The sequence below is a fragment of the Oncorhynchus mykiss genome, chromosome 17 (genome assembly GCF_057628025.1).
Source record: "Oncorhynchus mykiss isolate SJ-2025 chromosome 17, ASM5762802v1, whole genome shotgun sequence".
Classification (NCBI taxonomy): domain Eukaryota; kingdom Metazoa; phylum Chordata; class Actinopteri; order Salmoniformes; family Salmonidae; genus Oncorhynchus; species Oncorhynchus mykiss.
In genome coordinates, this window is record NC_143038.1 from 63,717,490 (window position 1) to 63,998,629 (window position 281,140).

At 43.2% G+C, this 281,140-nt stretch overlaps 3 protein-coding genes and 116 non-coding genes across 134 annotated transcripts in view; 63 read left to right on the forward strand and 56 right to left on the reverse strand.

Annotated features, from left to right (window-relative positions):
- Positions 1-11,733: 11,733 nt before the first annotated feature.
- On the reverse strand, positions 11,734-24,902 carry LOC110494668 (RNA-binding protein 5). 11 transcript variants are annotated; one of them, XM_090206288.1, is made up of 21 exons: positions 24,842-24,902; positions 24,067-24,135; positions 22,215-23,841; positions 21,956-22,045; positions 21,735-21,804; positions 20,599-20,672; positions 18,035-18,109; positions 17,488-17,803; positions 16,994-17,151; positions 16,750-16,850; positions 16,579-16,648; positions 16,426-16,489; positions 16,143-16,222; positions 15,880-16,009; positions 15,624-15,721; positions 15,135-15,503; positions 14,893-15,048; positions 14,732-14,794; positions 14,263-14,562; positions 13,952-14,086; positions 11,734-12,776 (listed from the first exon to the last, which is right to left on the reverse strand). In XM_090206288.1, exons 2-21 carry the CDS (start codon positions 24,114-24,116, stop codon positions 12,684-12,686), a joined length of 4,119 nt encoding a protein of 1,372 aa, XP_090062414.1. In that variant the 5' UTR covers positions 24,117-24,135; positions 24,842-24,902; the 3' UTR covers positions 11,734-12,683. The 11 variants fall into 11 exon arrangements, with proteins under 11 accessions (XP_090062414.1, XP_021425613.3, XP_090062413.1 ...); XM_021569938.3 differs by having other exon boundaries at positions 14,263-14,565; XM_090206287.1 differs by having other exon boundaries at positions 16,426-16,486; positions 22,215-23,898.
- A 2,837-nt stretch (positions 24,903-27,739) lies between these two features.
- LOC110494675 (caM kinase-like vesicle-associated protein) lies at positions 27,740-215,547 on the reverse strand. Of its 3 annotated transcripts, none has more exons than XM_090206294.1 (11): positions 215,419-215,547; positions 35,509-35,644; positions 35,241-35,372; positions 32,563-32,637; positions 32,116-32,254; positions 30,628-30,748; positions 30,387-30,462; positions 30,150-30,286; positions 29,698-29,776; positions 29,504-29,591; positions 27,740-29,306 (listed from the first exon to the last, which is right to left on the reverse strand). In XM_090206294.1, exons 2-11 carry the CDS (start codon positions 35,601-35,603, stop codon positions 28,989-28,991), a joined length of 1,260 nt encoding a protein of 419 aa, XP_090062420.1. In that variant the 5' UTR covers positions 35,604-35,644; positions 215,419-215,547; the 3' UTR covers positions 27,740-28,988. The 3 variants fall into 3 exon arrangements, with proteins under 3 accessions (XP_090062420.1, XP_021425630.1, XP_021425631.1); XM_021569955.3 differs by lacking the exon at positions 215,419-215,547 and adding an exon at positions 60,303-60,822; XM_021569956.3 differs by lacking the exon at positions 215,419-215,547 and adding an exon at positions 50,075-50,215.
- trnak-cuu (transfer RNA lysine (anticodon CUU)) lies at positions 73,569-73,641 on the forward strand. The gene has a single exon. It is a non-coding gene; the product is annotated as a tRNA-Lys (tRNA).
- trnak-cuu (transfer RNA lysine (anticodon CUU)) lies at positions 74,550-74,622 on the forward strand. The gene has a single exon. It is a non-coding gene; the product is annotated as a tRNA-Lys (tRNA).
- trnai-uau (transfer RNA isoleucine (anticodon UAU)) lies at positions 76,672-76,765 on the reverse strand. Its single transcript has 2 exons — positions 76,728-76,765; positions 76,672-76,707 (listed from the first exon to the last, which is right to left on the reverse strand). It is a non-coding gene; the product is annotated as a tRNA-Ile (tRNA).
- trnai-uau (transfer RNA isoleucine (anticodon UAU)) lies at positions 78,160-78,253 on the reverse strand. Its single transcript has 2 exons — positions 78,216-78,253; positions 78,160-78,195 (listed from the first exon to the last, which is right to left on the reverse strand). It is a non-coding gene; the product is annotated as a tRNA-Ile (tRNA).
- Positions 79,260-79,332, forward strand: trnak-cuu (transfer RNA lysine (anticodon CUU)). Its single transcript has one exon. It is a non-coding gene; the product is annotated as a tRNA-Lys (tRNA).
- On the forward strand, positions 80,239-80,311 carry trnak-cuu (transfer RNA lysine (anticodon CUU)). Its single transcript has one exon. It is a non-coding gene; the product is annotated as a tRNA-Lys (tRNA).
- Positions 80,588-80,681, reverse strand: trnai-uau (transfer RNA isoleucine (anticodon UAU)). The gene is made up of 2 exons: positions 80,644-80,681; positions 80,588-80,623 (listed from the first exon to the last, which is right to left on the reverse strand). It is a non-coding gene; the product is annotated as a tRNA-Ile (tRNA).
- Positions 81,303-81,375, forward strand: trnak-cuu (transfer RNA lysine (anticodon CUU)). Its single transcript has one exon. It is a non-coding gene; the product is annotated as a tRNA-Lys (tRNA).
- On the reverse strand, positions 82,468-82,561 carry trnai-uau (transfer RNA isoleucine (anticodon UAU)). Its single transcript has 2 exons — positions 82,524-82,561; positions 82,468-82,503 (listed from the first exon to the last, which is right to left on the reverse strand). It is a non-coding gene; the product is annotated as a tRNA-Ile (tRNA).
- On the forward strand, positions 83,625-83,697 carry trnak-cuu (transfer RNA lysine (anticodon CUU)). The gene has a single exon. It is a non-coding gene; the product is annotated as a tRNA-Lys (tRNA).
- trnak-cuu (transfer RNA lysine (anticodon CUU)) lies at positions 84,604-84,676 on the forward strand. Its single transcript has one exon. It is a non-coding gene; the product is annotated as a tRNA-Lys (tRNA).
- On the reverse strand, positions 84,931-85,024 carry trnai-uau (transfer RNA isoleucine (anticodon UAU)). The gene is made up of 2 exons: positions 84,987-85,024; positions 84,931-84,966 (listed from the first exon to the last, which is right to left on the reverse strand). It is a non-coding gene; the product is annotated as a tRNA-Ile (tRNA).
- trnak-cuu (transfer RNA lysine (anticodon CUU)) lies at positions 86,088-86,160 on the forward strand. Its single transcript has one exon. It is a non-coding gene; the product is annotated as a tRNA-Lys (tRNA).
- On the forward strand, positions 87,067-87,139 carry trnak-cuu (transfer RNA lysine (anticodon CUU)). The gene has a single exon. It is a non-coding gene; the product is annotated as a tRNA-Lys (tRNA).
- trnai-uau (transfer RNA isoleucine (anticodon UAU)) lies at positions 87,394-87,487 on the reverse strand. Its single transcript has 2 exons — positions 87,450-87,487; positions 87,394-87,429 (listed from the first exon to the last, which is right to left on the reverse strand). It is a non-coding gene; the product is annotated as a tRNA-Ile (tRNA).
- Positions 88,551-88,623, forward strand: trnak-cuu (transfer RNA lysine (anticodon CUU)). The gene has a single exon. It is a non-coding gene; the product is annotated as a tRNA-Lys (tRNA).
- Positions 88,878-88,971, reverse strand: trnai-uau (transfer RNA isoleucine (anticodon UAU)). The gene is made up of 2 exons: positions 88,934-88,971; positions 88,878-88,913 (listed from the first exon to the last, which is right to left on the reverse strand). It is a non-coding gene; the product is annotated as a tRNA-Ile (tRNA).
- Positions 90,035-90,107, forward strand: trnak-cuu (transfer RNA lysine (anticodon CUU)). The gene has a single exon. It is a non-coding gene; the product is annotated as a tRNA-Lys (tRNA).
- Positions 92,825-92,918, reverse strand: trnai-uau (transfer RNA isoleucine (anticodon UAU)). Its single transcript has 2 exons — positions 92,881-92,918; positions 92,825-92,860 (listed from the first exon to the last, which is right to left on the reverse strand). It is a non-coding gene; the product is annotated as a tRNA-Ile (tRNA).
- trnak-cuu (transfer RNA lysine (anticodon CUU)) lies at positions 93,982-94,054 on the forward strand. The gene has a single exon. It is a non-coding gene; the product is annotated as a tRNA-Lys (tRNA).
- On the reverse strand, positions 96,772-96,865 carry trnai-uau (transfer RNA isoleucine (anticodon UAU)). The gene is made up of 2 exons: positions 96,828-96,865; positions 96,772-96,807 (listed from the first exon to the last, which is right to left on the reverse strand). It is a non-coding gene; the product is annotated as a tRNA-Ile (tRNA).
- On the forward strand, positions 97,929-98,001 carry trnak-cuu (transfer RNA lysine (anticodon CUU)). The gene has a single exon. It is a non-coding gene; the product is annotated as a tRNA-Lys (tRNA).
- On the reverse strand, positions 102,203-102,296 carry trnai-uau (transfer RNA isoleucine (anticodon UAU)). The gene is made up of 2 exons: positions 102,259-102,296; positions 102,203-102,238 (listed from the first exon to the last, which is right to left on the reverse strand). It is a non-coding gene; the product is annotated as a tRNA-Ile (tRNA).
- trnak-cuu (transfer RNA lysine (anticodon CUU)) lies at positions 103,361-103,433 on the forward strand. The gene has a single exon. It is a non-coding gene; the product is annotated as a tRNA-Lys (tRNA).
- Positions 103,688-103,781, reverse strand: trnai-uau (transfer RNA isoleucine (anticodon UAU)). The gene is made up of 2 exons: positions 103,744-103,781; positions 103,688-103,723 (listed from the first exon to the last, which is right to left on the reverse strand). It is a non-coding gene; the product is annotated as a tRNA-Ile (tRNA).
- trnak-cuu (transfer RNA lysine (anticodon CUU)) lies at positions 104,339-104,411 on the forward strand. The gene has a single exon. It is a non-coding gene; the product is annotated as a tRNA-Lys (tRNA).
- On the reverse strand, positions 104,666-104,759 carry trnai-uau (transfer RNA isoleucine (anticodon UAU)). Its single transcript has 2 exons — positions 104,722-104,759; positions 104,666-104,701 (listed from the first exon to the last, which is right to left on the reverse strand). It is a non-coding gene; the product is annotated as a tRNA-Ile (tRNA).
- Positions 105,317-105,389, forward strand: trnak-cuu (transfer RNA lysine (anticodon CUU)). Its single transcript has one exon. It is a non-coding gene; the product is annotated as a tRNA-Lys (tRNA).
- Positions 105,644-105,737, reverse strand: trnai-uau (transfer RNA isoleucine (anticodon UAU)). Its single transcript has 2 exons — positions 105,700-105,737; positions 105,644-105,679 (listed from the first exon to the last, which is right to left on the reverse strand). It is a non-coding gene; the product is annotated as a tRNA-Ile (tRNA).
- On the forward strand, positions 107,263-107,335 carry trnak-cuu (transfer RNA lysine (anticodon CUU)). The gene has a single exon. It is a non-coding gene; the product is annotated as a tRNA-Lys (tRNA).
- On the reverse strand, positions 109,548-109,641 carry trnai-uau (transfer RNA isoleucine (anticodon UAU)). The gene is made up of 2 exons: positions 109,604-109,641; positions 109,548-109,583 (listed from the first exon to the last, which is right to left on the reverse strand). It is a non-coding gene; the product is annotated as a tRNA-Ile (tRNA).
- trnak-cuu (transfer RNA lysine (anticodon CUU)) lies at positions 110,706-110,778 on the forward strand. Its single transcript has one exon. It is a non-coding gene; the product is annotated as a tRNA-Lys (tRNA).
- Positions 111,033-111,126, reverse strand: trnai-uau (transfer RNA isoleucine (anticodon UAU)). Its single transcript has 2 exons — positions 111,089-111,126; positions 111,033-111,068 (listed from the first exon to the last, which is right to left on the reverse strand). It is a non-coding gene; the product is annotated as a tRNA-Ile (tRNA).
- On the reverse strand, positions 111,491-111,584 carry trnai-uau (transfer RNA isoleucine (anticodon UAU)). The gene is made up of 2 exons: positions 111,547-111,584; positions 111,491-111,526 (listed from the first exon to the last, which is right to left on the reverse strand). It is a non-coding gene; the product is annotated as a tRNA-Ile (tRNA).
- On the forward strand, positions 112,607-112,679 carry trnak-cuu (transfer RNA lysine (anticodon CUU)). Its single transcript has one exon. It is a non-coding gene; the product is annotated as a tRNA-Lys (tRNA).
- Positions 112,934-113,027, reverse strand: trnai-uau (transfer RNA isoleucine (anticodon UAU)). Its single transcript has 2 exons — positions 112,990-113,027; positions 112,934-112,969 (listed from the first exon to the last, which is right to left on the reverse strand). It is a non-coding gene; the product is annotated as a tRNA-Ile (tRNA).
- trnak-cuu (transfer RNA lysine (anticodon CUU)) lies at positions 114,091-114,163 on the forward strand. The gene has a single exon. It is a non-coding gene; the product is annotated as a tRNA-Lys (tRNA).
- On the reverse strand, positions 114,418-114,511 carry trnai-uau (transfer RNA isoleucine (anticodon UAU)). Its single transcript has 2 exons — positions 114,474-114,511; positions 114,418-114,453 (listed from the first exon to the last, which is right to left on the reverse strand). It is a non-coding gene; the product is annotated as a tRNA-Ile (tRNA).
- On the forward strand, positions 115,576-115,648 carry trnak-cuu (transfer RNA lysine (anticodon CUU)). The gene has a single exon. It is a non-coding gene; the product is annotated as a tRNA-Lys (tRNA).
- On the reverse strand, positions 115,903-115,996 carry trnai-uau (transfer RNA isoleucine (anticodon UAU)). Its single transcript has 2 exons — positions 115,959-115,996; positions 115,903-115,938 (listed from the first exon to the last, which is right to left on the reverse strand). It is a non-coding gene; the product is annotated as a tRNA-Ile (tRNA).
- Positions 117,060-117,132, forward strand: trnak-cuu (transfer RNA lysine (anticodon CUU)). Its single transcript has one exon. It is a non-coding gene; the product is annotated as a tRNA-Lys (tRNA).
- On the reverse strand, positions 117,387-117,480 carry trnai-uau (transfer RNA isoleucine (anticodon UAU)). The gene is made up of 2 exons: positions 117,443-117,480; positions 117,387-117,422 (listed from the first exon to the last, which is right to left on the reverse strand). It is a non-coding gene; the product is annotated as a tRNA-Ile (tRNA).
- On the forward strand, positions 118,545-118,617 carry trnak-cuu (transfer RNA lysine (anticodon CUU)). The gene has a single exon. It is a non-coding gene; the product is annotated as a tRNA-Lys (tRNA).
- On the reverse strand, positions 118,872-118,965 carry trnai-uau (transfer RNA isoleucine (anticodon UAU)). The gene is made up of 2 exons: positions 118,928-118,965; positions 118,872-118,907 (listed from the first exon to the last, which is right to left on the reverse strand). It is a non-coding gene; the product is annotated as a tRNA-Ile (tRNA).
- On the forward strand, positions 120,501-120,573 carry trnak-cuu (transfer RNA lysine (anticodon CUU)). Its single transcript has one exon. It is a non-coding gene; the product is annotated as a tRNA-Lys (tRNA).
- trnak-cuu (transfer RNA lysine (anticodon CUU)) lies at positions 121,978-122,050 on the forward strand. Its single transcript has one exon. It is a non-coding gene; the product is annotated as a tRNA-Lys (tRNA).
- Positions 123,455-123,527, forward strand: trnak-cuu (transfer RNA lysine (anticodon CUU)). The gene has a single exon. It is a non-coding gene; the product is annotated as a tRNA-Lys (tRNA).
- On the forward strand, positions 124,932-125,004 carry trnak-cuu (transfer RNA lysine (anticodon CUU)). Its single transcript has one exon. It is a non-coding gene; the product is annotated as a tRNA-Lys (tRNA).
- trnak-cuu (transfer RNA lysine (anticodon CUU)) lies at positions 126,409-126,481 on the forward strand. Its single transcript has one exon. It is a non-coding gene; the product is annotated as a tRNA-Lys (tRNA).
- On the forward strand, positions 127,886-127,958 carry trnak-cuu (transfer RNA lysine (anticodon CUU)). Its single transcript has one exon. It is a non-coding gene; the product is annotated as a tRNA-Lys (tRNA).
- On the reverse strand, positions 129,657-129,750 carry trnai-uau (transfer RNA isoleucine (anticodon UAU)). Its single transcript has 2 exons — positions 129,713-129,750; positions 129,657-129,692 (listed from the first exon to the last, which is right to left on the reverse strand). It is a non-coding gene; the product is annotated as a tRNA-Ile (tRNA).
- trnak-cuu (transfer RNA lysine (anticodon CUU)) lies at positions 130,767-130,839 on the forward strand. Its single transcript has one exon. It is a non-coding gene; the product is annotated as a tRNA-Lys (tRNA).
- trnai-uau (transfer RNA isoleucine (anticodon UAU)) lies at positions 131,094-131,187 on the reverse strand. The gene is made up of 2 exons: positions 131,150-131,187; positions 131,094-131,129 (listed from the first exon to the last, which is right to left on the reverse strand). It is a non-coding gene; the product is annotated as a tRNA-Ile (tRNA).
- Positions 132,251-132,323, forward strand: trnak-cuu (transfer RNA lysine (anticodon CUU)). Its single transcript has one exon. It is a non-coding gene; the product is annotated as a tRNA-Lys (tRNA).
- On the forward strand, positions 133,229-133,301 carry trnak-cuu (transfer RNA lysine (anticodon CUU)). Its single transcript has one exon. It is a non-coding gene; the product is annotated as a tRNA-Lys (tRNA).
- Positions 133,556-133,649, reverse strand: trnai-uau (transfer RNA isoleucine (anticodon UAU)). The gene is made up of 2 exons: positions 133,612-133,649; positions 133,556-133,591 (listed from the first exon to the last, which is right to left on the reverse strand). It is a non-coding gene; the product is annotated as a tRNA-Ile (tRNA).
- trnai-uau (transfer RNA isoleucine (anticodon UAU)) lies at positions 134,062-134,155 on the reverse strand. Its single transcript has 2 exons — positions 134,118-134,155; positions 134,062-134,097 (listed from the first exon to the last, which is right to left on the reverse strand). It is a non-coding gene; the product is annotated as a tRNA-Ile (tRNA).
- trnak-cuu (transfer RNA lysine (anticodon CUU)) lies at positions 135,220-135,292 on the forward strand. The gene has a single exon. It is a non-coding gene; the product is annotated as a tRNA-Lys (tRNA).
- trnai-uau (transfer RNA isoleucine (anticodon UAU)) lies at positions 136,526-136,619 on the reverse strand. Its single transcript has 2 exons — positions 136,582-136,619; positions 136,526-136,561 (listed from the first exon to the last, which is right to left on the reverse strand). It is a non-coding gene; the product is annotated as a tRNA-Ile (tRNA).
- Positions 137,033-137,126, reverse strand: trnai-uau (transfer RNA isoleucine (anticodon UAU)). The gene is made up of 2 exons: positions 137,089-137,126; positions 137,033-137,068 (listed from the first exon to the last, which is right to left on the reverse strand). It is a non-coding gene; the product is annotated as a tRNA-Ile (tRNA).
- On the forward strand, positions 139,165-139,237 carry trnak-cuu (transfer RNA lysine (anticodon CUU)). Its single transcript has one exon. It is a non-coding gene; the product is annotated as a tRNA-Lys (tRNA).
- On the reverse strand, positions 139,492-139,585 carry trnai-uau (transfer RNA isoleucine (anticodon UAU)). The gene is made up of 2 exons: positions 139,548-139,585; positions 139,492-139,527 (listed from the first exon to the last, which is right to left on the reverse strand). It is a non-coding gene; the product is annotated as a tRNA-Ile (tRNA).
- Positions 141,627-141,699, forward strand: trnak-cuu (transfer RNA lysine (anticodon CUU)). Its single transcript has one exon. It is a non-coding gene; the product is annotated as a tRNA-Lys (tRNA).
- On the reverse strand, positions 141,954-142,047 carry trnai-uau (transfer RNA isoleucine (anticodon UAU)). Its single transcript has 2 exons — positions 142,010-142,047; positions 141,954-141,989 (listed from the first exon to the last, which is right to left on the reverse strand). It is a non-coding gene; the product is annotated as a tRNA-Ile (tRNA).
- trnak-cuu (transfer RNA lysine (anticodon CUU)) lies at positions 144,089-144,161 on the forward strand. The gene has a single exon. It is a non-coding gene; the product is annotated as a tRNA-Lys (tRNA).
- trnai-uau (transfer RNA isoleucine (anticodon UAU)) lies at positions 144,416-144,509 on the reverse strand. The gene is made up of 2 exons: positions 144,472-144,509; positions 144,416-144,451 (listed from the first exon to the last, which is right to left on the reverse strand). It is a non-coding gene; the product is annotated as a tRNA-Ile (tRNA).
- trnak-cuu (transfer RNA lysine (anticodon CUU)) lies at positions 145,573-145,645 on the forward strand. Its single transcript has one exon. It is a non-coding gene; the product is annotated as a tRNA-Lys (tRNA).
- On the reverse strand, positions 145,900-145,993 carry trnai-uau (transfer RNA isoleucine (anticodon UAU)). Its single transcript has 2 exons — positions 145,956-145,993; positions 145,900-145,935 (listed from the first exon to the last, which is right to left on the reverse strand). It is a non-coding gene; the product is annotated as a tRNA-Ile (tRNA).
- On the forward strand, positions 147,057-147,129 carry trnak-cuu (transfer RNA lysine (anticodon CUU)). Its single transcript has one exon. It is a non-coding gene; the product is annotated as a tRNA-Lys (tRNA).
- On the forward strand, positions 148,035-148,107 carry trnak-cuu (transfer RNA lysine (anticodon CUU)). The gene has a single exon. It is a non-coding gene; the product is annotated as a tRNA-Lys (tRNA).
- Positions 148,362-148,455, reverse strand: trnai-uau (transfer RNA isoleucine (anticodon UAU)). The gene is made up of 2 exons: positions 148,418-148,455; positions 148,362-148,397 (listed from the first exon to the last, which is right to left on the reverse strand). It is a non-coding gene; the product is annotated as a tRNA-Ile (tRNA).
- trnak-cuu (transfer RNA lysine (anticodon CUU)) lies at positions 149,520-149,592 on the forward strand. The gene has a single exon. It is a non-coding gene; the product is annotated as a tRNA-Lys (tRNA).
- trnak-cuu (transfer RNA lysine (anticodon CUU)) lies at positions 150,498-150,570 on the forward strand. Its single transcript has one exon. It is a non-coding gene; the product is annotated as a tRNA-Lys (tRNA).
- On the reverse strand, positions 150,825-150,918 carry trnai-uau (transfer RNA isoleucine (anticodon UAU)). Its single transcript has 2 exons — positions 150,881-150,918; positions 150,825-150,860 (listed from the first exon to the last, which is right to left on the reverse strand). It is a non-coding gene; the product is annotated as a tRNA-Ile (tRNA).
- Positions 151,983-152,055, forward strand: trnak-cuu (transfer RNA lysine (anticodon CUU)). The gene has a single exon. It is a non-coding gene; the product is annotated as a tRNA-Lys (tRNA).
- Positions 152,961-153,033, forward strand: trnak-cuu (transfer RNA lysine (anticodon CUU)). Its single transcript has one exon. It is a non-coding gene; the product is annotated as a tRNA-Lys (tRNA).
- trnai-uau (transfer RNA isoleucine (anticodon UAU)) lies at positions 153,288-153,381 on the reverse strand. Its single transcript has 2 exons — positions 153,344-153,381; positions 153,288-153,323 (listed from the first exon to the last, which is right to left on the reverse strand). It is a non-coding gene; the product is annotated as a tRNA-Ile (tRNA).
- trnak-cuu (transfer RNA lysine (anticodon CUU)) lies at positions 154,917-154,989 on the forward strand. Its single transcript has one exon. It is a non-coding gene; the product is annotated as a tRNA-Lys (tRNA).
- Positions 155,895-155,967, forward strand: trnak-cuu (transfer RNA lysine (anticodon CUU)). Its single transcript has one exon. It is a non-coding gene; the product is annotated as a tRNA-Lys (tRNA).
- trnak-cuu (transfer RNA lysine (anticodon CUU)) lies at positions 156,874-156,946 on the forward strand. The gene has a single exon. It is a non-coding gene; the product is annotated as a tRNA-Lys (tRNA).
- Positions 157,853-157,925, forward strand: trnak-cuu (transfer RNA lysine (anticodon CUU)). Its single transcript has one exon. It is a non-coding gene; the product is annotated as a tRNA-Lys (tRNA).
- On the reverse strand, positions 158,180-158,273 carry trnai-uau (transfer RNA isoleucine (anticodon UAU)). The gene is made up of 2 exons: positions 158,236-158,273; positions 158,180-158,215 (listed from the first exon to the last, which is right to left on the reverse strand). It is a non-coding gene; the product is annotated as a tRNA-Ile (tRNA).
- On the forward strand, positions 160,316-160,388 carry trnak-cuu (transfer RNA lysine (anticodon CUU)). Its single transcript has one exon. It is a non-coding gene; the product is annotated as a tRNA-Lys (tRNA).
- trnai-uau (transfer RNA isoleucine (anticodon UAU)) lies at positions 160,643-160,736 on the reverse strand. The gene is made up of 2 exons: positions 160,699-160,736; positions 160,643-160,678 (listed from the first exon to the last, which is right to left on the reverse strand). It is a non-coding gene; the product is annotated as a tRNA-Ile (tRNA).
- trnak-cuu (transfer RNA lysine (anticodon CUU)) lies at positions 162,272-162,344 on the forward strand. Its single transcript has one exon. It is a non-coding gene; the product is annotated as a tRNA-Lys (tRNA).
- Positions 162,599-162,692, reverse strand: trnai-uau (transfer RNA isoleucine (anticodon UAU)). Its single transcript has 2 exons — positions 162,655-162,692; positions 162,599-162,634 (listed from the first exon to the last, which is right to left on the reverse strand). It is a non-coding gene; the product is annotated as a tRNA-Ile (tRNA).
- On the reverse strand, positions 165,062-165,155 carry trnai-uau (transfer RNA isoleucine (anticodon UAU)). Its single transcript has 2 exons — positions 165,118-165,155; positions 165,062-165,097 (listed from the first exon to the last, which is right to left on the reverse strand). It is a non-coding gene; the product is annotated as a tRNA-Ile (tRNA).
- trnai-uau (transfer RNA isoleucine (anticodon UAU)) lies at positions 166,543-166,636 on the reverse strand. Its single transcript has 2 exons — positions 166,599-166,636; positions 166,543-166,578 (listed from the first exon to the last, which is right to left on the reverse strand). It is a non-coding gene; the product is annotated as a tRNA-Ile (tRNA).
- trnak-cuu (transfer RNA lysine (anticodon CUU)) lies at positions 167,700-167,772 on the forward strand. The gene has a single exon. It is a non-coding gene; the product is annotated as a tRNA-Lys (tRNA).
- Positions 168,027-168,120, reverse strand: trnai-uau (transfer RNA isoleucine (anticodon UAU)). Its single transcript has 2 exons — positions 168,083-168,120; positions 168,027-168,062 (listed from the first exon to the last, which is right to left on the reverse strand). It is a non-coding gene; the product is annotated as a tRNA-Ile (tRNA).
- On the reverse strand, positions 169,511-169,604 carry trnai-uau (transfer RNA isoleucine (anticodon UAU)). The gene is made up of 2 exons: positions 169,567-169,604; positions 169,511-169,546 (listed from the first exon to the last, which is right to left on the reverse strand). It is a non-coding gene; the product is annotated as a tRNA-Ile (tRNA).
- trnak-cuu (transfer RNA lysine (anticodon CUU)) lies at positions 170,669-170,741 on the forward strand. The gene has a single exon. It is a non-coding gene; the product is annotated as a tRNA-Lys (tRNA).
- Positions 170,996-171,089, reverse strand: trnai-uau (transfer RNA isoleucine (anticodon UAU)). The gene is made up of 2 exons: positions 171,052-171,089; positions 170,996-171,031 (listed from the first exon to the last, which is right to left on the reverse strand). It is a non-coding gene; the product is annotated as a tRNA-Ile (tRNA).
- Positions 172,625-172,697, forward strand: trnak-cuu (transfer RNA lysine (anticodon CUU)). The gene has a single exon. It is a non-coding gene; the product is annotated as a tRNA-Lys (tRNA).
- On the forward strand, positions 173,603-173,675 carry trnak-cuu (transfer RNA lysine (anticodon CUU)). The gene has a single exon. It is a non-coding gene; the product is annotated as a tRNA-Lys (tRNA).
- Positions 174,582-174,654, forward strand: trnak-cuu (transfer RNA lysine (anticodon CUU)). Its single transcript has one exon. It is a non-coding gene; the product is annotated as a tRNA-Lys (tRNA).
- trnak-cuu (transfer RNA lysine (anticodon CUU)) lies at positions 175,560-175,632 on the forward strand. The gene has a single exon. It is a non-coding gene; the product is annotated as a tRNA-Lys (tRNA).
- On the reverse strand, positions 175,888-175,981 carry trnai-uau (transfer RNA isoleucine (anticodon UAU)). Its single transcript has 2 exons — positions 175,944-175,981; positions 175,888-175,923 (listed from the first exon to the last, which is right to left on the reverse strand). It is a non-coding gene; the product is annotated as a tRNA-Ile (tRNA).
- trnak-cuu (transfer RNA lysine (anticodon CUU)) lies at positions 177,046-177,118 on the forward strand. Its single transcript has one exon. It is a non-coding gene; the product is annotated as a tRNA-Lys (tRNA).
- Positions 178,024-178,096, forward strand: trnak-cuu (transfer RNA lysine (anticodon CUU)). Its single transcript has one exon. It is a non-coding gene; the product is annotated as a tRNA-Lys (tRNA).
- Positions 178,994-179,066, forward strand: trnak-cuu (transfer RNA lysine (anticodon CUU)). Its single transcript has one exon. It is a non-coding gene; the product is annotated as a tRNA-Lys (tRNA).
- On the forward strand, positions 179,973-180,045 carry trnak-cuu (transfer RNA lysine (anticodon CUU)). The gene has a single exon. It is a non-coding gene; the product is annotated as a tRNA-Lys (tRNA).
- On the reverse strand, positions 180,300-180,393 carry trnai-uau (transfer RNA isoleucine (anticodon UAU)). Its single transcript has 2 exons — positions 180,356-180,393; positions 180,300-180,335 (listed from the first exon to the last, which is right to left on the reverse strand). It is a non-coding gene; the product is annotated as a tRNA-Ile (tRNA).
- Positions 182,436-182,508, forward strand: trnak-cuu (transfer RNA lysine (anticodon CUU)). The gene has a single exon. It is a non-coding gene; the product is annotated as a tRNA-Lys (tRNA).
- On the reverse strand, positions 184,100-184,193 carry trnai-uau (transfer RNA isoleucine (anticodon UAU)). Its single transcript has 2 exons — positions 184,156-184,193; positions 184,100-184,135 (listed from the first exon to the last, which is right to left on the reverse strand). It is a non-coding gene; the product is annotated as a tRNA-Ile (tRNA).
- trnai-uau (transfer RNA isoleucine (anticodon UAU)) lies at positions 185,944-186,037 on the reverse strand. Its single transcript has 2 exons — positions 186,000-186,037; positions 185,944-185,979 (listed from the first exon to the last, which is right to left on the reverse strand). It is a non-coding gene; the product is annotated as a tRNA-Ile (tRNA).
- trnak-cuu (transfer RNA lysine (anticodon CUU)) lies at positions 187,102-187,174 on the forward strand. Its single transcript has one exon. It is a non-coding gene; the product is annotated as a tRNA-Lys (tRNA).
- Positions 188,766-188,859, reverse strand: trnai-uau (transfer RNA isoleucine (anticodon UAU)). The gene is made up of 2 exons: positions 188,822-188,859; positions 188,766-188,801 (listed from the first exon to the last, which is right to left on the reverse strand). It is a non-coding gene; the product is annotated as a tRNA-Ile (tRNA).
- On the reverse strand, positions 190,610-190,703 carry trnai-uau (transfer RNA isoleucine (anticodon UAU)). The gene is made up of 2 exons: positions 190,666-190,703; positions 190,610-190,645 (listed from the first exon to the last, which is right to left on the reverse strand). It is a non-coding gene; the product is annotated as a tRNA-Ile (tRNA).
- On the forward strand, positions 193,105-193,177 carry trnak-cuu (transfer RNA lysine (anticodon CUU)). The gene has a single exon. It is a non-coding gene; the product is annotated as a tRNA-Lys (tRNA).
- On the reverse strand, positions 193,432-193,525 carry trnai-uau (transfer RNA isoleucine (anticodon UAU)). Its single transcript has 2 exons — positions 193,488-193,525; positions 193,432-193,467 (listed from the first exon to the last, which is right to left on the reverse strand). It is a non-coding gene; the product is annotated as a tRNA-Ile (tRNA).
- Positions 194,769-194,862, reverse strand: trnai-uau (transfer RNA isoleucine (anticodon UAU)). The gene is made up of 2 exons: positions 194,825-194,862; positions 194,769-194,804 (listed from the first exon to the last, which is right to left on the reverse strand). It is a non-coding gene; the product is annotated as a tRNA-Ile (tRNA).
- trnai-uau (transfer RNA isoleucine (anticodon UAU)) lies at positions 195,634-195,727 on the reverse strand. Its single transcript has 2 exons — positions 195,690-195,727; positions 195,634-195,669 (listed from the first exon to the last, which is right to left on the reverse strand). It is a non-coding gene; the product is annotated as a tRNA-Ile (tRNA).
- Positions 197,119-197,212, reverse strand: trnai-uau (transfer RNA isoleucine (anticodon UAU)). Its single transcript has 2 exons — positions 197,175-197,212; positions 197,119-197,154 (listed from the first exon to the last, which is right to left on the reverse strand). It is a non-coding gene; the product is annotated as a tRNA-Ile (tRNA).
- Positions 198,775-198,847, forward strand: trnak-uuu (transfer RNA lysine (anticodon UUU)). The gene has a single exon. It is a non-coding gene; the product is annotated as a tRNA-Lys (tRNA).
- On the reverse strand, positions 199,103-199,189 carry trnai-uau (transfer RNA isoleucine (anticodon UAU)). Its single transcript is given in 2 exon segments — positions 199,103-199,138; positions 199,152-199,189. It is a non-coding gene; the product is annotated as a tRNA-Ile (tRNA).
- A 43,093-nt stretch (positions 215,548-258,640) lies between the features above and the next one.
- The window catches only part of LOC110494670 (macrophage-stimulating protein receptor), a 28,134-nt gene continuing 5,634 nt past the window's right edge, over positions 258,641-281,140 (reverse strand). Inside the window, exons 3-21 of one of the 4 annotated variants that reach the window (XM_090206295.1) lie at positions 276,190-276,366; positions 275,767-275,889; positions 275,045-275,215; positions 272,890-273,053; positions 272,629-272,764; positions 269,420-269,556; positions 269,060-269,239; positions 268,457-268,556; positions 268,117-268,335; positions 267,665-267,811; positions 266,263-266,419; positions 263,490-263,573; positions 263,190-263,390; positions 262,849-262,935; positions 262,534-262,715; positions 261,659-261,768; positions 261,005-261,170; positions 260,787-260,923; positions 258,641-259,957 (exon numbers count right to left, since the gene is read on the reverse strand). In XM_090206295.1, coding sequence (XP_090062421.1) covers positions 259,723-259,957; positions 260,787-260,923; positions 261,005-261,170; positions 261,659-261,768; positions 262,534-262,715; positions 262,849-262,935; positions 263,190-263,390; positions 263,490-263,573; positions 266,263-266,419; positions 267,665-267,811; positions 268,117-268,335; positions 268,457-268,556; positions 269,060-269,239; positions 269,420-269,556; positions 272,629-272,764; positions 272,890-273,053; positions 275,045-275,215; positions 275,767-275,889; positions 276,190-276,366 — 2,913 coding nt within the window. In that variant the 3' untranslated portion in view covers positions 258,641-259,722. Of the gene's footprint in view, positions 259,958-260,786; positions 260,924-261,004; positions 261,171-261,658; positions 261,769-262,533; positions 262,716-262,848; positions 262,936-263,189; positions 263,391-263,474; positions 263,574-266,262; positions 266,420-267,664; positions 267,812-268,116; positions 268,336-268,456; positions 268,557-269,059; positions 269,240-269,419; positions 269,557-272,628; positions 272,765-272,889; positions 273,054-275,044; positions 275,216-275,766; positions 275,890-276,189; positions 276,367-281,140 lie in introns of all 4 variants that reach the window. The other 3 variants (XM_036950740.2, XM_090206296.1, XM_090206297.1) reach the window with 3 other exon arrangements.

A 281,140-nucleotide genomic window follows, 5' to 3' on the forward strand; every position in this document is an offset into this window, starting at 1 on the left:
CAACAATTCATTTTTTGGTTGGGTAAATTACTTTTTGCCTTTGATGTGATTGGTGTGATGCCTAATCCAAACTGGCTTCCCTTGGCACTTTCTTTGGTGCACCAGAACCGCTCACTCAAAGCTGATTGGATAGTATTTTATATATTGTCTTTTTTATCAAGGGAGGCCAAATTCTCGCTGGGTTAACTTGCTTTCAGTGCTATGGGCGATAACAATGTCATTCTCTTTTTGACCAGGCAGCATCAGATAGATGGGCTACACATACTGAGAAAGAGAGACGCTGTTTTGCAAGTGCAGAGACTTTCTCCGGTGAGATACTGTATATATATACAGTACACTACCGGTCAAAAGTTTTAGAACTCCTACACATTCAAGGGCTTTTCTTTATTTTTACTATTTTCTATATTGTAAAATAACATTGAATAATGTAGTAACCAAAAAAGTGTTAAAAAATTAAAATATATTTGAGATTCTTCTTGATGACAGCTTTGCACACTTTTGGCATTCTCTCAACTAGCTTCAACTGGAATGCTTTTCCAACAGTCTTGAAGGAGCTCCCACATATGCTGAGCACTTGCTGGCTGCTTTTCCTTCCCTCTGCGGTCCGACTCATCCCAAACCATGTCAATTTGGTTGAGGTCCGGGGATTGTGGAGGCCTGATGCAGCACTCCATCACTCTCCTTCTTGGTCAAATAGTCTTTACACAGCCTGGAAGTGTGTTGGGTTATTGTCCTGTTGAAAAACAAATTATCGTCCCACTAAGTGCAAACCAGATGGGATGGTGTTTCCTGTAGAATGCTGTGGTAGCCATGCTGGTTAGGTGTGCCTTAAATTCTAAATAAATCACAGACAGTGTCACCAGCAAAGCACTCCCACACCATAACACCTCATACGGTGGAAATTCCTCACACAGAGTTCATCTGTTTACCCACACCGCGTCTCACAAAGACACGGCAGTTGGAACCAAAAATCTCCAATTTGGACTCCAGACCAGAGGACAATTTTCCACTGTTCTAATGTCCATTGCTTGTGTTTCTTGGCCCAAGTTTCTTTGCAGCAATTTGACCATGAACACAGTCTCCTCTAAACAGTTGATGTTGAGATGTGTCTGTTACTTGAACTCTGTGAAACATGGGCTGCATTTTTGGGCTGCAATTTCTGAGGCTGGTAACTCTAATGCACTTATCCTCTGCAGCAGAGGTAACTCTGGGTCTTCTATTCCTGTGGCGGTCCTCATGAGAGCCAGTTTCATCATAGCGCTTGATGGTTTTTGTGACTGCACTTGAAGAGACGTTCAAAGTTCTAGACATTTTTCGTATTGACTGACCTTCATGTCTTAAAGTAATGATGGACAGTCATTTCTCTGCTTATTTGAGCTGTTCTTGACATAATATTGACTTGGTATTTTACCAAATAGGGCTATCTTCTGTATACCACCCATACCTTGTCACAACACAACTCATTGGCTCAAAACATTAAGGAGGAAATAAATTCCAAAACTGAACTTTTAACAAGGCACACTTGTTAATTGAAATGCATTCCAGGTGACTACCTCATGAAGCTGGTTGAGAGAATGCCAAGAGTGTGCAAAGCTGTCATCAAGTCAAAGGTTGGCTATTTGAAGAATCTCAAACATAAAATATATTTGGATTTGTTTAACACTTTTTGGTTACTACATGATTCCATACGTGTTATTTCATAGTTTTGATGTCTTCACTATTATTCTGCAATTTTGAAAATAATAAAAATAAAGAAAAACCCTTAACCTGTCTACGATACTGGTTCCCAATTGGGGATCAACCCTCCCACGTTCAGCTGAAACGGTGGCGCATGGAACGCAAAAATATTCTTAAAAATATTTAACCTCCACACATTAACAAGTCCAATAGCTCAAATGAAAGATAAACACCTTGTTCATCTAGCCAGCAAGTCAGATTTCTAAAATGTTTTACGGCGAAAACATAGCACATATATATGTAAAACCACCACCAGACACAGCTCATTTCAATAGCCAAAACATGCAATCAACAAACGCAGGATTAAAAAATAAATCGCTCACTAACCTTTTGAAAATCTTCATCAGATGACAGTAATATGACATATTACACAGTACATATTTTTTTTTTTCAATAATATGCCATTTATATCCATAAATGTCCATTTACAGTGAGTTCACCTTCAGAAATTACTCAAAAATGCCCGCAGGAAATCTATGTAGCGCGGCAAGATAACGTAAATAGACATCATAAACTTTGACTAAATATACATGTTCTACATATAGTTAGAAAGATACACTGCTTCTTTATGCAACCGCTGTGTTAGATTTATTTTTAACGTTACAGAAATCGCACACTATTCCATATGCTGAGACAGCGCTCAGTTCCAAGCTACATTTCCACGTAATGTTGGAGTCAACAGAAACACAGATTTAAGCATAAATATTCCCTTACCTTCGATGGTCTTCGTTCAGAATGGCTTCATACTTACCCAATACATCGTTTGGTTTCAAGTCTTGCGTCTTTGTATTAGCTACTGCTAATAACATCAGCTGAAATGCACCCAAAACGTCCTCTGGTCCGGAAAAGTTGCGCATCAAAACTTCAAAATTACATATTATATGTCGACTAAACAGGTCAAACTAAGTGCAGAAGCAAGCTTTATGATGTTTTAGACACGCAAAACAAACTTCAATTCAATCGGCCATCGTCTGCTCTTCTCTTGAGTGCTGGAACAAAGGAATGGCTGGGACCAATTCGCGCCCATACGCACAGCCTATTCTCTCATGGCACGCACTAATTTCACTCCCATAGGGTCAATTCTCACGGGATTTGAACGATTCAAAGCTCTAATGAAAGAGGACATCTAGCGGAAGAGATAGAAAGTGTCCCCAGAATCATAACTGGTTGGGAAGGGTGGGGGCCATGACGTCAAAGTTGCTCCAACTTTCATGGCCACAAAAACTAGTTTGGAAGAATGCCTGCCCTGTGAGTTCTGCTATACTTACAGACATAATTCCAACGGTTTTAGAATCTTTAGAGTGTTTTCTATCCAATAATAATTTTATAATTTTATTCGCATATATTAGCAATTTTTGACAGATTTTTTTTCCAGTTTACTAGGGGTACCCAATCTCTCCAAAGGGGGCGTATGTCTGCCATATCCTTAATGAGTAGGTGTTCTAAAACTTTTGACCGGTAGTGTATATATATATAGGGTGTGGTTGAATACCAATCTGTGATCATCACCAGGCCGGTTCAATGTGTCAGGTGTAGGATCTACCCTGGGAGATTGGTTAACCAGTGGCGTGTATTCACGCTGAGCTGTTGTTGCTCCTAGACGTTTCCACTTCACAATAACAGCCCTTACCATTGACCGGGGCAGCTTTAGTAGGGCAGAAATTTGAGGAACTAATTTGTTGGAAAGGTGGCATCCTATGACGGTGCAACGTTGAAGGTCACTGAGCTCTATCAGAAAGGCCATATTGATTGTATTAAAACAACAATACAATACAATGCACAGACAATGCAAACGGCTGCTCCCATCAGTGGGTGCGCTCGCCCCCACGCGCCCCGAGACGCCGGCAAGACAAAGCCCCGCCTCCGGCCCAAAGGGATTTTCCATGGGCAGGAAAAACCAAGCCCCGCTCGAATGCCTATATACTGAGCAATCTTTATGTAGCAAAATTTTTATATAATAGCTTAAATTGAAAAGAACGAATTGATGTATCAATTGTTATTTTGTATATCAGTTCAAAAACCTGATTCCATGGTCTTGGGACATCGAAAATCTGCATTATTGTCAACTCTCTTGTCCATAAGTGAATCTGATACATTTCACGATTTATATTAGTCATTTTAAGCCATTTTATGATTTTTAATTGGTGTCAGAGAAACAAATTATTTCCTTTCTCTTTTAAGCAATTGCCTTGTCCATTTTTGTGGCAGAGATGCGATGAGTTGGTTATCATTTTGTATTGAGCATACATCTCCATACACCTGGATTCATTGGTTGTATGACATAATTCCACCGTCGTTGTTTACAATTGAATTCATAAACATGATACCTCCATCCATGGTTACTTTAAGGGACAATTTTAGCTTGCTAGCTAGCCACTGGAGGACAACAACACAACGAGATGCAACTATTCAAGTTTCTATTTGTAAATTACTTTTTGCTTTTGATGTGATTGGTTTGAAGCCAAATCCAAACGCGCTTCCCTTGACACTTTTTTTTTGTGTGCCAGGGCCATTCACAGTTGAGCTCAATGTTGATTGGCTATTATTTCATATTTTTTTATCAAGGGAGGACAAATACTCGCTGGCTTACTTTGCATTCAATGCTGCAGGCAGTAACAATGACATACTCTTTTTGACCAGACAGCATAGATGTCATACTGAGAAAGAGGGTTGCTCGCTAAAATGCTTTCTCCGGTGAGATGCGTTCAGCCTCTTGCGAATTGATGCTAAATTATGAAACACAGAGACAAAAAACATATTATTTTATATGTTGTTTTTTCATAATTTTTTATTAGTACAGTTCTTGGGGAAGCCTGGCTTCCGTTGGCAACCTAGTGGTTAGAACGTTGGACTAGTAACCGGAAGGTTGCAAGTTCAAACTCCCGAGCTCACAAGGTACAAATCTGTCGTTCTGCCCCTGAACAGGTAGTTAGCCTAGGAACAGTGGGTTGTCATTGAAAATAAGAATTTGTTCTTAACTGACTTGCCTTGTTAAATAGAGGTTAAATAAAATAAAATAAAAAACAGAGGCCTGAACCTCCGGAGGATGTAGATGATACTGAGTCTTCTCTGTCTCTGTGGACACATGCAGCTTTATCTCCCAGGGTAATGTCTGATACATTGAACCGGCCTGGTGATAATTACAGATTGACATTCAACCTTCCACCGATTGTAACACAAACACGTCATCAGGTATATTATTAAAATATTATTTGACTGCTATAAACGTCCATCAAAAAAATAATGACATGGAAAATACAGAACATAAGTTCTACACCCAATAAATCAAGAGCTAGGAATGCAAGGCAAGTTAAGGATCAACAGGTTCCAACGGGAGTCGAGCACCACCTTACAGACAGGGGATAGATAGAGAGCTCCCGGTAGGAGTAGAGTATTTCCGGATCTGATGGGGAGTGTCTGCTCAATAGCGGCATACCATCACAGGGAATTACAACACTCATGTGGAATTTGCCCACGAGGAGAAAGGGGTGCAACAAAATCAATGATAAGTGAGAGAGAGAAGTGAGGGTTGGGGAGATCAAGAGTGCAAATATGGGAGGGAGTAAGACTGTATAGAGATAGAGAAGAAAAGGAGAAGCTAGGATGGATAGAATAAGAGAGAGGTGGAATAGAGAGAGAGGTGGAATAGAGAGAGAGGTGGAATAGAGAGAGAGATGTGGGAGAGAGAAAGGTGGAATAGAGAGAGACAGGTGGAATAGAGAGAGAAAGGTGGAAGAGAGAGAAAGGTGGAAGAGAGAGACAGGTGGAATAGGGAGAGAGAGGTGGAAAAGAGAGGTGGAAAAGAGAAAGAAAGGTGGAATAGGGAGAGATGTGAGAAGGGGTCACAGTCAGGTCTTCCCTCAGACTGTTTACGCTCCATGACTGAGGTGGAATCTATTCACTCACACGACTCGGTTGTAACTCAGTATCAGTCAAGGGCAAATGCAATTGGAGGGAGAGCGAGAGAGTGGAAAATCAAACATACCTGAGTAATTATCCTATTACCACAAGCTAACAGGTATGCTAATATAACAACATAGTAACACAAACACACAACTACCCAGGCGCATCAATTTCATCCAACCATAATTGCTGTCTCTCTTCACAGTTGCCATAGAGGTACTGAAGCAGTGGCTGTGGCTATGCCTGGACAGTTGTTCCTGGCCTTTGTGAAACTTCCTCTCAGATCCTGTAATGGAAGCATGGCTAATATGACATTGTCTGGAAGACAATAATGATTTATGGAGTGTTCAAAAACTCAACCCCGGGCTTCATGACAGCTAAGATGAAATGTATTAACTTTCTGGCTACTGGAACTAGATGGGGCATATGATAAGATCCGTAATGAAGCAAGGCAATGGTTGAAGGGACGCTTCATAAATCACTGATAAGTAGCTCCGTTTTGTACAGTATGTTTACCAATGTAATTAGCGTGAATGTGGTCAGTGAGCCATCACTCACAACCTCCCAGTGGCAGACAACCTCCTCCCAGTGGCAGACACCCTCCTCCTAGTGTCAGGCTCACTGCCTAGAAGGGGTCAGGGGCAGAAGGGGTCAGGGCCAGAAGGGGTCAGGGTCAGAAGGGGTCAGGGTTAGATGAGGTCAGGGTCAGAAAGGGTCAGGGCCAGAAGTGGTCAAGGTCAGAAAGGGTCAGGGCCAGAAGTGGTCATGGTCAGAAGGGGTCAGGGTCAGATGAGGTCAGGGTCAGGGCCAGAAGTGGTCAAGGTCAGAAAGGGTCAGAAGTGGTCAAGGTCAGAAAGGGTCAGGGCCAGAAGTGGTCATGGTCAGAAGGGGTCAGGGTCAGATGAGGTCAGGGTCAGAAGTGGTCAAGGTCAGAAAGGGTCAGGGCCAGAAGTGGTCAAGGTCAGAAAGGGTCAGGGCTAGAAGGGGTCACGGTCAACGCTTCAAAGAAACACACTTCACCTTTCCCTGAGCTACAACCTAAACAAACAGAGAACAGATTGGTGGCTAGACAGAAACATTTATGACTCAAACTGCTTGCTTCAAACTGACTGTCAGAGAAAGAAAATATTATTTTGTCTCTCCTTTCTTTCTTGAAAGTATTCTCTTCATCCACTATTTAAGTGGGTGCGCCAGAGAGCTCAATCAGCAAAGGAAATGGTTCCAACCTCCTGTTTTCTGTATTTGTTCATGGCTGTTACTCCTGTCTTTTCTCCTGTCTGAGCTGAGGCGGAGAGCAATGACATCACCAGTTCTAAGTGTTCCCAATGTTTTATAATGTTCTCAGTGATGGGCCAGACAACGGAACCACAGAACAACAGAACCAGTCCTGCTGTACCAGCCACTGGCTCCATCTCCGGAATCAAGCCTGCCCCCCGAAGCCCAGTCTCTTTCTGACAACCAGGACATTTTTAAGATGATGTCATATGGATAAGCTCAATGGCAGACTCCATTTTTCAACTTACACTTGAAAGGAAAAGCACCATGGAGATTATGTAGAGAGGAGCATGATCAGGCTTTTTTATTTGTTCAGTTCCACAAAACACATATGCTACTCTTTAAGGAGAATCATTTTACATGAGGCGTACATGTGACCATCTGTCATAAAACAAAGTAAATTCAGCATGTATAAATTGATTTTCACTTGCATCAATTTTACAGTGAGGAAATCTGAAACTAAGAGTTGTCATAAAAAGTAGAATTTACTGTAGGCCGGTTTGAGGCAAACTAATCTATACACTGTAGTATTCCAATAATGATGTGAGTACTGGAGTGGCTAGGAGTAAATGGCTAAATGAAGGCCACATTTACAGTGACTTCAGGCATTATACAAAACATCATACTGTAATTACACCCACCTCTATCCATAAGGAGCCACATAGCCGTTTGTCACATTAATGAAAAGATAGAGTGCTCACATTTTAATTTGTTTTGCACATATTGTGCTGCATGTTTGTCCGTCTGGAACTGCTGCTGTTTCAAAACCTGCATTCATGATGATCAAAAGAGTCTCTGCTGTGCAGATTGACAGCACCTCTCTCTGCTGTGCAGATTGACAGCACCTCTCTCTGCTGTGCAGATTGACAGCACCTCTCTCTGCTGTGCAGATTGACAGCACCTCTCTCTGCTGTGCAGATTGGCAGCACCTCTCTCTGCTGTGCAGATTGACAGCACCTCTCTCTGCTGTGCAGATTGGCAGCACCTCTCTCTGCTGTGCAGATTGACAGCACTGAGGTGCCTGCTGACAGAGAGCACTTCTAAAGCTCCATCCCCTGACTGCTGGTCCCTCGTCTGCTGTCCGACTGGGATAATTGTGCTTGCTGTGCTCCATCCCTGACACCCATAGTGCCTGAAAGCTCCAGCAGTACGTGAACGGATTACAAAATGGTGACTCGCCACCGTTGTGCCCTACTACCTCGTTTGGTCCTCATCAAGTCCCTCTCACATTCATTTAATATTCAATCAACTGTGACACTACGGCATTGGCTGTTGGTCGATAATGATGGCATGTGTGACAGAGGGGGGTTTGTGACAGAGCGGATATAAAGAGGAATGGAAATCAGACCATTAAACACAAAGGAAACCTTGAGAAGTCTCTTTTCAAAGATGCCGATAGTACAGAAAATCCAAGGATTCTGACTGGGTTTAACAGAGCGATATCTGCATAATACAAACGCCTTTAGACAAACAGGCCGTTTAAAAATGTGTAATGTTGTCAAATTGCAAACATTAACAACCTCTAATTGCACGGCTCCAGTTATATATTCCTTGGTATTATAATTTAAATCTGTAAATAAAAACAAGAGCTGGCCTTTACTCCATGCATAAACTAAGGGGCCACATAATCTAAAGGCCCCTAGGAAGAGCCATACATGCAATGCCATTATACTTTTTTCTCTGCATAAGATATCCCAAGATGCACATTCAACAGCAATGTCCTTTTAAAAGACACAGTAGTCTATATCTATTAGTATGCACACCTTGTCGTTTTAAAGCCAGACAACATTTGTGCTTTAGCTTACAGTGTGGAAGCTTGCTGTATTCCCACTGTCCATCTATAACACCATTAATACACAGCTCTGCCAGACAGCAGCACTTCTCTTCTAGGTGTTTCTTTAATTAACCTTAAGTTCAGAGTCCAAGTCATACAACATAACTAATTCAAGGAAATGTATGAATTGAACTTACAATATATATCTTCCAGATACATTCTCCATCTATATGCAAATAAATATAATGTATTAGAAGAGTACATGTGCAGCATTGAAAATATTCATTTGATCAGTGCCACTGGCTATATAACAAATTACTCTGAAGGGAAATGCAGATTGCTAAATGGGGGAATCTGCAGGGATGAGCAACCTGGGTGAATCAAAGAACCTGACCTTGAGAAGAACACAAACCTCCCTTAATAGAGAAATAACACGAGGACACATCAGTATAATCCTTTTAATGTCCATGATGTATATGCGGTCAGTGGCGCTTTGGTGAGCATGAACATTACAGTTCAGTTAAACTAAGGATACATGCAGAGACATGCTCCACGGTGGTGTGCATCCATCATTTAATAAAGTACTGCACTCTTAGAAAACAAGGTGCTATCTGGAACCTAAAAGGGTTCTTCGGCTGTCCCCATACGAAGACCCTTTGAATAACCCTTTTGGGTTCCCTTTCCCCAGAGGGTCCGACCTGGAACGAAAAAGGGTTATTCTATGGGGACAGCTGAATAACCCTTTTGGGTTCCCTTTCCCCAGAGGGTCCGACCTGGAACTAAAAAGGGTTATTCTATGGGGACAGCTGAATAACCCTTTTGGGTTCCCTTTCCACAGAAGGTCCGACCTGGAACTAAAAAGGGTTATTCTATGGGGACAGCTGAATAACCCTTTTGGGTTCCCTTTCCCCAGAGGGTCCGACCTGGAACGAAAAAGGGTTATTCTATGGGGACAGCTGAATAACCCTTTTGGGTTCCCTTTCCCCAGAGGGGCCGACCTGGAACTAAAAAGGGTTATTCTATGGGGACAGCTGAATAACCCTTTTGGGTTCCCTTTCCACAGAGGGTCCGACCTGGAACTAAAAAGGGTTATTCTATGGGGACAGCTGAATAACCCTTTTGGAACCCTTTTTTCTTATGTGGTGTACTGAATAACTGACAGCCCACGGACTCAAAATCACAACATATTCTTTTTTTTTTACTGTAGGCCTACAGATGTTACACTGAATGTGCACTGACGGTGTCGGTGTCGAGGGGAAACGGAACTGTTTCATGTATGTCTCCCTTCCTCTGTACTGCTGCAAAGGGCTATACTTGACACAGCACAGATCTCACTATTACAACGGGAGAAAAATCAGAATGATAAGAACAATGCTGTAACACGGTCTCACATCAATTTAAAATAGAAGTGTCAACTCCCCAAAACAATATTTATAGACTAGTTTGTTGTGTAAGGAAAAGTTGAGTGCTTTGATTCAACAGACTGTGAATGTTGAACAGCACTCGGTGTTGGGCCCAACTGACCAACACTCAAGCATGAGCAGAAAACAAAGTCATGTAGCCATCCCCTTTTCACAAAGCAGAGCATGGAGAGGGGGGTTCTCTGGTACAGAGGTTGATGAGAGCCATGGCAGGCCAGAGGACAGTGATTTATGATCAGCCTATGGTGGTGCAATGCTGGCATCACTCTGCAGCTCTGACTCCTGACAATGCCTATCATGGTGGGTTACCAATGATGGAGTATCTGTTGACCCAGCATGGCATCACCAATCATACCTTACCACCTCTACTTCAAACCAGCCACCAGAGGGGTATGGATTCTGTTCTGCCATCAGCACTGACATAATCAAAAGCTCGCCGTGAAAAAATATATAATACTAAGGGATAAGAGCTGCAATTGGAAGTATGAAATTAATTACTGAACCATAGCACATTTAGGACACCAAAAACAAAAGTTGGATAGCAAGTCATGTGATTTCAAGCTGTTTTTTTCTCCAAAACACACTACATGCCCTTTAACCTGCCTGGTTTCCCTGCCAAGACAGGCTTTCCACCGAGTTGTGCTGCTTCCCTGCCATGTGTGTCTCCAGACTTAAAGACCCCCCTCACTGAGAATGCCTCTTGGTTAGAAACTGCATTAACCACTCTCTGTTGGAGTCTTGAAAATAAAGGAGCAGGTTGGATGGGAGACAGCAAAGTTTGAGTCAAAGGTAACCTGCTGATGTGAACTAAAATCACAAATCAATGGGTCCATTTTCCCTTGAGTGGAGTCTTGTAAATGTACAGAGTAAGACACAGCAACATAAGGCTGTTCTGTTCTACATTGACTGACTGAAGGCCAGGGTCAAGAATCCATGGACACAGCAACTTCAGATATGACTGGAGGGTTAATTAGAGCAAGCTACACCACTTCAGGGGACAAATAAAATAAAAAGGAGCCATAAGCAGAGAGCTGGCACGTGGCTTGTAACCATTGACATTAACATCTGATATTTAGTCCCAGAGCAATAGCATCCGATATCACAAGGTAATCCAATTACAGTCTCACAGCCGCTTTGCACACTGTGTTCTGGCTCTGGCCCAACCCATGTTTATGGACCAATCAGATGGCCCCGAATGTGTTGGCATTCAGTGTAGGGTCAGTTGGGTACTCAGATCCAGACTTATTGCTGAGAAGAAACTAAGGGCTGTGGGCGTGGCAAGGAGTCTGGGTAGCCATGGCAATGCCAATGGACAGACAAGTCAGTTTTACAACATCCTATTTCTCATCACTGTCAACAATACCCAAGACCATTGTGCAAATTCCATAAAAATATATTTTTTTAATAAATGTTAAAAATCATAGGCGTATTCCAGTTCATTGCATTATCTGAATGGGTAACGATGTAACATTTCAGGTTCAGTGACTACATATCTCAAAAGAACACTGCTGCCACCCAATGGAGAGTTGCTGAACATCATTTGTCTGACAGAAACAGTCCATTATTGCACACCTTTCCAAACTAATATCACACACATTTCACAGAAATAAACCACAGACTCAATTTCAAGTAGATTTGATATTTTACTTAAAAAAAGGTGCGCACACAATACAGAGTATAAATCAAACAAGGAAAGGAATAAGTCCATGTAAAAAGGCTGTGTTAAAATAAATGACCGTGTGTAGCTGAAACCGCTCGGTGGCGTACAACAAGTATTCTACAACGCCAGATCTGGCTGCAATAACACTACACGTCAGCCACACACAACACATGGCAAAACAAAAAGCTACATCCCATAAAAGGATTGATTAGGAGGTCAAAGACAGCTTGCTATTTGGGTTGAGTCTGTAGAGCAACTTAGCACCAACTCCACTGCTTCTTCTCCCACTCACCTGCCATCTTGCTCACATTAATCCAGTCTCTCAGATCATCTGGCTCTGTCAGTACTGGGGGTGGGGGGGTGAATGGCCCACCCAACAAGCATAGAGAACACTGCAGAAATGTGGAGGCCCTAACGGTCTCCCTACAGCTCCATTGTCTCAACAGCTACAGCTACGGACAGATTGCATTGCTGGTAGTACAGTGAGGTGGGCCCACAGATACAGTAAGAGGTGGGCTCAGTCCAAAAGATCCGCTAGAGTTTGGCAGGCACATTAATTCGACCAATGTTCCCCATACATACAAACACAGGGACACAGTTGGGATCGGGTGATGTGGGGTGTGTTAAGCAGAACAGAACGATGTGCAACGTTTGATTCAAAGGAAACGGTGTCGTTATTAAGAATGTTGAGTATGGTGGTACGGAGGGCAATTGTGTATGGTGCACTGCATTAGTTTACCGATTTCAAAAGGTCACGCCAATATTGATCAGGTCACACCCACCAACAGCAAACATAGCTCAAAGGCGGTTGAAGAACATTGTGCACCGTTTGGGTAAATGTGTCATTCCGTACAAGCCTTCAGTGACTCACCCAATTTAGCAAAATGTTTAATAAACTGAAAAGGAGGAAAGGTCAGTCCAGTTCTTTGAAGCGTGCGAACATGGCCTTGCGCACCGCTTGTTTATAGGTGGCATGATTCCAGACAACAGACTCCTTTTTCTTCCTCTGTGGGAGATAAGATAGGAAGCACAAAGGGTTAAAATCACCACCAAGCTTTAAATAAGAAAGACGGGTTAAAATCACCAACTAGCTTTAATAGATCCTCGTTATGGTCGGACCCTTTTCTCTCTCCAATTGTTGCCTAAAAGGACATACCCAAATCTAACTGCCTGTAGCTCAGGACCTGAAGCAAGGATATGCATATTCTTGATACCATTTCAAATAAAACACTTTGAAGTTGGAGGAAATGTGAAATTAATGAAAGAGAACATTAGATCTGGTAAACGATAATACAAAATAAAAAAAACATGCACTCCCCCATCAATTTTGAAATGCAAGAGAAAGGCCATTATATCACTTAGGAGTCTAGGCACAATTTAGCAGTGCATGTGCAAAGTTTTAGACAGATCCAATGATCCATTGCATTACAGTTAAAAATGTTGTATTAAGTCTGCCCAAATGGTCAACTGATACATTTTCAAATTCATAACTAAAGAGAACATACAAAAATTATGTGGAAATAAAAAAAAATTCACTTTACACAATCCCAGGAATGTCATAAATGATGGATAATTATCTTCCCTACAGAAAAGAGACTAACCTTCACACATCTAGATGGGGGACACAGCAGGGGTTCAAACTGTAGAACCCAGCTCCTACATTTGAATATAAAAATTGATTTTATCAAACAAAACTATGCTACATTTTATCTCTGGGACCCTCAGGATGACAAATTAGAGCAAATTACTGAAGTACATTATTTAACTTTAGAGGTATCAAACCAGTTGCCGTGATAAAAGTTGTGTTGTGCACTCTCCTCAAACAATAGCATGGTATTTTTTTCACTGTAATAGTTAAATTGGACAGTGCAGTTAGATGAACAAGATTTTAAGCTTTCTGCCCATATAAGACATGTCTTTGTCCTGGGAAATTTTCCAGTTACTTATAAAATCATGCTAATCACATTAGCACACGTTAGCTCAACCGTCCCGCGGGGTGGACACCGATCCCGTAGAGGTAAAAAAATAAATAAAACTGGGGTTAAAATCACCACCAAGTTTTAAATGAAAAAATAAAACTGGGGTTAAAATGACCACCAAGCTTTAAATAAAACAAAAAAAAATAAAATCACCAAAAAACCCAACTTGACAACAGACTGAAAAAGAAAGATGTTATAGTACCTCAACAGGCTCAGAACCTAACCCCGGCCTCTCGCTGCCTTTATGCATGTCCCTGGAGCCACCGACCCAGCTATTCTGGTGTTGATGTTTCCTTCTCTTCTGTTCAGGGGAGCCGTTGGACTCCCTGGCACTCAGCTATGGAACAGATTACAGACATCAATACATCGTTCATATAACATTTCAACAATACTTCCTGAACATAGCTGAATCGGAGATTAGAGAGAGATTAAGGCAACTAAAATTAAACTTGTCACGACTATTAAGCTGCTTTACGACTACTTATCAAATGTGTAAATCTAGCCTCCACTGACCTCTTTCTCCTGGTTCTCCAAAGCCTCCAGCTCTTTCTTTGATCTCTTGATCTTCATGTGGATCTCCATGTTTTGCTTGTGGAGGTCTGAGAGCTGCTGGTGGCGCACCAGGCCGTCCTTATTGGGGAACTGTCTCCTACACAGCAGGCACGCCATCTTCTTCCAGTCTGTCAGCTTGTCTTCCTTTTCCTGAGACTGACTCCTAGAGGCCTGAGGATCCTCATGCTGCACCACCTCCTCCTCCTCATCACTGCCTGTTGCTGCGTAGTCTGACGCCAGCAGGCCCAGAGAGCCAATGGACTGCTGGGAAAGGTGGGGAGCAGGAAGTTCAGAAACAACGTCACCGGGGATGGAGGAAGGCACCCGACATAATGGATTGGAATCAAATTCATCCCTTCTTTCCCCCTGATCATACACAACATAACATTGTAGGCTTTTGACAGTGACCTCACCAATCAATCAATCTCACCTTTGAGCCCTTCCCCTCTTTCTTGGGAGGAGCCATAGGCTTCTTGAAGAGGTCGTCTCCACCCTGTTCAGGGAAACAGAAGAGGGACAATGAAAAAACTGATTTAATTCCACACCATTGCATTAAAGTGCATGCATGTCACAGAGTCTCCCGGTACCCACCTTCCTCTCGAAGATGGTGAAGGCTGCGTCAGCTGCCTTGGAGGACTTCCTGTCGTCCAGCCCGCCACCGGAGGCCTTGAGTACAGGGGACGGAACACGGACACTGTCCTTCTGACGGTTCTGGATCTTAGCCCAGCGCTCCATATCCTTCATGATCTGAGACAGACATGCGTGTTAACCATCTATAAAGGTGGTGTATTGTTCCTATAGCTTCATTATACTTGACTATATTGTGGGTTAACCTTGAAAGCGGCTAGGCTCCTGGGTTTCTCCTCTTTCTCTCCTGGTTTGTCTTTGTTGTCTTTCTTGTCTATGCGAGGTGTAGTGTCCTCCTCCTCTCTCCTCTCGGGGGAAGGGTTGGGGTTAGGGGCAGGAGTGGGGTTCAGGAGCTGGGGAGGGTCGAAGTGAGGGGTTGGCTCTGGTTTCTTCATGTCCAGCGGAGCGTCTGCTGCTGGATTAGCCAGAATGGCCTGTACGTCTGGTGCCAAGGCAACACCAGACTGGGCAATGGGGAGCTGGGTGTCTGTAGAGTGTCCTCCGGGAACGGGGATGTACGTCTTGGACACACTGTCCCAGTACAGGTACTCCTGGGTCTGGGCATTGTAGAAATACTGCACACACATGCGCGCACACACACACACGTTGGACATGAAGGACGTAGAGTAGCACAGACACACCAAGGTAATTTGAAGAAAATGTATCACATATGAGCAACTGTGTAGAACTCTTACCCTAGAGGCAGGGTCATAGTACAGGGTAGTCTGGGGATCATAGTAGAACCCAGAAGTGGCATCATACAGGTAGTTCGTCATGTCTGGAGTTTCAGTAGCTGGACAAATAAAAAGAACAGCTGTTACAAGAGTATGACAAGATGACAATGATTCATTTCCTGTCTATTCACATACTTTCCACAGATTCACAAGAGCGTCTGAAGCGGCATATTCCCTGATGTCTGAGGGGTGCACTTGGCCTACTGTTTGGCCTTACCATAGCTGTAGCCATCAGTGCCATGATCTCCTGTTGCTGCCACCCCCCCTGCTGCTGCAGCAGAGGAGACCTGGGGGTCCAGAGCCTGGTGGTAGGGATCAACTGGTGGAGGTTCAGCATAGCCACCTCCCTAGGATGTGGAAGAGGGAAGCATTGGTTAGAAGGGCATTTCACACTCACTCATGCATTTCCTCTGCTTAAACTGTCAAATGTTTCTTTACTTTTGGATAAAGTGGTCTTATAATAGTCTGATGGTGTCTTACCGAAGTCATGCTGGAGTTCAAGTGCGAAACAGATGAATTGGAGAGAGGGTCTGAGCTTATCGGTCCACCCATATGATCGCCTAGGTAAAAATAATACAAATAATTTTTCCTGCTCATCCTCTACTCAACATGACCTGACGATTGAAGCATGTTGAGCTGAAAGACAGACAACCACAGGCCGACGCAATATTTGTTGTCTCTTCATGTACAGATCCTGGGGGGCATACATTTTCAGGGAGAATAGTGTTTGAATGGGGATACTGACTAATGAGAGAGGTCTCACCTTGCATGTTAGGTGGGGGGCCTCCTGGTGGTTGGTTGGGAGGTTGGGATGAATAGTACTGCTGCTGCGATTAGAGTACAAAACAACACATTCGTTTTCTAACCAACACATTATCTCAACAAAACCAAAAATGATACCAAACACCTAACGTACCTCCGTCATACTGGCCTCAGGTGGGTACCCCAGGAGAGAAGTGTTCGATTTATCAAACTCTTTTCTGTAGCTGCCAGAAGAATAGAAACCATCAAATCATCAGTGGTAAAAAAAATAACATCACTGGTCTTACACTGAAGAGCTTGTTTACATGATATAAGTGTCCCTCACTTTTGGTTCTTCAGTGGCTTAGCAACCTCAGCGTAAACCCTGACCCCGTCGATAGAGAGAGGCCTGGGCTTGGTGAGGAGCTCTACCAGACGGGTCACTTGCTAGGATGGAAGAAAGGCCACGTCATGACATCCAGACATAACATCCATTAAGCAGGGTACAACTCTCAGATATTCATACACATGGGGGTGTAATAAACCATGACAAAGTGGCCAACTGACATGTAATGGCAGCTATGTGATACCTCATGGGAGTCCATGTCTACGAAGCAAAAGCATTTGGCTCCCGGGGGTTTTCCTCTGACCAGACGAACGTTCCTCTCATCAAGGTAGGCGAAGGGGTCCAGGGATTTCAGAATGGTCTCCACTGTAGTGGTGGGCTTCACATTCTTTATGATCATGGCTGTGAGGAAACACGAACAATCACACTGATCTTGAGCTTTCCTTAGAAACAAACAAATGTTTTAAATAAACAATCACACCATCAACTCCTTACTAGGGTTCCCTACTCCCCAAAGATTACATTTCTAAATACCCTACTCCCCAACTATTCCAATTCTAAATACCATACTCCCTAACTATTCCAATTCTAAATTCCCCAATGATTCCCATTCTAAATTCCCTAACGATCCCATTCTAAATTCCCTATTCCCCAACAATTCCCATTCTAAATTCCCTACTCCCGGACTATTCCAATTCTAAATTCCCAACTATTGCAATATTGCCCCAGCTCACTCACTCTTGCTCTCCTTAAAGATGGGGTCCATCTGATGTGGGCCAGGGCCTTGGCGGGGAGGGTTGCGGCTGGCCCAGGACTCTGCCTGCTGCTCAGCCTCCTGCTGTCTAAGTTGCTGGTCCACCTGCTGCTGCCAGGCCTCTGGGGTAAGGTCCGAGCTGCGCTGCCATGAGCCCTGCTGGGACAGTGGGTCAACTGGTGTCTTGGCTTGGGAGACATCCTGGCTGTGGTGCTCATTCTTGGCCTTGTCGACCAGGAGCTGGCCTGGGCATGGCAGTAGGGGTTCCTGGGTCGGGGGGCCTGCCTTGTGCCCTGGTTCCTGAAGCAGCAAGAGAAGGCATATCAGTTATTTAGTGGTGGTTGTCTCAACCTATGGCTTAACATAAGGAGCACAGGCAAATCAAATCCAGCATGCATACAAATCTTGGGGTGGACATTACCAATAAGAAAAATAACTATGCTACTAGCATGCTTAAAACAAGAACAAAGGTAAAGGGAATAACTCACTTCCAACTACAAAAAGGCCCTAACTGTGATATCCAACACTTACTAGAGCTTCCTTGCCACTTCTGTCCGGCTGGACGTATCGCATCAGAGCTGTTTTAGTGCCAACCTTCAGGGATCCCTGAAAAACAGGAAGAGAGTGAGCTAGATTCAAACTGAGGAATCTGCTTCCTTGCCAACCAAGTGACTCACAATTCTAAATGTTCCAAGAGAATAAGACTCCCATCATGCACTGTGGCAGCTTTAGTCCTCCTCTGTGGTGAGGGTAAAGGGGACGACCATTATGGTTCTAACAGGGATATGGAACTTAGATCGACCAATACCTTCCTCCATGCTATAGCATTACTGTTTGCCAGGAGGTGGAAATTCTAGATTTTCTCATGTACAGTACTTTGGGGAGGAGATTATGAATTTCATATTAGTGGTCTTACTAGATAAAGCTAGAAAGCTATATTCTTTGACAGTATAGGGCTCAAATATGTACTTAAAATGTGTACTTAATCCAACATGAAATTCAATATACCATTGTGTCGGCAGTGCTCTGTAAATGTATATGACACTAATCTGCATACTGACATGACTGCATGATTTGACATGCAAGCTGTAGGTTGGTAGACTCAACATCTCTAGTTTACCTAAAATGGTGAGTGGCAGTTATATCTACAATAACCCATACTTGCTGAGTTCAGTATCGTTAACAGGGTTAGGATTGTAAGACCCAGGAACCAAGACGAGTGTATTTGAAACTTTTTATGTAGTCGTTGATGGGTAAAGATACAGCTGACTACATGAAACAATTGTGAGGAAGCGCATGTTTCTAGAATCAATATCTTAGGTAACTAAATCATAACCATTGGATGGTAGACCCAAAACCATTGTATCAACCAGCTACCCAATGGGGTAAATTAACATAGAAGACACATCAAAGGAACATGTAACACCTGTCACTGGTTCTGCTTCTTTCCAGCCTTGAGCAGAGCCAGATATGGCTGGCCTAGATGATGTTCTGTTGCTTAAGAATGTATTGCATCACGATTCCCTCAATATGGGAACCAGAATAGGCCAATATGGTTGGAAGAATATCAGTTTTCTATACCCATGGCGTGCACCACTGACATTCACCTGTGCTACCATGGCTAAACTTTACATGGCTCTATACCAATGGGACCAATAGAAAGGTCTCACAACAAAAGGAGAAAGTGAGCCAAGAACTGTGGTCAAGAGAAAAGATTCCTCTGCTGTCAAGTGGATGGGCATCAAGAAGATGTATGCTTGTATTTAGCAGGCAAGAGTGGATCTGATGTGGAGGATGCATTTAGAGATGGAGTCTATCCATTCAGCAATGCAAAGGAATAAAGTTACTATGGTAGATGCACAGCTCTCTCTGTGTAGAGAAAGATGAATGAAATCGAACATTGTCCACTTGTTGAGATCAACGAATGAGTAAAACCCTCAAGACAAACAGTCACAGAGTATTCTAGAACATATCTAGTAAGTACCCCCAAGACACAGGTAAAGTTGGCCTTGTGGATAGCCAAAGGTGATGGCAGGATATTGCCAAGAAGGAATAAGTCAAAGGAAAAAGGGTCACAGCAAACTGTAAACAGATGAACTTTCCAATATTGCCACCAAAGGACCGTTGAAAGGATAATGGCCACCACCAAAATTAAAAGCAACTTCGTGTACGTTTAAAGTCTGTGTAAAGTTGAAAGGAAAAAAAACAAACTAATACGGACTTGAACGCTAGCTCAGAAATGGCTGCCTTACTCGTGTAAGCACAACCCATCCCAGAACAGCAGTCATTTTTTTACATTTTTAGAATCTATTGAGCTTCAAGTTCCATAAATAACTTTATAATGGAATATGTAAATGATTCAAAGCTAATATTATATTTAAACTGAGTAGTCTGTGATCTGGAAAAGACCATAGGATCCTTAATATATTATTCTGCAGGTAATAACCATAACACCAATAGCTACTACTACCAGCCTGATAAAAACAAAGTTAAAATGACGCAAAAAAACTAAAACATGAAGGATCTGACATTGCTATCTAAAAATGAACAGATATCACTGTAAAGAAAAGTATCCAACTAAGACCTGGATGGACAGAGGACCAAGAATCCAGGAACAAGACCCATTATGATAATATGCCTATGGGCTTAGACATACAACGTACCTTATTTCTTATTCCATGTATCCAAACATTTACCTCATTTATTGTTTTGAGACTACGTTATTTTTTTTCTCTCAGAGATGGTTTTCTTTGTTTTCATTTCAAAATTCATTCCGATTTAAGAGAATTACATTACAGCAAACAAATCTGGAGAATGTTGTTCGAAGTGGTTTCTCTTTTTCTTTCCTTTTCAATGCCAAGTGCATCACCAGAAGCACGCCTCCTCTTTGACCTCATTATTAAGCTATTGTCCCCTTGAACATACGCCAACGATGTCAATTCACACACCCACAGGTAGGGAGTAACTCCCATAAATTATCCCAAACAATAACCAACCCTGCTCCCACCTCTCCCCCTTCTAAAATGCCCGCCCCCAGCCCAAGCCTTCTTCCTGCCCGAAGGCACAGCCGATGTAGAGAGATGAGGATGGGCCACCTGGTTGGATTCCATGAAGTGGACTGCATCCTCGAGGTTTAAAAACTCCACATAGGCCGTATCGTAGCTGTAACCTGGGGACAGCATTTGAAATACAGATGGATTTGCGTTAGTCAATTCCAGTAAGGACAGCAGTTCACGAAAGGAGATCACATTCAGCATTTTTGTGGTGATGGTGTAGCATTTCGATGAATACATTGGGGGAAATTGAACATTGTCCTAATTCTTCATTTTTTGACATGTATGCCAATCTCTCCATACCTTTGCAGCACAAAATGCATTCTAGTCATTTATCTTTAATATTTGAGTTGGCAATGTTGTCCTTAATTAAAAGCCAGCACCAACATATTTTCCAGATTCAACTATGGATTGAATGTTGTCTGTAAACATACTCCCAAGTACACCAACTACAGCTTACTTAAAATGTCCCTCTTAAGGTAAATTCCTGCAAGCATAGCATAACCTAAGTGCTACTAAGGCCTATGTGTACTGTGTATGATTTAAGTGCTACTAAGGCACAGGCCTACTTTGTATGAAAGAAAGTATGGATTGTCTTGCTGTACTTTAAACCTGCCATAATAGTTTGTCACTCAGAAACTTGGTATTGTAGCTTCTCAGGGATCCAAAATGTAACGTAGATGGCTGATGCAGTCCTACAATCAAATCATTGAGAAAACTTTAGTCTAAGCTGAATGACGAGAAAAGCAACACCAAGAACCTGAAGTACTTACATAGTCTAATATAAACTTGCTGCCTATATTCTATCGTAATCAGATAGTTTTTTGTTTCAATAAAATAGAAAATGGTGTATAAGGAAAAGGTGTGAACAACATAAGAGATTGCGTGTCATAAGAACTTTAGTGACTGATAGTCACTGTCAAAGACTGCTGCAATAAGGATGTTTGGACAGTCTTCCTACATTGTCAGGAATGAAAAACACTAATGGCTACATACTTAGAAAACTTGGCTGTTGAACTGATGAGCGATTGCATCAAGACCGAGAACATCGGAGGCAACAAAGACACTTTGAAAAGAATATGAGCGTATGATTCGAATAGCGAAACAGCGAAACAATTCGTAGGAGATTCGAGATATCGTTCGAGTTGAGCATGTCCACACGGGGACTTTGGTCTCACCTGGCACAACATTCTTGATTTTCATGCCCTGCATTGGGACACCATCGCGGACTGCAAAGGCACCAAGGATCTAAAAGATAATTAAATATTGTTAGGCTCTAACCTTAACACACACACACACCTATAGGTATATAACTAAACTTCTATCACCTAACTGCATGATTTTGTGCAATCAGAAAAGTATCAAGTCAAAAGCTAAATGTCTGTGTTTTGATTCCTACCTGCTCCATTGTGGCCGTCTTAGGAATTCCAGTGATGCAAATTGTGTGAGTAACCTTGTCCTTCACAGATGCACTCCGGTAATCCTGATCCTTTAGTTGACAGTTCAAATTTAAACAGGTTAAAGCAATTGAAATTCATATAAATTACAAAATGGACCACCAACGGATGTACAATAACATTTGTATGGAATTTGTATTTAAATAAATAAAAAACAGTTACATTTTCAATGGGTTTAGTCTAAATATTTGCTTTACTAACCTGGGAACCAGAGTCACTGAATTTTGGAGCCGGGACTGCTTTGGATTCTTTTAGAACTTTGTCAGGTCCTGGCAGCTCCTCATGTTTGTAGTCAAAGACTATCCCTGGACCTGTTCTGTAATCAATGTCCCTGTAGTCCTGGTCTTTGCCTTGGAAGTCTGGCCCTGGAACCAGTTTAACCCTATCTGGGCCTTGTTCAAGCAATGCATCCTTCGGCCCTTTGAAACGAGTTTTATCGTTTGGCCCATGGCCCAGTGGAGTTGGTGGAGTCTTCTCTAGGATGTATGGGGGTCTGTCCTTCTCCAAGAGGTATGGGGGCCTGTCAACTCGATTTGGTGCATTTTGATTCTGCTTGGGATCCCCATGTTCGGGCCAGCGCTTGCCGTCATTCTCTCTGTTCGGCATGTTTGGCAGGAGCCCAGGACCCATGGGTGGAAAGGCAGGGTCCTGAAGACTTCTACGGCCAAAAGGTGGCAGATCCATGCCAGGGATATCTGTGGGTGGCTTTTTATCCCAGTTCTGGGAACGTGGAGCTTCTCTATTGGGGCGAGGGAAGTCAAAAAGAGGCCCGTCTTTTTTCCCAGGGAATTCTGTAGATGGCATGTTCCTTTCTTTAAAGTTTGCCGGCTCTCCAAGAAGACTGCCTTCTCTGGACACTGGAGGGAATCGCTGTCCCTGCATCTCTTTGGAGAAAGGAGGAAGACCTCTGGTCATGGGGGATGGATGAGAGTCCTTCTCCTTCTTACGGTTCTTCCACTCCTCTGCAAGCGACACCTCTTCCATTTCTGGGAATTCTCTGTCTCTAAGGGTGCCTTCTGGATCTGTACCCACAAACTTGGGTCTGTTTGGGCCACCAAGATCTGGAGGGCCGCCAGGCCTACCCCTGACATCCATTAGAGCCCCATCATTGTCGGCAAATCTTACGGGAGATCTATCCCTACCTCTGAATTCAGCTGGAGGTCCAACGCGGTTTCTGAAGTCCGTATCAGACTCAAATCTTTTCCTTGGATTCAATGGAGGGGCACCCCTCCTGTCAAAGTCCATCATTCCCCTGTCTCGATCTCGGTCTCGTGGAGGCATGTCCATATTAAACCCATCAATGTCATCCATGCCCATCGGGGGCCTGTCTATGGGTGGCCTGTCCCTATCACGCATGTCTCTGAACCCCTCATTTCTACCCATAGGCTCCATGGGAAATCCTCCTCGCCTTCCATCCATGTCTGGATTGTTGAAGCCTGGCATATCCTTGCGGAACATATCCCTGTCTCTCATGTCAATAAATCTGTCATTTGGCTCTCGTAGATCTCGTGGAGGCATGCCTCTCCCTCCCATGCCTCTCCCCCTCATTCCTCTCCCTCCCATGCCTGGCCCAGGCCCCATGAAACCACCAGCAGCTGCATTAAGCAGCTTGTCCCTGATTGACATTTCATACTGCCTTCTGAGGCTGAAGTCTGGCTCTTCTCCAGGTCTCCCCAGGAAATCCCTAGGTGGTTCTCCTCTCCCTCGTATGTCATGTGGTTCCATATCACGGTCCCTCATATCAGGTGGACAGTCCATCCTCCTCATGTCCATAGGAGGCCCCCGATCCTGTGGTCCCCTAGGACCCATGTTCATTCCGTCTCTACCCCTGAAATCAGACATAGGGCCATCTCGGCCCCCAAACATTTCTCCACGATTGTCCCCACTGGAACAAAAAAGTCAGAATTCATACTTTGGGCTCTAAACATATACAAACATTTTTAAATTAAGTAGCTCTCAAATCAAGTAACCACCATAAGAATGTAAAATCATGAACTTTCTCTTGCAAGATAGTTTTTCTATTTGCATACAGCCATTGCCACCATCTGCTTACCGAAAGGGTGGGCCCCCTTGTGGTCCTCTCCTGGGTCCGTCCCACATCATTTTCAAATAACCAGCTTATCTGACAAGCACAAATATGTAATGTCAAATCCCAGACAGTAGTTTAACTCCAATGCATTTTTTTCCCTTCACAGTATAAATACCCCTTCTGTCGGGAGATCGATAAGCATAAAATGTAAGTAAACAAAAACAGTGTAGCTACTACAATGCGAGATGGTATTGATACCATAGTCTGCATCAACCACCATCTTTATTTAGCCTCGTATGTCGTGCCAATGAATAGTCGTTAGCAAGCTAGATATGTGACATGGGTATTAAGATAGGGCTAATACTTGTGCTACTAACGTTAGCTAGCTAAATTGAGTAAGATAGTAGCTAGCTCCATTCAGTCAATATTTACCACACCATTTGTTGATCAGTTGAAACTAGCTAACGTTAGCTTACTGTCTGGCTAGCTATCAAGTATGTTGATGAAAAACAAGCAAGGTAGACGATGGCGTGCATTGCCAGTTAATGACGACGTTTCATCTAGCTAACTAACGTTATCCGTGCTGGCAACCATGTCTAGCTAGCTACAGTAACGCCAACGTTAAACTGCCTCCATCGGCTTTGTATTCCAAGCCACGAGCGAGCTCATATACTGGCAGGTACCCATCTGTTTTCAAAGAATACGCGATATAATATTTTTATTTTACGCCAGATGTTGATATGAGCGTTAAATAATCATATTTCATTAATTTCTACGTATTTTCATAGGGGAGACTCACCTTGATATTTCTTCTGAGAAACAATCGGGGAATAAATGGAGACCGGAAATTTTAAGGAACTGATATTTCCGGGGAGGGTAACTTTTAAGTGGGAATTGTAGTCCTCTGACAGTATGGAAACTACAGTATCCACTGATGGCAGCAAGTATAATAAGAAACGCCGTTTGACGCGTCAAATAACGGGCAGGCATAAGCTATGGACAACGAACACAATTGCATTTTTATCGATGGCAATTTGAATGCACAGAAATACTGTGACGAGATCCTGAGCACCATTGTTTTGCCATTCTGTACATAATTCCTGGAAGTTGAAAATGTCACAGTTCTTCCATGGCCTGCATACTCACTAGACATTTCACACGACAGCGTGTTCCAGTTCCCACCAATATCAGGCTCCTGAGTGGTGCAGCGGTGTAAGGCATTGCATCGGAGTGCAAGAGGCGTCACTACAGACCCTGGTTTGATCCTGGGCTGTATCACAACCAGCTGTGACCGGGACTCCCATAGGGCGCCGCACAATTGCCCCAGCGTCATTGTAAATAGGGTTTGGCTGGGGTAGGCCATCATTGTAAATAAGAATTTGTTCTTAACTGACTTGCCTGGTTAAATAAAAAAATATCCAGCAACTTCATACAGTAATTGAAGAGTAGACAACATTCCACAGGCCACAATAAACAGCCTGATCAACTCTATGTGATGGAGAGGTGTCGCGAGGCATGAGGTGGTCACACCAGCTACTGACTAGTTTTCTGATCCACGCCCCTACCTTTTTCTTAAGGTATCTGTGACCAACAGATGCATATCTGTATTCCCAGTCATGTGACATCCATACATTAGGGCCTAATGAATCTATTTTAATTGACTGAATTCTTTATATGAACTGTAACTCAGTAAAATCTTTGAAATTGTCACATGTTGAGTGTATATATTTGTTCAGTATAATAAATAAATCCACACATAAAAAAAGCTAAAATACTCACTCAGATGAATGTATTTTCTCGACATATCTGTATGTTTTTAATTATGTATGTTTTATCTAATTATTCAAACTTTCATTAATTTATATATTTATTCATGTATTTCTTTATCCCATATGGAAATGAGGGGGTGTCAAACGTCCATGGCTGGTATCTAACACACCATTGGTTGATCAATATCACGCCTTGACTGCATGACACCAAAGCAATTCTGAAGTTTAATACATCCACAGAGCAATTTCAGCAAATGTTTATTTATTGGTAAATTAATTCACCATTGACTTCTGTTGATTTACTACAACTAGTCGAATCATGTCATATTTGGACTAGAATTAACAAGTTGTTATATGTTATATAAATTGAACAAAACACAATTATTTAATTTTACCAAAAAATAACAATCCGTTGAAATCGCACTGTGAATGTATTGAATTGGCTATGGTCCATGAAATGTTCACACAAATATTGGCAACGTAGCTCTAATTGCAGGACTTTAACTGTGTTGAAATCAAGTCATTATTCAGCCTATTGTGTTTAATGACCATTCATATCGCAATACACAGCCTTACCTATGGATCTTGGGTCCATAAATCCTGAATCCAACAGTGAAGAGTTTAGAGAAATATTAGCATCATAGCTCATATCGCAGGACTTTCACACCACTGTGAAATGAGTAACATTTTATAACCTTTATTTAACTAGGCAGGTCAGTTAAGAACAAATTCTTATTTCCAATGACGGCCTAGGAACAGTGGGTTAACTGCCTGTTCAGGGGCAGAACGACAGATTTGTACCTTGTCAGCTCGGGGGTTTGAACTTGCAACCTTCCAAATTATTGGTCAAAACCATAAACATAAATGCTAGAATTGATAAGTATATCAGTGCGCTGGAAAACGGATTAAATTAACTTTACACAAAAAACAATGCGCTAGATAAACTCAAGAAATGTTAACTTTTCTTGGATAAACTCGCTCAGCAAAGGTGTTCGAACGACGCAAGCTCTCGAGCGAGAACAGCGTAGGTAAAGTTAGTTGGCGCCATTTGACATTAGTTGCTGTTCCTTTCATACTAATCGGATGCTTGCAAACAAGGATGGAATTTAAGGGTTTTGGGTACTTGCCAGATGGGCTTTTGGAGACAGCAATTTCTACGAGGCCGGAAACATTCGGGTTGAAAATCTGTGCCATGGGATGTATGAAAAGATACAATTTCACTAGTTTTGCACTTTTTCTAATTGTCCAGTCAAAATAGTAGCCTTAGGCTAACAGGCTAGATTAATTTCCATCCCTGCTCGCAAGTTTCTGTAACAATCTAGATAGCAAGCCAACCAAAACTATTTTACCTGTTGAGAAAGGGGCACTTGGATGAAGTGGAGCAGGAGGCCAGAAAAAAAATCTGATTCTACGAGTAAATGGAAACAACAAAAAAAGACTCATCGCTGTTACCAGCAACTTGGCAATTTGTAGCCAGGCTAACCCACCAGCCTTAGCATATCATGTTTTGTGACAAACCTGTAACCTTAGATAGCTAATGAAACAACCAAACACCACAGATTAATATGATTATATTAACATATGGAAAACGGGTTAAATTGGTTAGGGGCTCGTAAGCAAGCATTTCACTGTAAGGTCTACACCTGCAGTATTCGCCGCATGTGACTAATGCAATTTGATATATCTTATTTATGTTATATATTAACTTAGTCATGTCTCAAAATTAAGTATATCAAACATTAGTCAACTTTCTCAGTGCATCCAGTAAAGACAACCACATAACTCGCTTGCTAACTAGCTACATAGGCAATAAAATTAACTTTTTTTGTGTGTAATTTCAGGATCCCCGATGCAGGATGTGATGACAGGATTACTTTTCTGGAATGAAATGAGGATGATACATTGGTATACATTGTGCATCAAAAATATAACTTGTGAATCACCATTCATTTTATTATAGATTTCAGTCAAGGAATACAGAGACAAAATATGAGGGACATTACTCAAAATACAAGAAAATGTTGTCGCTAAATTAACACACATACTAATAGCATACATTAACCTTGTAGCACACTTGTAAATGTGTGAGGCTTGATAAAATCATTGCTTTGTTCCGTCACATACTTATGTGGTGGCTCCCATGATATGAATAAGTGAATTAAGAATATATTTTTCAGCTTTACAGGTATTCATGGGAAAAGAGGAAAAAACAATGTGTCAAGTGTATAATCTGTAAATTACAAATATGTTCTACTGTCCCTAACTGGTCATGGCATATGGGAGAACAAACTCATACCGATCAGTCACAATTAAAGTGATTCAAAAAACTCATACTGATCAGTCACAATTAAAGTGATTCAAAAAACTCATACTGATCAGTCACAATTAAAGTGATTCAAAAAACTCATACTGATCAGTCACAATTAAAGTGATTCAAAAAAGTCTGTTTTATATAGCAATACCAATATTGCTCAATTCATAGATTTACATAATAATTTGGCAACCCTTCAGCTCAGCTAAAAGATGCTTAAAACATAGATACCACACCGTGTAACAGGCTTGACACTACCTTAAACTAATTACATACAACATGAGCTACTATTTGCAAAATCTTAATAAAGCCTTATTGGGACCATGAATCAACCAGACAGACGTTTTCACAGGTTTCTTTCGTCTTTTCATAAACGGGAGTATAAAGACAAAATATGCAGTTATTAGTTGCTTTGAGGATAATTTCTCACTAACATATCGACTAGGGTACAGTAGCAAACAGATTTAGAAATTGCCTCTCTAAGAGATGGAACCAAGGAGGCAGGACATTACAAACATGTACTGTAGGTGTCTAAGAACTGCACTAAAAGGTGTGATTCAGATTCAAACAGATACATTTATAGAATTGAGATTTCCATGAAATTAAAAGTAATTAATTGAAGAGAAAGTTTGAGACAGACATTTCCTAGACCTGCTCAAAATAATTAGTATTCCTCACACGCTTTGAACCATTTTCAAAAGGATGAGTATCCTTAAAACAATGCTTAATATAGACAGACCATCTCAAACAATCACAGATATAACAGACCGAGTGAGATGTTGCTGCACTAATGCTGCAAGAAGGAGGGTGGGGCGGAGTGTTATTGACAGGGTGTGTGTGGTGGGGTTGTACTGGTGCTGCTCTGTCTAGCCATTCTGATCGTCCTGTGTTTGTGGGGGTGTTTGGAGGGGCACTGCGGCGTCCCCGTTACACCGTTGCAGGGGATCTGCCTCTGGCTCATCAGGAGTGATGATGGCGGGTAAATTCTGTGAGTCGGGGACCTGGAGGGTGACCGAGGCCTCTGTGCTGACAGGGGTGCCCTCAGGAGCATCAGCTGAGGGTACTGGAGTGTTGCTGGAGGTGACAGGGCATGTAGAGCCCCCAGGAACCGGGCTGGAGGCCCCTGAGTCCCTCTGTTCTGGAGCTCGAAGCCTCTTCATCATTGTTGTGACCCGTACAGCTTTCTGTGGAAGAGGAAGACCATAGAAAGATATTTTTAGAATGCTATCATCTAAGTAAAGAATCTGTGCAGTGAATGAATATAACTTCATATGCACAACATTCATACATTAAACATTCATACATTATGCAGTGCAGCCAAGTTACACAATGATTGTAAAAAGTACCAAAAAAAGGTTTGTTTGACAGAAAGGAAGAATACCTTCCACTTGGCTTTGGCAAAGTTCTTTTCAATTTGCCCACACACTCCATCCCTGATGTTCTTATTGGACGCTGCATTCCCAGAAATCCTGAAACAAGGGACAGGTAAACAGAAAACCAATCAAAACACATACACACACTGCGAACTTAAGAAGAAACAATTGTTATGTATTTTAATCTTGGATCGATCCATACCATTCATGGTTGATGGCCTCCTGTGCAGTCAGTCTTTGATCCTGCTCCACTTCCATCAGACTTGCCACCAGGCTTTTCGCTGTACAACAAATAAAAAAATGGAATAAAATTGTATTTGTCAAGTGCTGAAAACAACAAGTGTACACCTTACTGTGATATGCTTACTTACAAGACCTTAACTAGCAATGGAGTTAAGAAACATATTTACTAAATAAACTAAAGTAAAAAAATAAAAGAGTAACAATAACGAGGCTATATACAGGGGGTACCGGTACCGAGTCACTGTGTGGGGGTACAGGTTAGTCGAGGTATTTGTACACATCTTCTCTTTCTCTCTTCTGGTGCAACAGAAGTAGACACTCCTAAAAACCTTCATTTTCCCATCTACTGGTTCCTAAATGTGCTACGTAGTACTGCATTTTGATTTGATCTCAAATTATAGTGTTTTATACCTGAGTCAGAGATATCATCCCAGTACGGTGAGTCAAACTCATAGTCTCCTGACAGAATCTTGAGGAAAAGATTCTTGTCGTGATTATCATAGTCGTCATCTTCCATTTCGTCATAGAAAGGGGGGTTTCCAGACAGGCTGGAGAAAGAAAACAAGACATAGTTGATAGTCACCTGAGATGGATGATAACACGAGTACTGTATGGGCAAGACACTGTTAAACTCTAGTGAACACTCACAGAATATACACAATGACCCCGATGGCCCAGCAGTCCACTGGCCTTCCATACCTCTGACGTCCCACCACCTCAGGAGCTGCAGTAAGACACACACAATCCAATATTCATGAATAGAACATTGGAATGCTCAGGAGGTAGCAACATAGTATATAGCTCTCAAGTTGTCCAAACACCATTACTGTCATGTCAAACCCATTTGCCCCCATACGTCTATGATCTGCCCCATTCCCTAACAACTCACCAAGGTACTCTGGGGTTCCACAGGGGTCCTTGATGAGTCCGTTCTCCAGCTTGGCCAGGTGGAAGTCACTGATTACTATTTTGGAGTGCTTCAGGCGATTGAAGTACACCAAGTTCTCCAGCTGTGTGAAACAAAACAAAGTGTATGTCTGAATAGATATTTTTGGTATGTAGAAATATGACAAAATGACAAAAATATACATAATCGGCAGGTTGGACAATTACTCAGGGTGCCATATAATTAATGTTCTTTTAATGCAGAGGGAAAAGTAGCTACCGTAATTTCCGGACTATAAGCCGCTACTTTTTTCCCAGGCTTTGAACCTCGCGGTTTATACAATGACGCGGCTAATTTATGGATTTTTCCCGCTTTCACAAGATTCATGTCGCCAAAAAACTGAGCACCGTCACATAATGTGACGTAAATCGAGCGCGCTCAAACTTCCCATCATTCTAATTACGGTAGTCATTTTGTCACCCTCATCATGGTAAAGACACGGAGAAATGCATATGATGCAGCTTTCAAGTTGAAGGCGATCGATCTGGCTGTTGGAAAAGGAAATAGAGCTGCTGCACGGGAGCTTGGCCTTAATGAGTCGATGATAAGACGTTGGAAACAGCAGCGTGAGGAACTGACTCAGTGCAAAAAGACAACAAAAGCTTTCAGAGGGAAGAAAAGCAGATGGCCCAAATTATTTGCAGCCACTCGACATCAGTGTAAATCGTGCATTTAAGGTGGCGCTCCGTGTTCAGTGGGAGGCTTGGATGACAAGTGGGGAGAAATCCTTCACTAAAACGGGCTTCATGCGAAGAGCAACTTATGGTCAAGTTTGCCAGTGGGTCCTGACAGCGTGGAGCATTGTCAAAAAATCCACTATCATCAACGGGTTTCGAAAGGCTGGACTGCTGCGTGTTGAAGAGGGCAGCATGAGCTCAGCGGGGAATTTGCCTCCGGATGAAAGTGACAAGAGTGACAATGAAAACGATCCAACATCGGATGAAGCAATTCTGAGGCTATTCAACTCTGACACCGAAGGAGATGACTTCAGTGGTTTCAGTGCACAGGAGGAGGAAGATAGTGACCAATGAATTTCTTGGTAGGCTACTGTTTACTGCTATTTAAAAAACATTTTGTTACAAGCCTTGTTTCGTTAAAGCATATTTATTTTTGTTACAAGCCGTGTTTCGTTTAAAAGCATATTTATTTTTGTTACAAGCCGTGTTTCGTTTATAGGCTGTGTAAAGTTCATTTGGTTCAATGTCCCGGTAGGCACCTACGGCTTATAGACATGTGCGGCTTATTTATGTACAATTTTTTTTATTTTTTATAATTCAGTGCGTGCGGCTTATATTCAGGTGCGCTTAATAGTCCAGAAATGACGGTACATTTCTTATTTCTAATGCTGTCACCCGATTGAGTGGCCTATGGTGTAATAACCTCTATGAAACACCAGATGGGAGCAGTGTGCTGTGTGTGTGCGCAGTATACCTTGAGGTTCCTGTGGACGATTCTCTGGGAGTGCAGATAGGCCACGGCTTCCAACACCTGTCTGACAACGTTGCTGGTGTCCCTCTCCGAGTAGTAGCCTTGGTCTAAGATCCAGTCAAAGACCTCTCTGCCTGTAGCTCTGCAGAGAAGAACATCCAGAGAAAACCACTCATGTGTCGTATTTCTAAATTGTACTCTAGGCCTCTCGCAACATTCAAGAAGTAAAAATCAACTCTCAGATGAGTTTACTAAAATGAGATTCTCCAGGAGAATATGGAAAATTGACATTTCACACAGGGGTTGAGAAAGAGAGTATGCATTGGCAAGTCTGCAGGACGTAGGTACACTCCCTAATGGTGTAATCATTGGAACGGAACCATGATGACTTCAAGAGAACAAATAAAAAGCCCTAACCAATGTCACTCAATAACCTCCAATAACACTCACAGCTCCAGGAAGAGGAAGTATTCCTTCCTAGTTTCAAAGACATCAACCAGCTGGAGGATGTTATGATGTTTAACCCTGTGAAAGAGGGAGGGAGTCACAGATGGAAACAGAAAAACAAAGTCATATATTGAGCAACTTTAAACCAAGATTGACTAGGAATCATTAAGACATAACATTTGATCAAATGTATTAGTTGTTTAATGATTTAATAAACATTAGAAAATTGGACCATTTCCCATTCAAGTTAAATTCAGATGAAATGCCTACTCATGCATTGAATAAAATCAGTATAGTGCAAAAATGGACATTACTTGTAATATTGTATGAGTGACTTGATGATATTTGGATCTGTATGGAAAGTGGACCATTTCCAATTTCAGTGAAATTTGGATGAATTAATTCAACCTAGAGATCGGTCTCATTACAGCAGTAAACTAACGTGTGCTAATAATACATTTTATTTGGTCTTTCAAGGAATTTTGATTGGCATATTCTATTAAAAAATGGAAGTTAATGTCTAAATTAATTTAATCACCAAAGTATTTTAATTACATTTGAATATATATTTTTTTCAATTACAGATTGTGGTCTGTGACTCTTTCATTACAGGTCCTACTCCATGCTAATTTCAGACTAGACTGCTAAAGAGATATTGCGTTACTGTAACTAGAAAAGGTACATTTCCTTTGCTTGCTTCAGAGTTTATGGTAGTCAAAGAACTTTCCATTGTTAAAGGCTAATGGAGAATTCAAGCAGAACAGGAGTGGTGTTATGGGAACGTAATGGGGATGTTATGGGAACAGTATGTGTAACTTCAGTAATTAGTAACAGGTATTAAGTCATTTGTAGTTAACTACCTCTATGGTGTTTTTTCCATTTCAATTGCATAAATGTGAAATTTTAACAAAATGATTAATGCATTTTGTATTCTTTCCGTTCTGCTAGCAAACAGGGAATCTTTGGAGAATTTTTTTTGTTGACGACCTACGCAGAACATTTATTAAACTACCGACAGGACATTCAAAACTGTAATATCTTGTGCTTCACGGAGTCGTGGCTGAACGACGACATTATCAACATACAGCTGGCTGGTTATACGCTGTATCGGCAGAACAGAACAGCGGCACCTGGTAAGGCAAGGGGGTGCGGACTATGTATTTTAGTAAATAACAGCTGGTGCACGATATCTAAGGAAATCTCAAGGTTTTGCTCACCTGAGTTAGAGTATCTCATGATAAGCTGTAGACCACACTATCTACCTAGAGAGTTATCTGTATTTTTCGTAGCTGTCTACATACCACCACAGACTGATGCAGGCACTATGACCGCACTGAATGAGCTCTATTCCGCCATAAGCAAACAGGAAACCACTCACCCAGAGGCGGCGCTCCTAGTAGCCGGGGACTTCAATGCAGAGAAACTTAAATCCGTCTCACCAAATTTCTATCAGCATGTTAAATGTGCAACCAGAGGGGAAAAAACTCGACCACCTTTACTCCACACACAGAGAAACATACAAAGCTCTCCCTTGCCCTCCATTTGGCAAATCTGACCATAATTCTATCCTCCTGATTCCTGCTTACAAGCAAAAATGTAAGTAGGAAGCACCAGTGACACGATCAATAAAAAATGAAGCAGATGCTAAGATACAGGACTGTTTTGCTAGCACAGACTGGAATATGTTCTGGGATTCCTCCGGTGGGGGCGCCACGCTGATCCTCAATGCAGAGGCATCTCAGGGGTGCGTGCTCAGTCCCCTCCTGTACTCCCTGTTCACTCATGACTGCAAGGCCAGGCACGACTCCAACACAATCATTAAGTTTGCCAATGACACAACAGTGGTAGGCCTGATCACCGACAACGACAAGACATCCTATAGGGAGGAGGTCAGAGACCTGGTGCCAGGACAACAACCTCTCCCTCAACGTGATCAAGACATCTCCTTTGATTGTGGACTACAGGAAAAAGAAGACAGAGCACGCCCCCATTCTCATCGACAGGGCTGTAGTGGAGCAGGTTGAGAGCTTCAAGTTCCTTGGTGTCCACATCAACAACAAACTAACAAGGTCCAAACACACCAAGACAGTCGTGAAGAGGGCACAATAAAACCTATTCCCCCTCAAGAGACTGAAAAGATTTGGCATGGGTCCTCAGGTCCTCAAAAGGTTCTACAGCTGCACCGTCGAGAGCATCCTGACTGATTGCATCATTCCCTGGTATGGAAACTGCTCGGCCCCCATCCGCAAGGCACTACAGAGGGTAGTGCATACGGCCCACTACATCACTGGGGCCAAACTTCCTTCCATCCAGGACCTCTACATCAGGTGGTGTCAGAGGAAGGCCCTAAAAATTATCGAAGACTCCAGCTACCCTAGTCATAGACTGTTCTGTTGGTTACGTTGAGGGATAGGTTGCTATTCAGGCACCACACTGTTGTGTCGTCTATTGTTATTTTACTGCTGCTCTTTAATTACTTGTTACTTTTATTTCTTGTTCTTACTCATATTTTGTTTTTAACTGCTTTGTTAGTTAGGGGCTCATAAGTAAGCCTTTTACTGTAAGATATTCGGCACATGTGACTAATACAATTTGATTTGATTGATTTGATTCCTGTGGCATTCCAGATGCCACGGGTAAAGCTCTGAAATAATGCATAAGCCAAACTGAATGTAACTTACATCTTCAAGATCAGGATCTCATTCTTGGCAGCTTTTCTCACTTTCCTCCCATCCTTTTTCAGAAACTTTTTACAGGTGAACATTTTGAGTGTGTTCTTGTCCTTTGCTCTGAAGATCTCACAGAACTCCTCCCTAAACAAGGACCACACACAAGAGCAAACAAAATAAACATTTCACTAAAAGCTATACTGAGTGGAAGAAGCATTCTTTTACTATTTAGTTAAAGTCTCAGACTACGGAATGTCAGTCATTGTGAAGGAATACTCACGATTTAACAATCTGTCCCAGGTCATATTTATCAGTCACCTCTGAGGGATTGTTGTAATCCTTCTTCTCCCCGAGTGTCAAACAGCCAAATGGCATGGCAGCTCCTCAGCTACACAGGGAGATCACACCAACACCACCTGTTACCAAGACATAGCATATTGTTGCTATAATAGTACACATTGTACAACAGTAGATACCAAGTTCCACCTCACTACTAAACAACTTAAGAGCACCATGACCTAAGCCTATTGTATATTACCTTGCTGTTCTTATACAGTATACAGCATGTATACAGCATATGCAATGCTATGACAAAGTATGTAGCATTTCATTACTAACAATTGCAGATTTTTGTTGTTTTTAAATCAATGCTTTCAATCCATGCACAAAATAGGCAGAGGAACATCATGCACTTATCGTTTTCAAAATGTGTTTATCGAATATGCCCGTCATATATGCCTGTCACTTTGGACTCAATATTATTCACAAGAACTCTCCTGCAAAAAGATTGAACTCTCCAGTAATCTGGAAGGCTGCTTTCTTTTCACTCAATAGTGAGTCAGACAGCCCTTTACCACCTTGGTCTGCTCTCTGTATCTCATAGAGACTACTCTGAAAGGATGTAGCAGTGGGGAAAGATGCATGGAATAAAAGACAAGCTGGCAAATGTCTCAATGTAATAGAGATTTTTATGAATTTAGGATAACTTCCTGTTTTCATTTAGCTATTAGGCAGAATGGCAATTTACAACCTTTTAAAAATTACTTTTGGAACTGAATTGGTGTTCATAAATGTCCCTGGTCCAATACGTACACACTATTCAGCTTTGGACAATTCATACCACCAGCATCAGCAGTAGATTTGGTTATTTCTGAACAGAGCATACAGTTCCCTGAATACATAAATATGATCCTCTTTGGATGGGTTTCTGGTTGCTGAACAACCCTGTTGATTTGGCAGTAGAAAGCAGAGTGAAATAAAGTGGGAGGATGAGGAGGAGAGTGCATTTGACTGAGGTGCCATCTCATTGGAGTGTCATCAGTCATGTCCCTATTAAGAGAAGAAAAATTATGGCGCATCTCTGGTGGAAAATCAATGCGAGTTTCACTCCGTGGTAGAGGAAAATAACACGTCCTTATGGAAGGATCACGAATACATGAGGAAACAATGGGAAAATGAATGATAAACAGGAAAGGCATTTGGCCTTTGTAAATGAACCATTATACCAAAGCTGCAGTAATAGCTACTGATTTCAAATCAGTTCTAATCTTGTTGTATTAGGAGCAAAAAAATAGTTAGGTACAAGCAGTGGTGTAAAGTACTTAAGTAAAATTAATTTAAAGTACTACTTAAGTAGTTTTTTGGGGTATCATTTATATTTTTGCCAAATTTTACTTCACTAAATTCCTAAAGAAAATAATATACTGTTTACTCCATACATTTTCCCTGACACCCAGAAGTACATTATGACAGGAAAATGGTCTAATTCACACACTTATCAAGATAACATCCCTGGTCATCCCTACTGCCTCTGATCTGAAGGACTCACTAAACACAAATGCTTTGTGTGTAAATTATGTCTGGGTGTTGGAGTGTGCCCCTGGCTATCAGTCAATAAAATAAAAAGAAGAAAATTGTGCCGTCTGGTTTGCTTAATATAATATATTTTTACTTTTGATACTTAAGTACATTTTAGCAATTCTATTTACTTTTGATTCTTAAGTATATTTAAAACCCAAATACTTTTAGACTTTTACTCAAGTACTATTTTACTGGGTGACTTTTACTTGAGTCATTTCCTATTAAGGTATCTTTACTTTTACTCAAGTATGACAATTTAGTACTTTTTCCACCACTGGGTACAAGTACAGTGTATGCAATAAAAGCACAGTCCGTTATTTCAGCAATTTCAACATTTATCATCCAAAAAAAGTAGCCATTGTATAGGAAGCAACCGAAATGCAAAGATCTAGGTGAGTAATTGAATTGATAAAAAATCTCATTGGGTATACACGATAGTACACTAATTGTCTTCTGACAACACTCAGACCGATCATTCATGATCTATGAGGCATCTCCTATGCTCAGTGTGAACCTTCACTTACGGCTGGGAAGCAGGTAAAGGTCTAAACCGACAGACAGGCAGAGGAGTCTATTGATTACGGTTCAAATCAGAAATTTGAGGACATGTGTTTGTGACCTATTGTTAGCAGTAAATAATGTCTTGGAACACGCTGATATTTAATAGCATGGGTGCCAGTCTGTTTCTGTTCTCTTGACAATTCTTTATGGAATTGTCATGGCTTGACAATGACAATGGAATAGGCAAAAGCACAACAAATCTGGGACCAGGCTAGAGACTTAATGGGCATTAGGTAAATGTTAACCTGGGTCTGAAGCTCTGAACCATGGGACCCGAAGGAATAACTCTCTCTAAATGGAAGACCCCTAAGCCATTTGAGATTTTCAAGCAACTCGAGAAAGTGCTGTATTAGAACACGGCTGAGTAAAAGCCTGCTTCTCCACTGAAAAGTGGGCCAAAACCGGGCTGCGAGTGATTCTTTTGCCCCCCCCAAAGATTTTTGCAAAAAAGACCAAAATCACTATGAATTAAGCTTATAATTATTTTAATTTAGGAAATCTGTTCCCAAGTATTCCCACAAATAAAAAGAGAGACATGCGATCGTATCTCAATCAGGGCTGTAGTGGAGGGTAAACACACGTAAACGCCATATACGTAACTTTCTATTTGTGAAATAGCGTTTACTCACCTTTTTATTTAGTTAGTTATCATTATTATTGCGTTCCCAATGTTGATTAAACCTCAGAATGCTAATATTCTTGATCTGAGTTCTAATCGCGCCTGCCTATCTGAACGAGTGGAATCATGATTCAGGTATGCTCCTTATGTTTGCATGCTCCCCCGGATTTGCCTTGTTAGCAGAGCATTCACTACTCTGCCCAATGGCAAACTTCGCCCACGGCACGAGATGGGAAACATACTACCTCAGTCCACATCAACGCTGGCAAGTACAGACGCCGCAAACAGTGGGTTTGTGAGATGCTTGTGAGACATTTTTGAAACATCCCTCGACTCCTATTGTGTCAACAGACCCCCCCAAAACATACTCTTTGTGAACAACTGGTAAAAATAGTCACTGATAGTTCACTCAGGTGGCCAGCTAACTCGCTAGTTCAAGCCAAGGGCTCTCGCTACATATAGCTAGCTAAGTGGCTAGAAGTTAGAAATTAACATTAAACAAAGCTCAGGAGGAGCAGTTTACTGAAATTAAGCTAGCTATAATCTTAACAAAAGATAGGCTCTCATAAGATAAGTTCTCATAACAAAATAACTACTGAGAAAGACAGTGGTGAGGCAGGTTGCAATGCAGGAGGCAAAGGAGACGCAGAGAGAAGTAAGCAGAGAGATGTTAGTAGTACAGTGGTTCCCAAACTTCAGGTCAGGGATCAATGTGGGTTCCCCGGAGAGAATCTGTAATCTTATCAAAAGCATTTACAACTTGTTTCTCTTCAAATGGGTCTAGAATACAACATTTTTGAGTAAACTAAGGGCCTTTTACACTGTTAGAATTGACTTTTGTATAATTGTGTTGGGACAGCCTGTGGTACCTAAAATGTAGTGAATTATAAAGACAATTTAAATATAAAGAAAATGTAATATTATTCTCATGTATATAAAAATCTATTTTTAAAATAGCTTAACAGAGTGTAGTGATGAACCAGACAGTGGTGAGGCTGAGGCAGGCTGCAATGCAGGAGGAGACAGAGAGAGAGAAAGCAAGCAGACAGAGAGGCTGTTGAGTAAAGCAATTCCTTCACTAAAAAAAGATAATCTGTGCAATCAAACAATACTGTTCTAAAAATGTTAGATGTGTTGGTTTATATCGGTGGTCGTTCGTCCCCAATCGCCCACTGGAGTTGATAGTTGACCCACTTTTTTTTACCACTACATCACCGGTCTCAATGTAATCAAGGTATGTTTTGGCTCAACTGTGGTCATTTGGAAATGATTATACTTACAGTATGATCAAGCCCCCCGACCGACCATCCACTCTGACAAAAATCATCCCGCGGCTGAATCTACACTGTACAAAAAAAATTACGCAACGTGTAAAGTTTTGGTCCCATGTTTCATGAGTTGAAATAAAAGATAACAGAAATGTTCCATATGCACAAAAAGCGTATTTCTCTTAAATTTGTTTAAATTTTTGTTTGTGAGAAAGTCTCCTTTGCCAAGATAGTCCATATACCTGAAAGGTGTGGCTTATTAAGAAGCTGATTAAACAGCATGAACATTACACAGGTGCCCCTTATGCTGGAGACAATAGAAGGTCGCTTGAACATTTGCAGTTCTGTCACTCACCACAATACTAGAGATGTCAAGTTGAGGGAGCATGCAATTGGCATGCTGACTACAGGAATGTCCATCCGAGCTTTTGCTAGAGAATTTAATGTTCATTTCTCTACCATAAGCCACCAGAGTGGCCCTTAGTGGAGGTGGGGTTATGGTATAAGCTAGGATCTGTACACAATTCCTGGAAGCTGAAAACATCCCAGTTCTTCCATGTCCTGCATACTCACCAGCATGTCACCCATTGAGTATGTTTGGGATGCTCTGGATCGACAGCGTGTTCCAGTTCCAGCCAATATTCAGCCACTTCAAAAAGCTATTGAAGAGGAGTGGGACAACACTTCACAGCCTGATCAACTCTATGCGAAGGAGATGTGTCGCGCTGCATGAGGTAAATGGTGGTCACACCAGATACTGACTGGTTTTCTGATCCACCCCCTACCTTTTTTTAAGGTATCTATAACCAACAGATGCATATCTGTATTCCCAGTCATGTGAAATCCATAGCTTAGGGCCTAATGAATTTACTTCAATTGACTGATTTCCTTTTAAGAAGTGTAAGTTGTTGCATTGTGCGTTTATATTTTTGTTCAATGTCGTTGTCTACCCCTGGACTAGACCACGTAAAGAACACTCCATTGTCTAGAGGAGCCCATCTCCCAGAATAGCACTCTGGGCCAGGAGAGAAGACTGAAGTATCATTTCAGAGCCAGAATGATTGCATCCAGAATTGTTTTTATTTCTAATAAACTCACAAAAAGCCAGAGCCATTAGCTATCTACAGTCTACACTCTGGCAGAGAAGTCTGTTTTTTTTGGCTGTTCATTACAAGAGCTTTCAAAGCAGTAATTAAATTCCATGTACCCATGGTGCTTCAACTCTAGCAGCAGCCCTGTCCGCGTTGGTTCGGAGCGGAGCAGGCAATATCTCCATCTGACTGGTAGACTGATAGTAATCAGCCAGGAGAGGGAAATAACAAACACTTTGCAGCAAGAGAGAAGAGCGCATAGTTCTGTTTCAGGTCGTGAATCAATCATCTGCACGGGAAGGAGAGAATGAGTTCCTGGAATGAAGACAGAGGAAAGGAGAAGAGGAGGATGAGTGTAGTGTGGGCCACAGTGGGACTCATTACTATATAACTACAGGATCAGGGCTCCAGAGATACATACTGCCTGACTCGTTGACTGAAAAGCACAGTGAAGCTGATACTGTAAATCAGCCTCACCTCATGCAATTCTACTACTGCAACTGGTAAAAATACATGGGCCATTTGTTCTGTGTTGTCATATCTCCTGCAACTATACTAATTTAATTTCTGTTTGATACTGTATATCTTTTTTCCATTCATAAAGAGAGTGGTACTAGTCCATTGTGTATGCTGATCCGGACCCACTCCACAAGAGAAACAAACCCATTCCACGACAGAAGTTATCTACACTGATTCTACAGTACCTCTAGTAAATGTAGCCTACTGTAAATGTATCCTACTGTAAAATTGACAACAAAAGAGTTTAGAATTAGAAAACAACGGGGATGATGACATATGATTGTCATGTCCATCTAGAGTTTAGCTGTACATTTGATAGTCAGCACTGTAATGGACAACACTATAGATCTTTAAGTGGGTCAAGTCTGTCAAAACCTTAGTCCATAGGTTTTGGATGACCTTATATTCGACATCACTCCCCAAATGTTTGTCTTAAAGGCATTAGCTTCATGAACTTCTTATTTTGTGGCTATCCTTTGGCAGCAACACCTGCAGCGGTATGTTTGTGCCTGTAATCCTCTGTCAGCTTGCAGCACATTCCATAGTCTAGGTGGTTGTATAACAGAGATAATATAAGAGTGGTGCCAGCAGGTTTGCCAGCACATTTTCATAAGCCGCTTGTGTGTGAGTACACACATTTTTGTTTTTACCCTTTACCCCTTCCATACATACACTAAAATAAGCCTCTGAAAATGTGTTTCTGGTTGCTCTGTAGTTTCCCTCGTCCTGCAAAGAGCCTAATTAAATAAAAGGTTAAATAAAAATCTTTAAAAACATTTGTTTAGGTGGCTCATTGCAGAAGCCTCGGTAGCCCAGCATCCTTGATCAACCAACCCTAAACTATTCGGTTTCACCAAAACAAAGTTTTCCATCCACAGAGACATATTCAATATCTCTAGGAACAATCCCATTTTCCGCCTGTGGGCTGCCATTGTAGTCCATTCTAGACCACGCCGTCACTTGAGAGTAATCGCTCACGTGATCACCCACTTCTACAGGTGGAAAATGAGAGACCCTGTGTAAAAACCTATTTTAAAACGCTTATTTGATTGGGAAGGACAGATTAAATCCGACAAATTGTAAGCGGTTGTTCCTAGAGATATTGTATATTAATGAGAAATGCTATTTTGGTGAAACCGAATAGTTTAGGTTTGGTTGATCAAGGATGCCAGGCTAAGGAAGCTTCCACAACGAGCAAACTGTAAACAATGGCAGTATGATGAGGCCAGTACAACACCTGCTGTTCTTCCATAATGAGTTTTGAACTCCTAGCGAATTACCACTAAACCCCACTTTTACATCATCAGCACCTCCTCGTCACAGGGAAAAATGCATGGCCAGGAAACAGGTAAACCAGGAGGGCTGGGCTGTTTGTGGGGAGGGCCTAGATAACTGGGAACATTAGGGAGTTGGAGCTGATAGGGCAGGCCACAGGTATCCTTTACACTTATCCCTAGCTCCCCTCCCAGTGGGGGAGTATCTGTGTATTATCTAATGAATATTTCAGTACTGCGTCCTCAGCACTATATCGTACACAATAGGAAAAATGTTAGATGGAAGATATTTCATGTTCACAATACATTATCTGGAGCCCCTCCTGCAGTCTCCTTTAAATCCAGGTAAAAGAAGGCAGGTGTAAGAGTATAGCCAAATACATACATGCTAACATAATGTGTAATAATTTACAATACTTGTGTTATTCATAATGTTTAGTCTGTGCATGTGTGTGTGTGTGTGTGTATATATACTAACTACAGTATGCACCTCCTTTATCTTGCACCTGAAAGCTGCAGAGCTCAGCATCACTAACTGGTGATTTGTGAGTGGTTTGAAGTCCAAAGTACAGTGTGCCAATCTTCTCCTGCTGAGCCCCCTTCCCTAGCATGGCTCCTGGGGGAATGGTCCCTATACAACTGCTGCCTGCCTGGCTGTCTCTGTATTACAGCATCAACTATTTTCTCACACACGCACATAACTGCTTCGTAATGACATGCTGCCTTGTGACACTTAGTTCTAAAATCCCATTACGGTTTCGCTATGCGCCTCTTGCTCTAATAGTGAAGTGTCGGCTCAGGGGTCACTTTTGAAATTGGTTTTATGTCTGGTAAACCCCTTGTTCGCTTTTTATTATATATTTTTGTTTTCCTAGCAAAGCAACAATTAAAATCAGTTTCAGCAAACAAAATGATTGCGAGACGCAGCATGAATCAGTGAGTATGATATAGCTAACAGAGATAATGCTTAGCATAATGCAAAAACATTCATAATACTTTGCTGTATTGCCTGAGCCTCTGTGCTAACTCAATCCTGAATACGCAAAAAGTCTTGTCACAACACCACTGAGACAAACAAGTTAGACATTGTTCTTTGTCAAAGACTCTGCCTTACAGCAATATCAACAGTCTGGAACAATGTCTATTTAGGACTATAATTCAGGATGCAACAACCACAAAACTACAGCATAAACAAATGCTAAATATACACTGAGTATACAAAAAGTATTCAAAACTTTAAGCTTTTTCCATGACAAACTGATCACGTGAATCCAGGTGAAAGCTGTAATCCCTTATTGATGTCATTTGTTAACAGGTTAAAGAAGGATTTTTGAGAAAATTGAGACAAGGATTGTGTATGTGTGCCATTAAGAGGGTGAATGGGTAAGACAAAAGATTTAAGTGCCTTTGAACTGGGTATAGTAGTAGGTGCCAGGTGCACCAGTTTGGGTCAAGAACTGCAGCGCTGCTGGGTTTTTCAAGCTCAACAGTTTCCAGTGTGTATCAAGAATGGTCCACCACCCAAAAGAACATCCCCAGCCAAGTTGACGCAATTGTGGGAAGCATTGGAGTCAACGGGTGTGAAATAGGACAAATAAGCACCCAGCACATTACGATCATTGTTAAAGATCGATGGATGACCAGAAAGAGGAAACAAATCATTAGCACTGGAATAAATGCTCACCTAAAATTAAACAAGGTCAATTTCTATGTTTCTTCTGGTTTGTATTTTAATCATTGGAAGGGAATGAAACGTCATTCATTACATACTGTAGCATAATGCCACAAGGCCAATGCTCCCAACATCCAAAACCATTTCCTATCTCTCCCCATTTAGTGTATTACCATCCTGTTTGTATGGTCATTGTCGGGAATTAATTCACTTTAGAAATTGTGGTCCATTCAGGTCTTTCATTGCTTGAATGGGTCACGTAAACAATACAAAAAACTTTATGTTAGGAGACAAAGCATTCAAATGAATTGAAAATGGATGGACATTGGCACAATAGTAAAGATTAGGTCTAGGATAATAAGACTGTCAGTCTGTTGACTGTGACAGACAAGGAAAACTGTCCGTGCATATTCTGTTTAAAGGAGACACACAATGTCCCTTTTATGAAATGTATGGAAGCAAAAGTAGACTGTGCTCTCACCTAACTTGCTGAAGATAATAAAAAGCCACTTATTACCCCTCAGTAGAAAACATCCAGCTTTTTCAATAGAATCAATCATTTCAATATGATAAAATATTCCTCTCCTTTTCAGGATGGGGAAGCCCTTCACTGTTGCTGATTCAGAAGGCTGGTCTTCTTTTGCTATTGAAATCATTTTAAATTGAGCGAAGGCAGAGAACCCAAAGGACGCACCTTTGCATCCTAAGGCAAAACCTTGGCCACCAATTGACATTGGCCAGAGGGAAATATGGGCAGTCCCATGATAACATAAATACCTATGAGGATGCTTAAGAGAACTAACCAAGTAACATGGAAAACAGTCAGAAAAAAAAATTGTAACATCAATAGATAATATTAATAGAAATAATAAAACGGCACAATCTTATAAATGCATGCTCATATTTGAAAGTCCTAGCAAGGCTATAAGCATATCAGCCCAGCCTGCTCAGTTCATTGGATTCAATTGTTAATAATAATTGAGAAAACAACCTACAGTGCCTTGCGAAAGTATTCGGCCACATTTCAGGCTTCAAACATAAAGATATAAAACTGTATTTTTTTGTGAAGAATCAACAACAAGTGGGACACAATCATGAAGTGGAACGACATTTATTGGATATTTCAAACTTTTTTAACAAATCAAAAACTGAAAAATTGGGCATGCAAAATTATTCAGCCCCTTTACTTTCAGTGCAGCAAACTCTCTCCAGAAGTTCAGTGAGGATCTCTGAATGATCCAATGTTGACCTAAATGACTAATGATGATAAATACAATCCACCTGTGTGTAATCAAGTCTCCGTATAAATGCACCTGCACTGTGATAGTCTCAGAGGTCCGTTAAAAGCGCAGAGAGCATCATGAAGAACAAGGAACACACCAGGCAGGTCCGAGATACTGTTGTGAAGAAGTTTAAAGCCGGATTTGGATACAAAAAGATTTCCCAAGCTTTAAACATCCCAAGGAGCACTGTGCAAGCGATAATATTGAAATGGAAGGAGTATTAGACCACTGCAAATCTACCAAGACCTGGCCGTCCCTCTAAACTTTCAGCTCATACAAGGAGAAGACTGATCAGAGATGCAGCCAAGAGGCCCATGATCACTCTGGATGAACTGCAGAGATCTACAGCTGAGGTGGGAGACTCTGTCCATAGGACAACAATCAGTCAGTCGTATATTGCACAAATCTGGCCTTTATGGAAGAGTGGCAAGAAGAAAGCCATTTCTTAAAGATATCCATAAAAAGTGTCGTTTAAAGTTTGCCACAAGCCACCTGGGAGACACACCAAACATGTGGAAGAAGGTGCTCTGGTCAGATGAAACCAAAATTGAACTTTTTGGCAACAATGCAAAACGTTATGTTTGGCGTAAAAGCAACACAGCTGAACACACCATCCCCACTGTCAAACATGGTGGTGGCAGCATCATGGTTTGGGCCTGCTTTTCTTCAGCAGGGACAGGGAAGATGGTTAAAATTGATGGGAAGATGGATGGAGCCAAATACAGGACCATTCTGGAAGAAAACCTGATGGAGTCTGCAAAAGACCTGAGACTGGGACGGAGATTTGTCTTCCAACAAGACAATGATCCAAAACAAAGCAAAATCTACAATGGAATGGTTCAAAAATAAACATATCCAGGTGTTAGAATTGCCAAGTCAAAGTCCAGACCTGAATCCAATCGAGAATCTCTGGAAAGAACTGAAAACTGCTGTTCACAAATGCTCTCCATCCAACCTCTCACTAAGCTCGAGCTGTTTTGCAAGGAGGAATGGGAAAAAAATGTCAGTCTCTCGATGTGCAAAACTGATAGAGACATACCCCAAGCGACTTACAGCTGTAATCGCAGCAAAAGGTGGCGCTACAAAGTATTAACTTAAGGGGGCTGAATAATTTTGTACACCCAATTTTTCAGTTTTTGATATGTTAAGAAAGTTTGAAATATCCAATAAATGTCGTTCCACTTCATGATTGTGTCCCACTTGTTGTTGATTCTTCACAAAAAAATACAGTTTTATATCTTTATGTTTGAAGCCTGAAATGTGGCAAAAGGTCGCAAAGTTCAAGGGGGCCGAATACTTTCGCAAGGAACTGTAAATATAATGCAAGACAAGTCCTTTTTTTTATGTCCATTACATGCAAGACATACTTCATGTAGTCCTCTTTATATCCTGTTATAATCCAACAAAGAAAGGAAGAAAAAAGGAACAGAGTCTAACGCCCGTTAATGATTGCAAGTAAAAATGTATCTTAGGCATCACAGTCTAACCTGCTGTATTCCTGTTGTATTGTGACATGGAATTTGTTCTTAACCGACTTGCCTAGTTAAATAAAGGCTACACAGAAACACACTGACCAAAAAGGTATTTTGTTGGCATTTACGTATGTCCCCATTACCATTAAAACATAATCAAAACCTATTTCTTTCACTTACTTGCTGTTTCGTTGTTCATTTGTTCAGTCGTTTCATTCTCAACCAGGATTTCATCATGAATGTCAAGCAGTGAAGTTTCAGCTGTCTGTTTGTGGCCTCTCTTCCTCGGTGCGCACTGTCACTGTGTCCATTTCCATTGCTTGTTCACAGCCTCAAGTACTTTTGTAAGTTTTAACCCCACGGTCTGTGCCGGCAGTTTTGTTGAGCAGGTGTTTCAATGCCATGACAGAGGGTATCACGTCTGCTGCAGACACAGTTGATGAGATTATTTCTCAAGTCATTTGTTCAAATGGCGCTAGGAGTGTGTTCATGTTTCCAAGTTTAAAACAGGTTATCAAATGCCATTGAAATTGCAGCAGCGGAATGAGAACCAGCAACATTCTTGAGCATGCAATACGGCTTTCCTCAGTACGAAATCCTCGTCGACCCACTGTGCTGTCAGACTCAGCATGCTCATGGGGCTGACATCGCTGGTCCAAATGTCAGTCGTGAAGCTAATAGCAGTGATGCCCATAGCAACTAGCTCATAGATGTGCATTTCAACAACACTGTGTACAACAATTGAAAAATAGCGCCTTCTTGGTAGTGTGTACCTGGGCTCGAGGTGCTCGATCAGTCGGTGAAAGCCAACTTCATCCACGACAGAGAACGGTTGATTGTCAAGGGCAATGAATTCCATTATCTTGGCGTTAATGGATTTCGCCTTTGAGTTGTCTTGCTGAAAACGTCTTACTCCTTCAAATGAGTGCTCGACTTGAACTTGTTTAGTTGTTGGAAGTGTGAGTTTAGTATTTTTCTGGTTTTGTTCTCTTGTAGTGTGTATTTTTCGTGGCGTCATTATGTCATCTACTTACGTTATATAGGTATGCACGTCAGCTTTGACATCGGTTTTGCATATCGGCGCTAAACTAGACAGACATCGGGCCGATGCCAATGTTGCCATTTTTAGCTAATATCATCCGATTCTGATATGCTCACTGATATAGCGTGCATCCCTAGTTGTTTCCATAGCTCATTTCATACACTGAACAAAAACATAAAACATAACATGTAAAGTGTTGGTCCTATGTTTCATGAGCTGAAATAAAAGATATCAGAAATTTTCCATGTGCACAAAAGCGTGTTTACATCCCTGTTATAGAAAGCATTTATTTATATTTTTCCAAGTTAATCCATCGACCTGACAGGTGTGGCATATCAAGTAGCTGATTAAACAGCATGATCATTACACAGGTTCACCTTGTGCTGGGGACTATAAAAGGCCACTCTAAAATGTGCAGTTGTGTTGCACAACACAATGCCACAGATGTCTCAGGTTGAAGGAGCCTGCAACTGGCACACTGAATACAGGAATGTCCACTAGAGCTGTTGCCAGATAATGCAATGTTACTCTACCATAAGCCGTCTCCAACATAATTTTAGATAATTTGGCAGTACATCCAACTGCCCTCCCGTGTACCCACGCCAGGACCTCCACATCCGGGTTCTTCACCTGCGGGATCGTTTGAAACCAGCCATCCGGACAGCTGATGAACCTGCGGGTTTGCACAATTGAAGAGTTTCTGCACAAACAGCCAAACTGTCTCAGGGAAGCTCATCTGCGTGCTCTTTGTCCTCACCAGGGTCTAGACCGGACTGCATTTTGGCATCATAACAGACTTCAGCGGACAAATACTCACCTTCAATGGCCACTGGCATGCTGGAAAAGTGCGCTCTTCACGAATGAATTCTGGTTTCAACTGTCCGGGGCAGATGGCAGAGTGTATGGCGTCAGGTGGGCGAGCGGTTTGCGGACGTCAACGTTGCGAAGAGAGTGCCCCGTGGTGGTGGTGGGGTTATGGTATGGGCAGGGATACCGTGACGTCAATGCACAGAGATACCGTGACGGGATCCTGAGGCCGATTGTCGTGCTATTCATCCACAGCCATCACCTCATGTTTCAGCATGATAATGCACGGCCCCATGTCACAAGGATCTGTACACAATTCCTGGAAGCTGAAAATGTCCCAGTTCTTCAATGGCCTGCATACTCACCAGACATGTCACTTATTGAGTATGTTTGGGATCAATGTATATGACAGCGTGTCCCAGTTCCCGCCAATATCCAGCAACTTTGCACAGCCATTGAAGAGGAGTGGGACAACATTCCACATGCCACAATCAACAGCCTGATCAACTCGATGCAAAGGAGATGTGTTGCACTGCATGAGGAAAATGGTGCTTACACCGGATACTGACTGGTTTTCTGATCCACACCCCTACCTTTTTTTAAGGTCTCTGTGACCAACAGATGCATATCTGTATTCCCAGTCTTGTAAAATCCATAGATTAGGGCCTAATGAATGTATTTCAAATTACTGATTTCCTTATACATTTTTTAACTTGTTGTGTTTATATATTTTTTCAGTGTAATATACAGCCTCATAATACTACTGTAAGTACCATACAATAACCAGGTAGCTTAACGGTTAAGAGCACTGGGCCAGTAACTGAAAGGTCACTGGTTTGAATCCCCGAGCCAACTAGGTGAAAAATGTGTCGATGTGCCTCTGAGCAAGGCACTTAACCCGAATTACTCATATAGGTTGCTCTGCATAAGAGCGTCTGCTAAATGACTCAAATGTAAATTCTTCTCCCAGGTCTGACGCAGGTCGGTGCTTGGCCACCAGCCACTGACATGCCCCTGATCCCTGGCATGAGCTTGGAACTTTCAAAGGTTAATTCTTGTGAAGCACTGGTGACAGGGAACAGATGGTCATGCACAACACCAAGCTAGGAAACAGACGTTGCCTTTCAGAACGCTATGACCATTGCATGTATTTCACCCCCCACTTGGTGGACATTGATTAAATCAACCTCAATGCACACTAGATTTAGTATAAAACAAAAACATAGATTGGTACCATCAGCACCTAGGACAACAGAAAACCAAACACGTTTGATCATTACACAACAGCAAGGAAATCCTAAAACGGCATGAAATCACTGGTGAGAAGAGAACAGCGAGAGATCTCTGCATCAAGCAGGTGTGTGAAGCTCCTCTTTACCTGTTTGATCTTCTGTTGACAGGATGGAAGCTTCTGACTTATTGTTTTAAGTCAGAGATCTTTATTCCCTCTTCTTCACGCTTTACCGTCTGATCTGACCATTCTGTTCAGATGTTGTTTGTTGCCATGGTTACCAAGTCCTACATAAGCATCAGGGGTACAGTGAGGAGGGGGAGATAGACGCATTGCCCGTCCACACTGTGTTGTACAGGAACAGAGCTAAATTTAGTGGTTGGCTAGTCTCGTCATGCACGCCTCACTGGGTTTGGATGCAGTACAAAAACATTTTTGGTCTCGCATCAAAAGATCAAAATAGGAGGTCCTTCATGGAATGATTTTAGTGCCTTCAAATATATTTAATAGTGAGTACTCATCAGCTATAACCCAATTTAAAATGTATTTTTATCTACAACCACATGAAGTATGACGTGAACAATTTTTTTCTTGTTCACTGTTATTTCTATGAATGTAAACACTTTACTGTAAAACCAGGACACTAATTAGCTATTGTGGTTTAACCTTATCAGACCAGGTTCCATGGAAGGTAAACTGATAGTTGTCTGTAGTCTTTCACAGCTCTCTGCAGTTATCCAATGGCAATCAATGACTAGTTGAAGATTTACATACAGTGCATTCAGAAAGTATTCAGACACCTTCCCTTTCTCCAATTTTTTAAAAGTTACAGCTTAATTCTTAAATTTACAAAATTGTTTTTTCCCCCTCAACCTAGTGAAAACAGGTTGTCAGAATTCTTTGCAAATGTATAAAAAAAAGTTTTTACATAAGTATTCAGACACTTTGATATGAGACTGGAGACTCGAAATGGAGCTCAGGTGCACCCTGCTTCCATTGATCGTCCTTCAGATGTTTCTACAACTTGATTGAAGTCCACCTGTGGTAAATTCAACCTGTCTATATAAAAGGTCCAACAGTTGACAGCGCATGTCAGAGTAAAAACATGTCGACTGAATTATCCGTAAACCTCCGAGACAGGATTGTGTCGAGGCACAGATCTGTAGCATTTCTGTAGCAAAAAATGTCTGTAGCATTGAAGGTACCCAAGAAGACAGTGGCCTCCATCATTCTTAAATGGAAGAAGTTTAGAACAACAAAGACTTCTTAGAGCTGGCTGCCCAGCCAAACTGAGCAATCGGGGGAGAAGGGCCTTGGTCAGGGAGGTGACCAAGAACCTGATGGTCACGCTGACAGAGCTCCAGAATTCCTCTGTGTAGATGGGAGAATCTTCCAGCGGGACAATGATCTCTAAAGCACTCCACCAATCAGGCCTTTATGGTAGTTTCAGACGGAAGCCACTGCTCAGTAAAAGGGACATGATAGCCCGCTTGGAGTTTGACAAAAGGCACCTAAAGACTCTCAGACCACGAGAAACAAGATTCTCTGGTCTGATGAAACCAAGATTGAACTCTTTGCCTGAATGCCAAACGTCACATCTGGAGGAACCCTGGCACCATTCCTAAGGTGAAGCATGGTGGTGGCACCATCATGCTGTGGGGATGTTATTCAGTGGCAGGGACTGGTAGACTAGACAAGATCGAGGGAAAGATGAACAGAGCAAAGTACAAAGAGATCCTTGATGAAAACCTGCTCCAGAGCGTTCAGGACCTCAGACTGGGGGCGAAAGTTCACCTTCAACAGGACAATGACCCTAAACACACAGCCAAGCCAACAAAGCAGTGTCTTTGGGACAAGTCTCAATGTCCTTGAGTGGCCCAGCCAGAACCCAGACTTGAACCCACTCTAACTTCTCCGGAGAGACCTGAAAATAGCTGTGCAGAGAGGGTCTGCAGAAAAGAATGTAAGAAACTCACTAAATACAGGTGCCAAGCTTGTAGCATCATCACAAGAAGCTGTAATCGCTGCCAAAGGCACATCAACAAAGTACTGAGTAAAGGTTCTGAATACTTATGCAAAATGTGATGTTTCAATTTAATATTTTTAATAAATATGCTTTGTCATTATGGAGTATTGTGTGTAGATTGAGGGAAAAAAACTATTTAATCAATTTTGGAATAAGGCTAGGAGCAAATTCTTATTTTCAATGACAGCCTAGGAACAGTGGGTTAACTGCCTGTTCAGGGGCAGAACAACAGATTTGTACCTTGTTAGCTCGGGGGGTTTGAACTTGCAACCTTCCAGTTACTACTCCAACGCTCTAACCACTAGGCTACCCTGCCGCCCCAATAGTGAGCATACTGTTTAATCAGCTTCTTGATATGTCACACCTATCAGGCGGAGGGGTTATGTTGGCAAAGGAGAAATGGTCACTAACAGGGATGTAAACAAATTTGTGCACCAAATTTGAGAAAAATACACTTTTTGTGAGTATGTAAATTCTCTGGGATATTTTATTTCAGCTCATGAAACAATAGAACCAACACTATATATGTTGTGTTTATATTTTTGTTCAGTATAGATTCCCTCATCTTGACTCAGATCTCTGCAACACTTTCAGTAGGGTGTGAGGATTTACTTAGACATCAGTATTTTCTCTCATTTTATTGCCGGTAAAAAGGGCTTTAAGTTTGTGTTCTTTGATTGGCTAAAGACCTCTTTCCTCAAAATTGTATTGCAGTGCTCTCCGGTCTCTCCCCTGTGTGAATAGAACTTCTATAAGATATTATTTCTACTCCAATTGCCTTACGCTGATCCCTTGTTTTCCGGATTTTCCCTCAAGTAAAGTACAGACATTTGACTATGTTAGCCTAATTATATTTTAAGTAAATATCACACACACACACACACACACACACACACACGACTTAATCCAATGTAACAAATCTCATTTAACTTAATATTAAAATGTGAATAGCTGTTGCCATGTTGCGCAGTCAAGGGCCTTCAACCCTCATACATAACCAGGCTGGTGTTTGGCTACACATGCTTTAATAATAGGCTACATTATGATTTCCACGCCATTAATTGTCACCCATGGGAATATTGATCAAACTGACCTTGGCAGTGGTGTCATTGGGGAGATGTGATTTCCCTTACAGCCATTTAGCAAAGGGAAAAAGTGATTGCTTCTCTCCATATTCTCTGATTGAGTCTGTACAGAGGCACTGCCAGTAATACTGTATACCCTGGTTTGGTAAAGGAACGGTATGAAGGTATGAAAATCTGAATACTGCTCAACCTTAGTTGAAAATATAGCCGACATATGTCAAGAGAGCGAGAACAGCTGATGCGGGAGTCGATCCGTGGACCGTGCGAAGTCTAGTTCCTAAAGACCTGTGCCAAAAAAGCTAAATACATATACACTGCTTTTAATAGGATAGTTGTGGGGTGGGGTTTCAAAATGATTACATAGAACGGTAATTCACACCTATGTTTGCTAGAGACTACTACTTGAGATTTTGGTAGTTCTGAAATATAGCCTTTACATTCGATGTTAATTAAGAAAAACAACAGCCTCTCTCCCTTCTCGTGTCTGACACATTAAGCTTGAATGTTACATAATGTCGGCTGGACACATTAAAACACAACCACTACGCAGCCGTCATGGAAACCAACACAAAGCATGCTACATGTACAGAGGGGACAGAACAGAAGGCAGTGTCCGCCTCTCTATTGAAGTGTTTTTCAAACATTATCTTCATCACAAAACACTTACAGATGCGCTATCTTAATTGGACCAGTTTCTCACAGCAGGGAAATAACCCTGCAGCCGCAGGAAATGTGGATTATAATTAATGGTACATTTTCCGTTCTGACAAATCAAGTCTGAAGTTAAGTGGAAATTACAAAAACTTTAGACGCCTTTTTATACCTCAAATACACCACAGTGGTGCGTCCTTTAAAAGTTGCAGCATACTGCTGTACAGCTTGCATGGTACAATTAATGCTAGTTAGTGCTAGTTTGACCACCAGAGGGCATCTTTGAGAAGCATTTGACAGCCTTCAATAGTAGCTGTACAAGAGAATTTAAAACCTTTTTTGTAAGAACATAGTATATGGGACTGATTTGAAAAATGTTTGTTTAATTAATTTGATTAATATTATTGTGTTTATATTCCAAGAAAAACAAAAAACCCTCTGGGTTTCTGTTAGGTTGGAATGGAAATTATGGCGCTGTACAACTTGGCGGTCGGGAGAAGGCTACAGTACTTAGCTATTTAGCTAAAGAATCCCTGTGTTATGCGGGCACGTGGGAGACTGGGGTTCAATTCCCTGATGGGGAGGAAGAAGTAGCTAGTCCTTGTAAATAAGAATTTGTTCTTAACTGACTTGCCCCGTTAAATAAAAGGTTACCCTGAGAGCATAATATTTCTACAACCTAATTGTAGGTCTAATGAATACCCAAAGGGAGACTCAGTGAAAATAAAAATCTCATTGATTTATCAAGACGAGTCCCCATGCTTGTCTCAGAGCAGCACAAAACGGTGCTAAAATAGTTGTAGGCTTTGCTTCAAATCCTATTGCTACTAACTTCAATATGCTCTTTAAATAAATAGACAAAGTGGGGCAAAAAAAGTATTTAGTCAGACACAAATTGTGCAAGTTCTCCTGCTTAAAAAGATACTGTAATTTTCATCATAGGTACACTTCAACTATGACAGACAAAATGAGAAAAAAAAATCCAGAAAATCACATTGTAGGATTTTTAATGAATTTATTTGAAAATTATGGTGGAAAATAAGCATTTGGTCACCTACAAACAAGCAAGATTTCTGGCTCTCACAGACCTGTAACTTCTTCTTTAAGAGGCTCCTCTGTCCTCCACTCGTTACCTGTATTAGTGGCTCCTGTTTGAACTTGTTATCAGTATAAAAGACACCTGTCCACAACTTCAAACAGTCACACTCCAAACTTCACTATGGCCAAGAACAAAGAGCTGTCAAAGGACACCAGAAACAAAATTGTAGACCTGCACCAGGCTGGGAAGACTGAATCTGCAATAGGTAAGCAGCTTGGTTTGAAGAAATCAACTGTGGGAACAATCATTAGAAAATGGAAGACATACAAGACCACTGATAATCTCCCTCGATCTGGGGCTCCATGCAAGATCTCACCCCGTGGGGTCAAAATGATCACAAGAACGGTGAGCAAAAATCCCAGAACCACACGGGGGGACCTAGTGAATGACCTGCAGAGAGCTGGGACCAAAGTAACAAAGCCAACCATCAGTAACACACTACGCCGCCAGGGACTCAAATCCTGCAGTACCAGACGTGTCCCCCTGCTTAAGCCAGTACATGTCCAGGCCCGTCTGAAGTTTGCTAGAGAGCATTTGGATGATCTAGAAGAAGATTGGGAGAATGTCATATGGTCAGATGAAACCAAAATATAACTTTTTGGTAAAAACTCAACTCGTCGTGTCTGGAGGACAAAGAATGCTGAGTTGCATCCAAAGAACACCATACCTATACCCAGCATGGGGGTGGAAACATCATGCTTTGGGGCTGTTTTTCTGCAAAGGGACCAGGACGACTGATCCGTGTAAAGGAAAGAATGAATGGGGCCATGTATCGTGAGATTTTGAGTGAAAACCTCCTTCCATCAGCAAGGGCATTGAAGATGAAACGTGGCTGGATCTTTCAGCATGACAATGATCCCAAACACACCGCCCAGGCAACGAAGGAGTGGCTTCGTAAGAAGCATTTCAAGGTACTGGAGTGGCCTAGCCAATCTCCAGATCTCAACCCCATAGAAAATCTTTGGAGGGAGTTGAAAGTCCGTGTTGACCAGCAACAGCCCCAAAACATCACTGCTCTAGAGGAGATCTGCATGAAGGAATGGGCCAAAATACCAGCAACAGTGTGTGAAAACCTTGTGAAGACTTACAGAAAACGTTTGACCTCTGTTATATACCCTTTGTTGGCAATGACAAAGTATTGAGATAAACTTTTGTTATTGACCATTATCCACCATAATTTGCAAATAAATTCATTAAAAATCCCCCAATGTGACTTTCTGGATGTTTTCTACTCATTTTGTCTGTCATAGTTGAAGTGTACCCACTTTTTAAGTGGGAGAACTTGCACAATTGGTGGCTGACTAAATACTTTTTTGCCCCACTGTACACACCACTTAACAGCACATTATTCAACAATAGTGAGACTCATGTCATCTACGGTAGGCCTACAGTATATCGAAAAATATGACGTGACTCTCCATCCAATAATTACATATAGAGGATATTGGAGGATTCTAAATTAAAACCAAAAGCCGCCTCATGGGTTTCCCGGTGGCGGCCACAACGGGTATCTGTTGCAACGCATTTTGCATTGCGATGCAGTGACAGCTGCGTCACTGGGGAGCCCCCATCCACAAAGTATCAAAATACAGAGAGGTGTTGGTAAAGGTATATTGTCCTGCTAATAGCCCACATGGTGTCCAGGTCAGGATAACCAAAACATTTCTTTATTAAAGACTATCAGAAAGAATGTTGGTACTTATTTATTTTGATCCAAAGCCATGAATGAGTGAGTCACTCAGCTTTATGTAGGTGCCGCTATATGACAGTACCATCAACTTGACAATATATAGCAATATTTTAGGTTATTTCGTTGTTGTTTTTTAAAATAAAGTGAGCGATTGTAATCTGAATAAAGGCCAAAATAATATTTGTAAAGGCCAAAACATTTATTTCTGTTCTTAGAGGGAGAGAAATGCTGGACCAATTGTGCTCTGCCCTATGGGACTCCCACTCACAGTTGGATGTGATACATAATAATAATACTTTTTGTTGTATTATTTGTTTTGTCTTTTCTGGTGGATTAAACTGAAATTGCAACCAATCACGGCCGGTTGTGATACAGCCAACCTAACTAAGAAATATATTTCAAGATAGAATTCTCCCCCTACCCTCCTTCTAGGCAAGTTTATTGTCCAGCTACCTGCTAATAGCCATAATGTCGCTGTACAACTTGACCATGTGTGTTTGAAAGAGTATTTTCCAGTAAGCAACTATTAGTTTACCTTCATTAGACAACTTTTTTCCAATATTTCAGTGATAGTAATTATAACTATGGGAATAAATAAACATTTTGAAAGAGTATTTTTATCATTATTTTATCAACAAAAGCATAAAGATGCCATTATTAGTTACATTGTTTTAGTTTGAACGTGCAGACTGGCACTAAGAACAGAGGAAACGTTTCCTTAGTCAGCACCATTATTAGTGCAATGCCCCTTAAAGTGTTGCTCTGTGCAATCCAGTGTGGCGGGGTGGCAGTCCCCCCCACTTTCTCTTCCTCCCTTCCTCATGGGCTAGGTCCGTCTTCTGTGCGGCCCATCCCGTGCCCCCTGCCCTCGTGCCTTGAACCTTGCGCGCTTTCAGTGGATACAGCTGGAGAAGTAGATACAGCTGGAGAACTGCAAGACAACCCCATTGTGCGCCACTCTGGAGCCAAGACCAATATATATTGTCCTGATAATAAAAGGGTTAATAATATATCTGTGTGACTGTCCAAGGGGCTTTTATACAATTCTAAATTAATAATAATAATTGCTTTGTTTAAAAAATAACATTTTGGAGATTATTTTGTTTACAAATAATGTAAAATGAGTGAGAAAAAGGCCATTCTTGAACATGGGGTTAGACATTGTTACTCATTTGTAAATAAAGCCAGTTTGTTATTTAGAATGATTTATTTCTGTTTTTAGAGGGAGAGAAACCAAAAACCTACAGTCATCTCATGGGTCTCCCAGTCGAGGCTGGCACAGGTATTGAACAAGCATCTGTAACAACACAGTCTTAGACCTCTGCACCACTCCGGCACTGTACAATGTGAATGGTCGGGAGTGGGCTACAGTACTACAGTAAGAGCAAAGTAATCCTAACAAAATAAAATAACCTTAGTGTAACAACAGTTTTAGTAATACTGAAGTCATGCACAATTATCCGTTTCTATTTAGGTTTATGTTGCCCATTCATTGTCAGACACACAGTAGGACCCAAAAGCATAATCTGTGCTCTAACTCCCACTTGCGCTGGTCTAGAGTAATTAAGTGGTGACGCAGGGTATCGTACTAAGCCACAAATTACCTCTAACTCCTGCAGCATAATGGCAAATACTTTTGTGGAGCAACCACTGTACAAGTGTGCATTTCCTAAAGCTGAGGAAAATAATCTGCGTCATTAAGGACTAAAGATCAAGACTCCGAGGAGAGGCAGATGATGCAAATCAAATGTACTACTCTTCTGACAGGCCAGAAAAATTCTGATCTGAAAACCTGGATAAAAAATACCATTCTCCTACATTTACAGCTGTATGGAAAGATGCACCTGGCACAATAGAAACTATTGTTAACAGGGTTATTATTAAAAACTATATTAACAATAGAAACTCTATTAAACAGGGTTAGTGATAAGCAATGGCTCCATCCAAGCCACTGACCCATCACCGTCATAAAGTTCCTGCTCTGTGACTGCATATACAGTGCATTCGGAAAGTATTAAGACCCCTTGAAACAAGATTCTCTGGTCTGATGAAACCAAGATTGAACTCTTTGACCTGAATGCTAAGCGTCACTTCTGGAGGAAACCTGGAACCATCCCTACGGTGAAGCATGGTGGTGGCAGCATCATGCTGTAGGGATGTCTTCCAGCAGCAGGGACTGGGAGGTCAGGATCGAGGGAAAGATGAACAGAGTAAAGCACAGAGAGATCCTTGATGCAAACCTGCTCTAGAGAGCTCAGGACCACAGACTGTGGCAAAGTCTGAGGACAACGGGACAACAACCCTAAGCAGAGACAATGCAGTAGTGGCTTTGGGACAAGTCTCTGAATGTCCTTGAGTGGCCCAGCCAGAGCCCGCGCTCGAACCTGATCGAACATCTCTGGAGAGACCTGAAAATAGCTGTGCAGCGACGCTCCCCATCCATCCTGACGGATCTGCAGAGAAGAATAGGAGAAACTCTCCAACTACAAGTGTGCCAAGCTTGTAGCGTTATACCCAAGACTTGAGGCTGTAATCGCTGACTAAAGGTGCTTCAACAAAGTACTGAGTAACAGGCCACACAAGCAAGTTCTTGTGGCACAGTCGATGGCACACTGGGCTACGGGACAGAAGGTTGTGGGTTCAAATACCCCTGCGGTGAACTCACTATCCTTGGCGGTTTCATTACACTCGTGTTGGAAGTGGTCAGTTCAAAGTCAAGTGTTAATTTACATTTGGATGAGTTGTTAAATAATGTGAACTTAACAAAAAAATGAACATTATCATTGGATTTAGATTAAAAGTTGGGTTACAAAAATATGAAATACACTTATGTTGATGACTTTTTGCAAATCCAATTAGCTTGCCAAGTTGATTTAACGTCATCATAGATTTTTTGTTGAAATGACGTGGAAACAATGTTTTTTCAAGCAGTTTTTGCACAGTGGGTTACATCCACAAGCGTGCGTAGGCTTGACATCCACAAGCATGTGAGGACATGCTCTTTGGGTCGGAGGGTGCCGTCTGATACCCAACAGTGCGGTACTGCTTTATCAGAAGTAATCTGACTCCTTTTAGACAGTAAAATCACTTGAGAGGGTAACAATGACATTATCTGAACAACAAGTGGAGGGGTGCAACCTGATTAGCAGCAAGTCTACATGTGGAATCAAGAATGAGGAGGAATCACTCTGATGATAAGTGAGAAGGGTGTTATATGATATGTTAATCTGCTGGATAAAGTGACAGGGACACAGGGAGACTGTTATAACCTGCAGAGTTGAGGGAGATGCTGCAGCATTAGATGCTGTGCCTTAAACTTTGACTGGGGAAAGGAAAAGTACACATGGTCATAATATGACGTCACCAGTGTCATAATATGACGTGACCAGTGTCATTTCCAATAGTCATGCATTATTAATGGTTTTGGCTTGAATGTAGTTATTAATTAGTTGTTTGATACGCAATCAAATCTAACGATATTCTAATGAAAATATATCTATTTTCATCCGATTCCTGTATTTTTTTTCAAATTCTATAATCCTTTCAAACGTCTCAGACAATTATAAAACGGTTAACTTTCATGTGTTCACATTAAATGGAATTGTTAAACTGCTTTTTGAAATTCGCCATTCTTGTAACTCAAATTAACCTTCTTTTTGAAACCTGCAACATGCAGTGAAGAATGTCCATCAAGAAAGCCATTCAAATTGTAGTGAAACCCAACAAAATGACACCAAAAAAATGTCTAGGTTTTTTATTCAGAAAATGCTTGAGATATCGTAGTTAACATTATAACATGTCCAATGTGCGCGCTGCTCACTCACCTGAAATTACTCTTGTCAAAATTGTGTCCGCTTTCTCAGTTATTTTCTTTCTTTACGTGTGCTTTGTGGTAGAAAGAACTTGATGAGCGCTAGGTTTTCGTGCGTTAGTTAGCAGTGTATACTTTCATTCCCTGTTAAATAAAAAAGGTAGATCCTGGCTCATCCGCTTCATCAACTGCTTCTATACGAGAGCAGCACGGCGAGAACATGAACATCGGTGGTAGGCAGCCTACTCTACTAACCAACGTGCAGGCAAGGAAGGCGTGGTGTGCGTGTGCATATACGTGCGAGTGGGGGACGGGCAAAATTAAATCAACCACTCATTGCATTGATGTTAACCACATTTATATATAAAAAAAAATAATTGTATGAGCATATTGAGAAAATCATTTATCATACTTTCTCCCATCAACAGCAAAATCTATCTATTTGTTGGTGCAAATAGATGAGTTTAGCAATCCAGATTTAAAGACTGCTGCTTTCCACATGCAGTGTGGAACTGTTCAACATGACTGGTAATAGGGTGACCACATGTCCCGGATTGTGCTAGACAGTCCTGCATTTTGGCCCTTTGACCGGCAACCAAACAATCATGTCCAGCATTTTATCAACAAATTGAAACACCACTAATTTATATAGATATAAGGTAGATTTGTCAACATCCTGTATTTCAGTCAGACATTCCAACCTCTCTTGCAGTCACTTCACGTTTATGAAAATATAGGCCTGTTTATCATAAGGATTAAGGATGTGGTAGCCTAAGCATACTGTTGATGTTGAAGATCTGAGTTCTGATATTATGCACAGTGCAAAACAAGAGTGGGCGATGTCATAGACATAGGCCTATCTTCACCCAATCATATTTCGCCAATCCTTTCGGGGAAAATTCCTGCTAAATTTGTGAAGGACAGTTAGGCCTAACTACTTACAAAAAGCGTGCTTCTGATGAAGAGCTACAAAAGTAAGTAAATAGCCATATTAGACTGAAAAATATAAGGTACTCTCTCATGCTCATTAGTTTCTCATTCAACATATTTGCTGCTTCTTCACTCAATCCCGTTTTAAGTCTCGCTTCCTAAATGTTTTACATTCCCTGAGAACAACCAGAAATGTTTCCTTGGCCAAATATTCCCAGATTGAAATTATACAGCCACACATGGTCTCGTTTCTGCATCACCAAATTTTGCGCGAGGCAAAAGAGTAGACTTGAATTGCTCATTCTGTGCAGCGGACTGCAGGGGTCAAATCAAATCAAATGTATTTATATAGCCCTTCGTACATCAGCTGATATCTCAAAGTGCTGTACAGAAACCCAGCCTAAAACCCCAAACAGCTAGCAATGCAGGTGTAGAAGCACGGTGGCTAGGAAAAACTCCCTAGAAACGACAAAACCTAGGAAGAAACCTAGAGAGGAACCAGGCTATGAGGGGTGGCCAGTCCTCTTCTGGCTGTGCCGGGTGGAGATTATCACAGAACATGGCCAAGATGTTCAAATGTTCATAAATGACCAGCATGGTCAAATAATAATAATCACAGGCAGAACAGTTGAAACTGGAGCAGCAGCACGGCCAGGTGGACTGAGGACAGCAAGGAGTCATCATGCCAGGTACTCCTGGAGGCATGGTCCTAAGGCTCAGGTGCTCCGAGAGAGAGAAAGAAAGAGAGAATTAGAGAGAGCATACTTAAATTCACCCAGGACACCGGATAAGGCAGGAGAAGTACTCCAGATATAACAAACTGACCCTAGCCCCCCGACACATAAACTACTGCAGCATAAATACTGGAGGCTGAGACAGGAGGGTTCAGGAGACACTGTGACCCCATCCGATGATACCCCCGGACAGGGCCAAACAGGAAGGATATAACCCCACCCACTTTGCCAAAGCACAGCCCCCACACCACTAGAGGGATATCTTCAACCACCAACTTACCATCCTGAGACAAGGCCGAGTAGGGGCACAGGGGTGTAGTGCTGCCAGAGCTCAAAATGGTGCTCCTTGAGTAAAGTTAGTTCAATGCTGAATCAATGTCTTGGAAGATCACATAATGATTCATTAGTATTTTCTACATAACAGAAAACAGGGGTGAAACTTTCACTGGGAACGGGGGACATGTCCCCCCCACATTCTGAAATTGCATTTTTGTCCCCCATAGTTTTAACCATTGGAATGTGATTCAAAACGAGGCAATGGTGTGCTTTAGGACCATGCAGACGCCTCCTAGCGGTCGTGTAGGCTGTTTGGAATGTTTATCGCTTCTAAAACCAAAGTTGTGCCCCTGACAGAAACAAATTTTAGGATTGTTAGCTGAATAGTAAAAAATAAAATCCCATGTGGCCAAAACTCAAGTGTGCACCACTAGACAGAATGTGCTTTGAAGTTTTCCCCACAAAAGGGCTTTATGACAGGCAGAAATACTCTTCAGTTTCATCAACTGTCCGGTTGACTGGTCTCAGATGAGCCCTCCTGTGAAGAAGTAGGATGTGGAGGTTTTGGGCTGGCGTGGTTATGCGTGGTCTGCGGTTGTGAGGCCAGTTGGACGTACTGCCAAATTCTCTAAAACGACGTTGGAGTTGGCTGAAATGAACATTACATTTTCTTGAGACAATATATGTGGGTATAGGTAGACTTTGTAATTGGAGGATGCATTTTAAGCAAATTCTATAATGATATTCAATAGGCTACATCTGTCGGTACAAACTCTGAGGAATTGCTCTCTGGCGCATAAAAAATTTGCACAACACCATAAGGGGGATTTGTGTGTGTGTGGGAGGCACCTGTCCCACAAGATCAACCTGCTGATTACTTTAAATGTGGTCACCCGAACTGGTAATGATCATCTCGTGTGGTTTATGTGATCTTCGAACCCACTGGATTCATTTATTTCTACTTTGCACATTCTTCCATTGCAAAACTACCATTCCAGTGTTTTACTTGCTATATTGTATTTACCTTGCCACCATGGCCTTTTTTGCCTTTACCTCCCTTCTCACCTCATTTGCTCACATTGTATATAGACTTGTTTATACTGTATTATTGACTGTATGTGTGTTTTACTCCATGTGTAACTCTGTGTCGTTGTATCTGTCGAACTGCTTTGCTTTATCTTGGCCAGGTCGCAATTGTAAATGAGAACTTGTTCTCAACTTGCCTACCTGGTTAAATAAAGGTAAAATAAATAAATAAATAAATAAAATCTTCAGTGTTGTGCAGCATCAGGATGATACAGTCTGCTGTGTGAGAGGACCCTTGGGCCAATGTGTCTGTCTGAATCAGATGCTTGCCTGTCCCTACCAGGGCGCTCTTATGTTGCAGAGGAGGCGTGGGTGCTCCATAAGGTAGGCAACAACAAAGAGATGCCATAAGAACAAGAACAAGCCGTGATGCATTGTACTGTATGTAACATCTATCATATCTACATGCAGGTTTAAATGTCAATTTGATGTCAGTAGGCCAGGTAATGTTATAATATGCATTGAATCTGTCTTTCACTCTACCTTTTTCACTATCTTGTTATTTTCTCCTCTAACCCTCTTGGTACTTCCATACCTGGCATGTGCACAGGTAGAGGTCTAGAGGTGCCTGAGCACCTGGCCGTCTGCCCTCCTATGAGAAAAGTGCCCTTTTAGATCGGTGGCGTTTTTTAATTATGACATTTTTATTAGACTTTAGTCTATTTTCTGCCGCTTTATTTAAATGAATTGGCCATCAAATAAATATCAATATTTAGTATCTTGGAAAATTACCCCTCCCCTGCTCCCACCTGAGCACGCACTGCATTCCTCCTGCAGCACTGCCTTCCTCCTGCAGGCAGAAGCCAAACCGAATGGTAGTGTAGAAGTGGCTCCCTTTTGAGTTGCATGTGTCATCTCATGGTCAGGAACAGGGAAGGCTTCAATTCAACTGTTTGTTAGTAGAAATAAGAGGCACATGTCAGCAGCAGAACAAACTCCAATCACAGGTAAAGACTACGGTAGTTAGATTGTTTCAACAGCATAGCTAGCTCGCTGACAAGGTGATTTACATAACCTACCGTTGAAGTCGGAAGTTTACATACACCTTAGCCAACTACATTTAAACTCAGTTTTTCACAATTCCTGACATTAAATCCTAGTAAATATTCCCTGTCTTAGGTCAGTTAGGATTACCACTTTATTTTAAGAATGTGAAATGTCAGAATAATAGTAGGGAAAATGATTTATTTCAGCTTTATTTCTTTCATCACATTCCCAGTGGGTCAGAAGTTTACATAAACTCAATTAGTATTTGGTAGCATTGCCTTTTAAATTGTTTAACTCGGGTCAAATGTTTTGGGTAGCCTTCCACAAGCTTCCCACAATAAGTTAGGTGAATTTTGGCACACTCCTCCTGACAGAGCTGGTGTAACTGAGTCAGATTTGTAGGCCTCCTTGCTCGCACACGCTTCCTTCAGTTCTGCCCACAAATATTCTATAGCATTGAGGTCAGGGCTTTGTGATGGCCACTCCAATACCTTGACTTTGTTGTCTTTAAGCCATTTTGCCACAACTTTGGAAGTATGCTTGGGGTCATTGTCCATTTGGAAGACCCATTTGCGACCAAGATCTAACTTCCTGACTGTTGTCTTGAGATGTTGCTTCAATATATCCACATAATTTTCTTTCCTCATGATGCCATCTATTTTGTGAAGTGCACCAGTCCCTCCTGCAGCAAAGCGCCCCCACAACATGATGCTGCCACCCCCGTGCTTCACGGTTGAGATGGTGTTCTTCGGCTTGCAAGCCTCCCCCTTTTTCCTCCAAACATAACGACGGTCATTATGGCCAAACAGTTCTATTTTTGTTTCATCAGACCAGAGGACATTTCTCCAAAAATTACAATCTTTGTCCCTATGTGCAGTTGCAAACCGTATTCTGGCTTTTTTATGGTGGTTTTGGAGCAGTGGCTTCTTCCTTGCTGAGAGGCCTTTCAGACTATGTCACTATAGGACTCGTTTGATATACTTTTGTATCTGTTTCCTCCAGCATCTTCACAAGGTCCTTTGCTGTTGTTCTGGGATTGATTTGCACTTTTAGCACCAAGGTACGTTCATCTCTTGGAGACAGAACGCGTCTCCTTCCTGAGCAGTATGACAGCTGCGTGGTCCCATGGTGTATATACTTGCACGTACTATTGTTTGTACAGATGAACGTGGTACCTTCAGGCGTTTGGAAACTGCTTCCAAGGATGAACCAGACTTGTGGAGGTCCACAATTTTTTTTCGGAGGTCTTGGCTGATGTCTTTTGATTTTCCCATGATGTCAAGCAAAGAGGCACTGAGTTTGAAGGTAGGCCTTGAAATACATCCACAGGTGCACCTCCAATTGACTCAAATTATGTGAATTATGTCAATCAGAAGCTTCTAAAGCCATGCCAGTTTGGCCCTGTCTGGGGGTATCGTCGGATGGGACCACAGTGTCTCCTGACCCATCCTGTCTCAGCCTCCAGTATTTATGCTGCAGTATTTTATGGGGCAGCAGGGTAGCCTAATGGTTAGACTAGTAACTGAAAGGTTGCAAGTTCAAATCCCCAAGCTGACAAGGTAAAAATCTGTTGATCTGCTCCTGAACAGGCAGTTAACCCACTGTTCCTAGGCTGTCATTGAAAATAAGAATTTGTTCTTAACTGACTTGCCTAGTTAAATAAAGTTTTTTTATTTTTATTTTTTAAATGTGTCGGGGGGCTAGGGTCAGTCTGTTATATCTGGAGTATTTCTCCTGTCTTATTCGGTGTCCTGTGTGAATTTTAAGTATGCTCTCTCTAATTATCTCTCTTTTTCTCTCTTTCTTTCTCTCTCTTGGAGGACCTGTGTCCTAGGACCATGCCTCCGGACTACCTGGCCTGATGACTCCTTGCTTTCCCCAGTCCACCTGTCCGTGCTGCTGCTCCAGTTTCAACTGTTCTGCCTGCGGCTATGGAACCCTGACCTGCTGTTTTCAACTCTCTAGAGACAGCAGGATACTCTGAATGATTGGCTATGAAAAGCCAACTGACATTTAATCCTGAGGTGCTGGCCTGTTGCACCCTGACATCCACTGTGATTATTATTATCCATGCTGATCATCTATGAACATTTGAACATCTTGGCCATGTTCTGTTATGATCTCCACGCGGCACAGCCAGAAGAGGACTGGCCACCCCTCATAGCCTGGTTCCTCTCTAGGTTTATTCCTATGTTCTGGCCTTTCTAGGGAGTTTTTCCTAGCCACCGTGCTTCTACACCTGCATTGCTTGCTGTTTGGGGTTTTAGGCTGGGTTTCTGTACAGCACTTTGAGATATCAGCTGATGTAAGAAGGGCTTTATAAATCAATTTGATTTGATGACAGAATTTTCTGGAATTTTCCAAGCTGTTTAAAGGCACAGTCAACTTAGTGTATGTAAACTTCTGACCCATTGGAATTGTGATACAGTGAATTATAAGTGAAATAATCTGCCTGTAAACAATTGTTGGAAAAATGACTTGCGTCATGCACAATGTAGATGTCCTAACCGACTTGCCAGAACTGTAGTTTGTTAACAACAAATTTGTGGAGTGGTTGAAAAACACGTTTTAATGACTCCAACCTAAGTGTATGTAAACTTCCGACTTCACCTGTATATGCAGTGCATTTGTAAAGTATTCAGACTCCTTTACTTTTTCCACATTTTGTTACGTTACGACCTTATTCTAAAATGGATTAAATAAATATTTTTCCTCCTTAATCTACACACAATACCCCATAATAACAAAGTGAAAACAGGTTTTTATAAATTTTAGCAAATTTATAAAACACAAAAAACAGAAATACCTTATTTACGTAAGTATTCAGGCCCTTTGCTATGAGACTCGAAATTGAGCTCAGGTAAATCCTGTTTCCATTGATCATCCTTTCTACAACTTGATTGGAGTCCACCTGTGGTAAATTCAATTGATTGGACATGATTTGGAAAGTCACACACCTGTCTATATAAGGTCCCACAGTTGACAGTACAAGCCATGATGTCGAAGGAATTGTCCGGAGACCTCCGAGACAGGATTGTGTTCAAGGCACATACCTGGGGAAGAACACCAAAACATTTCTGCAGCATTGAAGGTCCCCAGGAACACAGTGACCTCCTCCATTCTTAAATGGAAGGACTTTGGAACCACCAAGACTCTTTCTAGAGCTGGCCTCCCGACCAAATTAAGCAATCGGGAGAGAAGGGCCTTTGTCAGGGAGGTCATCAACTCAAATTGTATTTGTCACATACACATGCTTAAGAAGACTCAAGGCTGTAATCGCTGCCGAAGGTGCTTCAACAAAGTACTGAGTAAAGGATCTGAATACTTATGTAAATGTGATATTTCAACTTTTTATTTTGAATAACTTAGCTAAAATAAATAAAAAACTGTTTTTGCTTTGTCATTTTGGGGTATTGTTTATAGATTGATGAGGGATTTTTAAAATTTAGAATAAGCCTGTAATGTAACAAAATGTGGAAAGTCAAGGGGTTTGCACTGTATATGACAACATATAAATGATGTGGGGAATATTAGCTTCCATCAACGTACCCTTTTCCTCAAGGATTCTATTTTAAACTTCTTTCTGACTTCCCTGAGTTCATCTGTCAAAACTCACACTCATCAATTCTCTTTGCATAGTAAATAAATGAATAATGCTGAATGATGTAGTGCAAATTGTACTTCATCCGAGGCCAGTTAGACTGGGACCAATAGGGAACTTTCATTGTTCCTTTGACGACAGCTACATTATACACTACCGTTCAACAGTTTGGGGTCACTTAGAAATGTCCTTGTTCTGGAAAGAAAAGCACTTATTTTTGTCCATTTTTAAAATAACATCAAATTGATCAGAAATACAGTGTAGACATGTTTAATGTTGTAAATGACTATTGTAACTGGAAACGGCTGATTTTTATTAATGGAATATCTACATAGGCGTACAGAGGCCCATTGTCAGCAACCATCACTACTGTTTTCCAATGGCACGTTGTGTTAGCTAATTCAAGTTCATAATTTTAAAAGGCTAATTTATCATTAGAAAACCCTTTTGCAGTTATGTTAGCACAGCTGAAAACTGTTATCCTGATTAAAGAAGCAATAAAACTGTCCTTCTTTAGACTAGTTGAGTATCTGGAGCATCAGCATTTGTAGGTGTGATTACAGGCTCAAAATGGCCAGAAACGAATAACTTTCTTTCTTTCTATGGAAAACATTGGGCAGTAATAATACTACTGATACTACAATACACTTTACAACACAACACAAGCTGACATACTGTTTTACGAAATTACTGAGCCACAGTAACAAAATAGCATAATAACTAAGTGGATTAAATATATGGTCCAACAAAAAGCTGTTGCATAATCTCATTCTGGAATTCGGTGGACCTATTTCGAGGACCATTTTCACTGAGACCCCTCTGTATGTAAGTGGTTGATTCGTCAGTGGGGGTCAAAGCAGGCCCCAAGTGTGACAGGAAAATGGATGCGAGCATTCACAGCACCCTGCAATTATGTGGAGGTAGATAGAGAGAGAGGGCCAAGGCTGATGTCAGACAGGCAGGCAGGCAGGCAGGCAGGCAGGCAGGCAGGCAGGCAGGCAGGCAGGCAGGCAGGCAGGCAGGCAGGCAGGCAGGCAGGCAGACAGACAGAAAGGCAGACAGAAAGGCAGACTCTATCTGGAGCATTAGCTTATATAACAATGAGTGTCTCTCTCCCAAAATGAGTCATCCTGCTGAAGCACTGTTGAGATGACAGGAGAGAGTGGCGGAGCACCCTCGACCTGCTCCCCGCCCATCACCAGGTGCCTCCTACTCTCTCCGTCCTCTGACTCCCAGCCTCACCTAACCCCCTCTGACTGTTGTGTTACCGCAGAAACGACCGGGAGTGGCATTGTTTTGTTGCACATTCTTTCACCATCCTCATTTACACCTCCCTCCTTGTCCCACCACAACAGTACCCACTCAATAAGTTCTGGGACAAGATGAGTGGACTTGCTACAAGTGTCCCTATTTGTGGTAGTTACTGTAAATGATGAAGCATAGCAATATTTAGAATTCGCTGAATGTTTCCTGCTGCAGATACAACAACCCACCTCTCCTTCCTAAAGTCCAACACCTACAAGAGACTGTTTCATTTTACTTCAATGTATGGCAGTACTAACACCAATTCCCTTATGTCAGCTATGGACCATAGATAGTCTCCCAACCTATTGTGGAGTCTGTTTTCATTTTAAGTGAGTCACCTCTCTGTTGTTATGCAATTGTAAAAAACTTCAGGTACGATCTGTCTTTCCCCTGATAATTGTCAAGGTTGTTGAAGGAACTGGACCAAGGTGCAGTGTGGTGAGCGTACATTTTCTCTTTATTAACTCAAAATGACACCGACAAAACAATAACCAAAACAAACCGTGAAGCTTCAGGCTATGTGCCATCAAACAAAGTTAACTTCCCACAAACACAGGTAGGAAAAGGGTACCTAAGTATGTTTCCCAATCAGAGACAACGATAGACAGCTATCCCTGATTGAGAACCATACCCGGTCAAAACATAGAAATAGAAAATCATAGAAACACGAAACATAGAATGCCCACCCCAACTCACGCCCTGACCAAACCAAAATAGAGACATAAAAAGGATCTCTAAGGTCAGGGCGTGACAATAATAAGGAACTGTCCTAAATCTCTTTAATTTAACCCCCAAAAAGCAGTGGCCCTCAAAATGCAATCCCGAAGATAGTTATCAATGACAGCTCATACTCAACATGCAATTATAGAGATCACCATCCCCTTAGCTATTCAAACAGATGTACCACTATAATTACAACATTATCTTCTGAAGGAGAAGCATTCAATGCATGACAGGTGAATTTATCAGAGTTTCAATAAACCCAGCTCCCTTTGATAAAGTACATGCTGTGTCATCTTTTGTTCAGAGTTGACACAGGCAGGCAGGATATCATTAGTATACTTGGTATCTTCTCAATAGAGTTCATTCTAGTTGTTCTATCACGTATAGCATAACTATGATAACCCTGACCATCTGGGTCAAATTGAATGTAAGAATAAGATCTCAAGTCAAAGCAGAGGACTCTCTTAATGGTTTCTCTTAGAAAAACAGGTACCATCTAGAACCCGAAAGGGTTATTCGGCTGTCCCTGTAAGAGAACCCTTTGAAAAAAACCTTTTGGTTCCAAGTAGAACCATTTTGCGTTCCTTGTAGAATATTTTACATAAGAGGGTTCTACATGGAACCCAAAAGAGTCATACCTGGAACCAAAAAGGGTTATCCTATGAGGGAAAACAAAGAACCCTTTTGGAACCCTTTTTTAAGAGTGTAGGTGGCCCACCTCCCACTCCCCACTCTAACAAGCATGTTCAGAAAACCCTGCATACCAAAACAACTACATCAATAGTAAACATGTCATTGTTCAAAGACCTTTACATGTTGTATCAGGGCACTTACAGTGCATTCGGAAAGTATTCAGACCCGTTGACTTTATCCACATTTTGTTATGTTACAGCATTATTCTAAAATTGATTCATTTGTCTTTTTTCCTCATCAATCTGCACACAATATCCCATAATGACAAAGCAAAACATTTTTTTAGGAATAATCAATTCATTAAACAGAAATATCACATTTACATAAGTATTCAGACTCTTTGTTGAACTCAGTACTTTGTTGAAGCACCTTTGGCAGCGATTACAGCCTTGAATCTTCTTGGGTATGACACTACAAGCTTGGCACACCTGTATTTGGGGCATTTCTCCCATTTTTCTCTGCAGATATTCTCAATCTCTGTCAGGTTGGATGGGGAGTGTCGCTGCACAGCTATTTTCAGGTCTCTCCAGAGATGTTCGATCGGGTTCAAGTCTGGGCTCTGTCTGGGTCACTCAAGGACATTCAGAGGCTTGTCCCGAAGCCACTCCTGCATTGTCTTGGCTGTGTGCTTAGGGTCGTTGTCCTGTTGGAAGATGAAACCTAGCCCCAGTCTGAGGTCCTGAGTGCTCTGGAGCAGGTTTTCATCAAGGATCTCTCTATAATTTGCTCCGTTCATCTTCCCCTCAATCCTGACTAGTCTCTGAGTCCCTGCTGCTGAAAAACATTCCCACAGCATGATGCTGCCACCACCATGCTTCACAGTAGGGATGGTGCCAGGTTTCCTACAGAAGTGACGCTTGGCATTCAAGCCATAGAGCTCATTATTGGTTTCATCAGACCAGAGAATCTTGTTTCTCGTGGTCTGAGAGTCTTTAGGTGCCTTTTGTCAAACTCCAAGCGGGCTGTCATGTCCCTTTTACTGAGCAGTGGCTTCCGTCTGGCCACTCTACCGTCAAGGCCTGATTTGGTGGAGTGCTGCAGAGATGTTTGTCCTTCTGGAATGTTCTCCCATCTCCACACATGAACTCTGGAGCTCTGTAAGTGTGACTATCAGGTTCTTGGTCACCTCCCTGAACAAGGCCCTTCTCCCCCTGATTGCTTAGTTTGGCCGGGTGGCCAGCTCTAGGAAGAGTCTTGGTTCCAAACTTCTTCCATTTAAGAATGATGGAGGCCACTGTGTTCTTGGGGACCTTGAAAGCTGCAGAAATGTTTGGTACCGCTCCCCAGATCTGTGCCTCCATACAATCCTGTCTCGGAGCTCTACGGGCAATTCCTTCTACCTCATGGCTTAATTTTTGCTCTGACATGCACTGTCAAATGTGGGACCTTATATAAACAAGTGTGTGCCTTTCCAAATAATGTCCAATCAATTGAATTTACCACAGATGACTCCAATCAAGTTGTAGAAACATCTTAAGGATGATCAATGTAAACAGGATGCATCTGAGCCCAATTTCTTGTCTCATTGCAAAGGGTCTGAATACTTGTGTAAATAAGGTATTTCTTTTTTTACATCTTTTATAAATTAGTTTTCACTTTGTCATTATGGGGTATTGTGTGAAGATTGATGAAGAAAATGTTTTATTTCATCCATTTTAGAAAAATGTTCCCTATTTCAATGACAAAGCTATTACTTGTGAAATGTCCTCCTAAATGGAGCAAAAAATGCTCCTTTTCTGCACAAGAAATAGACAGGCAGAGGGTTCAAGAAAAGCACTTGCTCCTGGTGAGGTTTGAACTCACAACCTCAGCATCGCTTTGCTGTATACTGCTGTATCAGTACCAACCACTTCCCAATTTCCCCACATGATCCGCTGAATGTACTATAGCTAACGGCCATATTTTGCTCAAACAGAGCTGCACGATATTAGGCCCAAATCAACATCAGGAATGATCTAGTAGGTAGTGCATGATACTCTTAATCTCAAAGTTGTGAGTTCGAGCCCCATGTTGGGTGATGCGTTTCGCGCTGCCGAAGCACCAACTCACTTTGCAAACAGCCATCTGCTTGGTCTTTCGAGCAGGCTTGCCACCTGGCATTGCTGACGTGTCAGACTTAGCTGGTTATACAGGAGAAAATGTGTTTGAATGCAAGCGGTTCCTGCACTCGGACCTGTTGTCTCAATCACATACCTATTACTTGTGAAACGTCCTCCTAAATGGAGTGAAAAATGCTCCTTATCTGGACAAGAAAAAAAAAAAAACTCCTGGAGAAGCTTGAACTCACAACCTCAGCTCAACTGCGTGCTAACCAATTGGCCACAGGTACCTTAGAACAGGATGTCGCTGATCACCATATTTTGTACTAACAGATCTGTACAATTCTCGGTCAAGTCAAGGTGTTGATTGAGGTTCCTGGCGATCTCAGTCGGTAGAGCATGAGGCTATTAATCTCAGGGTAGTCTCAGGGTAGTGTGTTCGAGCTCCATGGTAGGTGATGGTTTTCTCCACCGAAGCACCAACTCACTTTGCAAACGGCTATCCGCATGCTCTATAGGGCATGCTTGCCACCCTGCACTGCTGATGTGTCAGGCTTAGCTAGTGAAACAGGAGACTATGGGTTTGAATAGGAGTAGTGGCTGCACTCTGACCTGTTATCTCAATAACATACCAATTAATTATGAAACGTCCTCCTAAGTGTATTGAATTAAAATGCTCCTTTTCTGGACAAGAAATAGACAGGGAGAGGGTTCAAGAGGAATACTTGCTCCTGGTGGATCTTGAACGCACAACCTTGTCATCTAATTGCTGTTTACTGCTGTATAAGTACAACACGCTAACAGATTGCACCACAGGATCCATCAACAACACCTTCACTAATCACCATATTTTGCACAAACGGAGCTGTACGATATTCAGACCAAGTCAAAATTACTGGTGAGGTACCTAGCTAGCTCAGTCGGTAGAGCATGAGACTCTTAATCTCAGGGTCGTGGGTTCGAGCCCCACGTTGGGTGATTTTTTTTTCTCTGCCTTAGTACAAACTCACTTTGCGAACAGCCAAACGCATTGCTGATGTGTCAGGCAAAGCTGGTAATGCAGAGGAATATGCATTTGAATCGTAGCTGTGCCTGCACTCTCACCTGTTATCTCTATGACATACCAATTACTTCTGAAATAGATTGAATAAATGATCCTTTTCTGGACAAGAAATAGAGGGTCAGAGGGTTCAAGAAAAGCACTTGCTCCTGGTGAGGCTCGAACTCACAACTTCGGCATTGCTTCACTGCATACTGCTGTATAAGTACCACGCGCTAACCGACTGCGCAACAGCAGCTATGCAAAACACTGTCACTGATCACCATATTTTGCACAAACATAGCTGTACGATATTCAGTACAAGTCAGTACTATACTTGACCTGCCTGGCAAGCTCAGGCGTTTGAGCATGAGCCTCTTAATCTCAGAATCGTAGGGTCGATACCACAAATGGGCTGATTCTTGTCTGAGCCGAAGCACCAACTCACTTTGCAAACAGCCATTCACCTGGACTTTCGAGCAGACTTGCCACCCTGCATAGCTGGTGATAGAGAAGACTATGGATTTGAATCCTAGCTGTGCCTGCACTCTGACCTGTTATCTCAATAACATACCAATTAATTATGAAACATCCTCCTAAGTGTATTGCATTAAAATGCTCCTTTTCTGGACAAGAAATAGACAGTGAGAGGGTTCAAGAGGAATACTTGCTCCTGGTGGATCTTGAACGCACAACCTTGTCATCTAATTGCTGTATACTGCTGTATAAGTACAACACGCTAACAGATTGCACCACAGGATCCATCAACAACACCTTCACTAATCACCATATTTTGCACAAACGGAGCTGTACGATATTCGGACAAAGTCAAAATTACTGTTGAGGTACCTAGCTAGCTCAGTCGGTAGAGCATGAGACTCTTAATCTCAGGGTCGTGGGTTCGATCCCCACGTTGGGTGATTTTTTTTCTCTGCCTTTGCGAACAGCCAAACGCATTGCTGATGTGTCAGGCAAAGCTGGTAATGCAGAGGAATATGCATTTGAATCGTAGCTGTGCCTGAACTCTCACCTGTTATCTCTATGACATACCAATTACTTCTGAAATAGATTGAATAAATGATCCTTTTCTGGACAAGAAATAGACAGTCAGAGGGTTCAAGAAAAGCACTTGATCCTGGTGAGGCTCGAACTCACAACCTCGGCGTTGCTTCACTGCTGTATAAGTATCACACGCTAACCGACAGCGCCACAGGAGCTATGCAAAGCACTGTCACTGATCACCATATTTTCACAAACAAAGCTGTACGATATTCAGTCCAAGTCAGTACTACAATTGACCTGCCTGGCAAGCTCAGGCGTTTGAGCTTGAGCCTCAGAATCGTAGGGTCGATACCACAAATGGGCTTATTCTTGTCTGAGCCAAAGCACCAACTCACTTTGCAAACAGCCATTCACCTGGACTTTTGAGTAGGCTTGCCACCCTGCATTGCTGACGTGTCTGGCATAGCTGGTGATAGAGAAGACTATGGATTTGAATCCTAGCTGTGCCTGCACTCTGACCTGTTATCTCAACAACATACCAATTAATTATGAAACGTCCTCCTAAGTGTATTGCATTAAAATGCTCCTTTTCTGGACAAGAAATAGACAGTGAGAGGGTTCAAGAGGAATACTTGCTCCTGGTGGATCTTGAACCGTTGAGGTGCCTAGCTAGCTCAGTCGGAAGAGCACGAGACTCTTAATCTCAGGGTCGTGGGTTAGAGCCCCACGTTGGGTGATTATTTTCTCTGCCGAAGTACCAACTCTCTTTGCGAACAGCCAAACGGTTGGATTTTTGAGCAGGCTTGCCACCCTGCATTGCTGATGTGTCAGGCAAAACTGGTAATGCAGAAGACTATGCATTTGAATCGTAGCTCTGCCTGCACTCTGACCTTTTATCTCAACGACATACCAATTACTTATGAAATAGATTAAATAAATGATCCTTTTCTGGACAAGAAATAGACAGAGGGTTCAAGAAAAGCAGTTGCTCCTGGTCAGGTACGAATTCACAACTTTGGCATTGCTTCACTGCATACTGCTGTATAAGTACCACGCGCAAACCAACTGCGCCATATGAGCTATGCAAAGCACTGTCACTGATCACCACAATTGACCTGCCTGGCAAGCTCAGGCGTTTGAGCATGAGCCTCTTAATCTCAGAATCGTAGGGTCGATACCACAAATGGGCTGATACTTGTCTGAGCCGAAGCACCAACTAAATTTGCAAACAGCCGTTCACATGGACTTTCGAGCAGACTTGCCACCCTGCATTGCTGACGTGTCTGGCATTGCTGAAGATAGAGAAGACTATGGATTTGAATCCTAGCTGTGCCTGCACTCTGACCTGTTATCTCAATAACATGCCAATTAATTATGAAACATCCTCCTAAGTGTATTGAATTAAAATGCTCCTTTTCTGGACAAGAAATAGACAGGGAGAGGGTTCAAGAGGAATACTTGCTCCTGGTGGATCTTGAACGCACAACCTTGTCATCTAATTGCTGTATACTGCTGTATAAGTACAACACGCTAACAGATTGCACCATAGGATCCATCAACAACACCTTCACTAATCACCATATTTTGCACAAACGGAGCTGTACGATATTCGGACCAAGTCAAACTGACTGATGAGGTACCTAGCTAGCTCAGTGGGTAGAGCATGAGACTCTTAATCGCAGGTTCGTGGGTTCAAGCCCCACGTTGGGTGATTTTTTTTTCTCTGCCGAAGTACAAACTCACTTTGCGAACAGCCAAACGCTTGGATTTTCGAGCAGGCTTGCCACCCTGCATTGCCGATATGTCAGGCAAAGCTGGTAATGCAGAGGAATATGCATTTGAATCGTAGCTGTGCCTGCACTCTGACCTGTTATCTCTATGACATACCAATTACTTATGAAATAGATTGAATAAATGATCCTTTTCTGGACAAGAAATAGACAGTAAGAGGGTTTAAGAAAAGCACTTGCTCCTGGTGAGGCTCGAACTCACAACCTCGGCATTGCTTCACTGCATACTGCTGTATAAGTACCACGCGCTAACCGACTGCGCCACAGGAGCTACGCAAAGCACTGGCACTGATCACCATATTTTGCACAAACGGAGCTGTACGATATTCAGACCAAGTTAAAATTACCGTTGAGGTGCCTAGCTAGCTCAGTCGGAAGAGCACGAGACTCTTAGTCTCAGGGTCGTGGGTTAGAGCCCCACGTTGGGTGATTATTTTCTCTGCCGAAGTACCAACTCTCTTTGCGAACAGCCAAACGGTTGGATTTTTGAGCAGGCTTGCCACCCTGCATTGCTGATGTGTCAGGCAAAACTGGTAATGCAGAAGACTATGCATTTGAATCGTAGCTCTGCCTGCACTATGACCTTTTATCTCAACGACATACCAATTACTTATGAAATAGATTAAATAAATGATCCTTTTCTGGACAAGAAATAGACAGTCAGAGGGTTCAAGAAAAGCAGTTGCTCCTGGTCAGGTACGAATTCACAACTTTGTGGCATTGCTTCACTGCATACTGCTGTATAAGTACCACGCGCAAACCAACTGCGCCGTAGGAGCTATGCAAAGCACTGTCACTGATCACCACAATTGACCTGCCTGGCAAGCTCAGGCGTTTGAGCATGAGCCTCTTAATCTCAGAATCGTAGGGTCGATACCACAAATGGGCTGATACTTGTCTGAGCCGAAGCACCAACTAAATTTGCAAACAGCCGTTCACATGGACTTTCGAGCAGACTTGCCACCCTGCATTGCTGACGTGTCTGGCATTGCTGGTGATAGAGAAGACTATGGATTTGAATCCTAGCTGTGCCTGCACTCTGACCTGTTATCTCAATAACATACCCATTAATTATGAAACATCCTCCTAAGTGTATTGAATTAAAATGCTCCTTTTCTGGACAAGAAATAGACAGGGAGAGGGTTCAAGAGGAATACTTGCTCCTGGTGGATCTTGAACGCACAACCTTGTCATCTAATTGCTGTATACTGCTGTATAAGTCCAACACGCTAACAGATTGAACCATAGGATCCATCAACAACACCTTCACTAATCACCATATTTTGCACAAACGGAGCTGTACGATATTCGGACCAAGTCAAAATGTCTGATGAGGTACCTAGCTAGCTCAGTGGGTAGAGCATGAGACTCTTAATCGCAGGTTTGTGGGTTCAAGCCCCACGTTGGGTGATTTTTTTTCTCTGCCGAAGTACAAACTCACTTTGCGAACAGCCAAACGCTTGGATTTTCGAGCAGGCTTGCCACCCTGCATTGCCGATGTGTCAGGCAAAGCTGGTAATGCAGAGGAATATGCATTTGAATCGTAGCTGTGCCTGCACTCTGACCTGTTATCTCTATGACATACCAATTACTTATGAAATAGATTGAATAAATGATCCTTTTCTGGACAAGAAATAGACAGTCAGAGGGTTCAAGAAAAGCACTTGCTCCTGGTGAGGCTCGAACTCACAACCTCGGCATTGCTTCACTGCATACTGCTGTATAAGTACCACGCGCTAACCGACTGCGCCACAGGAGCTACGCAAAGCACTGGCACTGATCACCATATTTTGCACAAACGGAGCTGTACGATATTCGGACCAAGTTAAAATTACCGTTGAGGTGCCTAGCTAGCTCAGTCGGAAGAGCACGAGACTCTTAGTCTCAGGGTCGTGGGTTAGAGCCCCACGTTGGGTGATTATTTTCTCTGCCGAAGTACCAACTCTCTTTGCGAACAGCCAAACGGTTGGATTTTTGAGCAGGCTTGCCACCCTGCATTGCTGATGTGTCAGGCAAAACTGGTAATGCAGAAGACTATGCATTTGAATCGTAGCTCTGCCTGCACTCTGACCTTTTATCTCAACGACATACCAATTACTTATGAAATAGATTAAATAAATGATCCTTTTCTGGACAAGAAATAGACAGTCAGAGGGTTCAAGAAAAGCAGTTGCTCCTGGTCAGGTACGAATTCACAACTTTGGCATTGCTTCACTGCATACTGCTGTATAAGTACCACGCACAAACCAACTGCGCCGTAGGAGCTATGCAAAGCACTGTCACTGATCACCACAATTGACCTGCCTGGCAAGCTCAGGCGTTTGAGCATGAGCCTCTTAATCTCAGAATCGTAGGGTCGATACCACAAATGGGCTGATACTTGTCTGAGCCGAAGCACCAACTAAATTTGCAAACAGCCGTTCACATGGACTTTCGAGCAGACTTGCCACCCTGCATTGCTGACGTGTCTGGCATTGCTGGTGATAGAGAAGACTATGGATTTGAATCCTAGCTGTGCCTGCACTCTGACCTGTTATCTCAATAACATACCCATTAATTATGAAACATCCTCCTAAGTGGAATACTTGCTCCCGGTGGATCTTGAACGCACAACCTTGTCATCTAATTGCTATATACTGCTGTATAAGTACAACACGCTAACAGATTGCACCATAGGATCCATCAACAACACCTTCACTAATCACCATATTTTGCACAAACGGAGCTGTACGATATTCGAACCAAGTCAAACTGACTGATGAGGTACCTAGCTAGCTCAGTCGGTAGAGCATGAGACTCTTAATCTCAGGGTCGTGGGTTCGAGCCCCACGTTGGGTGATTATTTTCTCTGCCGAAGTACCAACTCACTTTGCGAACAGCCAAACGCTTGGATTTTCGAGCAGGCTTGCCACCCTGCATTGCTGATGTGTCAGGCAAAACTGGTAATGCAGAAGACTATGCATTTGAATCGTAGCTCTGCCTGCACTCTGACCTTTTATCTCAACGACATACCAATTACTTATGAAATAGATTAAATAAATGATCCTTTTCTGGACAAGAAATAGACAGTCAGAGGGTTCAAGAAAAGCAGTTGCTCCTGGTCAGGTACGAATTCACAACTTTGGCATTGCTTCACTGCATACTGCTGTATAAGTACCACGCGCAAACCAACTGCGCCGTAGGAGCTATGCAAAGCACTGTCACTGATCACCACAATTGACCTGCCTGGCAAGCTCAGGCGTTTGAGCATGAGCCTCTTAATCTCAGAATCGTAGGGTCGATACCACAAATGGGCTGATACTTGTCTGAGCCGAAGCACCAACTAAATTTGCAAACAGCCGTTCACATGGACTTTCGAGCAGACTTGCCACCCTGCATTGCTGACGTGTCTGGCATTGCTGGTGATAGAGAAGACTATGGATTTGAATCCTAGCTGTGCCTGCACTCTGACCTGTTATCTCAATAACATACCCATTAATTATGAAACATCCTCCTAAGTGTATTGAATTAAAATGCTCCTTTTCTGGACAACAAATAGACAGGGAGAGGGTTCAAGAGGAATACTTGCTCCTGGTGGATCTTGAACGCACAACCTTGTCATCTAATTGCTGTATACTGCTGTATAAGTACAACACGCTAACAGATTGCACCATAGGATCCATCAACAACACCTTCACTAATCACCATATTTTGCACAAACGGAGCTGTACGATATTCGAACCAAGTCAAACTGACCGATGAGGTACCTAGCTAGCTCAGTCGGTAGAGCATGAGACTCTTAATCTCAGGGTCGTGGGTTCGAGCCCCACGTTGGGTGATTATTTTCTCTGCCGAAGTACCAACTCTCTTTGCGAACAGCCAAACGCTTGGATTTTCGAGCAGGCTTGCCACCCTGCATTGCGTCAGGCAAAGCTGGTAATGCAGAGGAATATGCATTTGAATCGTAGCTGTGCCTGCACTCTGACCTGTTATCTCTATGACATACCAATTACTTATGAAATAGATTGAATAAATGATCCTTTTCTGGACAAGAAATAGATTGAATAAATGATCCTTTTCTGGACAAGAAATCAGAGGGTTCAAGAAAAGCACTTGCTCCTGGTGAGGCTGGAACTCACAACCTCGGCATTGCTTCACTGCATACTGCTGTATAAGTACCACGCGCTAACCGACTGCGCCACAGGAGCTACGCAAAGCACTGTCACTGATCACCATATTTTGCACAAACGGAGCTGTACGATATTCGGACCAAGTTAAAATTACCGTTGAGGTGCCTAGCTAGCTCAGTCGGAAGAGCACGAGACTCTTAATCTCAGGGTCGTGGGTTAGAGCCCCACGTTGGGTGATTATTTTCTCTGCCGAAGTACCAACTCTCTTTGCGAACAGCCAAACGGTTGGATTTTTGAGCAGGCTGCATTGCTGATGAAATAGACAGTCAGAGACAGTTCAAGAAAAGCACTTGCTCTTGGTGAGGCTCGAACTCACAACCTCGGCACTGCTTCACTGGAATACTTGCTCCTGGTGGATCTTGAACGCACAACCTTGTCATCTAATTGCTGTATACTGCTGTATAAGTACAACACGCTAACAGATTGCACCATAGGATCCATCAACAACACCTTCACTAATCACCTTATTTTGCACAAACGGAGCTGTACGATATTCATTGCTTCACTGCATACTGCTGTATAAGTACCACGCGCTAACCGACTGCGCCACAGGAGCTACGCAAAGCACTGTCACTGATCACCATATTTTGCACAAACGGAGCTGTACAATATCCGGACCGTCAAAATGACCGATGAGGTACCTAGCTAGCTCAGTCGGTAGAGCATGAGACTCTTAATCTCAGGGTCGTGGGTTCGAGCCCCACGTTGGGTGATTTTTTTCTCTGCCGAAGTACAAACTCACTTTGCGAACAGCCAAACGCTTGGATTTTCGAGCAGGCTTGCCACCCTGTATTGCTGATGTGTCAGGCAAAGCTGGTAATGCAGAGGAATATGCATTTGAATCGTAGCTGTGCCTGCACTCTGACCTGTTATCTCTATGACATACCAATTACTTATGAAATAGATTGAATAAATGATCCTTTTCTGGGCAAGAAATAGACAGTCAGAGGGTTCAAGAAAAGCACTTGTGAGGCTCGAACTCACAACCTCGGCATTGCTTCACTGCATACTGCTGTATAAGTACCACGCGCTAACCAACTGCGCCACAGGAGCTACGCAAAGCATAAACAGCCGTTCACATGGACTTTCGAGCAGACTTGCCACCCTGCATTGCTGACGTGTCTGGCATTGCTGGTGATAGAGAAGACTATGGATTTGAATCCTAGCTGTGCCTGCACTCTGACCTGTTATCTCAATAACATACCAATTAATTAAGAAAAATCCTCCTAAGTGTATTGAATTAAAATGCTCCTTTTCTGGACAAGAAATAGACAGGGAGAGGGTTCAAGAGGAATACTTGCTCCTGGTGGATCTTGAACGCACAACCTTGTCATCTAATTGCTGTATACTGCTGTATAAGTACAACACGCTAACAGATTGCACCATAGGATCCATCAACAACACCTTCACTAATCACCATATTTTGCACAAACGGAGCTGTACGATATTCGGACCAAGTCAAAATGACCGATGAGGTACCTAGCTAGCTCAATCGGTAGAGCATGAGACTCTTAATCTCAGGGTCGTGGGTTCGAGCCCCACGTTGGGTGATTTTTTTCTCTGCCGAAGTACAAACTCACTTTGCGAACAGCCAAACGCTTGGATTTTCGAGCAGGCTTGCCACCCTGTATTGCTGATGTGTCAGGCAAAGCTGGTAATGCAGAGGAATATGCATTTGAATCGTAGCTGTGCCTGCACTCTGACCTGTTATCTCTATGACATACCAATTACTTATGAAATAGATTGAATAAATGATCCTTTTCTGGGCAAGAAATAGACAGTCAGAGGGTTCAAGAAAAGCACTTGTTCCTGGTGAGGCTCGAACTCACAACCTCGGCATTGCTTCACTGCATACTGCTGTATAAGTACCACGCGCTAACCGACTGCGCCACAGGAGCTACGCAAAGCACTGTCACTGATCACCATATTTTGCACAAACGGAGCTGTACGATATTCGGACCAAGTTAAAATTACCGTTGAGGTGCCTAGCTAGCTCAGTCGGAAGAGCACGAGACTCTTCATCTCAGGGTCGTGGGTTAGAGCCCCACGTTGGGTGATTATTTTCTCTGCCGAAGTACCAACTCTCTTTGCGAACAGCCAAACGGTTGGATTTTTGAGCAGGCTTGCCACCCTGCATTGCTGATGTGTCAGGCAAAGCTGGTAATGCAGAGGAATATGCATTTGAATCGTAGCTGTGCCTGCACTCTGACCTGTTATCTCTATGACATACCAATTACTTATGAAATAGATTGAATAAATTATCCTTTTCTGGACAAGAAATAGACAGTCAGAGGGTTCAAGAAAAGCAGTTGCTCCTGGTCAGGTACGAATTCACAACTTTGGCATTGCTTCACTGCATACTGCTGTATAAGTACCACGTGCAAACCAACTGCGCCGTAGGAGCTATGCAAAGCACTGTCACTGATCACCACAATTGACCTGCCTGGCAAGCTCAGGCGTTTGAGCATGAGCCTCTTAATCTCAGAATCGTAGGGTCGATACCACAAATGGGCTGATACTTGTCTGAGCCAAGCACCAACTAAATTTGCAAACAGCCGTTCACATGGACTTTCGAGCAGACTTGCCACCCTGCATTGCTGACGTGTCTGGCATTGCTGGTGATAGAGAAGACTATGGATTTGAATCCTAGCTGTGCCTGCACTCTGACCTGTTATCTCAATAACATACCAATTAATTAAGAAAAATCCTCCTAAGTGTATTGAATTAAAATGCTCCTTTTCTGGACAAGAAATAGACAGGGAGAGGGTTCAAGAGGAATACTTGCTCCTGGTGGATCTTGAACGCACAACCTTGTCATCTAATTGCTGTATACTGCTGTATAAGTACAACACGCCAACAGATTGCACCATAGGATCCATCAACAACACCTTCACTAATCACCATATTTTGCACAAACGGAGCTGTACGATATTCGGACCAAGTCAAAATGACTGATGAGGTACCTAGCTAGCTCAGTCGGTAGAGCATGAGACTCTTAATCTCAGGGTCGTGGGTTCGAGCCCCACGTTGGGTGATTATTTTCTCTGCCGAAGTACCAACTCTCTTTGCGAACAGCCAAACGGTTGGATTTTTGAGCATGCTTGCCACCTTGCATTGCTGATGTGTCAGGCAAAACTGGTAATGCAGAAGACTATGCATTTGAATCGTAGCTCTGCCTGCACTCTGACCTTTTATCTCAACGACATACCAATTACTTATGAAATAGATTAAATAAATGATCCTTTTCTGGACAAGAAATAGACAGTTAGAGGGTTCAAGAAAAGCAGTTGCTCCTGGTCAGGTACGAATTCACAACTTTGGCATTGCTTCACTGCATACTGCTGTATAAGTACCACGTGCAAACCAACTGCGCCGTAGGAGCTATGCAAAGCACTGTCACTGATCACCACAATTGACCTGCCTGGCAAGCTCAGGCGTTTGAGCATGAGCCTCTTAATCTCAGAATCGTAGGGTCGATACCACAAATGGGCTGATACTTGTCTGAGCCGAAGCACCAACTAAATTTGCAAACAGCCGTTCACATGGACTTTCGAGCAGACTTGCCACCCTGCATTGCTGACGTGTCTGGCATTGCTGGTGATAGAGAAGACTATGGATTTGAATCCTAGCTGTGCCTGCACTCTGACCTGTTATCTCAATAACATACCAATTAATTATGAAACATCCTCCTAAGTGTATTGAATTAAAATGCTCCTTTTCTGGACAAGAAATAGACAGGGAGAGGGTTCAAGAGGAATACTTGCTCCTGGTGGATCTTGAACGCACAACCTTGTCATCTAATTGCTGTATACTGCTGTATAAGTACAACACGCTAACAGATTGCACCATAGGATCCATCAACAACACCTTCACTAATCACCATATTTTGCACAAACGGAGCTGTACGATATTCGGACCAAGTCAAAATGACCGATGAGGTACCTAGCTAGCTCAGTCGGTAGAGCATGAGACTCTTAATCTCAGGGTCGTGGGTTCGAGCCCCACGTTGGGTGATTTTTTTCTCTGCCGAAGTACAAACTCACTTTGCGAACAGCCAAACGCTTGGATTTTCGAGCAGGCTTGCCACCCTGCATTGCTGATGTGTCAGGCAAAGCTGGTAATGCAGAGGAATATGCATTTGAATCGTAGCTGTGCCTGCACTCTGACCTGTTATCTCTATGACATACCAATTACTTATGAAATAGATTGAATAAATGATCCTTTTCTGGACAAGAAATAGACAGTCAGAGGGTTCAAGAAAAGCACTTGCTCCTGGTGAGGCTCGAACTCACAACTTCGGCATTGCTTCACTGCATACTGCTGTATAAGTACCACGCGCTAACCGACTGCGCCACAGGAGCTACGCAAAGCACTGTCACTGATCACCATATTTTGCACAAACGGAGCTGTACGATATTCGGACCAAGTTAAAATTACCGTTGAGGTGCCTAGCTAGCTCAGTCGGAAGAGCACGAGACTCTTCATCTCAGGGTCGTGGGTTAGAGCCCCACGTTGGGTGATTATTTTCTCTGCCGAAGTACCAACTCTCTTTGCGAACAGCCAAACGGTTGGATTTTTGAGCAGGCTTGCCACCCTGCATTGCTGATGTGTCAGGCAAAGCTGGTAATGCAGAGGAATATGCATTTGAATCGTAGCTGTGCCTGCACTCTGACCTGTTATCTCTATGACATACCAATTACTTATGAAATAGATTGAATAAATTATCCTTTTCTGGACAAGAAATAGACAGTCAGAGGGTTCAAGAAAAGCAGTTGCTCCTGGTCAGGTACGAATTCACAACTTTGGCATTGCTTCACTGCATACTGCTGTATAAGTACCACGTGCAAACCAACTGCGCCGTAGGAGCTATGCAAAGCACTGTCACTGATCACCACAATTGACCTGCCTGGCAAGCTCAGGCGTTTGAGCATGAGCCTCTTAATCTCAGAATCGTAGGGTCGATACCACAAATGGGCTGATACTTGTCTGAGCCAAGCACCAACTAAATTTGCAAACAGCCGTTCACATGGACTTTCGAGCAGACTTGCCACCCTGCATTGCTGACGTGTCTGGCATTGCTGGTGATAGAGAAGACTATGGATTTGAATCCTAGCTGTGCCTGCACTCTGACCTGTTATCTCAATAACATACCAATTAATTAAGAAAAATCCTCCTAAGTGTATTGAATTAAAATGCTCCTTTTCTGGACAAGAAATAGACAGGGAGAGGGTTCAAGAGGAATACTTGCTCCTGGTGGATCTTGAACGCACAACCTTGTCATCTAATTGCTGTATACTGCTGTATAAGTACAACACGCCAACAGATTGCACCATAGGATCCATCAACAACACCTTCACTAATCACCATATTTTGCACAAACGGAGCTGTACGATATTCGTACCAAGTCAAAATGACTGATGAGGTACCTAGCTAGCTCAGTCGGTAGAGCATGAGACTCTTAATCTCAGGGTCGTGGGTTCGAGCCCCACGTTGGGTGATTATTTTCTCTGCCGAAGTACCAACTCTCTTTGCGAACAGCCAAACGGTTGGATTTTTGAGCATGCTTGCCACCTTGCATTGCTGATGTGTCAGGCAAAACTGGTAATGCAGAAGACTATGCATTTGAATCGTAGCTCTGCCTGCACTCTGACCTTTTATCTCAACGACATACCAATTACTTATGAAATAGATTAAATAAATGATCCTTTTCTGGACAAGAAATAGACAGTTAGAGGGTTCAAGAAAAGCAGTTGCTCCTGGTCAGGTACGAATTCACAACTTTGGCATTGCTTCACTGCATACTGCTGTATAAGTACCACGTGCAAACCAACTGCGCCGTAGGAGCTATGCAAAGCACTGTCACTGATCACCACAATTGACCTGCCTGGCAAGCTCAGGCGTTTGAGCATGAGCCTCTTAATCTCAGAATCGTAGGGTCGATACCACAAATGGGCTGATACTTGTCTGAGCCGAAGCACCAACTAAATTTGCAAACAGCCGTTCACATGGACTTTCGAGCAGACTTGCCACCCTGCATTGCTGACGTGTCTGGCATTGCTGGTGATAGAGAAGACTATGGATTTGAATCCTAGCTGTGCCTGCACTCTGACCTGTTATCTCAATAACATACCAATTAATTATGAAACATCCTCCTAAGTGTATTGAATTAAAATGCTCCTTTTTTGGACAAGAAATAGACAGGGAGAGGGTTCAAGAGGAATACTTGCTCCTGGTGGATCTTGAACGCACAACCTTGTCATCTAATTGCTGTATACTGCTGTATAAGTACAACACGCTAACAGATTGCACCATAGGATCCATCAACAACACCTTCACTAATCACCATATTTTGCACAAACGGAGCTGTACGATATTCGGACCAAGTCAAAATGACCGATGAGGTACCTAGCTAGCTCAGTCGGTAGAGCATGAGACTCTTAATCTCAGGGTCGTGGGTTCGAGCCCCACGTTGGGTGATTTTTTTCTCTGCCGAAGTACAAACTCACTTTGCGAACAGCCAAACGCTTGGATTTTCGAGCAGGCTTGCCACCCTGCATTGCTGATGTGTCAGGCAAAGCTGGTAATGCAGAGGAATATGCATTTGAATCGTAGCTGTGCCTGCACTCTGACCTGTTATCTCTATGACATACCAATTACTTATGAAATAGATTGAATAAATGATCCTTTTCTGGACAAGAAATAGACAGTCAGAGGGTTCAAGAAAAGCACTTGCTCCTGGTGAGGCTCGAACTCACAACTTCGGCATTGCTTCACTGCATACTGCTGTATAAGTACCACGCGCTAACCGACTGCGCCACAGGAGCTACGCAAAGCACTGTCACTGATCACCATATTTTGCACAAACGGAGCTGTACGATATTCGGACCAAGTTAAAATTACCGTTGAGGTGCCTAGCTAGCTCAGTCGGAAGAGCACGAGACTCTTCATCTCAGGGTCGTGGGTTAGAGCCCCACGTTGGGTGATTATTTTCTCTGCCGAAGTACCAACTCTCTTTGCGAACAGCCAAACGGTTGGATTTTTGAGCAGGCTTGCCACCCTGCATTGCTGATGTGTCAGGCAAAGCTGGTAATGCAGAGGAATATGCATTTGAATCGTAGCTCTGCCTGCACTCTGACCTTTTATCTCAACGACATACCAATTACTTATGAAATAGATTTAATAAATTATCCTTTTCTGGACAAGAAATAGACAGTCAGAGGGTTCAAGAAAAGCAGTTGCTCCTGGTCAGGTACGAATTCACAACTTTGGCATTGCTTCACTGCATACTGCTGTATAAGTACCACGTGCAAACCAACTGCGCCGTAGGAGCTATGCAAAGCACTGTCACTGATCACCACAATTGACCTGCCTGGCAAGCTCAGGCGTTTGAGCATGAGCCTCTTAGTCTCAGAATCGTAGGGTCGATACCACAAATGGGCTGATACTTGTCTGAGCCAAGCACCAACTAAATTTGCAAACAGCCGTTCACATGGACTTTCGAGCAGACTTGCCACCCTGCATTGCTGACGTGTCTGGCATTGCTGGTGATAGAGAAGACTATGGATTTGAATCCTAGCTGTGCCTGCACTCTGACCTGTTATCTCAATAACATACCAATTAATTAAGAAAAATCCTCCTAAGTGTATTGAATTAAAATGCTCCTTTTCTGGACAAGAAATAGACAGGGAGAGGGTTCAAGAGGAATACTTGCTCCTGGTGGATCTTGAACGCACAACCTTGTCATCTAATTGCTGTATACTGCTGTATAAGTACAACACGCTAACAGATTGCACCATAGGATCCATCAACAACACCTTCACTAATCACCATATTTTGCACAAACGGAGCTGTACGATATTCGGACCAAGTCAAAATGACCGATGAGGTACCTAGCTAGCTCAGTCGGTAGAGCATGAGACTCTTAATCTCAGGGTCGTGGGTTCGAGCCCCACGTTGGGTGATTTTTTTCTCTGCCGAAGTACAAACTCACTTTGCGAACAGCCAAACGCTTGGATTTTCGAGCAGGCTTGCCACCCTGCATTGCTGATGTGTCAGGCAAAGCTGGTAATGCAGAGGAATATGCATTTGAATCGTAGCTGTGCCTGCACTCTGACCTGTTATCTCTATGACATACCAATTACTTATGAAATAGATTGAATAAATGATCCTTTTCTGGACAAGAAATAGACAGTCAGAGGGTTCAAGAAAAGCACTGGCTCCTGGTGAGGCTCGAACTCACAACTTCGGCATTGCTTCACTGCATACTGCTGTATAAGTACCACGCGCTAACCGACTGCGCCACAGGAGCTACGCAAAGCACTGTCACTGATCACCATATTTTGCACAAACGGAGCTGTACGATATTCGGACCAAGTTAAAATTACCGTTGAGGTGCCTAGCTAGCTCAGTCGGAAGAGCACGAGACTCTTCATCTCAGGGTCGTGGGTTAGAGCCCCACGTTGGGTGATTATTTTCTCTGCCGAAGTACCAACTCTCTTTGCGAACAGCCAAACGGTTGGATTTTTGAGCAGGCTTGCCACCCTGCATTGCTGATGTGTCAGGCAAAGCTGGTAATGCAGAGGAATATGCATTTGAATCGTAGCTCTGCCTGCACTCTGACCTTTTATCTCAACGACATACCAATTACTTATGAAATAGATTTAATAAATTATCCTTTTCTGGACAAGAAATAGACAGTCAGAGGGTTCAAGAAAAGCAGTTGCTCCTGGTCAGGTACGAATTCACAACTTTGGCATTGCTTCACTGCATACTGCTGTATAAGTACCACGTGCAAACCAACTGCGCCGTAGGAGCTATGCAAAGCACTGTCACTGATCACCACAATTGACCTGCCTGGCAAGCTCAGGCGTTTGAGCATGAGCCTCTTAATCTCAGAATCGTAGGGTCGATACCACAAATGGGCTGATACTTGTCTGAGCCAAGCACCAACTAAATTTGCAAACAGCCGTTCACATGGACTTTCGAGCAGACTTGCCACCCTGCATTGCTGACGTGTCTGGCATTGCTGGTGATAGAGAAGACTATGGATTTGAATCCTAGCTGTGCCTGCACTCTGACCTGTTATCTCAATAACATACCAATTAATTAAGAAAAATCCTCCTAAGTGTATTGAATTAAAATGCTCCTTTTCTGGACAAGAAATAGACAGGGAGAGGGTTCAAGAGGAATACTTGCTCCTGGTGGATCTTGAACGCACAACCTTGTCATCTAATTGCTGTATACTGCTGTATAAGTACAACACGCCAACAGATTGCACCATAGGATCCATCAACAACACCTTCACTAATCACCATATTTTGCACAAACGGAGCTGTACGATATTCGGACCAAGTCAAAATGACTGATGAGGTACCTAGCTAGCTCAGTCGGTAGAGCATGAGACTCTTAATCTCAGGGTCGTGGGTTCGAGCCCCACGTTGGGTGTTTTTTTTTCTCTGCCGAAGTACAAACTCACTTTGCGAACAGCCAAACGCTTGGATTTTCGAGCAGGCTTGCCACCCTGCATTGCTGATGTGTCAGGCAAAGCTGGTAATGCAGAGGAATATGCTTTTGAATCGTAGCTGTGCCTGCACTCTGACCTGTTATCTCTATGACATACCAATTACTTATGAAATAGATTAAATAAATGATCCTTTTCTGGACAAGAAATAGACAGTCAGAGGGTTCAAGAAAAGCAGTTGCTCCTGGTCAGGTACGAATTCACAACTTTGGCATTGCTTCACTGCATACTGCTTTATAAGTACCACGCGCAAACCAACTGCGCCGTAGGAGCTATGCAAAGCACTGTCACTGATCACCACAATTGACCTGCCTGGCAAGCTCAGGCGTTTGAGCATGAGCCTCTTAATCTCAGAATCGTAGGGTCGATACCACAAATGGGCTGATACTTGTCTGAGCCTAGCACCAACTAAATTTGCAAACAGCCGTTCACATGGACTTTCGAGCAGACTTGCCACCCTGCATTGCTGACGTGTCTGGCATTGCTGGTGATAGAGAAGACTATGGATTTGAATCCTAGCTGTGCCTGCACTCTGACCTGTTATCTCAATAACATACCAATTAATTATGAAACATCCTCCTAAGTGTATTGAATTAAAATGCTCCTTTTCTGGACAAGAAATAGACAGGGAGAGGGTTCAAGAGGAATACTTGCTCCTGGTGGATCTTGAACGCACAACCTTGTCATCTAATTGCTGTATACTGCTGTATAAGTACAACACGCTAACAGATTGCACCATAGGATCCATCAACAACACCTTCACTAATCACCATATTTTGCACAAACGGAGCTGTACGATATTCGGACCAAGTTAAAATTACCGTTGAGGTGCCTAGCTAGCTCAGTCGGAAGAGCACGAGACTCTTCATCTCAGGGTCGTGGGTTAGAGCCCCACGTTGGGTGATTATTTTCTCTGCCGAAGTACCAACTCTCTTTGCGAACAGCCAAACGGTTGGATTTTTGAGCAGGCTTGCCACCCTGCATTGCTGATGTGTCAGGCAAAGCTGGTAATGCAGAGGAATATGCATTTGAATCGTAGCTGTGCCTGCACTCTGACCTGTTATCTCTATGACATACCAATTACTTATGAAATAGATTTAATAAATTATCCTTTTCTGGACAAGAAATAGACAGTCAGAGGGTTCAAGAAAAGCAGTTGCTCCTGGTCAGGTACGAATTCACAACGTTGGCATTGCTTCACTGCATACTGCTGTATAAGTACCACGTGCAAACCAACTGCGCCGTAGGAGCTATGCAAAGCACTGTCACTGATCACCACAATTGACCTGCCTGGCAAGCTCAGGCGTTTGAGCATGAGCCTCTTAATCTCAGAATCGTAGGGTCGATACCACAAATGGGCTGATACTTGACTGAGCCAAGCACCAACTAAATTTGCAAACAGCCGTTCACATGGACTTTCGAGCAGACTTGCCACCCTGCATTGCTGACGTGTCTGGCATTGCTGGTGATAGAGAAGACTATGGATTTGAATCCTAGCTGTGCCTGCACTCTGACCTGTTATCTCAATAACATACCAATTAATTAAGAAAAATCCTCCTAAGTGTATTGAATTAAAATGCTCCTTTTCTGGACAAGAAATAGACAGGGAGAGGGTTCAAGAGGAATACTTGCTCCTGGTGGATCTTGAACGCACAACCTTGTCATCTAATTGCTGTATACTGCTGTATAAGTACAACACGCTAACAGATTGCACCATAGGATCCATCAACAACACCTTCACTAATCAACATATTTTGCACAAACGGAGCTGTACGATATTCGGACCAAGTCAAAATGACCGATGAGGTACCTAGCTAGCTCAGTCGGTAGAGCATGAGACTCTTAATCTCAGGGTCGTGGGTTAGAGCCCCACGTTGGGTGATTATTTTCTCTGCCGAAGTACCAACTCTCTTTGCGAACAGCCAAACTGTTGGATTTTTGAGCAGGCTTGCCACCCTGCATTGCTGATGTGTCAGGCAAAACTGGTAATGCAGAAGACTATGCATTTGAATCGTAGCTCTGCCTGCAATCTGACCTTTTATCTCAACGACATACCAATTACTTATGAAATAGATTAAATAAATGATCCTTTTCTGGACAAGAAATAGACAGTCAGAGGGTTCAAGAAAAGCAGTTGCTCCTGGTCAGGTACGAATTCACAACTTTGGCATTGCTTCACTGCATACTGCTGTATAAGTACCACGTGCAAACCAACTGCGCCGTAGGAGCTATGCAAAGCACTGTCACTGATCACCATAATTTGCACAAACGGAGCTGTACGATATTCGGACCAAGTCAAAATGACCGATGAGGTACCTAGCTAGCTCAGTCGGTAGAGCATGAGACTCTTAGTCTCAGGGTCGTGGGTTCGAGCCCCACGTTGGGTGATTTTTTTCTCTGCCGAAGTACAAACTCACTTTGCGAACAGCCAAACGCTTGGATTTTCGAGCAGGCTTGCCACCCTGCATTGCTGATGTGTCAGGCAAAGCTGGTAATGCAGAGGAATATGCATTTGAATCGTAGCTGTGCCTGCACTCTGACCTGTTATCTCTATGACATACCAATTACTTATGAAATAGATTGAATAAATGATCCTTTTCTGGACAAGAAATAGACAGTCAGAGGGTTCAAGAAAAGCACTTGCTCCTGGTGAGGCTCGAACTCACAACTTCGGCATTGCTTCACTGCATACTGCTGTATAAGTACCACGCGCTAACCGACTGCGCCACAGGAGCTACGCAAAGCACTGTCACTGATCACCATATTTTGCACAAACGGAGCTGTACGATATTCGGACCAAGTTAAAATTACCGTTGAGGTGCCTAGCTAGCTCAGTCGGAAGAGCACGAGACTCTTCATCTCAGGGTCGTGGGTTAGAGCCCCACGTTGGGTGATTATTTTCTCTGCCGAAGTACCAACTCTCTTTGCGAACAGCCAAACGGTTGGATTTTTGAGCAGGCTTGCCACCCTGCATTGCTGATGTGTCAGGCAAAGCTGGTAATGCAGAGGAATATGCATTTGAATCGTAGCTCTGCCTGCACTCTGACCTTTTATCTCAACGACATACCAATTACTTATGAAATAGATTTAATAAATTATCCTTTTCTGGACAAGAAATAGACAGTCAGAGGGTTCAAGAAAAGCAGTTGCTCCTGGTCAGGTACGAATTCACAACTTTGGCATTGCTTCACTGCATACTGCTGTATAAGTACCACGTGCAAACCAACTGCGCCGTAGGAGCTATGCAAAGCACTGTCACTGATCACCACAATTGACCTGCCTGGCAAGCTCAGGCGTTTGAGCATGAGCCTCTTAATCTCAGAATCGTAGGGTCGATACCACAAATGGGCTGATACTTGTCTGAGCCAAGCACCAACTAAATTTGCAAACAGCCGTTCACATGGACTTTCGAGCAGACTTGCCACCCTGCATTGCTGACGTGTCTGGCATTGCTGGTGATAGAGAAGACTATGGATTTGAATCCTAGCTGTGCCTGCACTCTGACCTGTTATCTCAATAACATACCAATTAATTAAGAAAAATCCTCCTAAGTGTATTGAATTAAAATGCTCCTTTTCTGGACAAGAAATAGACAGGGAGAGGGTTCAAGAGGAATACTTGCTCCTGGTGGATCTTGAACGCACAACCTTGTCATCTAATTGCTGTATACTGCTGTATAAGTACAACACGCCAACAGATTGCACCATAGGATCCATCAACAACACCTTCACTAATCACCATATTTTGCACAAACGGAGCTGTACGATATTCGGACCAAGTCAAAATGACTGATGAGGTACCTAGCTAGCTCAGTCGGTAGAGCATGAGACTCTTAATCTCAGGGTCGTGGGTTCGAGCCCCACGTTGGGTGTTTTTTTTTCTCTGCCGAAGTACAAACTCACTTTGCGAACAGCCAAACGCTTGGATTTTCGAGCAGGCTTGCCACCCTGCATTGCTGATGTGTCAGGCAAAGCTGGTAATGCAGAGGAATATGCTTTTGAATCGTAGCTGTGCCTGCACTCTGACCTGTTATCTCTATGACATACCAATTACTTATGAAATAGATTAAATAAATGATCCTTTTCTGGACAAGAAATAGACAGTCAGAGGGTTCAAGAAAAGCAGTTGCTCCTGGTCAGGTACGAATTCACAACTTTGGCATTGCTTCACTGCATACTGCTTTATAAGTACCACGCGCAAACCAACTGCGCCGTAGGAGCTATGCAAAGCACTGTCACTGATCACCACAATTGACCTGCCTGGCAAGCTCAGGCGTTTGAGCATGAGCCTCTTAATCTCAGAATCGTAGGGTCGATACCACAAATGGGCTGATACTTGTCTGAGCCTAGCACCAACTAAATTTGCAAACAGCCGTTCACATGGACTTTCGAGCAGACTTGCCACCCTGCATTGCTGACGTGTCTGGCATTGCTGGTGATAGAGAAGACTATGGATTTGAATCCTAGCTGTGCCTGCACTCTGACCTGTTATCTCAATAACATACCAATTAATTATGAAACATCCTCCTAAGTGTATTGAATTAAAATGCTCCTTTTCTGGACAAGAAATAGACAGGGAGAGGGTTCAAGAGGAATACTTGCTCCTGGTGGATCTTGAACGCACAACCTTGTCATCTAATTGCTGTATACTGCTGTATAAGTACAACACGCTAACAGATTGCACCATAGGATCCATCAACAACACCTTCACTAATCACCATATTTTGCACAAACGGAGCTGTACGATATTCGGACCAAGTTAAAATTACCGTTGAGGTGCCTAGCTAGCTCAGTCGGAAGAGCACGAGACTCTTCATCTCAGGGTCGTGGGTTAGAGCCCCACGTTGGGTGATTATTTTCTCTGCCGAAGTACCAACTCTCTTTGCGAACAGCCAAACGGTTGGATTTTTGAGCAGGCTTGCCACCCTGCATTGCTGATGTGTCAGGCAAAGCTGGTAATGCAGAGGAATATGCATTTGAATCGTAGCTGTGCCTGCACTCTGACCTGTTATCTCTATGACATACCAATTACTTATGAAATAGATTTAATAAATTATCCTTTTCTGGACAAGAAATAGACAGTCAGAGGGTTCAAGAAAAGCAGTTGCTCCTGGTCAGGTACGAATTCACAACGTTGGCATTGCTTCACTGCATACTGCTGTATAAGTACCACGTGCAAACCAACTGCGCCGTAGGAGCTATGCAAAGCACTGTCACTGATCACCACAATTGACCTGCCTGGCAAGCTCAGGCGTTTGAGCATGAGCCTCTTAATCTCAGAATCGTAGGGTCGATACCACAAATGGGCTGATACTTGACTGAGCCAAGCACCAACTAAATTTGCAAACAGCCGTTCACATGGACTTTCGAGCAGACTTGCCACCCTGCATTGCTGACGTGTCTGGCATTGCTGGTGATAGAGAAGACTATGGATTTGAATCCTAGCTGTGCCTGCACTCTGACCTGTTATCTCAATAACATACCAATTAATTAAGAAAAATCCTCCTAAGTGTATTGAATTAAAATGCTCCTTTTCTGGACAAGAAATAGACAGGGAGAGGGTTCAAGAGGAATACTTGCTCCTGGTGGATCTTGAACGCACAACCTTGTCATCTAATTGCTGTATACTGCTGTATAAGTACAACACGCTAACAGATTGCACCATAGGATCCATCAACAACACCTTCACTAATCAACATATTTTGCACAAACGGAGCTGTACGATATTCGGACCAAGTCAAAATGACCGATGAGGTACCTAGCTAGCTCAGTCGGTAGAGCATGAGACTCTTAATCTCAGGGTCGTGGGTTAGAGCCCCACGTTGGGTGATTATTTTCTCTGCCGAAGTACCAACTCTCTTTGCGAACAGCCAAACTGTTGGATTTTTGAGCAGGCTTGCCACCCTGCATTGCTGATGTGTCAGGCAAAACTGGTAATGCAGAAGACTATGCATTTGAATCGTAGCTCTGCCTGCAATCTGACCTTTTATCTCAACGACATACCAATTACTTATGAAATAGATTAAATAAATGATCCTTTTCTGGACAAGAAATAGACAGTCAGAGGGTTCAAGAAAAGCAGTTGCTCCTGGTCAGGTACGAATTCACAACTTTGGCATTGCTTCACTGCATACTGCTGTATAAGTACCACGTGCAAACCAACTGCGCCGTAGGAGCTATGCAAAGCACTGTCACTGATCACCATAATTTGCACAAACGGAGCTGTACGATATTCGGACCAAGTCAAAATGACCGATGAGGTACCTAGCTAGCTCAGTCGGTAGAGCATGAGACTCTTAGTCTCAGGGTCGTGGGTTCGAGCCCCACGTTGGGTGATTTTTTTCTCTGCCGAAGTACAAACTCACTTTGCGAACAGCCAAACGCTTGGATTTTCGAGCAGGCTTGCCACCCTGCATTGCTGATGTGTCAGGCAAAGCTGGTAATGCAGAGGAATATGCATTTGAATCGTAGCTGTGCCTGCACTCTGACCTGTTATCTCTATGACATACCAATTACTTATGAAATAGATTGAATAAATGATCCTTTTCTGGACAAGAAATAGACAGTCAGAGGGTTCAAGAAAAGCACTTGCTCCTGGTGAGGCTCGAACTCACAACTTCGGCATTGCTTCACTGCATACTGCTGTATAAGTACCACGCGCTAACCGACTGCGCCACAGGAGCTACGCAAAGCACTGTCACTGATCACCATATTTTGCACAAACGGAGCTGTACGATATTCGGACCAAGTTAAAATTACCGTTGAGGTGCCTAGCTAGCTCAGTCGGAAGAGCACGAGACTCTTCATCTCAGGGTCGTGGGTTAGAGCCCCACGTTGGGTGATTATTTTCTCTGCCGAAGTACCAACTCTCTTTGCGAACAGCCAAACGGTTGGATTTTTGAGCAGGCTTGCCACCCTGCATTGCTGATGTGTCAGGCAAAGCTGGTAATGCAGAGGAATATGCATTTGAATCGTAGCTCTGCCTGCACTCTGACCTTTTATCTCAACGACATACCAATTACTTATGAAATAGATTTAATAAATTATCCTTTTCTGGACAAGAAATAGACAGTCAGAGGGTTCAAGAAAAGCAGTTGCTCCTGGTCAGGTACGAATTCACAACTTTGGCATTGCTTCACTGCATACTGCTGTATAAGTACCACGTGCAAACCAACTGCGCCGTAGGAGCTATGCAAAGCACTGTCACTGATCACCACAATTGACCTGCCTGGCAAGCTCAGGCGTTTGAGCATGAGCCTCTTAATCTCAGAATCGTAGGGTCGATACCACAAATGGGCTGATACTTGTCTGAGCCAAGCACCAACTAAATTTGCAAACAGCCGTTCACATGGACTTTCGAGCAGACTTGCCACCCTGCATTGCTGACGTGTCTGGCATTGCTGGTGATAGAGAAGACTATGGATTTGAATCCTAGCTGTGCCTGCACTCTGACCTGTTATCTCAATAACATACCAATTAATTAAGAAAAATCCTCCTAAGTGTATTGAATTAAAATGCTCCTTTTCTGGACAAGAAATAGACAGGGAGAGGGTTCAAGAGGAATACTTGCTCCTGGTGGATCTTGAACGCACAACCTTGTCATCTAATTGCTGTATACTGCTGTATAAGTACAACACGCCAACAGATTGCACCATAGGATCCATCAACAACACCTTCACTAATCACCATATTTTGCACAAACGGAGCTGTACGATATTCGGACCAAGTCAAAATGACTGATGAGGTACCTAGCTAGCTCAGTCGGTAGAGCATGAGACTCTTAATCTCAGGGTCGTGGGTTCGAGCCCCACGTTGGGTGTTTTTTTTTCTCTGCCGAAGTACAAACTCACTTTGCGAACAGCCAAACGCTTGGATTTTCGAGCAGGCTTGCCACCCTGCATTGCTGATGTGTCAGGCAAAGCTGGTAATGCAGAGGAATATGCTTTTGAATCGTAGCTGTGCCTGCACTCTGACCTGTTATCTCTATGACATACCAATTACTTATGAAATAGATTAAATAAATGATCCTTTTCTGGACAAGAAATAGACAGTCAGAGGGTTCAAGAAAAGCAGTTGCTCCTGGTCAGGTACGAATTCACAACTTTGGCATTGCTTCACTGCATACTGCTTTATAAGTACCACGCGCAAACCAACTGCGCCGTAGGAGCTATGCAAAGCACTGTCACTGATCACCACAATTGACCTGCCTGGCAAGCTCAGGCGTTTGAGCATGAGCCTCTTAATCTCAGAATCGTAGGGTCGATACCACAAATGGGCTGATACTTGTCTGAGCCTAGCACCAACTAAATTTGCAAACAGCCGTTCACATGGACTTTCGAGCAGACTTGCCACCCTGCATTGCTGACGTGTCTGGCATTGCTGGTGATAGAGAAGACTATGGATTTGAATCCTAGCTGTGCCTGCACTCTGACCTGTTATCTCAATAACATACCAATTAATTATGAAACATCCTCCTAAGTGTATTGAATTAAAATGCTCCTTTTCTGGACAAGAAATAGACAGGGAGAGGGTTCAAGAGGAATACTTGCTCCTGGTGGATCTTGAACGCACAACCTTGTCATCTAATTGCTGTATACTGCTGTATAAGTACAACACGCTAACAGATTGCACCATAGGATCCATCAACAACACCTTCACTAATCAACATATTTTGCACAAACGGAGCTGTACGATATTCGGACCAAGTCAAAATGACCGATGAGGTACCTAGCTAGCTCAGTCGGTAGAGCATGAGACTCTTAATCTCAGGGTCGTGAGTTAGAGCCCCACGTTGGGTGATTATTTTCTCTGCCGAAGTACCAACTCTCTTTGCGAACAGCCAAACTGTTGGATTTTTGAGCAGGCTTGCCACCCTGCATTGCTGATGTGTCAGGCAAAACTGGTAATGCAGAAGACTATGCATTTGAATCGTAGCTCTGCCTGCAATCTGACCTTTTATCTCAACGACATACCAATTACTTATGAAATAGATTAAATAAATGATCCTTTTCTGGACAAGAAATAGACAGTCAGAGGGTTCAAGAAAAGCAGTTGCTCCTGGTCAGGTACGAATTCACAACTTTGGCATTGCTTCACTGCATACTGCTGTATAAGTACCACGTGCAAACCAACTGCGCCGTAGGAGCTATGCAAAGCACTGTCACTGATCACCATAATTTGCACAAACGGAGCTGTACGATATTCGGACCAAGTTAAAATTACCGTTGAGGTGCCTAGCTAGCTCAGTCGGAAGAGCACGAGACTCTTCATCTCAGGGTCGTGGGTTAGAGCCCCACGTTGGGTGATTATTTTCTCTGCCGAAGTACCAACTCTCTTTGCGAACAGCCAAACGGTTGGATTTTTGAGCAGGCTTGCCACCCTGCATTGCTGATGTGTCAGGCAAAACTGGTAATGCAGAAGACTATGCATTTGAATCGTAGCTCTGCCTGCAATCTGACCTTTTATCTCAACGACATACCAATTACTTATGAAATAGATTAAATAAATGATCCTTTTCTGGACAAGAAATAGACAGTCAGAGGGTTCAAGAAAAGCAGTTGCTCCTGGTCAGGTACGAATTCACAACCTCGGCATTGCTTCACTGCATACTGCTGTATAAGTACCACGCGCTAACCGACTGCGCCACAGGAGCTACGCAAAGCACTGTCACTGATCACCATATTTTGCACAAACGGAGAAGTACGATATTCGGACCAAGTTAAAATTACCGTTGAGGTGCCTAGCTAGCTCAGTCGGAAGAGCACGAGACTCTTCATCTCAGGGTCGTGGGTTAGAGCCCCACGTTGGGTGATTATTTTCTCTGCCGAAGTACCAACTCACTTTGCGAAAAGCCAAACGGTTGGATTTTTGAGCAGGCTTGCCACCCTGCATTGCTGATGTGTCAGGCAAAACTGGTAATGCAGAAGACTATGCATTTGAATCGTAGCTCTGCCTGCACTCTGACCTTTTATCTCAACGACATACCAATTACTTATGAAATAGATTAAATAAATTATCCTTTTCTGGACAAGAAATAGACAGTCAGAGGGTTCAAGAAAAGCAGTTGCTCCTGGTCAGGTACGAATTCACAACTTTGGCATTGCTTCACTGCATACTGCTGTATAAGTACCACGTGCAAACCAACTGCGCCGTAGGAGCTATGCAAAGCACTGTCACTGATCACCACAATTGACCTGCCTGGCAAGCTCAGGCGTTTGAGCATGAGCCTCTTAATCTCAGAATCGTAGGGTCGATACCACAAATGGGCTGATACTTGTCTGAGCCAAGCACCAACTAAATTTGCAAACAGCCGTTCACATGGACTTTCGAGCAGACTTGCCACCCTGCATTGCTGACGTGTCTGGCATTGCTGGTGATAGAGAAGACTATGGATTTGAATCCTAGCTGTGCCTGCACTCTGACCTGTTATCTCAATAACATACCAATTAATTATGAAACATCCTCCTAAGTGTATTGAATTAAAATGCTCCTTTTCTGGACAAGAAATAGACAGGGAGAGGGTTCAAGAGGAATACTTGCTCCTGGTGGATCTTGAACGCACAACCTTGTCATCTAATTGCTGTATACTGCTGTATAAGTACAACACGCTAACAGATTGCACCATAGGATCCATCAACAACACCTTCACTAATCACCATATTTTGCACAAACGGAGCTGTACGATATTCGGACCAAGTCAAAATGACCGATGAGGTACCTAGCTAGCTCAGTCGATAGAGCATGAGACTCTTAATCTCAGGGTCGTGGGTTAGAGCCCCACGTTGGGTGATTATTTTCTCTGCCGAAGTACCAACTCTCTTTGCGAACAGCCAAACGGTTGGATTTTTGAGCAGGCTTGCCACCCTGCATTGCTGATGTGTCAGGCAAAACTGGTAATGCAGAAGACTATGCATTTGAATCGTAGCTCTGCCTGCAATCTGACCTTTTATCTCAACGACATACCAATTACTTATGAAATAGATTAAATAAATGATCCTTTTCTGGACAAGAAATAGACAGTCAGAGGGTTCAAGAAAAGCAGTTGCTCCTGGTCAGGTACGAATTCACAACTTTGGCATTGCTTCACTGCATACTGCTGTATAAGTACCACGTGCAAACCAACTGCGCCGTAGGAGCTATGCAAAGCACTGTCACTGATCACCACAATTGACCTGCCTGGCAAGCTCAGGCGTTTGAGCATGAGCCTCTTAATCTCAGAATCGTAGGGTCGATACCACAAATGGGCTGATACTTGTCTGAGCCAAGCACCAACTAAATTTGCAAACAGCCGTTCACATGGACTTTCGAGCAGACTTGCCACCCTGCATTGCTGACGTGTCTGGCATTGCTGGTGATAGAGAAGACTATGGATTTGAATCCTAGCTGTGCCTGCACTCTGACCTGTTATCTCAATAACATACCAATTAATTATGAAACATCCTCCTAAGTGTATTGAATTAAAATGCTCCTTTTCTGGACAAGAAATAGACAGGGAGAGGGTTCAAGAGGAATACTTGCTCCTGGTGGATCTTGAACGCACAACCTTGTCATCTAATTGCTGTATACTGCTGTATAAGTACAACACGCTAACAGATTGCACCATAGGATCCATCAACAACACCTTCACTAATCACCATATTTTGCACAAACGGAGCTGTACGATATTCGGACCAAGTCAAAATGACCGATGAGGTACCTAGCTAGCTCAGTCGGTAGAGCATGAGACTCTTAATCTCAGGGTTGTGGGTTCGAGCCCCACGTTGGGTGATTTTTTTCTCTGCCGAAGTACAAACTCACTTTGCGAACAGCCAAACGCTTGGATTTTCGAGCAGGCTTGCCACCCTGTATTGCTGATGTGTCAGGCAAAGCTGGTAATGCAGAGGAATATGCATTTGAATCGTAGCTGTGCCTGCACTCTGACCTGTTATCTCTATGACATACCAATTACTTATGAAATAGATTGAATAAATGATCCTTTTCTGGGCAAGAAATAGACAGTCAGAGGGTTCAAGAAAAGCACTTGCTCCTGGTGAGGCTTGAACTCACAACCTCGACATTGCTTCACTGCATACTGCTGTATAAGTACCACGCGCTAACCGACTGCGCCACAGGAGCTACGCAAAGCACTGTCACTGATCACCATATTTTGCACAAACGGAGCTGTACGATATTCGGACCAAGTTAAAATTACCGTTGAGGTGCCTAGCTAGCTCAGTCGGAAGAGCACGAGACTCTTCATCTCAGGGTCGTGGGTTAGAGCCCCACGTTGGGTGATTATTTTCTCTGCCGAAGTACAAACTCACTTTGCGAACAGCGAAACGCTTGGATTTTCGAGCAGCCATGCCACCCTGCATTGCTGATGTGTCAGGCAAAGCTGGTAATGCAGAGGAATATGCATTTGAATCGTAGCTGTGCCTGCACTCTGACCTGTTATCTCTATGACATACCAATTACTTATGAAATAGATTGAATAAATTATCCTTTTCTGGACAAGAAATAGACAGTCAGAGGGTTCAAGAAAAGCAGTTGCTCCTGGTCAGGTACGAATTCACAACTTTGGCATTGCTTCACTGCATACTGCTGTATAAGTACCACGCGCAAACCAACTGCGCCGTAGGAGCTATGCAAAGCACTGTCACCGATCACCACAATTGACCTGCCTGGCAAGCTCAGGCGTTTGAGCATGAGCCTCTTAATCTCAGAATCGTAGGGTCGATACCACAAATGGGCTGATACTTGTCTGAGCCGAAGCACCAACTAAATTTGCAAACAGCCGTTCACATGGACTTTCGAGCAGACTTGCCACCCTGCATTGCTGACGTGTCTGGCATTGCTGGTGATAGAGAAGACTATGGATTTGAATCCTAGCTGTGCCTGCACTCTGACCTGTTATCTCAATAACATACCAATTAATTATGAAACATCCTCCTAAGTGTATTGAATTAAAATGCTCCTTTTCTGGACAAGAAATAGACAGGGAGAGGGTTCAAGAGGAATACTTGCTCCTGGTGGATCTTGAACGCACAACCTTGTCATCTAATTGCTGTATACTGCTGTATAAGTACAACACGCTAACAGATTGCACCATAGGATCCATCAACAACACCTTCACTAATCACCATATTTTGCACAAACGGAGCTGTACGACATTCGGACCAAGTCAAAATGACCGATGAGGTACCTAGCTAGCTCAGTCGGTAGAGCATGAGACTCTTAATCTCAGGGTCGTGGGTTCGAGCCCCACGTTGGGTGACTTTTTTCTCTGCCGAAGTACAAACTCACTTTGCGAACAGCCAAACGCTTGGATTTTCGAGCAGGCTTGCCACCCTGCATTGCTGATGTGTCAGGCAAAGCTGGTAATGCAGAGGAATATGCATTTGAATCGTAGCTGTGGCTGCACTCTGACCTGTTATCTCTATGACATACCAATTACTTATGAAATAGATTGAATAAATGATCATTTTCTGGACAAGAAATAGACAGTCAGAGGGTTCAAGAAAAGCACTTGCTCCTGGTGAGGCTCGAACTCACAACCTCGGCATTGCTTCACTGCATACTGCTGTATAAGTACCACGCGCTAACCGACTGCGCCACAGGAGCTACGCAAAGCACTGTCACTGATCACCACAATTGACCTGCCTGGCAAGCTCAGGCGTTTGAGCATGAGCCTCTTAATCTCAGAATCGTAGGGTCGATACCACAAATGGGCTGATACTTGTCTGAGCCAAGCACCAACTAAATTTGCAAACAGCCGTTCACATGGACTTTCGAGCAGACTTGCCACCCTGCATTGCTGACGTGTCTGGCATTGCTGGTGATAGAGAAGACTATGGATTTGAATCCTAGCTGTGCCTGCACTCTGACCTGTTATCTCAATAACATACCAATTAATTATGAAACATCCTCCTAAGTGTATTGAATTAAAATGCTCCTTTTCTGGACAAGAAATAGACAGGGAGAGGGTTCAAGAGGAATACTTGCTCCTGGTGGATCTTGAACGCACAACCTTGTCATCTAATTGCTGTATACTGCTGTATAAGTACAACACGCTAACAGATTGCACCATAGGATCCATCAACAACACCTTCACTAATCACCATATTTTGCACAAACGGAGCTGTACGACATTCGGACCAAGTCAAAATGACCGATGAGGTACCTAGCTAGCTCAGTCGGTAGAGCATGAGACTCTTAATCTCAGGGTCGTGGGTTCGAGCCCCACGTTGGGTGACTTTTTTCTCTGCCGAAGTACAAACTCACTTTGCGAACAGCCAAACGCTTGGATTTTCGAGCAGGCTTGCCACCCTGCATTGCTGATGTGTCAGGCAAAGCTGGTAATGCAGAGGAATATGCATTTGAATCGTAGCTGTGGCTGCACTCTGACCTGTTATCTCTATGACATACCAATTACTTATGAAATAGATTGAATAAATGATCATTTTCTGGACAAGAAATAGACAGTCAGAGGGTTCAAGAAAAGCACTTGCTCCTGGTGAGGCTCGAACTCACAACCTCGGCATTGCTTCACTGCATACTGCTGTATAAGTACCACGCGCTAACCGACTGCGCCACAGGAGCTACGCAAAGCACTGTCACTGATCACCACAATTGACCTGCCTGGCAAGCTCAGGCGTTTGAGCATGAGCCTCTTAATCTCAGAATCGTAGGGTCGATACCACAAATGGGCTGATACTTGTCTGAGCCAAGCACCAACTAAATTTGCAAACAGCCGTTCACATGGACTTTCGAGCAGACTTGCCACCCTGCATTGCTGACGTGTCTGGCATTGCTGGTGATAGAGAAGACTATGGATTTGAATCCTAGCTGTGCCTGCACTCTGACCTGTTATCTCAATAACATACCAATTAATTATGAAACATCCTCCTAAGTGTATTGAATTAAAATGCTCCTTTTCCGGACAAGAAATAGACAGGGAGAGGGTTCAAGAGGAATACTTGCTCCTGGTGGATCTTGAACGCACAACCTTGTCATCTAATTGCTGTATACTGCTGTATAAGTACAACACGCTAACAGATTGCACCATAGGATCCATCAACAACACCTTCACTAATCACCATATTTTGCACAAACGGAGCTGTACGACATTCGGACCAAGTCAAAATGACCGATGAGGTACCTAGCTAGCTCAGTCGGTAGAGCATGAGACTCTTAATCTCAGGGTCGTGGGTTCGAGCCCCACGTTGGGTGACTTTTTTCTCTGCCGAAGTACAAACTCACTTTGCGAACAGCCAAACGCTTGGATTTTCGAGCAGGCTTGCCACCCTGCATTGCTGATGTGTCAGGCAAAGCTGGTAATGCAGAGGAATATGCATTTGAATCGTAGCTGTGGCTGCACTCTGACCTGTTATCTCTATGACATACCAATTACTTATGAAATAGATTGAATAAATGATCATTTTCTGGACAAGAAATAGACAGTCAGAGGGTTCAAGAAAAGCACTTGCTCCTGGTGAGGCTCGAACTCACAACCTCGGCATTGCTTCACTGCATACTGCTGTATAAGTACCACGCGCTAACCGACTGCGCCACAGGAGCTACGCAAAGCACTGTCACTGATCACCACAATTGACCTGCCTGGCAAGCTCAGGCGTTTGAGCATGAGCCTCTTAATCTCAGAATCGTAGGGTCGATACCACAAATGGGCTGATACTTGTCTGAGCCAAGCACCAACTAAATTTGCAAACAGCCGTTCACATGGACTTTCGAGCAGACTTGCCACCCTGCATTGCTGACGTGTCTGGCATTGCTGGTGATAGAGAAGACTATGGATTTGAATCCTAGCTGTGCCTGCACTCTGACCTGTTATCTCAATAACATACCAATTAATTATGAAACATCCTCCTAAGTGTATTGAATTAAAATGCTCCTTTTCTGGACAAGAAATAGACAGGGAGAGGGTTCAAGAGGAATACTTGCTCCTGGTGGATCTTGAACGCACAACCTTGTCATCTAATTGCTGTATAAGTACAACACGCTAACAGATTGCACCATAGGATCCATCAACAACACCTTCACTAATCACCATATTTTGCACAAACGGAGCTGTACGATATTCGGACCAAGTCAAAATGACCGATGAGGTACCTAGCTAGCTCAGTCGGTAGAGCATGAGACTCTTAATCTCAGGGTCGTGGGTTAGAGCCCCACGTTGGGTGATTATTTTCTCTGCCGAAGTACCAACTCTCTTTGCGAACAGCCAAACGGTTGGATTTTTGAGCAGGCTTGCCACCCTGCATTGCTGATGTGTCAGGCAAAACTGGTAATGCAGAAGACTATGCATTTGAATCGTAGCTCTGCCTGCAATCTGACCTTTTATCTCAACGACATACCAATTACTTATGAAATAGATTAAATAAATGATCCTTTTCTGGACAAGAAATAGACAGTCAGAGGGTTCAAGAAAAGCAGTTGCTCCTGGTCAGGTACGAATTCACAACTTTGGCATTGCTTCACTGCATACTGCTGTATAAGTACCACGTGCAAACCAACTGTGCCGTAGGAGCTATGCAAAGCACTGTCACTGATCACCACAATTGACCTGCCTGGCAAGCTCAGGCGTTTGAGCATGAGCCTCTTAATCTCAGAATCGTAGGGTCGATACCACAAATGGGCTGATACTTGTCTGAGCCAAGCACCAACTAAATTTGCAAACAGCCGTTCACATGGACTTTCGAGCAGACTTGCCACCCTGCATTGCTGACGTGTCTGGCATTGCTGGTGATAGAGAAGACTATGGATTTGAATCCTAGCTGTGCCTGCACTCTGACCTGTTATCTCAATAACATACCAATTAATTATGAAACATCCTCCTAAGTGTATTGAATTAAAATGCTCCTTTTCTGGACAAGAAATAGACAGGGAGAGGGTTCAAGAGGAATACTTGCTCCTGGTGGATCTTGAACGCACAACCTTGTCATCTAATTGCTGTATACTGCTGTATAAGTACAACACGCTAACAGATTGCACCATAGGATCCATCAACAACACCTTCACTAATCACCATATTTTGCACAAACGGAGCTGTACGATATTCGGACCAAGTCAAAATGACTGATGAGGTACCTAGCTAGCTCAGTCGGTAGAGCATGAGACTCTTAATCTCAGGGTCGTGGGTTCGAGCCCCACGTTGGGTGATTTTTTTCTCGGCCGAAGTACAAACTCACTTTGCGAACAGCCAAACGCTTGGATTTTCGAGCAGGCTTGCCACCCTGTATTGCTGATGTGTCAGGCAAAGCTGGTAATGCAGAGGAATATGCATTTGAATCGTAGCTCTGCCTGCAATCTGACCTTTTATCTCAACGACATACCAATTACTTATGAAATAGATTAAATAAATGATCCTTTTCTGGACAAGAAATAGACAGTCAGAGGGTTCAAGAAAAGCAGTTGCTCCTGGTCAGGTACGAATTCACAACTTTGGCATTGCTTCACTGCATACTGCTGTATAAGTACCACGCGCAAACCAACTGCGCCGTAGGAGCTATGCAAAGCACTGTCACCGATCACCACAATTGACCTGCCTGGCAAGCTCAGGCGTTTGAGCATGAGCCTCTTAATCTCAGAATCGTAGGGTCGATACCACAAATGGGCTGATACTTGTCTGAGCCGAAGCACCAACTAAATTTGCAAACAGCCGTTCACATGGACTTTCGAGCAGACTTGCCACCCTGCATTGCTGACGTGTCTGGCATTGCTGGTGATAGAGAAGACTATGGATTTGAATCCTAGCTGTGCCTGCACTCTGACCTGTTATCTCAATAACATACCAATTAATTATGAAACATCCTCCTAAGTGTATTGAATTAAAATGCTCCTTTTCTGGACAAGAAATAGACAGGGAGAGGGTTCAAGAGGAATACTTGCTCCTGGTGGATCTTGAACGCACAACCTTGTCATCTAATTGCTGTATACTGCTGTATAAGTACAACACGCTAACAGATTGCACCATAGGATCCATCAACAACACCTTCACTAATCACCATATTTTGCACAAACGGAGCTGTACGACATTCGGACCAAGTCAAAATGACCGATGAGGTACATAGCTAGCTCAGTCGGTAGAGCATGAGACTCTTAATCTCAGGGTCGTGGGTTCGAGCCCCACGTTGGGTGACTTTTTTCTCTGCCGAAGTACAAACTCACTTTGCGAACAGCCAAACGCTTGGATTTTCGAGCAGGCTTGCCACCCTGCATTGCTGATGTGTCAGGCAAAACTGGTAATGCAGAAGACTATGCATTTGAATCGTAGCTCTGCCTGCAATCTGACCTTTTATCTCAACGACATACCAATTACTTATGAAATAGATTAAATAAATGATCCTTTTCTGGACAAGAAATAGACAGTCAGAGGGTTCAAGAAAAGCAGTTGCTCCTGGTCAGGTACGAATTCACAACTTTGGCATTGCTTCACTGCATACTGCTGTATAAGTACCACGTGCAAACCAACTGCGCCGTAGGAGCTATGCAAAGCACTGTCACTGATCACCACAATTGACCTGCCTGGCAAGCTCAGGCGTTTGAGCATGAGCCTCTTAATCTCAGAATCGTAGGGTCGATACCACAAATGGGCTGATACTTGTCTGAGCCGAAGCACCAACTAAGTTTGCAAACAGCCGTTCACATGGACTTTCGAGCAGACTTGCCACCCTGCATTGCTGACGTGTCTGGCATTGCTGGTGATAGAGAAGACTATGGATTTGAATCCTAGCTGTGCCTGCACTCTGACCTGTTATCTCAATAACATACCAATTAATTATGAAACATCCTCCTAAGTGTATTGAATTAAAATGCTCCTTTTCTGGACAAGAAATAGACAGGGAGAGGGTTCAAGAGGAATACTTGCTCCTGGTGGATCTTGAACGCACAACCTTGTCATCTAATTGCTGTATACTGCTGTATAAGTACAACACGCTAACAGATTGCACCATAGGATCCATCAACAACACCTTCACTAATCACCATATTTTGCACAAACGGAGCTGTACGATATTCGGACCAAGTCAAAATGACCGATGAGGTACCTAGCTAGCTCAGTCGGTAGAGCATGAGATTCTTAATCTCAGGGTCGTGGGTTCGAGCCCCACGTTGGGTGATTTTTTTCTCTGCCGAAGTACAAACTCACTTTGCGAACAGCCAAACGCTTGGATTTTCGAGCAGGCTTGCCACCCTGTATTGCTGATGTGTCAGGCAAAGCTGGTAATGCAGAGGAATATGTATTTGAATCGTAGCTGTGCCTGCACTCTGACCTGTTATCTCTATGACATACCAATTACTTATGAAATAGATTGAATAAATGATCCTTTTCTGGGCAAGAAATAGACAGTCAGAGGGTTCAAGAAAAGCACTTGCTCCTGGTGAGGCTCGAACTCACAACCTCGGCATTGCTTCACTGCATACTGCTGTATAAGTACCACGCGCTAACCGACTGCGCCACAGGAGCTACGCAAAGCACTGTCACTGATCACCATATTTTGCACAAACGGAGCTGTACGATATTCGGACCAAGTTAAAATTACCGTTGAGGTGCCTAGCTAGCTCAGTCGGAAGAGCACGAGACTCTTCATCTCAGGGTCGTGGGTTAGAGCCCCACGTTGGGTGATTATTTTCTCTGCCGAAGTACAAACTCACTTTGCGAACAGCGAAACGCTTGGATTTTCGAGCAGGCTTGCCACCCTGCATTGCTGATGTGTCAGGCAAAGCTGGTAATGCAGAGGAATATGCATTTGAATCGTAGCTCTGCCTGCACTCTGACCTGTTATCTCTATGACATACCAATTACTTATGAAATAGATTGAATAAATTATCCTTTTCTGGACAAGAAATAGACAGTCAGAGGGTTCAAGAAAAGCAGTTGCTCCTGGTCAGGTACGAATTCACAACTTTGGCATTGCTTCACTGCATACTGCTGTATAAGTACCACGCGCAAACCAACTGCGCCGTAGGAGCTATGCAAAGCACTGTCACCGATCACCACAATTGACCTGCCTGGCAAGCTCAGGCGTTTGAGCATGAGCCTCTTAATCTCAGAATCGTAGGGTCGATACCACAAATGGGCTGATACTTGTGTGAGCCGAAGCACCAACTAAATTTGCAAACAGCCGTTCACATGGACTTTCGAGCAGACTTGCCACCCTGCATTGCTGACGTGTCTGGCATTGCTGGTGATAGAGAAGACTATGGATTTGAATCCTAGCTGTGCCTGCACTCTGACCTGTTATCTCAATAACATACCAATTAATTATGAAACATCCTCCTAAGTGTATTGAATTAAAATGCTCCTTTTCTGGACAAGAAATAGACAGGAAGAGGGTTCAAGAGGAATACTTGCTCCTGGTGGATCTTGAACGCACAACCTTGTCATCTAATTGCTGTATACTGCTGTATAAGTACAACACGCTAACAGATTGCACCATAGGATCCATCAACAACAACTTCACTAATCACCATATTTTGCACAAACGGAGCTGTACGATATTCGGACCAAGTCAAAATGACCGATGAGGTACCTAGCTAGCTCAGTCGGTAGAGCATGAGACTCTTAATCTCAGGGTCGTGGGTTCGAGCCCCACGTTGGGTGACTTTTTTCTCTGCCGAAGTACAAACTCACTTTGCGAACAGCCAAACGCTTGGATTTTCGAGCAGGCTTGCCACCCTGCATTGCTGATGTGTCAGGCAAAGCTGGTAATGCAGAGGAATATGCATTTGAATCGTAGCTGTGCCTGCACTCTGACCTGTTATCTCTATGACATACCAATTACTTATGAAATAGATTGAATAAATGATCCTTTTCTGGACAAGAAATAGACAGTCAAAGAGTTCAAGAAAAGCACTTGCTCCTGGTGAGGCTCGAACTCACAACCTCGGCATTGCTTCACTGCATACTGCTGTATAAGTACCACGCGCTAACCGACTGCGCCACAGGAGCTACGCAAAGCACTGTCACTGATCACCACAATTGACCTGCCTGGCAAGCTCAGGCGTTTGAGCATGAGCCTCTTAATCTCAGAATCGTAGGGTCGATACCACAAATGGGCTGATACTTGTCTGAGCCAAGCACCAACTAAATTTGCAAACAGCCGTTCACATGGACTTTCGAGCAGACTTGCCACCCTGCATTGCTGATGTGTCAGGCAAAGCTGGTAATGCAGAGGAATATGCATTTGAATCGTAGCTGTGCCTGCACTCTGACCTGTTATCTCTATGACATACCAATTACTTATGAAATAGATTGAATAAATGATCCTTTTCTGGACAAGAAATAGACAGTCAGAGGGTTCAAGAAAAGCACTTGCTCCTGGTGAGGCTCGAACTCACAACCTCGGCATTGCTTCACTGCATACTGCTGTATAAGTACCACGCGCTAACCGACTGCGCCACAGGAGCTACGCAAAGCACCGTTGAAAAGCACCGTTGAAAACCGTTGAGGTGCCTAGCTAGCTCAGTCGGAAGAGCACGAGACTCTTCATCTCAGGGTCGTGGGTTAGAGCCCCACGTTGGGTGATTATTTTCTCTGCCGAAGTACCAACTCACTTTGCGAAAAGCCAAACGGTTGGATTTTTGAGCAGGCTTGCCACCCTGCATTGCTGATGTGTCAGGCAAAACTGGTAATGCAGAAGACTATGCATTTGAATCGTAGCTCTGCCTGCACTCTGACCTTTTATCTCAACGACATACCAATTACTTATGAAATAGATTAAATAAATTATCCTTTTCTGGACAAGAAATAGACAGTCAGAGGGTTCAAGAAAAGCAGTTGCTCCTGGTCAGGTACGAATTCACAACTTTGGCATTGCTTCACTGCATACTGCTGTATAAGTACCACGTGCAAACCAACTGCGCCGTAGGAGCTATGCAAAGCACTGTCACTGATCACCACAATTGACCTGCCTGGCAAGCTCAGGCGTTTGAGCATGAGCCTCTTAATCTCAGAATCGTAGGGTCGATACCACAAATGGGCTGATACTTGTCTGAGCCAAGCACCAACTAAATTTTCAAACAGCCGTTCACATGGACTTTCGAGCAGACTTGCCACCCTGCATTGCTGACGTGTCTGGCATTGCTGGTGATAGAGAAGACTATGGATTTGAATCCTAGCTGTGCCTGCACTCTGACCTGTTATCTCAATAACATACCAATTAATTATGAAACATCCTCCTAAGTGTATTGAATTAAAATGCTCCTTTTCTGGACAAGAAATAGACAGGGAGAGGGTTCAAGAGGAATACTTGCTCCTGGTGGATCTTGAACGCACAACCTTGTCATCTAATTGCTGTATACTGCTGTATAAGTACAACACGCTAACAGATTGCACCATAGGATCCATCAACAACACCTTCACTAATCACCATATTTTGCACAAACGGAGCTGTACGATATTCGGACCAAGTCAAAATGACTGATGAGGTACCTAGCTAGCTCAGTCGGTAGAGCATGAGACTCTTAATCTCAGGGTCGTGGGTTCGAGCCCCACGTTGGGTGATTTTTTTCTCTGCCGAAGTACAAACTCACTTTGCGAACAGCCAAACGCTTGGATTTTCGAGCAGGCTTGCCACCCTGTATTGCTGGTGTGTCAGGCAAAGCTGGTAATGCAGAGGAATATGCATTTGAATCGTAGCTGTGCCTGCACTCTGACCTGTTATCTCTATGACATACCAATTACTTATGAAATAGATTGAATAAATGATCCTTTTCTGGGCAAGAAATAGACAGTCAGAGGGTTCAAGAAAAGTACTTGCTCCTGGTGAGGTTCGAACTCACAACCTCGGCATTGCTTCACTGCATACTGCTGTATAAGTACCACGCGCTAACCGACTGCGCCACAGGAGCTACGCAAAGCACTGTCACTGATCACCATATTTTGCACAAACGGAGCTGTACGATATTCGGACCAAGTTAAAATTACCGTTGAGGTGCCTAGCTAGCTCAGTCGGAAGAGCACGAGACTCTTCATCTCAGGGTCGTGGGTTAGAGCCCCACGTTGGGTGATTATTTTCTCTGCCGAAGTACCAACTCACTTTGCGAAAAGCCAAACGGTTGGATTTTTGAGCAGGCTTGCCACCCTGCATTGCTGATGTGTCAGGCAAAACTGGTAATGCAGAAGACTATGCATTTGAATCGTAGCTCTGCCTGCACTCTGACCTTTTATCTCAACGACATACCAATTACTTATGAAATAGATTAAATAAATTATCCTTTTCTGGACAAGAAATAGACAGTCAGAGGGTTCAAGAAAAGCAGTTGCTCCTGGTCAGGTACGAATTCACAACTTTGGCATTGTTTCACTGCATACTGCTGTATAAGTACCACGTGCAAACCAACTGCGCCGTAGGAGCTATGCAAAGCACTGTCACTGATCACCACAATTGACCTGCCTGGCAAGCTCAGGCGTTTGAGCATGAGCCTCTTAATCTCAGAATCGTAGGGTCGATACCACAAATGGGCTGATACTTGTCTGAGCCAAGCACCAACTAAATTTTCAAACAGCCGTTCACATGGACTTTCGAGCAGACTTGCCACCCTGCATTGCTGACGTGTCTGGCATTGCTGGTGATAGAGAAGACTATGGATTTGAATCCTAGCTGTGCCTGCACTCTGACCTGTTATCTCAATAACATACCAATTAATTATGAAACATCCTCCTAAGTGTATTGAATTAAAATGCTCCTTTTCTGGACAAGAAATAGACAGGGAGAGGGTTCAAGAGGAATACTTGCTCCTGGTGGATCTTGAACGCACAACCTTGTCATCTAATTGCTGTATACTGCTGTATAAGTACAACACGCTAACAGATTGCACCATAGGATCCATCAACAACACCTTCACTAATCACCATATTTTGCACAAACGGAGCTGTACGATATTCGGACCAAGTCAAAATGACTGATGAGGTACCTAGCTAGCTCAGTCGGTAGAGCATGAGACTCTTAATCTCAGGGTCGTGGGTTCGAGCCCCACGTTGGGTGATTTTTTTCTCTGCCGAAGTACAAACTCACTTTGCGAACAGCCAAACGCTTGGATTTTCGAGCAGGCTTGCCACCCTGTATTGCTGGTGTGTCAGGCAAAGCTGGTAATGCAGAGGAATATGCATTTGAATCGTAGCTGTGCCTGCACTCTGACCTGTTATCTCTATGACATACCAATTACTTATGAAATAGATTGAATAAATGATCCTTTTCTGGGCAAGAAATAGACAGTCAGAGGGTTCAAGAAAAGTACTTGCTCCTGGTGAGGCTCGAACTCACAACCTCGGCATTGCTTCACTGCATACTGCTGTATAAGTACCACGCGCTAACCGACTGCGCCACAGGAGCTACGCAAAGCACTGTCACTGATCACCATATTTTGCACAAACGGAGCTGTACGATATTCGGACCAAGTTAAAATTACCGTTGAGGTGCCTAGCTAGCTCAGTCGGAAGAGCACGAGACTCTTCATCTCAGGGTCGTGGGTTAGAGCCCCACGTTGGGTGATTATTTTCTCTGCCGAAGTACCAACTCACTTTGCGAAAAGCCAAACGGTTGGATTTTTGAGCAGGCTTGCCACCCTGCATTGCTGATGTGTCAGGCAAAACTGGTAATGCAGAAGACTATGCATTTGAATCGTAGCTCTGCCTGCACTCTGACCTTTTATCTCAACGACATACCAATTACTTATGAAATAGATTAAATAAATTATCCTTTTCTGGACAAGAAATAGACAGTCAGAGGGTTCAAGAAAAGCAGTTGCTCCTGGTCAGGTACGAATTCACAACTTTGGCATTGTTTCACTGCATACTGCTGTATAAGTACCACGTGCAAACCAACTGCGCCGTAGGAGCTATGCAAAGCACTGTCACTGATCACCACAATTGACCTGCCTGGCAAGCTCAGGCGTTTGAGCATGAGCCTCTTAATCTCAGAATCGTAGGGTCGATACCACAAATGGGCTGATACTTGTCTGAGCCGAAGCACCAACTAAATTTGCAAACAGCCGTTCACATGGACTTTCGAGCAGACTTGCCACCCTGCATTGCTGACGTGTCTGGCATTGCTGGTGATAGAGAAGACTATGGATTTGAATCCTAGCTGTGCCTGCACTCTGACCTGTTATCTCAATAACATACCAATTAATTATGAAACATCCTCCTAAGTGTATTGAATTAAAATGCTCCTTTTCTGGACAAGAAATAGACAGGGAGAGGGTTCAAGAGGAATACTTGCTCCTGGTGGATCTTGAACGCACAACCTTGTCATCTAATTGCTGTATACTGCTGTATAAGTACAACACGCTAACAGATTGCACCATAGGATCCATCAACAACACCTTCACTAATCACCAAATTTTGCACAAACGGAGCTGTACGATATTCGGACCAAGTCAAAATGACTGATGAGGTACCTAGCTAGCTCAGTCGGTAGAGCATGAGACTCTTAATCTCAGGGTCGTGGGTTCGAGCCCCACGTTGGGTGATTTTTTTCTCTGCCGAAGTACAAACTCACTTTGCGAACAGCCAAACGCTTGGATTTTCGAGCAGGCTTGCCACCCTGTATTGCTGGTGTGTCAGGCAAAGCTGGTAATGCAGAGGAATATGCATTTGAATCGTAGCTGTGCCTGCACTCTGACCTGTTATCTCTATGACATACCAATTACTTATGAAATAGATTGAATAAATGATCCTTTTCTGGGCAAGAAATAGACAGTCAGAGGGTTCAAGAAAAGTACTTGCTCCTGGTGAGGTTCGAACTCACAACCTCGGCATTGCTTCACTGCATACTGCTGTATAAGTACCACGCGCTAACCGACTGCGCCACAGGAGCTACGCAAAGCACTGTCACTGATCACCATATTTTGCACAAACGGAGCTGTACGATATTCGGACCAAGTTAAAATTACCGTTGAGGTGCCTAGCTAGCTCAGTCGGAAGAGCACGAGACTCTTCATCTCAGGGTCGTGGGTTAGAGCCCCACGTTGGGTGATTATTTTCTCTGCCGAAGTACCAACTCACTTTGCGAAAAGCCAAACGGTTGGATTTTTGAGCAGGCTTGCCACCCTGCATTGCTGATGTGTCAGGCAAAACTGGTAATGCAGAAGACTATGCATTTGAATCGTAGCTCTGCCTGCACTCTGACCTTTTATCTCAACGACATACCAATTACTTATGAAATAGATTAAATAAATTATCCTTTTCTGGACAAGAAATAGACAGTCAGAGGGTTCAAGAAAAGCAGTTGCTCCTGGTCAGGTACGAATTCACAACTTTGGCATTGTTTCACTGCATACTGCTGTATAAGTACCACGTGCAAACCAACTGCGCCGTAGGAGCTATGCAAAGCACTGTCACTGATCACCACAATTGACCTGCCTGGCAAGCTCAGGCGTTTGAGCATGAGCCTCTTAATCTCAGAATCGTAGGGTCGATACCACAAATGGGCTGATACTTGTCTGAGCCAAGCACCAACTAAATTTTCAAACAGCCGTTCACATGGACTTTCGAGCAGACTTGCCACCCTGCATTGCTGACGTGTCTGGCATTGCTGGTGATAGAGAAGACTATGGATTTGAATCCTAGCTGTGCCTGCACTCTGACCTGTTATCTCAATAACATACCAATTAATTATGAAACATCCTCCTAAGTGTATTGAATTAAAATGCTCCTTTTCTGGACAAGAAATAGACAGGGAGAGGGTTCAAGAGGAATACTTGCTCCTGGTGGATCTTGAACGCACAACCTTGTCATCTAATTGCTGTATACTGCTGTATAAGTACAACACGCTAACAGATTGCACCATAGGATCCATCAACAACACCTTCACTAATCACCATATTTTGCACAAACGGAGCTGTACGATATTCGGACCAAGTCAAAATGACTGATGAGGTACCTAGCTAGCTCAGTCGGTAGAGCATGAGACTCTTAATCTCAGGGTCGTGGGTTCGAGCCCCACGTTGGGTGATTTTTTTCTCTGCCGAAGTACAAACTCACTTTGCGAACAGCCAAACGCTTGGATTTTCGAGCAGGCTTGCCACCCTGTATTGCTGGTGTGTCAGGCAAAGCTGGTAATGCAGAGGAATATGCATTTGAATCGTAGCTGTGCCTGCACTCTGACCTGTTATCTCTATGACATACCAATTACTTATGAAATAGATTGAATAAATGATCCTTTTCTGGGCAAGAAATAGACAGTCAGAGGGTTCAAGAAAAGTACTTGCTCCTGGTGAGGCTCGAACTCACAACCTCGGCATTGCTTCACTGCATACTGCTGTATAAGTACCACGCGCTAACCGACTGCGCCACAGGAGCTACGCAAAGCACTGTCACTGATCACCATATTTTGCACAAACGGAGCTGTACGATATTCGGACCAAGTTAAAATTACCGTTGAGGTGCCTAGCTAGCTCAGTCGGAAGAGCACGAGACTCTTCATCTCAGGGTCGTGGGTTAGAGCCCCACGTTGGGTGATTATTTTCTCTGCCGAAGTACCAACTCACTTTGCGAAAAGCCAAACGGTTGGATTTTTGAGCAGGCTTGCCACCCTGCATTGCTGATGTGTCAGGCAAAACTGGTAATGCAGAAGACTATGCATTTGAATCGTAGCTCTGCCTGCACTCTGACCTTTTATCTCAACGACATACCAATTACTTATGAAATAGATTAAATAAATTATCCTTTTCTGGACAAGAAATAGACAGTCAGAGGGTTCAAGAAAAGCAGTTGCTCCTGGTCAGGTACGAATTCACAACTTTGGCATTGTTTCACTGCATACTGCTGTATAAGTACCACGTGCAAACCAACTGCGCCGTAGGAGCTATGCAAAGCACTGTCACTGATCACCACAATTGACCTGCCTGGCAAGCTCAGGCGTTTGAGCATGAGCCTCTTAATCTCAGAATCGTAGGGTCGATACCACAAATGGGCTGATACTTGTCTGAGCCGAAGCACCAACTAAATTTGCAAACAGCCGTTCACATGGACTTTCGAGCAGACTTGCCACCCTGCATTGCTGACGTGTCTGGCATTGCTGGTGATAGAGAAGACTATGGATTTGAATCCTAGCTGTGCCTGCACTCTGACCTGTTATCTCAATAACATACCAATTAATTATGAAACATCCTCCTAAGTGTATTGAATTAAAATGCTCCTTTTCTGGACAAGAAATAGACAGGGAGAGGGTTCAAGAGGAATACTTGCTCCTGGTGGATCTTGAACGCACAACCTTGTCATCTAATTGCTGTATACTGCTGTATAAGTACAACACGCTAACAGATTGCACCATAGGATCCATCAACAACACCTTCACTAATCACCATATTTTGCACAAACGGAGCTGTACGATATTCGGACCAAGTCAAAATGACCGATGAGGTACCTAGCTAGCTCAGTCGGTAGAGCATGAGACTCTTAATCTCAGGGTCGTGGGTTCGAGCCCCACGTTGGGTGACTTTTTTCTCTGCCGAAGTACAAACTCACTTTGCGAACAGCCAAACGCTTGGATTTTCGAGCAGGCTTGCCACCCTGCATTGCTGATGTGTCAGGCAAAGCTGGTAATGCAGAGGAATATGCATTTGAATCGTAGCTGTGCCTGCACTCTGACCTGTTATCTCTATGACATACCAATTACTTATGAAATAGATTGAATAAATGATCATTTTCTGGACAAGAAATAGACAGTCAGAGGGTTCAAGAAAAGCACTTGCTCCTGGTGAGGCTCGAACTCACAACCTCGGCATTGCTTCACTGCATACTGCTGTATAAGTACCACGCGCTAACCGACTGCGCCACAGGAGCTACGCAAAGCACTGTCACTGATCACCACAATTGACCTGCCTGGCAAGCTCAGGCGTTTGAGCATGAGCCTCTTAATCTCAGAATCGTAGGGTCGATACCACAAATGGGCTGATACTTGTCTGAGCCAAGCACCAACTAAATTTGCAAACAGCCGTTCACATGGACTTTCGAGCAGACTTGCCACCCTGCATTGCTGACGTGTCTGGCATTGCTGGTGATAGAGAAGACTATGGATTTGAATCCTAGCTGTGCCTGCACTCTGACCTGTTATCTCAATAACATACCAATTAATTATGAAACATCCTCCTAAGTGTATTGAATTAAAATGCTCCTTTTCTGGACAAGAAATAGACAGGGAGAGGGTTCAAGAGGAATACTTGCTCCTGGTGGATCTTGAACGCACAACCTTGTCATCTAATTGCTGTATACTGCTGTATAAGTACAACACGCTAACAGATTGCACCATAGGATCCATCAACAACACCTTCACTAATCACCATATTTTGCACAAACGGAGCTGTACGATATTCGGACCAAGTCAAAATGACCGATGAGGTGCCTAGCTAGCTCAGTCGGAAGAGCACGAGACTCTTAATCTCAGGGTCGTGGGTTAGAGCCCCACGTTGGGTGATTATTTTCTCTGCCGAAGTACCAACTCTCTTTGCGAACAGCCAAACGGTTGGATTTTTGAGCAGAATTGCCACCCTGCATTGCTGATGTGTCAGGCAAAACTGGTAATGCAGAAGACTATGCATTTGAATCGTAGCTCTGCCTGCAATCTGACCTTTTATCTCAACGACATACCAATTACTTATGAAATAGATTAAATAAATGATCCTTTTCTGGACAAGAAATAGACAGTCAGAGGGTTCAAGAAAAGCAGTTGCTCCTGGTCAGGTACGAATTCACAACTTTGGCATTGCTTCACTGCATACTGCTGTATAAGTACCACGTGCAAACCAACTGCGCCGTAGGAGCTATGCAAAGCACTGTCACTGATCACCACAATTGACCTGCCTGGCAAGCTCAGGCGTTTGAGCATGAGCCTCTTAATCTCAGAATCGTAGGGTCGATACCACAAATGGGCTGATACTTGTCTGAGCCAAGCACCAACTAAATTTGCAAACAGCCGTTCACATGGACTTTCGAGCAGACTTGCCACCCTGCATTGCTGACGTGTCTGGCATTGCTGGTGATAGAGAAGACTATGGATTTGAATCCTAGCTGTGCCTGCACTCTGACCTGTTATCTCAATAACATACCAATTAATTATGAAACATCCTCCTAAGTGTATTGAATTAAAATGCTCCTTTTCTGGACAAGAAATAGACAGGGAGAGGGTTCAAGAGGAATACTTGCTCCTGGTGGATCTTGAACGCACAACCTTGTCATCTAATTGCTGTATACTGCTGTATAAGTACAACACGCTAACAGATTGCACCATAGGATCCATCAACAACACCTTCACTAATCACCATATTTTGCACAAACGGAGCTGTACGATATTCGGACCAAGTCAAAATGACCGATGAGGTACCTAGCTAGCTCAGTCGGTAGAGCATGAGACTCTTAATCTCAGGGTCGTGGGTTCGAGCCCCACGTTGGGTGATTTTTTTCTCTGCCGAAGTACAAACTCACTTTGCGAACAGCCAAACGCTTGGATTTTCGAGCAGGCTTGCCACCCTGTATTGCTGATGTGTCAGGCAAAGCTGGTAATGCAGAGGAATATGCATTTGAATCGTAGCTGTGCCTGCACTCTGACCTGTTATCTCTATGACATACCAATTACTTATGAAATAGATTGAATAAATGATCCTTTTCTGGACAAGAAATAGACAGTCAGAGGGTTCAAGAAAAGCACTTGTGAGGCTCGAACTCACAACCTCGGCATTGCTTCACTGCATACTGCTGTATAAGTACCACGCGCTAACCGACTGCGCCACAGGAGCTACGCAAAGCACTGTCACTGATCACCATATTTTGCACAAACGGAGCTGTACGATATTCGGACCAAGTTAAAATTACCGTTGAGGTGCCTAGCTAGCTCAGTCGGAAGAGCACGAGACTCTTAATCTCAGGGTCGTGGGTTAGAGCCCCACGTTGGGTGATTATTTTCTCTGCCGAAGTACCAACTCTCTTTGCGAACAGCCAAACGGTTGGATTTTTGAGCAGAATTGCCACCCTGCATTGCTGATGTGTCAGGCAAAACTGGTAATGCAGAAGACTATGCATTTGAATCGTAGCTCTGCCTGCAATCTGACCTTTTATCTCAACGACATACCAATTACTTATGAAATAGATTAAATAAATGATCCTTTTCTGGACAAGAAATAGACAGTCAGAGGGTTCAAGAAAAGCAGTTGCTCCTGGTCAGGTACGAATTCACAACTTTGGCATTGCTTCACTGCATACTGCTGTATAAGTACCACGTGCAAACCAACTGCGCCGTAGGAGCTATGCAAAGCACTGTCACTGATCACCACAATTGACCTGCCTGGCAAGCTCAGGCGTTTGAGCATGAGCCTCTTAATCTCAGAATCGTAGGGTCGATACCACAAATGGGCTGATACTTGTCTGAGCCAAGCACCAACTAAATTTGCAAACAGCCGTTCACACGGACTTTCGAGCAGACTTGCCACCCTGCATTGCTGACGTGTCTGGCATTGCTGGTGATAGAGAAGACTATGGATTTGAATCCTAGCTGTGCCTGCACTCTGACCTGTTATCTCAATAACATACCAATTAATTATGAAACATCCTCCTAAGTGTATTGAATTAAAATGCTCCTTTTCTGGACAAGAAATAGACAGGGAGAGGGTTCAAGAGGAATACTTGCTCCTGGTGGATCTTGAACGCACAACCTTGTCATCTAATTGCTGTATACTGCTGTATAAGTACAACACGCTAACAGATTGCACCATAGGATCCATCAACAACACCTTCACTAATCACCATATTTTGCACAAACGGAGCTGTACGATATTCGGACCAAGTCAAAATGACCGATGAGGTACCTAGCTAGCTCAGTCGGTAGAGCATGAGACTCTTAATCTCAGGGTCGTGGGTTCGAGCCCCACGTTGGGTGATTTTTTTCTCTGCCGAAGTACAAACTCACTTTGCGAACAGCCAAACGCTTGGATTTTCGAGCAGGCTTGCCACCCTGTATTGCTGATGTGTCAGGCAAAGCTGGTAATGCAGAGGAATATGCATTTGAATCGTAGCTGTGCCTGCACTCTGACCTGTTATCTCTATGACATACCAATTACTTATGAAATAGATTGAATAAATGATCCTTTTCTGGACAAGAAATAGACAGTCAGAGGGTTCAAGAAAAGCACTTGTGAGGCTCGAACTCACAACCTCGGCATTGCTTCACTGCATACTGCTGTATAAGTACCACGCGCTAACCGACTGCGCCACAGGAGCTACGCAAAGCACTGTCACTGATCACCATATTTTGCACAAACGGAGCTGTACGATATTCGGACCAAGTTAAAATTACCGTTGAGGTGCCTAGCTAGCTCAGTCGGAAGAGCACGAGACTCTTCATCTCAGGGTCGTGGGTTAGAGCCCCACGTTGGGTGATTATTTTCTCTGACGAAGTACCAACTCTCTTTGCGAACAGCCAAACGGTTGGATTTTTGAGCAGGCTTGCCACCCTGCATTGCTGATGTGTCAGGCAAAACTGGTAATGCAGAAGACTATGCATTTGAATCGTAGCTCTGCCTGCAATCTGACCTTTTATCTCAACGACATACCAATTACTTATGAAAAAGATTAAATAAATGATCCTTTTCTGGACAAGAAATAGACAGTCAGAGGGTTCAAGAAAAGCAGTTGCTCCTGGTCAGGTACGAATTCACAACTTTGGCATTGCTTCACTGCATACTGCTGTATAAGTACCACGTGCAAACCAACTGCGCCGTAGGAGCTATGCAAAGCACTGTCACTGATCACCACAATTGACCTGCCTGGCAAGCTCAGGCGTTTGAGCATGAGCCTCTTAATCTCAGAATCGTAGGGTCGATACCACAAATGGGCTGATACTTGTCTGAGCCAAGCACCAACTAAATTTGCAAACAGCCGTTCACACGGACTTTCGAGCAGACTTGCCACCCTGCATTGCTGACGTGTCTGGCATTGCTGGTGATAGAGAAGACTATGGATTTGAATCCTAGCTGTGCCTGCACTCTGACCTGTTATCTCAATAACATACCAATTAATTATGAAACATCCTCCTAAGTGTATTGAATTAAAATGCTCCTTTTCTGGACAAGAAATAGACAGGGAGAGGGTTCAAGAGGAATACTTGCTCCTGGTGGATCTTGAACGCACAACCTTGTCATCTAATTGCTGTATACTGCTGTATAAGTACAACACGCTAACAGATTGCACCATAGGATCCATCAACAACACCTTCACTAATCACCATATTTTGCACAAACGGAGCTGTACGATATTCGGACCAAGTCAAAATGACCGATGAGGTACCTAGCTAGCTCAGTCGGTAGAGCATGAGACTCTTAATCTCAGGGTCGTGGGTTCGAGCCCCACGTTGGGTGATTTTTTTCTCTGCCGAAGTACAAACTCACTTTGCGAACAGCCAAACGCTTGGATTTTCGAGCAGGCTTGCCACCCTGTATTGCTGATGTGTCAGGCAAAGCTGGTAATGCAGAGGAATATGCATTTGAATCGTAGCTGTGCCTGCACTCTGACCTGTTATCTCTATGACATACCAATTACTTATGAAATAGATTGAATAAATGATCCTTTTCTGGACAAGAAATAGACAGTCAGAGGGTTCAAGAAAAGCACTTGTGAGGCTCGAACTCACAACCTCGGCATTGCTTCACTGCATACTGCTGTATAAGTACCACGCGCTAACCGACTGCGCCACAGGAGCTACGCAAAGCACTGTCACTGATCACCATATTTTGCACAAACGGAGCTGTACGATATTCGGACCAAGTTAAAATTACCGTTGAGGTGCCTAGCTAGCTCAGTCGGAAGAGCACGTGACTCTTCATCTCAGGGTCGTGGGTTAGAGCCCCACGTTGGGTGATTATTTTCTATGACGAAGTACCAACTCTCTTTGCGAACAGCCAAACGGTTGGATTTTTGAGCAGGCTTGCCACCCTGCATTGCTGATGTGTCAGGCAAAACTGGTAATGCAGAAGACTATGCATTTGAATCGTAGCTCTGCCTGCAATCTGACCTTTTATCTCAACGACATACCAATTACTTATGAAAAAGATTAAATAAATGATCCTTTTCTGGACAAGAAATAGACAGTCAGAGGGTTCAAGAAAAGCAGTTGCTCCTGGTCAGGTACGAATTCACAACTTTGGCATTGCTTCACTGCATACTGCTGTATAAGTACCACGTGCAAACCAACTGCGCCGTAGGAGCTATGCAAAGCACTGTCACTGATCACCACAATTGACCTGCCTGGCAAGCTCAGGCGTTTGAGCATGAGCCTCTTAATCTCAGAATCGTAGGGTCGATACCACAAATGGGCTGATACTTGTCTGAGCCAAGCACCAACTAAATTTGCAAACAGCCGTTCACACGGACTTTCGAGCAGACTTGCCACCCTGCATTGCTGACGTGTCTGGCATTGCTGGTGATAGAGAAGACTATGGATTTGAATCCTAGCTGTGCCTGCACTCTGACCTGTTATCTCAATAACATACCAATTAATTATGAAACATCCTCCTAAGTGTATTGAATTAAAATGCTCCTTTTCTGGACAAGAAATAGACAGGGAGAGGGTTCAAGAGGAATACTTGCTCCTGGTGGATCTTGAACGCACAACCTTGTCATCTAATTGCTGTATACTGCTGTATAAGTACAACACGCTAACAGATTGCACCATAGGATCCATCAACAACACCTTCACTAATCACCATATTTTGCACAAACGGAGCTGTACGATATTCGGACCAAGTCAAAATGACCGATGAGGTACCTAGCTAGCTCAGTCGGTAGAGCATGAGACTCTTAATCTCAGGGTCGTGGGTTCGAGCCCCACGTTGGGTGATTTTTTTCTCTGCCGAAGTACAAACTCACTTTGCGAACAGCCAAACGCTTGGATTTTCGAGCAGGCTTGCCACCCTGTATTGCTGATGTGTCAGGCAAAGCTGGTAATGCAGAGGAATATGCATTTGAATCGTAGCTGTGCCTGCACTCTGACCTGTTATCTCTATGACATACCAATTACTTATGAAATAGATTGAATAAATGATCCTTTTCTGGACAAGAAATAGACAGTCAGAGGGTTCAAGAAAAGCACTTGTGAGGCTCGAACTCACAACCTCGGCATTGCTTCACTGCATACTGCTGTATAAGTACCACGCGCTAACCGACTGCGCCACAGGAGCTACGCAAAGCACTGTCACTGATCACCATATTTTGCACAAACGGAGCTGTACGATATTCGGACCAAGTTAAAATTACCGTTGAGGTGCCTAGCTAGCTCAGTCGGAAGAGCACGTGACTCTTCATCTCAGGGTCGTGGGTTAGAGCCCCACGTTGGGTGATTATTTTCTCTGACGAAGTACCAACTCTCTTTGCGAACAGCCAAACGGTTGGATTTTTGAGCAGGCTTGCCACCCTGCATTGCTGATGTGTCAGGCAAAACTGGTAATGCAGAAGACTATGCATTTGAATCGTAGCTCTGCCTGCAATCTGACCTTTTATCTCAACGACATACCAATTACTTATGAAAAAGATTAAATAAATGATCCTTTTCTGGACAAGAAATAGACAGTCAGAGGGTTCAAGAAAAGCAGTTGCTCCTGGTCAGGTACGAATTCACAACTTTGGCATTGCTTCACTGCATACTGCTGTATAAGTACCACGTGCAAACCAACTGCGCCGTAGGAGCTATGCAAAGCACTGTCACTGATCACCACAATTGACCTGCCTGGCAAGCTCAGGCGTTTGAGCATGAGCCTCTTAATCTCAGAATCGTAGGGTCGATACCACAAATGGGCTGATACTTGTCTGAGCCAAGCACCAACTAAATTTGCAAACAGCCGTTCACATGGACTTTCGAGCAGACTTGCCACCCTGCATTGCTGACGTGTCTGGCATTGCTGGTGATAGAGAAGACTATGGATTTGAATCCTAGCTGTGCCTGCACTCTGACCTGTTATCTCAATAACATACCAATTAATTATGAAACATCCTCCTAAGTGTATTGAATTAAAATGCTCCTTTTCTGGACAAGAAATAGACAGGGAGAGGGTTCAAGAGGAATACTTGCTCCTGGTGGATCTTGAACGCACAACCTTGTCATCTAATTGCTGTATACTGCTGTATAAGTACAACACGCTAACAGATTGCACCATAGGATCCATCAACAACACCTTCACTAATCACCATATTTTGCACAAACGGAGCTGTACGATATTCGGACCAAGTCAAAATGACCGATGAGGTACCTAGCTAGCTCAGTCGGTAGAGCATGAGACTCTTAATCTCAGGGTCGTGGGTTCGAGCCCCACGTTGGGTGATTTTTTTCTCTGCCGAAGTACAAACTCACTTTGCGAACAGCCAAACGCTTGGATTTTCGAGCAGGCTTGCCACCCTGTATTGCTGATGTGTCAGGCAAAGCTGGTAATGCAGAGGAATATGCATTTGAATCGTAGCTGTGCCTGCACTCTGACCTGTTATCTCTATGACATACCAATTACTTATGAAATAGATTGAATAAATGATCCTTTTCTGGGCAAGAAATAGACAGTCAGAGGGTTCAAGAAAAGCACTTGTGAGGCTCAAACTCACAACCTCGGCATTGCTTCACTGCATACTGCTGTATAAGTACCACGCGCTAACCGACTGCGCCACAGGAGCTACGCAAAGCACTGTCACTGATCACCATATTTTGCACAAACGGAGCTGTACGATATTCGGACCAAGTTAAAATTACCGTTGAGGTGCCTAGCTAGCTCAGTCGGAAGAGCACGAGACTCTTCATCTCAGGGTCGTGGGTTAGAGCCCCACGTTGGGTGATTATTTTCTCTGCCGAAGTACCAACTCTCTTTGCGAACAGCCAAACGGTTGGATTTTTGAGCAGGCTTGCCACCCTGCATTGCTGATGTGTCAGGCAAAGCTTGTAATGCAGAGGAATATGCATTTGAATCGTAGCTGTGCCTGCACTCTGACCTGTTATCTCTATGACATACCAATTACTTATGAAATAGATTGAATAAATTATCCTTTTCTGGACAAGAAATAGACAGTCAGAGGGTTCAAGAAAAGCAGTTGCTCCTGGTCAGGTACGAATTCACAACTTTGGCATTGCTTCACTGCATACTGCTGTATAAGTACCACGTGCAAACCAACTGCGCCGTAGGAGCTATGCAAAGCACTGTCACTGATCACCACAATTGACCTGCCTGGCAAGCTCAGGCGTTTGAGCATGAGCCTCTTAATCTCAGAATCGTAGGGTCGATACCACAAATGGGCTGATACTTGTCTGAGCCAAGCACCAACTAAATTTGCAAACAGCCGTTCACATGGACTTTCGAGCAGACTTGCCACCCTGCATTGCTGACGTGTCTGGCATTGCTGGTGATAGAGAAGACTATGGATTTGAATCCTAGCTGTGCCTGCACTCTGACCTGTTATCTCAATAACATACCAATTAATTATGAAACATCCTCCTAAGTGTATTGAATTAAAATGCTCCTTTTCTGGACAAGAAATAGACAGGGAGAGGGTTCAAGAGGAATACTTGCTCCTGGTGGATCTTGAACGCACAACCTTGTCATCTAATTGCTGTATACTGCTGTATAAGTACAACACGCTAACAGATTGCACCATAGGATCCATCAACAACACCTTCACTAATCACCATATTTTGCACAAACGGAGCTGTACGATATTCGGACCAAGTCAAAATGACCGATGAGGTACCTAGCTAGCTCAGTCGGTAGAGCATGAGACTCTTAATCTCAGGGTCGTGGGTTCGAGCCCCACGTTGGGTGATTTTTTTCTCTGCCGAAGTACAAACTCACTTTGCGAACAGCCAAACGCTTGGATTTTCGAGCAGGCTTGCCACCCTGTATTGCTGATGTGTCAGGCAAAGCTGGTAATGCAGAGGAATATGCATTTGAATCGTAGCTGTGCCTGCACTCTGACCTGTTATCTCTATGACATACCAATTACTTATGAAATAGATTGAATAAATGATCCTTTTCTGGGCAAGAAATAGACAGTCAGAGGGTTCAAGAAAAGCACTTGTGAGGCTCGAACTCACAACCTCGGCATTGCTTCACTGCATACTGCTGTATAAGTACCACGCGCTAACCGACTGCGCCACAGGAGCTACGCAAAGCACTGTCACTGATCACCATAATTTGCACAAACGGAGCTGTACGATATTCGGACCAAGTAAAAATTACCGTTGAGGTGCCTAGCTAGCTCAGTCGGAAGAGCACGAGACTCTTCATCTCAGGGTGCCTAGCTATGGGTTAGAGCCCCACGTTGGGTGATTATTTTCTCTGCCGAAGTACCAACTCTCTTTGCGAACAGCCAAACGGTTGGATTTTTGAGCAGGCTTGCCACCCTGCATTGCTGATGTGTCAGGCAAAACTGGTAATGCAGAAGACTATGCATTTGAATCGTAGCTCTGCCTGCAATCTGACATTTTATCTCAACGACATACCAATTACTTATGAAATAGATTAAATAAATGATCCTTTTCTGGACAAGAAATAAGAAATAATTCACAACTTTGGCATTGCTTCACTGCATACTGCTGTATAAGTACCACGTGCAAACCAACTGCGCCGTAGGAGCTATGCAAAGCACTGTCACTGATCACCACAATTGACCTGCCTGGCAAGCTCAGGCGTTTGAGCATGAGCCTCTTAATCTCAGAATCGTAGGGTCGATACCACAAATGGGCTGATACTTGTCTGAGCCAAGCACCAACTAAATTTGCAAACAGCCGTTCACATGGACTTTCGAGCAGACTTGCCACCCTGCATTGCTGACGTGTCTGGCATTGCTGGTGATAGAGAAGACTATGGATTTGAATCCTAGCTGTGCCTGCACTCTGACCTGTTATCTCAATAACATACCAATTAATTATGAAACATCCTCCTAAGTGTATTGAATTAAAATGCTCCTTTTCTGGACAAGAAATAGACAGGGAGAGGGTTCAAGAGGAATACTTGCTCCTGGTGGATCTTGAACGCACAACCTTGTCATCTAATTGCTGTATACTGCTGTATAAGTACAACACGCTAACAGATTGCACCATAGGATCCATCAACAACACCTTCACTAATCACCATATTTTGCACAAACGGAGCTGTACGATATTCGGACCAAGTCAAAATGACTGATGAGGTACCTAGCTAGCTCAGTCGGTAGAGCATGAGACTCTTAATCTCAGGGTCGTGGGTTCGAGCCCCACGTTTGGTGACTTTTTTCTCTGCCGAAGTACAAACTCACTTTGCGAACAGCCAAACGCTTGGATTTTCGAGCAGGCTTGCCACCCTGCATTGCTGATGTGTCAGGCAAAGCTGGTAATGCAGAGGAATATGCATTTGAATCGTAGCTGTGCCTGCACTCTGACCTGTTATCTCTATGACATACCAATTACTTATGAAATAGATTGAATAAATGATCCTTTTCTGGACAAGAAATAGACAGTCAGAGGGTTCAAGAAAAGCACTTGCTCCTGGTGAGGCTCGAACTCACAACCTCGGCATTGCTTCACTGCATACTGCTGTATAAGTACCACGCGCTAACCGACTGCGCCACAGGAGCTACGCAAAGCACTGTCACTGATCACCATATTTTGCACAAACGGAGCTGTACGATATTCGGATCAAGTTAAAATTACCGTTGAGGTGCCTAGCTAGCTCAGTCGGAAGAGCACGAGACTCTTCATCTCAGGGTCGTGGGTTAGAGCCCCACGTTGGGTGATTATTTTCTCTGCCGAAGTACCAACTCTCTTTGCGAACAGCCAAACGGTTGGATTTTTGAGCAGGCTTGCCACCCTGCATTGCTGATGTGTCAGGCAAAACTGGTAATGCAGAAGACTATGCATTTGAATCGTAGCTCTGCCTGCAATCTGACATTTTATCTCAACGACATACCAATTACTTATGAAATAGATTAAATAAATGATCCTTTTCTGGACAAGAAATAATTCACAACTTTGGCATTGCTTCACTGCATACTGCTGTATAAGTACCACGTGCAAACCAACTGCGCCGTAGGAGCTATGCAAAGCACTGTCACTGATCACCACAATTGACCTGCCTGGCAAGCTCAGGCGTTTGAGCATGAGCCTCTTAATCTCAGAATCGTAGGGTCGATACCACAAATGGGCTGATACTTGTCTGAGCCAAGCACCAACTAAATTTGCAAACAGCCGTTCACATGGACTTTCGAGCAGACTTGCCACCCTGCATTGCTGACGTGTCTGGCATTGCTGGTGATAGAGAAGACTATGGATTTGAATCCTAGCTGTGCCTGCACTCTGACCTGTTATCTCAATAACATACCAATTAATTATGAAACATCCTCCTAAGTGTATTGAATTAAAATGCTCCTTTTCTGGACAAGAAATAGACAGGGAGAGGGTTCAAGAGGAATACTTGCTCCTGGTGGATCTTGAACGCACAACCTTGTCATCTAATTGCTGTATACTGCTGTATAAGTACAACACGCTAACAGATTGCACCATAGGATCCATCAACAACACCTTCACTAATCACCATATTTTGCACAAACGGAGCTGTACGATATTCGGACCAAGTCAAAATGACCGATGAGGTACCTAGCTAGCTCAGTCGGTAGAGCATGAGACTCTTAATCTCAGGGTCGTGGGTTCGAGCCCCACGTTGGGTGACTTTTTTCTCTGCCGAAGTACAAACTCACTTTGCGAACAGCCAAACGCTTGGATTTTCGAGCAGGCTTGCCACCCTGCATTGCTGATGTGTCAGGCAAAGCTGGTAATGCAGAGGAATATGCATTTGAATCGTAGCTGTGCCTGCACTCTGACCTGTTATCTCTATGACATACCAATTACTTATGAAATAGATTGAATAAATGATCCTTTTCTGGACAAGAAATAGACAGTCAGAGGGTTCAAGAAAAGCACTTGCTCCTGGTGAGGCTCGAACTCACAACCTCGGCATTGCTTCACTGCATACTGCTGTATAAGTACCACGCGCTAACCGACTGCGCCACAGGAGCTACGCAAAGCACTGTCACTGATCACCATATTTTGCACAAACGGAGCTGTACGATATTCGGATCAAGTTAAAATTACCGTTGAGGTGCCTAGCTAGCTCAGTCGGAAGAGCACGAGACTCTTCATCTCAGGGTCGTGGGTTAGAGCCCCACGTTGGGTGATTATTTTCTCTGCCGAAGTACAAACTCACTTTGCGAACAGCCAAACGCTTGGATTTTCGAGCAGGCTTGCCACCCTGCATTGCTGATGTGTCAGGCAAAGCTGGTAATGCAGAGGAATATGCATTTGAATCGTAGCTGTGCCTGCACTCTGACCTGTTATCTCTATGACATACCAATTACTTATGAAATAGATTGAATAAATGATCCTTTTCTGGACAAGAAATAGACAGTCAGAGGGTTCAAGAAAAGCAGTTGCTCCTGGTCAGGTACGAATTCACAACTTTGGCATTGCTTCACTGCATACTGCTGTATAAGTACCACGTGCAAACCAACTGCGCCGTAGGAGCTATGCAAAGCACTGTCACTGATCACCACAATTGACCTGCCTGGCAAGCTCAGGCGTTTGAGCATGAGCCTCTTAATCTCAGAATCGTAGGGTCGATACCACAAATGGGCTGATACTTGTCTGAGCCAAGCACCAACTAAATTTGCAAACAGCCGTTCACATGGACTTTCGAGCAGACTTGCCACCCTGCATTGCTGACGTGTCTGGCATTGCTGGTGATAGAGAAGACTATGGATTTGAATCCTAGCTGTGCCTGCATTCTGACCTGTTATCTCAATAACATACCAATTAATTATGAAACATCCTCCTAAGTGTATTGAATTAAAATGCTCCTTTTCTGGACAAGAAATAGACAGGGAGAGGGTTCAAGAGGAATACTTGCTCCTGGTGGATCTTGAACGCACAACCTTGTCATCTAATTGCTGTATACTGCTGTATAAGTACAACACGCTAACAGATTGCACCATAGGATCCATCAACAACACCTTCACTAATCACCATATTTTGCACAAACGGAGCTGTACGATATTCGGACCAAGTCAAAATGACCGATGAGGTACCTAGCTAGCTCAGTCGGTAGAGCATGAGACTCTTAATCTCAGGGTCGTGGGTTCGAGCCCCACGTTGGGTGATTTTTTTCTCTGCCGAAGTACAAACTCACTTTGCGAACAGCCAAACGCTTGGATTTTCGAGCAGGCTTGCCACCCTGTATTGCGGATGTGTCAGGCAAAGCTGGTAATGCAGAGGAATATGCATTTGAATCGTAGCTCTGCCTGCAATCTGACCTTTTATCTCAACGACATACCAATTACTTATGAAATAGATTAAATAAATGATCCTTTTCTGGACAAGAAATAGACAGTCAGCGGGTTCAAGAAAAGCAGTTGCTCCTGGTCAGGTACGAATTCACAACTTTGGCATTGCTTCACTGCATACTGCTGTATAAGTACCACGTGCAAACCAACTGCGCCGTAGGAGCTATGCAAAGCACTGTCACTGATCACCACAATTGACCTGCCTGGCAAGCTCAGGCGTTTGAGCATGAGCCTCTTAATCTCAGAATCGTAGGGTCGATACCACAAATGGGCTGATACTTGTCTGAGCCAAGCACCAACTAAATTTGCAAACAGCCGTTCACATGGACTTTCGAGCAGACTTGCCACCCTGCATTGCTGACGTGTCTGGCATTGCTGGTGATAGAGAAGACTATGGATTTGAATCCTAGCTGTGCCTGCACTCTGACCTGTTATCTCAATAACATACCAATTAATTATGAAACATCCTCCTAAGTGTATTGAATTAAAATGCTCCTTTTCTGGACAAGAAATAGACAGGGAGAGGGTTCAAGAGGAATACTTGCTCCTGGTGGATTTTGAACGCACAACCTTGTCATCTAATTGCTGTATACTGCTGTATAAGTACAACACGCTAACAGATTGCACCATAGGATCCATCAACAACACCTTCACTAATCACCATATTTTGCACAAACGGAGCTGTACGATATTCGGACCAAGTCAAAATGACTGATGAGGTACCTAGCTAGCTCAGTCGGTAGAGCATGAGACTCTTAATCTCAGGGTCGTGGGTTCGAGCCCCACGTTGGGTGATTTTTTTCTCTGCCGAAGTACAAACTCACTTTGCGAACAGCCAAACGCTTGGATTTTCGAGCAGGCTTGCCACCCTGCATTGCTGATGTGTCAGGCAAAGCTGGTAATGCAGAGGAATATGCATTTGAATTGTAGCTGTGCCTGCACTCTGACCTGTTATCTCAATGACATACCAATTACTTATGAAATAGATTGAATAAATGATCCTTTTCTGGGCAAGAAATAGACAGTCAGAGGGTTCAAGAAAAGCACTTGCTCCTGGTGAGGCTCGAACTCACAACCTCGGCATTGCTTCACTGCATACTGCTGTATAAGTACCACGCGCTAACCGACTGCGCCACAGGAGCTACGCAAAGCACTGTCACTGATCACCATATTTTGCACAAACGGAGCTGTATGGTATTCAGACCAAGTTAAAATTACCGTTGAGGTGCCTAGCTAGCTCAGTCGGAAGAGCACGAGACTCTTAATCTCAGGGTCGTGGGTTAGAGCCCCACGTTGGGTGATTATTTTCTCTGCCGAAGTACCAACTCTCTTTGCGAACAGCCAAACGGTTGGATTTTTGAGCAGGCTTGCCACCCTGCATTGCTGATGTGTCAGGCATAACTGGTAATGCAGAAGACTATGCATTTGAATCGTAGCTCTGCCTGCACTCTGACCTTTTATCTCAACGACATACCAATTACTTATGAAATAGATTAAATAAATGATCCTTTTCTGGACAAGAAATAGACAGTCAGAGGGTTCAAGAAAAGCACTTGCTCCTGGTGAGGCTCGAACTCACAACCTCGGCATTGCTTCACTGCATACTGCTGTATAAGTACCACGCGCTAACCGACTGCGCCACAGGAGCTACGCAAAGCACTGTCACTGATCACCATATTTTGCACAAACGGAGCTGTACGATATTCGGACCAAGTTAAAATTACCGTTGAGGTGCCTAGCTAGCTCAGTCGGAAGAGCACGAGACTCTTAATCTCAGGGTCGTGGGTTAGAGCCCCACGTTGGGTGATTATTTTCTCTGCCGAAGTACCAACTCTCTTTGCGAACAGCCAAACGGTTGGATTTTTGAGCAGGCTTGCCACCCTGCATTGCTGATGTGTCAGGCAAAACTGGTAATGCAGAAGACTATGCATTTGAATCGTAGCTCTGCCTGCAATCTGACCTTTTATCTCAACGACATACCAATTACTTATGAAATAGATTAAATAAATGATCCTTTTCTGGACATGAAATAGACAGTTAGAGGGTTCAAGAAAAGCAGTTGCTCCTGGTCAGGTACGAATTCACAACTTTGGCATTGCTTCACTGCATACTGCTGTATAAGTACCACGTGCAAACCAACTGCGCCGTAGGAGCTATGCAAAGCACTGTCACTGATCACCACAATTGACCTGCCTGGCAAGCTCAGGCGTTTGAGCATGAGCCTCTTAATCTCAGAATCGTAGGGTCGATACCACAAATGGGCTGATACTTGTCTGAGCCGAAGCACCAACTAAATTTGCAAACAGCCGTTCACATGGACTTTCGAGCAGACTTGCCACCCTGCATTGCTGACGTGTCTGGCATTGCTGGTGATAGAGAAGACTATGGATTTGAATCCTAGCTGTGCCTGCACTCTGACCTGTTATCTCAATAACATACCAATTAATTATGAAACATCCTCCTAAGTGTATTGAATTAAAATGCTCCTTTTCTGGACAAGAAATAGACAGGGAGAGGGTTCAAGAGGAATACTTGCTCCTGGTGGATCTTGAACGCACAACCTTGTCATCTAATTGCTGTATACTGCTGTATAAGTACAACACGCCAACAGATTGCACCATAGGATCCATCAACAACACCTTCACTAATCACCATATTTTGCACAAACGGAGCTGTACGATATTCGGACCAAGTCAAAATGACTGATGAGGTACCTAGCTAGCTCAGTCGGTAGAGCATGAGACTCTTAATCTCAGGGTCGTGGGTTCGAGCCCCACGTTGGGTGATTTTTTTTCTCTGCCGAAGTACAAACTCACTTTGCGAACAGCCAAACGCTTGGATTTTCGAGCAGGCTTGCCACCCTGCATTGCTGATGTGTCAGGCAAAGCTGGTAATGCAGAGGAATATGCATTTGAATCGTAGCTGTGCCTGCACTCTGACCTGTTATCTCAACGACATACCAATTACTTATGAAATAGATTAAATAAATGATCCTTTTCTGGACAAGAAATAGACAGTCAGAGGGTTCAAGAAAAGCACTTGCTCCTGGTGAGGTACGAATTCACAACTTTGGCATTGCTTCACTGCATACTGCTGTATAAGTACCACGTGCAAACCAACTGCGCCGTAGGAGCTATGCAAAGCACTGTCACTGATCACCACAATTGACCTGCCTGGCAAGCTCAGGCGTTTGAGCATGAGCCTCTTAATCTCAGAATCGTAGGGTCGATACCACAAATGGGCTGATACTTGTCTGAGCCAAGCACCAACTAAATTTGCAAACAGCCGTTCACATGGACTTTCGAGCAGACTTGCCACCCTGCATTGCTGACGTGTCTGGCATTGCTGGTGATAGAGAAGACTATGGATTTGAATCCTAGCTGTGCCTGCACTCTGACCTGTTATCTCAATAACATACCAATTAATTATGAAACATCCTCCTAAGTGTATTGAATTAAAATGCTCCTTTTCTGGACAAGAAATAGACAGGGAGAGGGTTCAAGAGGAATACTTGCTCCTGGTGGATCTTGAACGCACAACCATGTCATCTAATTGCTGTATACTGCTGTATAAGTACAACACGCTAACAGATTGCACCATAGGATCCATCAACAACACCTTCACTAATCACCATATTTTGCACAAACGGAGCTGTACGATATTCGGACCAAGTCAAAATGACCGATGAGGTACCTAGCTAGCTCAGTCGGTAGAGCATGAGACTCTTAATCTCAGGGTCGTGGGTTAGAGCCCCACGTTGGGTGATTATTTTCTCTGCCGAAGTACCAACTCTCTTTGCGAACAGCCAAACGGTTGGATTTTTGAGCAGGCTTGCCACCCTGTATTGCTGATGTGTCAGGCAAAGCTGGTAATGCAGAGGAATATGCATTTGAATCGTAGCTGTGCCTGCACTCTGACCTGTTATCTCTATGACATACCAATTACTTATGAAATAGATTGAATAAATGATCCTTTTCTGGACAAGAAATAGACAGTCAGAGGGTTCAAGAAAAGCACTTGCTCCTGGTGAGGCTCGAACTCACAACCTCGGCATTGCTTCACTGCATACTGCTGTATAAGTACCACGCGCTAACCGACTGCGCCACAGGAGCTACGCAAAGCACTGTCACTGATCACCATATTTTGCACAAACGGAGCTGTATGGTATTCGGACCAAGTTAAAATTACCGTTGAGGTGCCTAGCTAGCTCAGTCGGAAGAGCACGAGACTCTTAATCTCAGGGTCGTGGGTTAGAGCCCCACGTTGGGTGATTATTTTCTCTGCCGAATGTACCAACTCTCTTTGCGAACAGCCAAACGGTTGGATTTTTGAGCAGGCTTGCCACCCTGCATTGCTGATGTGTCAGGCATAACTGGTAATGCAGAAGACTATGCATTTGAATCGTAGCTCTGCCTGCACTCTGACCTTTTATCTCAACGACATACCAATTACTTATGAAATAGATTAAATAAATGATCCTTTTCTGGACAAGAAATAGACAGTCAGAGGGTTCAAGAAAAGCACTTGCTCCTGGTGAGGCTCGAACTCACAACCTCGGCATTGCTTCACTGCATACTGCTGTATAAGTACCACGCGCTAACCGACTGCGCCACAGGAGCTACGCAAAGCACTGTCACTGATCACCATATTTTGCACAAACGGAGCTGTACGATATTCGGACCAAGTTAAAATTACCGTTGAGGTGCCTAGCTAGCTCAGTCGGAAGAGCACGAGACTCTTCATCTCAGGGTCGTGGGTTAGAGCCCCACGTTGGGTGATTATTTTCTCTGCCGAAGTACCAACTCACTTTGCGAAAAGCCAAACGGTTGGATTTTTGAGCAGGCTTGCCACCCTGCATTGCTGATGTGTCAGGCAAAACTGGTAATGCAGCAGACTATGCATTTGAATCGTAGCTCTGCCTGCACTCTGACCTTTTATCTCAACGACATACCAATTACTTATGAAATAGATTAAATAAATTATCCTTTTCTGGACAAGAAATAGACAGTCAGAGGGTTCAAGAAAAGCAGTTGCTCCTGGTCAGGTACGAATTCACAACTTTGGCATTGCTTCACTGCATACTGCTGTATAAGTACCACGTGCAAACCAACTGCGCCGTAGGAGCTATGCAAAGCACTGTCACTGATCACCACAATTGACCTGCCTGGCAAGCTCAGGCGTTTGAGCATGAGCCTCTTAATCTCAGAATCGTAGGGTCGATACCACAAATGGGCTGATACTTGTCTGAGCCAAGCACCAACTAAATTTGCAAACAGCCGTTCACATGGACTTTCGAGCAGACTTGCCACCCTGCATTGCTGACGTGTCTGGCATTGCTGGTGATAGAGAAGACTATGGATTTGAATCCTAGCTGTGCCTGCACTCTGACCTGTTATCTCAATAACATACCAATTAATTATGAAACATCCTCCTAAGTGTATTGAATTAAAATGCTCCTTTTCTGGACAAGAAATAGACAGGGAGAGGGTTCAAGAGGAATACTTGCTCCTGGTGGATCTTGAACGCACAACCTTGTCATCTAATTGCTGTATACTGCTGTATAAGTACAACACGCTAACAGATTGCACAGGATCCATCAACAACACCTTCACTAATCACCATATTTTGCACAAACGGAGCTGTACGATATTCGGACCAAGTCAAAATGACCGATGAGGTACCTAGCTAGCTCAGTCGGTAGAGCATGAGACTCTTAATCTCAGGGTCGTGGGTTAGAGCCCCACGTTGGGTGATTATTTTCTCTGCCGAAGTACCAACTCTCTTTGCGAACAGCCAAACGGTTGGATTTTTGAGCAGGCTTGCCACCCTGCATTGCTGATGTGTCAGGCAAAACTGGTAATGCAGAAGACTATGCATTTGAATCGTAGCTCTGCCTGCAATCTGACCTTTTATCTCAACGACATACCAATTACTTATGAAATAGATTAAATAAATGATCCTTTTCTGGACAAGAAATAGACAGTCAGAGGGTTCAAGAAAAGCAGTTGCTCCTGGTCAGGTACGAATTCACAACTTTGGCATTGCTTCACTGCATACTGCTGTATAAGTACCACGTGCAAACCAACTGCGCCGTAGGAGCTATGCAAAGCACTGTCACTAATCACCACAATTGACCTGCCTGGCAAGCTCAGGCGTTTGAGCATGAGCCTCTTAATCTCAGAATCGTAGGGTCGATACCACAAATGGGCTGATACTTGTCTGAGCCAAGCACCAACTAAATTTGCAAACAGCCGTTCACATGGACTTTCGAGCAGACTTGCCACCCTGCATTGCTGACGTGTCTGGCATTTCTGGTGATAGAGAAGACTATGGATTTGAATCCTAGCTGTGCCTGCACTCTGACCTGTTATCTCAATAACATACCAATTAATTATGAAACATCCTCCTAAGTGTATTGAATTAAAATGCTCCTTTTCTGGACAAGAAATAGACAGGGAGAGGGTTCAAGAGGAATACTTGCTCCTGGTGGATCTTGAACGCACAACCTTGTCATCTAATTGCTGTATACTGCTGTATAAGTACAACACGCTAACAGATTGCACCATAGGATCCATCAACAACACCTTCACTAATCACCATATTTTGCACAAACGGAGCTGTACGATATTCGGACCAAGTCAAAATGACTGATGAGGTACCTAGCTAGCTCAGTCGGTAGAGCATGAGACTCTTAATCTCAGGGTCGTGGGTTCGAGCCCCACGTTGGGTGATTTTTTTCTCTGCCGAAGTACAAACTCACTTTGCGAACAGCCAAACGCTTGGATTTTCGAGCAGGCTTGCCACCCTGTATTGCTGATGTGTCAGGCAAAGCTGGTAATGCAGAGGAATATGCATTTGAATCGTAGCTGTGCCTGCACTCTGACCTGTTATCTCTATGACATACCAATTACTTATGAAATAGATTGAATAAATGATCCTTTTCTGGGCAAGAAATAGACAGTCAGAGGGTTCAAGAACAGCACTTGCTCCTGGTGAGGCTCGAACTCACAACCTCGGCATTGCTTCACTGCATACTGCTGTATAAGTACCACGCGCTAACCGACTGCGCCACAGGAGCTACGCAAAGCACTGTCACTGATCACCATATTTTGCACAAACGGAGCTGTACGATATTCGGACCAAGTTAAAATTACCGTTGAGGTGCCTAGCTAGCTCAGTCGGAAGAGCACGAGACTCTTCATCTCAGGGTCGTGGGTTAGAGCCCCACGTTGGGTGATTATTTTCTCTGCCGAAGTACCAACTCACTTTGCGAAAAGCCAAACGGTTGGATTTTTGAGCAGGCTTGCCACCCTGCATTGCTGATGTGTCAGGCAAAACTGGTAATGCAGAAGACTATGCATTTGAATCGTAGCTCTGCCTGCACTCTGACCTTTTATCTCAACGACATACCAATTACTTATGAAATAGATTAAATAAATTATCCTTTTCTGGACAAGAAATAGACAGTCAGAGGGTTCAAGAAAAGCAGTTGCTCCTGGTCAGGTACGAATTCACAACTTTGGCATTGCTTCACTGCATACTGCTGTATAAGTACCACGTGCAAACCAACTGCGCCGTCGGAGCTATGCAAAGCACTGTCACTGATCACCACAATTGACCTGCCTGGCAAGCTCAGGCGTTTGAGCATGAGCCTCTTAATCTCAGAATCGTAGGGTCGATACCACAAATGGGCTGATACTTGTCTGAGCCAAGCACCAACTAAATTTGCAAACAGCCGTTCACATGGACTTTCGAGCAGACTTGCCACCCTGCATTGCTGACGTGTCTGGCATTGCTGGTGATAGAGAAGACTATGGATTTGAATCCTAGCTGTGCCTGCACTCTGACCTGTTATCTCAATAACATACCAATTAATTATGAAACATCCTCCTAAGTGTATTGAATTAAAATGCTCCTTTTCTGGACAAGAAATAGACAGGGAGAGGGTTCAAGAGGAATACTTGCTCCTGGTGGATCTTGAACGCACAACCTTGTCATCTAATTGCTGTATACTGCTGTATAAGTACAACACGCTAACAGATTGCACCATAGGATCCATCAACAACACCTTCACTAATCACCATATTTTGCACAAACGGAGCTGTACGATATTCGGACCAAGTCAAAATGACCGATGAGGTACCTAGCTAGCTCAGTCGGTAGAGCATGAGACTCTTAATCTCAGGGTCGTGGGTTAGAGCCCCACGTTGGGTGATTATTTTCTCTGCCGAAGTACCAACTCTCTTTGCGAACAGCCAAACGGTTGGATTTTTGAGCAGGCTTGCCACCCTGCATTGCTGATGTGTCAGGCAAAGCTGGTAATGCAGAAGACTATGCATTTGAATCGTAGCTCTGCCTGCAATCTGACCTTTTATCTCAACGACATACCAATTACTTATGAAATAGATTAAATAAATGATCCTTTTCTGGACAAGAAATAGACAGTCAGAGGGTTCAAGAAAAGCAGTTGCTCCTGGTCAGGTACGAATTCACAACTTTGGCATTGCTTCACTGCATACTGCTGTATAAGTACCACGTGCAAACCAACTGCGCCGTAGGAGCTATGCAAAGCACTGTCACTGATCACCACAATTGACCTGCCTGGCAAGCTCAGGCGTTTGAGCATGAGCCTCTTAATCTCAGAATCGTAGGGTCGATACCACAAATGGGCTGATACTTGTCTGAGCCAAGCACCAACTAAATTTGCAAACAGCCGTTCACATGGACTTTCGAGCAGACTTGCCACCCTGCATTGCTGACGTGTCTGGCATTTCTGGTGATAGAGAAGACTATGGATTTGAATCCTAGCTGTGCCTGCACTCTGACCTGTTATCTCAATAACATACCAATTAATTATGAAACATCCTCCTAAGTGTATTGAATTAAAATGCTCCTTTTCTGGACAAGAAATAGACAGGGAGAGGGTTCAAGAGGAATACTTGCTCCTGGTGGATCTTGAACGCACAACCTTGTCATCTAATTGCTGTATACTGCTGTATAAGTACAACACGCTAACAGATTGCACCATAGGATCCATCAACAACACCTTCACTAATCACCATATTTTGCACAAACGGAGCTGTACGATATTCGGACCAAGTCAAAATGACTGATGAGGTACCTAGCTAGCTCAGTCGGTAGAGCATGAGACTCTTAATCTCAGGGTCGTGGGTTCGAGCCCCACGTTGGGTGATTTTTTTCTCTGCCGAAGTACAAACTCACTTTGCGAACAGCCAAACGCTTGGATTTTCGAGCAGGCTTGCCACCCTGTATTGCTGATGTGTCAGGCAAAGCTGGTAATGCAGAGGAATATGCATTTGAATCGTAGCTGTGCCTGCACTCTGACCTGTTATCTCTATGACATACCAATTACTTATGAAATAGATTGAATAAATGATCCTTTTCTGGACAAGAAATAGACAGTCAGAGGGTTCAAGAAAAGCACTTGCTCCTGGTGAGGCTCGAACTCACAACCTCGGCATTGCTTCACTGCATACTGCTGTATAAGTACCACGCGCTAACCGACTGCGCCACAGGAGCTACGCAAAGCACTGTCACTGATCACCATATTTTGCACAAACGGAGCTGTACGATATTCGGACCAAGTTAAAATTACCGTTGAGGTGCCTAGCTAGCTCAGTCGGAAGAGCACGAGACTCTTCATCTCAGGGTCGTGGGTTAGAGCCCCACGTTGGGTGATTATTTTCTCTGCCGAAGTACCAACTCACTTTGCGAAAAGCCAAACGGTTGGATTTTTGAGCAGGCTTGCCACCCTGCATTGCTGATGTGTCAGGCAAAACTGGTAATGCAGAAGACTATGCATTTGAATCGTAGCTCTGCCTGCACTCTGACCTTTTATCTCAACGACATACCAATTACTTATGAAATAGATTAAATAAATTATCCTTTTCTGGACAAGAAATAGACAGTCAGAGGGTTCAAGAAAAGCAGTTGCTCCTGGTCAGGTACGAATTCACAACTTTGGCATTGCTTCACTGCATACTGCTGTATAAGTACCACGTGCAAACCAACTGCGCCGTAGGAGCTATGCAAAGCACTGTCACTGATCACCACAATTGACCTGCCTGGCAAGCTCAGGCGTTTGAGCATGAGCCTCTTAATCTCAGAATCGTAGGGTCGATACCACAAATGGGCTGATACTTGTCTGAGCCAAGCACCAACTAAATTTGCAAACAGCCGTTCACATGGACTTTCGAGCAGACTTGCCACCCTGCATTGCTGACGTGTCTGGCATTGCTGGTGATAGAGAAGACTATGGATTTGAATCCTAGCTGTGCCTGCACTCTGACCTGTTATCTCAATAACATACCAATTAATTATGAAACATCCTCCTAAGTGTATTGAATTAAAATGCTCCTTTTCTGGACAAGAAATAGACAGGGAGAGGGTTCAAGAGGAATACTTGCTCCTGGTGGATCTTGAACGCACAACCTTGTCATCTAATTGCTGTATACTGCTGTATAAGTACAACACGCTAACAGATTGCACCATAGGATCCATCAACAACACCTTCACTAATCACCATATTTTGCACAAACGGAGCTGTACGATATTCGGACCAAGTCAAAATGACCGATGAGGTACCTAGCTAGCTCAGTCGGTAGAGCATGAGACTCTTAATCTCAGGGTCGTGGGTTAGAGCCCCACGTTGGGTGATTATTTTCTCTGCCGAAGTACCAACTCTCTTTGCGAACAGCCAAACGGTTGGATTTTTGAGCAGGCTTGCCACCCTGCATTGCTGATGTGTCAGGCAAAACTGGTAATGCAGAAGACTATGCATTTGAATCGTAGCTCTGCCTGCAATCTGACCTTTTATCTCAACGACATACCAATTACTTATGAAATAGATTAAATAAATGATCCTTTTCTGGACAAGAAATAGACAGTCAGAGGGTTCAAGAAAAGCAGTTGCTCCTGGTCAGGTACGAATTCACAACTTTGGCATTGCTTCACTGCATACTGCTGTATAAGTACCACGTGCAAACCAACTGCGCCGTAGGAGCTATGCAAAGCACTGTCACTGATCACCACAATTGACCTGCCTGGCAAGCTCAGGCGTTTGAGCATGAGCCTCTTAATCTCAGAATCGTAGGGTCGATACCACAAATGGGCTGATACTTGTCTGAGCCAAGCACCAACTAAATTTGCAAACAGCCGTTCACATGGACTTTCGAGCAGACTTGCCACCCTGCATTGCTGACGTGTCTGGCATTGCTGGTGATAGAGAAGACTATGGATTTGAATCCTAGCTGTGCCTGCACTCTGACCTGTTATCTCAATAACATACCAATTAATTATGAAACATCCTTCTAAGTGTATTGAATTAAAATGCTCCTTTTCTGGACAAGAAATAGACAGGGAGAGGGTTCAAGAGGAATACTTGCTCCTGGTGGATCTTGAACGCACAACCTTGTCATCTAATTGCTGTATACTGCTGTATAAGTACAACACGCTAACAGATTGCACCATAGGATCCATCAACAACACCTTCACTAATCACCATATTTTGCACAAACGGAGCTGTACGATATTCGGACCAAGTCAAAATGACCGATGAGGTACCTAGCTAGCTCAGTCGGTAGAGCATGAGACTCTTAATCTCAGGGTCGTGGGTTCGAGCCCCACGTTGGGTGATTTTTTTCTCTGCCGAAGTACAAACTCACTTTGCGAACAGCCAAACGCTTGGATTTTCGAGCAGGCTTGCCACCCTGTATTGCTGATGTGTCAGGCAAAGCTGGGAATGCAGAGGAATATGCATTTGAATCGTAGCTGTGCCTGCACTCTGACCTGTTATCTCTATGACATACCAATTACTTATGAAATAGATTGAATAAATGATCCTTTTCTGGGCAAGAAATAGACAGTCAGAGGGTTCAAGAAAAGCACTTGCTCCTGGTGAGGCTCGAACTCACAACCTCGGCATTGCTTCACTGCATACTGCTGTATAAGTACCACGGGCTAACCGACTGCGCCACAGGAGCTACGCAAAGCACTGTCACTGATCACCATATTTTGCACAAACGGAGCTGTACGATATTCGGACCAAGTTAAAATTACCGTTGAGGTGCCTAGCTAGCTCAGTCGGAAGAGCACGAGACTCTTCATCTCAGGGTCGTGGGTTAGAGCCCCACGTTGGGTGATTATTTTCTCTGCCGAAGTACAAACTCACTTTGCGAACAGCGAAACGCTTGGATTTTCGAGCAGGCTTGCCACCCTGCATTGCTGATGTGTCAGGCAAAGCTGGTAATGCAGAGGAATATGCATTTGAATCGTAGCTGTGCCTGCACTCTCACCTGTTATCTCTATGACATACCAATTACTTATGAAATAGATTGAATAAATTATCCTTTTCTGGACAAGAAATAGACAGTCAGAGGGTTCAAGAAAAGCAGTTGCTCTTGGTCAGGTACGAATTCACAACTTTGGCATTGCTTCACTGCATACTGCTGTATAAGTACCACGTGCAAACCAACTGCGCCGTAGGAGCTATGCAAAGCACTGTCACCGATCACCACAATTGACCTGCCTGGCAAGCTCAGGCGTTTGAGCATGAGCCTCTTAATCTCAGAATCGTAGGGTCGATACCACAAATGGGCTGATACTTGTCTGAGCCAAGCACCAACTAAATTTGCAAACAGCCGTTCACATGGACTTTCGAGCAGACTTGCCACCCTGCATTGCTGACGTGTCTGGCATTTCTGGTGATAGAGAAGACTATGGATTTGAATCCTAGCTGTGCCTGCACTCTGACCTGTTATCTCAATAACATACCAATTAATTATGAAACATCCTCCTAAGTGTATTGAATTAAAATGCTCCTTTTCTGGACAAGAAATAGACAGGGAGAGGGTTCAAGAGGAATACTTGCTCCTGGTGGATCTTGAACGCACAACCTTGTCATCTAATTGCTGTATACTGCTGTATAAGTACAACACGCTAACAGATTGCACCATAGGATCCATCAACAACACCTTCACTAATCACCATATTTTGCACAAACGGAGCTGTACGATATTCGGACCAAGTCAAAATGACTGATGAGGTACCTAGCTAGCTCAGTCGGTAGAGCATGAGACTCTTAATCTCAGGGTCGTGGGTTCGAGCCCCACGTTGGGTGATTTTTTTCTCTGCCGAAGTACAAACTCACTTTGCGAACAGCCAAACGCTTGGATTTTCGAGCAGGCTTGCCACCCTGTATTGCTGATGTGTCAGGCAAAGCTGGTAATGCAGAGGAATATGCATTTGAATCGTAGCTGTGCCTGCACTCTGACCTGTTATCTCTATGACATACCAATTACTTATGAAATAGATTGAATAAATGATCCTTTTCTGGGCAAGAAATAGACAGTCAGAGGGTTCAAGAAAAGCACTTGCTCCTGGTGAGGCTCGAACTCACAACCTCGGCATTGCTTCACTGCATACTGCTGTATAAGTACCACGCGCTAACCGACTGCGCCACAGGAGCTACGCAAAGCACTGTCACTGATCACCATATTTTGCACAAACGGAGCTGTATGATATTCGGACCAAGTTAAAATTACCGTTGAGGTGCCTAGCTAGCTCAGTCGGAAGAGCACGAGACTCTTCATCTCAGGGTCGTGGGTTAGAGCCCCACGTTGGGTGATTATTTTCTCTGCCGAAGTACCAACTCACTTTGCGAAAAGCCAAACGGTTGGATTTTTGAGCAGGCTTGCCACCCTGCATTGCTGATGTGTCAGGCAAAACTGGTAATGCAGAAGACTATGCATTTGAATCGTAGCTCTGCCTGCACTCTGACCTTTTATCTCAACGACATACCAATTACTTATGAAATAGATTAAATAAATTATCCTTTTCTGGACAAGAAATAGACAGTCAGAGGGTTCAAGAAAAGCAGTTGCTCCTGGTCAGGTACGAATTCACAACTTTGGCATTGCTTCACTGCATACTGCTGTATAAGTACCACGTGCAAACCAACTGCGCCGTAGGAGCTATGCAAAGCACTGTCACTGATCACCACAATTGACCTGCCTGGCAAGCTCAGGCGTTTGAGCATGAGCCTCTTAATCTCAGAATCGTAGGGTCGATACCACAAATGGGCTGATACTTGTCTGAGCCAAGCACCAACTAAATTTGCAAACAGCCGTTCACATGGACTTTCGAGCAGACTTGCCACCCTGCATTGCTGACGTGTCTGGCATTGCTGGTGATAGAGAAGACTATGGATTTGAATCCTAGCTGTGCCTGCACTCTGACCTGTTATCTCAATAACATACCAATTAATTATGAAACATCCTCCTAAGTGTATTGAATTAAAATGCTCCTTTTCTGGACAAGAAATAGACAGGGAGAGGGTTCAAGAGGAATACTTGCTCCTGGTGGATCTTGAACGCACAACCTTGTCATCTAATTGCTGTATACTGCTGTATAAGTACAACACGCTAACAGATTGCACCATAGGATCCATCAACAACACCTTCACTAATCACCATATTTTGCACAAACGGAGCTGTACGATATTCGGACCAAGTCAAAATGACCGATGAGGTACCTAGCTAGCTCAGTCGGTAGAGCATGAGACTCTTAATCTCAGGGTCGTGGGTTCGAGCCCCACGTTGGGTGACTTTTTTCTCTGCCGAAGTACAAACTCACTTTGCGAACAGCCAAACGCTTGGATTTTCGAGCAGGCTTGCCACCCTGCATTGCTGATGTGTCAGGCAAAGCTGGTAATGCAGAGGAATATGCATTTGAATCGTAGCTGTGCCTGCACTCTGACCTGTTATCTCTATGACATACCAATTACTTATGAAATAGATTGAATAAATGATCATTTTCTGGACAAGAAATAGACAGTCAGAGGGTTCAAGAAAAGCAGTTGCTCCTGGTCAGGTACGAATTCACAACTTTGGCATTGCTTCACTGCATACTGCTGTATAAGTACCACGTGCAAACCAACTGCGCCGTAGGAGCTATGCAAAGCACTGTCACTGATCACCACAATTGACCTGCCTGGCAAGCTCAGGCGTTTGAGCATGAGCCTCTTAATCTCAGAATCGTAGGGTCGATACCACAAATGAGCTGATACTTGTCTGAGCCAAGCACCAACTAAATTTGCAAACAGCCGTTCACATGGACTTTCGAGCAGACTTGCCACCCTGCATTGCTGACGTGTCTGGCATTGCTGGTGATAGAGAAGACTATGGATTTGAATCCTAGCTGTGCCTGCACTCTGACCTGTTATCTCAATAACATACCAATTAATTATGAAACATCCTCCTAAGTGTATTGAATTAAAATGCTCCTTTTCTGGACAAGAAATAGACAGGGAGAGGGTTCAAGAGGAATACTTGCTCCTGGTGGATCTTGAACGCACAACCTTGTCATCTAATTGCTGTATACTGCTGTATAAGTACAACACGCTAACAGATTGCACCATAGGATCCATCAACAACACCTTCACTAATCACCATATTTTGCACAAACGGAGCTGTACGATATTCGGACCAAGTCAAAATGACCGATGAGGTACCTAGCTAGCTCAGTCGGTAGAGCATGAGACTCTTAATCTCAGGGTCGTGGGTTCGAGCCCCACGTTGGGTGATTTTTTTCTCTGCCGAAGTACAAACTCACTTTGCGAACAGCCAAACGCTTGGATTTTCGAGCAGGCTTGCCACCCTGTATTGCTGATGTGTCAGGCAAAGCTGGTAATGCAGAGGAATATGCATTTGAATCGTAGCTGTGCCTGCACTCTGACCTGTTATCTCTATGACATACCAATTACTTATGAAATAGATTGAATAAATGATCCTTTTCTGGGCAAGAAATAGACAGTCAGAGGGTTCAAGAAAAGCACTTGCTCCTGGTGAGGCTCGAAATCACAACCTCGGCATTGCTTCACTGCATACTGCTGTATAAGTACCACGCGCTAACCGACTGCGCCACAGGAGCTATGCAAAGCACTGTCACTGATCACCATATTTTGCACAAACGGAGCTGTACGATATTCGGACCAAGTTAAAATTACCGTTGAGGTGCCTAGCTAGCTCAGTCGGAAGAGCACGAGACTCTTCATCTCAGGGTCGTGGGTTAGAGCCCCACGTTGGGTGATTATTTTCTCTGCCGAAGTACAAACTCACTTTGCGAACAGCGAAACGCTTGGATTTTCGAGCAGGCTTGCCACCCTGCATTGCTGATGTGTCAGGCAAAGCTGGTAATGCAGAGGAATATGCATTTGAATCGTAGCTGTGCCTGCACTCTGACCTGTTATCTCTATGACATACCAATTACTTATGAAATAGATTGAATAAATTATCCTTTTCTGGACAAGAAATAGACAGTCAGAGGGTTCAAGAAAAGCAGTTGCTCCTGGTCAGGTACGAATTCACAACTTTGGCATTGCTTCACTGCATACTGCTGTATAAGTACCACGCGCAAACCAACTGCGCCGTAGGAGATATGCAAAGCACTGTCACCGATCACCACAATTGACCTGCCTGGCAAGCTCAGGCGTTTGAGCATGAGCCTCTTAATCTCAGAATCGTAGGGTCGATACCACAAATGGGCTGATACTTGTCTGAGCCGAAGCACCAACTAAATTTGCAAACAGCCGTTCACATGGACTTTCGAGCAGACTTGCCACCCTGCATTGCTGACGTATCTGGCATTGCTGGTGATAGAGAAGACTATGGATTTGAATCCTAGCTGTGCCTGCACTCTGACCTGTTATCTCAATAACATACCAATTAATTATGAAACATCCTCCTAAGTGTATTGAATTAAAATGCTCCTTTTCTGGACAAGAAATAGACAGGGAGAGGGTTCAAGAGGAATACTTGCTCCTGGTGGATCTTGAACGCACAACCTTGTCATCTAATTGCTGTATACTGCTGTATAAGTACAACACGCTAACAGATTGCACCATAGGATCCATCAACAACACCTTCACTAATCACCATATTTTGCACAAACGGAGCTGTACGATATTCGGACCAAGTCAAAATGACCGATGAGGTACCTAGCTAGCTCAGTCGGTAGAGCATGAGACTCTTAATCTCAGGGTCGTGGGTTCGAGCCCCACGTTGGGTGACTTTTTTCTCTGCCGAAGTACAAACTCACTTTGCGAACAGCCAAACGCTTGGATTTTCGAGCAGGCTTGCCACCCTGCATTGCTGATGTGTCAGGCAAAGCTGGTAATGCAGAGGAATATGCATTTGAATCGTAGCTGTGCCTGCACTCTGACCTGTTATCTCTATGACATACCAATTACTTATGAAATAGATTGAATAAATGATCATTTTCTGGACAAGAAATAGACAGTCAGAGGGTTCAAGAAAAGCAGTTGCTCCTGGTCAGGTACGAATTCACAACTTTGGCATTGCTTCACTGCATACTGCTGTATAAGTACCACGTGCAAACCAACTGCGCCGTAGGAGCTATGCAAAGCACTGTCACTGATCACCACAATTGACCTGCCTGGCAAGCTCAGGCGTTTGAGCATGAGCCTCTTAATCTCAGAATCGTAGGGTCGATACCACAAATGGGCTGATACTTGTCTGAGCCAAGCACCAACTAAATTTGCAAACAGCCGTTCACATGGACTTTCGAGCAGACTTGCCACCCTGCATTGCTGACGTGTCTGGCATTGCTGGTGATAGAGAAGACTATGGATTTGAATCCTAGCTGTGCCTGCACTCTGACCTGTTATCTCAATAACATACCAATTAATTATGAAACATCCTCCTAAGTGTATTGAATTAAAATGCTCCTTTTCTGGACAAGAAATAGACAGGGAGAGGGTTCAAGAGGAATACTTGCTCCTGGTGGATCTTGAACGCACAACCTTGTCATCTAATTGCTGTATACTGCTGTATAAGTACAACACGCTAACAGATTGCACCATAGGATCCATCAACAACACCTTCACTAATCACCATATTTTGCACAAACGGAGCTGTACGATATTCGGACCAAGTCAAAATGACCGATGAGGTACCTAGCTAGCTCAGTCGGTAGAGCATGAGACTCTTAATCTCAGGGTCGTGGGTTCGAGCCCCACGTTGGGTGATTTTTTTCTCTGCCGAAGTACAAACTCACTTTGCGAACAGCCAAACGCTTGGATTTTCGAGCAGGCTTGCCACCCTGTATTGCTGATGTGTCAGGCAAAGCTGGTAATGCAGAGGAATATGCATTTGAATCGTAGCTGTGCCTGCACTCTGACCTGTTATCTCTATGACATACCAATTACTTATGAAATAGATTGAATAAATGATCCTTTTCTGGGCAAGAAATAGACAGTCAGAGGGTTCAAGAAAAGTACTTGCTCCTGGTGAGGCTCGAACTCACAACCTCGGCATTGCTTCACTGCATACTGCTGTATAAGTACCACGCGCTAACCGACTGCGCCACAGGAGCTATGCAAAGCACTGTCACTGATCACCATATTTTGCACAAACGGAGCTGTACGATATTCGGACCAAGTTAAAATTACCGTTGAGGTGCCTAGCTAGCTCAGTCGGAAGAGCACGAGACTCTTCATCTCAGGGTCGTGGGTTAGAGCCCCACGTTGGGTGATTATTTTCTCTGCCGAAGTACCAACTCACTTTGCGAACAGCGAAACGCTTGGATTTTCGAGCAGGCTTGCCACCCTGCATTGCTGATGTGTCAGGCAAAGCTGGTAATGCAGAGGAATATGCATTTGAATCGTAGCTGTGCCTGCACTCTGACCTGTTATCTCTATGACATACCAATTACTTATGAAATAGATTGAATAAATTATCCTTTTCTGGACAAGAAATAGACAGTCAGAGGGTTCAAGAAAAGCAGTTGCTCCTGGTCAGGTACGAATTCACAACTTTGGCATTGCTTCACTGCATACTGCTGTATAACTACCACGCGCAAACCAACTGCGCCGTAGGAGATATGCAAAGCACTGTCACCGATCACCACAATTGACCTGCCTGGCAAGCTCAGGCGTTTGAGCATGAGCCTCTTAATCTCAGAATCGTAGGGTCGATACCACAAATGGGCTGATACTTGTCTGAGCCGAAGCACCAACTAAATTTGCAAACAGCCGTTCACATGGACTTTCGAGCAGACTTGCCACCCTGCATTGCTGACGTATCTGGCATTGCTGGTGATAGAGAAGACTATGGATTTGAATCCTAGCTGTGCCTGCACTCTGACCTGTTATCTCAATAACATACCAATTAATTATGAAACATCCTCCTAAGTGTATTGAATTAAAATGCTCCTTTTCTGGACAAGAAATAGACAGGGAGAGGGTTCAAGAGGAATACTTGCTCCTGGTGGATCTTGAACGCACAACCTTGTCATCTAATTGCTGTATACTGCTGTATAAGTACAACACGCTAACAGATTGCACCATAGGATCCATCAACAACACCTTCACTAATCACCATATTTTGCACAAACGGAGCTGTACGATATTCGGACCAAGTCAAAATGACCGATGAGGTACCTAGCTAGCTCAGTCGGTAGAGCATGAGACTCTTAATCTCAGGGTCGTGGGTTCGAGCCCCACGTTGGGTGACTTTTTTCTCTGCCGAAGTACAAACTCACTTTGCGAACAGCCAAACGCTTGGATTTTCGAGCAGGCTTGCCACCCTGCATTGCTGATGTGTCAGGCAAAGCTGGTAATGCAGAGGAATATGCATTTGAATCGTAGCTGTGCCTGCACTCTGACCTGTTATCTCTATGACATACCAATTACTTATGAAATAGATTGAATAAATGATCATTTTCTGGACAAGAAATAGACAGTCAGAGGGTTCAAGAAAAGCAGTTGCTCCTGGTCAGGTACGAATTCACAACTTTGGCATTGCTTCACTGCATACTGCTGTATAAGTACCACGTGCAAACCAACTGCGCCGTAGGAGCTATGCAAAGCACTGTCACTGATCACCACAATTGACCTGCCTGGCAAGCTCAGGCGTTTGAGCATGAGCCTCTTAATCTCAGAATCGTAGGGTCGATACCACAAATGGGCTGATACTTGTCTGAGCCAAGCACCAACTAAATTTGCAAACAGCCGTTCACATGGACTTTCGAGCAGACTTGCCACCCTGCATTGCTGACGTGTCTGGCATTGCTGGTGATAGAGAAGACTATGGATTTGAATCCTAGCTGTGCCTGCACTCTGACCTGTTATCTCAATAACATACCAATTAATTATGAAACATCCTCCTAAGTGTATTGAATTAAAATGCTCCTTTTCTGGACAAGAAATAGACAGGGAGAGGGTTCAAGAGGAATACTTGCTCCTGGTGGATCTTGAACGCACAACCTTGTCATCTAATTGCTGTATACTGCTGTATAAGTACAACACGCTAACAGATTGCACCATAGGATCCATCAACAACACCTTCACTAATCACCATATTTTGCACAAACGGAGCTGTACGATATTCGGACCAAGTCAAAATGACCGATGAGGTACCTAGCTAGCTCAGTCGGTAGAGCATGAGACTCTTAATCTCAGGGTCGTGGGTTCGAGCCCCACGTTGGGTGATTTTTTTCTCTGCCGAAGTACAAACTCACTTTGCGAACAGCCAAACGCTTGGATTTTCGAGCAGGCTTGCCACCCTGTATTGCTGATGTGTCAGGCAAAGCTGGTAATGCAGAGGAATATGCATTTGAATCGTAGCTGTGCCTGCACTCTGACCTGTTATCTCTATGACATACCAATTACTTATGAAATAGATTGAATAAATGATCCTTTTCTGGGCAAGAAATAGACAGTCAGAGGGTTCAAGAAAAGTACTTGCTCCTGGTGAGGCTCGAACTCACAACCTCGGCATTGCTTCACTGCATACTGCTGTATAAGTACCACGCGCTAACCGACTGCGCCACAGGAGCTACGCAAAGCACTGTCACTGATCACCACAATTGACCTGCCTGGCAAGCTCAGGCGTTTGAGCATGAGCCTCTTAATCTCAGAATCGTAGGGTCGATACCACAAATGGGCTGATACTTGTCTGAGCCAAGCACCAACTAAATTTGCAAACAGCCGTTCACATGGACTTTCGAGCAGACTTGCCACCCTGCATTGCTGACGTGTCTGGCATTGCTGGTGATAGAGAAGACTATGGATTTGAATCCTAGCTGTGCCTGCACTCTGACCTGTTATCTCAATAACATACCAATTAATTATGAAACATCCTCCTAAGTGTATTGAATTAAAATGCTCCTTTTCTGGACAAGAAATAGACAGGGAGAGGGTTCAAGAGGAATACTTGCTCCTGGTGGATCTTGAACGCACAACCTTGTCATCTAATTGCTGTATACTGCTGTATAAGTACAACACGCTAACAGATTGCACCATAGGATCCATCAACAACACCTTCACTAATCACCATATTTTGCACAAACGGAGCTGTACGATATTCGGACCAAGTCAAAATGACCGATGAGGTACCTAGCTAGCTCAGTCGGTAGAGCATGAGACTCTTAATCTCAGGGTCGTGGGTTAGAGCCCCACGTTGGGTGATTATTTTCTCTGCCGAAGTACCAACTCTCTTTGCGAACAGCCAAACGGTTGGATTTTTGAGCAGGCTTGCCACCCTGCATTGCTGATGTGTCAGGCAAAACTGGTAATGCAGAAGACTATGCATTTGAATCGTAGCTCTGCCTGCAATCTGACCTTTTATCTCAACGACATACCAATTACTTATGAAATAGATTAAATAAATGATCCTTTTCTGGACAAGAAATAGACAGTCAGAGGGTTCAAGAAAAGCAGTTGCACCTGGTCAGGTACGAATTCACAACTGTGGCATTGCTTCACTGCATACTGCTGTATAAGTACCACGTGCAAACCAACTGCGCCGTAGGAGCTATGCAAAGCACTGTCACTGATCACCACAATTGACCTGCCTGGCAAGCTCAGGCGTTTGAGCATGAGCCTCTTAATCTCAGAATCGTAGGGTCGATACCACAAATGGGCTGATACTTGTCTGAGCCAAGCACCAACTAAATTTGCAAACAGCCGTTCACATGGACTTTCGAGCAGACTTGCCACCCTGCATTGCTGACGTGTCTGGCATTGCTGGTGATAGAGAAGACTATGGATTTGAATCCTAGCTGTGCCTGCACTCTGACCTGTTATCTCAATAACATACCAATTAATTATGAAACATCCTCCTAAGTGTATTGAATTAAAATGCTCCTTTTCTGGACAAGAAATAGACAGGGAGAGGGTTCAAGAGGAATACTTGCTCCTGGTGGATCTTGAACGCACAACCTTGTCATCTAATTGCTGTATACTGCTGTATAAGTACAACACGCTAACAGATTGCACCATAGGATCCATCAACAACACCTTCACTAATCACCATATTTTGCACAAACGGAGCTGTACGATATTCGGACCAAGTCAAAATGACCGATGAGGTACCTAGCTAGCTCAGTCGGTAGAGCATGAGACTCTTAATCTCAGGGTCGTGGGTTCGAGCCCCACGTTGGGTGATTTTTTTCTCTGCCGAAGTACAAACTCACTTTGCGAACAGCCAAACGCTTGGATTTTCGAGCAGGCTTGCCACCCTGTATTGCTGATGTGTCAGGCAAAACTGGTAATGCAGAAGACTATGCATTTGAATCGTAGCTCTGCCTGCAATCTGACCTTTTATCTCAACGACATACCAATTACTTATGAAATAGATTAAATAAATGATCCTTTTCTGGACAAGAAATAGACAGTCAGAGGGTTCAAGAAAAACAGTTGCTCCTGGTCAGGTACGAATTCACAACTTTGGCATTGCTTCACTGCATACTGCTGTATAAGTACCACGTGCAAACCAACTGCGCCGTAGGAGCTATGCAAAGCACTGTCACTGATCACCACAATTGACCTGCCTGGCAAGCTCAGGCGTTTGAGCATGAGCCTCTTAATCTCAGAATCGTAGGGTCGATACCACAAATGGGCTGATACTTGTCTGAGCCAAGCACCAACTAAATTTGCAAACAGCCGTTCACATGGACTTTCGAGCAGACTTGCCACCCTGCATTGCTGACGTGTCTGGCATTGCTGGTGATAGAGAAGACTATGGATTTGAATCCTAGCTGTGCCTGCACTCTGACCTGTTATCTCAATAACATACCAATTAATTATGAAACATCCTCCTAAGTGTATTGAATTAAAATGCTCCTTTTCTGGACAAGAAATAGACAGGGAGAGGGTTCAAGAGGAATACTTGCTCCTGGTGGATCTTGAACGCACAACCTTGTCATCTAATTGCTGTATACTGCTGTATAAGTACAACACGCTAACAGATTGCACCATAGGATCCATCAACAACACCTTCACTAATCACCATATTTTGCACAAACGGAGCTGTACGATATTCGGACCAAGTCAAAATGACCGATGAGGTACCTAGCTAGCTCAGTCGGTAGAGCATGAGACTCTTAATCTCAGGGTCGTGGGTTCGAGCCCCACGTTGGGTGATTATTTTCTCTGCCGAAGTACAAACTCACTTTGCGAACAGCGAAACGCTTGGATTTTCGAGCAGGCTTGCCACCCTGTATTGCTGATGTGTCAGGCAAAGCTGGTAATGCAGAGGAATATGCATTTGAATCGTAGCTCTGCCTGCAATCTGACCTTTTATCTCAACGACATACCAATTACTTATGAAATAGATTAAATAAATGATCCTTTTCTGGACAAGAAATAGACAGTCAGAGGGTTCAAGAAAAGCAGTTGCTCCTGGTCAGGTACGAATTCACAACTTTGGCATTGCTTCACTGCATACTGCTGTATAAGTACCACGTGCAAACCAACTGCGCCGTAGGAGCTATGCAAAGCATTGTCACTGATCACCACAATTGACCTGCCTGGCAAGCTCAGGCGTTTGAGCATGAGCCTCTTAATCTCAGAATCGTAGGGTCGATACCACAAATGGGCTGATACTTGTCTGAGCCGAAGCACCAACTAAATTTGCAAACAGCCGTTCACATGGACTTTCGAGCAGACTTGCCACCCTGCATTGCTGACGTGTCTGGCATTGCTGGTGATAGAGAAGACTATGGATTTGAATCCTAGCTGTGCCTGCACTCTGACCTGTTATCTCAATAACATACCAATTAATTATGAAACATCCTCCTAAGTGTATTGAATTAAAATGCTCCTTTTCTGGACAAGAAATAGACAGGGAGAGGGTTCAAGAGGAATACTTGCTCCTGGTGGATCTTGAACGCACAACCTTGTCATCTAATTGCTGTATACTGCTGTATAAGTACAACACGCTAACAGATTGCACCATAGGATCCATCAACAACACCTTCACTAATCACCATATTTTGCACAAACGGAGCTGTACGATATTCGGACCAAGTCAAAATGACCGATGAGGTACCTAGCTAGCTCAGTCGGTAGAGCATGAGACTCTTAATCTCAGGGTCGTGGGTTCGAGCCCCACGTTGGGTGACTTTTTTCTCTGCCGAAGTACAAACTCACTTTGCGAACAGCCAAACGCTTGGATTTTCGAGCAGGCTTGCCACCCTGCATTGCTGATGTGTCAGGCAAAGCTGGTAATGCAGAGGAATATGCATTTGAATCGTAGCTGTGCCTGCACTCTGACCTGTTATCTCTATGACATACCAATTACTTATGAAATAGATTGAATAAATGATCATTTTCTGGACAAGAAATAGACAGTCAGAGGGTTCAAGAAAAGCAGTTGCTCCTGGTCAGGTACGAATTCACAACTTTGGCATTGCTTCACTGCATACTGCTGTATAAGTACCACGTGCAAACCAACTGCGCCGTAGGAGCTATGCAAAGCACTGTCACTGATCACCACAATTGACCTGCCTGGCAAGCTCAGGCGTTTGAGCATGAGCCTCTTAATCTCAGAATCGTAGGGTCGATACCACAAATGGGCTGATACTTGTCTGAGCCGAAGCACCAACTAAATTTGCAAACAGCCGTTCACATGGACTTTCGAGCAGACTTGCCACCCTGCATTGCTGACGTGTCTGGCATTGCTGGTGATAGAGAAGACTATGGATTTGAATCCTAGCTGTGCCTGCACTCTGACCTGTTATCTCAATAACATACCAATTAATTATGAAACATCCTCCTAAGTGTATTGAATTAAAATGCTCCTTTTCTGGACAAGAAATAGACAGGGAGAGGGTTCAAGAGGAATACTTGCTCCTGGTGGATCTTGAACGCACAACCTTGTCATCTAATTGCTGTATACTGCTGTATAAGTACAACACGCTAACAGATTGCACCATAGGATCCATCAACAACACCTTCACTAATCACCATATTTTGCACAAACGGAGCTGTACGATATTCGGACCAAGTCAAAATGACCGATGAGGTACCTAGCTAGCTCAGTCGGTAGAGCATGAGACTCTTAATCTCAGGGTCGTGGGTTCGAGCCCCACGTTGGGTGATTTTTTTCTCTGCCGAAGTACAAACTCACTTTGCGAACAGCCAAACGCTTGGATTTTCGAGCAGGCTTGCCACCCTGTATTGCTGATGTGTCAGGCAAAGCTGGTAATGCAGAGGAATATGCATTTGAATCGTAGCTCTGCCTGCAATCTGACCTGTTATCTCTATGACATACCAATTACTTATGAAATAGATTGAATAAATGATCCTTTTCTGGGCAAGAAATAGACAGTCAGAGGGTTCAAGAAAAGCACTTGCTCCTGGTGAGGCTCGAACTCACAACCTCGGCATTGCTTCACTGCATACTGCTGTATAAGTACCACGCGCTAACCGACTGCGCCACAGGAGCTACGCAAAGCACTGTCACTGATCACCATATTTTGCACAAACGGAGCTGTACGATATTCGGACCAAGTTAAAATTACCGTTGAGGTGCCTAGCTAGCTCAGTCGGAAGAGCACGAGACTCTTCATCTCAGGGTCGTGGGTTAGAGCCCCACGTTGGGTGATTATTTTCTCTGCCGAAGTACAAACTCACTTTGCGAACAGCGAAACGCTTGGATTTTCGAGCAGGCTTGCCACCCTGCATTGCTGATGTGTCAGGCAAAGCTGGTAATGCAGAGGAATATGCATTTGAATCGTAGCTGTGCCTGCACTCTGACCTGTTATCTCTATGACATACCAATTACTTATGAAATAGATTGAATAAATTATCCTTTTCTGGACAAGAAATAGACAGTCAGAGGGTTCAAGAAAAGCAGTTGCTCCTGGTCAGGTACGAATTCACAACTTTGGCATTGCTTCACTGCATACTGCTGTATAAGTACCACGCGCAAACCAACTGCGCCGTAGGAGCTATGCAAAGCACTGTCACCGATCACCACAATTGACCTGCCTGGCAAGCTCAGGCGTTTGAGCATGAGCCTCTTAATCTCAGAATCGTAGGGTCGATACCACAAATGGGCTGATACTTGTCTGAGCCGAAGCACCAACTAAATTTGCAAACAGCCGTTCACATGGACTTTCGAGCAGACTTGCCACCCTGCATTGCTGACGTGTCTGGCATTGCTGGTGATAGAGAAGACTATGGATTTGAATCCTAGCTGTGCCTGCACTCTGACCTGTTATCTCAATAACATACCAATTAATTAAGAAAAATCCTCCTAAGTGTATTGAATTAAAATGCTCCTTTTCTGGACAAGAAATAGACAGGAAGAGGGTTCAAGAGGAATACTTGCTCCTGGTGGATCTTGAACGCACAACCTTGTCATCTAATTGCTGTATACTGCTGTATAAGTACAACACGCTAACAGATTGCACCATAGGATCCATCAACAACACCTTCACTAATCACCATATTTTGCACAAACGGAGCTGTACGATATTCGGACCAAGTCAAAATGACCGATGAGGTACCTAGCTAGCTCAGTCGGTAGAGCATGAGACTCTTAATCTCAGGGTCGTGGGTTAGAGCCCCACGTTGGGTGATTATTTTCTCTGCCGAAGTACCAACTCTCTTTGCGAACAGCCAAACGGTTGGATTTTTGAGCAGGCTTGCCACCCTGCATTGCTGATGTGTCAGGCAAAACTGGTAATGCAGAAGACTATGCATTTGAATCGTAGCTCTGCCTGCAATCTGACCTTTTATCTCAACGACATACCAATTACTTATGAAATAGATTAAATAAATGATCCTTTTCTGGACAAGAAATAGACAGTCAGAGGGTTCAAGAAAAGCAGTTGCTCCTGGTCAGGTACGAATTCACAACTTTGGCATTGCTTCACTGCATACTGCTGTATAAGTACCACGTGCAAACCAACTGCGCCGTAGGAGCTATGCAAAGCACTGTCACTGATCACCACAATTGACCTGCCTGGCAAGCTCAGGCGTTTGAGCATGAGCCTCTTAATCTCAGAATCGTAGGGTCGATACCACAAATGGGCTGATACTTGTCTGAGCCAAGCACCAACTAAATTTGCAAACAGCCGTTCACATGGACTTTCGAGCAGACTTGCCACCCTGCATTGCTGACGTGTCTGGCATTGCTGGTGATAGAGAAGACTATGGATTTGAATCCTAGCTGTGCCTGCACTCTGACCTGTTATCTCAATAACATACCAATTAATTATGAAACATCCTCCTAAGTGTATTGAATTAAAATGCTCCTTTTCTGGACAAGAAATAGACAGGGAGAGGGTTCAAGAGGAATACTTGCTCCTGGTGGATCTTGAACGCACAACCTTGTCATCTAATTGCTGTATACTGCTGTATAAGTACAACACGCTAACAGATTGCACCATAGGATCCATCAACAACACCTTCACTAATCACCATATTTTGCACAAACGGAGCTGTACGATATTCGGACCAAGTCAAAATGACCGATGAGGTACCTAGCTAGCTCAGTCGGTAGAGCATGAGACTCTTAATCTCAGGGTCGTGGGTTCGAGCCCCACGTTGGGTGATTTTTTTCTCTGCCGAAGTACAAACTCACTTTGCGAACAGCCAAACGCTTGGATTTTCGAGCAGGCTTGCCACCCTGCATTGCTGATGTGTCAGGCAAAGCTGGTAATGCAGAGGAATATGCATTTGAATCGTAGCTGTGCCTGCACTCTCACCTGTTATCTCTATGACATACCAATTACTTATGAAATAGATTAAATAAATTATCCTTTTCTGGACAAGAAATAGACAGTCAGAGGGTTCAAGAAAAGCACTTGCTCCTGGTGAGGCTCGAACTCACAACCTCGGCATTGCTTCACTGCATACTGCTGTATAAGTACCACGCGCTAACCGACTGCGCCACAGGAGCTACGCAAAGCACTGTCACTGATCACCACAATTGACCTGCCTGGCAAGCTCAGGCGTTTGAGCATGAGCCTCTTAATCTCAGAATCGTAGGGTCGATACCACAAATGGGCTGATACTTGTCTGAGCCAAGCACCAACTAAATTTGCAAACAGCCGTTCACATGGACTTTCGAGCAGACTTGCCACCCTGCATTGCTGACGTGTCTGGCATTGCTGGTGATAGAGAAGACTATGGATTTGAATCCTAGCTGTGCCTGCACTCTGACCTGTTATCTCAATAACATACCAATTAATTATGAAACATCCTCCTAAGTGTATTGAATTAAAATGCTCCTTTTCTGGACAAGAAATAGACAGGGAGAGGGTTCAAGAGGAATACTTGCTCCTGGTGGATCTTGAACGCACAACCTTGTCATCTAATTGCTGTATACTGCTGTATAAGTACAACACGCTAACAGATTGCACCATAGGATCCATCAACAACACCTTCACTAATCACCATATTTTGCACAAACGGAGCTGTACGATATTCGGACCAAGTCAAAATGACCGATGAGGTACCTAGCTAGCTCAGTCGGTAGAGCATGAGACTCTTAATCTCAGGGTCGTGGGTTAGAGCCCCACGTTGGGTGATTATTTTCTCTGCCGAAGTACCAACTCTCTTTGCGAACAGCCAAACGGTTGGATTTTTGAGCAGGCTTGCCACCCTGCATTGCTGATGTGTCAGGCAAAACTGGTAATGCAGAAGACTATGCATTTGAATCGTAGCTCTGCCTGCAATCTGACCTTTTATCTCAACGACATACCAATTACTTATGAAATAGATTAAATAAATGATCCTTTTCTGGACAAGAAATAGACAGTCAGAGGGTTCAAGAAAAGCAGTTGCTCCTGGTCAGGTACGAATTCACAACTTTGGCATTGCTTCACTGCATACTGCTGTATAAGTACCACGTGCAAACCAACTGCGCCGTAGGAGCTATGCAAAGCACTGTCACTGATCACCACAATTGACCTGCCTGGCAAGCTCAGGCGTTTGAGCATGAGCCTCTTAATCTCAGAATCGTAGGGTCGATACCACAAATGGGCTGATACTTGTCTGAGCCAAGCACCAACTAAATTTGCAAACAGCCGTTCACATGGACTTTCGAGCAGACTTGCCACCCTGCATTGCTGACGTGTCTGGCATTGCTGGTGATAGAGAAGACTATGGATTTGAATCCTAGCTGTGCCTGCACTCTGACCTGTTATCTCAATAACATACCAATTAATTATGAAACATCCTCCTAAGTGTATTGAATTAAAATGCTCCTTTTCTGGACAAGAAATAGACAGGGAGAGGGTTCAAGAGGAATACTTGCTCCTGGTGGATCTTGAACGCACAACCTTGTCATCTAATTGCTGTATACTGCTGTATAAGTACAACACGCTAACAGATTGCACCATAGGATCCATCAACAACACCTTCACTAATCACCATATTTTGCACAAATGGAGCTGTACGATATTCGGACCAAGTCAAAATGACCGATGAGGTACCTAGCTAGCTCAGTCGGTAGAGCATGAGACTCTTAATCTCAGGGTCGTGGGTTCGAGCCCCACGTTGGGTGATTTTTTTCTCGGCCGAAGTACAAACTCACTTTGCGAACAGCCAAACGCTTGGATTTTCGAGCAGGCTTGCCACCCTGTATTGCTGATGTGTCAGGCAAAGCTGGTAATGCAGAGGAATATGCATTTGAATCGTAGCTCTGCCTGCAATCTGACCTGTTATCTCTATGACATACCAATTACTTATGAAATAGATTGAATAAATGATCCTTTTCTGGGCAAGAAATAGACAGTCAGAGGGTTCAAGAAAAGCACTTGCTCCTGGTGAGGCTCGAACTCACAACCTCGGCATTGCTTCACTGCATACTGCTGTATAAGTACCACGCGCTAACCGACTGCGCCACAGGAGCTACGCAAAGCACTGTCACTGATCACCATATTTTGCACAAACGGAGCTGTACGATATTCGGACCAAGTTAAAATTACCGTTGAGGTGCCTAGCTAGCTCAGTCGGAAGAGCACGAGACTCTTCATCTCAGGGTCGTGGGTTAGAGCCCCACGTTGGGTGATTATTTTCTCTGCCGAAGTACAAACTCACTTTGCGAACAGCGAAACGCTTGGATTTTCGAGCAGGCTTGCCACCCTGCATTGCTGATGTGTCAGGCAAAGCTGGTAATGCAGAGGAATATGCATTTGAATCGTAGCTGTGCCTGCACTCTGACCTGTTATCTCTATGACATACCAATTACTTATGAAATAGATTGAATAAATTATCCTTTTCTGGACAAGAAATAGACAGTCAGAGGGTTCAAGAAAAGCAGTTGCTCCTGGTCAGGTACAAATTCACAACTTTGGCATTGCTTCACTGCATACTGCTGTATAAGTACCACGCGCAAACCAACTGCGCCGTAGGAGCTATGCAAAGCACTGTCACCGATCACCACAATTGACCTGCCTGGCAAGCTCAGGCGTTTGAGCATGAGCCTCTTAATCTCAGAATCGTAGGGTCGATACCACAAATGGGCTGATACTTGTCTGAGCCGAAGCACCAACTAAATTTGCAAACAGCCGTTCACATGGACTTTCGAGCAGACTTGCCACCCTGCATTGCTGACGTGTCTGGCATTGCTGGTGATAGAGAAGACTATGGATTTGAATCCTAGCTGTGCCTGCACTCTGACCTGTTATCTCAATAACATACCAATTAATTATGAAACATCCTCCTAAGTGTATTGAATTAAAATGCTCCTTTTCTGGACAAGAAATAGACAGGGAGAGGGTTCAAGAGGAATACTTGCTCCTGGTGGATCTTGAACGCACAACCTTGTCATCTAATTGCTGTATACTGCTGTATAAGTACAACACACTAACAGATTGCACCATAGGATCCATCAACAACACCTTCACTAATCACCATATTTTGCACAAACGGAGCTGTACGATATTCGGACCAAGTCAAAATGACCGATGAGGTACCTAGCTAGCTCAGTCGGTAGAGCATGAGACTCTTAATCTCAGGGTCGTGGGTTCAAGCCCCACGTTGGGTGACTTTTTTCTCTGCCGAAGTACAAACTCACTTTGCGAACAGCCAAACGCTTGGATTTTCGAGCAGGCTTGCCACCCTGCATTGCTGATGTGTCAGGCAAAGCTGGTAATGCAGAGGAATATGCATTTGAATCCTAGCTGTGCCTGCACTCTGACCTGTTATCTCAACGACATACCAATTACTTATGAAATAGATTAAATAAATTATCCTTTTCTGGACAAGAAATAGACAGTCAGAGGGTTCAAGAAAAGCACTTGCTCCTGGTGAGGTACGAATTCACAACTTTGGCATTGCTTCACTGCATACTGCTGTATAAGTACCACGTGCAAACCAACTGCGCCGTAGGAGCTATGCAAAGCACTGTCACTGATCACCACAATTGACCTGCCTGGCAAGCTCAGGCGTTTGAGCATGAGCCTCTTAATCTCAGAATCGTAGGGTCGATACCACAAATGGGCTGATACTTGTCTGAGCCAAGCACCAACTAAATTTGCAAACAGCCGTTCACATGGACTTTCGAGCAGACTTGCCACCCTGCATTGCTGACGTGTCTGGCATTGCTGGTGATAGAGAAGACTATGGATTTGAATCCTAGCTGTGCCTGCACTCTGACCTGTTATCTCAATAACATACCAATTAATTATGAAACATCCTCCTAAGTGTATTGAATTAAAATGCTCCTTTTCTGGACAAGAAATAGACAGGGAGAGGGTTCAAGAGGAATACTTGCTCCTGGTGGATCTTGAATGCACAACCATGTCATCTAATTGCTGTATACTGCTGTATAAGTACAACACGCTAACAGATTGCACCATAGGATCCATCAACAACACCTTCACTAATCACCATATTTTGCACAAACGGAGCTGTACGATATTCGGACCAAGTCAAAATGACCGATGAGGTACCTAGCTAGCTCAGTCGGTAGAGCATGAGACTCTTAATCTCAGGGTCGTGGGTTAGAGCCCCACGTTGGGTGATTATTTTCTCTGCCGAAGTACCAACTCTCTTTGCGAACAGCCAAACGGTTGGATTTTTGAGCAGGCTTGCCACCCTGCATTGCTGATGTGTCAGGCATAACTGGTAATGCAGAAGACTATGCATTTGAATCGTAGCTCTGCCTGCACTCTGACCTTTTATCTCAACGACATACCAATTACTTATGAAATAGATTAAATAAATGATCCTTTTCTGGACAAGAAATAGACAGTCAGAGGGTTCAAGAAAAGCACTTGCTCCTGGTGAGGCTCGAACTCACAACCTCGGCATTGCTTCACTGCATACTGCTGTATAAGTACCACGCGCTAACCGACTGCGCCACAGGAGCTACGCAAAGCACTGTCACTGATCACCATATTTTGCACAAACGGAGCTGTACGATATTCGGACCAAGTTAAAATTACCGTTGAGGTGCCTAGCTAGCTCAGTCGGAAGAGCACGAGACTCTTCATCTCAGGGTCGTGGGTTAGAGCCCCACGTTGGGTGATTATTTTCTCTGCCGAAGTACCAACTCACTTTGCGAAAAGCCAAACGGTTGGATTTTTGAGCAGGCTTGCCACCCTGCATTGCTGATGTGTCAGGCAAAACTGGTAATGCAGCAGACTATGCATTTGAATCGTAGCTCTGCCTGCACTCTGACCTTTTATCTCAACGACATACCAATTACTTATGAAATAGATTAAATAAATTATCCTTTTCTGGACAAGAAATAGACAGTCAGAGGGTTCAAGAAAAGCAGTTGCTCCTGGTCAGGTACGAATTCACAACTTTGGCATTGCTTCACTGCATACTGCTGTATAAGTACCACGTGCAAACCAACTGCGCCGTAGGAGCTATGCAAAGCACTGTCACTGATCACCACAATTGACCTGCCTGGCAAGCTCAGGCGTTTGAGCATGAGCCTCTTAATCTCAGAATCGTAGGGTCGATACCACAAATGGGCTGATACTTGTCTGAGCCAAGCACCAACTAAATTTGCAAACAGCCGTTCACATGGACTTTCGAGCAGACTTGCCACCCTGCATTGCTGACGTGTCTGGCATTGCTGGTGATAGAGAAGACTATGGATTTGAATCCTAGCTGTGCCTGCACTCTGACCTGTTATCTCAATAACATACCAATTAATTATGAAACATCCTCCTAAGTGTATTGAATTAAAATGCTCCTTTTCTGGACAAGAAATAGACAGGGAGAGGGTTCAAGAGGAATACTTGCTCCTGGTGGATCTTGAACGCACAACCTTGTCATCTAATTGCTGTATACTGCTGTATAAGTACAACACGCTAACAGATTGCACAGGATCCATCAACAACACCTTCACTAATCACCATATTTTGCACAAACGGAGCTGTACGATATTCGGACCAAGTCAAAATGACCGATGAGGTACCTAGCTAGCTCAGTCGGTAGAGCATGAGACTCTTAATCTCAGGGTCGTGGGTTAGAGCCCCACGTTGGGTGATTATTTTCTCTGCCGAAGTACCAACTCTCTTTGCGAACAGCCAAACGGTTGGATTTTTGAGCAGGCTTGCCACCCTGCATTGCTGATGTGTCAGGCAAAACTGGTAATGCAGAGGAATATGCATTTGAATCGTAGCTGTGCCTGCACTCTGACCTGTTATCTCTATGACATACCAATTACTTATGAAATAGATTGAATAAATGATCCTTTTCTGGGCAAGAAATAGACAGTCAGAGGGTTCAAGAAAAGCACTTGCTCCTGGTGAGGCTCGAACTCACAACCTCGGCATTGCTTCACTGCATACTGCTGTATAAGTACCACGCGCTAACCGACTGCGCCACAGGAGCTACGCAAAGCACTGTCACTGATCACCATATTTTGCACAAACGGAGCTGTACGATATTCGGACCAAGTTAAAACTACCGTTGAGGTGCCTAGCTAGCTCAGTCGGAAGAGCACGAGACTCTTCATCTCAGGGTCGTGGGTTAGAGCCCCACGTTGGGTGATTATTTTCTCTGCCGAAGTACCAACTCTCTTTGCGAACAGCCAAACGGTTGGATTTTTGAGCAGGCTTGCCACCCTGCATTGCTGATGTGTCAGGCAAAACTGGTAATGCAGAAGACTATGCATTTGAATCGTAGCTCTGCCTGCAATCTGACCTTTTATCTCAACGACATACCAATTACTTATGAAATAGATTAAATAAATGATCCTTTTCTGGACAAGAAATAGACAGTCAGAGGGTTCAAGAAAAGCAGTTGCTCCTGGTCAGGTACGAATTCACAACTTTGGCATTGCTTCACTGCATACTGCTGTATAAGTACCACGTGCAAACCAACTGCGCCGTAGGAGCTATGCAAAGCACTGTCACTGATCACCACAATTGACCTGCCTGGCAAGCTCAGGCGTTTGAGCATGAGCCTCTTAATCTCAGAATCGTAGGGTCGATACCACAAATGGGCTGATACTTGTCTGAGCCAAGCACCAACTAAATTTGCAAACAGCCGTTCACATGGACTTTTGAGCAGACTTGCCACCCTGCATTGCTGACGTGTCTGGCATTTCTGGTGATAGAGAAGACTATGGATTTGAATCCTAGCTGTGCCTGCACTCTGACCTGTTATCTCAATAACATACCAATTAATTATGAAACATCCTCCTAAGTGTATTGAATTAAAATGCTCCTTTTCTGGACAAGAAATAGACAGGGAGAGGGTTCAAGAGGAATACTTGCTCCTGGTGGATCTTGAACGCACAACCTTGTCATCTAATTGCTGTATACTGCTGTATAAGTACAACACGCTAACAGATTGCACCATAGGATCCATCAACAACACCTTCACTAATCACCATATTTTGCACAAACGGAGCTGTACGATATTCGGACCAAGTCAAAATGACTGATGAGGTACCTAGCTAGCTCAGTCGGTAGAGCATGAGACTCTTAATCTCAGGGTCGTGGGTTCGAGCCCCACGTTGGGTGATTTTTTTCTCTGCCGAAGTACAAACTCACTTTGCGAACAGCCAAACGCTTGGATTTTCGAGCAGGCTTGCCACCCTGTATTGCTGATGTGTCAGGCAAAGCTGGTAATGCAGAGGAATATGCATTTGAATCGTAGCTGTGCCTGCACTCTGACCTGTTATCTCTATGACATACCAATTACTTATGAAATAGATTGAATAAATGATCCTTTTCTGGACAAGAAATAGACAGTCAGAGGGTTCAAGAAAAGCACTTGCTCCTGGTGAGGCTCGAACTCACAACCTCGGCATTGCTTCACTGCATACTGCTGTATAAGTACCACGCGCTAACCGACTGCGCCACAGGAGCTACGCAAAGCACTGTCACTGATCACCATATTTTGCACAAACGGAGCTGTACGATATTCGGACCAAGTTAAAATTACCGTTGAGGTGCCTAGCTAGCTCAGTCGGAAGAGCACGAGACTCTTCATCTCAGGGTCGTGGGTTAGAGCCCCACGTTGGGTGATTATTTTCTCTGCCGAAGTACCAACTCACTTTGCGAAAAGCCAAACGGTTGGATTTTTGAGCAGGCTTGCCACCCTGCATTGCTGATGTGTCAGGCAAAACTGGTAATGCAGAAGACTATGCATTTGAATCGTAGCTCTGCCTGCACTCTGACCTTTTATCTCAACGACATACCAATTACTTATGAAATAGATTAAATAAATTATCCTTTTCTGGACAAGAAATAGACAGTCAGAGGGTTCAAGAAAAGCAGTTGCTCCTGGTCAGGTACGAATTCACAACTTTGGCATTGCTTCACTGCATACTGCTGTATAAGTACCACGTGCAAACCAACTGCGCCGTAGGAGCTATGCAAAGCACTGTCACTGATCACCACAATTGACCTGCCTGGCAAGCTCAGGCGTTTGAGCATGAGCCTCTTAATCTCAGAATCGTAGGGTCGATACCACAAATGGGCTGATACTTGTCTGAGCCAAGCACCAACTAAATTTGCAAACAGCCGTTCACATGGACTTTCGAGCAGACTTGCCACCCTGCATTGCTGACGTGTCTGGCATTGCTGGTGATAGAGAAGACTATGGATTTGAATCCTAGCTGTGCCTGCACTCTGACCTGTTATCTCAATAACATACCAATTAATTATGAAACATCCTCCTAAGTGTATTGAATTAAAATGCTCCTTTTCTGGACAAGAAATAGACAGGGAGAGGGTTCAAGAGGAATACTTGCTCCTGGTGGATCTTGAACGCACAACCTTGTCATCTAATTGCTGTATACTGCTGTATAAGTACAACACGCTAACAGATTGCACCATAGGATCCATCAACAACACCTTCACTAATCACCATATTTTGCACAAACGGAGCTGTACGATATTCGGACCAAGTCAAAATGACCGATGAGGTACCTAGCTAGCTCAGTCGGTAGAGCATGAGACTCTTAATCTCAGGGTCGTGGGTTAGAGCCCCACGTTGGGTGATTTTTTTCTCTGCCGAAGTACAAACTCACTTTGCGAACAGCCAAACGCTTGGATTTTCGAGCAGGCTTGCCACCCTGTATTGCTGATGTGTCAGGCAAAGCTGGGAATGCAGAGGAATATGCATTTGAATCGTAGCTGTGCCTGCACTCTGACCTGTTATCTCTATGACATACCAATTACTTATGAAATAGATTGAATAAATGATCCTTTTCTGGGCAAGAAATAGACAGTCAGAGGGTTCAAGAAAAGCACTTGCTCCTGGTGAGGCTCGAACTCACAACCTCGGCATTGCTTCACTGCATACTGCTGTATAAGTACCACGGGCTAACCGACTGCGCCACAGGAGCTACGCAAAGCACTGTCACTGATCACCATATTTTGCACAAACGAAGCTGTACGATATTCGGACCAAGTTAAAATTACCGTTGAGGTGCCTAGCTAGCTCAGTCGGAAGAGCACGAGACTCTTCATCTCAGGGTCGTGGGTTAGAGCCCCACGTTGGGTGATTATTTTCTCTGCCGAAGTACAAACTCACTTTGCGAACAGCGAAACGCTTGGATTTTCGAGCAGGCTTGCCACCCTGCATTGCTGATGTGTCAGGCAAAGCTGGTAATGCAGAGGAATATGCATTTGAATCGTAGCTGTGCCTGCACTCTCACCTGTTATCTCTATGACATACCAATTACTTATGAAATAGATTGAATAAATTATCCTTTTCTGGACAAGAAATAGACAGTCAGAGGGTTCAATAAAAGCAGTTGCTCCTGGTCAGGTACGAATTCACAACTTTGGCATTGCTTCACTGCATACTGCTGTATAAGTACCACGCGCAAACCAACTGCGCCGTAGGAGCTATGCAAAGCACTGTCACCGATCACCACAATTGACCTGCCTGGCAAGCTCAGGCGTTTGAGCATGAGCCTCTTAATCTCAGAATCGTAGGGTCGATACCACAAATGGGCTGATACTTGTCTGAGCCGAAGCACCAACTAAATTTGCAAACAGCCGTTCACATGGACTTTCGAGCAGACTTGCCACCCTGCATTGCTGACGTGTCTGGCATTGCTGGTGATAGAGAAGACTATGGATTTGAATCCTAGCTGTGCCTGCACTCTGACCTGTTATCTCAATAACATACCAATTAATTATGAAACATCCTCCTAAGTGTATTGAATTAAAATGCTCCTTTTCTGGACAAGAAATAGACAGGGAGAGGGTTCAAGAGGAATACTTGCTCCTGGTGGATCTTGAACGCACAACCTTGTCATCTAATTGCTGTATACTGCTGTATAAGTACAACACGCTAACAGATTGCACCATAGGATCCATCAACAACACCTTCACTAATCACCATATTTTGCACAAACGGAGCTGTACGATATTCGGACCAAGTCAAAATGACCGATGAGGTACCTAGCTAGCTCAGTCGGTAGAGCATGAGACTCTTAATCTCAGGGTCGTGGGTTCGAGCCCCACGTTGGGTGACTTTTTTCTCTGCCGAAGTACAAACTCACTTTGCGAACAGCCAAACGCTTGGATTTTCGAGCAGGCTTGCCACCCTGCATTGCTGATGTGTCAGGAAAAGCTGGTAATGCAGAGGAATATGCATTTGAATCGTAGCTGTGCCTGCACTCTGACCTGTTATCTCTATGACATACCAATTACTTATGAAATAGATTGAATAAATGATCATTTTCTGGACAAGAAATAGACAGTCAGAGGGTTCAAGAAAAGCACTTGCTCCTGGTGAGGCTCGAACTCACAACCTCGGCATTGCTTCACTGCATACTGCTGTATAAGTACCACGCGCTAACCGACTGCGCCGTAGGAGCTATGCAAAGCACTGTCACTGATCACCACAATTGACCTGCCTGGCAAGCTCAGGCGTTTGAGCATGAGCCTCTTAATCTCAGAATCGTAGGGTCGATACCACAAATGGGCTGATACTTGTCTGAGCCAAGCACCAACTAAATTTGCAAACAGCCGTTCACATGGACTTTCGAGCAGACTTGCCACCCTGCATTGCTGACGTGTCTGGCATTGCTGGTGATAGAGAAGACTATGGATTTGAATCCTAGCTGTGCCTGCACTCTGACCTGTTATCTCAATAACATACCAATTAATTATGAAACATCCTCCTAAGTGTATTGAATTAAAATGCTCCTTTTCTGGACAAGAAATAGACAGGGAGAGGGTTCAAGAGGAATACTTGCTCCTGGTGGATCTTGAACGCACAACCTTGTCATCTAATTGCTGTATACTGCTGTATAAGTACAACACGCTAACAGATTGCACCATAGGATCCATCAACAACACCTTCACTAATCACCATATTTTGCACAAACGGAGCTGTACGATATTCGGACCAAGTCAAAATGACCGATGAGGTACCTAGCTAGCTCAGTCGGTAGAGCATGAGACTCTTAATCTCAGGGTCGTGGGTTAGAGCCCCACGTTGGGTGATTATTTTCTCTGCCGAAGTACCAACTCTCTTTGCGAACAGCCAAACGGTTGGATTTTTGAGCAGGCTTGCCACCCTGCATTGCTGATGTGTCAGGCAAAACTGGTAATGCAGAAGACTATGCATTTGAATCGTAGCTCTGCCTGCAATCTGACCTTTTATCTCAACGACATACCAATTACTTATGAAATAGATTAAATAAATGATCCTTTTCTGGACAAGAAATAGACAGTCAGAGGGTTCAAGAAAAGCAGTTGCTCCTGGTCAGGTACGAATTCACAACTTTGGCATTGCTTCACTGCATACTGCTGTATAAGTACCACGTGCAAACCAACTGCGCCGTAGGAGCTATGCAAAGCACTGTCACTGATCACCACAATTGACCTGCCTGGCAAGCTCAGGCGTTTGAGCATGAGCCTCTTAATCTCAGAATCGTAGGGTCGATACCACAAATGGGCTGATACTTGTCTGAGCCAAGCACCAACTAAATTTGCAAACAGCCGTTCACATGGACTTTCGAGCAGACTTGCCACCCTGCATTGCTGACGTGTCTGGCATTGCTGGTGATAGAGAAGACTATGGATTTGAATCCTAGCTGTGCCTGCACTCTGACCTGTTATCTCAATAACATACCAATTAATTATGAAACATCCTCCTAAGTGTATTGAATTAAAATGCTCCTTTTCTGGACAAGAAATAGACAGGGAGAGGGTTCAAGAGGAATACTTGCTCCTGGTGGATCTTGAACGCACAACCTTGTCATCTAATTGCTGTATACTGCTGTATAAGTACAACACGCTAACAGATTGCACCATAGGATCCATCAACAACACCTTCACTAATCACCATATTTTGCACAAACGGAGCTGTACGATATTCGGACCAAGTCAAAATGACCGATGAGGTACCTAGCTAGCTCAGTCGGTAGAGCATGAGACTCTTAATCTCAGGGTCGTGGGTTCGAGCCCCACGTTGGGTGATTTTTTTCTCTGCCGAAGTACAAACTCACTTTGCGAACAGCCAAACGCTTGGATTTTCGAGCAGGCTTGCCACCCTGTATTGCTGATGTGTCAGGCAAAACTGGTAATGCAGAAGACTATGCATTTGAATCGTAGCTCTGCCTGCAATCTGACCTTTTATCTCAACGACATACCAATTACTTATGAAATAGATTAAATAAATGATCCTTTTCTGGACAAGAAATAGACAGTCAGAGGGTTCAAGAAAAACAGTTGCTCCTGGTCAGGTACGAATTCACAACTTTGGCATTGCTTCACTGCATACTGCTGTATAAGTACCACGTGCAAACCAACTGCGCCGTAGGAGCTATGCAAAGCACTGTCACTGATCACCACAATTGACCTGCCTGGCAAGCTCAGGCGTTTGAGCATGAGCCTCTTAATCTCAGAATCGTAGGGTCGATACCACAAATGGGCTGATACTTGTCTGAGCCAAGCACCAACTAAATTTGCAAACAGCCGTTCACATGGACTTTCGAGCAGACTTGCCACCCTGCATTGCTGACGTGTCTGGCATTGCTGGTGATAGAGAAGACTATGGATTTGAATCCTAGCTGTGCCTGCACTCTGACCTGTTATCTCAATAACATACCAATTAATTATGAAACATCCTCCTAAGTGTATTGAATTAAAATGCTCCTTTTCTGGACAAGAAATAGACAGGGAGAGGGTTCAAGAGGAATACTTGCTCCTGGTGGATCTTGAACGCACAACCTTGTCATCTAATTGCTGTATACTGCTGTATAAGTACAACACGCTAACAGATTGCACCATAGGATCCATCAACAACACCTTCACTAATCACCATATTTTGCACAAACGGAGCTGTACGATATTCGGACCAAGTCAAAATGACCGATGAGGTACCTAGCTAGCTCAGTCGGTAGAGCATGAGACTCTTAATCTCAGGGTCGTGGGTTCGAGCCCCACGTTGGGTGATTATTTTCTCTGCCGAAGTACAAACTCACTTTGCGAACAGCGAAACGCTTGGATTTTCGAGCAGGCTTGCCACCCTGTATTGCTGATGTGTCAGGCAAAGCTGGTAATGCAGAGGAATATGCATTTGAATCGTAGCTCTGCCTGCAATCTGACCTTTTATCTCAACGACATACCAATTACTTATGAAATAGATTAAATAAATGATCCTTTTCTGGACAAGAAATAGACAGTCAGAGGGTTCAAGAAAAGCAGTTGCTCCTGGTCAGGTACGAATTCACAACTTTGGCATTGCTTCACTGCATACTGCTGTATAAGTACCACGTGCAAACCAACTGCGCCGTAGGAGCTATGCAAAGCACTGTCACTGATCACCACAATTGACCTGCCTGGCAAGCTCAGGCGTTTGAGCATGAGCCTCTTAATCTCAGAATCGTAGGGTCGATACCACAAATGGGCTGATACTTGTCTGAGCCGAAGCACCAACTAAATTTGCAAACAGCCGTTCACATGGACTTTCGAGCAGACTTGCCACCCTGCATTGCTGACGTGTCTGGCATTGCTGGTGATAGAGAAGACTATGGATTTGAATCCTAGCTGTGCCTGCACTCTGACCTGTTATCTCAATAACATACCAATTAATTATGAAACATCCTCCTAAGTGTATTGAATTAAAATGCTCCTTTTCTGGACAAGAAATAGACAGGGAGAGGGTTCAAGAGGAATACTTGCTCCTGGTGGATCTTGAACGCACAACCTTGTCATCTAATTGCTGTATACTGCTGTATAAGTACAACACGCTAACAGATTGCACCATAGGATCCATCAACAACACCTTCACTAATCACCATATTTTGCACAAACGGAGCTGTACGATATTCGGACCAAGTCAAAATGACCGATGAGGTACCTAGCTAGCTCAGTCGGTAGAGCATGAGACTCTTAATCTCAGGGTCGTGGGTTCGAGCCCCACGTTGGGTGACTTTTTTCTCTGCCGAAGTACAAACTCACTTTGCGAACAGCCAAACGCTTGGATTTTCGAGCAGGCTTGCCACCCTGCATTGCTGATGTGTCAGGCAAAGCTGGTAATGCAGAGGAATATGCATTTGAATCGTAGCTGTGCCTGCACTCTGACCTGTTATCTCTATGACATACCAATTACTTATGAAATAGATTGAATAAATGATCATTTTCTGGACAAGAAATAGACAGTCAGAGGGTTCAAGAAAAGCAGTTGCTCCTGGTCAGGTACGAATTCACAACTTTGGCATTGCTTCACTGCATACTGCTGTATAAGTACCACGTGCAAACCAACTGCGCCGTAGGAGCTATGCAAAGCACTGTCACTGATCACCACAATTGACCTGCCTGGCAAGCTCAGGCGTTTGAGCATGAGCCTCTTAATCTCAGAATCGTAGGGTCGATACCACAAATGGGCTGATACTTGTCTGAGCCAAGCACCAACTAAATTTGCAAACAGCCGTTCACATGGCCTTTCGAGCAGACTTGCCACCCTGCATTGCTGACGTGTCTGGCATTGCTGGTGATAGAGAAGACTATGGATTTGAATCCTAGCTGTGCCTGCACTCTGACCTGTTATCTCAATAACATACCAATTAATTATGAAACATCCTCCTAAGTGTATTGAATTAAAATGCTCCTTTTCTGGACAAGAAATAGACAGGGAGAGGGTTCAAGAGGAATACTTGCTCCTGGTGGATCTTGAACGCACAACCTTGTCATCTAATTGCTGTATACTGCTGTATAAGTACAACACGCTAACAGATTGCACCATAGGATCCATCAACAACACCTTCACTAATCACCATATTTTGCACAAACGGAGCTGTACGATATTCGGACCAAGTCAAAATGACCGATGAGGTACCTAGCTAGCTCAGTCGGTAGAGCATGAGACTCTTAATCTCAGGGTCGTGGGTTCGAGCCCCACGTTGGGTGATTTTTTTTCTCTGCCGAAGTACAAACTCACTTTGCGAACAGCCAAACGCTTGGATTTTCGAGCAGGCTTGCCACCCTGTATTGCTGATGTGTCAGGCAAAGCTGGTAATGCAGAGGAATATGCATTTGAATCGTAGCTGTGCCTGCACTCTGACCTGTTATCTCTATGACATACCAATTACTTATGAAATAGATTGAATAAATGATCCTTTTCTGGGCAAGAAATAGACAGTCAGAGGGTTCAAGAAAAGCACTTGCTCCTGGTGAGGCTCGAACTCACAACCTCGGCATTGCTTCACTGCATACTGCTGTATAAGTACCACGCGCTAACCGACTGCGCCACAGGAGCTATGCAAAGCACTGTCACTGATCACCATATTTTGCACAAACGGAGCTGTACGATATTCGGACCAAGTTAAAATTACCGTTGAGGTGCCTAGCTAGCTCAGTCGGAAGAGCACGAGACTCTTCATCTCAGGGTCGTGGGTTAGAGCCCCACGTTGGGTGATTATTTTCTCTGCCGAAGTACAAACTCACTTTGCGAACAGCGAAACGCTTGGATTTTCGAGCAGGCTTGCCACCCTGCATTGCTGATGTGTCAGGCAAAGCTGGTAATGCAGAGGAATATGCATTTGAATCGTAGCTGTGCCTGCACTCTGACCTGTTATCTCTATGACATACCAATTACTTATGAAATAGATTGAATAAATTATCCTTTTCTGGACAAGAAATAGACAGTCAGAGGGTTCAAGAAAAGCAGTTGCTCCTGGTCAGGTACGAATTCACAACTTTGGCATTGCTTCACTGCATACTGCTGTATAAGTACCACGCGCAAACCAACTGCGCCGTAGGAGATATGCAAAGCACTGTCACCGATCACCACAATTGACCTGCCTGGCAAGCTCAGGCGTTTGAGCATGAGCCTCTTAATCTCAGAATCGTAGGGTCGATACCACAAATGGGCTGATACTTGTCTGAGCCGAAGCACCAACTAAATTTGCAAACAGCCGTTCACATGGACTTTCGAGCAGACTTGCCACCCTGCATTGCTGACGTATCTGGCATTGCTGGTGATAGAGAAGACTATGGATTTGAATCCTAGCTGTGCCTGCACTCTGACCTGTTATCTCAATAACATACCAATTAATTATGAAACATCCTCCTAAGTGTATTGAATTAAAATGCTCCTTTTCTGGACAAGAAATAGACAGGGAGAGGGTTCAAGAGGAATACTTGCTCCTGGTGGATCTTGAACGCACAACCTTGTCATCTAATTGCTGTATACTGCTGTATAAGTACAACACGCTAACAGATTGCACCATAGGATCCATCAACAACACCTTCACTAATCACCATATTTTGCACAAACGGAGCTGTACGATATTCGGACCAAGTCAAAATGACCGATGAGGTACCTAGCTAGCTCAGTCGGTAGAGCATGAGACTCTTAATCTCAGGGTCGTGGGTTCGAGCCCCACGTTGGGTGACTTTTTTCTCTGCCGAAGTACAAACTCACTTTGCGAACAGCCAAACGCTTGGATTTTCGAGCAGGCTTGCCACCCTGCATTGCTGATGTGTCAGGCAAAGCTGGTAATGCAGAGGAATATGCATTTGAATCGTAGCTGTGCCTGCACTCTGACCTGTTATCTCTATGACATACCAATTACTTATGAAATAGATTGAATAAATGATCATTTTCTGGACAAGAAATAGACAGTCAGAGGGTTCAAGAAAAGCAGTTGCTCCTGGTCAGGTACGAATTCACAACTTTGGCATTGCTTCACTGCATACTGCTGTATAAGTACCACGTGCAAACCAACTGCGCCGTAGGAGCTATGCAAAGCACTGTCACTGATCACCACAATTGACCTGCCTGGCAAGCTCAGGCGTTTGAGCATGAGCCTCTTAATCTCAGAATCGTAGGGTCGATACCACAAATGGGCTGATACTTGTCTGAGCCAAGCACCAACTAAATTTGCAAACAGCCGTTCACATGGACTTTCGAGCAGACTTGCCACCCTGCATTGCTGACGTGTCTGGCATTGCTGGTGATAGAGAAGACTATGGATTTGAATCCTAGCTGTGCCTGCACTCTGACCTGTTATCTCAATAACATACCAATTAATTATGAAACATCCTCCTAAGTGTATTGAATTAAAATGCTCCTTTTCTGGACAAGAAATAGACAGGGAGAGGGTTCAAGAGGAATACTTGCTCCTGGTGGATCTTGAACGCACAACCTTGTCATCTAATTGCTGTATACTGCTGTATAAGTACAACACGCTAACAGATTGCACCATAGGATCCATCAACAACACCTTCACTAATCACCATATTTTGCACAAACGGAGCTGTACGATATTCGGACCAAGTCAAAATGACCGATGAGGTACCTAGCTAGCTCAGTCGGTAGAGCATGAGACTCTTAATCTCAGGGTCGTGGGTTCGAGCCCCACGTTGGGTGATTTTTTTCTCTGCCGAAGTACAAACTCACTTTGCGAACAGCCAAACGCTTGGATTTTCGAGCAGGCTTGCCACCCTGTATTGCTGATGTGTCAGGCAAAGCTGGTAATGCAGAGGAATATGCATTTGAATCGTAGCTGTGCCTGCACTCTGACCTGTTATCTCTATGACATACCAATTACTTATGAAATAGATTGAATAAATGATCCTTTTCTGGGCAAGAAATAGACAGTCAAGAAAAGCACTTGCTCCTGGTGAGGCTCGAACTCACAACCTCGGCATTGCTTCACTGCATACTGCTGTATAAGTACCACGTGCAAACCAACTGCGCCGTAGGAGCTATGCAAAGCACTGTCACTGATCACCACAATTGACCTGCCTGGCAAGCTCAGGCGTTTGAGCATGAGCCTCTTAATCTCAGAATCGTAGGGTCGATACCACAAATGGGCTGATACTTGTCTGAGCCGAAGCACCAACAAAATTTGCAAACAGCCGTTCACATGGACTTTCGAGCAGACTTGCCACCCTGCATTGCTGACGTGTCTGGCATTGCTGGTGATAGAGAAGACTATGGATTTGAATCCTAGCTGTGCCTGCACTCTGACCTGTTATCTCAATAACATACCAATTAATTATGAAACATCCTCCTAAGTGTATTGAATTAAAATGCTCCTTTTCTGGACAAGAAATAGACAGGGAGAGGGTTCAAGAGGAATACTTGCTCCTGGTGGATCTTGAACGCACAACCTTGTCATCTAATTGCTGTATACTGCTGTATAAGTACAACACGCTAACAGATTGCACCATAGGATCCATCAACAACACCTTCACTAATCACCATATTTTGCACAAACGGAGCTGTACGATATTCGGACCAAGTCAAAATGACCGATGAGGTACCTAGCTAGCTCAGTCGGTAGAGCATGAGACTCTTAATCTCAGGGTCGTGGGTTCGAGCCCCACGTTGGGTGACTTTTTTCTCTGCCGAAGTACAAACTCACTTTGCGAACAGCCAAACGCTTGGATTTTCGAGCAGGCTTGCCACCCTGCATTGCTGATGTGTCAGGCAAAGCTGGTAATGCAGAGGAATATGCATTTGAATCGTAGCTGTGCCTGCACTCTGACCTGTTATCTCTATGACATACCAATTACTTATGAAATAGATTGAATAAATGATCATTTTCTGGACAAGAAATAGACAGTCAGAGGGTTCAAGAAAAGCAGTTGCTCCTGGTCAGGTACGAATTCACAACTTTGGCATTGCTTCACTGCATACTGCTGTATAAGTACCACGTGCAAACCAACTGCGCCGTAGGAGCTATGCAAAGCACTGTCACTGATCACCACAATTGACCTGCCTGGCAAGCTCAGGCGTTTGAGCATGAGCCTCTTAATCTCAGAATCGTAGGGTCGATACCACAAATGGGCTGATACTTGTCTGAGCCGAAGCACCAACTAAATTTGCAAACAGCCGTTCACATGGACTTTCGAGCAGACTTGCCACCCTGCATTGCTGACGTGTCTGGCATTGCTGGTGATAGAGAAGACTATGGATTTGAATCCTAGCTGTGCCTGCACTCTGACCTGTTATCTCAATAACATACCAATTAATTATGAAACATCCTCCTAAGTGTATTGAATTAAAATGCTCCTTTTCTGGACAAGAAATAGACAGGGAGAGGGTTCAAGAGGAATACTTGCTCCTGGTGGATCTTGAACGCACAACCTTGTCATCTAATTGCTGTATACTGCTGTATAAGTACAACACGCTAACAGATTGCACCATAGGATCCATCAACAACACCTTCACTAATCACCATATTTTGCACAAACGGAGCTGTACGATATTCGGACCAAGTCAAAATGACCGATGAGGTACCTAGCTAGCTCAGTCGGTAGAGCATGAGACTCTTAATCTCAGGGTCGTGGGTTCGAGCCCCACGTTGGGTGATTTTTTTCTCTGCCGAAGTACAAACTCACTTTGCGAACAGCCAAACGCTTGGATTTTCGAGCAGGCTTGCCACCCTGTATTGCTGATGTGTCAGGCAAAGCTGGTAATGCAGAGGAATATGCATTTGAATCGTAGCTGTGCCTGCACTCTGACCTGTTATCTCTATGACATACCAATTACTTATGAAATAGATTGAATAAATGATCCTTTTCTGGGCAAGAAATAGACAGTCAGAGGGTTCAAGAAAAGCACTTGCTCCTGGTGAGGCTCGAACTCACAACCTCGGCATTGCTTCACTGCATACTGCTGTATAAGTACCACGCGCTAACCGACTGCGCCACAGGAGCTACGCAAAGCACTGTCACTGATCACCATATTTTGCACAAACGGAGCTGTACGATATTCGGACCAAGTTAAAATTACCGTTGAGGTGCCTAGCTAGCTCAGTCGGAAGAGCACGAGACTCTTCATCTCAGGGTCGTGGGTTAGAGCCCCACGTTGGGTGATTATTTTCTCTGCCGAAGTACAAACTCACTTTGCGAACAGCGAAACGCTTGGATTTTCGAGCAGGCTTGCCACCCTGCATTGCTGATGTGTCAGGCAAAGCTGGTAATGCAGAGGAATATGCATTTGAATCGTAGCTGTGCCTGCACTCTGACCTGTTATCTCTATGACATACCAATTACTTATGAAATAGATTGAATAAATTATCCTTTTCTGGACAAGAAATAGACAGTCAGAGGGTTCAAGAAAAGCAGTTGCTCCTGGTCAGGTACGAATTCACAACTTTGGCATTGCTTCACTGCATACTGCTGTATAAGTACCACGCGCAAACCAACTGCGCCGTAGGAGCTATGCAAAGCACTGTCACCGATCACCACAATTGACCTGCCTGGCAAGCTCAGGCGTTTGAGCATGAGCCTCTTAATCTCAGAATCGTAGGGTCGATACCACAAATGGGCTGATACTTGTCTGAGCCGAAGCACCAACTAAATTTGCAAACAGCCGTTCACATGGACTTTCGAGCAGACTTGCCACCCTGCATTGCTGACGTGTCTGGCATTGCTGGTGATAGAGAAGACTATGGATTTGAATCCTAGCTGTGCCTGCACTCTGACCTGTTATCTCAATAACATACCAATTAATTAAGAAAAATCCTCCTAAGTGTATTGAATTAAAATGCTCCTTTTCTGGACAAGAAATAGACAGGAAGAGGGTTCAAGAGGAATACTTGCTCCTGGTGGATCTTGAACGCACAACCTTGTCATCTAATTGCTGTATACTGCTGTATAAGTACAACACGCTAACAGATTGCACCATAGGATCCATCAACAACACCTTCACTAATCAACATATTTTGCACAAACGGAGCTGTACGATATTCGGACCAAGTCAAAATGACCGATGAGGTACCTAGCTAGCTCAGTCGGTAGAGCATGAGACTCTTAATCTCAGGGTCGTGGGTTAGAGCCCCACGTTGGGTGATTATTTTCTCTGCCGAAGTCCCAACTCTCTTTGCGAACAGCCAAACGGTTGGATTTTTGAGCAGGCTTGCCACCCTGCATTGCTGATGTGTCAGGCAAAACTGGTAATGCAGAAGACTATGCATTTGAATCGTAGCTCTGCCTGCAATCTGACCTTTTATCTCAACGACATACCAATTACTTATGAAATAGATTAAATAAATGATCCTTTTCTGGACAAGAAATAGACAGTCAGAGGGTTCAAGAAAAGCAGTTGCTCCTGGTCAGGTACGAATTCACAACTTTGGCATTGCTTCACTGCATACTGCTGTATAAGTACCACGTGCAAACCAACTGCGCCGTAGGAGCTATGCAAAGCACTGTCACTGATCACCACAATTGACCTGCCTGGCAAGCTCAGGCGTTTGAGCATGAGCCTCTTAATCTCAGAATCGTAGGGTCGATACCACAAATGGGCTGATACTTGTCTGAGCCAAGCACCAACTAAATTTGCAAACAGCCGTTCACATGGACTTTCGAGCAGACTTGCCACCCTGCATTGCTGACGTGTCTGGCATTGCTGGTGATAGAGAAGACTATGGATTTGAATCCTAGCTGTGCCTGCACTCTGACCTGTTATCTCAATAACATACCAATTAATTATGAAACATCCTCCTAAGTGTATTGAATTAAAATGCTCCTTTTCTGGACAAGAAATAGACAGGGAGAGGGTTCAAGAGGAATACTTGCTCCTGGTGGATCTTGAACGCACAACCTTGTCATCTAATTGCTGTATACTGCTGTATAAGTACAACACGCTAACAGATTGCACCATAGGATCCATCAACAACACCTTCACTAATCACCATATTTTGCACAAACGGAGCTGTACGATATTCGGACCAAGTCAAAATGACCGATGAGGTACCTAGCTAGCTCAGTCGGTAGAGCATGAGACTCTTAATCTCAGGGTCGTGGGTTCGAGCCCCACGTTGGGTGATTTTTTTCTCTGCCGAAGTACAAACTCACTTTGCGAACAGCCAAACGCTTGGATTTTCGAGCAGGCTTGCCACCCTGCATTGCTGATGTGTCAGGCAAAGCTGGTAATGCAGAGGAATATGCATTTGAATCGTAGCTGTGCCTGCACTCTGACCTGTTATCTCTATGACATACCAATTACTTATGAAATAGATTGAATAAATTATCCTTTTCTGGACAAGAAATAGACAGTCAGAGGGTTCAAGAAAAGCAGTTGCTCCTGGTCAGGTACGAATTCACAACTTTGGCATTGCTTCACTGCATACTGCTGTATAAGTACCACGCGCAAACCAACTGCGCCGTAGGAGCTATGCAAAGCACTGTCACCGATCACCACAATTGACCTGCCTGGCAACTTCAGGCGTTTGAGCATGAGCCTCTTAATCTCAGAATCGTAGGGTCGATACCACAAATGGGCTGATACTTGTCTGAGCCAAGCACCAACTAAATTTGCAAACAGCCGTTCACATGGACTTTCGAGCAGACTTGCCACCCTGCATTGCTGACGTGTCTGGCATTGCTGGTGATAGAGAAGACTATGGATTTGAATCCTAGCTGTGCCTGCACTCTGACCTGTTATCTCAATAACATACCAATTAATTATGAAACATCCTCCTAAGTGTATTGAATTAAAATGCTCCTTTTCTGGACAAGAAATAGACAGGGAGAGGGTTCAAGAGGAATACTTGCTCCTGGTGGATCTTGAACGCACAACCTTGTCATCTAATTGCTGTATACTGCTGTATAAGTACAACACGCTAACAGATTGCACCATAGGATCCATCAACAACACCTTCACTAATCACCATATTTTGCACAAACGGAGCTGTACGATATTCGGACCAAGTCAAAATGACCGATGAGGTACCTAGCTAGCTCAGTCGGTAGAGCATGAGACTCTTAATCTCAGGGTCGTGGGTTAGAGCCCCACGTTGGGTGATTATTTTCTCTGCCGAAGTACCAACTCTCTTTGCGAACAGCCAAACGGTTGGATTTTTGAGCAGGCTTGCCACCCTGCATTGCTGATGTGTCAGGCAAAACTGGTAATGCAGAAGACTATGCATTTGAATCGTAGCTCTGCCTGCAATCTGACCTTTTATCTCAACGACATACCAATTACTTATGAAATAGATTAAATAAATGATCCTTTTCTGGACAAGAAATAGACAGTCAGAGGGTTCAAGAAAAGCAGTTGCTCCTGGTCAGGTACGAATTCACAACTTTGGCATTGCTTCACTGCATACTGCTGTATAAGTACCACGTGCAAACCAACTGCGCCGTAGGAGCTATGCAAAGCACTGTCACTGATCACCACAATTGACCTGCCTGGCAAGCTCAGGCGTTTGAGCATGAGCCTCTTAATCTCAGAATCGTAGGGTCGATACCACAAATGGGCTGATACTTGTCTGAGCCAAGCACCAACTAAATTTGCAAACAGCCGTTCAATCTGACCTGTTATCTCTATGACATACCAATTACTTATGAAATAGATTGAATAAATGATCCTTTTCTGGGCAAGAAATAGACAGTCAGAGGGTTCAAGAAAAGCACTTGCTCCTGGTGAGGCTCGAACTCACAACCTCGGCATTGCTTCACTGCATACTGCTGTATAAGTACCACGCGCTAACCGACTGCGCCACAGGAGCTACGCAAAGCACTGTCACTGATCACCATATTTTGCACAAACGGAGCTGTACGATATTCGGACCAAGTTAAAATTACCGTTGAGGTGCCTAGCTAGCTCAGTCGGAAGAGCACGAGACTCTTCATCTCAGGGTCGTGGGTTAGAGCCCCACGTTGGGTGATTATTTTCTCTGCCGAAGTACAAACTCACTTTGCGAACAGCGAAACGCTTGGATTTTCGAGCAGGCTTGCCACCCTGCATTGCTGATGTGTCAGGCAAAGCTGGTAATGCAGAGGAATATGCATTTGAATCGTAGCTGTGCCTGCACTCTGACCTGTTATCTCTATGACATACCAATTACTTATGAAATAGATTGAATAAATTATCCTTTTCTGGACAAGAAATAGACAGTCAGAGGGTTCAAGAAAAGCAGTTGCTCCTGGTCAGGTACAAATTCACAACTTTGGCATTGCTTCACTGCATACTGCTGTATAAGTACCACGCGCAAACCAACTGCGCCGTAGGAGCTATGCAAAGCACTGTCACCGATCACCACAATTGACCTGCCTGGCAAGCTCAGGCGTTTGAGCATGAGCCTCTTAATCTCAGAATCGTAGGGTCGATACCACAAATGGGCTGATACTTGTCTGAGCCGAAGCACCAACTAAATTTGCAAACAGCCGTTCACATGGACTTTCGAGCAGACTTGCCACCCTGCATTGCTGACGTGTCTGGCATTGCTGGTGATAGAGAAGACTATGGATTTGAATCCTAGCTGTGCCTGCACTCTGACCTGTTATCTCAATAACATACCAATTAATTATGAAACATCCTCCTAAGTGTATTGAATTAAAATGCTCCTTTTCTGGACAAGAAATAGACAGGGAGAGGGTTCAAGAGGAATACTTGCTCCTGGTGGATCTTGAACGCACAACCTTGTCATCTAATTGCTGTATACTGCTGTATAAGTACAACACACTAACAGATTGCACCATAGGATCCATCAACAACACCTTCACTAATCACCATATTTTGCACAAACGGAGCTGTACGATATTCGGACCAAGTCAAAATGACCGATGAGGTACCTAGCTAGCTCAGTCGGTAGAGCATGAGACTCTTAATCTCAGGGTCGTGGGTTCAAGCCCCACGTTGGGTGACTTTTTTCTCTGCCGAAGTACAAACTCACTTTGCGAACAGCCAAACGCTTGGATTTTCGAGCAGGCTTGCCACCCTGCATTGCTGATGTGTCAGGCAAAGCTGGTAATGCAGAGGAATATGCATTTGAATCCTAGCTGTGCCTGCACTCTGACCTGTTATCTCTATGACATACCAATTACTTATGAAATAGATTGAATAAATGATCCTTTTCTGGACAAGAAATAGACAGTCAGAGGGTTCAAAAAAAGCACTTGCTCCTGGTGAGGTGCGAATTCACAACTTTGGCATTGCTTCACTGCATACTGCTGTATAAGTACCACGTGCAAACCAACTGCGCCGTAGGAGCTATGCAAAGCACTGTCACTGATCACCACAATTGACCTGCCTGGCAAGCTCAGGCGTTTGAGCATGAGCCTCTTAATCTCAGAATCGTAGGGTCGATACCACAAATGGGCTGATACTTGTCTGAGCCAAGCACCAACTAAATTTGCAAACAGCCGTTCAATCTGACCTGTTATCTCTATGACATACCAATTACTTATGAAATAGATTGAATAAATGATCCTTTTCTGGGCAAGAAATAGACAGTCAGAGGGTTCAAGAAAAGCACTTGCTCCTGGTGAGGCTCGAACTCACAACCTCGGCATTGCTTCACTGCATACTGCTGTATAAGTACCACGCGCTAACCGACTGCGCCACAGGAGCTACGCAAAGCACTGTCACTGATCACCATATTTTGCACAAACGGAGCTGTACGATATTCGGACCAAGTTAAAATTACCGTTGAGGTGCCTAGCTAGCTCAGTCGGAAGAGCACGAGACTCTTCATCTCAGGGTCGTGGGTTAGAGCCCCACGTTGGGTGATTATTTTCTCTGCCGAAGTACAAACTCACTTTGCGAACAGCGAAACGCTTGGATTTTCGAGCAGGCTTGCCACCCTGCATTGCTGATGTGTCAGGCAAAGCTGGTAATGCAGAGGAATATGCATTTGAATCGTAGCTGTGCCTGCACTCTGACCTGTTATCTCTATGACATACCAATTACTTATGAAATAGATTGAATAAATTATCCTTTTCTGGACAAGAAATAGACAGTCAGAGGGTTCAAGAAAAGCAGTTGCTCCTGGTCAGGTACGAATTCACAACTTTGGCATTGCTTCACTGCATACTGCTGTATAAGTACCACGCGCAAACCAACTGCGCCGTAGGAGCTATGCAAAGCACTGTCACCGATCACCACAATTGACCTGCCTGGCAAGCTCAGGCGTTTGAGCATGAGCCTCTTAATCTCAGAATCGTAGGGTCGATACCACAAATGGGCTGATACTTGTCTGAGCCGAAGCACCAACTAAATTTGCAAACAGCCGTTCACATGGACTTTCGAGCAGACTTGCCACCCTGCATTGCTGACGTGTCTGGCATTGCTGGTGATAGAGAAGACTATGGATTTGAATCCTAGCTGTGCCTGCACTCTGACCTGTTATCTCAATAACATACCAATTAATTAAGAAAAATCCTCCTAAGTGTATTGAATTAAAATGCTCCTTTTCTGGACAAGAAATAGACAGGAAGAGGGTTCAAGAGGAATACTTGCTCCTGGTGGATCTTGAACGCACAACCTTGTCATCTAATTGCTGTATACTGCTGTATAAGTACAACACGCTAACAGATTGCACCATAGGATCCATCAACAACACCTTCACTAATCAACATATTTTGCACAAACGGAGCTGTACGATATTCGGACCAAGTCAAAATGACCGATGAGGTACCTAGCTAGCTCAGTCGGTAGAGCATGAGACTCTTAATCTCAGGGTCGTGGGTTCGAGCCCCACGTTGGGTGATTTTTTTCTCTGCCGAAGTACAAACTCACTTTGCGAACAGCCAAACGCTTGGATTTTCGAGCAGGCTTGCCACCCTGCATTGCTGATGTGTCAGGCAAAGCTGGTAATGCAGAGGAATATGCATTTGAATCGTAGCTGTGCCTGCACTCTGACCTGTTATCTCTATGACATACCAATTACTTATGAAATAGATTGAATAAATTATCCTTTTCTGGACAAGAAATAGACAGTCAGAGGGTTCAAGAAAAGCAGTTGCTCCTGGTCAGGTACGAATTCACAACTTTGGCATTGCTTCACTGCATACTGCTGTATAAGTACCACGCGCAAACCAACTGCGCCGTAGGAGCTATGCAAAGCACTGTCACCGATCACCACAATTGACCTGCCTGGCAACTTCAGGCGTTTGAGCATGAGCCTCTTAATCTCAGAATCGTAGGGTCGATACCACAAATGGGCTGATACTTGTCTGAGCCAAGCACCAACTAAATTTGCAAACAGCCGTTCACATGGACTTTCGAGCAGACTTGCCACCCTGCATTGCTGACGTGTCTGGCATTGCTGGTGATAGAGAAGACTATGGATTTGAATCCTAGCTGTGCCTGCACTCTGACCTGTTATCTCAATAACATACCAATTAATTATGAAACATCCTCCTAAGTGTATTGAATTAAAATGCTCCTTTTCTGGACAAGAAATAGACAGGGAGAGGGTTCAAGAGGAATACTTGCTCCTGGTGGATCTTGAACGCACAACCTTGTCATCTAATTGCTGTATACTGCTGTATAAGTACAACACGCTAACAGATTGCACCATAGGATCCATCAACAACACCTTCACTAATCACCATATTTTGCACAAACGGAGCTGTACGATATTCGGACCAAGTCAAAATGACCGATGAGGTACCTAGCTAGCTCAGTCGGTAGAGCATGAGACTCTTAATCTCAGGGTCGTGGGTTAGAGCCCCACGTTGGGTGATTATTTTCTCTGCCGAAGTACCAACTCTCTTTGCGAACAGCCAAACGGTTGGATTTTTGAGCAGGCTTGCCACCCTGCATTGCTGATGTGTCAGGCAAAACTGGTAATGCAGAAGACTATGCATTTGAATCGTAGCTCTGCCTGCAATCTGACCTTTTATCTCAACGACATACCAATTACTTATGAAATAGATTAAATAAATGATCCTTTTCTGGACAAGAAATAGACAGTCAGAGGGTTCAAGAAAAGCAGTTGCTCCTGGTCAGGTACGAATTCACAACTTTGGCATTGCTTCACTGCATACTGCTGTATAAGTACCACGTGCAAACCAACTGCGCCGTAGGAGCTATGCAAAGCACTGTCACTGATCACCACAATTGACCTGCCTGGCAAGCTCAGGCGTTTGAGCATGAGCCTCTTAATCTCAGAATCGTAGGGTCGATACCACAAATGGGCTGATACTTGTCTGAGCCAAGCACCAACTAAATTTGCAAACAGCCGTTCAATCTGACCTGTTATCTCTATGACATACCAATTACTTATGAAATAGATTGAATAAATGATCCTTTTCTGGGCAAGAAATAGACAGTCAGAGGGTTCAAGAAAAGCACTTGCTCCTGGTGAGGCTCGAACTCACAACCTCGGCATTGCTTCACTGCATACTGCTGTATAAGTACCACGCGCTAACCGACTGCGCCACAGGAGCTACGCAAAGCACTGTCACTGATCACCATATTTTGCACAAACGGAGCTGTACGATATTCGGACCAAGTTAAAATTACCGTTGAGGTGCCTAGCTAGCTCAGTCGGAAGAGCACGAGACTCTTCATCTCAGGGTCGTGGGTTAGAGCCCCACGTTGGGTGATTATTTTCTCTGCCGAAGTACAAACTCACTTTGCGAACAGCGAAACGCTTGGATTTTCGAGCAGGCTTGCCACCCTGCATTGCTGATGTGTCAGGCAAAGCTGGTAATGCAGAGGAATATGCATTTGAATCGTAGCTGTGCCTGCACTCTGACCTGTTATCTCTATGACATACCAATTACTTATGAAATAGATTGAATAAATTATCCTTTTCTGGACAAGAAATAGACAGTCAGAGGGTTCAAGAAAAGCAGTTGCTCCTGGTCAGGTACAAATTCACAACTTTGGCATTGCTTCACTGCATACTGCTGTATAAGTACCACGCGCAAACCAACTGCGCCGTAGGAGCTATGCAAAGCACTGTCACCGATCACCACAATTGACCTGCCTGGCAAGCTCAGGCGTTTGAGCATGAGCCTCTTAATCTCAGAATCGTAGGGTCGATACCACAAATGGGCTGATACTTGTCTGAGCCGAAGCACCAACTAAATTTGCAAACAGCCGTTCACATGGACTTTCGAGCAGACTTGCCACCCTGCATTGCTGACGTGTCTGGCATTGCTGGTGATAGAGAAGACTATGGATTTGAATCCTAGCTGTGCCTGCACTCTGACCTGTTATCTCAATAACATACCAATTAATTATGAAACATCCTCCTAAGTGTATTGAATTAAAATGCTCCTTTTCTGGACAAGAAATAGACAGGGAGAGGGTTCAAGAGGAATACTTGCTCCTGGTGGATCTTGAACGCACAACCTTGTCATCTAATTGCTGTATACTGCTGTATAAGTACAACACACTAACAGATTGCACCATAGGATCCATCAACAACACCTTCACTAATCACCATATTTTGCACAAACGGAGCTGTACGATATTCGGACCAAGTCAAAATGACCGATGAGGTACCTAGCTAGCTCAGTCGGTAGAGCATGAGACTCTTAATCTCAGGGTCGTGGGTTCAAGCCCCACGTTGGGTGACTTTTTTCTCTGCCGAAGTACAAACTCACTTTGCGAACAGCCAAACGCTTGGATTTTCGAGCAGGCTTGCCACCCTGCATTGCTGATGTGTCAGGCAAAGCTGGTAATGCAGAGGAATATGCATTTGAATCCTAGCTGTGCCTGCACTCTGACCTGTTATCTCTATGACATACCAATTACTTATGAAATAGATTGAATAAATGATCCTTTTCTGGACAAGAAATAGACAGTCAGAGGGTTCAAAAAAAGCACTTGCTCCTGGTGAGGTGCGAATTCACAACTTTGGCATTGCTTCACTGCATACTGCTGTATAAGTACCACGTGCAAACCAACTGCGCCGTAGGAGCTATGCAAAGCACTGTCACTGATCACCACAATTGACCTGCCTGGCAAGCTCAGGCGTTTGAGCATGAGCCTCTTAATCTCAGAATCGTAGGGTCGATACCACAAATGGGCTGATACTTGTCTGAGCCAAGCACCAACTAAATTTGCAAACAGCCGTTCAATCTGACCTGTTATCTCTATGACATACCAATTACTTATGAAATAGATTGAATAAATGATCCTTTTCTGGGCAAGAAATAGACAGTCAGAGGGTTCAAGAAAAGCACTTGCTCCTGGTGAGGCTCGAACTCACAACCTCGGCATTGCTTCACTGCATACTGCTGTATAAGTACCACGCGCTAACCGACTGCGCCACAGGAGCTACGCAAAGCACTGTCACTGATCACCATATTTTGCACAAACGGAGCTGTACGATATTCGGACCAAGTTAAAATTACCGTTGAGGTGCCTAGCTAGCTCAGTCGGAAGAGCACGAGACTCTTCATCTCAGGGTCGTGGGTTAGAGCCCCACGTTGGGTGATTATTTTCTCTGCCGAAGTACAAACTCACTTTGCGAACAGCGAAACGCTTGGATTTTCGAGCAGGCTTGCCACCCTGCATTGCTGATGTGTCAGGCAAAGCTGGTAATGCAGAGGAATATGCATTTGAATCGTAGCTGTGCCTGCACTCTGACCTGTTATCTCTATGACATACCAATTACTTATGAAATAGATTGAATAAATTATCCTTTTCTGGACAAGAAATAGACAGTCAGAGGGTTCAAGAAAAGCAGTTGCTCCTGGTCAGGTACAAATTCACAACTTTGGCATTGCTTCACTGCATACTGCTGTATAAGTACCACGCGCAAACCAACTGCGCCGTAGGAGCTATGCAAAGCACTGTCACCGATCACCACAATTGACCTGCCTGGCAAGCTCAGGCGTTTGAGCATGAGCCTCTTAATCTCAGAATCGTAGGGTCGATACCACAAATGGGCTGATACTTGTCTGAGCCGAAGCACCAACTAAATTTGCAAACAGCCGTTCACATGGACTTTCGAGCAGACTTGCCACCCTGCATTGCTGACGTGTCTGGCATTGCTGGTGATAGAGAAGACTATGGATTTGAATCCTAGCTGTGCCTGCACTCTGACCTGTTATCTCAATAACATACCAATTAATTATGAAACATCCTCCTAAGTGTATTGAATTAAAATGCTCCTTTTCTGGACAAGAAATAGACAGGGAGAGGGTTCAAGAGGAATACTTGCTCCTGGTGGATCTTGAACGCACAACCTTGTCATCTAATTGCTGTATACTGCTGTATAAGTACAACACACTAACAGATTGCACCATAGGATCCATCAACAACACCTTCACTAATCACCATATTTTGCACAAACGGAGCTGTACGATATTCGGACCAAGTCAAAATGACCGATGAGGTACCTAGCTAGCTCAGTCGGTAGAGCATGAGACTCTTAATCTCAGGGTCGTGGGTTCAAGCCCCACGTTGGGTGACTTTTTTCTCTGCCGAAGTACAAACTCACTTTGCGAACAGCCAAACGCTTGGATTTTCGAGCAGGCTTGCCACCCTGCATTGCTGATGTGTCAGGCAAAGCTGGTAATGCAGAGGAATATGCATTTGAATCCTAGCTGTGCCTGCACTCTGACCTGTTATCTCTATGACATACCAATTACTTATGAAATAGATTGAATAAATGATCCTTTTCTGGACAAGAAATAGACAGTCAGAGGGTTCAAAAAAAGCACTTGCTCCTGGTGAGGTGCGAATTCACAACTTTGGCATTGCTTCACTGCATACTGCTGTATAAGTACCACGTGCAAACCAACTGCGCCGTAGGAGCTATGCAAAGCACTGTCACTGATCACCACAATTGACCTGCCTGGCAAGCTCAGGCGTTTGAGCATGAGCCTCTTAATCTCAGAATCGTAGGGTCGATACCACAAATGGGCTGATACTTGTCTGAGCCAAGCACCAACTAAATTTGCAAACAGCCGTTCAATCTGACCTGTTATCTCTATGACATACCAATTACTTATGAAATAGATTGAATAAATTATCCTTTTCTGGACAAGAAATAGACAGTCAGAGGGTTCAAGAAAAGCAGTTGCTCCTGGTCAGGTACGAATTCACAACTTTGGCATTGCTTCACTGCATACTGCTGTATAAGTACCACGTGCAAACCAACTGCGCCGTAGGAGCTATGCAAAGCACTGTCACTGATCACCACAATTGACCTGCCTGGCAAGCTCAGGCATTTGAGCATGAGCCTCTTAATCTCAGAATCGTAGGGTCGATACCACAAATGGGCTGATACTTGTCTGAGCCAAGCACCAACTAAATTTGCAAACAGCCGTTCACATGGACTTTCGAGCAGACTTGCCACCCTGCATTGCTGACGTGTCTGGCATTGCTGGTGATAGAGAAGACTATGGATTTGAATCCTAGCTGTGCCTGCACTCTGACCTGTTATCTCAATAACATACCAATTAATTATGAAACATCCTCCTAAGTGTATTGAATTAAAATGCTCCTTTTCTGGACAAGAAATAGACAGGGAGAGGGTTCAAGAGGAATACTTGCTCCTGGTGGATCTTGAACGCACAACCTTGTCATCTAATTGCTGTATACTGCTGTATAAGTACAACACGCTAACAGATTGCACCATAGGATCCATCAACAACACCTTCACTAATCACCATATTTTGCACAAACGGAGCTGTACGATATTCGGACCAAGTCAAAATGACCGATGAGGTACCTAGCTAGCTCAGTCGGTAGAGCATGAGACTCTTAATCTCAGGGTCGTGGGTTCGAGCCCCACGTTGGGTGATTTTTTTCTCTGCCGAAGTACAAACTCACTTTGCGAACAGCCAAACGCTTGGATTTTCGAGCAGGCTTGCCACCCTGCATTGCTGATGTGTCAGGCAAAGCTGGTAATGCAGAGGAATATGCATTTGAATCGTAGCTGTGCCTGCACTCTCACCTGTTATCTCTATGACATACCAATTACTTATGAAATAGATTAAATAAATTATCCTTTTCTGGACAAGAAATAGACAGTCAGAGGGTTCAAGAAAAGCACTTGCTCCTGGTGAGGCTCGAACTCACAACCTCGGCATTGCTTCACTGCATACTGCTGTATAAGTACCAAGCGCTAACCGACTGCGCCACAGGAGCTACGCAAAGCACTGTCACTGATCACCACAATTGACCTGCCTGGCAAGCTCAGGCGTTTGAGCATGAGCCTCTTAATCTCAGAATCGTAGGGTCGATACCACAAATGGGCTGATACTTGTCTGAGCCAAGCACCAACTAAATTTGCAAACAGCCGTTCACATGGACTTTCGAGCAGACTTGCCACCCTGCATTGCTGACGTGTCTGGCATTGCTGGTGATAGAGAAGACTATGGATTTGAATCCTAGCTGTGCCTGCACTCTGACCTGTTATCTCAATAACATACCAATTAATTATGAAACATCCTCCTAAGTGTATTGAATTAAAATGCTCCTTTTCTGGACAAGAAATAGACAGGGAGAGGGTTCAAGAGGAATACTTGCTCCTGGTGGATCTTGAACGCACAACCTTGTCATCTAATTGCTGTATACTGCTGTATAAGTACAACACGCTAACAGATTGCACCATAGGATCCATCAACAACACCTTCACTAATCACCATATTTTGCACAAACGGAGCTGTACGATATTCGGACCAAGTCAAAATGACCGATGAGGTACCGAGCTAGCTCAGTCGGTAGAGCATGAGACTCTTAATCTCAGGGTCGTGGGTTAGAGCCCCACGTTGGGTGATTATTTTCTCTGCCGAAGTACCAACTCTCTTTGCGAACAGCCAAACGGTTGGATTTTTGAGCAGGCTTGCCACCCTGCATTGCTGATGTGTCAGGCAAAACTGGTAATGCAGAAGACTATGCATTTGAATCGTAGCTCTGCCTGCAATCTGACCTTTTATCTCAACGACATACCAATTACTTATGAAATAGATTAAATAAATGATCCTTTTCTGGACAAGAAATAGACAGTCAGAGGGTTCAAGAAAAGCAGTTGCTCCTGGTCAGGTACGAATTCACAACTTTGGCATTGCTTCACTGCATACTGCTGTATAAGTACCACTTGCAAACCAACTGCGCCGTAGGAGCTATGCAAAGCACTGTCACTGATCACCACAATTGACCTGCCTGGCAAGCTCAGGCGTTTGAGCATGAGCCTCTTAATCTCAGAATCGTAGGGTCGATACCACAAATGGGCTGATACTTGTCTGAGCCAAGCACCAACTAAATTTGCAAACAGCCGTTCAATCTGACCTGTTATCTCTATGACATACCAATTACTTATGAAATAGATTGAATAAATGATCCTTTTCTGGGCAAGAAATAGACAGTCAGAGGGTTCAAGAAAAGCACTTGCTCCTGGTGAGGCTCGAACTCACAACCTCGGCATTGCTTCACTGCATACTGCTGTATAAGTACCACGCGCTAACCGACTGCGCCACAGGAGCTACGCAAAGCACTGTCACTGATCACCATATTTTGCACAAACGGAGCTGTACGATATTCGGACCAAGTTAAAATTACCGTTGAGGTGCCTAGCTAGCTCAGTCGGAAGAGCACGAGACTCTTCATCTCAGGGTCGTGGGTTAGAGCCCCACGTTGGGTGATTATTTTCTCTGCCGAAGTACAAACTCACTTTGCGAACAGCGAAACGCTTGGATTTTCGAGCAGGCTTGCCACCCTGCATTGCTGATGTGTCAGGCAAAGCTGGTAATGCAGAGGAATATGCATTTGAATCCTAGCTGTGCCTGCACTCTGACCTGTTATCTCTATGACATACCAATTACTTATGAAATAGATTGAATAAATGATCCTTTTCTGGACAAGAAATAGACAGTCAGAGGGTTCAAAAAAAGCACTTGCTCCTGGTGAGGTGCGAATTCACAACTTTGGCATTGCTTCACTGCATACTGCTGTATAAGTACCACGTGCAAACCAACTGCGCCGTAGGAGCTATGCAAAGCACTGTCACTGATCACCACAATTGACCTGCCTGGCAAGCTCAGGCGTTTGAGCATGAGCCTCTTAATCTCAGAATCGTAGGGTCGATACCACAAATGGGCTGATACTTGTCTGAGCCAAGCACCAACTAAATTTGCAAACAGCCGTTCAATCTGACCTGTTATCTCTATGACATACCAATTACTTATGAAATAGATTGAATAAATGATCCTTTTCTGGGCAAGAAATAGACAGTCAGAGGGTTCAAGAAAAGCACTTGCTCCTGGTGAGGCTCGAACTCACAACCTCGGCATTGCTTCACTGCATACTGCTGTATAAGTACCACGCGCTAACCGACTGCGCCACAGGAGCTACGCAAAGCACTGTCACTGATCACCATATTTTGCACAAACGGAGCTGTACGATATTCGGACCAAGTTAAAATTACCGTTGAGGTGCCTAGCTAGCTCAGTCGGAAGAGCACGAGACTCTTCATCTCAGGGTCGTGGGTTAGAGCCCCACGTTGGGTGATTATTTTCTCTGCCGAAGTACAAACTCACTTTGCGAACAGCGAAACGCTTGGATTTTCGAGCAGGCTTGCCACCCTGCATTGCTGATGTGTCAGGCAAAGCTGGTAATGCAGAGGAATATGCATTTGAATCGTAGCTGTGCCTGCACTCTGACCTGTTATCTCTATGACATACCAATTACTTATGAAATAGATTGAATAAATTATCCTTTTCTGGACAAGAAATAGACAGTCAGAGGGTTCAAGAAAAGCAGTTGCTCCTGGTCAGGTACAAATTCACAACTTTGGCATTGCTTCACTGCATACTGCTGTATAAGTACCACGCGCAAACCAACTGCGCCGTAGGAGCTATGCAAAGCACTGTCACCGATCACCACAATTGACCTGCCTGGCAAGCTCAGGCGTTTGAGCATGAGCCTCTTAATCTCAGAATCGTAGGGTCGATACCACAAATGGGCTGATACTTGTCTGAGCCGAAGCACCAACTAAATTTGCAAACAGCCGTTCACATGGACTTTCGAGCAGACTTGCCACCCTGCATTGCTGACGTGTCTGGCATTGCTGGTGATAGAGAAGACTATGGATTTGAATCCTAGCTGTGCCTGCACTCTGACCTGTTATCTCAATAACATACCAATTAATTATGAAACATCCTCCTAAGTGTATTGAATTAAAATGCTCCTTTTCTGGACAAGAAATAGACAGGGAGAGGGTTCAAGAGGAATACTTGCTCCTGGTGGATCTTGAACGCACAACCTTGTCATCTAATTGCTGTATACTGCTGTATAAGTACAACACACTAACAGATTGCACCATAGGATCCATCAACAACACCTTCACTAATCACCATATTTTGCACAAACGGAGCTGTACGATATTCGGACCAAGTCAAAATGACCGATGAGGTACCTAGCTAGCTCAGTCGGTAGAGCATGAGACTCTTAATCTCAGGGTCGTGGGTTCAAGCCCCACGTTGGGTGACTTTTTTCTCTGCCGAAGTACAAACTCACTTTGCGAACAGCCAAACGCTTGGATTTTCGAGCAGGCTTGCCACCCTGCATTGCTGATGTGTCAGGCAAAGCTGGTAATGCAGAGGAATATGCATTTGAATCCTAGCTGTGCCTGCACTCTGACCTGTTATCTCTATGACATACCAATTACTTATGAAATAGATTGAATAAATGATCCTTTTCTGGACAAGAAATAGACAGTCAGAGGGTTCAAAAAAAGCACTTGCTCCTGGTGAGGCTCGAACTCACAACCTCGGCATTGCTTCACTGCATACTGCTGTATAAGTACCACGCGCTAACCGACTGCGCCACAGGAGCTACGCAAAGCACTGTCACTGATCACCATATTTTGCACAAACGGAGCTGTACGATATTCGGACCAAGTTAAAATTACCGTTGAGGTGCCTAGCTAGCTCAGTCGGAAGAGCACGAGACTCTTCATCTCAGGGTCGTGGGTTAGAGCCCCACGTTGGGTGATTATTTTCTCTGCCGAAGTACCAACTCACTTTGCGAACAGCCAAACGGTTGGATTTTTGAGCAGGCTTGCCACCCTGCATTGCTGATGTGTCAGGCAAAACTGGTAATGCAGAAGACTATGCATTTGAATCGTAGCTCTGCCTGCACTCTGACCTTTTATCTCAACGACATACCAATTACTTATGAAATAGATTAAATAAATTATCCTTTTCTGGACAAGAAATAGACAGTCAGAGGGTTCAAGAAAAGCAGTTGCTCCTGGTCAGGTACGAATTCACAACTTTGGCATTGCTTCACTGCATACTGCTGTATAAGTACCACGCGCTAACCGACTGCGCCACAGGAGCTACGCAAAGCACTGTCACTGATCACCATATTTTGCACAAACGGAGCTGTACGATATTCGGACCAAGTTAAAATTACCGTTGAGGTGCCTAGCTAGCTCAGTCGGAAGAGCACGAGACTCTTCATCTCAGGGTCGTGGGTTAGAGCCCCACGTTGGGTGATTATTTTCTCTGCCGAAGTACAAACTCACTTTGCGAAACGCTTGGATTTTCGAGCAGGCTTGCCACCCTGCATTGCTGATGTGTCAGGCAAAGCTGGTAATGCAGAGGAATATGCATTTGAATCGTAGCTGTGCCTGCACTCTGACCTGTTATCTCTATGACATACCAATTACTTATGAAATAGATTGAATAAATTATCCTTTTCTGGACAAGAAATAGACAGTCAGAGGGTTCAAGAAAAGCAGTTGCTCCTGGTCAGGTACGAATTCACAACTTTGGCATTGCTTCACTGCATACTGCTGTATAAGTACCACGTGCAAACCAACTGCGCCGTAGGAGCTATGCAAAGCACTGTCACTGATCACCACAATTGACCTGCCTGGCAAGCTCAGGCATTTGAGCATGAGCCTCTTAATCTCAGAATCGTAGGGTCGATACCACAAATGGGCTGATACTTGTCTGAGCCAAGCACCAACTAAATTTGCAAACAGCCGTTCACATGGACTTTCGAGCAGACTTGCCACCCTGCATTGCTGACGTGTCTGGCATTGCTGGTGATAGAGAAGACTATGGATTTGAATCCTAGCTGTGCCTGCACTCTGACCTGTTATCTCAATAACATACCAATTAATTATGAAACATCCTCCTAAGTGTATTGAATTAAAATGCTCCTTTTCTGGACAAGAAATAGACAGGGAGAGGGTTCAAGAGGAATACTTGCTCCTGGTGGATCTTGAACGCACAACCTTGTCATCTAATTGCTGTATACTGCTGTATAAGTACAACACGCTAACAGATTGCACCATAGGATCCATCAACAACACCTTCACTAATCACCATATTTTGCACACACGGAGCTGTACGATATTCGGACCAAGTCAAGATGACTGATGAGGTACCTAGCTAGCTCAGTCGGTAGAGCATGAGACTCTTAATCTCAGGGTCGTGGGTTCGAGCCCCACGTTGGGTGATTTTTTTTCTCTGCCGAAGTACAAACTCACTTTGCCAACAGCCAAACGCTTGGATTTTCGAGCAGGCTTGCCACCCTGCATTGCTGATGTGTCAGGCAAAGCTGGTAATGCAGAGGAATATGCATTTGAATCGTAGCTGTGCCTGCACTCTGACCTGTTATCTCTATGACATACCAATTACTTATGAAATAGATTGAATAAATTATCCTTTTCTGGACAAGAAATAGACAGTCAGAGGGTTCAAGAAAAGCACTTGCTCCTGGTGAGGCTCGAACTCACAACCTCAGCATTGCTTCACTGCTGTATAAGTACCACGCGCTAACCGACTGCGCCACAGGATCTATGCAAAGCATTGTCACTGATCACCATATTTTACACAAACATAGCTGTACGATATTCAGTCCAAGTCAGTACTACAATTGACCTGCCTGGCAAGCTCAGGCGTTTGAGCATGAGCCTCAGAATCGTAGGGTCGATACCACAAATGGGCTGATTCTTGTCTGAGCCAAATCACCAACTCACTTTGCGAACAGCCATTCACCTGGACTTTCGAGCAGGCTTGCCACCCTGCATTGCTGACGTGTCTGGCATAGCTGGTGATAGAGAAGACTATGGATTTGAATCGTAGCTGTGCCTGCACTCTGACCTGTTATCTCAATAACATACCAATTAATTATGAAACGTCCTCCTAAGTGTATTGAATTAAAATGATCCTTTACTGGACAAGAAATAGACAGTCAGAGGGTTCAAGAAAAGCACTTGTTCCTGGTGAGGCTCGAACTCACAACCTCGGCATCGCTTCACTGCATACTGCTGTATAAGTACCACGCACTAACCGACTGCGCCACAGGAGATGCGCAAAGCACTGTCACTGATCACCATATTTTGCACAAACGGAGCTGTACGATATTCGGACCAAGTTAAAATTACCGTTGAGGTGTACGATATTCAGTCCAAGTCAGTTCTACAATTGACCCGCCAGGCAAGCTCAGGCGTTTGAGCATGAGCCTCTTAATCTCAGAATCGTAGGGTCGATACCACAAATATGGTGATTCTTGTCTGAGCTGAAGCACCAACTAACTTTGCAAACAGCCATCCACCTGGACTTTCGAGCAGTCTTGCCACCCTGCATTGCTGACGTGTCAGGCATAGCTGGTGATACAGAAGACTATGGATTTGAATCCTAGCTGTGCCTGCACTCTGACCTGTTATCTCAATAACATACCAATTAATTATGAAACATCCTCCTAAGTGTATTGAATTAAAATGCTCATTTTCTGGACAAGAAATAGACAGGGAGAGGGTTCAAGAGGAATACTTGCTCCTGGTGGAGCTTGAACGCACAACCTTGTCATCTAATTGCTGTATACTGCTGTATAATTACAAAACGCTTAATCTCAGGGTTGTGGGTTAGAACACTACGTTAGGTGATTATTTTTTCTGCCGAAGTTCCAACTCTCTTTGCGAACAGCCAAACGGTTGGATTTTCGAGCAGGCTTGCCACCCTGCATTGCTGTCAGGCAAAGCTGGTAAGCTGAATATGCATTTGAATCGTAGCTGTGCCTGCACTCTGACCTGTTATCTCTATGACATACCAATTACTTATGAAAAAGATTGAATAAATGATCCTTTTCTGGACAAGAAATAGACAGTCAGAGGGTTCAAGAGGAATACTTGCTCCTGGTGGAGCTTGAACGCACAACCTTGTCATCGAATTGCTGTATACTGCTGTATAAGTACAACACGCTAACAGATTGCACCACAGGATCCATCAACAACACCTTCACTAATCACCATATTTTGCACAAACGGAGCTGTACGATATTCGGACCAAGTCAAAATTACTGTTGAGGTACCTAGCTAGCGCAGTCGGTAGAGCATGAGACTTTTAATCTCAGGGTTGTGGGTTCGAGCCCCACGTTGGGTGACTTTTTTCTCTGCCGAAGTACCAACTCACTTTGCAAACAGCCAAACGCTTGGATTTTCGAGCAGGCTTGCCACCCTGCATTGCTGATGTGTCAGGCAAAGCTGGTAATGCAGAATATTATGGATTTGAATCCTAGCTGTGCCTGCACTCTGACATGATATCTCAATAACATACCAATTAATTATGAAACGTCCTCCTAAGTGTATTGAGTTAAAATGCTCCTTTTCTGGTCAAGAAATAGACAGTCAGAGGGTTCAAGAGGAATACTTGCTCCTGGTGGATCTTGAACGCACAACCTTGTCATCTAATTGCTGTATACTGCTGTATAAGTACAACACGCTAACAGATTGCACCACAGGTTCCATCAACAACACCTTCACTAATCACCATATTTTGCACAAACGGAGCTGTACGATATTCGGACCAAGTTAAAATTACCGTTGAGGTGCCTAGCTAGCTCAGTCGGTAGAGCACGAGACTCTTAATCTCAGGGTCGTGGGTGACTTTTTTCTCTGCCGAAGTACCAACTCACTTTGCGAACAGCCAAACGGTTGGATTTTCAAGCAGGCTTGCCACCCTGCATTGCTGATGGGTCAGGCAAAGCTGGCAATGCAGAGGAATATGCATTTGAATAGTAGCTGTGCCTGCACTCTGACCTGTTATCTCTATGACATACCAATTACTTATGAAATTGATTGAATAAATCATCCTTTTCTGGACAAGAAATAGACAGTCAGAGGGTTCAAGAAAAACACTTGCTCCTGGTGAGGCTCGAACTCACAACCTCGGCATTGCATCACTGCATACTGCTGTATAAGTACCACGTGCTAACCGACTGCGTCAAAGGAGCTATGCAAAGCACTGTCACTGATCACCATATTTTGCACAAACATAGCTGTACGATATTCAGTCCAAGTCAGTACTACAATTGACCTGCCAGGCAAGCTCATGCGTTTGAGCATGAGCCTCTTAATCTCAGAATCGTAGGGTCGATAGCAGAAAAGGTCTGATTCTTGTCTGAGCCGAAGCACCAACTTACTTTGCAAACAGGCATTTACCTGGACTTTCGAGCAGGCTTGCCACCCTGCATTGCTGATGTGTCAGGCAAAGCTGGTAATGCAGAAGACTATGCATTTGAATCGTAGCTGTGCCTGCACTCTGACCTGTTATCTCAATAACATACCAATACCAGCAAGGCCATGAGTGCATAGTACAGCTGGACATACCGAGGTCAGATGGACACACAAAGGAGGGGGTTAGCCAAATGACCAACAGATGGACTATAGACAAAGTGCATATATCATTCTTAGGACATGAAAGGGTCCTGCCACCATTGTAATCTAATCAAGAGCGGATACAGGCGTTTTTGGGCATGAACAAATAGGAAGCCTGAACTGAAAGATAATGGTGGCAGATTACCTGAGGGAAGTAACTTTATAAACATATGGAATGGACTCATATGCTGTGTGTGTATAAATACAGAGCCAGTGCTCTGGAAAAGGGTGTGTTCCGCGGACCATCTAGGATTCTGATATGTTTGTATTAAAAGCCTATATTGAATTCACAAGTTCTTGTAAGTGTTACATTTTGAAACGATTCTCCACTACATAACTTGGCGAGCATGCCAGGAGAGACAGGGACCACGGAGTGACATTCCGGGCTGATGATGGTTTCTTTGGACAATCTTGCAAACAAAGGCGGTCGCCTAACTATAAAAAGGTAAGCATGTTCTTACATAGTTAACATGTTTGTATAGATTGCTTCAGAGATCCTGTCTCAGCGAGAGGGACGTCATGTAGGTTTCTCTTTAAATAAAAAAAAATCCAGTAAAAGCTAAAGAACTTTTGAATTCAATGAATTGCATGCATGTGTGAATTTGGGGTTGTTATACATGTAAATGTATGTGCGCATGTGTAGGGACTAAGTGAATAGGGGCTTTGAACCTTGCTGGAGTCAGGCGTTTAGCAGAGGGGGCTTGCACTCGTTCTGGTCGGACCGTTCTAACGGACCAACATGTCTGGGTTGATATGGGGAGTTGTTCCCTCTGATTCTGCTTGGCCGGGCTCGACTGTCTCAGGATCTGTTTTGGGATGTACGTAAACACAGCCCAATCAACCTGAGCGGGCGACTTGTGTCGAGTGTGTGTGATTTGGACTGCCCCTCTCGTTGAGCCATTCATTTGGGGACCTTGTGTGGGCTGACTAGTGCGGCTGTTCACGCTCTCTGGCTGAGCTGCTTGGCCCAGTGTGGAGCTGCTGCTGCCTGATCATATGGTCAAAACAAATCAATAAGTAGTTAAAAAAATCTGTTAATACCGCTTCAATAAAGTTAGTAGAAGGACTGAATGGACAGGTTACTTATGAATACAGCTCTAAAAGAATAGAGAACTGCATAAATAAGTAGTTAGAAAGTCCACGAATACCACCCTTTAAAAAGAAAAGATTAGAAAGGGTTCTGCTTGGGTGGTGTATTCACGGTTACCGCCTCTAGAAGGAAGAGGGACTGCTCGGGTGAATAGATAGGGAGCGGAAGAACTCTGACCCGATTTGGCTGGGTTGAACTGCAAAATAAATCCTATAGGATAAATACCTGCTTATGTAGAGGAAGTGAATTAAGTTAGGAGGTAAAACTATAGGTCATTTTAGGTAAAACGAAGGGTATGTGTGAAAAATCCTATTGGATAATACCGGCTTATGTAGAGGAAGTGAATTAAGTCAGTAGGTAAGAAACTATAGGTTGTTTTAAGTAAAACGAAGGTTATGCGTGAAAAATCCTATAGGATAATACCGGCTTATGTAGAGGAAGTGAATTAAGTCAGTAGGTAAGAAACTATAGGTCGGTTTAGGTAAAACGAAGGGTGTTTGTGAACAAATGTGAATAAAGAAATTGAATGAATGGAAATAAAACGCATGAATGAGAATTCTCTGTGGTGGTAGGAAGAAGAACAGGTTGTGTGTGTGTCGTGCCAGAGGAGGTCCAGAGGAGGGACGGCGGAATCTTTCTGTGACAGGCAGGGTAATAAGGTTAAAGCGAGGCACTCTTAAAACCTCTACTGACTCCCCATCCCGCATGCGGGAGCGTAATCATCGCCTGACACTAATTAGCATAACGCAACAGACATAAATATCCCTAGAAAATATTCCTATTCATGAAAATCACAAATTAAATATATTGAGACACAGCTTAGCCTTTTGATAATCACCCTGTCATCTCAGATTTTCAAAATATGCTTTACAGCCAAAGCTAGACAAGCATTTGTGTAAGTCTATCGATAGCCTAGCATAGCATTTTGTCCAGCTAGCAGCAGGTAACTTGGTCACGGATATCAGAAAAGCAATCAAATTAAATCGTTTACCTTTGATGAGCTTCAGATGTTTTCACTCACGAGACTCCCAGTTAGAGAGCAAATGTTCCTTTTTTCCAAAAATATTATTTTTGTAGGTGAAATAGCTCCGTTTGTACTTCACGTTTGGCTGAGAACTTGCCCGGAAATTGCAGACACGAAAACAGCGAAAAATATTCAAAATTAGCTCCATAATATCGACAAAAACATGGCAAACGTTGTTTATAATCAATCCTCAAGGTGTTTTTCAAATATCTATTCGATAATATATCCATCGGGACAATTCGTTTTTCAGTAGGACCGATTGGAGTAATGGCTACCTCTGTATTTTACGCGAGAATCTCTCTGGGGGCATCAGGTGACCACTTGCGCAATGTAGCCGCCTACGGCTATTCTTCAACATAAATGCGTAAAACTACGTCACAATGTTGTAGATACCTTGGAGAATACGTAGAAAGCATAAGCTGGTTGATAGCACATTCACAGCTCAATAGTGACTCATTGGAACGCAGCGCTTTCAAAATATGGGGCACTTCCGGATTGGATTTTTCTCAGGCTTTCGCCTGCAACATCAGTTCTGTTATACTCACAGACAATATCTTTACAGTTTTGGAAACGTTAGAGTGTTTTCTATCCTAAGCTGTCAATTATATGCATATTCTAGCATCTTGTCCTGACAAAATATCCCGTTTAAAACGGGAACGTTTTTTTTCCAAAAATGAAAATACTCCCCCTAGAGTCGCAACAGGTTAATTATCGCTAGACAAAGGGAACGAAATCGATAAACATTGGGCAAAAGAAGGTAAAAATAAGGATAAAACATTGACGTGATAATGTGTTAAACGACCATTGTAAAAAATACAATAAGTGTTAAAAAGAGGTATTAAACAGGGCACAGATAGCATATAATGGGTGCGAAGTAGGAAGAAAGAATATACAGATTAGCAAAAACTATACTACGTGGTTAAAATAAATCTAGGCGGTCCAGAATAAATAGTAACAAAAATATCTGAATAACACCACAATAGAAGTCAAGAACACATATTAAAATTATCACGATCACAATAAGGAAATGGGAGGAAACAGCAGGCGACCAGGCACTCTGTAGCAGCAGAGACTGCAGTTTAAAAATAGCCTGAAGGACAGGAAGAGGTGTAAAAGAGACTGAGGCCAGGACGAGAGGGGAAACAGGAGGGGCTTGCCTCACTGACAGGGAATTAGGATTTAAGCAATAAGGAAAGTAAAATAGGCTATGAGAGAATATAGCAGCAGAAAAGTATCCTGGAGGCATAGAGTCAGGTGAAGAGAGACTGGGAATTGTCATGGTCAGTTTTCATGAATATATTCATGCATAAAACATAACATCGTCAATACTGTTATGTTTTGTCTTTTGCTTTCCAAGTCTTATATTTAGGAAACCAGAAGGAGAAGTGTTCGCCAGCTTTAGCTGGAATGTCAGTTTGTTGTGTGATGAGTGATGGAAGTAAGAGGATGTATGGTGTAATCATAGAACAGAGGCCATAAGTCTCTAAGTCTGAATGCCTCACAGAAAGAAGGCAGAAACCTGAAACAGGATGAGAGGTTCCACATCTGATGATCCAAGGGAACCAGAAGGACCTCTCCCAGTGATACCAGGAGATCTAGTCTAGGTTGGAGTGTTCCGGAGGAAGTGGGATCAACCGAGGAGAGAAGGACCCTACAAGGTGACCACAGCAACAAACACGGCCGTCCAAGTGAAAGGAAGCAAGATGTGGTACCATCTGAACCACTGCACCCGAGTCCCAACAGAAAGAAGGACACAACCATATAGAGATGAGGACACAGAGGATGCTGATTCATCAGGAGGGAGCCCGGAGGGAGCAGGAACAACGAAAGCAATCGAGACGCCAGGGAGGAGCCAAGCAAACAGCAGACCAAGTGAAAGCCAAAATACAACAGGTGCATCGCCTAATGCACCCAGAAGAAGATGAAGTAGAGACAACACTGGAGAGAGAACCTGCAAACAACCAGTATTCTCTCCTGGATATCCAGAAAGTCCGGGGTTGGGGGAGAGTGACATGCCTGGTGTGGCAGACCTCCCTGACGGAAGCCCTCCACAGAGGGACCCCGAAGTACCACCTACAGAATGGGAACATCTCTTCCCTAAAATTGACACCCTTCCAGATGGAAGCCCAGTCCAGCCTGAGGAGGGAGCCTCAGGGGAAGAAAGAGAAGTAGAGGCCTCACAAGGAACAGAAGGAGAGACCCCACAAAGAGGAGGAAAAGTCCCGCAAGCTGAAGAAAATGAGGATTTCCCCACAATTGACTTTTCAGCTCTTGAATGGTCTCCTTAACAGACAATTGAAGTTAGAACCACAGAAGAACAATGACATTGACATAACAGAATTAACAGTGAACGCTAGTATAGAAACAACAGACTCGCGCAAAATCAAGATGTATGGTGGAAACAGGAAGAGAAGAAATGAACCAGCCGAACAATCTAAAAAGAATGACAGGGTTAGAATCTCTGTTTCACCTCAACTCATAACAGAAGCAGGAGAACAGAAGTCTATCTCAATCATAAGGATCAAACACTTACTGGAGATTGCACTCTGTGGATGGACACATCACCAAACAAAGGGAGAAGTCGTTTGTGGCCCGAAAGGATGTGACCTGACATTAATCAAAGAAGAAGACGAGTGGGTGCTCATCATGAACAAAATTGAACCAGTGGATGGTGAGGAACATATAGTTGAAATAACAAGAACAACAGTGACCGAAGGGAGTAGCACCACGGTCATTAAGATTGATCCCACCCCTGCACCTGAACACGAAGAACCTGTGACAACTAGAACAATGACAATAACAATGGTGGCAGCTGCTGTGAAGACCACAGTAGCTTCCACTAAGATAACATCAACTGCCCTTACGAAGCAGTCCACTGTACCCACAAAGAAACCTGAAGCATCAGAACCAGGAGGGTTCTTTACTGACATTTGGAACTTTTTGACAAACTCTAATGATATACCTCAAGACAAAAACATTGTAAAAGCGACAGATATCTCAGAATCAGAACCACTCAAGGACACCACACGAGAAGAAGTAGTGAAGAACGAGTGGTACGAATGGGCTAAGTATACAGCAAATAAACATAGGATGGACAATTGTATTTTGTGTAGCAAATCACCTTTGTCTGATCTTTTGATAGTACCTGAACTTGCATCATTTGAAGAATGGGTTAAATGTAAAATGTTCAATGTATTCAGAGAAAATACTACATTCCTTTGTGTAACATAGAATGCAGTTTGCCACTAAGTAACACTAAAGGCAGAAGTGAATTAAATAAAAATATGTTGGGAGAACATGAATGTGCAACATAAGAACTGAATTGAATGATCCTCATAATGATAGGTTTACTATTCTAAAAAGAAAAAAAATGAATGTTTCTACAGCTATGGAGATAATGGGATGTATTAACTATAGTTAATTGAATAAACTATTTGGGTGTTAGAAACTGCAGGAGTTAGTAAATTTGATGAAGTAATGATTGTGAAACACAAAGGTAAATGTGGTAATATAACTCAAGTAACATTATATCTTGAAATGTTAAAGAATCAGGATTAAGGAATAGCTGATAGTTTCTGGATGTGTGGGCATACTACATGCTCATTGCTTTTTCACAATACAATGATTGATTATAAGTGTTTTATTTTTTACAGGCTAGAGGTTTTACTCCTATCTATGTTATTGTTTGGAGATGTTTGGTCTAGTTGGGTTTTGTAAGTGTTTTATGTTTCAAATTGGATATTTTACTCCTATCTCTGTTTATGTATTGGAGATGTTTGGTCCAGGTGATTTGTAAGCTTTATTTTTGTTAATGTTTTTGTCAACTGTTGGTATTGGCCTCCACCCTATATGTCCTTTTAGTGTAGTTTTTTGGGCTAATTAGCCCCAGAGGAGGGATTTGTGGGAGCAAGCAGTACATATAGGGACAAACATAATACTGTAGAGCAAAGGTGTACATTAGACCACAAGAGGAAGAGGACACACTTAGAGTGCATTTGCCATTCTGGTAAAAACAGGAAACCAAGAAATAACAGACGTAATGGCCAAAGCCATAAAATGCATAAATGTTTAGGGTAAAATGCATTGTCTATTGTAGAGGACAGGAAACCAAATCAAGGCCATGAGTGCATAGGACAGCTGGACATACCGAGGTCAGAGGGACACACAAAGGAGGGGGTCAGCCAAATGACCAACTGATGGACTATAGACATAGTACATATATCATTCTTAGGACATGAAAGGGTCCTGCCACCATTGTAATCTAATCAAGAGCGGATACAGGCGTTATTGGGCATGAACAAATAGGAAGCCTGAACTGAAAGATAATGGTGGCAGATGACCTGAGGGAAGTAACTTCATAAACATATGGAATGGACTCATAGGCAGTGTGTGTATAAATACAGTGTATAAATACAGAGCCAGTGCTCTGGAAAAGGGTTTGTATTAAAAGCCTATATTGAATTCACAAGTTCTTGTAAGTGTTATATTTTGAAACGATTCTCCACAACAATAACAGGTGCAGGCATTACCTCAATTACCTCGACTAACCAGTGCCCCCGCACATTGACTCTTTACCGGTACCCCCTGTATATAGCCTCGGAAATTGTTATTTTGCTGCTGCTGTTTAATTATTTGTTACTTTCACATGGGTATTTTCTTAAAACATTGTTGGTTAAGGGCTTGTAAATAATCATTTCACTCTAAGGTCTACACCTGTTGTATTCAGCGCATGTGACAAATACATTTTCATTTGATTTGATGAAACTCTTAATCTCAGGGTCGTAGGTTTGAGCCCCATGTTGGGAAATACTTTTCTCCTAGGAAACACCAACTCACTTTGCAAACTGCCATCCACTTCCTCTAAGGAGCGTGCTTGCCAACCTGCATTGGAGACGTGTGTCTCTCTCTCTCTGCCCTTTAGTAACACAGCCATAATTCAATTAGAACGCCTGTCTCCCAACGTTGGCAGCTGTGCTCGATAGATGGGGAGTAGGTTGGAAAAAATAGTGAGCCTTATGCTCCTTAACTTAAATTTCTCTGAAGATAATTACAATCACACCACTTGTCACATGGTGTGTTTTTCCTATCATTCCTTTTACTTTATTCACACAAGGGTGTTTCATGTGAAAAGTCAGCTAGCTAGTTAGCGGTGGTGCGCGCTAAATAGCGTTTCAATCGGTGACGTCACTTGCTCTGAGACCTTGAAGTAGTGGTTCCCCTTGCTCTGCAAGGGCCGCCCTGGGTGGGCGAGGGAACGGTCTACAGTTTAACTGTTACACTAGCGCTGCTGTTCCTTCAGTATGTAACCATGGCTGCATGCATCCAGTCAACACAGGCTTTTTTTCATTCCATGTGTGTCCATTCATAGTTTTTTATTGAATCTGCTCAAATTCTAAATGATCAAAAATGTATGACAATTACATACACAAACAATGGTGATGAGAGCATTAAGTTCAATTCTTCTCTTATCCCCGTTTCTCACTCTCTCACACACAATGTGTATTCAATGGATTGAAGCACATGTGTAGAATGGTAATAGCTCTCAACCGAACTTGAATTTGTTATGTTATTAAGATATTTTTTATTTTCCAGGCTGTTAAGATGCTCACAGAAGATGTGTCAACTTTGTAGTCATAGAAACCAATAGTCTTTTCCCATGTCTGTAAAGGAAACCTTTGATTGGTTGAAGCCAGGCTTGTAAATGCAAGCGTCAATGGTGGCCTTCAATGCCTTCAAAGCCGTTTCTATAGAGGTCTTAAAAAAAACTTTAGATAAGCCCTTTTTAAAGATTATTAGCATCTCTGTAAATCCAGAAAACACATCAAACAGACAGTGAATCTTGATGTTTGATTTGTGAAGAGGGGGCTATGTGGGTCAGTTGGGTCTGGGAGAGAGAGCTTGATTAAAGGATCAGACATCCTCATTAAAATGGGCATCTCTATAAACATGATTGCAGACTTGAAGCACAGAAGAGACATCAATACTATTTTGTCCGACAGAAACTGTGTTCGCTTTCCTTCAATGTATCCCTGTCTGTATCCCTGTGTGTGAAACATTAGTCCACGTATTGATTGATGAGCTCCAGTTAGTGTCTTATGTACCTGTATCAACTCATGTGCTTCATCTTTATAAGAATCTTAGTGCGCTACCTAGCAGTACGGCATCTCTCTAGGTACATAGCTTGCCACTCTATAATTCATCAGTGACTGAATGAGCAGTCCTCCTGGTGCAGTAACTCCTTCAGCACTGGTTCTCAACTGGTTTTACCTCAGGATCTTAATTTAACCATTGCTTCAGTAGCAACCCAATGGCAAGCTAGTTATAATGGTGCATGTATAAGACATTTTTAATAAATGTGTTACTCAAATGTCACACTAGCGACACTTTCTCAACACAATAGATTACTACGCAAGGTCTCATTTGTCCAATTGCAATCCCGACAGAAGCTTTTTTCAAGCTATTCTGAAAATCTGATATATTCTTCAAGGCAGGGATGGGCAACTTTGATGAGGGTAGGAGCCACAAAAACAGATCTCATCATTAGGGCCGCAGTCATCATACATGACCTGCCTTTATCCTGGGGGGAGTGCTTCAGACCTCCACACCATGTTGGTTAAAGGGTTAGATTCCCCGGGGCCCCTGAATGTAGCGAATCAACTTTGTGCCAGGGTACTCAGTTCAGAGACGGAGGACTTTGGGGAAGAGGCAAAGGCAGCACATCAGGGATGATGACCTCACACTTCCAACAGAAGCAGTTGTTGCTCTCAGCAATAATAAACTCTTGCACACACACACGTTGCCATAGTTACCACAACACAGCTAGACCAGATGCCCTAGTTAAGTTTGATGTCATCACTAGTGGTGGCATATCCATGGTTGTCTTTGTCATTGTGAACATGGTTGTCTTTGTCATTGTGAATTGTGAATTCTTGTAAAGAGCAATCAGATCTACGATAAGAGGTATTGTTAGTACACTCAAGTACTTTACACGTGTTTTGCTTAGGTTCCAAAGCCATACTGATATCATGTGGAGGACTTTTTTTCATCTTTTCACATGAGTATGGTTCGCTGAGAGGAAAGGGGAGATAGAATCATTGCTTCCCTCTGCACTCCTCTTGGGTTGTGAAGAGCTCCTAACTCAAGACAGGATTGTTCCTTTAGATACTACATTCCTGGAAGACTGGCCAGATCCTCATATTAATCCCTGTTAAGAAACCTTTACTGTAAGCACAGTGTCCAACCCAGCAGCTCACTGCTATGTTGTTTATTGTCTCTCCTCTAGTAGGTTTGGTGGGAAGTATTGTCATGAAGCTCATCATCTATCAGCCTGCCAGTTAAACACAGTGGTAGTGATGTGTTAGCTATGACGCACAGCCAACAAAGACTTCATGTGCTTTTAAGGTTTCATATCCCTTTAATTAGCGCTACAGCTCCTGTGGTGCTAAAGTAGATTCAACTCTCTGGTGCTAAAGTAGAGTGCACTCTCTGGTGCTAAAGTAGAGTCCACTCTCTGGTGCTAAAGTAGAGTTTGTGTGGACCACCTTTGGGCCCATGCTGCTTGTTATCACTTCCATCAACAATTGTTTGTGTGTGTGTGTGTGTGTGTGTGTGTGTGTGTGTGTGTGTGTGTGTGTGTGTGTGTGTGTGTGTGTGTGTGTGTGTGTGTGTGTGTGTGTGTGTGTGTTAAGTCAACGGACAGGGGAGAGGTTTTTGAAGTGACATACCAACTTAATGGCATCTCTGTGTAGTTTTCCTCACAAAGACACAATACTATTTTGATTGGTCAACTGTCTTCAATATAAATACATTGTCATTGGTAAAGTATAAATACAGTGCCTTGCGAAAGTATTCGGCCCCCTTGAACTTTGCGACCTTTTGCCACATTTCAGGCTTCAAACATAAAGATATAAAACTGTATTTTTTTGTGAAGAATCAACAACAAGTGGGACACAATCATGAAGTGGAACGACATTTATTGGATATTTCAAACCTTTTTAACAAATCAAAAACTGAAAAATTGGGCGAGCAAAATTATTCAGCCCCCTTAAGTTAATACTTTGTAGCGCCATCTTTTGCTGCGATTACAGCTGTAAGTCGCTTGGGGTATGTCTCTATCAGTTTTGCACATCGAGAGACTGAAATTTTTCCCATTCCTCCTTGCAAAACAGCTCAAGCTCAGTGAGGTTGGATGGAGAGCATTTGTGAACAGCAGTTTTCAGTTCTTTCCACAGATTCTCGATTGGATTCAGGTCTGGACTTTGACTTGGCCATTCTAACACCTGGATATGTTTATTTTTGAACCATTCCATTGTAGATTTTGTTTTATGTTTTGGATCATTGTCTTGTTGGAAGACAAATCTCCGTCCCAGTCTCAGGTCTTTTGCAGACTCCATCAGGTTTTCTTCCAGAATGGTCCTGTATTTGGCTCCATCCATCTTCCCATCAATTTTAACCATCTTCCCTGTCCCTGCTGAAGAAAAGCAGGCCCAAACCATGATGCTGTCACCACCATGTTTGACAGTGGGGATGGTGTGTTCAGGGTGATGAGCTGTGTTGCTTTTACGCCAAACATAACGTTTTGCATTGTTGCCAAAAAGTTCAATTTTGGTTTCATCTGACCAGAGCACCTTCTTCCACATGTTTGGTGTGTCTCCCAGGTGGCTTGTGGCAAACTTTAAACAACACTTTTTATAGATATCTTTAAGAAATGCCTTTCTTCTTGCAACTCTTCCATAAAGGCCAGATTTGTGCAATATACGACTGACTGATTGTTGTCCTATGGACAGAGTCTCCCACCTCAGCTGTAGATCTCTGCAGTTCATCCAGAGTGATCATGGGCCTCTTGGCTGCATCTCTGATCAGTCTTCTCCTTGTATGAGCTGAAAGTTTAGAGGGACGGCCAGGTCTTGGTAGATTTGCAGTGGTCTGATACTCCTTCCATTTCAATATTATCGCTTGCACAGTGCTCCTTGGGATGTTTAAAGCTTGGGAAATCTTTTTGTATCCAAATCCGGCTTTAAACTTCTTCACAACAATATCTCGGACCTGCCTGGTGTGTTCCTTGTTCTTCATGATGCTCTCTGCGCTTTTAACGGACCTCTGAGACTATCACAGTGCAGGTGCATTTATACGGAGACTTGATTACACACAGGTGGATTGTATTTATCATCATTAGTCATTTAGGTCAACATTGGATCATTCAGAGATCCTCACTGAACTTCTGGAGAGAGTTTGCTGCACTGAAAGTAAAGGGGCTGAATAATTTTTCACGCCCAATTTTTCAGTTTTTGATTTGTTAAAAAAGTTTGAAATATCCAATAAATGTCGTTCAACTTCATGATTGTGTCCCACTTGTTGTTGATTCTTCACAAAAAAATACAGTTTTATATCTTTATGTTTGAAGCCTGAAATGTGGCAAAAGGTCGCAAAGTTCAAGGGGGGCGAATACTTTCGCAAGGCACTGTATACATTATTGAACAGATGTGTTAATAGAGTTGATTGATTTATCCAGTATCATTTGTTGCTACTGTGTATGGAACCACCCTCAAGGACTCTGTTGGGTATAAAGAGACACACAGAAAGAGAGGGTATGTCCAAAGTTAAATGTTACCCAATCAAATAGGATGTATTGTCAATACACAACATTTCTAAATAAAGGTTTCCTCAGGGACAATTCAATTACAATTTTTCTTGGGGAATGAAATTAATATTTTTATATTTTTTATGTGAGTTCTATATTTTAAATAATTTCACTCTGTTTTGTGCAGGGAAGTCGAAAAGGCAAAATAAAGCATGATTATGTTTCTCCCTTGCCTATACTCCAACTCAAATACCCACACACTACAATCCCATTCCATCCAAAAATCTAATCAGTTCCCTCTCCATGATCATCAACACTGCTTGGGTGCATGGGTCTCTGCCTAAGCACTTGCTAATTCTCTCAAAATGCACAGCTTTATGCAAATCTTCCAAACTTTAAAGGAGAGTTGAAAATGACAACAACAACAGGTACAGGCACAGGTACAACAGCTGCCATAGGAGGAAAAGATGAATACGCCACGGTATCTCAGTAAACATGTACATATTTACAGTGGTTTGCCCATTTTCAAGTGTCGCTTCTGCCTTCCTACACAGCCTTGGCGTCAAACTGTGGTTACCGTGGCAACAAGCTCACGAGCTGCAACAGTGGCAGGTAGATGAACACAAGTGGCTGTGAGGTGCTTTCAGCAGACTAGGGATCAGTGTAATGGAATTACTCTCTCTTATCTCTTACACATTCCCTGTCTGGAAGCACTTCTAGGTTACATAGACACTCTCACTGAGACTAACACGCTTTAGTTTCATGTTGTTTACACCGTTATATTTGTAAATACAGTATCACAGAGATCATCTCTATTAGGCCTATGAACTAATGTATTTGTATCACTTACTTAGTCACTGACCTGTGATCGGCAAGATAGTTGTTTTACTATTGTGTTTGTTTTGGTTCATGTATTTTATTATATCAAAATCTGTTTCGTTATATTTTAACTTTTAGATTTTTTGTCGGAGCCAATGTTAAGAATATGAAGGGAATATGAAACTTGTTGATTTCTTTCATTTAAAATATAAGATGAGTCTTGTAGATATTCTCTTGCTTGTCTTTTGCACTGTTGGAAATTGTCTCTGGCAAGACGTTGAGAAGGATCATTTTCTAGAGGGAAGGATTGAAGGAATTATTGACTGAGTAAACTCTCCTTTACCCCCCTCTGAGTCTAAATTCACCTTGACAGTTTTGACAGGTACTGGGATAAACAACAGAACATCATTTGGAAGGTTGCTTCACACTCTTACAAACGCTCACACCACATACTGTAGGCATACACTCACATAAGCAGGCGTGCATGCACACATTTACACACTGATTTATGTATTGATGCACTACTAAACTCACACCACCTACACAATCACATTACTTGTCTGCTTCAATGTAAAAAACAAAAACAAGACGTACCGCAATGGGGCAAACACATCAACACTATTTGGTTTGGTACACTAGTCAACAGATCTCAGTTGTCGTCAGTGACTTAGACCATTCATCTATTTCATCCAAATGACTTTGGTAGTCTATCCCTGGTATGTGATTTTTGGCATAGTTTCACTTTAATTGGACTCTACTGAACAAAGACAAGACCTCCATCCCATCCCTGTTTTAATCATCCCCTCCAGCGGTGAGAGAGTCGATTACATTTTCATGATTAAAGCTTCCCATTTACCTTCTCAAGCTGGAATGGTTTCATTCCTCTTTACTGGACAGCTGCTGGGAGCCTCAGGAATCACCGTCCAGCCCTGTGGAGAGGCCACACTCAAAAATATAGATTGCACAAAATACACATTTACGTTCCCCTTGTATAATGGAAGAATAAAGTGCTATCCAAAAGACACTGTTCCTACGACTCACACTACAATTAAACTAATACATAAACACAAACCTGTCATTCGTAGAAAATGCTTGATTACAAAAAAACATAGTTTACCACTACCTTCAGAATTACACTGTTAAAACACCATTTGGTTCACGGAATATAATACTGAATGTGTCCAGCAGGCAGCCAGCTCCACAGAACTCGATGGTGAGACGTGTGGAGGCTCAGGCTGACATGAGGCTCTCTGACAGCAGCCATGGTGATTAGATTAGCTACTGCCGTTGGTTCTGTCTCTGGCCCACTGGCTGTGCTGGTGGCCCTGCACAGCAAGCTGATGGGGGTCAGTGCCATGCTGCCATGCTTACACGGGGTCACATAGGGAATCACAGACCAGCCTGTCACTGAGGGAGATGCTATGTCAGGATCGTGCTCAGTGCTTGTGTTGTAAGAGGCTGGGACAGTATTGCAGTAAAACCCACCAACAGTTGGAGGTAGGGCTGTTATGGTGACCGTATTACCGCCACACCAGCGGTCACGAGTCATGATAGCAGTCAAATTCCATGTGACTGTTTAGTCACTGTAATTAAGATTCTCCAAGCTCTGATGCTGCTGATGGTAATTAGTAGCCTACCAAACGTGCTAACTGCCTGGTATTCAGCACTATATTGTCCCTCTAATCACTCTGACATCAATGCAAATGTATTTGAAAATCGAATCAAACACTTCATGAGCCCATGGTGTGCAACATTTCTATAGGCTATGCAATTGCTTAAGAAAACAGTGATGGCCTCTTTTAAAAAGATGAGAATCCCATCAACTTTCTATAGGCTAGGACTACTATATTTATTTCTCAACCTTCCTAATATTAAGCACATTGCTTTTCTTTAAAACAGGAGTATAGCCGAACTGGCTGGCATGATAATAAACCACGAGAAAAGTGTTCTCCATTCGCAATTTACAGTGCCTTCGGAAAGCATTCAGACCCCTTTTCTCCTCATCAATCTAAACATAATACCCCATAATGACAAAGCAAAAAACTTAAATAGCACATATACATAAGTATTCAGACCCTTTACTCAATACTTTGATGAAGCACCTAGGCAGTGATTACAGCATTGAGTCTTCTTGGGTATGACGCTACAAGCTTGGCACACCTGTATTTGGGGAGTTTCTCCCATTCTTCTGGGCAGATTCTCTGAAGCTATGTCAGGTTGGATGGGTAGCATTGCTGCATTGCTATTTTCAGGCCTCTCCAGAGATGTTCGATCGGGTTCAAGTCTGGGCTCTGGCTGGGCCACTCAAGGAAATTCAGACACTTGTCCAGAAGCCACTCCTGCATTGTCTTGGCTGTGTGCTTAGGGTCATTGTCCTGTTGGAAGGTGAACCTTCAGCCCAGTCTGAAGTCCTGAGCGCTCTGGATCAGATTATCATCAAGGAATTATCTGTACTTTGCTCTGTTCATGTTTTCCTCGATCCTGACTATTCTCCCAGTCCCTGCTGCTGAATAACATTCCCACAGCATGATGCTGCCACCACCGTGCTTCACCGTAGGGATGGTGCCAGGTTTCCTCCAGACGTGATGCTTGGCATTCAGTCCAAAGAGTTCAATCTTGGTTTCATCAGACCAAATAATCTTGTTTCTTATTGTCTGCAACTCTTTAGGTGCCTTTTGGCGAACTCCAAGCGGGCTGTCATGTGCATTTTACTGAGTAGTGGCTTCCGTCTGTCCACTCTACCATAAAGACCTTATTGGTGGAGTGCTACAGTGATGGTTGTCCTTCTGGAAGATTGTCCAATCTCCAAAGAGGAACTCTAGAGCTCTGTCAGAGCTCTGTCACCTCCCTGACCAAGTCCCTTCTCCCCCGATTGCTCAGTTTGGCTGTGCGGCCAGCTCTAGGACGAGTATTGGTGGTTCCGAAGATCTTACATTTAAGGATGATGGAGGCCACTGTGTTCTTGGGGAGCTTCAATGCTGTCGACATTTTTGGTACCCTTCCCCAGATCTGTGCTTCGACACAATCTTGTCTCGGAGCTCTAAGGACAATTCCTTCGACCTCATTGCATGGTTTTTGCTCTGACATTCACTGTCAACTATGGGACCTCATAGACAGGTGGACACTGATCAAGTTGTTGAAACATCTCAAGGATGATTAATGGAAACAGGATGCACCTGAGCTACATATAGAGTCTCATAGCAATGGGGCTGAAAACAGTACTTATTTAAATAAGGTACTTCTGTTTTTTATTTGCAATACATTTGCAAAAGGTTCTAAAAACCTGTTTTTGCTTTGTCATTATGGGGCATTGTGTGTCGATTGCTGAGGATTTTTTTTATTTAATCCATTTTAGAATAAGGATGTAAACTAACAAAATGTGGAAAAAGTCAATGGGTCTGAATACTTTCAGAAGGCACTGTAAGTGCATAGCAGACATGTATTTGTTTTCTGTTGACACAGTTTTGAGACAGGCTCATGAAAATAGTCAATTTTAAATCAAAACAAATGTCACACATATATTATTTAGTATATGTAAAGACAAGATCAAATCAAGAATAGTTTGATGGGTGACAATATTAGCCTTTTACTTGTGAATTATATATTATCACTTGTGAATGATGCCCAGCTTAAGGCAAACAGCACATGCTTTTTAAAATCATAGTCGCACACCTCATGTCGCCTAGCCCATAGGCCTATATGTTTTGATAAGGTTTGTATCACAACTAAAGTGGCCTAACTGGCATACATACACATGTTGCATCCCACAACTGTCCCAGACTATGTTTGGAATATTTATTTCTCGCACAATAGGTCAACTTTTGATAAGGACGCGCGCAGTTGCATACCCGATGTGTCTGTCTTCACTTGTAGCCTGTGAGAAAGAGCCATGTGAATGAGAGGTGCTTCAGCATGCAGCGGGGAGAAGGGAATTATAATTATTATATTTAGCCCAAGGGCATAATGGCTACTAGCTGCAAAAGGCATGGAATTTTTAGGGGCATTATGGACACACAAAGGGGAAATTCTAGGCATTATGAAGTGCTTCTCAAATTGTGAATGAGAGACTAATGAAGTGTGTATAGCCTGCGCAAAAAATGCAGAGCTCATGCCTTTCATGCGACTTTTTTCAAATAATAATTTGAGTTGCATCATTCAGCCTTAAAATGCATTAACAATCAAAACATCTAGCCCAACATTTGTATCACAGCTAAAGTTACATAAATAACTAAGCATATAGGAGTACCTGTTTCTTTATTAACGGCCCTTCTTAGGGATAGGTGTCCCGCTACCGGCACAGGTTTCATACATTCACAAAAACAATTAAATATTCACTTACTTTTTGAAAATCTTCCTTTGATTTGTCATCCATAAGGTCCCAGCTACAACATGTAGTGTCATTTTGTTAGATAAAATCCATCTTTATATCCCAAAAAGTCAGTTTATTTGGCGCCATATATTTGAGTAATCAATTCAATTAACATGCAGAGAAAGGAATCAGAAAATCTACCCCTATACTTTGTTACAACAAGTCAAAATACGTTTCTATTTACTCCTCAGATACCCTAAAATGTAATCAAACTATAATATTTCTTATGGAAAGAAGTATGTTCAGTAGGAAACCGATTTTAGCAGGTGTGTACTGTCTTCATGGCGCGCGCAAACACGAATTTCCAAGACTGTGTCCCTGTACTAAAACTCATATTCCTTATTAGTTTTTGAAGTCAAAAGCCTGAAACCTTGAACATAGACTACTGACAGGAATTGCATCCAGGGAGATAATTTTCAATATGACCTTTTACTTGCCTTTCTAAGAGGTTGGTCTCTCAAAAAAATTCAGGTTGGTTTTTCTTTGGATTTTCTCCTACCATATACAGTTGAAGTTGGAAGTTTACATACACTTCGGTTGGAGTCATTAAAACTCATTTCTCAACCACTCCACACATTTCTTGTTAATAATATCCTCTTGAAGCTAGGGGGCACTATTTTTATGTTTGGAAAAATAACGTTCCCAAAGTAAACGGCCTATTTCTCAGGACCAGATGCTAGAATATGCATATAATTCACAGATTAGGATAGAAAACACTCTAAAGTTTCCAAAACTGTCAAAATATTGTCTGTGAGTATAACATAACTGAAATTGCAGGCGAAACCCTGAGGAAAATCCAATCAGGAAGTGCCTCTTATTTTGAAACCCTTCTATTCCTTTGCATGCCTATCCTCCATTTAAAGGGATATCAACCATATTCCTTTTTCTCTGGCTTCCCTAAGGTGTCAACAGTCTTTAGACATCGTTTCAGGCTTTTATTTTGAAAAATGAGCATGAAAGATCACATTGCGTAAGTGGATAGGGTGGGTTCTCAGAGTGAAAAAGCCGCCATTGTTCCTCCCGCTGTTATTGAAAAACCTACACACTCGGTTGATATATTATCGAATATATATTTTAAAAACTACCTGAGGAATGATTATAAAAAACGTTTGACATGTTTCTGTGGACATTATGAAGACTATTTGGAATTTCCGTCTGCGATGTCGTGACCGCTCTTTACTGTGGATTTCTGAACATAACGTGACAAACAAACGTTGGTATTTTGGGTATAAAAATAATCTTTATGGAACAAAAGGAACATTTGTTGTGTAACTGGGAGTCTAGTGAGTGAAAACATCCGAATATCATCAAAGGTAAACAATTATTTTCATTGCTTTTCTGATTTTTGTGACCTAGCTACTTAATGCTTAGTGTACATAATGTTATGTTATGCTACGATAAACTTACACAAACGCTTGGATTGCTTTCGCTGTAAAGCATAATTTCAAAATCTGAGACGACAGGTGGATTAACAAAAGGCTAAGCTGTGTTTTGCAATATTGCACTTGTGATTTCCTAAATATGAATATTTTTTTGTAATATTATTTGACTGTTGCGCTATGCTATTCAGCGGTTGCTGACGAAAATGATCCCCCGACAGGAAAGCGCGGGTCACGACAATGCAGTCGAAAGTTCCAAATAATATCCAAAATGTCCACAGAAACATGTCAAATGTTTTTTATAATCAATCCTCAGGTTGTTTTTAAAATCTATATTCGATAATATATCAACCGAGTGTGTAGGTTTTTCAATAACACCGGGAGGAACAATGGCCGCTTTACTCTGTAGCGCAAAACTCACTCTGAGAGCCCCCACCTATCCACTTACGCAATGTAATCTTTCAAGCTCATTTTTCAGAATAAAAGCCTGAAACTATGTCTAAAGACTGTTGACACCTTAGGGAAGCCATAGAAAATGAATCTGGTTGATATCCCTTTAAATGGAGGCATGCATAGGAACAGAGAGGTTTCAAAATAAGAGGCACTTCCTGATTGGATTTTCCTCAGGTTTTCGCCTGCAATATCAGTTCTGTTATACTCACAGACAATATTTTTACAGTTTTGGAAACTTTAGAGTTTTTTTCTATCCTAATCTGACAATAATATGCACATTCTAGTTTCTGGGGCTGAGAAATAGGCAGTTTCAAATGGGTACGTTTTTTAGCCAAAAACAAAAATACTGCCCCCTACACACAAAAGGTTAAACAGTCCAAAATCACATTACACAATTTCACAAACAGTATCATCCACACTAATTCATCTTATATAACAAATAGATGTAAGCCTCATATCTGAGGCTATCGTGTACACAGCGTTATGGTAATGTGGTCGTATTGTTTCCAATGAGTTTCACAAAATTGTACCAAACAGACCAGACCTTCTCCAAAACATAAATGTTGTTCGGACCTCAAGTTCTGTGAGGTGGAAGAAATTCCTTTGTTCTCTATGAAAATTCACTCTGTCTCTATACTGTGGCCATGAGGAGATCATCTCCTCCAGGAGTTTACGACCTTTCTCTGACCACAGCAGCCTGGGTGTAGGAGACAGGGAGAAGTGTCAGGGGAGAAGCTCCAGGTGGTATCCGATTTTAAGTACCTTGGCATCATACTTGATTCCAACCTCTCCTTTAAAAAGCATGTGAAAAAGGTAATTCAAATAACTAAATTCAACCTAGCTAATTTCCGATTTATACGAAATTGTTTGACTACAGAGGTAGCAAAACTGTACTTCAAATCTATGATACTCCCCCACTTAACATACTGCTTGACTAGTTGGGCCCAAGCTTGCTGTACAACATTAAAACCTATTCAGTCTGTCTACAAACAGGTTCTCAAAGTGCTTGATAGGAAGCCCAATAGCCATCATCATTGTCACATCCTTAGAAAGCATGAGCTCTTGAGTTGGGAAAATCTTGTGCAATACACCGACGCATGTCTTGTATTCAAGATCCTTAATGGCCTGGCTCCCCCTCCACTCAATATTTTTGTTAAACAGAAAACCCAGACATATGGCAGCAGATCCACAAGGTCTGCCATGAGAGGTGACTGTATAGTTCCCCTAAGGAAAAGCACCTTTAGTAAATCTGCATTCTCTGTGAGAGCTTCCCATGTCTGGAATACACTGCCATCAGACACACATAACTGCACCACATATCACACTTTCACAAAATGCTTGAAGACATGGCTAAAGGTCAATCAGATTTGTGAACATGGTCCCTAGCTGTGTGTTGCCGCTTTCCATGTTGTCTGTTGTCTGTAGCTTGTGAGGTGTGGAAACACTTTGTTGCTTTTATGAATTTTGTCTTGCTGCTTTTTGTTTTATGTTGCTCTGTCTGTATGCTACGTCTTGCTTGTCCTATGTTGCTCTGTCTGTATGCTATGTCTTGCTTGTCCTATGTTGCTATGTCTTGCTTGTTCTATGCTGCTATTGTCTATATTGTAATTGTTTTTAATAACCTGCCCAGGGACTGCGGTTGAAAATTAGCCGGCTGGCTAAAACCGGCACTTTTACTGAAACGTTGATTAATGTGCACTGTCCCTGTAAAAATAAAAAATAAACTCAAACTCAAGGGGATGGGGCTTGCTGTACCCAAAGAGGGCAACGTCATGACTGTTGACTGTGCCTTTAAATTCTTGGAAAATTCCAGAAAATTATGTCATGGCTTTAGACTCTTCTGATAGGCTAATTGACATCATTTGAGTTAATTGGAGGTATACCTGTGGATGTATTTCAAGGCCTACCTTCAAACTCAGTGCATCTTTGCTTGACATCATGGGAAAATCAAAAGAAATCAGCATAGACCTCAGAAAAAAAGTTGTAGACATCCACAAGTCTGGTTCATCCTTCGGAGCAATTTCCAAACACCTGAAGGTACCACGTTCATCTGTACAAACAATAGTACGCAAGTATAAACACCATGGGACCACACAGCCATCATACCGCTCAGGAAGGAGACGCGTTCTGTCTCCTAGAGATTAACGGACTTTGGTGCGAAAGTGCAAATTAATCCCAGAACAACAGCAAAGGACCTTGTGAAGATGCTGGAGGAAACAGGTACAAAAGTATCTATATCCACAGTAAAACTTGTTCTATATCGACATAACCTGAAAGGCCGCTCAGCAAGGAAGAAGCCGCTGCTCCAAAACCGCCATAAATAAGCCAGACTATGGTTTGCAACTCGTACATTTTGGAGAAATGTCCTCTGGTCTGATTAAACAAAAATATAACTGTTTGGCCATAATGACCAGCGTTATGTTTGGAGGAAAAAGGGGAGGCTTGCAAGCCGAAGAACACCATCCCAACCGTGAAGCACGGGGGTGGCAGCATCATGTTGTGGAGGTGCTTTGTTGCAGAAGGGACTGGTGCACTTCACAAAATAGATGGCCTACAAACCTGACTCAGTTACACCAGCTCTGTCAGGAGGGATGGGCAAACTTCACCCAACTTATTGTGGGAAGCTTGTGGAAGGCTACCCAAAACTTTTGACCCAAGTTAAACAATTTAAAGGCAATGCTACCAAATACTAATTGAGTGTATGTAAACTTCTGACCCACTGGGAACGTAATGAAAGAAATAAAAGCTGAAATAATTCATTCTCACTACTATTATTCTGACATTTCACATTCTTAAAATAAAGTGGTGATCCTAACTGACCTAAAACAGGGGATTATTACTAGGATAAAATGTCAGGAATTGTGAAAAACTGAGTTTAAATGTATTTGGCCAAGGTGTATGTAAACTTCTGACTTCAACTGTATATTGTGTTATATACATTATTTTTACATTTCTACACTTCAAATTGTTTTCTTTCCAATTATACCAATTATATGCATTCCCTGGCTTCAGGGCCTGAGCAACAGGCAATTTACTTTGGGCACGTCATTCAGGAGGAAATTGAGAAAAAAGTGGCCTAGCCCTAAGAAGTTTTAACGGCCCTAGCTTTAAGTGCGAGCAGAATATATTTTTTAGACTTTTTTTTAGGCAGAGAGAAAAAATATACTTTTTAGACTTCATTTCCGGAAATGTAGAGAAAATGTTGTACTTTCAAATCAAGTTTTCTGCAATTCTGCACAGTTTGCCATGGGGTGAAGAGAAGACTTTGCAATTCTGACTGCATGTTTCAAATCAAATCAAAGTGTATTTGTCACGTGCGCCGAATACAACAGGTGTAATAGACCTTACAGTGTAATGTTTTCTTAAAGGCCCTAACCAATAGTGCAAAAAAGGTATTAGGTGAGCAATAGGTAGGTAAACAAAAAAACAACAGTAAAAAGACAGGCTATATGCAGTAGCTAGGCTATAGAAGTAGCGAGGCTACATACAGACACCGGTTAGTCAGGCTGATTGAGGTAGTATGTACATGTAGATATGGTTAAAGTGACTATGCATATATGATGAACAGAGAGAAGCAGTAGCGTTAAAGAGGGGTTGGCGGGTGGTAGGTGGCGGGACACAATGCAGATAGCCCGGTTATCCAATGTGCGGGAGCACTGGTTGGTCAGCCCAATTGAGGTAGTATGTACATGAATGTATAGTTAAAGTGACTATTCATATGTGATAAACAGAGAGTAGCAGCCCCATAAAAAGAGGGATTGGGGGATGTGGGTACGGATGTGGGTACGGATGTGGTTATGGATGTGGTTACGCAGACCTGCAAGCTACAGTGGCCCCTCATGATGAGTTTAGATGTTTTGTGGCCCCACCCCCATCAAAGTTCCCCATCCCTGTTCTATAGCCTAAAGGATACCTAAAGGATACTTAGTCAGTTGTACAACTGAAATGTGTCTTTCGCATTTTAACACTGGTCACTTTAATAATGTTTACATACTGTTTTACCAACTGTATTCTAGTCATGGCTCATTTTATATAACTGAGCATAACCTTTATACTGTCCATACTGTATATACACACCATTCACATAAATATATATTTATATTCCGTACTCTGGTCCAGAAGCAAAATTCCTGTAATTTTATATATTTTGCCGTGGGGTTTTGTACTGTGTATTTAAATACTGTATTATCGACATAGCTCATTCTATTATTTCTACTACTGTACATTGCATTGTAGTTTCACTGTTTATACACACCGCATATTTATTTATTTATATTTATGGGTTCTTGACATAACTCACTGTAATATATCTACTGCTGTACATATCATTCTTAGTATGTCTTGTGTAAATTAATCCGGTGTACAGTAAACACATATAGATTGCATTTGGATTACTGTTATAGTGCTATTTGGGTTCATTCATTTTGACATTTCAAAAGTATACAAATAATATTTTTAAAAACATTTGAGATTATTTGTGTACTTGTTGACATTTTACTTTATTGTTCGGAGCTAGTAACATAATATTTTTGCTACAACCACTATAACTTCTGCTAAACTGTGTATGCGACCAATCAACTTTGATTTGATTTGACTTCCCAGTTCAGGCAGTAGGCTAGCTGCAGCTAGCTTATGGAGGTCCATCTTCATCTGTACATCAGAGACATTTTCATCTGATATTTGTCCAATAAATTACTTTTACTGTATCCATATCTCTGTAAACTTAGCTCCTATGGAACATCAATTGCCTTCTAATGGATGATTTTAATCAAGTAAAAATCCTAGGTCAGAAGGGTTTAATGAAGTCCTCAATATCTTTTCTGCATTACAGACATTCATTTATATCACAATGCCCAAGATCTTTAATCAAGTCCTCCAATCCCTCGGGTATTAGAACAACATTAGCAGAGATTTGTAGAAAACTTAAAAACTCAATTAGGAGCCCTTAGTACAGAAAAAGCAGGAGAAGTTCTCTGTGAACTCCAGGGGTAATATACTTTTCTTGCTGAAGGATCTTATTTAGGGAGAGATTTGGGAAACATTTTAATCCCACAGATTAGTGTTCTATTCATAGAATGTTGGACAGATTGCATATAAAATAGAATGCTTGTCACGTCCTAGCCTTAATTATCTTTGTTTTCTTTATTATTTTGGTTAGGCCAGGGTGTGACATGGGTGATTTATGTGTTTTGTCTTGTCTAGGGTTTTTTGTAGATTTATGGGTTGTGTTCTTTTAGGTGTCTAGGTAAGTCTATGGTTGCCTGGATTGGTTCTCAATCAGAGGCAGGTGTTTATCGTTGTCTCTGATTGGGAGCCATATTTAGGCAGCCATATTCTTTGGGTATTTTGTGGGTGATTGTTTCCTGTGTCAGTGTTTGTGCCACACGGGACTGTTTTGGGTTTTCATGGTTCTTGTTTTGTAGTTGTGTTCATGTTGAGATTTTCTTATTAAAAGAACCATGGGCACTTACCACGCTGCGTATTGGTCCGATCCCTGTTTCAGAGGAGGAAGAAACCCGTGACAATGCTGTTAAAAATGATTTTGATACTTTTTTTTTTTTTACAGTAATAGGAATAGCCATACAACAGAGATATTTTCATATCAGAATTGTGGCTAGTAGTTGAACCTAATGGACAGAGAGGAAGATACTTGATCTTAGCTTATTTTAAAGAGAGAGGAGAGAAGAAATTAGGCTCGTGATGGGAAACTGTCATCCTAAAATGTACTAGTTGCCCAGGCTTAAAAAAAGACTGCAGTTTATCAACAAGAGTCAGACTGATTGGAACCCCATGTAGCCATGTTATAGCTGCAACCTATTTCTTTTAGTCCACTATTTCATTGATTAACATCCAAAAATGATCGTTTGGAGGTCCTCACCTTTCATTGAAGTCATGGACAATATATCATCAGTGAAGAGAAACAAGCCTTTATTTATTTAATTTAAAAAAATGTATTAATCATTATAATCTCCCTATGGAGAGAATATTGGCAGATTGACCTTTTTTGAGACAGCAAACCAAAACATCTCTCCAAGTTTTAGAGAGTTGCTTAATGCGTCAGCTTTGCTCATATAACTGGATTGACATGAGGAAACTGAAACCAAAAATAGCCATTATGTAACATCGCACACAGCCGCACACACACATGAGCTCACACTCACTCACTCAGTCAGTCACATTCACACTGACACAGACATTGTAACATTGTAATAGAAGACAAAAGTGCACTCTGATTGACTAAAGTAATGTGTCTGGTAGTTGAACATTGTTTAATGAAAATCCTATCACGTTCTCAACTTTCGCTCTTCATTTTCAGCAGATAAAAACCAAAATCCACTCAGTGTTGATTGTATTTATTTATTTTTATTTCACCTTTATTTAACCAGGTAGGCTAGTTGAGAACAAGTTCTCATTTACAACTGCGACCTGGCCAAGATAAAGCATAGCAGTGTGAACAGACAACAACACAAAGTTACACATTGAGTAAACAAACAAGTCAATAACACAGTAGAAAAAAGAAAAAAGAGTCTATATACATTGTGTGCAAAAGGCATGAGGAGGTAGGCGAATAATTACAATTTAGCAGATTAACACTGGAGTGATAAATGATCAAATGGTCTTGTGCAGGTAGAAATACATACTGGTGTGCAAAAGATCAGAAAAGTAAATAAATAAAAACAGTATGGGGATGAGGTAGGTAAGTTGGGTGGGCTATTTACCGATGGACTATGTACAGCTGCAGCGATCGGCTAGCTGCTCAGATAGCAGATGTTTAAAGTTGGTGAGGGAGATAAAAGTCTCCAACTTCAGCGATTTTTGCAATTCGTTCCAGTCACAGGCAGCAGAGAACTGGAAGTAAAGGCGGCCAAATTAGGTGTTGGCTTTAGGGATGGTCAGTGAGATACACCTGCTGGAGCGCGTGCTACGGGTGGGTGTTGCCATCGTGACCAGTGAACTGAGATAAGGCGGAGCTTTACCTAAGATGGACTTGTAGATGACCTGGAGCCAGTGGGTCTGGTTTGGTTTTACTAGCGTTTAAGAGCAGTTGGAGGCCACAGAAGGAGTGTTGTATGGCATTGAAGCTCGTTTGGAGGTTAGATAGCACAGTGTCAAAGGAAGGGCCAAAAGTATACAGAATGGTGTCGTCTGCGTAGAGGTGGATCAGGGAATCGCCCGCAGCAAGATCAACATCATTGATATATACAGAGAAAAGAGTCGGCCCGAGAATTGAACCCTGTGGCACCTCCATAGAGACTGGCAGAGGACCGGACAACATGCCCTCCGATTTGACACACTGAACTCTGTCTGCAAAGTAGTTGGTGAACCAGGCAAGGCAGTCATTAGAAAAACCGAGGCTACTGAGTCTGCCGATAAGAATATGGTGATTGACAGAGTCGAAAGCCTTGGCCAGGTCGATGAAGACGGCTGCACAGTACTGTCTTTTATCGATGGCGGTTATGATATCGTTTAGTACCTTGAGCGTGGCTGAGGTGCACCCGTGACAGGCTCGGAAACCAGATTGCACAGCGGAGAAGGTACAGTGGGATTCGAGATGGTCAGTGATTTGTTGACTAGGCTTTCGAAGACCTTAGATAGGCAGGGCAGGATGGATATAGGTCTGTAGCAGTTTGGGTCCAGGGTGTCTCCCCCTTTTAAGATGGGGATGACTGCGGCAGCTTTCCAATCCTTGGGGACCTCAGACGATATGAAAGAGAGGCTGAACAGTCTGGTAATAGGCGTTGCGACAATGGCGGCGGATAGTTTCAGAAATAGAGGGTCCAGATTGTCAAGACCAGCTGATTTGTACGGGTCCAGGTTTTGCAGCTCTTTCAGAACATCTGCTATCTGGATTTGGGTAAAGGAGAAGCTGGGGAGGCTTGGACGAGTAGCTGTGGGGGGGGGCTGAGCTGTTGGCCGAGGTAGGAGTAGCCAGGAGGAAGGCATGACCAGCAGTTGAGAAGTTATCGATTATCATGGATTTATCAGTAGTGACCGTGTTACCTAGCCTCAGTGCAGTGGGCAACTGGGAGGAGGTGCTCTTGTTCTCCATGGACTTTACAGTGTCCCAGAACTTTTTTGAGTTAGAGCTACAGGATGCAATTTTCTGCTTGAAAAAGCTGGCCTTTGCTTTCCTGACTGACTGCGTGTATTTGTTCCTGACTTCCCTGAACAGTTGCATATCGCGGGGACTATTCAACGCTATTGCAGTCCGCCACAGGATGTTTTTATGCTGGTCGAGGACAGTCAGTTCTGGAGTGAACCAAGGGATATATCTGTTCTTAGTTCTGCATCTTTTGAACGGAGCATGCTTATCTAAGATGATGAGGAAGTTACTTTTAAAGAATGACCAGGCATCCTCAACTGACGGGATGCGGTCAATATCCATCCAGGATACCCGGGTCATCTTTGGGTTCAGCTTTTCACAATTAAAACGATCCATTTTCTTCTTTTACTCTTTTTCCCTTTTCTCACTAAACCTCTGTATGTGAAGTGAAGCAGGAGAAGTTTCTTCATTCGCGTCCCAGTGATCGCTGAGATCCTGGTTGAAGACAGCGGAGGTGTATTTGGAGGGCCAGTTGGTCAGGATAACGTCTATGAGGGTGCCATTGTTTACAGATTTAGGGTTGTACCTGGTGGGTTCCTTGATGATTTGTGTGAGATTGAGGGTATCTAGCTTAGATTGTAGGACTGCTGGGGTGTTAAGCATATCCCAGTTTAGGTCACCTAACAGAACAAACTCTGAAGCTAGATGGGGGGCGATCAATTCACAAATGGTGTCCAGGGCACAGCTGGGAGCTGAGGGGGGTCGGTAGCAGGCGGCAACAGTGAGAGACTTATTTCTGGGGAGAGTCATTTTGAAAATGAGTAGTTCGTACTGTTTGGGTATGGACCTGGAAAGTATGATATTACTTTGCAGGCTATCTCTGAAGTAGACTGCAACTCCGCCCCCTTTGGCAGTTCTATCTGGACGGAAAATGGTATCGTTGGGGATGGAAATCTCAGAATTTTTGGTGGCCTTCCTGAGCCAGGATTCAGACACGGCAAGGACATCAGGGTTGGCAGAGTGTGCTAAAGCGGTGAGTAAAACAAACTTAGGGAGGAGGCTTCTGATGTTGACATGCATGAAACCAAGGCTTTTTCGATCACAGAAGTCAACAAATGAGGGTGCCTGGGGACATGCAGGGCCTGGGTTTACCTCCACATCACCCGCGGAACAAAGGAGGAGTAGTATGAGAGTGCGGCTAAAGGCTATCAAAACTGGTCGCCTAGAGCGTTGGGGACAAAGAATAAAAGGAGCAGATTTCTGGGCATGGTAGAATATATTTGGGGCTTAATGCGCAGACAGGGGTATGGTGGGGTGCGGGTACAGCGGAGGTAAGCCCAGGCACTGGGTGATGATAAGAGAGGTTGTATCTCTGGACATAATGTTTGTAATGGGTGAGGTCACCGCATGTGTGGGAGGTGGGACAAAGGAGGTATCAGAGGTATGAAGAGTGGAACTAGGGGGTCCATTGTAAACTAAAACAATGCTAACTAACCTGAACAACAGTATACAAGGCATATTGACATTTGACAGAGATATACAACGAGGCATAAAGTAATCGCAGAGCTAGCTAAAACAACAGGTCAGACAACAACAGCTAATCAGCTAACACAACAACAGCAGGTAAAATGGCGATGACTAGGCAGAGAGGGTCGGATTAACTACACACAGAGCCTGAGTTCGCGGCTGGGGCCGACAGATAAAAAATAAATAAACAGAATGGAGTACCGTGATTAATAGACAGTCCAGCAGGCATCAGCTATGTGGCCAAGTGATCATAGTGTCCAGAGGGCAGCAGTAGATGGGACAGGGGAGCCGCCACTACACTAGCACTCGGGCGACACAGCGTTTAAAGTTAGTAGCGTCTGCTCCGACGGTGGTCGGATGAAGGCACAGCGTTTAGAGTATTAGTCGGCAGACCAGTCGTGGTGGTGCGGCGGGGCGCCGTGTCGACAGAGAATCCAAGCCAGATGGCGAATGAGCTATTGTAGAATTTAGTTTGCTAGCCGGGAGATGCGCCTGGCTCACGGCTAAATGGTGCTAGCTTCGTGGCAGTGACGTTAGCCACTATAGCCAATTGGTAGCAGCGGTACACCGGTGCCAAGGTCCAGAGTTTACAGCAAGGATCCAGTGGATTATTGGGCTCTAGCCGTGTATGAGTGGGGTTCGGGTGAACAGCTGAGTAGGCCGGGAGGTGGGCCTCAGGGATAGCTTCGATACTGGGTGCCACGGTGAGTGCAAACTAGCTGTGAGCTAGCTAGCTAAAAGCTGTGAGCTAGCTAGCTGCAAGCTAACAGTGAAGATCAGAAGTAGTGGTCCAGGGATTATGGCAGGAATCTGGCGTTGTTGTTGAGAGACAGTCCGATACTAGTAGACTGGCGAGTATTATCCAGGCTAAAAACAGGGCTGGTATCTGTGCAGAAGGTAAAAGCCGCTAACAGTGGCTAACAATGACTAATAAATATCTTGTAGCTAATTAGCTGGTTAGCTTCTGGACGTTCTAGAATGTGTTAATAATAGCTATACCGTATCACATTGGGTGAGGCAGGTTACTGGAAGGTATAATCAAATTAAAAATCGAAAGGAGATTGAAAATAAAGTTGAAAAATAAATATGAAAAATACAAAAATACACGAGACACAAACAAAACACGTCTTCACTGCTACGCCATCTTGGATTCTCTTGCCTGAGGGAGTCCTGAGGGAGTCCTGCAAAGGTGTCCTGACCTATGATGGAAAGTCAGACATGAAAACAGAAAGCGCAAACAACCTTCATCTGGTAGCTCCGTATGTCATTTTTTAAATTTAATTTCAGCCGAATTTGTTTTATTTATTTATTTTTTATTTCAGAAGTTGAGAACAAGTTCTCAATTGAGCTATACATGCAGGTGTGTATTAAAGGCTGTATGCTTATTTAAAATGAAATTAAAGCTTCAAGGACAAAATGAGAGTCTGATTGCATTAATATTTGAAATGGTCAGAAAGGGCTGATCTTATTCCAGTACTATGGGGAGTTGGTAATACATGCAACATATTTTAACAGGGCACCAGGGAGAGAGATCTGGAGAGTGTATGGCCAAACACTGCCAAGTTTAAATGGTTCAATTTGTCGGTTTTGTTTTAGATAAAAATGTTAGAAGATCACCGTGATATTGTTGCATTTCACATCAAGTAGCCGTCAGGGAGCTAGAACTTATATGATGAAAAGACTGTCACAACTTCACCCCATACTCCCTCGGACACTGTCCCTTACTTCCAAGATGGCGTAGCAGTCAGACGTCTATTTGTCTTGTCCCATCCCTTCCCATGTATATATCGATGTCTTCGATAAATATTTAGTATATATTTTTTATATTTTTAATCTCAATTTCCATCTACGGACTGAACATACTCTCTTGCAACCCGCCTCACCCAATGTGGCATGGATCTGCTATTTTTTACACTTTAGAACAGGAACCCCCATCAGAAGCTAGCCAGCTAACTAGCTAGTAGACAGTTAGCCACTGCTAGTGGTCATCACCGTTAACTCGGACATCAGTCAGTCACAGCACGGTGAATTCCTGCCAGTCTGCACAGCGCGATATCAACCCAGAGCACTGCTTTCTCTACCACATCTCCAGATTCCTACCCCAAGCTCTGAACCTTTACACCTGATCATCGCAGCTAGCTAGCTGCTATCTGAGTGGCTACTCCTGGCTCCCGCCGATCCATCACAACTGGTCTACCGACGTAAGCTTCCGAGGGGGTCTCAACTGGCTATTCTGTTACGATGACGCCGAAGAACCATCTACTAGCCCAGGCCCGCTAGCTTTTCTGAACGCTGTGTCCCCTGCTCACCTAGCGTAGTAGTGACTACCGGATGGCACCCTGACTCACCTATTGCTGCTCTTCTGACTCTATGATCACTCGGCTACACAGCTGATGCCCCCTGGACTGTTTTAATAACATGGTCCCTCATTTTGTTTGCCTGTCGGCTCCAGCCTCGAACTCAGGTCCTGTATGTACCTAACCAACCCGCTCTGCCCATTCATTGCCATTTACCCGTTGTTTTCTTAGCTCTCCCGATCAACACCTGTGATTGCTTTATGCCTCTCTCTAATGTCAATATGCCTTGTCTACTGCTGTCTTGGCTAGTTCTTACTGTTTTATTTCACTCAGTCCCACTCAAAATGCCTTAGCATGGCTCTTTTGTCACACCCCATACACATACGGAGACCTCACCTGGCTTAACTGGTGCCTCCAGAGACGAAACCTCTCTCATCGTCACTCAACGCTTAGGTTTATCTCCACTGCACTCATATCCTTCCATAACATTGTCTGTACATTATGCCCTGAATCTATTCTACCACGCCCAGAAATCTGCTCCTTTTATCCTCTGTCACCAACGCACTAGACGACCAGTTCTTATAGCCTTTAGCCGTACCCTTATCCTACTCCTCCTCTGTTCCTCTGGTGATGTAGAGGTTAACCCAGGCCCTGTAGTCCCCAGTTCCAATCCTATTCCCCAGGCACTATCTTTTGTTGACTTCTGTAAAAATAAAAGCCTTGGTTTCATGCATGTTAACATCAGAAGCCTCTTCCCTAAGTTTGTTTTATTCACTGCTTTAGCACACTCCGCCAACCCTGATGTTCTAGCTGTGTCTGCATCCTGGCTAAGGAAAGCCACCAAAAATTCTGAAATTTCCATCCCCAACTACAACATTTTCCTCCAAGATAGAACTGCCAAACGGGTTGGAGTTGCAATCTGCTGTGACATTCTGTCATGGGTGGCAGGTAGCCTAGTGGTTAGAGTGTTGGACTAGCAACTGTAAAAGTTGCAATATCAAATCCCTGAGCTGACAAGATTAAAATCTGTTGTTCTGCCGCTGAATAAGGCACCATTCCTAGGCTGTCATTGACAATAAGAATTTGTTCTTAACTGACTTGCCTAGTTAAATGAAATAAATGCTATCCAGTGCTGTAACCAAACATTTCAAGCTTCTTCTTTTAAAAAATCCACCTTTCCAGAAATAAGTCTCTCACTGTTGCCGCCTGTGATAGACCGCCCCCAGCTGTGTCCTGGACACCATATGTAAATTAATTGCTCCCCATTTAGCTTCAGAGTTTGCACTGTTATGCGACCTAAACTAGGATATGCTTAACACCCCGGCCATCCTACAATCTAAAATAGATGCCCTCAATCTCACACAAATTATCAAGGAACCTACCAGGTACAACCCCAAATCCATAAACACGGGCACCCTCATAGATATAATCCTGTCCAACCCGACCTCTAAATACTCCTCTGCTGTCTTCAACCAGGATCTTAGCGATCACTGCCTCATTGCCTGTGTCCGTAATGGGCCTTTCTAATCATTCTGGCCTGGGTATGTGGAAGGATATTGACCTCATTCCGTCAGTAGAAGATGCCTGGTTATTCTTTAAAAGTGCTTTCCTCCACATCTTAAATAAGCATGCCCCTTTTTAAAATGTTGAACTAAGAACAGATATAGTCCTGGGTTCACTCCAAACTCGACTGCCCTTAACCAGCACAAAAACATGCTGTGGCGTACTGCATTGGCATCGAATAGCCCCCATGATATGCAACTTTTCAGGGAAGTTAGGAACCAATATACACAGGCAGTTAAGAAAGAAAAGGTGAGCTTTTTCAAACAGAAATTTGCATCTTGTAGCACTAACTCCAAAAAGATTAGGGACACTGTAAAGTCCATGGAGAATAAGAGGACCTCCTCCCAGCTGCACTAAGGCTAGAAATCTGTCACCACTGATAAATCTACAATAATCGAGGATTTCAAGAAGCATTTTTCTACGGCTGGCCATGCTTTCCACCTGGCTACCCCTACCCAGGTCAACAGCTCTGCGGTCATGCCCCTCTTCAAAGGGGTAGACATTCTACACCCAAACTGTTACAGACATTGATCTATCATACCCTGCCTTTCTAAAGTCTTTGAAAGCCAAGTTAATAAACAGATCACCGACCATTTCGAATTCCACCATACCTTCTCCGCTATGCAATCTGGTTTCCGAGTGGGTCATGGGTGCACCTCAGCCACGGTCAAGGTCCTAAACGATATCATAACCGCCATCGATTAAAGACAATACTGTGCAGACGTCTTCATCATCCTGGCCAGGGCTTTTGTCTCTGTCAATCGCCACATTCTTATCGGCAGACTCAACAGCCTTGGTTTCTCAAATGACTGCCTCGCCTAGTTCACCAACTACAGTGCCTTGCAAAAGTATTCGGCCCCCTTGAACTTTGCGACCTTTTGCCACATTTCAGGCTTCAAACATAAAGATATAAAACTTTATTTTTTTGTGAAGAATCAACAACAAGTGGGACACAATCATGAAGTGGAACGACATTTATTGGATATTTCAAACTTTTTTAACAAATCAAAAACGGAAAAATTGGGCGTGCAAAATTATTCAGCCCCCTTAAGTTAATACTTTGTAGCGCCACCTTTTGCTGTGATTACAGCTGTAAGTCGCTTGGGGTATGTCTCCAGTTTTGCACATCGAGAGACTGACATTTTTTCCCATTCCTCCTTGCAAAACAGCTCGAGCTCAGTGAGGTTGGATGGAGAGCATTTGTGAACAGCAGTTTTCAGTTCTTTCCACAGATTCTCGATTGGATTCAGGTCTGGACTTTGACTTGGCCATTCTAACACCTGGATATGTTTATTATTGAACCATTCCATTGTAGATTTTGCTTTATGTTTTGGATCATTGTCTTGTTGGAAGACAAATCTCTGTCCCAGTCTCAGGTCTTTTGCAGACTCCATCAGGTTTTCTTCCAGAATGGTCCTGTATTTGGCTCCATCCATCTTCCCATCAATTTTAACCATCTTCCCTGTCCCTGCTGAAGAAAAGCAGGCCCAAACCATGATGCTGCCACCACCATGTTTGACAGTGGGGATGGTGATGAGCTGTGTTGCTTTTACGCCAAACATAACGTTTTGCATTGTTGCCAAAAAGTTCAATTTTGGTTTCATCTGACCAGAGCACCTTCTTCCACATGTTTGGTGTGTCTCCCAAGTGGCTTGTGGCAAACTTTAAACAACAGTTTTTATGGATATCTTTAAGAAATGGCTTTCTTCTTGCCACTCTTCCATAAAGGCCAGATTTGTGCAATATACGACTGATTGTTGTCCTATGGACAGAGTCTCCCACCTCAGCTGTAGATCTCTGCAGTTCATCCAGAGCGATCATGGGCCTCTTGGCTGCATCTCTGATCAGTCTTCTCCTTGTATGAGCTGAAAGTTTAGAGGGACGGCCAGGTCTTGGTAGATTTGCAGTGGTCTGATACTCCTTCCATTTCAATAGTATCGCTTGCACAGTGCTCCTTGGGATGTTTAAAGCTTGGGAAATCTTTTTGTATCCAAATCCGGCTTTAAACTTCTTCACAACAGTATCTCGGACCTGCCTGGTGTGTTCCTTGTTCTTCATGATGCTCTCTGCGCTTTTAACGGACCTCTGAGACTATCACAGTGCAGGTGCATTTATACGGAGACTTGATTACACACAGGTGGATTGTATTTATCATCATTAGTCATTTAGGTCAACATTGGATCATTCAGAGATCCTCACTGAACTTCTGGAGAGAGTTTGCTGCACTGAAAGTAAAGGGGCTGAATAATTTTGCACGCCCAATTTTTCAGTTTTTGATTTGTTAAAAAAGTTTTAAATATCCAATAAATGTCGTTCCACTTCATGATTGTGTCCCACTTGTTGTTGATTCTTCACAAAAAAATACAGTTTTATATCTTTATGTTTGAAGCCTGAAATGTGGCAAAAGGTCGCAAAGTTCAAGGGGGCCGAATACTTTCGCAAGGCACTGTACTTCTCAGATAGAGTTCAGTGTGTCAAATCAGATGGCCTGTTTTCTAGACCTCTGGCAGTCTCTATGGGGATGCCACAGGGTTCAATTCTCATGCCAACTCTTTTCTCTGTATACATCAATGATGTCGCTCTTGCTGCTGGTGATTCTCTGATCCACCTCTACTCAGACTGTATTCTGTATACATCTGGGCTTTCTTTGGATACTGTGTTAACTAACCTCTAGACGAGCGTCAATGCCATACAACTCTCATTCCGTGGCCTCCAAATGCTCTTTAATGCAAGTAAAACTAAATGCATGCTCTTCTACTGATCGCTGCCCGCACCTGCCCACCCGTCCAGCATCACTACTCTGGACGGTTCTGACTTAGAATATGTGGACAACTACAAATACCTAGGTGTCTGGTTAGACTGTAAACTCTCCTTCCAGACTCACATTAAGCATCTCCAATCCAAAATTAAATCTAGAATTGGCTTCCTATTTGTCAACAACGCATCCTTCACTCATGCTGACAAACACACCCTCGAAAAACTATCCTACTGATCCTTGATTTTGGCGATGTCATTTACAAAATAGCCTGCAACACTCTACTCAGCAAATTGGATGTAGTCTATCACAGTGCCATCCGTTTTGTCACCAAAGCGCCATATACTATCCACCACTGCGACCTGTATGCTCTCGTTGGCTGGCCCTAGCTTCATATTCGTCACCAAAACCACTGGCTCCAGGTCATCTAGAAGTCTTTGCTTGGTAAAGCCCCACCTTATCTCAGCTCACTGGTCATCATAGCAGCACCCACCCAGAGCACACGCTCCAGCAGGGATATTTCACTGGTCATCCCCAAAGCCAACTCCTCCTTTGGTCGCCTTTCCTTCCATGTCTCTGCTGCCAATGACTGGAAGGATTTGCAAAAATCACTGAAGCTGGACTCATATCTCCCTCACTAACTTTAAGCATCAGCTATCAGAGCAGCTTACCGATCATTGCACCAGTACACAGCCCCCCTGTAAATAACCCACCCAACTACCTCATTCCCATATTGTTATTTACTTTTTTGCTCCTTTGCCCAAGATACCCCAGTATCTCTACTTGCATATTCATCTTCTGCACATCTATCACTCCAGTGTTTAATTGCTAAATTGTAATTATTTCGCCACTATGGCCTATTTATTGCCTTACCTCTGTCGTGTCTTTACTATCACTAAATTGAACACTTAGTTTTCATCAAAGATTCTCTGTAATTAGTATTACGTGATCAAACTGGTTAATCATGTAACTGTAATTAACTAGGAAGTCGGGGCACCAAGGAAAATATTCAGATTACAAAGTTATCATTTCCTAAAATAACTTTTCAGATATTTTCATATCTGATCCATGGTCTTCTCATTAATGAATGATTTACTTTACCTCACGTTAGTCTCATTCCAAATGTCATAAATTGTTGGTTATCTGCACCAACCCAGTCTTCACTATGAGTCATCCATACATCAATTGTCTTAAATAATTTATTTATTACTAACTAAGTAATTCACAGAAATGCATAAACAAAACAACAAAGTAAATATGGTTACAAGAAATGATAGGAGAATGTGCCCTAGTGGGCTAAACTGGCATGGCGGCTTGTTAGACAAAAGGGAAGTGGGGGTCGACCAAGAAGTCACTACAGAGTTAATAATTCTAACAATTGAAATGCTAATCCTTTATACATGAACGCTCACTCATTCGGGAACAATTGCAACCAATGTATATATATTTACGCTCAGTGTGTCGTCTTGATCGCTGTTGAAAAGTTTGTTTATTTTGTAGAATTGTCCGTCTCTCTCTCTCTGTCGTGGTTATAGTGGTTAGTTCAGAGTGACATTCATTCATGTTGTTATAGTATGGATGTTTTGGCAGTTGTCATTCTTCGCGTTCAATGATACCGAATTCCTAGCTGCAGACTAGTAATTAATATCAAATACTTGTTCTTATTCTGTCGGTATCGATAGTCTAAGAGTTTAACCACGTGGTATGGTTAAAAGATTCAGCAATGGTCTGTAACCTTTGTCCTCCCGTGATTGAGAGAAATATGGTCTACTTGAGGAATTCTCAAGATTGGGGTTTTATTCAGAATTGCAGAAAAGGGGCTGTCCCAGGATGCCTGACCCTAACTGGGCTCATAGGCGGACCTCTGATTTAGTTCAACTCAAAAGGGAATTGGAGTTTCCTTCATTAAACAGTCCAAAATCACATTACACAATTTTACAAACAGTATCATACTCACTCATTCATCTTATACAACAATTAGATGTAAACCTCATATCTGAGGCTATTATATAAACAGCGTTATGGTAATGTGGCCGCACCGTCTCCCATGAGCTTTCCCAAGTTGTAACAAACGGACCAGTTCGTAGCTGGATTCTTCACCAATCTTTTATACCTTCTCCGGAACATGAAGTTTGTTCGGACCTCAAGTTCTGTAAGGTGGAAGAAATTCCTTTGTTCTCTATGAAAATTAACTCTGTCTCTTATACTGTGTGGCCATGAGGCAGGGTCTTCTCCTCAGGAATTTACGACCTCTCTCTGACCACAGCAGTCTGGTTGAAGGAGGCAAGGGGTGGCAGGGAGAGGGAGATGGGGATTGCTGTACCCAAAGAGGGCAATGTCATGACACCTCCCTAATCTTACTACATTTGCACACACTGTATATAGATTTTTTGTTGTTGACTGTACGTTTGTTTATCATGTGTAACTCTGTATTGTTTGTGTCTCACTGCTTTGCTTTATCTTGGCCAGGTCGCAGTTGTAAATGAGAACTTGTTCTCAACTGGCCTACCTGGTTAAATAAAGGTGAAATAAAACAATAAAAATACATACAATTATATTTCTATTTACTTTTATTTTAACAGGGAAATCATATTTAGACTGAAGTCTATTTTACAAATGAGCCCTGCCCAATACAAAACTAAGCACATACAACAGGCAAGTATAGATAAACATAAATATAGACAATATACACATTAAATACAAATTAAGATAAAACAACACAGTCAATTTCAACAAACTCATTCCTCATCATAAAAATCCTCTGTCAGCTGTTTAAATTGCCCTAGAGACTTTCCAATCAAAACATATTTTGGAGATTATTCCAAACACACAGTATGGTACAAAGAAATTAAACGCTGATTTACCTAATTCTGTAGGCACCAAATGGTTTGATTACTTGTCATTTTAAGTCTTAACAGTGATGTTAGGTAAGTCGGAAGCTTATGGAACAGGGCCTTGTAAACAAAAAGAGTGTAATGATATGATCTACATGAATTTAAAGAGGTCCATCCCAACCTTTTAAGTAAGGAATGCAGTGATTGCCTTTTAAGTAAGGATTGCAGTGATGCAGTAATAAAACTGTATCCTGTGATAAAACAAAGGGCGCTATGATAAACAGCATCCAGGGGTTTAAGAGTAGAGGCAGCTGCACTTTGATAAATAGTATCACCAAATCACGAACAAGAAGAAAGGTTGACTGTACAATCTGTGTCCTGCTGAAACAGGCCAGATCTGTTTCTTTAAATAAAAGCTGGCTTTGAATCTTAGCTTCTTAACAAGCTCATTTGTATGATTTTTAAACTTTAAATCATTGGCCATTCAAATACCAAGGTATTGTATGCAGAATCATCCAATTAGTGAAGGTGTAATCCATCTAAGACAATCTTACGAGAACTTGAAAAAATCATGTATTTAGTTTTGCCCATATTAACTCAGTAAGGGCTTCCCGTACAGCTCCAAAGTCAGACTGTAGCCTTGTCACAGCCAGGTCAGCAGTCGGGACAATTGCTTACATAATAGTATAAATCCGCATATGGATGAAATGTAAAATGTTTAAAAGATTGACCAATAGCATTTATATAAATAGCCAAAAGAACAGGTCCTAGTGTCAACCCCTGCAGAACACCTTTATGTAAGTCAAGAAATTCAGACTTAGCCCAATCAATCACGATGGCCTGAGTCACTAAAATAATCATGAAACTATGAGCAGCCGTCAGAGCTCAGGCCAATCGAGGACAACTTGTTCAATAAAATAGCATGATCAACAGTTCAAATGCCTTTGACAGGTCAAATCAAATCAAATTTGATTGGTCATATACACATCTTTATCAGATGTTATTGTGGGTGTAGCGAAATGCTTGTGTTCCTAGCTCCAACAATGCAGTAGTATCTAACAATTCACAACAAAACACAAATCTAAAATTAATAACAAGGTAAAATGATCAAAAGAAGTCCACAAACAAGGCAGCACAATTAATTTTAAAGTTTAAAGCATTGACAACTAATTTGGTTGCTTTGATAGGGCTGTGCCCTGGCCTATTTATTTTCAAAATACAATGCTCAGATCAAAAAGAGCGAAGTTGCTTATTTACCAAAGATTCAATAATCTTAGGTAGACATGGAAGCCTGGTGATGGGACGATAAGTATTAAGTATTAAGATCTCTGCTATCCCCGCCCTTAAGGAGTGGCAGCACATAAGCTGTTTTCCATACTTTAGGAATATTTCCTGATAACAATGTTAGATTTAAAATATGGGTTACTGAGCCAGCAATGAGCATACCCGGCTGCAATTGGTCAGCCCCTGTGGATTTCTTGGTATCTATAGCAAGTAAGGCATCAAGGACTTATTTTTCTGTGAATTGCCAAAATGTTAGAGATTGCACTGAAAGAGAGTGCAATCTCAGAGAGAGTGCGCTGAAATAAAATGACGATTACATGCATCTATGTTGAAATTTTTGTCCATAATGGGGCCAGAGTGTAGGAACTACAACCCTTCAGAGATTTGACAGTTTTACTGAATGTAGCCAGATTCCCCTGACAATCTGAAAGTGGTTACATAATAAACAGATTTAGCCGTTCTGATTAGTCTTATACATCGATTCCTCAGTTGCTTAAAAAATTGCCTAAGCCTGTGTTCCTGGCCTATACCCAGGCAACATTTTTCTTACGAATGACTTCAGATAATTCAGGACTGAACCAGGAACTTGAGATACCTTTAACTCTCAGAGTATTCAATTATGATTATCTACATAGTGTTGAAGACATTTACAAAAATGCTTAAAGCTAAATCAGTTTCAGGATATCTTAAATACAATCAAGGTCACTAAAATGAAGATAATGTAAAAAAGCTTGTTCACTGAAGTTTTTAAAGTTCCTCTTTGTGATGAAACGAGGCTTAGATTTACGCATTCTCACATCTTTAACACAAACAACTGGGCATTGGTCAGTAATGTCTTGGGCAAAGACACCTTTAGAAACGTATTTCTCTGGTGTATTTGTTAAACCAATCAGAGTTGACTTTGAAGGATATTTAGGGTTGGGCACTGTAGGCTTAGTCACCAGCTGGGTTAGGTTTAGATCATTACACAGATGGTCTGAAGCCTGCATTTCCCAATCACAATTGAGGTCACCCAGGATAATAACTTCTGACTTAGTAAAAGAAGACAACAAACTAGGTGGAGTAAAGACTTTTTGTGACCTCCAGGCCTGTTAATACATCAGCCTTTGCACAGCCATATCTGGTATGAATGCTCCCATGGCACCACACGTCAGCTGTCACACAGCATGAGCTAGGTCTGCGTCACCTCATGGTCCTTAAAGGAAAACTCCACTCAAAAACTATCTTCATGATGTTGTGGCAAGTGACACTTTGCTTCTTGAAAGTCCAATATCTTGAAAACTTGACTGCTGACAAGTAAAACATTTTGGGACAGTCAACAGTGGACTAATGAAAAAAAGACCAAAGATTGTTCTTGGGTGGATTTTTCCTTAAAGACCAGAAAGAAGAGGAGTAGGCGGCCAGTACATTGCAATAAAATAATACATATAGGAACAGTCTGCATTGTACACCAGGACGCACATCTGCAATGCTTTTCAACTACTAGCTTTGTGGACAGAAGCTGACGTGTCTCTAGAAATAAGAGCTGGGGACAAGTAAATGTCACATGACAAGAAAATAAACTATATACAACATTATCATGTCAGCGTATAGAGGCAACATGAAAAATAACGCACAGGAATGTATACAAAGGAAGTGCGCAAAGGGATAATCTATCAGAGTTGCTTGATTAAAAAACTGTATGTGCACAATTTTTTATTTATTTTACCATTATTTTACTAGGCAAGTCAGTTAAGAACAAATTCTTATTTTCAATGACGGCCTAGGAACATTGGGTTAACTGCCTGTTCAGGGGCAGAATGACAGATTTGTACCTTGTCAGCTTGGGGATTTGAACTTGCAACCTTTCGGTTTCTAGTCCAACGCTCTAACCATAATACATAATTAAACAAGACTCGCACCATGGTGATTATCAAAAACCAAGGAAAATACACAAAGGGCTATATACTGGTCAAGTCTAGGAAGGTCTAGATACCAGAGAAAATAGTTTAGCTCTAGTTGTTCGTTTAAACCATGGGGAGCGAAAGTATCTTAGAGGTGGATCCATTTAGACTTTTGTTTGGAGTAGGAAACAGACAAAATCACCCTTTAAGTCAAGACCAGAGCATATCAAATAAAGCAACGTCATACAGACATGCAAAGTGGAGTGCCAGTGTCCTCTTATTAGTTTGATGACTTCATCATTTGACTTTGACTGTTTCAAAGTAAAAGTCAATTTTTCTTGGGCTCCCGAGTGGCACAGAGGTGTAAGGCACTGCATCTCAGTGCTAAGAGGTATCATTACAGACCCTGGTACGATTCCAGGCTTTATGTGACTCAGTTTCTGCTAAAATAATTTATAAGCTGTAGATTGGAAGTTAAAATGAGGATTTATGTATACATTTGAATATGCCATGTTTGGACAAGACCTGTGACAGCCAGGCTCTGCATAGCTGCCTGTGATTCAGAGATGCCGGAGCAAAGGGTACTCTTTCTCTCTTTGGTAAGGTAGCTCGTTAGATACCAATCAATAGATGGCTTGTTAACCAGGGAGAACAATTTCATTAATGATTGCGTGTTCGATAGAGTTACATGTAATGGAGGGCTATTTCCCACAGGACAGGAAGAAGAAATCACAGTGGGGATGGGAGTGTTTTGTTGTAGCATTTCTGGATTTAATGGGCTCCAAGAACTCAGTTAGAGTTAAGCAGAGCGGGCAAGACATTTTTAAAATGTGAACCAGTATCAAGAGGACAGTCAATCTATGTTGTTTGGTGAGTTTGGGATACTAATGAAAACCAGATATGCAGTTGTGTGTATTGATGAAAATGTAGAAATTGATGACAACAAGTGAAATCAAGTCATGACAGTAATGTGATATAACATGGACAATTAACCATCATAAATACATAAACAGGGTGATGGTTGTGTGATCAAATCAAATCAAGCTAATTTTATTTGTCACTGAGCTGAATACAACAGGTAGACATTACAGTGAAATGCTTACTTACAGGCTCTAACTAATAGTGCAAAAAAGGTATTAGGTGAACAATAGGTAGGTAAAGAAATAAAACAACAGTAAAAAGACAGGCTATATACAGTAGCAAGGCTATAGAAGTAGCGAGGCTACATAGAGACCTGTTAGTCAGGCTGATTGAGGTAGTATGTACATGTAGATATGATTAAAGTGACTATGCATATATGATGAACAGAGAGTAGCAGTAGCGTAAAAGAGGGGTTGGTGGGTGGGACACAATTTAATTAATTGATTTTATCTTTATTTAACAAGGCAAGTCAGTTAAGAACAAATTCTTATTTTCAATGACGATGGCCTAGGAACTGCCCCTGAACTGCCTGTTCAGGGGCGGAATGACAGATTTGTACCTTGTCAGCTCGGGGGTTTGAACTTGCAACCTTCCGGTTACTAGTCAAACACTCTAACCCTGCCGCCCCAACAATGCAGATAGCCCGGTTACCCAATGTGTGGGAGCACTGGTTGGTCGGCCCAAATGAGGTAGTATGTACATTAATGTATAGTTAAAATGACTATGCACAAATGATAAACAGAGAGTAACAGCAGTGTATAAAGATGGGTTGGGGGGGCACACAATGCAAATAGTCCTGGTAGCCATTTGATTACCTGTTCAGGAGTCTTATGGCTTGGGGATGGAAGCTGTTGAGAAGCCTTTTGGTCCTAGACTTGGCACTCCGGTACCGCTTGTCATGCGGTAGTAGAGAGAAGAGTCTATGACTGGGGTGGCTGGCGCCTTTGACCATTTTTAGGGCCTTCCTCTGACACCGCCTGGTGTAGAGGTCCTGGATGGCAGGCAGCTTAGCCCCAGTGATGTACTGGGTCATACGCACTACCCTCTGTAGTGCCTTGCGGTCAGAGGCCGAACAATTGCCGTACCAGGCAGTGATGCAACCAGTCAGGATACTCTCGATGTTGCAGCTGTAGAACCTTTTGAGGATCTCAGGACCCATGCCAAATCTTTTTAGTTTCCTGAGGGGGAATAGGCTTTGTCGTGCCCTCTTCACAACTGTCTTGGTGTGTTTGGACCATTCTAGTTTGTTGTTGATGTGGACACCAAGGAACTTGAAACTCTCAACCTGCTCCACTACACCCCCGGCGATGAGAATGGGGGCATACTCAGTCCACCTTTTCCTGTAGTCCACAATAATCTCCTTAATCTTGGTTACGTTGAGGGATAGGTTGTTATTCTCTGACTTCCTCCCTATAGATGGTCTCGTCGTTGTTGGTGATCAGGCCTATGATCCTGATCCTGTTTCACTGTTGAGTTCACTTACAGTGGTTCCTTCTTTAAATGTTGTGTCATGCTGCAGCACACCTTGCAGGCTGCTTCAGCATTCTATGGCATGTTATTTAATTGTCCGCCATTTTTTATGTTAATGCAAGTTAGTGCTAGTTTGACCACCAGAGGACAACTTTGAGAAGCATTTGATAGTGTCCCATATTGGCATTACTATATCATTTAAAAACTTTAGTACATGGGATTAATTTTAAGAAATTTGGCTTCATTTAGTTTGATTAATAATATGGTGTTTTTATTCGGGAAAATGAAAAACGAAACCCTCAGGTTTCTGTTAGGATGGAATGTAAAAGATACAACGTGATGGTCGGGAGTATCAAATCAAATCAAATGTATTTATAAAGCCCTTCTTACATCAGCTGATGTCACAAAGTGCTGTACAGAAACCCAGCCTAAACCCCAAACAGCAAGCAATGCAGGTGTAGAAGCACCTGTGGCTAGGAAAAACTCCCTGGAAAGGCCATAACCTAGGAAGAAACCTAGAGAGGAACCAGGCTATGATGGGTGGCCAGGTGGAGATTATAACAGAACATGGCCAAGATGTTCAAATGTTCATAAATGACCAGCATGGTCAAATAATAATAATAGTAGGCTACAGCATAAGAGGATTTGAGGATTCTAAATTAATATCTAAGAGACATAACATTTCCACACCCTAATTTTGGTGTAACCTATACTCATTTTGCCTATGGTAGGCATACAGTATATCTAAAAAAAAAAAATAATATTGACTTGACTCGCCGCCAATAATTACATTTAGAGGATTGGAGGATTCTAAATTAATATCTGCGGGGCATTTTCCGTTAGGATCTGTGAGAATATCTAAGGGGCTTTTATATCATTCTAAATGAATTAATAATAATAATCGCTTTGTTTAAAAAGTAATGATATTTTGGAGATTTCATTTTCATTTAACCTAGAGGGAGCGAGAAAAAGGCCATTCTTGAACATAGGGTGAGATATTCTCACTAATTTGTAAATAAAGCCAGTTTGTTATTTATAATATTTAATTCTGGAGAAACCTAACTTGATTATTTAGCAGACATCACTTGCTTATATTCAGTAAACACATATCTTAAGAATATCATAGAATATAATTGAACATTTTAGTTTCTCCATGCCTGTCTCTAGGCTATACAGTGGGGAGAACAAGTATTTGATACACTGCCAATGTTGCAGGTTTTCCTACTTACAAAGCATGTAGAGGTCTGTAATTTTTTTATCATACAGTGCCTTGCGAAAGTATTCGGCCCCCTTGAACTTTGCGACCTTTTGCCACATTTCATGCTTCAAACATAAAGATATAAAACTGTATTTTTTTGTGAAGAATCAACAACAAATGGCACACAATCATGAAGTGGAACGAGATTTATTGGATATTTCAAACTTTTTTAACAAATCAAAAACTGAAAAATTGGGCGTGCAAAATTATTCAGCCCCCTTAAGTAAACACTTTGTAGCGCCACCTTTTGCTGCGATTACAGCTGTAAGTCGCTTGGGGTATGTCTCTATCAGTTTTGCACATCGAGAGACTGAAATGTTTTCCCATTCCTCCTTGCAAAACAGCTCGAGCTCAGTGAGGTTGGATGGAGAGCATTTGTGAACAGCAGTTTTCAGTTCTTTCCACAGATTCTCGATTGGATTCAGGTCTGGACTTTGACTTGGCCATTCTAACACCTGGATATGTTTATTTTTGAACCATTCCATTGTAGATTTTGCTTTATGTTTTGGATCATTGTCTTGTTGGAAGACAAATCTCCGTCCCAGTCTCAGGTCTTTTGCAGACTCCATCAGGTTTTCTTCCAGATTGGTCCTGTATTTGGCTCCATCCATCTTCCCATCAATTTTAACCATCTTCCCTGTCCCTGCTGAAGAAAAGCAGGCCCAAACCATGATGCTGCCACCACCATGTTTGACAGTGGGGATGGTGTGTTCAGCTGTGTTGCTTTTACGCCAAACATAACGTTTTGCATTGTTGCCAAAAAGTTCAATTTTGGTTTCATCTGACCAGAGCACCTTCTTCCACATGTTTGGTGTGTCTCCCAGGTGGCTTGTGGCAAACTTTAAACGACACTTTGTATGGATATCTTTAAGAAATGGCTTTCTTCTTGCCACTCTTCCATAAAGGCCAGATTTGTGCAATATACGACTGATTGTTGTCCTATGGACAGAGTCTCCCACCTCAGCTGTAGATCTCTGCAGTTCATCCAGAGTGATCATGGGCCTCTTGGCTGCATCTCTGATCAGTCTTCTCCTTGTATGAGCTGAAAGTTTGGAGGGACGGCCAGGTCTTGGTAGATTTGCAGTGGTCTGATACTCCTTCCATTTCAATATTATCGCTTGCACAGTGCTCCTTGGGATGTTTAAAGCTTGGGAAATCTTTTTGTATCCAAATCCGGCTTTAAACTTCTTCACAACAGTATCTCGGACCTGCCTGGTGTGTTCCTTGTTCTTCATGATGCTCTCTGCGCTTTTAACGGACCTCTGAGACTATCACAGTGCAGGTGCATTTATACGGAGACTTGATTACACACAGGTGGATTGTATTTATCATCATTAGTCATTTAGGTCAACATTGGATCATTCAGAGATCCTCACTGAACTTCTGGAGAGAGTTTGCTGCACTGAAAGTAAAGGGGCTGAATAATTTTGCACGCCCAATTTTTCAGTTTTTGATTTGTTAAAAAAGTTTTAAATATCCAATAAATGTCGTTCCACTTCATGATTGTGTCCCACTTGTTGTTGATTCTTCACAAAAAAATACAGTTTTATATCTTTATGTTTGAAGCCTGAAATGTGGCAAAAGGTCGCAAAGGGGGCCGAATACTTTCGCAAGGCACTGTATGTACACTTCAACTGTGAGAGACGGAATCTAAAATCAAAATCCAGAAAATCACATTGTATGATTTTTAAGTAATTAATTTGCATTTTATTGCATGACATAAGTATTTGATCACCTACCAACCAGTAAGAATTCCGGCTCTCACAGACCTATTAGTTTTTCTTTAAGAAGCCCTCCTGTTCTCCACTCATTACCTGTATTAACTGCACCTGTTTGAACTTGTTACCTGTATAAAAGACACCTGTCCACACACTCAATCAAACAGACTCCAACCTCTCCACAATGGCCAAAACCAGAGAGCTGTGTAAGGACATTTTAGGGGTAACATTGTAGACATGCACATTTATTAACAAGTTCTCTGGGAATGTAGTTCCTGGAAAATGTGTGTTAGTATTTACATTGTTATCATATATTTTAGCTAATGTACCTTATGAGTAGGTAGTGGATTTACAGTATGTGAATTATACTGTATACATTTTGCATAATGTATACTGTGCATGTGTGCATGTACTGGTTGTAGGCATAATTATACTTTATTTATGTTTGTATGTGCATAATGTATGACTATATGTGTTGGTAATGTAACATGCATGAAATCACAAGCCCTATGAAAAACAGATTTTTTTAAATGAAATTTTTATTTAATTTCACCTTTATTTAACCAGGTAGGCCAGTTGAGAACAAGTTCTCATTTACAACTACGACCTGGCCAAGATAAAGCAAAGTAGTGCGACACAAACAACAACACAGAGTTACACATGGAATAAACAAACGTACAGTCAATAACACAATAGAAAAAGTATATAGACAGTGTGTGCAAATGGCATAAGGAGGTAAGGCAATAAGTAGGTCATAGTAGTGAAGTAATTACAATTTATCAAATTAACACTGGAGTGAATGATGTGCAGATGATGTGCAAGTAGAAATACTGGTGTCCAAAAGAGCAGAAAAGTAAATAAAAACAATATGAGGATGAGGTAGATAGATTGGATGGGATATTTACAGATGGGCTATGTACAGCTGCAGCGATCGGTAGGCTGCTTAAAGTTAGTGAGGGAGATATGTCTCCAACTTCAGCGATTTTTGCAATTCGTTCCAGTCATTGGCAGCAGAGAAGTCATTGGCAGCAGAGTATCTCCTGACGTATGTGTAAAAACATGATCAGTGCTTGACTTGGACTGAAATAGGTGCCGGTACACATTTTAGGTGCCCGTATTGTTTACATTCAGGTGCAGGAGTTCCACAATAGTTTTGAGCTAATATTATATAAGAGAAACAGGAGTTTGAGGTGCCGCTACTCAGTGCCGGAGAGCTCTTGTGCAAGTCAAGCACTGAACATGATGTTGATCTAAGGCCAGAGGAGAACTGGATGCGGAGGAGCAAAGTGCTTGTTGTGACTAATCTATAGTGTAAAATGGATCCATGGGACACTGCAGGCAGGTCGCCATAGAATCAACCAATAGGACCACATGGGGCAAAAATCTCCCAGGAACCTCAGTTCACATGTACCATGTACCATGTGACACATGCATGGCCTCACAATCAATCAAGTTAAACAATTAAGCTCAAGACAAATTAACAAGTGACCAAGAAAGTCAGTTGAAGAAAGCAGGAACATTGCTGAAAACTTTGCAACACTGATCCCTCTGGAGTAAATTTGTTGATGATCTACACTCCCACGTCAAATCACTTACCAAGGCTGAGTTTAAAATCTATTTGCAAATAGTTTTTTTTCTCTCAAATTGCATACTAAAGGCCAAGTAACTTTTGTCTCTATTTCCAGCCAACTGGATCTGACACAGGTCATTCAGGTGTTTCCTGTATTCTTCAATGACCTTTGGTCACCTCTCATATTCTCCATGTGTCAAGAGTTTTGGAGTTTCTAAACCATTGTGTTTGCTTTATACCACTGTTTACTTTGGCACATAAGTCAATGGAGTATAAGTCAATACATTGCATTCAATGCCAAAAGATACTGTATGTGTCAATACCTTGTATAAGTCAATACATTGTGTTCAAGGAAAAAGAGTTGGTGATAAAGCTGCAATGGGTAAATTGGTAAACGACCCCCTCGCTCTCTCATCCTCTCTCCCACCTCCACCTCTCACTCTCCTCTCTCCCGCCTCCACAGACAGGATATTGGCGCATAGATATACAGTCACTACATTGCACTGAAGGCAAAAAAGTAGTTGATAAAGCTGCAATGGGTAAATTGGTGAAGATTCAGACAGGGAGACAGACAGGCAGGTAGGCAGGCAGGCAGGCAGACATATCCACTCACAGAAAGGCAGGCAGGCAGACATATCCACTCACAGACAGGCAGGCAGGCAGACATATCCACTCACAGACAGGCAGGCAGGCAGACAGGCAGGCAGGCAGGCAAACAGACAGACATAAACTCACAAACTCTCTCTCCAGACAGAAGTCTCTCTCTCCCTCCCTCTCTCTCTCCACCCTCACCCTCACTCTCTCTCTCTCCACCCTCACCCTCACTCTCTCTCTCTCTACCCTCACTCTCTCTACCCTCACTCTCTCTCTCTCTACCCTCACTCGCTCTACCCTCACTCTCCCTCTCTCTTTACCCTCACTATCCCTATCTCTCTCTACCCTCACTCTCTCTACACTCGCTCTCTACCCTCACTCTCTCTACACTCACTCTACCTCACTCTCTCTACCCTCACTCTCTCTACACTCACTCTACCTCACTCTCTCTACCCTCTGTCTTTCTTTACCCCTTCTTTAACCCCCCTCTCTTATCTCTCCCTCCCCCTTCTTTCACCTCCTCCAACCTCTCCCCCACTCTCTCTCCTTCACTATCATTCCCTGTCTCTTCTCTCGCTCTCTTTGTCCTTCCTCTCTATCTCCCACCTCGCTCTCTCCCTCCCTCCTTAACCCTCTCCCTCTCTCTCCCCCTCCTTCACTCGCCCCCTTCTCATAGGGGTATTGTTGTTTTGTGCTGGAAGAATCTCGCTCCGGGCAGAGAACAAAATGATGCTATTTTCTGCCTGTGTGTATCTGTCTGTCTTTTTGTTTGTTTTAAGTGAGACAACCTGTCTACTTGTATGTATTATCACCAATGTCAGTTAACAAGGAAACAACTGCCTTAATCGTGTGTCATATGTAAAATATCTCAAATTATTCTGTAAGGTTTCTACAAAGGACAATAAACATCATGTATGTAGCTATGTCTTTGAGCAATTTGGCATGAATCCTGAAAGGCACGACATGTCCTGAGCGTTTCCTTTATCCTCATAGTCGGACATTGTGGCAAAGTGAATTGCAGCATGATAGAAATGCACTCGTTTTAACAGGCACAGTCCGCTATGTGCCTTGCATGGCCTTGAGTCTCCAAAGCCTCTTTCACTGCTCTGCAAATACTTTTCAATTTCTCCTCATCTGTGGACACATTCACTGGCAGAGCAGGAAGAGAACACACATACCATATTTTTCTCTCTCTCTCTCTCTCTCGCTCGCTCTCTCTCTGACCTTTCAAAGTTTGAAATCGTCTCCTGGATACTAGGCAACAATGGAGGAGATACTGTAGGTCGAGAGAGCAGAAAAAAACCCTGCACTTCCATTCAGGTGTCTGCAGCTGATACACAGGCTCAAGGATAAATAGCTAATTGAATTTAAAAAACAAGTAGGTGAAAAAGGCATCAAAGCACACAGACGAGAAGAGAGAGGACAGGCGTCAAGCCAATACTAGTATTAAACTACATTTTGCCGCTGACATGCACTTAATTGTCAAAAAAATCAGCTATCGAGATGCCTAAACTTGTTTTGGTGTCCATTTTCTTCAGAACGTTTTCTTCTGAGGAAAGAACAAAATGGCCCTTGAAATGAAACGTTCCTTCAGTCCGGAGGCAGGTTGGTTAGTCAACATCTCAAAATATATTATTTCCGCTGACGTGAATGTGATCAGACATTGAAAGAATGTAGAGGATTAATTATATATTGGGCTATTGTACAAGCTGTAGACAGTTACATTATGCAGTCTCTGTTACAGTATATTTGATGTGAACGATGCGAATGGTACACCACATTTAAAGTACATGTCAGAGTGCAGGGCACACATGCATGAAGCATACAGTACATGCCTAATATCCGCATCAAATAAACCACCTTCTTACTGTTGCATCCTCTCCCTATCTCTCTCCTACCAGACAGACTTGTAGAGAAACTGATTCTGGAAAACAAAAACTCCAGCGATGTCGATTAAGTAGCGATAGAAACGTTCAAAACCTCACAAAATCCCAGAGCCTCATTACATATGATACACACAACCAATTCAAAACAGCTCCAAGGCAAGGTGAACCTTAACAAAGGCCCAACAGAGTTTCAATTCTCTAGAATCCTCTCTCTTTTTCCTGGGGCCATTATGTGCCAGTGTGGTGCAGCGCAGTACATCCAAGTACTCAGACATTGTTGAGCTGTACAGTACACCCAAAAGAAACAACCATTGAAAATAATTGATAATGATGGAAAATCCAACTTTGTGTTTTTTTATGCTACGTGTACCCTTATAAAAATATTTCAGTTTTGAAACTGCAGTAAAAGTGCAGTAACTGCAGTCGACTGTGGTATTTTGGACACAGTAATTGCAGAATAACTGCACTGTTGAACTGCAGTTCTACTGCACTTTAACTGCTATTAAAATGCTAAATTACTGCAGTAAAAAAATGGTGGTATTTTGGATGCAGTATTTGCAGCACACCTCAGTTATACTGCACTCTAACTAGAGTTATACTGCACCCTGACTGTAGTTATACTGTACTCCAACTGGAGTTATAATGCAATCTTTTTTTCATAAGGGTACTTCCATTTGGTTTATCTCTAGATGTTTGTGGGTAGCACTTTATATTATGTTATTCTATTAAACCACAATGGTGATGATCGCTGTTTATTATCTATATGTTGTCACTTTACCCCTACCTACATGTACAAATGACCTCGGCTAATCTGTATCCCTGGACTTTGACTCAGTACCGGTACCCCCTGTATAGCCTCGTTATTGTTATTTATTGTGTAACGTTTTATTCTATTTTTTAGTTTATTTAGCAAATATTTTCTTAACTCTATTTCTTGAACTGCATTGTTGGTTAAGCATTGTAAGTAAGCATTTCACAGTAACACCTGTTGTATTCGGGGATGTGACAAATAAAATGTGATTTGATTTGATCCTCTATCATGCTGTGAAGTGTGTAATCCATCTAGAACCACTAACGAATGTCATTGTCATTACATGTGTGTAACAAGGAACAGTCACAGAAGAGGGATTCTGCAGCATTGTCCTGACTGTCTGGCGAACCCAGCATTATCCTGACTGTCTGGCGACCCCAGCATTGTCCTGACTGTCTGGCGACCCCAGCATTATCCTCAGTGTTTGTCTACTGGGCTAGTGTTTGATGAGGAAAAATCCAGGGGACGCTGTCATGGTGGGTCTTGAGAGAAAACAGTCTTCCAAGTGTCCTGATGAAATTCAATGACTCCGGAAGAGATGAAGTCCTTGGACAAGGAGAAATACAGAGTAAGACAGGAAGAGGAGACGGCTAGTAGCCTACACCAAGGTCTCAGGCAAGAGGTCCAGACTTGAGCTAATGATGCCACAATGTACAAATATATATATTTTGCTAGACACAAGGAGGCAGAGTGATAGTGGTGGGCAGTACACACGGACCAAAACGCATCTATTATCCTTGAAGTGCAGGATTCACATGATTTTACTAATTCGGCAAGGTGTCAAAATAATGCTTGCCCATATTATAAGCCTATGGTGCCATGCTTTATAATCTCTATAACATTTTCTAAGTCTGACTAAGTTGAAACGTCTTTGAAGATTATGCTGTCTCACTATCATTCTGAATCAATAATTCCAGTAACATCTCCTCTACGATGGCTTCACGACCTGTCTGTGTGCCAAAGGTTTCACCACTGCACTGCCAGAGCCCGATGGAGTCGCTTCAAACTAACTTATTGATATTTAATCTCCATACAGATCTGCACTGCAACCAGCCTCACTGAAACTTCACACACTTAAAAATGAACTGAAATGGCTCTTAAGGCACCATCATCTCCTCTACTGTTTTTCTAATATGTTCCAGAAAATGTATGTATGTTGAGTCTGGCCATAACTACTGAACATGGCAGTATCATATAGCATGAAAAGGGCAAAGCAATGAAATACTATGCATTAACTAGGCTTGATAATGACGTAATGAGACATACTGAGGATGACATGATTGTGATTCTTATTCAAATCATGAACCATGAATCAGTCTTTTTCACTCTCAGAATCAAAATAACCTTTATTTGCCAAATACATTTGCATGTTAACAGAATACACAGACAGACAATGAATAGAGTATACTCTCAAAGATTGACATGCACCCTTATTTATTTCAATAAAGATGAACTGAAATAATGATTATCTTTGTCTTAAAGGAAAAATCCAATCAAAAACGATTTTGGGGTATTTTCTTCATTAGTCCATTGTTGATTCAGTCCCAAAGACATGTTGCATGTCTGCAGTCAAGTTAAGATATTTGATTTTCAAGAAGCAAAATGTCACTTGCCACCATCCTATGATCTAAAACGCAGGTCCAATATGCAAAAAAAAAAAAAAAAGCATAAATAAATAATTAGCTTTTGATTCATCTTGTACAGTAGGTCCTCTTTAAGTATGGTGAAAAAGAGGGACTAAATGTATTACGTGAGTCCTAAGGCCCTCTGGGGCTGCAGACTGCAGAAAGCCTACAGATCCTAACAGAAGGAAGAGCATTAGGATAATTTACAATTACATAGCATTCAAGTCCCTCCTTCCCCTTCTTTTAGACCCTATTAGATGACCTCTTTATAGCAAAACCCCATTAATTCAGGTAACATGCGGTTAAATCAATAGCTTTAAGCAATGCCACATTCTTAGCTCGCACTTGTGGATCATGTCTGAACTTAGCTTGTCGTTGTGAACCCCTTGACAATACCCGCAGGGAAGGAATAAAGGAAATATCTCATCTTTAACACAGTAAATTATTGATGTTGAGTATTAATGATCCTGAATCCAAGGATAGTGCAGGTGGCTGGATAGACTGTCAGAACAGAAAGCCCCGGACAGTGTTCCTCTCTTCTCCTCCACCTGCAGAGAGTGGACCTGCGGAGAAGGCTCTGAGGAAGACTCACTTCAAGCCCAGCTCAGTCCACCATCCACGCGCTACTCCCTCCCTCTCACCCTTCCAGCCATCCAACCTTTGAAGAGTCCCTCACCTGCAGACTAACCTGCTTGTGCTACAGTTAGCTACTCCCAAAGAACAACAACACTGAAGAAAAAGCATTGCAGGAGTGATGGAAAGTAGCTCTGCATCACCATTCCGTGAGTACAAATGCCTTTTCTTGGCTGGTTGACAGGACAATGTGGGAGAGGTGGGGAAATTATTGTTATCGATCAATAATGACAAACCTCCTGGCATTGACAACTTAGATGGAAAGCTACTGAGGATGGTATCTGACTCTATAGCCACTCCTATCTGTCATATCTTTAATCGGAGTCTAGAGAAAGTATTTGTCTTCAGGCCTGGAGGGAAGCCAAGGCCATTCCGCTACCCAAGAGTGATAAAACAGCCTTTACTGGTTCTAACAGCAGACCTATCAGCTTGCTGCCAGCTCTTAGCAAACTGTTGGAAAAAATAGTTTGACCAAGTACAATGCTATTTCTCTGTAAACAAAATAACAGACTTTCAGCATGCTTATAGAAAAGGGCACTCAACATGTACTACTGCACTGACACAAATGACTAATGATTGATTGGTTGAAAGAAATTGAAAATAAGAAGATTGTGGGAGTTGTACTGTTAGATTCTCCCTCCAGCCTTTGATATTATTGACCATAACCTGTTGTTGAGAGAATGTATGTGTTATGGCTTTTCAACCAAATTGTGGATTCAGAGCTATGAATAGAAAAAAGAGGGTGTTCTTTAATGGAAGCTTCTCTAATAAATATCAAACATGTAAAGTGTGGTGTACCGTAGGTCAGCTCTCTAGGCCCTCTACTCTTTTATATTTTTACCAATGATCTGCCACTGGCATTAAACAAAACATGTGTCCTTGTATGCTGATGATTCAACCATATACACATCAGCAACCACAGCTAATGAAGTCACTGAAACCCTTAACAGAGTTGCAGTCTGTTTTGGAACATAAACTGGTCATGAACATCTCTAAAACTCAGAGCATTGTATTTTGTACAAATCATTCCCTAACTCTAGACCTCAGCTGAATCTGGTAATGAATGGTGTGGCTGTTGAACAAGTTGAGGAGACTAAATTACTTGGTGTTACCTTAGATTGTAAACTGTCATGGTCAAAACATATAGATTCAATGGTTGTAAAGATGGGGAGAGGACTGTCTGTAATAAAGAGATGCTCTGCTTTTTTGACACCACACTCCACAAAGCAAGAAATGCAGGCTCTAGTTTGGTCTTATCTTGATTTTTGTCCAGTCATATGGTCATGTGCTGCAAAGAAAAAACTTGTTAAGCTGTAGTTGGCCCAGAACAGAATGGCGCGTCTTGCTCTTCATTGTAATCAGAGTGCTAATATTAATACTATGCATGTCAGTCTCTCTTCGCTAAGAGTTGAAGAAAGATTGACTTTGTCACTTCTTATTTTTATAAGAAACATTCATGTGTTGGAAATTCCAAATAGTTTGCATAGTCAACTTACACACAGCACTGACACACACACTTACCCCACCAGACATGTCACCAGGGGTCTATTGACAGTCCCCAGGTCCAGAATAGATTCAAGGAAGTGTACAGTATTATACAGAGTCATGAGTGCATGGAACTCCCTTCCATCTCTTATAGCACAAGTGAACAGCAAACCTGGTTTCAAAAAACAAATAAAGTAACACCTCACGGCACAACGCCTCTCCCCCATGCGACCTACTTGTTGTGTGTACTGACACGTATGTGTAACTGATAGATGCACACACACACACACTACATGTTCATGTTTTTAAATGTATGTAAATTTTGTAGTATTTTGTCTGTAATGTCTTTTCCATTATGTGTCGAACCCCAGTAAGAGTAGCTCTCACCATTGGCGTCAGCTGATGGGGAGCCTGGTAAATCAAACAGAAAATCGAAGTTAGTACATCAGCCATTATAGCATTAACAGCATTTCTCTGATCGCCATGCCAGATTGAATTACAAAATGCTTGTCTCAAGGACCATGTAGAAAAGCACATTTTAAAACTGTAGCCTACAACACGGTGGAACATTATGTGGAACTGTTTACATAAAATCCTCTTCATACCAAAGTTAACCTATTGTTGCATTCTGTCAAAATATGAAACTGTAATATAGTGTACAGCGCAGGTTGTCAACCTTTTCCTTTTCGAAGACCACTGAGCAAGCTTTCAAGAGTGCCCAATTGCACACACAAACACACACATAGCACATTAAGAGGCTGCTCTTTACAATAGCTCCACAGTGTGCTGGTGTTTATGACAGGTAAACCTATTATCATCTCTGCAGTGAGAGTATCTCCAGTTCTGCTCTGTGGGAGGCTCAGAGGAGAGAGATCCCAGAAGTCTGTGAAATACTTCAAACCCTTCAGTATAAGCAATAACCCAAAACACATCTCTCATGAACACCTGTATTCATGGCTACTGTATAGAAACCAGTCATCTGATTGGCTGTGTTAAATCTAATGTTTTACTTTCTTCATGTTGATACAAACGTAGACTTGTGTTTTCTGATTGATGTCACTAAAACAATCCACAAGATAAACACAGTTGGAGGTGATTACACATCTAGTGACTGAAATAAACAAGAGAACTAAGGCTATAGGGTGTCCTGAGATTTCAGTCATAACCATTTCCTTACGCAAAGTAAACATCCCTCTTATCTCCTTTAAGCATTGTAGTGTGAAACATAGATTGTTGTAACAAAGGTCTGGCGTGTACCTTGGTCTGATGATGTGCAGAATACTGCAGCAAAAGTACTCACGACAAAGGTTTTTACTGACCTCTAGTGATGGATTCAAAGACTAACAAGCAGTAGAGGCATACTTCAGCTCAGAGTTAAATGGGCAGTCCGCATTTCAAACAACATCACAGCAGCCACCCCCTACTTGTTTTGGTAAACAGCTGAGGGATGGGGCTGGAGAATTTTAACCACTAACAAAGCTATGAATACAAGGACTGACCATCCATGGTATCAAAAGTATAGTTTTAACCATGTTTTGAGGCTATACAGTGTTTGTTTACAAACAATGGAGTAAAACAAGCTTATATTTATGGTTCTGATGGGGTGTGACAGTTCAACTAAGCTCACGAGGCAGTTCTAAGTTGTATTTTTTAAGAATCAAATGGGTATATACAGTATCATTCATTTAGAAGTCCAAAAATGGATGCAGCATCCCAGACTTTCCCTTTAATAAAAGACAGGTTTATTTCTCAGACAAATGTATATGTTGACTCCCTGAGTATCAATTAGTATTCCTATTATGATTTTCTCTGAAGAGGAAGGGCAATTTAAAGCTTACCCATTCACAAGGATGGCTAACTGAACTATCCTCTCAGAAGTGTGTCCTTGTGAATCTCAAGGGCTGAGTTGACAGGCAGCCCAGTTGACAGGCAGCCCAGTTGACAGGCAGCCCAGTTGACAGGCAGCCCAGTTGACAGGCAGCCCAGTTGACAGGCAGCCCAGTTGACAGGCAGCCCAATTCAGATTTTTCCCGCCGCTAATTCGTTTTTTTGCCAATCACATCAGATCTTTTCACATCAGATCTTTTTCAGATCTGTTTGGCCAAAAGACCAATTAGTTAGTGAAAAAAATATTAGAATTGGGGTGCCTGTGTAAATGCAGAAAACTTGACCAGTTTGGTCAGTGGACATATTTCATACCATAAATCAAATGATCAACACAATTGACCATCTCGAAAACTGTGTTTACACATGTAGCACAATTCTGATCGGTCAAAAGACCAATAGTGACAAAAATATCAGTGTGTAAACACAGCCATAGCAAAAAAGTTAGCAAAATCTGACATACTATATCCATCCTATTAAACATATTAATGTCAAGCTTAAATCATAGTAATTAATTAGCATAACATATCCACATTTCAGACATTTACATTCATTTGTTCATATTTACAGCTGTGCTTCAGACATGGAGAGGGTTCACTTGGTGTCCCATAAATGCAATTTCTCCAACTGAAAACCTACCTTTAAGAAAACATTAAAAGTACACAAAAATATGATATAGACATAATTTGTGTACACACGGTGGGGGAAACTCACACAATTGGACAAATTTAGTCAATAGTCAATGTTTTATTCCTTCCCAATCCAGTCTCAAGTAACAGAACTGCAAGATTCTTTCTGCATACTGCGTGGATAGGAAAAGAAGAAGCCTTTCATCCGTGCCCTCTGACCTCTCTCTACTGTCCCTGTCCTGGTCTGGTCAGTTCTGGTGTGGTCCAGTCAGTTCTGGTGTGGTCCAGTCAGTTGGACATAACGCTGTCTGACTCTGATCCAGAAGAGGCTTCAGCCTTGTCAGCGGAGGCGGTCAGGGCGGGGTAGGGCCGTGGCTGGTCCAGGTTGACGTAGGTTACCTTAAGGCTGATGTAGTGCTCTCCCTCCAGGCAGGACCAGATCTCCAGCACCTCCTGGTCCAGCGTGTGGAAATCAGGCCTGAGCTCCGGCTCCGGGTTCCAGCACTCCAGCATGATTGAGTACCTGTAGAGAAACAACAGCAGCCATCAACAACCAAGACAGAGAAGCTGTAGAGCAATGGCAACTGCCGTCAACAACCATGAGTACCTAGAAAAACAACAACTGCCGTCAACAACCATGAGTACCTAGAAAAACAACAACCGCCGTCAACAACCATGAGTACCTAGAAAAACAACAACTGCCGTCAACAACCATGAGTACCTAGAAAAACAACAACTGCCGTCAACAACCATGAGTACCCAGAAAAACAACAACTGCCGTCAACAACCATGAGTACCTAGAAAAACAACAACTGCCGTCAACAACCATGAGTACCTAGAAAAACAACAACTGCCGTCAACAACCATGAGTACCTAGAAAAACAACAACCGCCGTCAACAACCATGAGTACCTAGAAAAACAACAACTGCCGTCAACAACCATGAGTACCTAGAAAAACAACAACTGCCGTCAACAACCATGAGTACCTAGAAAAACAACAACTGCCGTCAACAACCATGAGTACCTAGAAAAACAACAACCGCCGTCAACAACCATGAGTACCTAGAAAAACAACAACTGCCGTCAACAACCATGAGTACCTAGAAAAACAACAACTGCCGTCAACAACCATGAGTACCTAGAAAAACAACAACTGCCGTCAACAACCATGAGTACCTAGAAAAACAACAACTGCCGTCAACAACCATGAGTACCTAGAAAAACAACAACCGCCATCAACAATCAAGAGTTCCTAGAAAAACAACAAACACCATCAACAACCAAGCTCATCTGAGATAATTTTTTCAAATTCTTAGTTTACGGGGTAGAAAATAAGCCCAGAAACACTTACAGGGCATCAGGGCAGAACTGTGGCTGGGGAAGCCTGCGCCCCTTCAACAGGAATTCAGTGATGTCATAGGGGTCCACTTCAGGATAGGGGCTAGCTCCTCTGGTCAACAGCTCCCACATCAGGACCCCAAATGACCACTGTGAAGACAAGGGGTAAAGAGCTAGAGTCAAGACAGATCATGTATACAGAGTATGCTAACTAAGGACATGTCCACTCACCACATCTGACTTAGTGGTGAACTTCTGTGTCTGCAGGCTCTCTATGGCCATCCACTTGACTGGCAGCTTGGCCTTCTTGTGGTTCTGGATGCTGTAGTACTCCTTGTCAAACACATCTCTGGCCATGCCGAAGTCTGCCACCTTCACCGTGAACGTTTCATCAAGCCTAAAGAGACAATAGATAATAGATTATAATAAACAGATATTAAAGATGGGACTGCCAGGTCCTGGATTGAGAAGTAGTCTTTACATTAGTTTCAACTTAGAATGTCACATGCACTAGTACAGTGAAATGCCTTTCTTGCAAGTTCTAAACCCAACAATGCAGTAATCAATAACATTGTAACACTAAAAATAACACAAGGTAGAACAAAAACACACAATAAATACAAATAAGAAGAACAGAAGAAAGTAAGTAAGCATAATATATAGAGGGTCAGTCAGTTCCAGTACCATATTTACAATGTGCAGGGATACTGGATCGATAGATGTAGGCACTCTATTTATAGGGGTAAGGTGACTAGTATCAGGATATATGATAAACCAAGTAGCAGCAGCGTATATGATGATTGTATGTGAGTGGGTGTGTGTGTGTGTGTGTGTGTGTGTTGGCGTGTCCAATAGGTATGAGTGACAGGGCTGCCCTTGACTTACATGCAATTCCTAGCTGCCAGGTCTCTGTGTACAAACTTCTTCTGGGCCAGGTACTCCATCCCTTTGGCAACTTGCAGCCCAAAGCCAATCAGGTCTTTCACTGTTGGGTTCTGGAGGAGGAGAGAAAGAATAGCACAGGAGTCGTTGGTGAGATATCATTAAAACCTCTACAGGATCGGTGGGTCCCCTACGGGACGGTTGAGCTAATGTAGGCTAATGCGATTAGCATGAGGTTGTAAGTAACAAGAACATTTCCCAGAACATAGACATATCTGATATTAGCATGAAAGCTTAAATTATTGTTAATCTAACTGCACTTTCCAATTTACAGTAGCTATTACAGTGAAAGAAAACCGTGCTATTGTTTGAGGAGAGTGCACAGTTATGTACTTGGAAAGTGATTAATAAATTAATTAGGTACATGTGGGCAGTCTTGATACAATTTTTTTAACAGAAATGCAATGGTTCATTGGGTCAGTCTAAACCTTTGCACTTACACTGCTGCCATCTAGTGGCCAACATCTAAATTGCACCTGGGCTGGATTAATACATTATGGCCATTCTCTTGCATGTTTTTTTCTTTGTATTATCTTTTACCAGATGTGATATATATTCTCCTACATTAATTTCACATTTCTACAGACTTCAAAGTGCTTCCTTTCACATGGTTACTTCAGGTCCTGAGCTATAGGCAGTTAGACTTGGGTATGTCATTTTAGGTGAACATTTATAAAGGGGGTGGATACTTAAGAGTTAATAAAACCAAAGCACTTGCAGTAATCTGCAGTACACTGGTGAAAAAGGTTAAGTATCAGTTAAATCTGGCATTTCTGTCCATTTACTTTGACAAAGAAAGGCCCTATAGGCTGACTTACCCTCCTTTCACAGCGTATAAAGTGGCGCAGGTCTCCATATTTCATATAGGGCAGCACCACCAGGGGGAGCCCCTCCTGAGGCAGAAGAATGCCCAGCAGGGACAGAACGTTGTTGTGGTGGAACTCCTTCATCAGGATGCCCTCTCTCAGGAACTGCTCCACCTCCTCCAGGGCCGTGATCCCTGAGAGTGAGAGAGAGCGAGAGAGTGCGAGAGAGAGCATTGTTCTACATGAAACTAGCAGGATATACACTCAGCAAATGACGAGCATAGTTGTTTATGGCAAGAGGACTCAAAATGTAAATAATCAACTTACTGTTCAATGCTTTAACAGCACAGTGGATTAACTGTTCTTGGTTCTTGTTGTCTGTTAGGTAACCATGGTACACAGTCCCAAAATTACCTGAATAACAACAAAATTACATCAGTGTTTTTGGGGATATTGCTCTAGTCTAGTTACATACTTGTAAAATGAAAAAAATATGAACATGTGATTGAGTGGAAATAGAAATGGATGGACTCTAATGAATTGAATCTGACTGCCAGAAACACGTTTCTTCTCTCAGTATCTGAGGAGGTCCCGATTAGTTTGGCATGACAATGACAATAGGAGTCGGCAAGACAGCACCAACAAATCTGGGACCGGTCTATCCATACCTTTGCCAATGATCTGGTTGCGGTGAATGTTGACAGTGTCGGCTGGGATCAGGACGTCTCTGACCTCCTCCAGGAGCTCAGGTTTCAGGGTGTCCACTGAGATCAGAGGCACGGCCAAGGGGTCAAAGGTGGCAGTGTAGACCAGGCCATGGAAGATTATCCCTCCTGAGCCTGTCGTCTGGCTCGGCTGGGAGGACAGGTCTGGAGTACAGAGGAAACATTGATGAGTGAATTTGAATAACAAGATTGATGAATCATAATCAATGATCACATCAAGGGTCTCACCTCGTCTATAGTCACCTGTGGGCGATAGGTCAGGGTTGCTGCTTATTCTTCTGCGGACGGACATCCTTGCTAAACGAGTCTCTACATTGGCTGAAATTTCTAAATCAACACAATTAATGACATTGTCATATACAGTACCAGTCAAAAGTTTGGACACAGAACACACATGGGTAAAGCGACAATTGTAAATTCGTCATTGGCGTTGATTGGTTACAGATGATCCAATCGCTTATGAATTTGTTTTGTACAACACCCCTCATTTTGACTTCCCCAGAAACAACTTCAACGATGGGAGCCTCAGAGTGAAGTACTGTATGTAGTGAGCAGTGGAAGAATTCAGTTTGAGACATCAGGCAAATAGTGTATAGATCCAGTAATATACAGTACCAGTCAGAAGTTTGGACACACCTACTCATTCCAGGGTTTTTCTTTATTTGTACTATTTTCTACATTGTAGAATAATAGTGAAGACATCAAAACTATGAAATAACACATATGGAATCATGTAGTAACCAAAAAGAGTGTTAAACAAATCTAAATATATTTTAGATTCTTCAAAGTAGCCACATTTTGCCTTGACGACAGCTTTGCACACTCTTGGCATTCTCTCAACCAGCTTCATGAGGTACTGTAGTCACCTGGAATGCATTTCAATTAACAGGTGTGCCTTATTAAAAGTACATTTGTGGAATTTCTTTCCTTCCTAATGCATTTGAGCCAATCAGTTGTGTTGTGACAACGTAGGGGTGGTATACAGAAGATATCCCTATTTGGTAAAAGACCAAGTCCATTATTATGGCAAGAACAGCTCAAATAAGCAATGAGAAATGACAGTCCATCATTAATTTAAGACATGAAGGTCAGGCAATCTGAAAAATGTCAGTGCAGTCGCAAAAACCAGCAACCGCTATGATGAAACAGGCTCTCATGAGGACCGCCACAGGAAAGAAAGACCCAGAGTTACCTCTGCTGCAGAGAATAAGTTCATTAGAGTTAACTGGCTCTCATGAGGACCGCCACAGGAAAGAAAGACCCAGAGTTACCTCTGCTGCAGAGAATAAGTTCATTAGAGTTAACTGGCTCTCATGAGGACCGCCACAGGAAAGAAAGACCCAGAGTTACCTCTGCTGCAGAGGATAAGTTCATTAGAGTTAACTGGCTCTCATGAGGACCGCCACAGGAAAGAAAGACCCAGAGTTACCTCTGCTGCAGAGGATAAGTTCATTAGAGTTAACTGGCTCTCATGAGGACCGCCACAGGAAAGAAAGACCCAGAGTTACCTCTGCTGCAGAGAATAAGTTCATTAGAGTTAACTGGCTCTCATGAGGACCGCCACAGGAAAGAAAGACCCAGAGTTACCTCTGCTGCAGAGAATAAGTTCATTAGAGTTAACTGGCTCTCATGAGGACCACCACAGGAAAGGAAGACCCAGAGTTACCTCTGCTGCAGAGAATAAGTTCATTAGAGTTAACTGGCTCTCATGAGGACCGCCACAGGAAAGAAATACCCAGAGTTACCTCTGCTGCAGAGGATAAGTTCATTAGAGTTAACTGGCTCTCATGAGGACCACCACAGGAAAGGAAGACCCAGAGTTACCTCTGCTGCAGAGAATAAGTTCATTAGAGTTAACTGGCTCTCATGAGGACCACCACAGGAAAGGAAGACCCAGAGTTACCTCTGCTGCAGAGAATAAGTTCATTAGAGTTAACTGGCTCTCATGAGGACCACCACAGGAAAGGAAGACCCAGAGTGACCTCTGCTGCAGAGAATAAGTTCATTAGAGTTAACTGGCTCTCATGAGGACCGCCACAGGAAAGAAATACCCAGAGTTACCTCTGCTGCAGAGAATAAGTTCATTAGAGTTAACTGGCTCTCATGAGGACCACCACAGGAAAGAAAGACCCAGAGTTACCTCTGCTGCAGAGAATAAGTTCATTAGAGTTAACTGGCTCTCATGAGGACCACCACAGGAAAGGAAGACCCAGAGTTACCTCTGCTGCAGAGGATAAGTTCATTAGAGTTAACTGGCTCTCATGAGGACCACCACAGGAAAGGAAGACCCAGAGTTACCTCTGCTGCAGAGAATAAGTTCATTAGAGTTAACTGGCTCTCATGAGGACCACCACAGGAAAGGAAGACCCAGAGTTACCTCTGCTGCAGAGGATAAGTTCATTAGAGTTAATTGGCTCTCATGAGGACCACCACAGGAAAGGAAGACCCAGAGTTACCTCTGCTGCAGAGAATAAGTTCATTAGAGTTAACTGCACCTCAGAAATTGTAGCGCAAATAAATTCTTCACATTGTTCCAGTAAGAGACAAATCTCAACATCAACTCTTCAGAGGAGACTGAGTGAATCATGGTCGAATTGCTGCAAAGAAACCACTAATAAAGGAGAGACTTGCTTGGTCCAAGAAACAGGAGCAATGGACATGAAACCGGTGGAAATCTGTCCTTTGGTCTGAAGAGTACAAATTTGAGAGTACAAATATATGATCTTAATATGAGCCATTTGCTACACCAGCAAAAAATATTCTGCAGCAACAGGAAATGTATATTGTTATGTGGATTATAATTAATGGAATATTTTTATAGGTTGATACACTTTTCTCAAATCTGAAATTTCAAAGTGGAAATTACAAACTTCAGAAGCCTATTTAAACCTCAAATACACTACAAGTTTAAAATGTCCTACATTGCAGGAAAGTTATCCTGAAACAGGGTTATGATGAAAGTGAATCCCAAGGTAATCTCATGGTAGCAAATCCTACGGACAGTAACGGTTCTCACCTTTCTTTTTCCTCCTCACATGTGTCATGGCGATGAAAGCCAGGGCAGCGCCAACGCACAATGCAGCAAAGATCCCCATCACCACACCCACTGTGTTGACAGGGTTGCTGAAGAAGACCACAGTGCCCACCTCATAGGCATGCCCATTCACAGACACCTGGGACAGAAACCAGGATATCACTCAGACCTCATTTTTATATCACTTTACTTTAGTAACAGTTTACTTATGGATTGATGGCTTGCTTTTAACTTGGGATAGGCGTGCCGCTAGCACCCCACCTCGACAACATCCGGTGAAATTGCAGAGTGTGAAATTCAAAACACAAAATTCATAATATTAAACATGAAAATACAAGTGTCTTCCATTGTTTAAAAGCTTAACTTCTTGATAATCCAGCCGGTTTGTCAGATTTAAAAAAGGCTTTACGGCGAAAGCACACCATGCGATTATCTGAGGACAGAGCCCAGCATACAAACATTACATACATTTTCCAACCAAGCAGAGGCATCAAGAAAGTCAAAAATAAAATAATTTACCTTTGAAGATCTTTCTCTGGTTGCAATAACAAGGGTCCCAAATATATAACAAATGGTCCTTTTGTTCAATAAAGTCCTTCTTTATATCCCCAAAAATGTCAGTTTAGTTGGCGCGCTTGACTCAGTAATCCACCGGTTTCACTCGTTCAAAACGCATACAAATGAATCCCGAAAGTTACCAATAAACTTAGTCCAAACAAGTCAAACAATGTTTCTAATCAATCCTCAGGTACCCTAATATGTAAATAAATTAAAACATTTAAGACGGAGAATAGTATGTTCATTACCGGAGATAAATAACGAAGTGTGCGCCCTCACCGACGCGCACCACAACACTATAGCCAAAATGGGGGCTCTTAGAAAAACTACAAATTCTAGTTCATTTTTCAAAAAACAAGCCTGACATTCTTTCTAAAGACTGTTGACATCTACTGGAAAACCTAGGAACTGCAATCTGGGAGGTATTCCATTCATATTCCCATAGACAGCCATTATAATGAATGGTGAGCTCAAAAAACAAATTCCCGGATGGATTCTCCTCGGGTTTCCGCCTGCTATATCAGTTCTGTTATACTCACAGACATTATTATAACAGTTTTGAAAACTTTAGAGTGTTTTCAGTTTACTTTGGGCACCTCATTCATCAAAACTTCTGAATACTGCCCCCTATCCATAAGAAGGTTGGGGGTCAATTCCATTCCAATTCAGTCAAAGTAAACTGAAATTCTAATTCCAATTCATTTAAATGGAATTGACCCAAAACCTGTTTACTAAAGGCCCAGTTTGGTTTACTATAGAAGAGGCATGAAAATGGTTAACTAAGGGTTAAGTTCAATTAGGTTAACCAGTAAGCAGAGTAGCTCACCCTGACAGGTGACCCTTCACTGGGGATGATGAGATTCTTGGGGATCCTGCAGGTCAGTTCGTTGTCCAGTACCTGGACACCACAGTCCACACCTCCAATGCTCATTGTAATCTCCATACAGGGACTCACCATGCTCAGCTTGTTGTGCTACAGAACATGGCAGAGCAAGATTCATTGTCTCATTGTGGTACTTATTGGAGCCTTGTTATTATTTACTACAGGGGCCGAAGCGGGTTAGTTGTAAGCTGGTTATAATGTCATTTCAACCAATCAGCTTTGTCCGCTGAGACCTAAGAAATTAAGAAATCAACTACTTACACTACTGGTACAACAACAGTCATGGTCAGATTTACACAGCAATCAATTGTTCAATTGTAGAATAGAGTTACTGTACTTGATTGACTGACTACGTAGCTGGTTGATAATGCCTGTGTGTATGATTGTGAACGTACATGCAGGGAAACCTCAGTCTGTCCAGGGCTCAGGCTCAGTACGTTGCCTTCGTACTCAAAGGGGGTGATGCTGGCGTCTGGTTGGTATTCGAAGCGCTTCACCACAAGTTTGTTGGCCCCGTCCATGTTGATAGTGATGATGCCCTTGTCGGTCTCATTCCTGGGGAAAACAGGGGCGAAGCACTCCATATGTGTGGGGGTTGCTGTGCCGTTGCAGACCTAGGTTACATTCAAAGTGTCAATAACAGTATTCTGGGGATAACTTACTCACATTTCATAGATGTTACCTCCATCTTAGGTTCATGAGGCCCAGAGTTGTTAACCCTAGAGGATAACTTACACGCTGCAGAAGCTTCTGTGAGGGGTTGTGGGATTTGTAGCGGATCACAGTGTTGTACGCAGAGTCCAGATTACTGCCTTTGATGATGATTTTGGATCCACTTAATCACACGATTCAACAAATAAAAACAAACAAATACAGACTTGGTGTTATAGGTCACTATTGCTGAGTGTCCATTGAGAGGAAACCAGCACAATTTGCAGTTGCTGAAATAAGACCCACAAATGGACACACAACAGGTCTCAGCATGTCTATTTATGTTGGCAAAATCTTCACTTAGATTTACCTAATTGTCTCAAGAGAGTTTGAACATTTCCTGCACGGCATGTTTTCCCTCAGCTAAAAGTGTAGGCACTGCACTGCATGCACTTGCCTCATTACTGGCTGCTCTGTCATTGTATCTAACACTATGCCTGCTATCAACTGTCTTTTCAACTGTTTTCTACAGTTCTATAAAGCAGCATTTGTCAGTCAGCTATGCCCTGAAGCACCCAGATGATGCCAGCTGGCCAGTGAGTAAAGTACGACCTCGTGGACAGATTCGGGAAGTGACAACATTGTGAGAATTTTACTTCTGGGTAACCAGGATTAAGTATGGCCTACCTTCTGAAGCTGCAGACTGGCTGTATCACAGTGATCACAGGGTTCTTCTTGTAGTGAAACATCTTGGTAGTAGCCACTTGGGATTTGTCAATGAAAACCCTGACAGGCACCTTCTTCACCACTGCCAACCCTTTGGACAGGCAGACTATGGAGGACATGGTCCCAGTACCCTCAGTGACACTGGCAGAGACAGCGTAACAAGTGGGACAAAACATAATATTATGAACACTAATATACCATAGATACAGACAGACACATACTAAGAAAGGGACACATTGTTTAGTTCCAATGAGAGACCTTGAGAGAGCAAATTACACAGCAGAAACCAACGAAAACAGAGAGGTGGATGCCCATAATTACCTCTTGATGGGGCAGTCCTGGTCTCCTATAGACACAGTCTTTATCATCCCAGCGTTCAAGTGAGGCCCTGTCACTGTGACCAAGGTTCCCCCTATTTGAGGCCCATAGTCAGGAGTGATTTCTGTGATACTTGGCTCCTGGATACAAAAGTAGACATTAGGATGAATTAAATATATATACAGTGCATTTGCAAAGTATTCGGACCCCTTGACTTTTTCCACATTTTGTTACGTTACAGCCTTATTCTAAAATTGATTCAATAGTTTTTTTCCTCATCAATCTACACACAATACCCCAAATGAAAAGTTTTTTTTTTTTTATTTTGCAAATTTATAAAAGTACAAAACTGAAATATCACATTTACATTAGTATTCAGACCCTTCACTCAGTACTTTCTTGAAGCACCTTTGGAAGCGATTACAGCCTTTAGTCTTCTTGGGTATGACGCTACAAGCTTGGCACACTTGTATTTGTGGAGTTTCTCCAATTCTTCTCTGTAGATCCACTCAAGCTCTGTCAGGTTGGATGGGGAGCGTCACTGCACAGCTATTTTCAGGTCCCTCCAGAGATGTTCGATCGGGTTCAAGTCTGGGCTCTGGTTGGGCCACTCAAGGACATTCAGAAACTTGTCACAAAGCCATTCCTGCGTTGTCTTGGCTGTGCACTTAGGGTCATTGTCCAGTTGGAAGGTGAACCTTCACCCCAATCTGAGGTCCTGAGCGCTTTGGAGCAGGTTTTCATCAAGGATCTCTCTGTACTTTCCCTTGACCCTGAATATTATCCCAGTCCTTGCCACTGAAAAACATCCCCACAGCATGATGCTACCACCACCATGCCTTCACTGTAGGGATGGTGCCAGGTTTCCTCCAGACGTGACGCTTGGCATTCAGGCCAAAGGGTTCAATCTTGGTTTCATCAGACCAGAGAATCTTGTTTCTCATGGTCTGCAAGTCTTTAGGTGCCTTAGGCAAACTCCAAGCGGGCTGTCAGGTGCCTTTTACTGAGGAATGGCTTCCGTCTGGCCACTCTACCATAAAGGGCTGATTGGTGGAGTGTTGCAGAGATGGTTGTCCTTCTGGAAGTTTCTCCAATCTCCACAGAGGAACTCTAGAGCTCCTTCAGAGTGACAATCAGGTTCTTGGTCACCTCCCTGAGCAAGGCTCTTCTCCCCCGATTGCTTAGCTTGGACTGGTGGCCAGCTCTAGGAAGATTCTTGGTGGTTCCAAACTTCTTCTATTTAACAATGATGGAGGCCACTGTGTTCTTGGGGAACTTCAATGCTAACAGAAATATTTTGGTACCCTTCCCCAGATCTGTGCCTCAACACAAACCTGTCTCTGATCTCTATTGACAATTCCTTCAACCTCATGGTTTTTGCTTTGACATGCACTGTCAACTGTGGGACCTTATATGGACACGTGTGTGCCTTTCCAAATCATGTCCAATCAATTCAGTTTACCACAGGTGGACTCCTATCAATTTTGAGTCTCATAGCAAAGGATTTTAATACTTATGTAAATGAGGTATTTCCGTTTTTCATTTTTAATACATTTGGAAACCATTCTAAAAACCTGTTTTCACTTTGTCATTATGGGGTATTGTGTGTAGATTGATGACAATTTTTTTTATTTAATCCATTTTAGAATAAGGCTGTAACATAACAAAATGTGGAAAAAGTCAAGGGGTCTGTCTACTTTCCGAATGCACGGTATAAACCTGTGTGGAATCGCCTGCCTTCAATATACTTTGTATCCCTCATTTACTCAGCTGTTTCCTTTAATTTAGCAGTTACATACATACAGTACTAATCAAAAGTTTGCACACACCTACTCATTCCAGGGGTTTTCTTTATTTTTACTATTTTCTACATTGTATCTCTGGGACCCTCAGGATGACAAATCAGAGCAAGATTAATGAATGTAAGTACATTATTTACCTTCAGAGGTGAATATATAAAACCAGTCACCGAGATAAAAGTATGTTGTTGTTGTGCACACTCCTCAAACAATAGCATGGATTTTTTCACTATAATAGCTACTGTAAATTGGACAGTGCAGTTAGATTAACAAGAATTTAAGCTGTCTGCCCATATAAGACATGTCTATGTCCTGGAAAATGTTCTTGTTACTTACAACATCATGCTAATCACATTAGCGCACGTTAGCTCAACTGTCCCGGAGGAGGGACACTGATCCCGTATAATTGAATGTTCTTTTATCTGTTTTTTTAAATCTGGTTTTATTGCTAGTTTAAGTTACCTGGGGTGGCAGAGATGTACTCGTTTTTATATAACCTATATTTAACTCATGGCTTTATTGAATAACATGTGTTTCCCAGCTTCTGTTCTGGACCTGGGGACTGTGAAGGGACCTCTGGCTGCATGTCTTGTGTGGTACTGATGAGTGTCCGAACTGTGTGCCAACTGCTTGAACAGACAGTTCAGTACCTTTCACACATCAACACCTCACACAAAGACCAGTAGTGATGCCGTCAATCTCTCCTCGACATGCATATCACTGACATTCACCCTCCATGTACATCTAAGTGAAATATGTGCTGTTCTGTTCTGGACCAACTGCAATTTTCCTATGTCCTTCTTTGACGCACATGATCACACAACTGGGCAGTAGCCCATGTGCGACAAAACGAGCGCTTGTAGGACCTGCCTGGTTGATTTAGTTGTCAAGAAAGCAGAGCATTGCCTTAAAAAAGTAAAAAGTATTATCTAGAAAACTCATCATGCCTCTTGTCGGGCCAAATGTATAGACATACCTTTGGAGAATTATCTACTGGGAAATCTTTGATTTGACCTCTTCCCATTTTAGCAACCATTGAGTCTATATGTTTTGACCATGACATCTTGCTATCTGGGGTTATACCCAGCAGTTTAATCTACTCAATTTACTCAATCACCACATTATTCAATAATAGATCTAGATGAGATTTAGGGTTGAGTGAGTGATTTTGTCTCAAAAACAATGATTTTAGTTTGAGATATTTAGCACCAGCCTATTGCTAGATACTTATTCTAAAACTGACTGAAGTTCTATATTAAAGTAGTCAGTTAATTCTGGATTTACATCCTCTGCCTTATCATGGATTGAGAGTTATGTATCTAATATAACATTTAGGGTTTTATTAAATGGAAGCCTCTAATGCAAATTCAGTTTTTACTGTGTCAACAATAAAATAAATGTAATCCTCCTCACCACAAAAGTGAACCCTATCATTTGGTCCTGGCCTTCAACTGAGTAGCGTCCCTCCACCTTCCCCTCATGCACCGCCACGGTGATGTTGAGATCCTGGGATGGACCCGGAACCTTAGGGTGAATGCTACACACCAGCCTAGGAAGGGTCAGCGAGAAAGATCAGTGATGCCTATAGCCTCAGCATAAAATTGTTTCACAGAGCTGATTTGGGTTGAGTTTATATGTCTCTATGTATTCTGTCTGTTTGTGTGTGTTACTCACTGTGTACTATTGCTCTTCTCTGACAGCACAGTGCAGGGAGTCGCTCCCACTCGCACCAGGTGGGTCTCCTCGCTGATGATGGCTGGTCGTAGAGGAGACTGGAACTCCCAGCCACACAGCCTTAGCTCTGTCTCACCATCAGGGGGAGCCGTCTTTGGGAAAAACTGGATCCCCAATACAATACCATCAGAAAGACTCCTCAAATGCTTAACTCATTTCCTCAAATGCTTAACTACAGTGCCTTCAGAAAGTATTCATGCCCCTTGACTTATTACACATTTTGTTGTGTTACAGCCTGAATTCAAAATGGATTAAAATGTACAATTGTTTTCTCACCCATCATCTACACACAATACCCCATAATGGCAAAGTGAAAACATGTTTTTAGAAATGTTTGCATTTATTGAACATGGAACACAGAAATATCTATTTTAAGTAAGTATTCACACCCCTTAGTCAATACATGTTAGAATCACCTTTAGCAGTTATTACACCGGTGAGTCTTTCTGGGTAAGTCTCTCAAGCCATCATTTTGAAGTGACTCAAATCCTATTGATTTGCATATCTGATTTGAATCTGTTATTTTTCCTGCACCCTGAACAGCCAAAAAGCACATGGAATAAGATATTTCAAGCCACATTTCAAACCACCTTCGTAGGTGGTTTACATAAATTAAGATACAAATATGATTTCTGGCTATGTGACTTGAGTCTGAACATTCAAATCTGATTTATTTAACCTCAAGTGGGATTTAGACTGTTATTCCGCAGATCTCGTTGCTTGCTAGCTACTCTGTTAGTTTTGACAAAAACATGCGGTAGCTAACTAGCTTGTTAATTGTTTCCAAACAAATTAGTGAATGTGCTAGAAAGCAAAACAGCTACCTAGCTAGCTAGTTGGCTGCTCTGGCTAGCCAGAAAGGACTTGTTTTGAAAGTTGGATCATGTTATCCTTTAAGGTTTTAAAAGTGTTCTTTCTGAAGGCAGATTTTGAACATTCAAAGCAACTGAGAAACGACCATGGCAGGCAGTGTTGTCACCTTAGCATGCTACATAACTTCTGAGTGATAGGAAGCACAAGCACTACCACCAATCAGCCTACACAACTGTATACACACACGTCATTACTATGGCAACTAGCGTAGCCTTGTCTGCAAATGACTGCTGTCTGAACACACACAAATCTGATTTGGTCACTTTTAACTTGCTGTTTGAACAGTCAGTAGTCCAGAACAGGTTTGAAAAACAAAACTGATTTGAGAATTAAGGCCTGCAGTGTGGACAAGGCTTAAGAGCTTTGCAAACCTGGATTGTACAATATTTGCACATTATTATTTGAAAAATTCTTCCAGCTTTGTCAAGTTGATTGTTGATCATTGCTAGACAGCCATTTTCAAGCCGATTTAAGTCAAAACTATAACTCGGTGACTCAGGAACATTCAATGTCGTCTTGGTAAGAAACTCCAGTGTATACAGTATTTGGCTATTTATCTCCCAGTGTCTGTTGAAAAGCAGGTTTCCTGTAGGATTTTGCCTGTGCTTAGCTCAATTCTGTTTATTTTTATCCTAAAAACTCCCTAGTCCTTACAGATGACAAGCATACCCATAACATAATGCAGCCACCACCATGCTTGAAAATATGAAGGGTGATACTCGGTGATGTGTTGGATTTGCCCCCAAAAAATAACACTTTTTATTCAGGAAATGAAGTTAATTTCTATGCTATATTCTTTGCAGTTTTACTTTTGTGTTTTACGCCTGTATCTTTGTAGTGACTGTGTGTATTGATGTACAATGCAAAGTGTAATTAATAACTTCACTATGGTCAAAGGGATATTCAATCTCTACTTCTTTTTTTTACCCATAAACAGGTGCCTTTTTTGCGAGGCATAGGAAAACCTCCCTGGTTTTTGATTCTGTGTTTGAAATTCAGGCTGTAACACGACAAAATGTGGAAAAAGTCAAGACGTGTGAATGCTTTCTGATGGCACTGTACTCGGTTTCAATATCCTATTGATAATGTCTTGGTTTCTTCAACCTACGTGTTTGGTGGTCGTGGTTCAGACATTTATGATCAGATGAAAAGACAAGACAAGACCCTCCCTCTGCTGGGTCGCTTCTCTTCCACTCCCTACTTCAGCCCCCAGCAGTCTTACCTTTGTGATGACGGGAGGACAGGACTCACTCTTCCACTGTATGAGGCATTCCTCCTGCCTGGAGCACACCCCCGAACACCAGCCACACCCTATGAACCTGGGCGCCATCAGACACGTGGAGCAGGTCAGGAAGTGTTTACATCCTGGTCCTTTAGGAGACACACTGAACATCTGGCACAGAGAGAGAGAAAAGTGATAGAGAGAGATAGAGAGAGAGAAAGGAGAGAAAGGAGAGAGAGAGAGAGAGAGAGAGAAAGGAGAGAGAGAGAGAAAGGAGAGAGAGAGAGAAAGGAGAGAGAGAGAGAAAGGAGAGAGATAGTGAAAGGAGAGAGAGAGAAAGGAGCGAGGAGAGAAGAGAGAAAGACAGAGACAGAGACAGAGAGAAAGGAGAGAGACAGAGAGAAAGGAGAGAGAGAGAGAGAAAGGAGAGAGAGAGAGAGAAAGGAGAGAGAGAGCGAGAAATGAGAGAGAGAGAGAGAAAGGAGAGAGAGAGAGAGAAATGAGAGAGAGAGAGAAAGGAGAGAGAGAGAGAGAGGAGAGAAGAGAGAAAGACAGAGACAGAGACAGAGAGAAAGGAGAGAGAGAGAGAGAAAGGAGAGAGAGAGAGAGAGAGAAAGGAGAGAGAGAGAGAAAAAAAGAAAGAGAGTCACACTGCCAAAATAAGTCACAAGTAAAAAACAAGGGAATACCAAGAAGTATTTATGATTGAATTGAAAAGGCACCTTATTTCCAACCACAAAGAGCAAGGACTCGTTAGATTGCACAGCAGCTTTCCTGGACACCTCATTGTCCTCTCCCAGAGAATAGTTGGCGAAGATGATGGGATTTGACCTCCTCAGGATGAGCTACAACAGTCAAAGTCACTACAGTTATATAATTAAGTCATGGCAGACCTATGAAAGGAATGGACTTGTGATGTGTTCTACTTAGGTTGGTTACAATGCCGAGAGAGCTAATGATTGTCATTGGAGAACACTGATTATATAATGTTTACACTTGAGAAAAGACAATCATGCATAAGGTAAAACTTTAAAATATAACTCCATCTACCCCCACTTTCACTGTCTGCATTCATGAAGTAGACTGTGATGTCATATTCTCCCACCAGATGTCTCAGTCAGTATACTGTACTGTACCACACACACCTGCAACAGCCTGCCGTCCTTGGTGCCAATGTGTGCCACAGTGTTGTTCCCGATGATGGTGACCAGTACTGAGGTGAGCAGGATGTTGTTCATGTACCTGTTGAAGAGGTCCAACCTGTAGTATGGCTTAGACACCAGGGTGGACTTGGCCATGCATGTAGCGTTGTTGTCGGAGCTCTGCAGACACACATAGAGATTACTCATACCGACTGACCTTTTTAGGTGAGGTTTATTACGTTGGTGCATCCTATGGTTTATTTTACTTTACATAAAGTGAGCTCCAAAATGATTGGGACAGTGACACATTTTTTGTTGTTTTGGCACTGTACTCCAGAACTTTGGATTTGAAACAATATAATGATTAGGATGTTAAAGTGTAGACTGTCAGCTTTAATTTGAGGGTATTGTCATCCAGATATGGCAGCACTTTTTGTACATTGTCTCCCCCCATTTTAGTGGATCAAAAGTACTGGGACAAATCCACTTACAGTATATCACAAAAGTGAGTAGACCCCTCACATTTTTGTAAATATTTGAGTATATCTTTTCATGTAACAACACTGAAGAAAGGACACTTTGCTACAATGTAAAGTAGTGAGTGTTCAGCTTGTATAACTGTGTAAATTTGCTGTCCCCTCAAAATAAACTCAACACACAGCCATTAATGTCTAAACCGCTGGCAACAAAAGTGAGTACACCCCTAAGTGAAAATGTCCAAATTGGGCCCAATTAGCCATTTTCCCTCCCCGGTGTCATGTGACTCGTTAGTGTTACAAGGTCTCAGGTGTGAATGGGGAGCAGGTGTGTTAAATTTGGTGTCCTCGCTCTCACACTCCCTCATACTGACTGGTCACTGGAAGTTCAACATGGCACCTCATGGCAAATAACTCTTTGAGGATCTGAAAAAAAGAATTGTTGCTCTACATAAAGATGGCCTGGGCTATAAGAAGATTGCCAAGACCCTGAAACTGAGCTGCAGCACGGTGTCCAAGACCATACAGCGGTTTAACTGGACAGGTTCCACTCAGAACAGGCCTCGCCATGGTCGACCAAAGAAGTTGAGTGCACGTGCTCAGTGCACGTGCTCAGCGTACACTGCATCATTGGTCTGCATGGCTGTCGTCCCAGAAGGAAGACTCTTCTAAAGATGATGCACAAGAAAGCCCGCAAACAATTTGCTGAAGACAAGCAGACTAAGGACATGGATTACTGGAACCATGTCCTGAGACCAAGATAAACTTATTTGGTTCAGATGGTGTCAAGTGTGTGTGGCGGCAACCAGGTGAGGAGTACAAAGACAAGTGTGTCTTGCATAAGTGCTGCCGGCACTGGGGAGCTACAGTTCATTGAGGGAACCATGAATGCCAACATGTACTGTGACATACTGAAGCAGAGCATGATCCCCTCCCTTCAGAGACTGGGCCGCAGAGCAGTATTCCAACATGATAACGACCCCAAACACACCTCCAAGACAACCACTGCCTTGCTAAAGAAGCTGAGGGTAAAGGTGATGGACTGGCCAAGCATGTCTCCAGACCTAAACCCTATTGAGCATCCGTGGGGCATCCTCAAACGGAAGCTGGAGGAGTGCAAGGTCTCTTAACATCCACCAGCTCCATGATGTTGTCTTGGAGGAGTGGAAGAGGACTCCAGTGGCAACCTGTGAAGCTCTGGTGAACTCCATGCCCAAGAGGGTTAAGGCAGTGCTGGAAAATGATGGTGGCCACACAAAATATTGACACTTTGGGCCCAATTTGGACATTTTCACTTAGGGGTGTACTCACTAGTCAAGGACCATATCACCTCTACCCTACCTGACACCCTAGACCCACTCCAATTTGCTTACCGCCCAAATAGGTCCACAGACGATGCAATCTCAACCACACTGCACACCGCCCTAACCCATCTGGACAAGAGGAATACCTATGTGAGAATGCTGTTCATCGACTACAGCTCAGCATTTAACACCATAGTACCCTCCAAACTCGTCATCAAGCTCGAGACCCTGGGTCTCGACCCCGCACTGTGCAACTGGTTACTGGACTTCGTGATGGGCCGCCCCCAGGTGGTGAGGGTAGGTAACATCTCCACCCCGCTGATCCTCAACACTGGGGCCCCACAAGGGTGCGTTCTGAGCCCTCTCCTGTACTCCCTGTTCACCCACAACTGCATGGCCACGCACGCCTCCAACTCAATCATCAAGTTTGCGGATGACACAACAGTGGTAGGCTTGATTACCAACAACGACGAGACGGCCTACAGGGAGGAGGTGAGGGCCCTCGGAGTGTGGTGTCAGGAAAATAACCTCACACTCAACGTCAACAAAACTAAGGAGATGATTGTGGACTTCAGGAAACATCAGAGGGAACACCCCCCTATCCACATCGATGGAACAGCAGTGGAGAGGGTAGTAAGTTTTAAGTTCCTCGGCGTACATATCACAGACAAACTGAATTGGTCCACCCACACAGACAGCATCGTGAAGAAGCCGCAGCAGCGCCTCTTCAACCTCAGGAGGCTGAAGAAATTCGGCTTGTCACCAAAAGCACTCACAAACTTCTACAGATGCACAATCAAGAGCATCCTGTCGGGCTGTATCACCGCCTGGTACGGCAACTGCTCCGCCCACAACCGTAAGGCTCTCCAGAGGGTAGTGAGGTCCGCACAACGCATCACCGGGGGCAAACTACCTGCCCTCCAGGACACCTACACCACCCGATGTCACAGGAAGGTCATAAAGATCATCAAGGACAACAACCACCCGAGCCACTGCCTGTTCACCCCGCTATCATCCAGAAGGCGAGGTCAGTACAGGTGCATCAAAGCTGGGACCGAGAGACTGAAAAACAGCTTCTATCTCAAGGCCATCAGACTGTTAAACAGCCACCACTAACATTGAGTGGCTGCTGCCAACACACTGACTCAACTCCAGCCACTTTAATAATGGGAATTGATGTAAAATATCACTAGCCACTTTAAACAATGCTACTTAATATAATGTTTACATACCTTACATTATTCATCTCATATGTCTACGTATATACTGTACTCTATATCATCTACTACATCTTTATATAATACATGTATCACTAGCCACTTTAAACTATGCCACTTTGTTTACATACTCATCTCATATGTATATACTGTACTCGATACCATCTACTGCATCTTGCCTATGCCGTTCTGTACCATTACTCATTCACATATCTTTATGTACATTTTCTTTATCCCTTTACACTTGTGTATAAGGTAGTTGTTTTGGAATTGTTAGTTAGATTACTCGTTGGTTATTACTGCATTGTCGAAACTAGAAGCACAAGCATTTCGCTACACTCGCATTAACATCTGCTAACCATGTGTATGTGACATAACATTTGATTTGATTTGATTTCGTTGCCAGCGGTTTAGACATTAATGGCTGTGTTGAGTTATTTTGAGGGGACAGCAAATGTACACTATTATACAAGCTGTACACTCACTACTTTACATTGTAGCAAAGTGTAATTTCTTCAGTGTTGTCACATGAAAAGATATACTCAAATATTTACAGAAATGTTAGGGGTGTACTCACTTTTGTAATATACTGTATATGTGTATTAAAGTAGTACAAAGTTAAGCATGAGGTCCCATATTCATAGCATGCAATGATTACATCAGGCTTGTGACTCTCTACAAATTAGAGGTTGACCGATTAATCGGAATGGCCAAAAAAAAAATTTCTTTTCTTTTACACCTTTTTTAATCTTTATTTAACTAGGCAAGTCAGTTAAGAACAAATTCTTATTTACAATGACGGCCTAGGAACGGTGGGTTAACTGCCTTGTTCAGGGGCAGAACGACAGATTTTTACCTTGACAGCTCAGCGATTCAATCTTGCAACCTTCCTGTTAACTAGTCGCTCTAACCACCTGCCTCACGAAGAGCCCGCCTGTTATGCGAACGCAGTAAGAAGCCAAGGTAAGTTGCTAGCTAGCAATAAACTTAATCATAATCACTAGTTATAACTACACATGGTTGATGATATTACTAGCTTATCTAGAGTGTCCTGCGTTGCATATAATCGATGCAGTGCGCATTCACGAAAAAGGACTGTCGTTGCTCCAATGTGTACCGAACCATAAACACCAATGCCTTTCTTAAAATCATTACACAGAAGTAAATATTTTTAAACCTGCATATTTAGCTAAAAGAAATCCAGGTTAGCAGGCAATATTAAATTGCCAGAATTGTGACACTGTGAAATTGTGTCACTTCTCTTGCGTTCATTGCACGCAGAGTCAGGGTATATGTAACAGTTTGGGCCTCCTGGCTCATTGCGAACTAATTTGCCATAATTTTACGTAATTATGACATAACATTGAAGGTTGTGCAATGTAACAGGAATATTTAGACTGGTGGATGCCACCCGTTAGATGAAATACGGAACGATTCCGTATTTCACTGAAAGAATAAATGTCTTGTTTTCGTGATGATAATTTACGGATTTGACCATATTAATGACCTAAGGCTCGCATTTCTGTGTGTTATTATGTTATAATTAAGTCTATGATTTGTTAGAGCAGTCTGACTGAGCGATGGTAGGCACCAGCAGACTCATAAGCATTCATTCAAACAGCACTTTTGTGCGTTTTGCCAGCAGCTCTGCTGTTTATGACTTCAAGCCTATCAACTCCCAAGATTAGGCTGGTGTAACGATGTGATGTGAAATGGCTAGCTAGTTAGCGGGGTGCGCGCTAATAGCGTTTCAAACGTCACTCGCTGTGAGACTTGGAGTAGTTGTTCCCCTTGCTCTGCATGGGAAACGCTGCTTCGAGGGTGGCTGTTGTCATTGTGTTCCTGCTTTGAGCCCAGGTAGGAGCGAGGAGAGGGACGGAAGCTATACTGTTACATTGGCAATACTAAAGTGCCTATAAGAACATCCAATCGTCAAAGGTATATGAAATACAAATTG

What these genes read in the sequence shown, in the direction of transcription:
- LOC110494668 (XM_021569935.3), bottom strand. Translation starts at nt 24,116, where the DNA reads ATGATGTGGGACGGACCCAGGAGAGGACCACAAGGGGGCCCACCCTTT. An exon ending in CAAGGGGGCCCACCCTTTCG is followed by an intron (nt 23,899 to 24,066) that starts GTAAGCAGATGG and finishes TTTTTGTTCCAG; the next exon opens with TGGGGACAATCGTGGAGAAA. An exon ending in GGAGCCTAGCCGCTTTCAAG is followed by an intron (nt 15,049 to 15,134) that starts GTTAACCCACAA and finishes TGTCTGTCTCAG; the next exon opens with ATCATGAAGGATATGGAGCG.
- LOC110494675 (XM_090206294.1), bottom strand. Translation starts at nt 35,603, where the DNA reads ATGCCATTTGGCTGTTTGACACTCGGGGAGAAGAAGGATTACAACAAT. An exon ending in CTGGGACAGATTGTTAAATC is followed by an intron (nt 35,373 to 35,508) that starts GTGAGTATTCCT and finishes GTCCTTGTTTAG; the next exon opens with GGAGGAGTTCTGTGAGATCT. An exon ending in TGGAACCCCAGAGTACCTTG is followed by an intron (nt 30,463 to 30,627) that starts GTGAGTTGTTAG and finishes GTCTTACTGCAG; the next exon opens with CTCCTGAGGTGGTGGGACGT.